The sequence below is a fragment of the Agelaius phoeniceus genome, chromosome 7 (genome assembly GCF_051311805.1).
Source record: "Agelaius phoeniceus isolate bAgePho1 chromosome 7, bAgePho1.hap1, whole genome shotgun sequence".
Lineage (NCBI taxonomy): Eukaryota > Metazoa > Chordata > Aves > Passeriformes > Icteridae > Agelaius > Agelaius phoeniceus.
The window spans coordinates 14,871,454-15,109,209 of record NC_135271.1 but is presented as its reverse complement, the minus strand read 5'-3'; the positions used below and the strand labels follow the sequence as shown (position 1 = coordinate 15,109,209).

At 46.8% G+C, this 237,756-nt stretch overlaps 5 protein-coding genes across 35 annotated transcripts; 2 read left to right on the top strand and 3 right to left on the bottom strand.

The window, feature by feature from the left end:
- Positions 1-3,218: 3,218 nt before the first annotated feature.
- Positions 3,219-109,389, bottom strand: LRRFIP1 (LRR binding FLII interacting protein 1). 30 transcript variants are annotated; one of them, XM_077181027.1, is made up of 25 exons: positions 69,983-70,071; positions 63,091-63,177; positions 56,465-56,482; positions 53,147-53,194; positions 51,850-51,894; positions 51,277-51,327; positions 47,925-47,957; positions 46,406-46,453; positions 43,071-43,127; positions 40,115-40,195; positions 38,937-38,981; positions 37,989-38,054; positions 34,941-35,018; positions 26,741-26,773; positions 25,843-25,968; positions 23,138-23,308; positions 22,149-22,241; positions 21,610-21,702; positions 20,415-20,507; positions 19,817-19,958; positions 9,142-9,188; positions 8,226-8,343; positions 7,739-7,818; positions 7,009-7,113; positions 3,219-6,019 (listed from the first exon to the last, which is right to left on the bottom strand). In XM_077181027.1, exons 1-25 carry the CDS (start codon positions 70,025-70,027, stop codon positions 5,909-5,911), a joined length of 1,914 nt encoding a protein of 637 aa, XP_077037142.1. In that variant the 5' UTR covers positions 70,028-70,071; the 3' UTR covers positions 3,219-5,908. The 30 variants fall into 30 exon arrangements, with proteins under 30 accessions (XP_077037142.1, XP_077037144.1, XP_077037145.1 ...); XM_077181029.1 differs by lacking the exons at positions 20,415-20,507; positions 21,610-21,702 and having other exon boundaries at positions 69,983-70,075; XM_077181030.1 differs by lacking the exons at positions 38,937-38,981; positions 46,406-46,453; positions 47,925-47,957 and having other exon boundaries at positions 69,983-70,070.
- Positions 109,390-126,685: 17,296 nt separating this feature from the next.
- RAB17 (RAB17, member RAS oncogene family) lies at positions 126,686-129,576 on the top strand. The gene is made up of 5 exons (XM_054636638.2): positions 126,686-126,830; positions 128,088-128,239; positions 128,476-128,601; positions 128,793-128,886; positions 129,243-129,576. Exons 1-5 carry the CDS (start codon positions 126,686-126,688, stop codon positions 129,353-129,355), a joined length of 630 nt encoding a protein of 209 aa, XP_054492613.1. The 3' UTR covers positions 129,356-129,576.
- Positions 129,577-130,398: 822 nt separating this feature from the next.
- PRLH (prolactin releasing hormone) lies at positions 130,399-131,812 on the bottom strand. The gene is made up of 3 exons (XM_054636019.2): positions 131,749-131,812; positions 130,786-130,981; positions 130,399-130,556 (listed from the first exon to the last, which is right to left on the bottom strand). The coding sequence occupies exons 2-3, from the start codon at positions 130,910-130,912 to the stop codon at positions 130,399-130,401; spliced, it is 285 nt and encodes a 94-aa protein (XP_054491994.2). The 5' UTR covers positions 130,913-130,981; positions 131,749-131,812.
- Positions 131,813-133,520: 1,708 nt separating this feature from the next.
- Positions 133,521-162,089, bottom strand: MLPH (melanophilin). 2 transcript variants are annotated; one of them, XM_054636294.2, is made up of 17 exons: positions 161,356-162,089; positions 157,242-157,463; positions 156,004-156,140; positions 154,493-154,531; positions 153,851-153,945; positions 153,038-153,166; positions 151,304-151,493; positions 149,462-149,613; positions 145,802-145,885; positions 143,859-144,050; positions 140,406-140,591; positions 138,053-138,208; positions 137,850-137,945; positions 137,606-137,671; positions 137,408-137,465; positions 135,803-135,900; positions 133,521-135,506 (listed from the first exon to the last, which is right to left on the bottom strand). In XM_054636294.2, exons 1-17 carry the CDS (start codon positions 161,946-161,948, stop codon positions 135,480-135,482), a joined length of 2,520 nt encoding a protein of 839 aa, XP_054492269.2. In that variant the 5' UTR covers positions 161,949-162,089; the 3' UTR covers positions 133,521-135,479. The 2 variants fall into 2 exon arrangements, with proteins under 2 accessions (XP_054492269.2, XP_054492270.2); XM_054636295.2 differs by lacking the exon at positions 140,406-140,591 and having other exon boundaries at positions 161,356-162,080.
- Positions 162,090-175,964: 13,875 nt separating this feature from the next.
- COL6A3 (collagen type VI alpha 3 chain) lies at positions 175,965-233,801 on the top strand. Its single transcript, XM_077180998.1, has 44 exons — positions 175,965-176,347; positions 184,763-184,910; positions 190,195-190,797; positions 194,712-195,314; positions 199,361-199,927; positions 202,596-203,216; positions 204,327-204,926; positions 205,496-206,098; positions 206,490-207,092; positions 208,755-209,101; positions 209,577-209,655; positions 209,993-210,138; positions 211,351-211,443; positions 211,844-211,897; positions 212,823-212,894; positions 213,785-213,811; positions 213,929-213,973; positions 214,079-214,132; positions 214,298-214,360; positions 214,767-214,832; positions 215,514-215,567; positions 216,325-216,360; positions 216,876-216,938; positions 217,219-217,281; positions 217,976-218,038; positions 218,491-218,553; positions 218,740-218,790; positions 218,913-218,948; positions 219,045-219,107; positions 219,243-219,305; positions 219,945-219,977; positions 220,065-220,101; positions 220,213-220,224; positions 220,365-220,858; positions 221,426-221,525; positions 222,018-222,716; positions 223,796-223,904; positions 224,633-224,913; positions 226,237-226,491; positions 228,035-228,109; positions 229,639-229,818; positions 229,934-229,987; positions 232,755-232,925; positions 233,036-233,801. Exons 2-44 carry the CDS (start codon positions 184,823-184,825, stop codon positions 233,074-233,076), a joined length of 8,430 nt encoding a protein of 2,809 aa, XP_077037113.1. The 5' UTR covers positions 175,965-176,347; positions 184,763-184,822; the 3' UTR covers positions 233,077-233,801.
- Positions 233,802-237,756: the final 3,955 nt, after the last annotated feature.

Below are 237,756 nucleotides of genomic sequence, written 5' to 3'. Positions count from 1 at the left end.
AAGGGTTCAAATAAAGGTTACTTATATTAAGGAAGAGGTAAAGTTTGAGCTCTGTGCCTCCCAAAAACTAAAAACCCCTTGGATGTTGGACAACGGGGAAATCAAAGCATATTCCTCTTCTTGCTTCCCCAGAATTAAGAAACTTACCAGGGACAAAACCCCAAGAAAACCTGAGAATCTTTACAATCAGAAAGTTGTAAAGGAGCACAGGAAGGTCATTTAGCAATAGAAGGAGGCTGGACAATTCACCAGATTAAAGCAATACACCTGCTCTGAACTTGCAGCAAACCTGGTTTGGTAACAAACACTAACAAAGAGCAGAGAGGAAGCACCTAGGGATGGAAGATGCTCTTTGTGAAGCTTGTTTCTTAGAAATACTGTTAATTGTTCTCTGCCTGCCCTCAGAAGCTTCTAACAAAGAAAGGAATACCTAAAAACATTAGCCATATTTCTCAATTATGTCTGCTTTCTAAACTACTTAAATGACACATTCCAATTGCAGTCACTGTCTCTGACAGCCCTTCCCCAGGGGGTGGGGAGGAATAAGGATTAATATTCAAATGTTCAAATATTCAAGCCTTCCACTATCCCACGTTGCTCTAAGGCCCCTCCAACCTGGTCTTGAACACTTCCATGGCTTCATTATACACTTCTATAGTTACTTTTGCCTCAGAAACGTTGTCCCTTTTTACTACACTAACTTTACTTTCACCCCCTAACTGAAGCTTGAGCAACTCCGTAGAATTGAAAAGCCAAATGCTGTCAAAGCACATGCCAGCTGCCTGTACAGAAATCTCAACATTATTGCCACATAGAAGTGACTTTTCCCCTGAGAACAAGGACCAAAACACCTCCATGCCCCAGATAAGGTACAATAGCCCCTCCCTTGTCGCTGCTAGTGACACAACCAAACGCTGAACCACAGCCGAGCCCGTCCCCGCCGCAGCGCCGGCTGAGGGCGGGGATCCCGCCCTGAGGGCAGCCCGGTGCTCCCGCTCGCCCAGGGGAAACCCTCAGGAGGAAGAACGGCGTCTCACCGCAGCTCCAGGGCAGGCTGAGGCGCGGTCCTGCCGCTCGCACGAAGCCCCGGGCCCGCTCCGGTCACCGCCCGCACGAAGCCCCGGGCCCTCTCCGGTCACACACCACACGAAGCCCCGGGCCCGCTCCGGTCACCGCCCGCACGAAGCCCCGGGTCCGCTCCGGTCACCTCCCGCACGAAACCCCGGGCCCGCTCCGGTCACCGCCCGCAGCCCTCACGGCCCCGCCACACGCGCACCCAACGCCCGCCGCCGTGCCCCAATCTCATTGGCTCCGGCGCGCAGCGCTCCGACGCCTGATTGGCCGGCGCGGAGCCCGCCCTAGCCGCGTGAGCCTCCTCCCCCCTTCCCTCAGAAAATGGGGCCGCTGTGTCCCCTCAGAAGCGGTACCGCCATATTAGTTCAGAATCGGTACCGCTGTATTCCCTCAAAGGCGAACCGCCGTGTCCCCCCAGAATCAGTACCCCCATATTCCCTCAAAGGCGAATCGCCGCGTCCCCCCAGAATCGGTACCCCAAAGGCGGTACCGTCATATCCCCTCAGAGACAGTACCGCTGTATCCCCTCAAAGGCGGTACCGTCATATTCCCCCAGAAGCGGTACCGTCGTGTCCTTCCAGAATCGGTGCTGCCGTGTTCCCTCAGAGCCGGTACCACTACCATACAGTATCAGTACTGCTGCATCCCCTCAAAAGCGGGGTCGCCGTGTCCCCTCATGGCTCTTCTCCCTTCACAGACCCTTTTGTCCCCTCACGGACCCTTCTCTCCTCCCACGGTCCCTTCCGTACCCCCACGGTCCCTACTCCCCTGTCACGGTCCCTTCTCTCACCTCACGGTTCCTTCTCGCTCCTTTCATGGTCCTTTCTGTCCCCTCACGGTCCCTGCTCTTCCCTCATGGTACCTTCTCTTTCCTTTCACGGTCTCTGCTCTCCCCTCACGGTCTCTGCTCTCCCCTCACGGACCTTTCTCTCCCCTCACGGTTCCTTCTCTCTCCTCACGGTCCCTTCTGTCCCCTCACGGACCTTCCTCTCCCCTCACGGTCCCTTCTCTCCCCTCACGGACCCTTCTCCCATGGTCCCTTCTTTCTCTCCCCTCACGGCTCCTTCTCTCCCCTCACGGCTCTCCCGCCGCCGAGCACTGACAGACCAAAGCGTGGCCGGCGGGGAGGGAGCACAGCAGCTTTTGTACAGCTACTACAGACTCGAAGAATTATCCTGTGCTGCAAGGGACCCACGAGGATCATGGAGTGCAACCCCCAGCCCTGCACAGGACACCCCACTAATCCCACCCTGTGCCTCAGAGCATTGACCAAACGCTGGCAGCTCTTTGAACTCTGCTTTGGGGCTGTAACCATTTGCTGTGGAGCCTGTTCAGTGTCCAAACAACTCTTTGGGGGAAGAACTTCTCCTAATATCCAGCTCTAACCTCCTCTGGCACACATTCAAACCTACCTGAAAGTTTCCAGGCTGAAGGAGCGCAGACAAACCTACCTGCCACACAGATCCATGTTACTTGTGCAAGGGGCTCTGCTTCTTCATTTAAACACGTGTAAAGGTTGTAATTAAGTGTGTAAAACATCATTCACCCAAAATTAACCTTCAGAGACATACAATGGTTTGGAGCATCTAAAGCAAAGACAAGCACTACACTCCTGCTTAGTGTCTTTCATGTAAGTGACAGCTCTAGCAAAACATCAGGGCAAGAGGACATTTAATACTAAAATAACATATTTTTGATGAACCAAGCTGCCTCCTGTTGTGAAGGAGTCTTCGTGAAGGATTCTTCAGGGAAAGCTACTGTGTGGGTTACCTCTGTGTTCACCATAAATAAAAGTGGAGAATGAATCCAATTAGCAATACCATTCAAATTTCTCCTGATGGGGGATGATCCCTGTCTTCCCCCCTCCTCAAGAGCACCTTGCTAATAAAATGTCAAAATCTGGAGGTGCATGTGCATCCTGCCACTAAAAATGTTGATATTTGGAGGTATGTCTCACACCAGTGGCCTCAGTCACACAAACCCCTAAATTTGTACATTTCCCAACCATTGTTGCCCATGTTTTGTGTGAACCTGCAGCAATGTTTTGAAAAGGAAAATGAGCTGTTACATCCGTATCACCCTGAATTTTCTGTATTTTCCAAGAGAACCTGTACTGGTAACATCAGCATGGACAGACCACTCCATAAAAACTACCCAAACAAGTGACATTTTATTGGCGAGTTCTGCTCATAATGAATTTCCTTTTCCACGCTCACATTTCCTAACAGAGCGATTGGGGGCGAAAAAAGACCCAACAAAAACAAAACCAAAACCATTTTGGGTAACATTCCATTTGCAAGCAATAAAAGTCATGTAACATTTAAAAAATAAAACAGAGGATAACAAATTGAAACAGAAGTTGTAGGAAAACCCATCCTGGTTCCCCCAGGAGCTGTTCCTCGCCCGGCTGCGGCCACCTCGGCCCCGCTCTCAGGTACCAAGGTGCTCTCGTTTGGTGCTCAAATTTTAGGACTGGGACATGTGCTATTATCACCATTCAAAGCCCTGTTGTTGTTGTACATTCTTCACAGAAAAACATAGAACAGTTTGCAGTAAACCAACCAGTTCTTTTTCTTCCCTTATTCTAACGCTAAGTCATACTGAAAGTTAGGGGAGGGAGAGGGGGGAAATGTGGCTTCAACATTCACCTACTTTATCACACACAAAGGTTTCTACTAAGAGCATATCCAGGTTGAAATACACATCTGATTTCCGTCATGAGGTTGATGCTTATGGGGTGCGAGATGAAATCTACTTCAAAATGATAAACACATCCCTTTTTGATGAACAAAGTGTTATTTTTTGCCTTTTGGACCAACACTTGGTTGCTGGGTTGTTTCTCCTGAGCCTTGCCAGGAGAGGCAGCTTCCACTGCTGCCACAAATGAAGTGATGACTGGTGGCAATCACACACCTTACCACTGGTAAGATGTCGTATTTAGCATCTTTGTTTGCATTCTGAAAATCCCTTTCCTTGTTTTTTAGGCCCCCGAGGCTTTGTACACCAGAAATTACACAAGTCATGCACAGAAAATTGTAAATTGGTATCCACAGCCATTTTGAGGTATTCCACAAGAAACCTGGCTCTGCACCTGAATGTTCCTCTCAAAAACAATTAAAAAAAAAACCCCCAAAACCCAAAGCCCTAACTGGAGTGGAAATTTAATTTAAAAAGATTCCTTCCAACCCCATGTTTCACCACATTTCATCAACAAGGACATACTTGATTCCCCAGGGGCACAAAAAAAGCCTTCTTCATCCTTTTCCTGGAATAATAATTTCAGTACTTCATTCCTAAATTTTCCTTGTGCACTTGGAAAAGATGAAGATGAGGGCGTTGTTTCCTAGCCAAACCAGAGAAACACATTCAGACAGCAGTTTTGGTTTACTGAATTCATGAAGGTGCTCGAGGAAGATACCAGAGATCCCCTTGTGTTGGAAACAGCAGTGGCTCCTGCTCTAACCTCCTGTCTGCGAGGAGGAGGCTGGGGAAAGGCCTGGATTGCAGGGTCTGAAGACCAAGTTAGGAAGAAATGTGATCTCCTGGGCATGGATTTGGCTTGGTAGAAGCTCTTGAGGCAGCCACAAGGGGACAGGAGACTCCGCTCCACCGCGTGAGCGGATTGCAGAGGGACCGGCTTTCCTGTTAGGGCTGAGGTGGGACGGGCAGCTTTGTTCCTGGGGTAGCTGCTGCTCTCCTTTGAGTAGTACATTCAGAATGAGTTCTGATGAACCAGAGCTGTAGTGCTGGCCGTGTGCCATTTTTACACACACAAGGATCGCCTGCAGCATCTCACCGGGTTACGCTGCTCTGCGTGAGAAGTGGGAAACCTCTGCGGTGATCCTAGAAGGAGATAACTCGCTACTTCTGTAGCTGTAGAAAACCCATAGGCAGTAATATTTTCTAAAGTGCTTCTTTACTTAGCAGTTATTCTTTTAAAAATCAGACTTGGATTTTGTAGCGGCATCGTTTCCTAGTAGGTCATGGACCGGTAGATAGTTTCTGATGTAAAAAACCCATTACATATTTTGTTTAAGCAAATGACACTTGCTTTGATAAATGCACCAAAGAGAGTGACCCAAGTGCAAACCCCACCATCTCTGAAAACACGGCCTTATGCTGGTTTATTAATGCAACCTTACATCCTTTAGGAGTCATTTACTTTGACTCCAAGAGCAGGGATTAAATAATACAAATAAAAATTCAAAATTCAATGAAGCTATTGCCTATTTACCCTGAAATGAAAGAGTCTCACGATTCTACTGGTGCAAAAATCCCTCCAAACACATTTGTTTTATTGGCAAAGTCATTTAAGGTCACTTTTGCTTCCAAGACCATCTTCTTCCATGGTTTCCACTGAAGGAGTTTTGCTTTGTAATGGCTTGTGGTTCCACAGTGATTTGTAAATGAAAAACCTACTATGAATAACTCTACCGTAGTCACTAAATTACAGATACTGTCATGAGAAAAATCCCAAAACTTACAGTGTTCGTTTTAAAATTTTCAGCAAGACACAAAAATTCCAGTCAAAAGTGTTTTCTTTGAGTGCCATTTTAAACGGCAAGAAATGGCTGCTGTGCCCTCAGGATGGAGAATTCCATGTGCTTCTTAACACGCTGTACTTGGAACGTTGGGAGGGCTCCCGCGGGCACAGCCACCTGGATCATCACTCCTCCTATGGATGTAGTGCAGCAGGCTGGGATCTGCGCGGGGAGGCACGGAGCGGGTGTTGGGGCGGCCTGGTCTCAGGAGGCGATGGCGCCGAGCGTCCCGGGCAGCGGGACGCGCCAGCGGCTGCGGCGGCGTTCCGCTTCCGAGCAGCGGCAGGGGCTGGCTATTGCTGGGACAGCAGAGCGCTCCGGTTGGCCTTCATCTTCTCCAGCCGCTTCACCAGGTGGCCATTGCTGACCTCCAGCTCCTCGGTTTTGTCCAGTGCTGAACGGAGCTGAAGGAAGGAAGGAAGCAGAAAAACACCGTGACTTTCACCGTGTTATCCCTTTGCAAAGGCAAAGCAAGGTCTGTGGTTGTCAAGGCTAACTGACCACACTAACTTGGAACATAAAGCAGCTGAAAATTCCTTTAACAGTGTTAAACTGCTTTGCAGGCCACACACACGGGTGTTTAAGCACACTGCCAAGAACCCAGGGTATTTACAGAATGCTGAACAAAAAAGGCCAAGGTAAGAAGAAATGTGGTCTCCCAAGTCTGGATTTGGCTTGATAGAACCATGTGTCTTGAGGCAGTCAGCATGGACAGAAGGTTACTCCTGTGGAGCAGGAGATTCCCAGAGAATCACAGAATTTCCCTCAATCCAGAGGCATGAGGCTCTGGGTGATGTACTCTGTCTCACTGCTCAGCTTTTGTGTTTCTGGTTCCTAGAACTCTATCCACAGCCTCAGTTTCCTGTAAAACCCACGATGGGATCAGGGTAGGGAGAGAGAGCTGGACTGCACAGAACAATATTTATGGGCAGCAAAGCAGAAGGAGTATTTAGAACAAGCAAGGAGCCATATGAAAGAAACAAATCAAAGAAGCACCTCTGGAGACAGTGAGAGAGAAGCTGATAAAGGTATTCAGGCTCTGAGGACACAGAGGCATGGTCAGAGCCTGTGGACACCCACAGTACCCCAGACAGGCCTGAACAGATTGGCAGGCAAGGCAAACAGGCTCACAAAGAACAACTCACATCCCTTTAGCAAGTCAGGTTAGGAAGGAATGGTGAAAAGGCAGTGGGAGCTCACAGCTGTGACTGTTACTCCGGTTTGAGTGCTGAAAACTTGGTTGCACATTTAGAAGGAGTAACTAAAGCACTAAAGCAATTAGATGCTCATCCCTTGCTGTGCCAAGAAAGGTGGTTCCTCCCCTAAAACACCCAGGGAAGCAGGTTTCCCCAAAGGAGCAGGCTGAGCTGTGACAGCTCGCAGGGGGAGTTACCTCTCTCTGCAGTTTGCGTTTCTCTGCCTTCAGTTCATCTTCTATTCGCTCAGCGTTCTCAGCAGCAGTTTTGTATCGGGCTACCTGGCCTTCCAGTCGTATTACCTGAGGTGAAGGCAAAGGCTGGCAGTTAGAAGCTGTGCCAAGAAGTTACTCTGAAGCTTTACTCTTTCACTAGTACTCAAGGAATAACCAGAGAGATGCTAACTCCTCTTTGATAAAATAAAGGCATATTTTCAGGGAAGAAAACAACACCAAGGAAGCCTGGCAACAGTAATTTACTGCTGACCTTTTGTACATATCCATATTTAATATGCTTCCAGCAACAAAAAATACAGTCCATTGACTAAATTTCTCTTAACAAGAGCATTGCTGATGTACCTTGGACAAGAACAAACAATCAAAATGGAACAGCTGTGTATAAACTCCATCTCTGCCACATCACATGCTGGGAGCCATTTAAAACCTGTTGACAGCTAGGCATAAGGAAGTGCTCAGCAGAGTTCATCAGGTACTTTTGGTTTTGACCATTCTTCCCTCAGTCCAGAGGAATAATATATTCCTTCTTCCCCATACATAAATGTCATAGTGGCCCTCATGCTCCAACACTCCCGTTTCTTATTTTAAGGGAAAATCACAGTAAACATAATTTCATTTATCATTTATCAAAACACACTTTCTCTTTGTATTCTCACCATGCCTGAACAAACAGAACAAGCCAAAAACTTACATTCTGCTCCAATGCTGTTATCTCTTGCTCAGACTTTGCTAGTTTAAATTTGAGATCACTGATCTGTCTGTTGGCATCTCCTAAAAGAATCGCAGATTTATCAGAGATGTCAGAACAAGTGTGAACAGTTTCTAACAAGTCTGTGGTAAAATTTCCATGCATCAGGGATCTACGTGGGGCAGCAGGAGAGTAGTTCTCTCAGTAAGTGCCCAGCAGAGAGGCACCATTCCCAGTCCTGCCTGAAGGTAGAATTAATTTGAACTCCCCCCAGCTCTGCTGAGGAGCAATAACAGCGATTTCCAACTGCAATCTTTAATAAAGGCTCCTAATTCCCTCACCTCTGCAGAGGTGCATGGCTGCTCCCAGGGCAAAGCTCCACTGGAACTGAAGGCTCATTCTTACTCAGAGCCATGTGCTTATTATATATATAGATTTTCTCACTCACATGCAGGGCACAAAATTCTCTTAAAATCAAAATACAGCTCACTTTGGAGGTCAAGCATGTGCATATCTGTCCCGTTTTCCAGAACTTCATCTTCAGACTGTGTATTTTCCATCTTGCCATTCCTTTGCTTTTCTTCCAGTTGTCCCTTTAATTTTTTAATCTGAAGGACAGAAAATAGTTATTAAAATCACTAAGGGAAATTGTGGCTCAAATTCACTCCAGTATTATAAAACAAATTATGGATTTTTTAAACATAAATTCAAAAAAATCTCCTGTTACAAAGTAACATCCTAGAAATTCTTTTGGCAAATGACTCACAGTATTTATTTATGTACAAGTTCAGGATCAAAACAATGAGTGAAAAATGACTGGTTTATTAGAAAAGCCATAAATCTTTTGCAGGCACATCCATGTAAAACATTCTTAAAAACTCCCAAAGCTGGGTTTGGTTGCGTGCGAGTCTCAAGGCCAAGGTCACTGAGCATAAATGAAAGCACAGAGTGTCCTGCAGGGCAACAGATCAGCTGAAGTTTTTTGAATAAGCTTTATAGCCGCTATGGAATACCAAAACAATAATTCCTTTAATTGCTCTTTACCCATCTGCAACTCCTCCAACAAACCTTTCCAAAAGGCCCATTTACCCACAGACCCAGCAAGGGTCTTACTCTTGCAGAGAAAATTTGCTTCTACAATTTCTGAACCATGCCTGTTTTCCCCTTGGGCTTGGCCAAGGACTCCAAGGATTATTTGAAGGACTATTATTGAGAAGGACTATTATTCAGAAATAAGAGGGTCATATCTTCCATGTATCCTGAGTTAACACATGGAAGGAATGTTTTAGAGGAAAAACAGAGTGGCCAGCAAGGCAGCAAGAGGAACCAGACCACAGTGCTGCTGATCTACACCTTGTGTTTGGCCTATTTTTGTTTTCTTAATCCTTCCCTTGCCCTGTGATTACCTGGTCTAGCAAGGACTCCCGTTCATCAATGAGTTTTTTCATCCTGTCTGGAAGAGAAAAGGGAGAGTTCAGTGCTGACCGAGGCAGGGCGCATCGGGGAGCGCATCTGAGACACGAGGCTGGCCCGCTCAGGTTAGTGACTACTGATGGGGAGTTAGGGCACGTACCACAGGACACGAGGCCCAGCGGGGCTGGCAGGGGGCTGCAGCCAGGGCACTTATGGCATTCTCACAGAACATGCTTGTCCCAGCAGTAGCAGCAGCCAGCTGCATGCAAAGAGGCTAATCTTCTACGTTAGGTTAGCATGCAAGAACTCTAGGGTCAAGCACAACTGCAACACAAAATCTCACAGGTCTTGACAGTTTAACACAATGACAATACTGTAAACACCTATAATCACATTCTCAGCACTTTAACTCTTCCCTTCTTTTTACATGGCAGTGACATTTTAGCTCCAATATTATGACCAGAAAAAAACATTTGCTCATCAAATGATTTGTGTTTCGAACGCAGCAGTCTGGTAAAACTCTGTTTTATCTTCAGAGTCAATTCTCCAGGTCAAACATCAAGAGGCAATGGACAACCTGCACCAACTGTTGTGCTACATTTGAACTTGGAAGTGCTACAGATCAGCACATGGGTATGTGCAGCCTTCATTTATAAAGTGCACTCTACAGAATGAGACAGCTGGAAAAAAGAACTACAAAGTAAGCAAACAAATCACTTTTTTTTTCCTTCCCCATTAAGGGCTGCAAAATGTGAAAGCACATTTTCTTACCACCCAAATGACCTAAATGATTAATTAACAAGCTCAGTTTGTTCAGGTACACCTCAGGCAGGAGTGCACTGCAACACCACATGGAAATGCACTCATTAGGAGAGGATCTGTTGACCTCAGCTGGGTCTCACTGCAGGTTTGTTCAACTGGCCTCCCTTGCCAGCAGTGCAGAGCTCAGGCTGTTCAGAGCTCAACTCCACAGCTGAGGTCTGGCCTGCTGATTAAATGGTTAAAATCCATAGGTCACTCAAGAAAAGATCTTTTTGCAAACTTTAGGAAAGCAAGATAAATTACACATAAGAGCCTGGTGGGCTTTTACCAGGTAAATTCTGTTGATAGACAGACTTAAATATTTTTTAACAGCTTTAAAATACCATTTCTTCTTTGTTGACAACTCCTAAACAGGCCAAAGTCTTGTGGTTCTCCCTTTTTTCTTGTTAGCACATGCACTTAAAGGGAATCAAGAGTCTGTATTGAATCAAATCATGGTGAAAACTGTTCTCCCACTGGAAGTCCCTCTGTACAGCAGATACATTGTCTATTAATGGAGTCTATTAATGTGGTATGTCATTCCCCTGCTGGGAATACACACCCACACACAGTCCCATTCCAGAGCATGGAATAAAATCTTTACCTTGGGTTTTGATGCAACACTCAAATACAGATCTTAGCATGACATCCCAGTTCAGCAGATCTATGGATTAATTTTGAACCTCCTGAAGTCCTATTCTTTTTTTTTTCCATTCATTTGTAACACACCCAACATTGCTACACCTGAGCACTGATATGAAAAAACAAAAAAAAACCCAAATTCTTTTGTAAATACCACCCACACCACAAACAAAATTTCCCAGTATAAACCCCTTTAAAATGATAAAACAATTTCACAGATCTATATGGGAAGGAAAGAAAACTTAAGACAGAAATTCTGCAAAAGATGAAAGATATGGCAGAAGAGTAAAGGTCAACGAAGAAAGCAAGAACAGCAAACAAGTTGGAGAAACTTGGCCTCAAGAGATTGTGTTGGGATTTACAGGCCAGCAAAGACTGAGAAATGGAGTTCCAAGGACTGGAAAGAGAATGAGGACTGGTGCAGCAGGAAACCTTTAGGCCACTACAAAATTAGCCTGAACTTACTGACTCCAAAAGGGCCAAGTAACACATTTTGATCCTGAAAACAATGTAATTGTGACTTTCATTAACACAACCCCTGCTGTGGGGTGAAACCTGCCTGCTTGAAGAAAGGACACCTCTGCCAGCTTCCACTGAGGAAGCACACTGGCTTCCCCAAAGCCCTTTTCCTGCAAAAAGGATGAATTTTGGGGTGAACCTTCAAGTTTGGCCTCACCTCCAGTTCTTGCTGCCCTCATTATGGACATCTGTGCACCCCACTGGGACATGCAGACAGCAGGGTTTACCAGGTCAGGGAAAAAATGAGTTTGCTAAAATTGCCATTTACACAGAAAAAAAGTTTTCTGCCTGTAGACATGAGGGTCTCTTGGGTTTCACTTATCTTAAACCCCCACATTAACACAGAAACTTGCTCTGCAGGGTCACCTTAATTTTGCATTTAGGAGATATTTTTCCAACAAATCTGAGGACCTTGAGAACAGATGAGCAGGAAAGAACAGCTTATTGAATCAGGACAGGAAGCAGCTAATTAAAATTCTCATCTGTAACAGTCATTATCCTTATTCCACATAGAAAGACACTACAGTGAATAATGAGAGTGTGACATTCACCTCAGTTAATTCTGGAAAGGTGATTCCCAGGGTACTCACTGCACCAGTTCATGGCCTTCCCACACCAGAGTTTAACAGAGGGCTGAGGAGATGGGGCCTGTGAGGGAGCAGGACACAGAGGGGTGAGCATGGTGCTGACCAGTGTCTTCTGCCACACTTTCTACATCCAGTGACTGCTCTCATTGCCTTGGCACTGCAGGTGACTCGAGGCATTGCTTGCTCAGCTGCTGCTCCAAACATTCCCAAATCAGCCACAGATCCTCCATGTCTGCTTCCACTTGGAGGGGAGTATGGGATGGGAAGCAGCTGGTTTTACCTGCAGGATCTACATGATGTGTGGCCCAGGAAGTAACAAACCCTGATGTAAATGAAAGGGGTAAACTGCTCCTGGCGGGGGGAAAGACATCCCATGGAATCCCAGCCCCAAGCAGCTATTCAGAACAGCCTGCAAGAATCCAGCTCTCAGAGCAGCTTGGGCAATACTCCCTTGTCACAGACATGTTTTATGAAAAATCCTTTTGCTAGGATTTTCCTCCTGAGAAGCTGAGGGGCCTCAGAAATGAAATGTAAACAATGATTATCTGCTGCTGTGGAACACAACAGCTGTATCTTTGATTGGCCTCATGTGGTTGTTTCTAATTAATGCCCAATCACAGTCCAGCTGTCTCAGACTCTGTGGTCAGTCACAAGATTTTATTATCATTCCATTCCTTTCCATTCCTTGCTAGCCTTCTGATGAAATCCTTTCTTCTATTCTTTCAGTATATAATTTTCTTTTAATATAATATATATCATAAAATAATAAATCAGCCTTCTGAAATATGGAGTCAAGATTTTCGTCTCTTCTCTCGTCCTGGGACCCCTCTGAACACCACCACACTCCTTCTCCAGATCTGTCAGTTTATTTTGGAAGATGAGAAAATGCTTCCCTGTCTTTCTCAGAAGAGGGGCAGTGCCAGGGACAGCACAGGATTTGGAAGACACTGGCTTGCAGTACTGATTTTGAGGGGGACAGGAGGACTGATGTTCTCTATAGTAAAGACGATATTGACCAAGACCTTTTCACTATTTATTCTCCTTTTTTTATCAAGTAAGTTTCTTGAGATATTGCTTTTGAAAGCATCTCAGGCTAGCTCTGATATGCACAAACCTGGGCTACAGCATTTATGTGCCACTAGGTGATGACCAGAAAACCCAGTGAGCATTTGGGGTTATTCTGTTACTAAGACAAAAGTTTCCTACTTGTGTCACACACTCATTTTCAACATTCCAGGATGGATTTCTGGCACGGCAGCTACTCTGCACTGCCTCTCCATGTTCTTGCTCCCAGTTACACTGGGAGTGGGATCAAAGCTGGTACTTGGACAGGTAAGACTGGAGGTGTTTCTGCTCCTGGACTTGGCTTTAAAAAGGAATTCTCTTAAAGATGCTGTGTTTTCTGAAGTGGAAAAACTAGTTAAAATCAGAAATGCACTCATGAGAAATACAGGATATAATGCCTAATTTAACTCTGATAGATCCATCCACAGTACAGGTGAAGCCAGGTAAGAACATTTAATGATCTGTTGAAATCTATTTAACAATTAAAACCCACTTCCAACATTAAACGATATATTACTGTTGAGAGTATGGCAGAGCCAAATCTTTAAATAAACACTGCTTTTCATTGAATTTATTTATTATTCAACGAACTATTTAGAATATTATATGAACTACTCAGAGCTAAATCTTTAAATAAACACTGCTACGTGCTAATAAGAAATGCTTATAAGATCTATGACTTTTTGGATTAGCATCTAGTGTAAACCCTTAGGAACAACTGCCAATACTTACAGAAACCACGGTGGATCTGCTGTAAGTTGGAGAGAAGCCACATGAAAGGAGTTACAGGGTTACAGACCTGTTAGAGCTCTACAGTTAAGGTGCCATCACATATTCAAGGTGCTCAAACCCCGAGGCTGCCCAGTCCTAGGGAGATGGCTCATCTGTAGCTACGTGGCACAAGGCAATAAATTGAACAAAAGCTGCAGAAAAATGGTGTTGAAATGACACAGGTTTAAATAACTCCTTGTGCAGGTTTAGAAACAGTGCTCTGGACAGGTACTTTAAAGTATAAAATATGTTTATTTAAATTATATACAGCAGTACATTTGGATATACATCTTCAAATTTTGCAGTCTGTCTGTGCTCTGACAACTTTGTAACATCAACACAAATACAGCCTTCCACAGCCCACACCCCCCTCGATCTGCATTCCCTTGGGACATTCATTGCTTTACACTTTAAATGAATATTTATATATGCAAAACATGCTCTTCCTCCCAAGCACTAGCAGACATGCAAGAGGAAATACAGCAAGGGAGTCCAAGAGCCTAATTTATGCCAGCAATTCAAAGCAATCCAGCTTTTCCAAAAGGCACAGGGGGGCTAGTACACAAAACAACAGTCATCTTTGGTCTGATATCCAGCAAGAGTTAAGACATGCAAAGTTATCTTCTTTCCAGAAGGAAAGAGATAAGATTTGTTTCAGAGATAAAAAACATTCTTTCAGAATCAGAGTTTGCAAAAAAAAATATAATGCAGTAAGCAAATGCAATTTTAAACAAAAATCTTCTTGGAAAAATAGACATTTTATATATTCATATCTAGACAGTACTTGATAGCAAACCTAAGCACACATTACAGTGTGTATTGACACTTTCTCTGGAAAAAAATAAAAACCCCATGTGAGACATGGTGTAAAAGGCCTATTGTGGTGCAAAGTGCCTAAATGAAGTAAACATGTAGATATTTATTCCTTTCAGCAAACTAAGACCTGCATCTTGCACTTTCTCTAAACTGTGTATTGCTCTTCCAAAGTGCTCAGACTAAGCAGATTCACAGTGATCTAACTATATTTTGGAATGTGACCATATAAGAAATACACACAAAGTGGAATGAGAAGATCTTTTTTCTTCATATTAAAAAAAAATAAGAGATTGGTTCATAGACTTTAAGCATTCTGAAAGAAGTTTCACCATCAGTGATGGCTGATCTGCTGAGTTCCTTCATGAAGAGTGCATGTACTTGCTGTAGATCTAAGTACAAGTAAGCATAATGTGCATAAGTTCACAAAGGCCCAATGTACATTCAAGATATTGATCAACTAGGCTAGAATAAAAAAAAAAAATAAATTCCTATAGAAATTCCCCAGGAGCAGCTATCCACACTAGAGGTACTTTAATTGCATAATAGTTTCAATAGTCAAGTTGTGAAGCTTTCTCATCAGGTGATAAGCTTTCAACCTGAGACACAGCAAAACCAAACCCACTCACAATTTCTTGTGGTGGGTACAACAGTGAATAACTTAAAACTTGCATTATTACCACATCCGTGCTTTATGCTGAGTTACCTACAAAGACAAAGCTCTAAGAGTATTCCAAGGTCTGATGTCTTGTGCAAAGTGCATGTTTGTGTCCTGGGACTGCTCACAGGGCATGGAACTCGTGCAGGTTTGAGATTCTGAACTCAGGAGATTGTACAGTCTTCTCTGGATCTGCCCTTGCTCCTTTTACCAACCTGCAAATCCTCCCTGCTTTCAGCCCTCTTAATGAAAGCTCTTTCCAAATCCTGTTCCAAAACATCTCGATCCTGGAATTTTCCCACTCTACTAGAATCTGATACTTTGATTTCATCTGCCTCCTCATCAGCTTTCCCCAGTGCTTGCCCTTGCAAGCACCCTGTTTCTTCAGGCTCATCTTTCTTATGCTGCAGGACTTCACCTTTGGTCAAGGCATTTTTGGTTTCCATTTTGTCTCTTCCCTCTCCAGCTCTGTCTGTGTGGGCAGTTTTTCCAACAGCACCATTTGCTCCATGACCCTCTTCTGCATGTGCATCAGCTTTCTCTTCATCACATTTTTCATCAGATTCTAGTATTTGATTTGACTCTTCATCAAAATCAAATGCATCACCATCATCTTCCAGGCTTTCCTCTGCTTGGTCCTCCAATTTCACTTGTTCACTAATGTCATCCTGCACAGCTTTCTGTGGCAGGGAATTATTTGCACCTTCCTCCAATTTAACCTGTTCATTAATCTCTTCATCCTGCACAGCTTTCTGTGGCAGGGAATTATTTGCACCTTCCTCCAATTTAACCTGTTCATTAATCTCTTCATCCTGCACAGCTTTCTGTGGCAGGGAATTATTTGCACCTTCCTCCAGTTTAACTTGTTCACTAATCTTTTCATCCTGAACAGCTTTCTCTGGCAGGGAATTATTTGCATCTTCCTCCAATTTAACTTGTTCACCAATGTTTTCATCCTGCACAGGTTTCTCTTCCAGGGAATTATTTGCCCCTTCCTCCAATTTAACCTGTTCATTAATGTTTTCATCCTGCACAAGTTTCTGTGCCAGGGAATTATTTGCATCTTCCTCCAATTTAACTTGTTCACTAATCTTTTCATCCTGCACAGCTTTCTGTGGCAGGGAATTATTTGCATCTTCCTCCAATTTAACTTGTTCACCAATGTTTTCATCCTGCACAGGTTTCTCTTCCAGGGAATTATTTGCCCCTTCCTCCGATTTAACCTGTTCATTAATGTTTTCATCCTGCACAAGTTTCTGTGCCAGGGAATTATTTGCACCTTCCTCCAATTTAACTTGTTCACCAATGTCTTCATCCTGCACAGGTTTCTGTGGCAGGGAATTATTTACACCTTCTTCCAATTTAACTTCTTCACTAATGTTTTCATCCTGCACAAGTTTCTGTGCCAGGGAATTATTTGCACCTTCCTCCAATTTAACCTGTTCACCAATGTTTTCATCCTGCACAAGTTTCTGTGCTAGGGAATTACTTGCACCTTCCTCCAATTTAACTTGTTCACCAATGTCTTCATCCTGCACAGGTTTCTGTGGCAGGGAATTATTTACACCCTCTTCCAATTTAACTTGTTCACTAATGTTTTTATCCTGCACAAGTTTCTGTTCCAGGGCATTATTTGCACCTTCCTCAGAAGCAGATTCCCCACCAGGGTGGTCTGCAAGCTCTACCTCTTGCTCATTTTCTTTCAGTGTTTCTTCACTGGCTTTGTTTTCAGTAGTTACAATAACACCTACACCTGACTCCTCTTCAGATTCACCTTCTACTTGCTGAACCACCTCCTGCATTTCACCCTCTAAAGGAACATTTTTCTCTCCCTCTGTACCTTCTGCTGTTTCTTCACTACCCTGACTTGTTTGAACCTCTGCCTTTGGATTCAGATCTTCGACCCATTCTGTCCTACTTCCCTGTCCTTCCCCAGCTTCATCCCCTGTTTCCAATTCTGACTCCTTAATTTCATCATCTAAAAGACTTGGGTCTGAATGGGTTTCCTGAGTGATCACCTCTCTCCCAACCTCTGTTCCTGGCTGTGCCTGCTGCAGCTCACCTCCCTTTCCCTCAGGAATGGAGCCTCCTGCCTCCACAGACACCACGCCTTGCTCGCCTTTTCCAGCAGAACCTGAACACTTCTCCAGCTCTTCCATCAGCTCTTCCTTCTGTCCATCCTTCTCAGCTGTAGCAGCTTCATCTTCAGTTTTACCTTGTGTACCTGGTTCCTCTGGGGATGCTGAAGCACTGTCCTCTGAAGAATCTGGTTGGATCAATGCCTGATGTTCTCCACCTTCCTTTCCAAGTGGCTCTGCTGGGACATCCCTTTCACATGGCTCTGTCCCCTCCAAACCCACTGACTCAGTTTCCCTCAGCTGACCCTGAACTGTGTTCCCAGCCTCATCTTCTTCAGCTCTGTCACCTGCTGTTCTAGCACTTCTTCCATCAGTGCAGTCAACAAACTTTTCCTCCAAGACATTTGCAACCTTGTTTTCAGCACTTTCTTCTAAGTGCTGGGGTTCCTCTGGAGTGGAACTCTCCACATTTCCCTCTTCCCTAAGCAAGCCTGCCACTGCTCCCTCAGGTAGCCCTGCCTGGTTAGAGACCAACTCACTGCCCTCACTTGTACTGTCAGACCCTTCATCCATTTCATCATCACTCAGGGCATGGCTGGTTTCAAGATCCTCTTGTTCTTCCTGGTTGGGTGCAGCTTCTCCCAGCTCCTGCTCTGTACCTGAGTCACAGAACATTTCCTGAGGAGTCTCAAAAATCAGGTGGCCTTGCAGAGAGCCCAGCTCCAGGTTCTCATTTGTCCTTGCACTCAAGTCATGGTGTTCAGCCTCTGCACTCTCAGGCTGCTGGGCTGCTGTGCCCCTGGACTCTGTGACCTTTCTCAAGCCATCTGTGTCACTGTCACTGTTTGAAGAAGTGCTCCCTGACACAGTTTCTGGGAGGCTTTGGGCTTGCTCTGCAAACCTACTCTCTGGTAACATCACTGCTGGCAGGGTGTCCCGTTCTTCAACCATTTGTTCTGCCTTTGCATTTTCAGCAGCATGCAATGTCTGTACTTCCTCCTCAGACTCCTCTTTGTGTTCCTCATGCTCAGTATTCTGCAAGATTTCTCTTTTCCCCACATCCTCCAAAATCTCATTTTTCATCTCCACTTCATTGGCTTTGCCTAAAAGACCATTGAGAAAGTTGAGGGGGCCACACCACAGCACTTACCTCCCCACTCAAAACCCAAAAGACAGAATGAGAAGAGCAGGTTAATAAAAGATCAGCTTTTGCCAATTTTGTGAGGCAAAGCAGCAATTGAATTAGTAAGGATCCAGGGGGTTTGATCAGTGAAACTCACCACCACCCTCTCAAAGCAAGAAGTCTCAGGTGCTGGCTCATGTTTTTGTAAGGGAGGAGATTTTTGCCCCTGGCTGTGGGAATGACAGCTCTGGTAGAGGAGATCAGCTGGCTGAAGCAGTGTGATTTAACAGCAATACCTGCAGATGTACCTCTAAGGACTGCTCTTCCTCAGCAATTTTCTCTGCCAACTTTAACCCTGACACCCCTCTATCCGTGCAGGAGTCTGATGCCATTACAATGGGATCATGAAGGACTATTCAGTAATATTTTGCTTTCCAAATCTCAAGACAGGCATCATCAGTGCCTGATGACAGACACTGAATGTAAAATCTGATTGGCAAGGGAATAATTTGGCTGTTCAGACCTCCCAACACAGATCAAAGCTCAGGTAATCTGTGCCCCTTATTTCACCCACCCAAAGGGGTGGGGACTTCTGTGGGTTTTTGAAGGTTATTTTTGTTGTAACATTTTTCCTTCAGTTTATATTTAAAAGCAACAGATATTAAAACAATAGTGTTGTTAGTTTTTGAGTCTATGCTGTACCTATTCTGAAAAAAGAAACCCCAGGATTAGGAGATGTAGAAAACATATTACATTTAAATATACACCCTTACCTTGATTTTTGGTGTTCCACATTGTTTCCACACAGAAACTGAGTGAGGAAAAAGCAGCCAAAAGCTCAAAGAAAGAGAACCTGCACTTGCAACAACTGGCTGCCTGCAGCTATTTATTACGATGTTCATTTAGAACAAAAAAAAAAAATTCAACAAAGCAAAAATATTACTTTATTTCCTTACACTAGTACAATAGTTCTCTAATAAGTTCAACACATAAAAGCATAAAGAGGTTTTGCCAACCAGATTTCTCCTTCCTAACACTGTCCACTTCAATCACATCCTTTGAATTTTAGTGTCAATGTAACAACTAAAAACACAGAAGTGTTAATTTTAAGTGGTCAATAGCACAGGAACAAAGAATTTATCCTTTGGTGTGCTTTGGCAGAGCCCAGCACTGTTGTTCAAGCAGACACAGTTCTCAGGGATATCAATGAACCAACATACAAGCTCTTGATAGAAAACTAAAATGCCTTTTTTCCCTGAATATTTAAGGTATGTGCTGAAAAACACTGAGCAGCAGTAGGATTATCCTGGGACAATTTTCCAATTCAGAGTTTAAATGGCAATGTGAACGACTGCTACTTATCTGTAATGTCCTATTTGCATTCCCATCCTGTGTCACCTTGCAGGGGAGGTGAAGTCTGCTGCTGGAGGAGGCTGCAGGACACACTGGGAGTGATAATCAACAGGAAGCAGGGAAATGCACAGGGAGTGACTGGACAAGGAGCATGCTGCGTGCTGTTAATTGTCCCACTAACAACTGCCCCGTCCAAGCAGAGGTGGATGAATGAAGGACAGACAGGCAGGAGGGGCTGAGAGGACACACAGCACTTACCTAGCATCCCCTCCCCTCCTGTCTTTAATGCCTGAGTGGTGCCTGGGGCAGTTCGGGGAGAATCCAAGTGTCCTTCGTTATCCAGAATGTCTGATGTGTCCCCGTTGGTGGCTACATCAGAGTCTGGGATTATTCCATGTTTCTGTGGGAAGCAAAAGCAATGCTTTAGAGCCTGCTGCTCAGAAAGGGAAGGACTGTCAAGTGCTCTTGTCCAAGATACTCTGAATAAACAATTGCTTCAATCGTGGCTGGGAGTCAGGAAGGAGAACAGATATTGCAGTTCTCAGTTCAGCCATTCTGACAGAAAGCATGTGATCCCAGCTCTTTTATTTTTTTTAAACATAAATCTGCTGCATAAGATGTTCCTCAGAAAAGTGTCTCCTACAAAAACAACTTCTTTATAATCCAGTCTACACCTAGAACTCACAATCAATAGCAGGGGAAAGGAATTCATACAAAAAAATCCCTGAAATGGCAATTTATAGGCAACATGAAAATTGAGTTACTGCTACTGAGCCAGACCTAATATTTCTGCCCAAATGTACAGGGGAAAAGGGTCAGCAGATGAACATAAATTTATTTTATTCCTCTTGCATACCTTCAGTTGCTCCTTCAGCACAAGCACTTCGTCTCTAAGGTCATCCCGCTCACTCCTTATGGAATCAAAGAAATCTTTCTGCCTCTCTAGTGCCTGAGTTCCCAACACAGACAGAGGAGATGTGAAGAAAGGAAGGGACACAAGTAAAGGCCATGAAAAGCAAATGTAGACAAGAATGAGCAGATTTAAGATGTTCAGGGGATGGAAGGAGCACAGATGAAAAAGGTTGAGTTTACAGATTATAGGACTGAGTTTGCATACAGAGGGAGAAACCTCAAATCCAAGAAAGCTTCCTGAGTAACCAAGAATTCCTGCCAAAGACATTCAGAGCCCAATTCTTCACTGGGGATCCTTCAAATGAGGGTCCACTTTTTATTCTTATCTGCTAGACAAGCTGTTCCAAACCCACATTGCTTTAGCATGCACACTGAAGACTCCATGTCATTCCCATGTGTTAATGGAAGGGCATGGAAGTAGGCCCACTGGATTTCAGGAGTCTTTTTATTTTACATTTTAATTAATTTGAAAGCTGTCATTAAGTCATCCTTAGTCTGGGATGCACCATGTACAAATGCATATTTTGCTACTGAACTCCCCCCTCCCAGTATTTCTATATAGAACAATTAAAAATAAATTAGACAATTTTCAGTTTCAAGCTGCTACAAATTATTGGACATCACAAACATGGGCAAGCTGCCAGATTTCTTTCTCCTACTTTCTTCAGGAAGCCTTTCAGTGTTCAGCTGGAAAAGAAAACCAGAGTGGCTTTCCATGTGGCTTTGATAAGAGGTGGTGGAAAGGGATGAGAAGCAAGGGAGACTTTCATCCCAACATCCTATAAATAGCTCCATTACCTCTTTATCCCACTCCAGTTTCTGCTCAGTCTGCAGATTGAATCTGAATAAGAGAAAACTCAGTGCTGATGGAATTGCATTATAAATAGCACTTCCTTTCCCCATATGGCAAATGCAAATGGTGCAGCACAGCAAATCAATTGCCCTTGGTTTGAAAGCAGAGCAGCTGCTAGGTTTTCCTTGGATTTTAAGGTACTACTAGCCAAAGACAACACTTGCTATTTGCTACTTCACTGGCAACATCATAGGACAGCCACAGCAAGCAAAGGCACTACAGAGGGGTTTTACAAAAGCAGGATCAGTGTCACTTTGAGCACATGGCAGGAGTTAACAAGTCCTACCCCTATTTTTTTGTCTTTCCACTCTATTGTCTCCTGAAGATCAGAAATTTCCCTGACATAGCTCTGCTGTTTCTGTTGCAGCTGTTGGATTTCCTGAGGGGCAGGAGCAAAACAAGAAGACAGAAAGCAGGTAACAGGTTAACAAGGAAGGCCAAGATTGCAGTGATGCCAAAGAATGAAAAAAGTCAGGTGCTAAAGTAAATGAGTAACTCCAATGCACAGTTCCTGACATCCCAACTGAACCTGTGCTCCTGAAGACAATTGTGTTATCCACAACATGACTTAAAACAAGTTACAAAGTTCTGTTTTCCATAAACAGCTGTCCAAAATGCAATATTTAGGAAGAATAAGGTAATACTTAGGAAAGTACTATTTGCATTAGTCAGCTCTGAACCTATTTGGTCTGAAACACTAATATTTCTTCTGGTGAGAAACTTGAATAAGGAATAAAATTCTCCATGCCTCACATTCTCCACTCTACTGCTGCTTGGGAATGTACCAATCAAAGAAGCCATTAAAAGCAAAACCCAGTTACTTACTGCAAGCATTTCTTCTCTCTGCTTCAAAGCCTCTTTGATTTCCATGAACTGAAACTGCAATATGCTATGAGCATGCTTCTCCCTCTCAAATTCCTGTGAATAATGAAATATTCACAAGATTAATATTAATCAAAAATAGCATCCCATCAAAAAGAGGAAAATAAGCCCAAACACAAAGAAAATGCTTACTGCAATGTAATTCATGAATATCCCTCTAATCACAATCCCACAAGAGTGCAATTTTTAACAAGTTTGTCCTTTTTCCAAGATGCTATTATTGCACCAAATATAGAAGTGGCAGACATCATTTAGCCCATTTCATAAGCTGAGCAGCAGGCTGAAGAGCTTTTACACTCCAGTCCTTCAGACTGCACAGATGAATGGATGGGAATTTAACCCACTCTTCCCACATGGCCATGTACTGAAAGTTAGCTGGACTTTTAAATAAAAAGAAAAAAAAAACAAACCACAGTATCTTTCAGGAACTGTGTTTTGAAGTGGGGTGTAGTCAAATGCCCCAAGCTACAAGAAGCAGTTCTGAAAACATAAGCCCCAGTTTTATTATTTAACACCAAATCACTGTCAGCTGCTGAATTAATGTAAAACTTAATTCAACATTTAACCATGGAACTGCCTGAACTGCACAACTCTCCCACAGGCTGCCTGGAGACACCTTTGCATGTCAAAGTGCTCCAGAAATCCCTATGGACAAACCCTAGGAATTTACTTTAGAGATGAAATATAAAAGGAGATGTGATAATATCAATGTATCCTTTACCAGCCAGAACACTTCTCCCCTTCTTCAGAAATGGCTTAGGGAAAATTCTCATTTGTATGATCACAAGTACACAACAAATTGGTATTTCAGTTAATACTAATTAAATCAGTAATTCAAAATATTGAATAGTAATTTAGCTGCCTCCTCCCAAAGATCTCTACCCCCCTCCAAAGCTCTCCATTTTTTCCCCATGCCAGAGCTCTTTACATACTTTACTTTTCTCTTCATATTGCCTCCTGGATTCTGCCAGCTGCTCCTCTAACTCTAAGAGTGCATCCTTCAGGGTGTCCACTTGGTACATGAAATTGGTTTTCTCATTGTCCAGCTGAGCATTTGACACCATAGCCTTCTTGTATTTCTCCTCAACTTCAGCCAGAGAGTCCTGCAGAGAATAAGCAACTCGGTCAGAGTCAGAAATACAGGAGGACACTTGGCCAACCAAGATCTTCAGTGAGGAAATAAATCACCCAAGTTTGCCTAGGAAAGCAGCACAAATCCTGTGCTGGAGGCTCCCCAAGGTGAGGAAAACCTGCCCTGTCCCCAGCAGGCTTGTGCTGCCAAGCAGGCAGCCTTACCTCAGCACGGATCCAACGCTTCCTGAGCTCTGCTGCTGCAGCTCCTGCCTTCCTGCTTTCCCTCCTTCTCCCTCCTCCCCCTGCCCCTGCACACTGGCAGCTCAAAGCTGCTGCTCAAGATGGCAAGTTGGGATTTTTTTATTTTTAAAGGTGAACTGGCCTTGATTAAAATCACTTTGGATGATCTGAGCCTGAAATTCAGGCAGCTTTACAGCCACAGTAATTTCAGAGATCCTTGCAGTGTGGAACCCTTAAATACTGACTCAGGATTCACTGTGGCAGAGAAAGCTGCAGCTTTTGTGACCTGATGTGTGACTTCCCATATCACATCCCTTCTTTACAAATTTACTCTCTAAGATACAATTCCCAGTATCCTGAAAACCCCTTCTGTCAGCTTGACCTGAATATAAGATACTGAGACATTTATAACAACAAATGATGGTAAAAGAAAGATTAGCATAATTTTTCATTTATGAAAACTTTGCACTACTTGATTTTCATAAAGAAATAAAAGAGTTATATAAACAAAGAGTTATATAAACAAAGGAGTGTAAATGTGCAAACAAGGAGGACACACGTGTCAATATTTTAGTTTACAGATCAAACAATTTCCCTTGGAACTTGTGTAATTTTAATTATTTCAACTCAAGTATGGATGAGTTTCATATACTTCCTTTTCCAGCTGATAATAGAACTAAGGATGACAGTGGCAAAGTCTAAATCAGTTTAATTGACATTTCTTGAGAAAATTTGTCTTTTAGGACACAAATTTGTCTAGTTCCAAATGCTTAACTGTGTTTTGGGGCACTTTTCAGCTTCAGTTGAGAAATGCCAAGCACAGGAGAGGCACCAGGATTTGGAAAGCTCAGAAAGGAGCTGGAAAGGAAGTATATGCAAGGAAGAAGTTAAGGAAGTTCTGCTCCACTCCTCCAGCATGCCATGTTTAGGTGTCTTAGCTCAAACAGTGCAGCTTAGGTCCAAATCACCCCAAAGGCAGTCTAAGGGACATGGATTGAAATATTTTTATGCACTGTGGTTATTTTGCTCTCTCTGCTACTCAATGACCACAAAGAAAACAAAAATTTAACCAAAAAAGGGCCTAACTACTCTGTTTCCACTGAAAACTCAATTAAAATGGCAACACCTTCATCTGTCAGCACTGAGTTGATGACACAATCAGCAATTAATGCTGGCAAATGTTCAATTTATCCATTTGCCTTTTCCAAAAAGCCACAGCTCATGTCACTGCTCACTTAGGAGGTGGGTGGTACATGGATGTACAAGCTGGTTGTTGTATTTATGTTGTATTCATAAACAAAACACATTTAGTTTATACAAAATGTATTTATGGCTTCATGGAAGCAGTAACAGCTTCAGCATTCCTTCTCCATGTGACAGGCTTTGATAAATGGAGTTTTGTTGCAAGAATTGTTTAAGGGGAAACCAAAATGACACCTCACATTGCCTTATAAAAATAAAAACAGACAAGGTTCTAAACTCCTATTTGTTGTTAGTACTGTAGGAGATGCGTTCTAGTTCATCTCCCAACACTGGAAGGTTTCCTGGACTAGGAAACTGTATAAAAAAAAACCCAAATAATTTTAATTTGCTAGGAAAAAAATGCAAACCAGCAAAGACAACGTGCAGTGGCAACCAGCAGCCTTTCAGGGAGCACTTGGAAGCATTTCCCAGCAAACCCCCCCAGTCAGAAAAGTTTGCTAGTTAATGAGACACTGCACCCAGTTCCTAGGAGAACAGCATGCAGGGGCAGCTCTGGGCTCACACTGGGTTAATGCTCACACACCAGTACCTTCAATTCTTTCAGCCCCTGCATGTATTTGCCTTCTACATCCTGAATCTGGTCCTTTAACTCATAGATGTCCTGAGGGAGGTGAGAAAGATCAGTGACAGCACTAAGGGCAGAGTGCAGCTGGGAGGGACCAGCAGGGCTCAAGGTGCTGCTCCCAACACCTCTCCCACCCTCCTCAAGGGCTCTGACCCTAAGCTGAGGCCTTGCCACACTACCAGATTTTGTGGTCAGGGGTTTGGGCTAATTCTGATTTTTTTTTCTGGAAAAAACGAAATCATCAGCGTTAAGGACAAGGAGCAGACCCAGGTTCAAAGGCTCCAGCAATCCCAGCCCTCCTCTGTCCCTTTCAGCGATGATCACCCTCTGTGCCAGGCTCTCCCCTCTGTGATATCTCCACCCTCCTCCCATTCCCTGCTCCAGGCTGGGAGGTCCCATCTGAGACACATCTCCAGCAAGGCTTCTCCTTCCAGCACCCCATTCACTGCCCCTGAAGGATATTCCCTGATTTCTTCTGGATAAAGCATTCCTCACCTTGATTTCCCTGATGGAAGCCTCTGTGTCAGCTGAGATGGACGTGTCCCCACTGCCTCTCCGTGAAGAAGTCCCTCCCAGAGAGGCCAAGGTAGCTGCTGATAAACTTGAGACAGTTCGTGCTCCCTACAATCACACACAGATAAACTGCTCAGAGCTTTCTTTTCCACATAAATTATGGGTTTGTAGCTTTCCCCTTTTCTTTTTTTTTTTTAAATACACACATTACACCAATCCTTGCACTTCTAAATGATGCGCTTGTGATTAAAATCAAACTTTCCAAGAAGTAAAAAATCAAAATCAAGATTTACCAAGGGAAACTAATGAGAAAAGGCAGATCAGAAGTATTTAAATAATACTGCAATAGGAGTTTGCATAATTTAGCTTCTAACTGTTAATTCTTAATTGGAGAAAGTCTTTAGGGGCAAGCATCAGCCTGCCACACATGTTCAAAAATTGTAAAAATACATTCTGTGGAAGCTTTGGAAGCTCCTCTCCTTCATGGATATTTATTTACTCCACAGCAGTGGCCACATGAAGTGTTTGACTGTACTCAGGGTTAATGTAGCAGCCTCCTCTTTTATTATGATGATTTATTTATTTTTACATAAATAACTTAGGTCTCATAATTAAGATCTAATAAACACACACAGTGTTTGTGTGGCTTAGCCTCAAGCAGTTTCAGCCAACTGCTGTTGAAGGTCAGCTACTTAACATTGAGTAAGCAGGGGCTGAAAAGTTCATCTTCAGAAATGCTGCAGCAGAAGGCTCCAGAAATTCCAATTTTTGCCTCACAATGGGTTTTATAGGAGATTTCTGTGCACTCATGGCAAGCTGTACCCATGGAAAAGAATGAACAAAGCACTATTGTCAGAATAATTGATAAGATCCTTCTTACCTTCTCAAAGTCTTTTTCTGGCCTTTCCTCAATCTGTAAAAGAGAGGTTGAGAAGGAATCATTAACAGAATCAATAAAGGGTAAGAGAAAGCAGTAATGCACCAGAAATGCCACCACATCCTCCCGATCCCAAAAAGCACAAGGTACCAAGTTAGACTTGCAGTCTAAAGCTTCAAACCTGTGGTTAATAATCCCCTTTCCAGACAAGCGGGGACTGCAACTTCAAGCAAAGATCCTAGACTACAAAACTGACCCTCAAATCAAAAATCAGGGATCAATCCAAAGTCTAAATAAATGGCTTTTTAAGGGTTTCAGTATTTCACTGCAATTTGCTAATTTAAAGAGAGATTCCTGTACCAAAACTAGTCTAGAAGAACCCAAACAGTGAGAAAGCAGCATTTAGGGGGACAGAAAATCACCACAGATGCAGACAGTTGAAGGGGTTAAAAGTTACAGAACATCTCCATCTAAGATGGAACTAAGTGTAAAAAGGACTGAATGAAACTAAAATCTCAGCAGAACTCAACAAAACCTGAATTCTTCTTGGGACATTCAGCACAGTCAAGCTGGTTTCCCAAAAGACTCCCAGAAAAATTAATGTCTTCCCCAGAGCAAGAAGAGCCTAATTGCCAAAGGGAATTGTGCTTTTGAAACTGCTGGAAAAACAATCAGGACAGAGCTGATTCAGGGGAAGGCAGGGCATAACTGAGGTTAAGTTGATAATTTCCATTGAAAACACACTCAAAACCTACATCTCTTCCTAATCAGTCCACATTTGGCACAGTTGTTTGGAGCTTTTTTTCCTTTTATTACATAGAACAATATGGGGATAATCTCAGTCATTTTTCTTCATATTACCTATGTTACCCTATTAAAAAAAAATCTCAGAAATGTGAGGTACCTGTTACAAATCAGCCTTTTACATTGACATCTCACAGCTAAAATTCTCTATGAATTAGAATTAAGAAAACTTAAGGCTGAGGCTTCAAACTAAAATAAGCCAGACTTAAAGCACTAGATCTAAACTTGCAAAGACCCGGAATATATAAAATCTTTAGGGAAAACCCCCTCAAATCTCTGAATTTGGAGGCAATAAGAGAGGGTCATTAATGAAGGCAGACAATTTAGCTCAGACCAAGAACAAGATGGACTGAATTGTGCAAACAGCTTTTTATTTTCATGCCTGACAGCTCCAAGTGCTGGATTTGGCAGCCTTCTAGCCTGGCCAAACACTGTGGTGTTGTTGTTTATCAAGACAGCTGTGGCAGTGTCAATAAAGGCATGTGACAAAAGATTTGTGTGTCCACACACATGTACCTCTGGAAATCTGTGTACAGCCTTTGCAAAATCTGTCCTACAGGGCACAGCTCAAAATATTTATGTTCCTTCAGCCATTTGCACAATGGTCTCTACTTTCTGGAACAAAGTAAAATCTCAGGTTTTAGCAAAATAAAGATGGGAGCAAATATTGATATTGTTTTAATGATGCATCACATGAATTAAAATAAAATAAAATAAAATAAAATAAAATAAAATAAAATAAAATAAAATAAAATAAAATAAAATAAATTTGACTCATCACATGAGTCAAACAGAAGCTTGCATTTACAAAGGGGAATGTTGAAGACAATGTTGAAGAATGTTGAAGTGGTGAGAGACATGACTGCAGTGAGTGTTTCTACCCAGAGCACTCCTAACCACACCTGTGAAGCCTGCTACGCCTTTATTGCAAAACTATCTTAAATAGTGACTCTGATGGGGCATAATCTCTATTCATGAAAGCTATTAAGTAACATCTAAAATTGAGCTGGTTAAGGAGACAAACCAGATTTCATCTTCATTTTTCATCCACTCAGTGCCATGAATGCCATACTCAAAGCAGTTTCTCCTCATAACCAGCAACCATCCCTAAAAATTCATTTAAATATTAACACTTTAAAACCCAATCAATTTCGAGAAAAGCCAGTTCTTCACACCAAAATAACATCCTTACATTACACAGATGCCTCCTGCTACATGACACTTTTCTAAGCAAAAAGCCAGGCTGAAACAAGGAGCATTTAATTTTATGGTTACAGGGCAGTGATACACCAAAATCTGTCTTGTAGAAAGAGAGAAACCTACTTTAGATGAATATTTTATACAGCTTTCATCGTGCTCATGTTTAGATTAATGTATTCACAGTACCCTTTAAAAAGATAAATGTTTCCTAAAGGAATCAGCCACCAGAGGGACCTCCAGCTTTCCAGCTTTACCCCAGTCCCTCCCAAACCCTCTGGCAGTTGATTCAGCAATAAATAAAACAGAGAAAGGTCAGGAGAGAAATGTTTATGTTTATTTGAAGTTGTACAGAATTCTTGCCCCAAACACTTGGCTTCTGCATTAGCATTCAATCAAGAACACTGCAATTGTTAAATAGGCTGAGAAGAACTTCTCCACCTTCACATGCACTCAGCACAGCCCTTCATAAAAATATCCTGGCTTTGGGACTTTTCCACACACAAACATAAAGGATTGACAGAATACTTGCCAGAAAAGGAGATTTAAAGAGGGATTCACTTAATTTACCTTTAATTGACACAACACTACAATTTCTCATTTGCACATGGCTCTGTCTCTAATCACAGGTTATCTTCCCCTCCACCAACAACTGGGGCAATTTGTACTTCAGTGCATAAAAAAGCAGGAAAAGGAAGTAATTTTCTGAGGAACTCCAGCATGCATATCTTTGTTTTGGCTGCTCTCTGCAAAGTAAGTGCAGTGGGATCAGAGTTCAGCCTCTCCTGACAGCAATTTCAGAATAAATCCAGAGCCACATTACAAAAATGTCAGCAATATCAGAGCTCACCACAGCTGGAAACATAACACGAGCAAGATCACCCCACAAGCCTTTATATGGCCAAAGTGCCTGTTTTCCATGGATTAAAAGGGTTAAACCCTTTTAGGATGAAGCTCTTTGCCACCAGTGGAGTGTCCAAAATGAGTTCCTGCAGCACCAGCACAGAGCATCCAACCAAACACCTACTGCAAGTACAGGGATCTTGAAATCAGTGAAAGGCCAGGACTGAGGCAGTTTCCAGCTTCCAGGCTCCTGAACAATCAGGGAAGGGAAGGCTGGAATTCTTCTGCCTGTGCCATGTCCCATGCTCAGGTATCAGAACAGCTTCAGTGTTCAGTATGTGGCTGTCCCTGCTCAGCTCCAGCTCACATCTTGCACTTAACTCAACTTCCCCATGAAAGCAAAGGGGATTTTTGGTGACAAATCAAATTAAGATCATTTCCTGCCCTTAAAGTAGCACAGCACAGCTTGAAATGGAAATATAGCCCACAGCAGAGAAAAGTTGTTAGGCTAGTGCTTAACACAGGATGGTATCTACAAAACCTGGAATTAAGAAGAAGGAAAGAGGTACTGCAGTCAGTACAATGCCTCCAAGAACCCCCATCTTACCAGTCTGATCAGCTGGGCTGGGCCAGGCAGTAACTGAGTTCCTGCTGCTTCTCTGAGAGCCACCTGAACTCCAGCAATTAGCAAGAATTCAGCAAAACCACTGCTGAAATCTGTCAGGTCTGAGGAGGGTTTGTGAGAAGAATCCTCTCTCAGGAATGAGTGCTATGCCAAACATCACTGCCTAAACAAACTTATCAGTGCCAGAAATGCAAGTTAGCACTGCAGCAAATCCTCACTCCAGAGGGGCCCAAAGCACATGCAGACTGTCAGAGGGAGGGCTAGGATACAACCTACCCTATCCAAAGGATCCCAAAGCACATGCACACTGTCAGAGGCAGGGCTAGGATACAACCTACCCTATCCAAAGGGTCCCAAAGCACATCCAGACTGTCAGAGGGAGGGCTAGGATACAACCTACACTATCCCAAAGGGTCCCAAGGCAATCCAGACTGTCAGAGGCAGGGCTAGGATACAACTTACCCTATCCCAAAGGGTCCCAAGGCAATCCAGACTGTCAGAGGGAGGGCTAGGATACAACCTACCCTATCCCAAAGGGTCCCAAGGCACATGCAGACTGTCAGAGGCAGGGCTAGGACACAACCTACCCTATCCCAAAGGGTCCCAAGGCACATGCAGACTGTCAGAGGCAGGGCTAGGATACAACCTACCCTATCCAAAGGGTCCCAAAGCACATCCAGACTGTCAGAGGCAGGGCTAGGATACAACCTACCCTATCCAAAGGGTCCCAAAGCACATCCAGACTGTCAGAGGCAGGGCTAGGATACAACCTACCCTATCCAGAGAGAAGGCAAAGCTTCCTAAGTGTCTCCACCACAATTAAAGCTGTCAGTGCCTTCATTTCTTTCTCCAAGTCTCTGCCAGAGAGCAAAGGTGTTCACAGCTGGGCACTGAGGTGTCCCCTGGAGGCAGGGACACCCTGGGGAGTGAGAGAGCAGCAGGGATCTGGAAGTGCTGGTCGATGGCCAGTTGGATCTGAGCCAGCAGTGCCTGGAGCCAGCAGGGACATCCCTGTCCTGGGGGATCACCCCAGCAGTGCCAGCCAGGCCAGGTCCTGTCTGCTCTGGGCCTCACCTCCAGTGCTGGGGGCAGCTTTAGATAAGATCTAAAGCTGTTAGAGAGCCTCCAAAGGAGGGAGAGAAGATAGGGAAGGGGCTGCAGGGGCTGTACAAGGAGCAGCTGAGGGCACTTGGATTGTTCAGCTGGAGCAGAGGAGACTGAGGGCAGAGCTCAGCATGGCTGGCACCTTCCATCCCTGGGGCAGCTCCAGTCTCTGCTCCCTGTAATGCCTCTGGATCCAGGGAATGGCTGGAGCTGTGTCAGGGGATGTTTAGGCTGGATTTTAGGAAAAGGTTCTCCCCCAGAGGGTGCTGGGCACTGCCCAGGCTCCCCAGGGAATGGGCACAGCCCCAGGCTGCCAGTGGACAGCACTCCCAGGGGTGCACAGGGTGGGATTGTTGGGGGGGCTGTGCAGGGCCAGGGTTTGGATTGATGATCCCCGTGGGTCCCTTCCAGCTCAGGATATTCTACAGCTCTGTGTGTGCTCAGGCTGAACTCTCACTGCTTGTGCTGCTGCCTGAGCCTCCACAAGCCAGGACAAACCATCATCATCATCTCAGCACAGCCCTCTCCTCTTGTTTCACCTGCTTTGCCTTAGAGAGCCTACTGAGCCTGTTCCAGATTTAGAAATAATTGCTTTTCACTAGTATCTTCTTGATTTAGAAAAGAAAAATAACAAAACTCCTGCAATTTATATCAAAAGTCCAGCTCTGCCAAAACATGCTGAGAGCTCAGGCCCATCTGTACAGAAATATCTGATGTTTGCTCTCAGTAGTGTTAAGATCTGTACTTTCTGTGAGGATGGTTTAATATTAAACAACATATTTGCATATCTGCAGTAACTGCAAGGACAGCAGATAATTACCAGTGGGATAACATGAAAAATGTTAAAAGAAAAATAAACAAACAGCAAACTTCTTTCAGATATAGTGAATTCTTAAAATAACTACAAAGCCAAATATTCACACATTGTGTTGAAGTATCTTCCTGCCTTTGACTGTATCACCAACATGGTAACAGAAATGAGAAAACCAGCTAGCAAAGCTGTGCACAGCAGGAAAACCACTGCAGGAAAACTACTACTGCTTTTTGCTCACTGCTCAGTGAACAGTTACAGGAGGGGGAAACAAAACTCTGAGTAAAAAATTTCAGAGCTGCAGTGACAAGCTGTTGCATGCTTTAATTTATAAAGTTCCATGGAATCATTCTCCACTCTCAAGTACCTGACTGAAAACTCTACAAGAACACTTTGAAGCTTGTCAGCAAAAGTGATCCCTCCCCTGAGCTACAGGAAAAGCAGTATCTGTTTAATGCAGGAAAAAAATATTATAATCACAAAGTGCTGCTGGATTGACCCTGTGTAGCAATGAGAACTTTTAGGATCAGCCGGACTCACTATGACATTAACTCTGCTCTTCTTCAAGGTGACAGAGATAAGGGGAGCTCTTCAGAGCAGGCAATAAACCACTAATTAAACCAAAAAAAGGTAATTTAAGGAGTGCCTGCTGTCTCCCTGCAGAGCCGATTCAGCTTGGTGCTGACTCAGCACAGCACCTCCAGCCACTTGCATACCACAGGGCCAAAGTGTAAGCAGGGAATTTAAAACCCAAAACCTCCCTTGCACCTCCCAGCATCCTGTGATTCCTCTGAGGAACTTGCAGGAGTGACTCAGCTGGCACACAGAAAACATCAACTGCACTGTGTGTGGGTACCCAGTTCTTATTGCCCTTACAGAGCTGTAATGGAATCCCTGTTTATTCTGCTTAGATCTTGCTTTGGGGGTAATTGAAATTCAGTTTGCAAAGCCATTTAAGATGTATTACTAATATAAGTTATATTCTGCAAGTACTCATAGCTCAGGGACTCAGGTTCAGGGGCTAATTAAAACACTGATTTATTTATAGCTCACCTGCTGCCATACATTATCTGATGAAAACCCCTCTGTTTTTTAACAATTTTAAAAAGTGAATGTACCCTTAGAACACCAAAACTTCAGAGCACACAGCTCTGTTGTATCAGTTTTCAAATGGCAGACTCCAAAATTCACTCTCTGAGGCAAATTAATGTTGTTATATTTTAGTTTATTGTAAGCTGCATATTTCCTCTACCAGACATCCAACTGCACTCAGCAGCTGTCCCCATGCTTGGAAATAAATCAGAAAGATACACAGAGCTGGAAACAGCCACAGAGACCAACAGCCACAGAGAGAAAGCACAATGTGGCATGAAAAAATTAAAAAATTAAAGACAGAAACTCCCTAAAAGCAGGGGATGGCCAAGCCTTTAGTGATGCCTTGTGAAGGCTGACCTGGAACAGAGGCTGGGCAGAGTTAAAGAATAAAGTAGGGATTTATTAAAAGGCCTCAATGGATGCACCTTGGGCAGCACAAGAGCCCAGCCAGGGCTGCACCCAAGATGGACCAAAATGGTCACAAAATGGACAATTGGTCACAGGGTCTCTCACTTTTGTAAGTTCTGGACCATTTGCATATTGGAGTTAATTGTCCAATTACAGCTTTAGCCCATGCAGTCCCATCCTTCTTGTTTTTCTCTCTCCAGCCCACCTTGTTTGTGCTCAGGGGCCTGAGATTTGGATCATTTGTCCTTGGTGCCCAGCTAGAGAAGGAATTGTTTTGTCTCCCTGCTCTGTGCAGAGAGCTCACCATCCCCTAATATGAAGCCCAGACCCACACACTAAAGCAGCACAGGATCTAAAAAATATAAAAGCTAAACCTGAGGCATCATTAGCACTTGAGCACTGCTCAGCCACAGCTTGTGCTGGGTGCTCCTCATCCCTCTAGCACTTCACCCTGCTAAAGACTGCAGTGCCTGGCACTCTGCAATCCCACAAAGATGATCAAAACCAACCTCTGGAGAGCTCTGCAGCTCTGCACCAAATACTGCTCACTGGACAGAAACTGAACTGCTTGAATGCTGCAGGAGATTTAGGGTTTCCTGCTCCCCCAAAATCACTTCCATCAACATCCCAGTCTTTTCCCCAATAACCTTGCTGTGCTTTTTTCTCCATTTAAAGCAAACACAGCATTGTCATGAGAGTCCAAAGTGCATGAGAGTCCAAACATTCATCTGCATAGAAATCACTTCAGTTTTGCAATTCCTCCTCTTGTTTCTTTGTCTTAACATACATCTGCATAGAAATCACTTCAGTTTTGCAATTCCTCCTCTGGTTTCTTTGTTTCAAGCACTGCCCAGAAGGTCCAATTAACACCCTAAGAAACTCACAGAAACTCCTTTAACTAATTTTCTTCATCACTGCATTTATAAATCCAGGGATACAAGCACTGACATTTAGAGGATTCATGCTCAGATGACTGACTAGTGGTTACTATTTAACAGTGCCATTAAGGGAAATGTCTGAGGTAGATGTACCTGAATTACTAAAAAAATCTTCCTACTGTTTTATGGACTACCAGGTTGCAAATAGAATTTTATAGCTGAAATTTCTGTGCTGCTGCCATTGCTACTACAAGAGAATTTTTCACTCTGAGGTTCCAAATATTTAGGCAGATTACAGGAGAAGTGTGACAGCGCTTTTAAGCAAATAATACATCCCTTAAGAATTACTCAGAGACAGTGACCTCTCTGCACAAAAAAAGGCCTTGAAGGAGAGAGGAATGAAACAGTTGAGGGGCAAAGAGAAATAGAGGAGCTCACCACTGGACTGGCCCGAGCAGAGCTGGCTCTGGAGGATGCCCGAGATCCCGACCCAAGGTAGCAGCTGTACTCAGAAGGCTGCAGCAGGAAATCCAGGAACAGCAGGCAGAGAAAAGAGAAAGCCATTAGAACTGGCAAGGGAAGCAGGAGAGGATGTAGAGCATCACATCTGAAATTACTTCAAGAGATGGTTACATGCAGCTGGACAAAGGAACAGCAGTGAAAAACAGAGAATTGTTAATTTGAAAATTAAGGCAAGCAGTAATTCCACTGGCAGTTCAAGCAGAGATTTGACTCAATTCTTAGAATACTAATCATTTATTTATATCTCTTCAGGTACCAGTGACAAGTAAACAATTCAGTTTCTCTACAAAAGCCTCCATCCTACTACTTTCCAAGAGCTCTGACGCTCTCTGGTGAATCATTTTCCCATGTTCCCAACACTGTGCACATATAAAATGAATTTGTGCTCCACAGGCCAAAGGAAGAAACATCCACCATATATATGGGGATTAAAGTAAAAGCTGAGCCCAGTTCAGAGACTGAGTCTCTCTCCTGGTTTTCCAGCACCTGCAGTCCTCATCTCCTGCCAAAGAAAATCTTGCAGCATTTTTTGAAAGGAAAGATCTGAGCAGAGAGGCAGGACAGGGCTGGCTGGCTGCTGACAAGGACAAAGAATGTGTCCATGCTCTTTTATTTCCAGAGGTTTTAATGCAGTGGACATGGAACAGGGAAATAAAAGTTTAAAGCATCAGGGAAACAGAACTAGAACTTACCCTGGAAACAACGAGCTTATTTCAGAGGTGATTAGGATTTCTCAGATACAAACACACAGAAATCTGAAGAATTAGTATACTTTGGAGATGTTGTGGGTTTTTTCAGGGCTTTTTTTATTAAGTCACCTGGCCACTACAGGGCTGCTCCATCACCATTAGTCACAGCATCACCTGCAAATTAAGCTTGCAGCACTAATGAATGGTGAGAGGGTAAGCTGGAAATAACCCCAGCTAGAGCACAAGCACAGGGTCAGCCCACAAAACATCCTGTGCAGGGTGCACAGCCCATGGGCTGGACAGTGCCCTCGGGGCACCCCGAGGGAGGGCTGGGCACAGTGTCCAGAGCAGCTGGGGCTGCCCCTGGATCCCTGCAATGGTCAGTGCTGGACAGGGCTTGGAGCACCCTGGACAGTGGAAGGTGACCCTGCCCAGGTGGCCTTTAATGTCCCTTCCAACCCCAGAGCTGGGGTTGTCCTGTGGTTGACTCTGTGTCCTACACTGGCTTTGTGCACCTGATCTTCATTTCAGAGGTGAGAATATGCACAGTACAAAACTCTGCTGTACCCTGTTTCCAACTATTGCCAGTCACACAATAATTCCTAAATTAAAGGCAAAAAGCACTGAAGTAAAGCCACAGATTTTGTTTGGTCACTGAAGTGTTTTATGCCTAACAAAAGAAGGGTTTAGAATAAATTTGAAACTTGTGACAGGGAAAAAGTTGTACCTACTGCTGAGTCCCATATTAATGTTTCCAGGCCCTATTTATCCCACAGCTGCTCCCTGTGCATTGCAGGGCTGACTGTGGAAGTGGCTGTGACCATGCAAGGCCACTGTCAGCCTCACCCCCTGCATCCACCTGCCCTTCCAAAAACATTTTTTGGGAACAGCCAGCAGAGGTGACACTCCCACTCCAGGTTAAAAGTGCTGCAAGGTTCAGAGGCATTAAAACAAAACACCTTGTCACAGGTGTTGTGACAAGGTCGCTGCCTCTGGGGCAAACCCCTCCTGCCCCAACTCTCTCATTACTCCAGGAACTGGAAAGGTTGGGTTACACACAAATAAATACCTGTGGCTCAGAGTGGGATGGGGATGGAGGGAGGGGAAAGCACCAGGGTTTCAGTCCTCATGCCACTGACAGCCGCTGAAAGACCCACAAACAGGTTTTTGGCTGAAAGGTTTGGGCTGTAAATGATGTGAATCAGTGGGCTGGCAAGAGGATGGCACAGCCCTTGAATGACTAACAGGTGCTTAGAAAGCATTCTTCAAAGTGTTTCCTCCTCCAAGCTAATAAAAATGTGATGTTTAAAGTTAACATCACTGCTCTGCCTCCAGGTTTTTCACTCTTATGGCCTTAGATGGTGGTTATTTGTTTGCTGGGGTTCTCTTGGTTGGTTGGGTTCTGCTGCCCCAAACACCCACAGAGGAGATATGAAGGCATTTTGTGCCTTTTAATCTGTAAACCAGCTCCTGGAGTTTCTTTTTTGAAAATACACAATTGATATGGTCATTCCTTACATTGTTGCTCCCCATCCCCATGACAGAGCCCTCCACTCTCAGGAACACACATTTTGGAAGCACTGTCACATATATGAATGTAAAATATATTTGACTATAAATCCAAGAAACAAAACCAAGCAACCCATATATTCCCAAAAGTCATTCACTTCACACTGCTTATAAGGAACTGATTTTTTAAATTTTTGGCTGATTATTTTTTAAACTTGTATTTTTCTCAGTTTTGACAAGCAGAATTAAGTCTCAGGGAGGGAAAGGATTTCATGTATGGCCTTCCTAAGGTGTTTTATCTGTGTGAGGCAGAAGTGGACTCCCTGTCCCACAGAGAGATGAGTTCCCATTGATCACTGCTTCATGGAAGCTGGTGGGAAATCCAAGAAACAAAACCAAGTAACCCATATATTCCCAAAAATCATTCACTTCACTGCTTACAGGGTACTGATTTTTAAATTTTTGGCTGATTATTTTTCAAACTTGTATTTTTCTGTTTTGACAAGCAGAATTAAGTCTTAGGGAGGGAAAGGATTTCATGTATGGCCTTCCCAAGGTGTTTTATCTGTGTGAGGCAGAAGTGGACTCCCTGTCCCACAGAGGGATGAGCTCCCATTGATCACTGCTCCATGGAAGCTGGTGGGAACGGTGCTCCCTCTCCTGCTGCCTAGAGCAGCAGGTGCTGGATGTCACAGAGCCCAGGCAGAAGGTTGCCCAGGCTGGCAGAGGACAGGGACAGAGCAGGGAAAAGCAGAAAAGCTCTTACAGCACGGGAACTGGGGGCACTATAGCGCCGGCTCCCGCTGTAAACGCTCTCGTCGTACACGGACGCCTACAATGAAACACAGAGTCAGCACAGCACGGCAGCTCAGCCTCTCTGCACACTCACAAACTCACCCAGAACAAGAACAGGCAGCCAGCAGCACGGGCAGGGACAGGGACACCTCCTGGGGGCAAGGACAGGGCCATCTCCTGGGTGCAACACAAGCAGCATGCAGGGGAAGAGCCGAGGCGAGCGTACGTGCAGGATCTGACACACCCCGAGATGGGACACCAACCCTGCTCCCAGGGCTTCAATTTAATTTTAACTCAATTCACTGCCTACCCATAAAATGGCTACATCAATTCTTACACTGATCCCATCTGTTTCACCTTCATTGCTGGTGCTGGCAGTGATGAGCTTCACTTACCTCCTAATAAGCTTCACTTACCAGCCAGTTTAGTAAATTAATAAAATAGGAGGAAAATGCATATTTTAAGACAGACTCTGGTTTAGCATAGAGATATATGGTTCAGGAAACTCAAGGGGAGTGGGAAACTCTACCTTTAAGCTTTGAGAAAAAATTCTGAGAAGCTCATTTTAAAGAAGAAGGCAGGAATTTGTCTAAAAAAATTCTATTTGTTAGTTTTTAAGCAGCCAGCAAGAATTGATGTTGCCTCTCTGTCCTGCTCCTGGAAAGACACCGAGGAAGACAATTCCCTGGCAGCATCACAACCCCATGAGCACAATCCCAACAGGAATTAAAGGAAGGCTCAGCAAACCCAGGTGTGCACAAACAGCATCACACACGTGGCATTCAGATGGATGGGACAGCAGGGGTGAGACAAATAAATGCACCCAAGGGGGAATGACAGACAGAGGCAGGGGACAGGATGTGCATGGCTGGGGGTGGGTGGCTCTGGTGTTGGTGCTCAGAGCATCAGCACAACAAACCCTGTAACTCCTGGCTGGCAGGGCATCGCTGTACAGCAGGGAGGGCTGGGGGAGACAAGCACAACACTTTTTGGTTTGGCACAGAAAATTCAACAGGAAAAAAAACCAGGTGCCTAGAGCAGAATGAACCCTCTTAGTGAGAGATTAGGACCACTACATGACAACAGAAGGAAGCCCAGTACAGAGAATATTAGTCATGTGCTCCATGAAAGCATTAGATCTCTGCTCCCCAAAGACTAAGAATACCAAGCAGGCACGTGCATTTCCTACAGGAAGGGAGGACACAGACAGTATGCAAAAGCAAAACAGCAGAATTTAATTTTAGGTTGTTAAGCTGTTATTGTCTCCCACACGTTTGTGTACAGGAGCCAGAAATGGGGTTTGTCCTCATGAAAAAGAGCTACACAGAAGTGCTTCAAAGCACACACTGTTAGTTGTAAGATCATCTCCTGTGTGTTTCATTATTTACAAATGCAGAGAAAACACAACCAATTCAGGAAAAAACTACAAGTGCTTCAGTCAGAGCAGGCTGAAACAGGTGTTAGTAACCATCCCCCCCAAAATGCAGAACTTACACAAAGCCAGAGCACTCTGTGTGTGTGGCAGAACTGGGTGCAAGAGGCTCCAGCAGTGACCCCCAGCCCAGGTCCTGCTGCCACAGTGCCCCATCCACACCCCTGTGCTGAGCTGCCCCCTGGGGCACTGCTGGAGCTCTGCTGGCACCCAGCTCTGCCACACACAGGGGACAATGCAACCTCCCAGGGGTTTTACACTTCACTGATGCTCTCCCAGCACTCTGGGAGCTGCTTCCCTGTAATTTTGTGTGGTGCAGACTGGATTGTCTCAAGCTCACCAGACTGACACGCTAGGCAGAGGAGCTGCCTCAAACAGAGAACTTCAGGTAATTAAGATTTCCCTTATCTTTCTAGACCAACTGAGGCCAGTGGCAGACAAGGAAAGGGAGGAGCAGCAAAGGAAAACTGACTGTGCTCATTTGAAAACAGTTTTCCATGACTCATTCCAATCTTAAAAGGTCTGATTTGTTTGGGGCTTTTTTTAAAAGTTTCACTAAAAAGAGCTACAGAGACTCTTGACAATTGGTCCAATTGATTCCTAAGTACAAGAGGTTGTATTATCCAAACAAAGTCCAGGCCAGGTGAAGCCAGAGGGCAACAGACCCAATTTCCATTTTGGGAAGAAAGTTGAGAGGTGGAAGCATAGCTGCTGTTGGGGAGACCCAGGTCAGAGTAGTAGGAAGCCTGCATTAACAAACAAAGCAAAAAAAAAAAAAAAAAAGAGAACTCCTTGAGAACTCAGCTTCACTCTTTATTCCTTTAAATGGGAAGCAAAAAGTAAATTAAGTGAATACAAACTGCAAAGCAGTCAAAGTGGTCACAGATGCAAGAAGAAGAGAGAAGTGCATTAAAGCTGTGAGGATGTGTGAAAACTGTGGGACCTTTGAAGCACTGGAAAAATGCACTGGTCAGAGAGCTGGCCAGGTTCCTCCTGAGATCCTGGGGAGTTTATGCCCTCTAACCTACATCCCCAGGAGTTCATGTCCTGTAAGCTACATCCCCAGGAGTTTATGTCCTGTAAGCTACACTCCCAGGAGAAGCTGAGATGCTGGGAGATGGAGAGCAAAGCCAGGGACCAAAGCTGCTGCCTGTGCCCAGCAGGAAGTGTGAGCAGTCACTGTCAGACATGGCAAGACTGAGTGGAGAGAAAACTGTTCTCAAAGAAGTGAGACTTTAAGCACCTTCATTAAATTAAACACCTTCTCTCCCTGCTTTCTGCCTTGCATCCAGTCATCCCTGCACTTCTGGTCTACTCAGGGGATCTTAATGAGGAATGGTTGTTCTGAAAGGTCTCACACTTTCACCTCCTTTGCTGCTCTCCAGAGCTCTCCTTTCACACCTACTCCCTGACACCTTTCCTCTCCAAACATTTCTCATGGGGTCTAGACAGACAAGGCTCTCTGCTTTCAGCAGTCAGCTCCTCACAAACCCTAACTCATCCTTGCCTCGCCACTGTGATCCTTGGAGGTGTTAATTTCCTCACAAAGGAGGCAGATCTGGGGCAAAATAAAGGAATTTGTTTGCTTTCTTCTGTCACTGTAAGCAAACAGAAATTTAGATATGTCACAATAACCACAGGTACAGGCTGAGGGCAAATCATTGTCCAACCTCAAAAAAAACCTAACCCAAGAAACAACCAAAACCAAAACCCACCCAAACAATGCCTGTACAATAAGACTTTGACTGAAAGGAAACCTGAACTAAACTTTAAGAAATGATTTTCATTCCTGCTTAGAGTTTTCAATCTGCACGTGGGCTGTTTGGCACATAGCATTAATCATATTTAAGGGATCAACCTGTGACACTGCAAGTGCAGTGTGCACATGGAGATCAGTCCCTTCTGTGACTTAAAACTGGACACCCATTTTGGAAACAGCCATTGCCAGCAGGTTCATTCATCATTTCCCTGCTGTCCTGAAGAATTTTCCTATTTTTCATTTTTCCTTGTCACGTTGTGAATCAGCTTGGGCTTTTTGGAGAGAATATTCCTAAAAAGTGAATGCCAGCCAGGCTGGCATCAATTTGGTTTGAAGTTTCAGCTATTCTGAGTTACCCCCAAACCTTCCTCCCCCTCCTAATTAATGATTAATCCAAACAGCAACAGAACTACAAGGAACTAATGATGTTGCTGTAATTAAGCCCTACTCAGACTAAACCCCCACGCTGCAAACGCTAATTCCAGCATGATTTTAAATTATTTAAATGGAAACCAAACAACCTCTTCTCCCTGGATGACTTTCTTGCAGATATTTTGCTCTCCCTGCAGTCCTTGGAACACTGGAGTATGTCAGTAAAGAGTAAGAACATCATTTATCACCAGTGCTACAGAATAAAGCTCCTTGAACTCCTCAAATGGCTCAGCAACAGGACAGGCTGTTTTTTCAGCAGTCCAAGCAACAGTATTTCATTGTCTCTTATCCACATAATGCCAGGTAAATTATATGGCAGCAACAATTTTAGATGGACGTGAAATATCAGATTTCACTGTTTATCCAGGCTCCTGCTTAACTTCGTGCCTACAAAGTCACCCCCTGAACTCTCTCTCATGTTCAGCATGTTATTGCTCAAACACTTGGATAAATGGGGGCTTAAAAGAGTTTATTTTTGGCCTAAACACTGAGCTTTAGGCTGCATAGCACTAAATTTCTTTAGAAGCCTTGATAGCACAAAGATCAACAGGCTCTGAGCTTTTGTCTGGCTTTGTTAAAATAAAGGGAAAAAAAAAAACCCAACAGTTCCCCCTTTGCCCCCAGGCTGTGCCTGGACAACCCCTTTAAATCATTTGCTCAATTCCCAATATTTAACAAAGCAGGGCCAGGAGTTGCTGTAATTGACACACAACACTTGTGCTGGAACAGGAGGGAACATTGTGACCTGCATCCTCACAATTGAGTTAATTATTAAGCTTTTCTGGACTGGAAATAAAAGTCCATCAATGTTAAGTAGTTAAGTGGGAACACTTGCACTGGCTCTTCAGCTCTGTAGGCGTTTCCAGAAACCCTAGGATATGGTTTATAAAGGGAAAAAAGAAAAAAAAAGCCAAAAAACCAAAGGCATTTAGTTAAGCAAACTTCAAATAAACAATGTGCATTTGGGGAAAATTCAAAATCCATTTTAACTATGCAAATTCAAATTCAAAGTCCATTTTAACTATGGAAATCTCAAGGCATGGACTAAATTAGGAGATTCAGTACTAGAGCACAGCATGAACACCTTGCAGAGGTTGTAAAGCACTCACTCTGTTTCCAGCATGTGGAAATCCTCCCTGCCAGTGCTGCCACAATGTAATTTCTAACCAGTTTTATTTACAAGTTAAAGCAGCTCTGGCTCCCAAGATCTTTCTGTACCAATTTCTGAGACTCCCCACTCATGGCCTGATTTTTGATTTTTTTATTTCCCAGACAACTTCTTGCTGCACCTCCAGTGCCTGACAAACTCCAAACCCACAACGTGCAAGACAGGTAAAACCTGCTTCACTGCCAAAAAGAATTTGCTAATTAGCTTTAATCCCATCAAATGGAGTGATAGAATTTTATAGCAATAGAAATCATCTACTAACCCTGCTAGATTTTCTACTCTGAGATGATCCATACACGTCTTCCTCATAACCATTGGTCTGTTATGGAAGGAAAGGAAAAAAACAAAAAAGGAAAGACAAAAAAGGAGAGAAGAAAAATTGACAGAGACCCTGAAGGGAATTTTTAAGCAAATGTCATCACTTATGAAAAGCAAAGGCAGAGACAGAACTTTTCAAAGATACACCAGAACAGGAGCAGTGCAGGATTAGGTCATGATTTCAAACATGAGGACACGAACATTTGTGTCACTGCCTCTAGAACAGCCAAAAATGTCAAGGATACTCCTGCTTGCCCTTTTTGATCCCCCTTTTGTTAAAATTTTTTTTTGCCTCCCCTATTATTACTGGTCTATATTCAAACACTGTGAAGGGAATAGGACACAAAATGGGGACAAAAAGGAGATCACAGACTACAATAAAGGGCATAAACCACTATAGCTGTTTATACCTCAGGCAGCTCAACACCTAAAAAGCTGCAAATTGTAGTAGAGGAATTAATTCTATTTGAGAAATCCAGCTTAGCAAACACGCAGTGCTGGATAAATTCTCTTCTTTTTGATTTTGAGCATCAGAATGAAACCCAGACAGTGGCCATCTGCCTCACCCCAGGATTCTGAGGGCTGGTAGGAGATTTGGGTGGGCTCAGCTGTCCTCCCTGGGGTCAGGAGGGAAAACAAACAAGCCCAGAAGGACTGCTCCATAAACAAGGTGAGGTGCTTCAAATCCCTATGGCAGCAGTGCTGGGAATAAAAGAAAACAATCAGTGACTCAGTCCTGAGTCTGGGAATGTGGTGGTGAAGAAGAGAGGACAGACCCAAAAGTCTCCTCAATAGACAGCATTAAAAGCTCAGGTTTCCCCAGCAATTCACTGTTCAGGTATCACCTCACAGCCAGCCCTGGTTTAACACTGAAAACAAGGAAGCACTCTGTGTATTTGGGGTGGGGGTTTGGTGGAAATTTAATTAGAATTTTCTATTAAAATTAAGTTTTGAAGTCCATGTTTTAATGAGTTCCCAAAATGAAAATCCACTAGAACCAATCTGAATCAATCTCCAAGAGAAATATTTATCATCTGCTATACAGCAGCTTGCATGAAAAATTAAACAAATTAACTTAGAAACCAATTCAGAGCCAAGCTGGGAAAGCTACTTCTGGGAATAGCTTAGAATCTCTATTGAAATGCAATCCTATCACCCCAAATGGAAGGCAAACGTCCAAGTTTCTTTTATTCAAGAACTGATTTAAAATACTGCTGTAGTCTTCTCACACAGCTTGGCTTCTTTCCAGCTTTTACCAGGTTGTTTGTTTTTCTTTTTCCAAGCTCCTTGAATATCTCCAACGCTTAAGAATGGTTAAAATGGATCTCCAGCAGCTGAAGGCAGCGCTCTGTGCAGACCAATTACCTCCACCACCCCTTTTATTGCTACACTGAGGACTTGTTTGCCTTTTTCAGCTGTGCAATATTGACTAAATGTAACCTCAGATCACTATCTGAACCATCCTATTACTTTGTAATGGCACCTTCATTTTTCCCAGATGTGGTATTCCCCATTTGTTTTTACTGTTATTCCATCTTGACAAGTTGTCTCCTGTTTATCATCAGTATTTTCTCTCTAACTCTTGTATGAAACTGCCTTCACTCCCTGCACTCAGCCAGCCAGGCAATACAGACTCCTGGGGAACTGCTTTTCCCTCCTTAAAAAACCCAGATGATGCTGTCTTAGCTGGGAACAGACCAGCTGAGATCCTTCCCAGCTGTCCTGTTCTCTAACCAAGCTCTTTTCCAACTGTACATTCCTTTTACAAGAACGAGATCTGGGCCCAAGGTTTCACTTCATGTCACGCAGAGACAGCCAGGAGCCTCACAGTTCAATTTACAGTAACATCCTTTATGCCCTGAAATAATTACCCTGTTTAGGACCTCCAGCTGCATTGGCATGATGGATTTTCCACAAGCCCAGGGTAACTGGTTATCACTTGACAGTTCAGGCCCTTCTAAAGGAATTTGCCTCATTTGCCCTGTGTCTCCCAGAGTTGAGCCTGAAGCCCCAGCGCTGAGGCCATTTCCCTGCCCCTCTGACCCATCCTCTTCAGAAACCTCTCCAGTGCATATTTTTGAAGGCAAATGCTCCAGGCAGCTCTTGGAGAGCAGGGTCAGTTTTATCAGACCTTGCTGGCCTTTGTTCTAGGCTACATTTACATGCAAAGCATCTGACCCTCATGAAAACTGGAACAAATAACACTGCATGCTAGAGAGGCTAAAATGACTCCATTTTACTTTTCTCCCTTTTGTGACCCTATTTTTCTCTCTGTATTTTCTTCTTGCTTTTGACAAAGGAAACCATTTCACTGTCACTGTGTCCATTTCTGCTTGTAATGTTTTTTTTTTTACCTCAGGCTGCAGCTGGTGCTGCTCCCTCAGGCTTTCTCAATCCCACACCCAACTTCCAGCCCTCAGAAAAATTCTCTGCTCGTTTCCAGAGTGGCAAAGAACCCCAACCCAGCATCCATCTCATGAGCTAAAGGATAAAGCAGGGATTTATTTGTGATAAATAAAAGGATCTCCTCAATGGATCCACCTTGGGCAGCACAAGAGTCCAGCCAGAGCTGCACCCAAGATGAGCCAAAATGGTCACAAAATGAATGACTGGTCACAGGGTCTCTCACTTTTATAACTTCTGGTCCATTTGCATATTGGAGTTAATTGTCCATTTATAGCTTTAGGTTATGAAGTCCCATCCTGCTTGTTCTTCTCTTTTCAGCCCACATTGATTGTGCTCTTGGGCCTGAGATTTGGATGATTTGTCCTTGGTCCCCAGCTGGAGAAGGAATTGTTTTGTCTCCCTGCTCTGTGCAGAGAGCTCACCATCCCCTAACATGAGGCTCAAACCCACACACTAAAGCAGCACAGAATCTGAAAAATAGAAAACCTGAGGCATCAGTGTCCTCTTTGCCTGCCTGGGATAAGATTCACCCATGACAGGGGGTGGAATGAGATGGGGTTTCAGGGCCTTCCTAACCCAAACCATTTGGGATTCTATGACATTCTCTCAACATTGCCTATTTCTGTGTCCAAGTTAGGTAGCTCCAGTAAGGTTTTGAGTTCCCCCATGCTCTTTATGCACAGCACTGAAATAAGAGTTTGCATTATCCCACATTTTGGAGATGAACTGGTGCTCATTATTCCCTAGCAATTGCTGATAGCTGTGGTGTATCCTTGACACTGGGCTGGCAGCTCTCCCACCTGCACACACTCCTTGTCCTGCCACAGTGGCTTTGGAGGCAGAACCCTCTCTGAGACACACAGAAATACATACTGCTTTGGAGTAGTTCTTCTTTTTGGTCCTCTCACTCTCTAATCCAGCCTGCAGTGGGATGAAGAACGTGGGGTGAGATCAGTGAGTGTGTGCACCCCCATGTGGGGCCAGGCATGCACATCCCCATGCAGGCAGAGGAGCAGAGCAGGGCTCGGGGAGCAGCCAGTGCACCCCTGGAGTCAAACGCTCGGTTATTGGGAATATTGCTCGGTTATTGGGAATATTGCTCGGTTATTGGGAATATTCTCAAGTGCTGATGGCACTGGTAAATTTAGCAGCTGTGCTTCCAATCAGCCACGCTGGCTGGGCTCAGTCAATGCACAGCTGTCCATCCTGACTGTATCAATAGAGCCATGCAAACACCCAAACGTGCTGGAACTATTCTGGGATGTAGGTCAGGCACAAAGGGATGCGCTGCGCTCCTGGTTGGAAACAGCGCCGGGAATGAAGGAGAGGGGAAAAGCAGGGGAATCTACAGGACTGCACTGCCCAGTTTGCTTCCTGCAGACACCAGCACACCCAGCTGTGGAAATGTTTTAAACTGAGCTTTAGTCCTCGTTGCCCCTTTCTGTTCTTTCAGGAGCTGCTTTATCTCAGTGTTCCCAGAGCAAATACTTGCTGTCAAAGCATTATTATTAATGTGATTTTGTCCTCTCAAGTGAAGGTAACACAAGCTGCAGCTTTGGTAGGCAGTGTGTTTGTCCTGTCTGTCACTGTCATATTTTCTGGAAAAATCCCTTTGCCAAGGATTTCTTCTCCTGGGAAGCTGAGAAGCCTCAGAGAAAAAATGAAAACAATATTATCTGATTGCTTCTCCTGTGTTTTGCTGCTTTGGAATGGGGTTGGACATTGTTTATCCAACAGGTGGTTGTTTGATTGGTTTCATGTGAATTGTTTTGACTTAATGACCAATCACAGCCAGCTGTGTCAGGACTCTGGAAAGTCACAAGTTTTTCATTAGTATCTTGTTAAGCCTTCTGTCTGTATCCCTTCTCTATTCTTTAGTATAGTTTTAGTATAGCATTCCTTAATATAATATCATAAAACAATAAATTAGCCTTCTGAGAACATGGAGTCAGATTCTCAATTCCTCCTTCATCCTGGGGACCCTGAAAATACCACATCTTGTCACCTTTCCTAGATCTATTTACAGTGAGTTTATGAGATTTTTATTCCTTTCCAGATCTGTGCTGAAATAAATCCAGATGCAGTTGGTCCAACAATGGACAGGCTTTAACAGAGACAGTGTTTCAGGGGAAATCCATTCTGCTCTGCCTGTGGTAACTCCTGAGCTAAACGCAGCTCAGATCTCTCTAATCATTTGTCACTTCTCATCTGAACTGTGTCAGAGCAGGAGGAGAGGAAGTGGCACCCTGACATCACAGACCACAAACTGCCTCAGGATGCTTCCAGATCACCCTGATCTCAGAGCAGTTATCACAACCTGTGTTAGCTTCTTCTTCATGATTAGTTTTTGAACACACACACACACGCTCTGCAACTTGCAGACTATTCTCACCACTGGGTAGGTGCTGGCATAATCCAAATGAGACTGTAAAGGCATGAGAGGAGAGGGAAATCAGAAAACAAAGGAAAACACAAGTTATGTCAACCAAAGGAACTCCCCCAAAACAAAACAAACAACAAACAAACACAAAAATAGGCAGGGAGATGGAAATCCCAACTGAAGAACTTTGATAATGCAGGATTTCTTGCACAAAGGCACAAGTTTGGAAGCTGGGAGGATACAAAACAAGGATGCACAAATTAATCAGGAGTGATTGATAAAATAAGGATGCACAAATTAATCAGGAGTGATTGATAACACAACAATATTTCATGCTGATGGTGTTGGATTAGAGACAGCCAGCTGGGAAGTGGGAGAACCAGGACAAATGAAACAGAAAGGAGACTGAAGAAAGGCTCGAGAGCCTCAACAAACACAGGCTGATGTTACTGAGCTCCCCTAGGAAAATCTGCATGATACAGAACTGAGCTTGCAGAACTCCTGGAACAGGAGTGGCAGGAGCTGTTGATGGGTTCAGGATCATCAGGGAAGCTGCTGAAGAAGCCTCTCCATGGAGGAGGCACAGACACAGCCCTGGACCCCTGGTCCCTGTTTGCAGCACAGTCACAGCTCTGGAGCCTCAGCCCATCTGCTGGCCTGGTCTAATGAATATCTCTGGAGGTTTTGCAGTGTGTAGGGCTGCCTGCTCTGCCAGAAGCATCCAGAAGGCTCCCTAAAAGCTAGCTCAGCACATCTCTGGTGCCTGCAGTCCAGGCATTCACTTCAAAAATATTCCAGGAGAAAAGTGCAGAGTGAAACCCATACAGATCTGTGGGGTGGTGAAGCCCTAGGGAGAAGTGAATGTGTGATATTGGCTCACTTCAGTGAAAACTTCCTGCACAGAAGAGAAGCACAGCTGCAAAAAGGAGCCCCTGGTACCACCAGCCCCTCACAGTGCAAGGAGCCTGAGTGCCAAAGATGGAACAGGAATTTTCCAAAAATGGCATCCTGCAACAATGGAAGGAGAGCCCCCAAAAAGACAGCATCATTCAGAATTCTCCAAGGCATTTTATAAACCCTTCATGGACACAAGGCAACTGATTCTGATGCTGACTTCAGGCTAAAATAGCTCCAAAGACAAACTCGACCCAAGAACTCAGGTGATTTTTTAAGGTTGGTCAAAATTTATGGGGCTTTTGGCTTTGTTATTTTAAAGACAGATGCAGCAAGAGCCAAACCTTCACAGACTGGCCACAGATGTGGTCAAATGACCAAAAGCATCTGCTGTAAATCCACACTGGGATAGTAATCAGAGAGGCTGTGTACAAGGGCCTGGAGTGACAGGGAAGGAAAGAAGGGCTTCAAACTGACAAAAATTAGGTTAAAATTGGGTAATAGGAAGAAATTCTTCCCTGTGAGGGTGGTGATGCCCTGGCACAGGGTGCCCAGAGAAGCTGTGGCTGCCCCTGGATCCCTGGAAGTGTTCCAGACCAAGCTGGATGGGGCTTGGAACAACCTGGGCTAGTGATAGGGGGTGGAACAAGACAAGTTTTAAGGTCTTTTCCAACTCAACCCATTCTGTGATTCTGTCAATTAATTGTGAATAGAACAACTGGAAGATGTAGAAGGCTAAATTTCAGTTCAGACTGGCAAATATTTATGTGCTTCTACAATCCCAGTGACACAAAAATGAGGCAAGGAAATTCTGTCAAAACTTCTCCTGTGCCTGCCAAAATGTCAGCACATCCACCACCAAACGCTGCTTTTTGGGGACAGGGGCTGTGCAACATCACTGAGAAACACCAGGGTGGAAAGTTTCAGGCAGATCCTTCTGTCAGAGAAGGACATTCCTTGCAGAAGTAGGAGGAATTTGGGGCCATCCCACGACGGAGCAGCTGGAGGCTGCTGGTTATCACAGCCTGAGACTGCTCGGGGGAAAAGGGCCAGAAAAGCTCCTCCAAGGCTTGGTGAGGAGGCAGAATGCAGGGCTTCTGCTCTTTAAATGTATACAAACCCCGGGACTGTGCTGCAAAAGCACCTCAGAAAGAATCAGTGGTGGATTTCCATGAAGAGAAGATATTGTAGATGAAATCTCTCTCTGTAAAGACAGAGCCAGTGTGTTTGCATCGTGCCACATTACAGCCAGGGATAAACAACCCATTTGTGTTGTCATCACCTTCCAAACAGACAGAATTGATATTTCAACTGAACTAGAGATCTTTTTTCCCCTCCAAAAAACGCTTCCATATGTCAACATTTAACCCTAAGTAAAATAAACACTGCTTTTCACGTTCTGCTGTGCAGAGAGGCTTTTCTTCACTGAATCTTTGGAGCTTTGAGGCATCTCCTAGCTCTGAAAAGCACTCAAGTTTGTTATCTTGAGCAAAAAAGGTTTTAACAGCATTTCATGAGTAGCAATAAGGATTCCAGTAAAAAGGGAACAAGGCAGCACTTTATATTTTTAAGCACATTTTGTGCAACTTTACAGTGGGATCCCTGAGAAGGCTCTGCAGCAGAATTTTTTTTTTAATGAGTCTTTTAGACAGTATTTAGAAACAGAGTTAAGGTTTATAGAAATGTGTGTTATCTGGGAAAATACTGTCTGGACATTTTGAGGAAAAGACTGTTTGAACTTTTCCTAGAGATGAGTACTCACTGCTTTACTAATCCCACCTCCACAAAACTCAGATGATTTTCAAGTATTTCTAAAGCATTTTTAAAGCCAGTAACCAGTGACAGGACCTGAGGGAATGGCTGGAGCTGTGTCAGAGGGATTTTGGGGTTAGATATCAGGGAAAGGTTCTTCCCCCAGAGGGTGCTGGGCACTGCCCTGGGAATGGGCACAGTCCCAAGGCTGCCAGAGCTCCTGGAGAGTTTGGACAAGGCTCTCAGGGATGTCAGGGTGGGATTGTTGGGGTGTCTGTGCAGGGACAGGAGCTGGATCAATGATCCCCTTGTGGGTCCCTTCCAGCTCAGGATATTCTGTTATTTTATGAGTATTCACCTGCAATTCCAAAGCGCCCAACACTTATTTCCACTGATCAATCACTCCTGGTTTCCTGGGCTAATAAACACTGACCCCACCAGCACTTTCCCCTTCCCAAATTTCCAGTTGCAGGAGTGAAACAGGGGAGCCCACAAGGTGCATGCAGACACCAATGTCTTGGCTGAGTCCCTCCTGCAGGAGTGAAGAGCAGTGACCACAAAGGGTCCTGCACGGGGCACACACTGGAGACAATCAATGATCCACTTGAAAAAACCCGACATGGAACACGTCCAGGACAGTCCCCTCGGAGTGTGGGGGCACAGGGGACAGTGACAGCCACACACAGACATGCACACAGAGGTTGCACAGTTTACCAACCCTCAGGCTTCCACGGCTACCCACTGACATGCGCTCATCTTCATCCGAAGCCTAGCGAGAGAAAGCGTAGAGACAAAAAAAAAAAACAAAACAGTGAAAAGAACACAGGTAACAGGCACTGATGGCTTTGATGGGACAGGAGGAAGGGAAAGATGCACAAACTCAATGTTTTTACAAAAGAATTGCATTGGAAGTATAAGCAGAAAGCAAATGAAATCACACCCTGCCCAAGAAACAGTCAAGCATTTTACTGTAGGGTGAAGCAGGAGCTTGCTCAGGTGTTCCCTGCTCTATGCTCTTGGCCCTTTAATGAACATTAAACACTCCAAACAGGTTATTTCCCCCTTTCCACCCCCTTTATTCTTGCACATTTGAAAAAACTCCCTGGAGTGACTGGGGAGAGAGGGCAGAGAAGTCAGGAAGTGGCTTTGGGGTTTCCACTTGCCAGGGGTGGTGGGAGCTTGTTTTGGTTCCTTTTCTTTTGAGAAGGAAGTGCCTTGTACACTTATACAGTGTCTGTTTTCTTAATCTGAAATGTCTGGCTGAACAGAAAAAGCAAAAGCAGGTACTGACCGAGGCATTTCTTCGGGCTCTACGGGAATAACGCTCACTGTCTTCCTACCAAGGCAGCAGAGAGAAAACAGAGGGAGGTGTTGAGAGGACAGACACAGCAACAGAGCCTTCCAGAAACACACACTGAACTCCAGCCACTCTTAGGAGCCAGTAAAGTTAAACCAAACAACAGGAGGTGACACCCTGTCAAAGCAGAAAAACCCTTCCTCCCTCCTCTGAGACCCCAAAATTCCTCTCTGCTACACAGCCTCTGTGACACTGGAAACGCCATCAGATGTTTTACATTTCAACAAGATGGTTTTAACAAATGGATTTGCCACTGAATTTAAAAACAGCAGTAGAAAACAGCAAAAAAAAAAAAGTTTTAATATTGTAGTCAACAGATTGTCACAGGTGAGCTGATTTCCAAGCAAGGGAACTGCCAGTAAGGTGGAGATATGCTCATCCAGCAAGGATTTGAAGAGACCCCAGTGTGAGTCTGGGGTGGGTGGGTGGTCCATGCAGACCAGTATTTACTGGTTAATTATCAAAGACCAAGGAATTGGGAATTTGGGAAGTTACCTTCCACACTGGAAGCTGGCTGTTCAGTTTTGCCTTTGCCAGTGTTCACTACTCAGTTTTGCAGGGCAAGGCCACAGCTTTCAGCTGGCATGGCTGCTAACTGGCTTCATAAACTTAGGGTTGAAACACATTTGAAGCCAGTGACTTCCAGCCCATTAGCAACTTCATCTCCTATCATGGGTGTTAAAACAGTCAGATGTTGCTAGTGGCCAAGTCTGCAGCTGGTATTCACTGGTTTTAGCAAATTCTAAAATCCAGAGCAGGGTATTATTGGAAAAAAGTGAGGATTGCCACATGGCAGTAATAATTCCTTTGAGGGATTTCCCTGGGCCAGTAAGTGCTAAGGGAAATGAAACAGCATGAGTAAAACTTGCCCACAATTTACCTGAAGGCAGATTTAAGAAGACTCAAGTGGTGATGAAACCCACAAAAAGTAAAATGAGCACAATTACTCCCTGCATCCCAAGGGGCTTTAACAGGTTTTTACCCTAACCTGATCTTCCAACGATAGCGTGGACACAGGTGTGTAAAAAGAGATGGCTCTAACCCAGTCCTTGCCAGTTTTAAGCTGATCAAAACTCACATTTCAGTTGGAAAAGCAAGACTGTGGGATTGCTTGGAGTGGAACTCACACTCCCAGTGGATGAAAATACCTACTTGGAGGGATCTCAAGCTCTATGAACTACACAGAACTGCCACATGTAAAAGTTGTTGAGCTACGTTGATCAAGTCCTACCATCCATTGCTCGATGTCTCCCCACTTAGTATCCAGCCCATAATATTTCTACAGACAGAAAAGGGAAAAAAACCAGAATTTAGATGAGAAAAGCAGACACAGAACATTTAGGCATGCACTGCCAGGCCTTGGCCAAGCCACACAGCTCCACATGACTGTGCCAGTGAGAGCTGTGCTGCGTGGCACCGGAATGAATGCCTGGGAAAAGCTGCCTGGAAAGGTGAAAGGGGACTTTGGGCATCACCAAGGTGCTCAGCAGCTTCCTCTCCCTCAGCACTGCAAAACCCCCTGTGCTGGGGGAGAGGAGCAAGGAGAGTAATGAGTCTTGAATTCCTGACCCAGTTAAGTCAAGACTCATTACAAGGGAGGCGAGCACAGGTCACTTCCAGGATGAAAATTGCTGTCAAATCATGTTTCCCGTAAAGGTCTGTCAAACTGGGCAGACAAGTTGGGCACAACTCATCTCTGGGCACCCTGATTTGCTGCATTAGAGCTCCACAGAGCTCCTTTCAGAGCACCAGGCTTTTTGCCTACGTTTGACCCACCTGAGAGCAGTGGCAGCACCAACAAGGGTACAAGAGGACAAGATCCACCAGTGCAGGCAAGACAACACTGGGAACTTCCCAATGAACTTGAATTTCCCCCAGACAGCAAGTTGTTCAAAGATCCACAGGTTTAATGGGACTTTTCTTCCTCCCCAAAGAAGCCTGCAAATCTGGTCTCAGGAATTTTGTGTTTTTAATGGTGTCCATTAAAATGATTCCTGTGTGAATTAAAATCACTGGCTTAAAGCGCAACAATAGGCAAATGGCAATCCTACTTAATTAAGGAAGAATATGTATTTTAGAGCTTTCTTACAGGCTTGAGGAAGCAGGAGTATCAACAGCCAAAACCTTAGGAAATTATTTTCAAAAAAAATCAGGAACCTGTTCTGTATTGCACTCTGGTTTTAGCATTCGCTCAATGGTATTAATGTAATTTTATTTTCACCCTTAAAACCTCATTCACCATTTACTGATAAACCAAACCAAACAGCAGCACGTTCTTCAGTGCTGTATTACTTTATTCCCACTTCAGATTCATAACCCATGCACCAGCTTGTTATAAAAGTAATTGTCATGCACATCTCAGCTTGAGAATGATCCCTGAGAATTCCATGAACTCCCAGAGCTGTGTACACGATGAGAACCTACAGATTATATGCTTTGTAGTAAAGCAGGTCAGGTAAAGCCTTATTAGAGGCTTTTTAGCCATTAACAGACTGAGAACATTTTCTAACACTAAACATCAATTTAAAAAACTGAAACACAATATTAAAATGGAGAATCCTTTTTCACGCATAGGAAGGATCCATAAACACATTGTAATTTTTTTAGGGTTTGCTGCTTTCTTTTCATGCCCTCTCACTGTCTGACACTGGTTTATGAATTCAGCCTTGCAAAAGGCAGATAAGGAAACAGCCCTTACAAGACTTGCTATGTCACAGTTTAGGTTCCACTTACAGGCTTTTCCTTCTCCATTTCAAATTACTCAGCTACATGCTTAACATCCCCTGAAGAAAAATCTTAATGAATGAGACTGCCAGAGACTATTTTAATTTATAATCTTTTAAAGAACACGTGTCATACTGGACTGAACTGGCAGCTTTTGAGCTCTCAAGTATTTTGACCCCTCACAGCCACTTTTCTCAGTTCTCCCTCTACACCAACTCTTCTGTTCTGCCCCAGGGGCCTGATTCCAATGGGTTGAAGGAGGAAATGCTGCTTTTCTATTCATTCAGGTTTCAGTTAGAGGCCCTTGCTGGACTCAGGTTCCCTTCCACCTCGAAAAGTGATATTACAATTCAATAATTAATGATGTTAATACCACTGAGAGAGAATTCCAGATGCGATTCGCTCACTGAGTGCCAGCGAAACTGCCGGACTCACAAACTCACCATGGGATGTTGGGAGCATAACCCACTTATCTCCTCATCCATGTCAGGACACCAACAGTAAACAACCTCCTTGGCTCCCAGGGGGCTGCTTCTGCACCAGGAGGTTAAATTAATTCCCATAAAGAAGATTAATAAGGAGCCTGTCCATCCATGGGCAGACACTGAGTCACTCAGCGCGCAGTCAACTCCAGAAATAAAACCAGGAGTGAGAGGGACTTGTTGCCAAATTCATGGGGCCAGGATTAAATACCAGAGCACATGATTTGAGCAGCTCTTTTCATATACATACACACTCAAAGAGGAGAACAGCACTCCCAAGAAGCACATGCAGGGCTGGGTCAGGCTTTGAAACATGCAGTTAGGGCAGCTGGAGTGTCAGAACAAAACCAAGCACACTGTGGTTTAGGGAGACATTCAGCACTCAGCAAGCAATAAAAACACTCAGGGAAAAAAAAAAAAAGAGAAATATTCAATAAGGTAGAAAATGGCAGGCTTGAAGAAAAATGTGCTTTCTCCCTCCCTGGAAAAAATCCTTGGGAGTTATTTCTGTTTCTAGGTGCCACTCAGCTCACATGCTGAAAGTGTAGAACAGCCAGGCTGTTATATTCAGTTCTTTTCAGATGTCTGGCTGTTATTTCAGCCAGACATCACGACACAAACCCCAAAATCTCTGTTTCTACATGGCAAGTGACCTCAGTTAGAGCTACTGTTATCATCCTCTTTGCCATCATTGTGGAAAGGAAACTGGGAAGAGGGAAGAGATCATGACTTTAAACTGAGATGACAGAGGATTAAACAATATAAAATCACGTTTAATGTGTGGGTTGAAGGCCATACAATTTATTTACCCAAGGATTATGAATTCAAACACAGCATCCCTGATTTCCTTCAGTGACTTTGTGCAAATAAAGTCATCTGCAAGTCATTCTTCCTGCTGGCACCTGTTAAATGCTTGCCCAGCCTGAAACACTCCAGTGATTTTCTTGGCCTTCAGCACATGAACAGAGGTGACACAGGGAGCCACTGTGCCCTCCTGTGACCCTGCTTTGCCAAGTCACTTCTCTGCTATTGCTTATCCTTTGCCAAACAGGCTGTAGAAAAAAATCACATTAAGTGCCTGACCAGACACCTTACATGGGTCATCTTCCCCCACTGCCCTTGACTGTCCACCCCACAAGGTTATGGGAGGGGAGGGCAGAATTACACAGAAATTTGCAGCCTGCTGGGCATCTCCCACTCTTCAGAGGATTTCCAAGGTTGGACTCGAGGATCTTGGAGGTCTTTTGCCACCTAAATGGCTGTGTGGTTGTGAAACTGTAGCAAGACTCACAGGGTGGGAAGAAGAAGGCATGCAAACAAGAAGGAAAGCGAGCAAGCCCTACCTTCTGCACCTGATAGATCTGGGGGGAAAGGGAGAGGAAAAAACAAGGAACAAAGCTAGCATGAATGATGGATACATAGCAATGCTCCACAGCTCCTTCTGGAGGGAAAAAACAGCATTTATAGAGAAAATACAGCAGAACATCAATACACAGAAGAGCACAGTGAAGCCCTGTGGATTTAGGCAGGACAAAAGCAGTGTTTGCATCGTGGGCCTCCTCCACGTGACTGGCTAGAGCACAGCATTCCTGTTCCCATTCCCACCAGGCTCTGGGGTGCACATGGGACATTTTATCCCCAGGCTTTGCACCAGGCCAGAGCCCAGCCCAGCTGTGAGCCAGGACCTCTCATTTTTCCAGCCTTGCCTCCAAAACAGGAATGGATGCCCAAATACTCACCCGGGACAAGCTGTGTATCTACCAGCACAATAAAAGCAAACAGCATTAACTACAGATCAACTGTTCCTCTTTGGAGGATAGAATTTGTCCTTGAGGGATAAATCACAGTTACAAAAGCACCAACCCAACACCTCTCACCTGTGCACAGCACAGTGCCAGTGTGTGAAAATTCCTGGGAAATTCCTTGCACGGCCTTAAAGGATCCCTGCAGGTTGTTCTGTCAATTTTTAATATTTCTGTGGAGCCTCACACTATTTTCAGGCTTTAATAAATGCCCTGCTGACACTGTTGTTCCATAGTCTTGGAGCATTTTGATAAGACACAAAACCTTTACAGCCACTCTACTGCACCTGAATTTTGTGCTCTTGGAGAACTGCCCTTGACTGATGAGCTTTGTGAATCCACATGAAAACAAAAAACAGTTTTTTTCTCACATCTTTCCTGAAACCAGAAACATTGCTGGTTACCCCAAAGAACTCTTCTTGTTCAAAACCACCTGGCTGGCTGCACAATCCTCTGGGGGCAAGGCAGTCAAGTCCCCCAGATTTTGGGGTATTTGGAGGATCCCTGGCATTCACTGCTCTCAGGGATACCTCATGGGAACCTGGATCCCAGTGCTGGGAAGCAAAGCTTATGTCTCTCAATCCCTGCCCTCCTGATCAGGTTCCCCTTCACAAAGGACGACTGCACAACCCAGATTAATGCCTCAGCAGCTTTAATTCTCATTCCAGCAAGCACAGGAGGGAAAATTAGGACCCATTTAAAAATCAGCATTCCCACCACACAAGTAACCACCCCACCTTCCCTTTCCCTAAGAAAGCCATGGAGAGGAAAATGGAACTGGGCCCTCCCCCAAGGCTGCACCACAATTCCAATTTCTGGCTTCTCCATGGCACACTCAGAGTGCCTTTCATCCACACACACAGGAGCCAAACACCACAGGTTCAAATGTGGCAATTACCACACAGCTGATTAACCTCAAAGCTTTAACTTTTCCATGCTGTTTTTTTTTTTTTTTTTCACCCACTCCTGGAGGCAGCTCCATGGAATCCTTATTTTTCAAAGCCCAGTGCTCCAGGCCTGGCACAGCAGGTATTCATTCCCTGCTGAGTCCAAAGCAAGGCACACAAGGAGCCTCGTGCCCAGGACCCAAATTGCCAATGGACAAGATAACAACGGGGCCCTTGTTCAGGCCAGGCACTGTGGGGGGAGGTGGGGAGGCCTCAGGGATAAAGCCAAATTCATCATTCAACTATTCCAGCTTCTTATAAAACCTGGAGTTTTGGAGGAACCCATTAGCCAACAGGCATTACAGCTCTGCTCCAAAGTGACTGATCCCTCAGCAGTGCACGAGGGAAAGGTGTCCCTGTCCATGGCAGGGAGGCTGGAATCAGGGGGTTTTTGAGGGTTTTTCAAACCCAAGCCATTTTAGGATTCTCTAATTACATTATCCTCTTTAGAAAAAACACACACTTGTAAACAATCACCTCTGTTGCAGATGTGTGCCCCCAAAAAAGAGTCAATACACATCTAAGCAAGCAGTCAAATGCTTTAAAGAGCACTTTCCTGTATTAGGGTACACAGTTTTCTGTATTAGGGTATGACCAAAAAACCCAAATGTGTTTCATCCACAGTATTAACAGCAGACAGCTTTCCTGATTTCCTCATCAAAGGAGGTTGCCCACAAAAATAAAATTTTTCATAGAAGTAGGTTTAAAACTGGACAGAAAAAGCCAGTGTTAGATGGTGGCAGAAGAGTCTGCTAAAAACATCATCTACATCATCCCTCTTCAAATTTTCCTGAGCATCTTCACAGTGAGTGTGTAAGACACAGATGAACCACCACAAACCTCCTTCATTTCTTCCCTGCTTATGTAAGCACCAAGTTTCATAGCCAGTCTCACCCCTCCCCATTCGAGCCACAAGAATCTGCTTTTCCCTTTTTTTTTTTACTAGAAAGCATTGGTGGCACATTTTATTCCAAAGAAATATGAATCCAAAGGGGGAAAAATATGTGCAAGTGAGGTAAGGAAGGAATTTACAAAACAGCCAAGGCAAGTTTCATGCTGTGCCCTTAAAGCAAGTGCTGCAAATGAAGGCAGGAGACCAGCACAGTGCACTTGCCTTGAACCAGAAGTACAGGCTCATCTGCTGTGTGAACTGGCAGGGAAGAATCTTATCCCACCGATTAAGGAGTGGGAGGAGATCAGCCTCTTTTCACTTCAGGCACTAATATCAGCTTGCACTGTGGTCTCCAAGTGTCAGCCCTTGAAGAGACATTTAAAGCCTTGCCAGCAGAACACACAGAAAGCACTCCTACAGAAAGCATTCTCTGCAATTAGCCCTACTGCTGCAGCTTTCACGTGTCTCAAAACTGTTACTGTTAAATATTGCTTGGGAAAAAAAAGGGTTTAATACATTTCAGGTCAAACTTCTGAGAGAAAAAAATAAATGCACAGAAAAAAAAAATTCTTCCTCCAATTTTACCTGGTAGCCCCTGAGAATTAACAAATTGTTACTCAGAAAAACTGGGCTGCCCACTCCTGGCTTGCTGTTCTGCCTGAATTAACAATAAATACTTGAATGCACACAGGAATTTGTCTCAGGACCAGGCACATCTCAACAGTACAAGCCAAAGGACTGGCCTCAGACTCTGCAGCTGGAAACCAAGTGTTTCAAAAGCATGGCAGCATGGTATGGTAAACCAGGACCCATCACTGCTCTGACTCCCACCAGTGCTGGGAAACCAGGGAAGGGAGGAAAAACCACATATTTTAATTATCCTTCCAGCTCAGAAAGGCCCTGGCAATAAGAGCTGTCCTGCACTCACTGATGTGTGGAAGCAAACCAGAGAATTTAACCAGACCTCCAGATTAATTATTTACATCTTTGGTTGGTAACAACAACAAAGCAGCTCTGAATGAGAAGCCAGAAGCATTCAAGCTTGTCAGACCTGTGCCTTTCCTAAAGCCTCATCATCAAGAATACATCCTCTAATAAATACAGAAATTGATTCACATCTCTGTGATTCAGGAGTGATCAACACCCTTATCTTCAGAGGGACTCCCCATGTCCTGGGCTAATCCCACAGTGTGGGCAGCAGGAAAGGGGGGAATTCTGCCCCTCTGCCTGGCTCAGGTGAGACCCCACCTGCAGAGCTGCTGGAGGAAGCACCAGGATGATCAGAGGGATGGGACAGCTCTGCTGTGGGGAAAGGCTGGGGGAATTGGGAATGTTCCTCCAACAGGAGCCCCATCCAACAGGAAAGATGGTGGAACACAAAGGGACTGGAGTGACAGGACAAGGGGGAATGGCTTTCCACTGCTGACATTGGATATTGGGAAGGAATTCTTCCCTGTGAGGGTGGGCAGGCCCTGGCACAGGGTGCCCAGAGAAGCTGCGGCTACTCCTGGATCCCTGGCAGTGTCCAAGACCTGGATGGACAGAGCAACCTGGGCTAGTGGAGGTGTCCCTGCCCATGGCAGAGGGTGGAACAAGTTAAATTTTAAGGCCCTTTCAACTTAATACATGCTGGAATTCTGTGATCAGGTCACAATTGTTGTGCTCACTGTTTTCTTCGACTTCAGAAAACACTTTTCATGTACCCAGCTTATACTTCCCTATGAAACTCGTGCTCACCTTCTCCTCTTTAGCTTCCCTTCCCTGGAGAAAAAAAACAAAACAAAAACCAACAAAAAAAGCAAACGAAAACAGCCAAACCACTGGCACAGTTACCCTTCTTTGTGCTGCCTGGCACGAGGAGGTGCCAGGTGAGGAGATGATGCTGCCTCTGGAGCACACCTGCAATCCTGCCCCACCGCAGAGCAGTCTCCCACAAGAACTTTCCCACATCTCCCCCTGCAACTGAGAGCTCTCTGCCAGAAGCCCAGCTATTCCTACTGCACAATTTCTCAATCCTATGTGTAGACTCTTCATGCAAAAGTCACCCAATTACTTTAAAATGAGGGAAATGAAGTGCAAGATTGAGAAATGTCATAAATATGAGGTGGTGGGCAGGAGAGGAGCCAGTTTCCAAACCCAAATCATTAAAACACTTTCTTTCACTGCCATAGTTATAGCCTGTAATGGTAGCACCTGGAAACTTTTAACTCAGACCAGCAGTGTAAATATATTTCCAAGTAATCCATGCTCCACAAGAAGCCTGCCAGGGCATGCACACGGCTTAAAGCATGAAAGACTACACGCACACGCAATAAATTCATTTATTGCTTTTTAACTCCCAGAAGGGAGTTAGGGCTCTAAAAAGCCTTCTGAAGTAGTAAAGCAAGTGCTTTAACTTCTGGTTATTTAACATGGCAGCAGTGGAAAAGCGCTCCTTATGTTTCTGAAAAGTTTGCAAAGGGAAATGAAGATGGCAGAGAACCAGGTGTACAGATCCCAGTGTCACAGCAGGTTCCCCTCCAAGGAAGGGGTAGGTGCCAAATATCTTGTGTTGATCACTGCTTGGGATTTTCTGTATTTATGTTTTATTATACCTGCAAGACACTTGTGGCAATGAAAAACTTCCTGGAGGTATCCTTAACATCTCTACCTGGCATCTGGGGGCTAAGATTAAACTATTTCCAAAAGTTACAGAATACCCAAGCGTGCAAATATTAAATAAATGTGTCATTTATGCCAGTGAGTTACTAAGCAGATTGTGATGGGTATCTGGCTGAGCTTTCAATGACTCTGGTATTTCAGAGGGACATCCTGCCCTACCCAATTTCTATCTATAAAAAGCTTTCACAGGTTTTCAGATGACAAGCCCTTAATTGCAGGAGCTTTAGTTTTCACACCTAAATTTCAGTTTACCAAGACACCCTTTGCAGCATCAGCTTTTAATCTGCAAAGGGGTCATCAGATTCATTAAGTCACCTGTAAATTAGATGGTGTCAGCTGCCAGGACACCCCTATTTACTTTGCTACCCAAACAAAACACGTGGTGCCTGTTTAGCACAACCCTCCCACGGCTGCTCCCAAGTCCCCCCACCCCAGCTGCCAGCTCAGCAGTGACAGCACTTCCCAGGCTGGGCTAGGCTGCAAGAAACATCCTTCAGAAAGCAGCAACTGCAGCAGGAGAAGGCTCCCACCTTCCCCAAGCTCTGTGTTTGCAGCAAGGGAGCTGAGACACATCCAGACCTGCCTCACCAGAAGCTGAGCGTGGGCAGCCTGCCCAGGAGCTTCTCTGTGGGCTGGCTGCTGCAGCCTGCACTGGCACTGCTCTGCTGTCACATCCTGAGCCACATCCTGCTGCCACCTCCTGATTCACTGCTCCAAAGCTCAGCCAGATCCTGCTCTGCACCCTAAAGCAAATGTAGGACCACTGAGTTACAGAATGGCCTGGGTTGGAAGGGACCTTAAAACCATCCAATTCCACCCCCTGCTATGGGCAGGGACACCTTCCACAATCCCAGGGTGCTCCAAGCCCCATCCAGCCTGGCCTTGGGCACTTCCAGGGATCCAGGAGCAGCCACAGCTTCCATGGGCACCCCATGCCAGAACCTCACCAGCCTCACAGGGAAGATGTTTTTCTTAATATCCAATCCAACTCTGCCCTCTGTCAGAGTGAAGCCATTTCCCTTTCTTCCCATCCCACATTAATTCCTAGTATGTATTCCCAGACCTTGCCCCCAGACTCCCTACTTTTTCTTTCTCCTTCAAAAATCTACAAAAAACTAAATTGTGATTACTGCTGTCCCTCTTGCAGCCACTCTGCCGTTTCACTGAATGCACACCACCAAGCACAACTTTTGAGAGCTTCTGGTTCAGTTCACCAGGTAGGTAATGCTTTGCCTACAAGTGCAGCTTCTACCCTTGCCCCTGCCAAGAGCAGCCCATCCTTTTTACAAACTTGGGGAGGGCACCAGCTTCATAGCAGGAAGCAGAACAACTTCCCACTGGAGTTACACAAAGGGCCAGGAATCTTCCATATTCATTGGATTTCTAACGAAGTGATAAGAATCCACCACCTCCACAAGGAAGCTGCATACTTCAAAGTTTAACATTAAACAAGAATTACTAACCACCAGGATTTTCTGTGAATAATTATGCCAGCTTCACCGAGATAAAATCCTTGCCACGATCCGCGTTTTTTCCAGCTTTTCTATGATCAACATTAGCTCCACGCAGATTATTTCAACAAAACACAGACGAGCCCTCTGTTCCAGGATCTCTGAACATCCTCCTCCCTGGATACAACCCAGGCACCCCCAAAGCCCCGGCCTTACCTCCTTCTGCTGCCTCTCCAGCTCTTTCATCCGGATCTCCCGCGCCTCCGCCCGCGCCGCTCGCTTCGCCGCGAGTCTGGCTTCAGCCTGGGAAGGGGAACACAGGGATGGGATGAGATCAAAGCTGGGCAACCCAACGGGGAACAAGCTCTGGAAGCAGGGCAGGAAATGGGGAGGTCTGACTGGGCAAGGCTGTAAACACATCTGTAGGAGTTAATTCCCTATTGCAGGTAATGGCCCTGCCTTCCCTAACTTGTTATCGTAACACCCCCGTGCAGGCACTACCCTCCCTGAGCACCCTTGTGTTTAAAAGAGATCTTTAATTATTATTTGTGTGGCTGGAGAGGAAGCAGGTTGATTTATTTAAGAAAGGCAGGTTTTGCTCTTTTTGTTTTGGGTTGTTTTGATGGTTTTCCCCCCCCCCCCGCAGCGTGGATTATTTTTTATTGATGAATTAATTTGACCAACAACAAACACATTATGTGCCATTTTTCCTAACCACTGACACTGTGCACACATACCTGGGCACAGGATTTGGGTAAACACTGGAGTTCAGTATGCACAGCTAAGGCTGAAATTATGGAGAGAAAATGCACTAGCTCCATTATAAATCTCCAAAATTCCATATTCCAGTCCAAACCTCGCTGGAATGGAATTCTGCCAAGAACAAGAACAGACCTCTCAAGAGATCTACAGTGCTTCCTCACTTCAGCCCAGTTGAAAGTGATGGAACATCATATAAAGTAACGTTTTTAATATTCTGCTTTAAATCCCAGGCAAAGCTAGTAGATCTTAGAGAGGAAAAAGTAAAACTAGCTCAGGCTTGGTACAGCACAACGGTGAGCAGCTCAGAACAGCTCAGCAGGGAGCCAAAGGCACAGCTCACAGCCAGTCACCCTGGTGTTACACCCAACTCCTCTGCTTCTGAAACCTTTCACTGTAAGTACAGCATCCAAATTGACAGGAAAATCCACCATAACAGCAAGGTCAAGCACACAGAGAAATCAAAACACTGGTGTTTTCAGTAGTGCTTCTAAACAGAAGGAAAACCACCAAAAAAGAGAAAGGTGTAATTTCTTTTCCCTTCTTTAAGTGCAGTCACCACTCAAACCCAGGGGAAAGGGTCACAGCCTTCAAAAGCACAAACCAAATATGGGGGAAAAAAGCCAAAAAAAAGGGAGAATGATGGTTGAAACTTGCAGTTAACAGAAAAGGGCTGATGAAAATCTGAAAATCAAGCACAAGCTGATGCACGGGAGGACCAGGAGCCTTGTGTTGATGTAGATCTTAAAACCTCAGACTGGAGGAGACCAAGAGGGGATCTCATCAATCCATACAAATCCATACAAATATCCCAAAGACCATCAAGAGGGTGGTGACAGACTCTTCTTAGTGGCAGGATGAGGAGCAATGGCCATAAACTGAACCACAAGAAGTTCCACCTCAGCACAAGAGAGAACTTCTGTTCACTGAGGGTGGCAGAGCATGGAACAGCTGCCCAGGGAGGCTGTGGAGTCTCCCTCTCTGGAGGCATCCCAAACCCATCTGGAAATGTTTCAGTGTCACCTGCTCTAGGTGACCCAGGGGATTGGACTGGGACTCCAGAGGTCCCAGTGAAAAATGACTTCTAGAAAGGAAACAAGGCTTCTCAGAGAATTTTTAAAAAGCCCATGGCAGAAAGAGCACAGGGCTGGTTTTGCACAGAGCTGCTCTCTCTTGAGTTCTTTGCCTGAATTTCGGGGTAAGTGGCTCTGCCATGGACAGAAACTCATAGCAGGAGCAGACCCTCCACACCTGCACCCAAAACCATCCCCTGCCATAACCTGTTACTTACAGAGCCAGGTGACAGCAGGCTCTGGGTGCAGGCATGAATCCCCAAATGTGTTTTCAACAACACCTCCCAACCTGAAGCAGTCTGTGCAGGAAAAGAAAGCCCCAGCCCTGCTGCTGGGCAAAGCCTGGGTGAATCCCTGGCAGGCAGTGCCCTGACCCACCTGCAGTGTTTGGAATTGCTGATGACACCCAGTATCCAAACATGCCCTGAAAAGTGTGCTGAAGGCACGAAATCACAGCTCTGGAAATAAGCCTGGTATTGACTTGATGTGATCCCTCCTGTTTATTCAAAAATAAACACTTCTGTTTATTTAAATAAACTGTGGCAAACCCCACCTGACAGAGGTGAGGAATAACACCAGCACAAACTGGTTTTACCTTGTGGAAAACAAAGGGCCCTAAAGTCTCCATAAGCAAAACACACCAAAAATACAGGCTGTGTATCCCCAACTTTCCTCCTGATAGAAAAAGATTATTTGGATGTTAACATGATTGTAGCTGTCATCCTCATGAATTTCAATAACCAGCTGAGCTTTCATATCAGAACTAGGTGCATATATGGAAAATTCAGATATAATTCAAATGATACATATTTCCCCTTGTTTTCCTTGTATGATAAGGGCCAAAGGACTTACACATTTGCTAGCTATGTTGCAGAATTATATATTCTCCCAGAAGCAAGCACAATACAATATGAAATGAAGAAACTTGAAAAATAGGAAAATAATTTTAAAATTTAGCCAGTTTTTTTCAGGCCTTCCTGAGAATGAGGCTTGCCAGTTTCTAAATTACAGATACCAACTGCAGGAAGTTAAATGAATTTTACCTCGTGCAAAACCACATATTTTGTGTGCCATTTCTTAGGATATAATTCTGCTTTTAGTGCCAATCCATGGTGCATCTCTACTTTATTCTATTTCATCTTTGCAGCCCTCCAGCTGCCCATTTAAAGCCAACCTGCAAATCTTGTAAGAATAAAAACACATTTTCACTCAGCAGCTTTGACTAACAATGGCTTACATCTTAGAACAAGCATATTGTTTATTTATGAACTTTTTCTTTCCATGACCACATCAGCCTTAAGTATCTTTGAATAAAAAAAACAGAAACAGTATCCTGGGTTCTTGAACTTTAAGCTAAAAACCTGTGGTCATCAGAGACTGGTACCTTTGTAAGAAGTCATCGAGTGTTATTCCATCCTGAACACTCATATTTTAAAGCACCTAATTTTCATCACATTGAAATAAATAATTACAGAATTGTTTGGGCTGGAAGGGACCTCAGGAGGTCTCCAGTCCACCCTCCTGCCCAAAGGAGGGTCAGCATCACATTCAGATCACACTGCTTAGGGCTTGGTCCAGATGGCTCCTGAAAACCTCTGAGTTTGGTGGCTCTGCAGCCTCTCCAGGCTCCTGTTCCCCTGCCTGACCATCCTCGTGGAGTAAAGGAATAAGTCCCCACCAAATCATGCTCTTGGCTCCTTAGTAACCCCAACTTCTCTGTCAGAAGGCTGCTGTCCCTTTAGGGCTGCATCAAGCACTAAGGAATATTTTCAAGCACGTTCTCAGGGATGTCTGGGTGCCATTTAGATGATTACACAGTTATTTTCACCGTGGTTCCTGACCAAACACCAGCTCATTTGTGCTGGACAAAGGAGGGTTTGTAAGAAACAGGCCATCCTTCCCTAAAGGGTTTTTGAGCCCACAGCAAAATGAGAGAAGGGGGGGACAGGAAATATGCAAAAAGGAGAAAAAAAAGCCTTCAGTATGTGAGGCTACCCACAAGTCTTGGAGGGTTCTCTCCAGCTCAACAGAAATACATCATGCTATAGCCAGGCCAACCATCAAATGGTCAACCTGTGGCCTTCATAATCTCATTCTAGCATGCTTTGGTGGATGGAATTACTTAACTCAGAATGAATTGTTTTTCAATACTCTGTAGGTGGCATTGGCGATGAAGCTGGTGTCACCTGTGAGCTCAGAGGAGGTAAATCCATCAGGAGAGGGAGGAGTCCACATCTCACTGGGCAAGAGGTTATCAAAGTCAAACCAAAGGCTGGTAACAAGCCTATCAAATCCTGCAGTGAGGGTGGGAGCCGGTTGCACACAGGTTTTCCTGTGCCAAAGCCCAGCTCAGGTACAGTGGGTGCCCCCCAGCACGGCACAGGGCATGGACACCCAGAACAGCCCCAGCTGCTCAAGCTGTGAACCTTTAGGAGATGCAAGAATAAAAACACAGGCCAGACGTTCAGACACACACAGAGGAGTGTCAGATTTATTGTGGGCCTCTTCCTCAGCAGCACGGGCGTGATGGAACGCATCGGGGTTTGTCAGACCACACTCTCTGAGCCTCTTGGACTCTGCTCTGTGCTATAAATACCTTGATTTCTTGCACAGCCTGCAAGCAACAACGCTAACTTTACATTTCTCTCTCTGTGCTGACTAAACCAAAACAGGCTTTGCCTGGCTGACTTTGGTCTTTGTCCAGCCCAAGCACTTGACAGAGCCGAGTCACCTCGAAGGGCAGTAGCAGAGACACACTGCAGCCTGCAAGAGACACCGCTTAACATTAGAAAACCACCCAAAAATTCACATGCTTCTGAAATTCAGCTTACTAAAAGCTGTTCTTTAGGCTGCCTAAGGCATAAATAACTATTCAAGGAATGAAAGATTAAAAAAAAAAAAGAAATTAGAAATCACTAAGACTGAAGAAGTCCCCTTGACTTCTTAAAATCATCTAAAATTCATCAGTGACTCAGCAAGCAATACAGGCCTCAATCAAAAGTGACAGATCACTGTCAAAAACAGAAGAATAAAAATACAAAGCCTAATTGCACTCATTACAAAGCTTTTGCAACTTCCCTTTTATGAAATATTGCTCATCTGACAAGAAGAACTGGCAGCTTCAGCCCTACTGAGCATGTCATACCAAAAAAAACCCAAACTTCATCAGAGGTTTCTGTAAGGCCCCATGGGCAAAACGAGAGGAGATGGCAACCAGACTGCTGAGAGGAACACAGAACTGGGCACCAGCTGAAAAATCATCACCCTAATTTATGGGACTCGTTCAAATGCTACAAATATACACACTGAATTCTTGGGTTTTTATTGCAGTTGCTCAGAATGATTTACAGTCACCAAGCCCTGAAAGAAATGCACTGTTGAACTGCAGAATGCTCCTTGCTTTTGCTGGGCTACTTGCTCAGCACTTGACACTCCAGATTAAGGGTCACTCAGCCTGAAAATAAAACCCCAGCCCTGTGAAGCAGCAAATCTTTACCCTGGCTTAAGGAGTTCAGTATGTTTAGATCTGAAGAGGGAAGAACTGAGCAGGTTGTAACAGGAGCACAACCACATGTGAAAAAAACACCAAACCAGGTATTGGGTGTCAGCTGGAAAGGGTGAGAAGCATCTTCTGCTGCCTGCAGAAGTGGGAGCATGGCATGTGCAGCTGCTGTGGAGAGACCCCTACCCCACAGAGCCCCTTTTCAAACCCCACTGGTGGGGACCAGGCCTGGCTGTGCCCGTGGCCGGGGGATGGAGCACAATGGTGACGGAAGCCGCGGCTTCCTGGCCCCGCGCGCGCGCCGGGGAAGCTGCGCTGTCATCATCGCACGATGAGAGAATTATTGAGGTGAGCTGCTAAGGTAGAGGCCGGTGACACACACACACATCCTGAAGGTGTGCATTCTCAGAGCCTTTCCCTCCTGGAACAGCCAGGGCTTCATTGTTCGCCTGGCAGCCCCAAGACACAGCCAACAAAGGCAGGAAGTTACGCTGCTTTTCTGAGTGGTGACAAATGACTATGTTGACTTGCCACATAGTTACATGTGTAAGAGTTTTCCAGCTATACAAAGCACCCCTCAATTCCAGTGCACTCCAAATTACCTGCTTCTAAGACTAGTAATCAAAGCCAGTGTCATATTTGTCGTGGAGGATTGAAGTGTTAGCTTGCCAGCACCAAACCATACCCAGAAAAGCTCTCTGATCCCACTGCCAGAGAAACCTTAAAACACAAGTCTGCCTGACTAAATTACACCTGCTCCCTGTAAGCAGCCACTGCTGGGCATTGCTGCAATAACTATTCTCAGGCTGATTTAAACCTCTTGCCAACATGCTTAACACACAGCCAGCCAGTCATTTTTGGGGCCAACATAATTTTTCCTGATGGATGCTGTCCCATTCCAGTATTCTGTATCCTCTTCCTCAAATATTATAGGACTGTTCATTCTGTTTAGCCAAGTCACACTCCATCAGTCAAAAACTTGATAAGGTTTCTTGCCCTCCTACATAATTTAAAGTCTGTTTGGACAAGCAACACCTGATTTGCAATATTCCTGTAACAGCTGACCAACTTAGCTACCGGGTAGAGCCAGTGCTAACCCATGGCAATGTTTTTCCCATCTCCATTTCAGCAGCATGTGACCTAATCCAGGAGTTCCAGGAGCTCACCAGGTGAGTGGTGACTATTTAGCATGGAAACAAGAGGGACTATATTTAAGAGGTCAAAGCAGCATATTCATCTGACATTTTTTTTGCATATGAGTTATAAATACATACAACACTTTGCACCACTTACTCATATGGTAATGAACCCGTGAATCACATAGGGCTCGGTCAGTCCACATCCTGCTTTTACCCCTCACCTTTCTCTTAAATGCAAATTACTATTCAGAGGCAGCAGGCTGATGAACCTTAGCCTACACATAACCATAGGGATGCCCTTCTAATACCCCGACAGCCCATTCCGGGCAGGTCTGACAGCTCCTGTCCCCCTCGCAGTGACAGCGGTGAGCCCGAGTGACAGCTCGTGTCCAGGGATGCCCGACCCACCCGCGGCCACCTGATGGTCCCACGGGGCTGCTGCCACACTTTACCCAGCAATCATTTCCCAGGTTCCGCTGGCACGACGGCTCCCGGAGCAGCTCAGAGCTCACAGCTCACGTTCTGCTCAGCGATTGTGCGAAGCGATCCCGGGCTGCGCGCCGGCCGCTCCCGGGCACCACACGGAGCTGTCCCGGCAGCGCTGCCCGAGCTCCCCCGCAGCCCCCCGGCCTTACCTGCTGCTGGGCAGCCGGGCTGAGGCACTCGGCAGCCGCGTCCATGGCTCCCGCTGCCGCCGTCTGTCCCCGGCGGGGCCCGCCCGGACGCGCCCGGCCCGGGGGCGGAGCGGGGAGCGGGCGGGGAGCGGCGCTCGGCGGCCCGGCCGGGACAGCAGCGAGGGAGAGCAAACACACGCACAGACACACACACACACACCTGCCGGGCATCGCTCCGGAACCCCCACGGAAAGCGCCTCCTCGCCTCCTTTGTGTCCCCGAGGAGGATAAACAGAGCAACCCAAGAGCTCGGCGCACGCCCGCCCTCCCTCCGGGCTGCACATCCATGCTTATAAATGTATATTCCTGTTCACGCCGGGCGGCCTTTGCATGGCACAAACAAACCGCCCCACCGCTGCTAATTGCTGCAATTATATCGGGGCTGAGGATTGCCTTGTGTAGAGCCGAGCTTAAAACGAGCCATCCACGCTGGTGTTGGTTTTAATCTTTCAGAAATGGAATAATGGGAAAAAAATTTCAAAACGTGTGATTGAAGTCTGACGGCACTACAGAAGAGCAATCAGGAATAGCGGCTGGCCAAAAAAAGGGCACCCTGCATTTCAAAAGGTGATGAGGTGGATGAGCCGAAGGCATAGAAGGATTAGAGGGCACAAGTGGCTTTAAGTGGCACTAAACGGAACGATACCCCAAGAACAACTGGAGACACGGTCAGAGCAGATATCCTGGCTCCACGGAGGTTAATGCCACCTGTTGATTCCGCCGGATTTAACCCAAAGCATCTCTCGATTCCCCTTGACTTCACCTGAAGCTCGCACACCCATCCCTCCCCTCCCAAAGGCCAGGGAGAAACGCCCGGGGGCCGGGAGAGCTGCGAAGCCTCAAGAGCTCGTTTTACCCACTGCCATTCCTCAGCAGCGACAGCAGAGCACTCGGGGAGTCATCTCTTCCTGGCACGGGATTCTCCAGGGCCAGCCAAACAGGTTGCTCCTTAGCAACTCAGCCTGCGCCCTCCTTCCCGGTCAGGAGCCCAGCGAAGCCTCCACCCAGCGGCTGAGCTCAGTTTTTCCATGAGCTGCCTGCCCAGCACAAGGAATCTGGCTGCTCAGGCTGGCACAGCACACCCTGCCATGCTGCTGACTGTATTTTAGCTCATTTGGAAGCGCTGGCACTGTTTTACATTTGGGGGTGATAACTTGGCAGTGCCTGGACCCAAGCCATGTCCCTGGGAAGGCCAGTCATGCTTCCTTTAAATAAGAGGGATTAGGGATGGTCTAAGTTGCACCCTGCCCCTGGGAGAAACCCTGCTTAGGTCAGGTGAAGCTTTACAATTGTAAAATAGGCTGGTTTTATGTGAATCGTAGAACTGCAGAATGGTTTGGGTTGGAAGGGACCTTAAAGCCCATCCAGTCCCACCCTTTGCCATGGGCAGGGACACCTCTCACTGTCCCAGGTTGCTCCAAGCCCCATTCAGCCTGGCCTTGGACATTTCCAGGGATCCAGGGGCAGCCACAGCTTCTGTGGGCCTCAGAATTCCTTCCCAATATCCCATCTAACCCTGCCCTCTGTCATTGTGAAGCCATTCCTCTGTGTCCTGTCACTCCCATACACTTTGTCAAAAGTCTCTGTCATTTCTGTAACAATTTCTTTAAGTACTGGAAGGCTGCAGTAAGATCTCCAAAGTCACATCTTTCACTAAACTCCAAAGCCACCAGCTGAGCCTACAAGTTATTTTTAACCCCTTTACCAGGTAAATGCCCCAACTTTGCTTTAACAAAATAAATCTAATCTGTCTCAAGTCCACTCCAAATCTAAACTGTCTCAAATCCACTCCAGCACATGCATAAAGAAACTAATAAATACTCTATGTTCCTGTGAAGCATCTATAACTTAAATCTTCATTTGACAGACTCTCACTTCATCCTCCAGCAGGTCTGTCTTTTGTGAACAGCCCTAAATCCAAGAGGAGTCATGCCCTAATTCCCAGAGGCTGCTCACTATCCAGTTTTGGTGCAGGTAAAAGCATGATTTGGGGCTTCCAGAAATGTTTTCTGCTCAGCTCTGAAGAAGGCACTTCTGCACAATGGCAGCTCACCCCAAGGCAGCAAGGACCAGGCACTGGAGTCAATTCTTCAGGAAAAATCCATATTGCCTTAAATGAGACATTTTAACAGAGAAGGGGAGTGATGTTAACTGTGTAAATCTGAGCCATCAGAACAGCTCAGCGTGACAAATATCTTCATCTTAGCTTGAAACAGACAATTTGTTCTGGTTCTAGGTTAACAAGAATTAACCTCCCCTTACATTCACTGGCAAATCTCTACAGGTTTTGCAGTGTCACTTGGAAAATACACTGAAAATATAAATTACCCCCCCACACCTTTTCCTATTTACTTTCCAAGCCAAGATGTTTGGTTTTACTGGGTTTACTTGAGGAAGCACTTCATACATACCCTGGGATAAATTCAAACAAATAGCTGTACTACAGACCTGCTGGGTAGGAACTGAAGGATCAAGAGGTCTTTTTAATGCCAGCAAACTCCCATTTTTCAGCAATACAGAGCTGGCAGTGCTCTGAACACACACTTCAGCATTTTATAATTGGTTTTATGTAAAAGGAGGCTCGAAATTCCAATCAGGTCCTGACAAATCCCCTCAAAAGTAGTGTCTATTTCATTATAGCTCTCTCCTATTCAGAAAAACAGCAGCATCTTCTAAAATTGATATTTATTTATTTATTCAGCACACTGTTCTTGTGTCCATGCATTTCCCATGTGAAATAGGATGCTGTGGAAAAGTGACATTAATTCCAGGACATATCCAAGCAGGAAGGATGTCCCCATTTATGCACTGCACGTACTACAATGCTAAACTGAGTTGAAGAAAAACAGGTAATGGGAGACTTAGAAGGGGGAAAAAAGAGTCAGCTGACACTTCCAGAAATCTGGTGGGATAACTGTGAGCTGGGTATATCTAAGCAGAGAGTAAAAAGGAAGTTTACTGCAGTTAGGACAGCAGCTCTGATTCCAGTGACACAGACTCCTTATCTCCCCGTGGGGAACACGCCTCTCCTTTGCAAACACACACACGCACACAACATGCATGCCTGCACTCAGAACAAGGCAATCCTCATCAAATGCTGGCCCAAATCCTAAAAATCAGCTTGCCAGAACTGCACTTTACTCTTAACAACCAACAACCGAGGAGCTGTGTCAAAAGCAAGAGGGAAAGATCACCCAGTCAGCCTCCAGGTATGTGAATATCACTGATAACTCAAATTCCAAGGAATTTGGCCCCCAGCACAGCTCACACTCAACTGATTTTTATTATGTCTTTAAGGCATGTTATGGGCAGGTTAAGAGGCATGCAAGTAGGAATAAAGTGGTCAAAACCTTTAAAGAGACATTTTAAAAACTGAAAGAAACCTGCACCTTAGAGCACTCTGGCTCCAGCTTGGCCCACCTCAGTATTAATTCTTCAGCAATACAGCCAACATTAATTAATTCTTCAGTCACTTCCCAACACTATCCATCACCACCATATAGATCTCAGATGATATCATTTATAGCTATAAAAATGAAATTCTGTTGTGCATTTCCTGCATTCTCTTCAAGTGGTATCACTGTTGGTGGATTTGCCAGTGTTGGATTATTGGTTGGATTTGATCTTTCCCAACCCAAATGATTCTATGATTCTTGGAATTTTGGTAATGTCTGTCAGTGTCTTATTCAGTCTTGGCTTTCCAAACAGTGGGAACAGAGAAAGAAAGTCTTGTTTTGTGGGGAAAAAAAAGCAAAAAAATACTTTATATTAGAAGAAATATTTGGTTGCTCACAATGTTGTTCCTCGAATGCTGAAGAAAGCCAATAGAAACCTCTGGAGTGACACCCACCCGAGGTCAGAGGGACAGGAAAAGTGACATCTGTGCCTCATCACTCCATCATCCCTGCCTGCTGGGCCATCCTGGCACGCCTGGAGCCCAGCTGGCCCCGGGAACAAAACCTCCTTGTAGCCACCACCGAGGCGCTGGGCTCCAGCACACGCAGCCAAGTGCTCCTTAGGAAAACAATGCCCGGTTTTCAGCACCACGATCCCCTGCCAGGATCAACAGATTATCTTCTGGCCAGGCTGCACGGCGGCCTGGAGGGAGGAGGAGGAGGAGGAAGGAAACTGCTGGATCAGGCACAGGTCAGACTGAGTCATGCTCCAGCAGGGAAGCTGGGAGGCTCATGGGGAGTCTGTGGCACATTTGTCATTCAGCCTCAAAACAGTGATGCCATCAACAGTTGGATATTGAATTGTTAGAATGCCAGAGGCTGAGAATTTGAAACTTAAAACCCAAACATACAAAAAAAAATACTATATTTAACCTAAGGCCATAAAAAAACTTCCAAAATTAATTAATAAGACTAAAATTACAAGTATATGGTTTATATTATTATTACAATTATATAGTTTATATTATTATTACAAGTATATAGCTTAAATAAAACTATATACTATAGAGTTCAAATAAAACTACATACTATAGTATATGTATAATATATGTCTATATGTACAATAGATATAAATGCCTATATGCATAATATATATAATGTCTATATAGACATATGTGTCTCTATGTATAATATCCCATATGTCTATATGTATAATATAATATAAAGTTCTAGAATATAATAAAATACATTTAACAAAACAGAAGTCTTAAAAAAACCTAATCCTTCTTCTTACTTTTTCTTCATGATTTAAGTAGTATTTTGTAATTAGACAAAGAAAATCTGCATTGCGGGCTTCGAGTAATTAGTTATTGAATTAAAAGTAAAAATAATTTAAGTGTCATTTCTTAATTAGATAGTTTAACCTTAAAAAACCTTACAACAAAAGATAATTAATAATTTTGTGCCTTGTTAGTAAAATACTACAAAACTCACTACCTATAAAACTTCAACATAAATAAAATAAACATTTAAACTTAAACACGAAATACCATCTCAAAAGCTTCAATCCAAACCTTAACAAAAGTAGTAGTAGTAAAAGTAGTAAAAAAAAATCCAAAAACCAACATTGAATATATTAAAGCCAGACTACTTCAGCTTCAGAAATTGGAAATATGGGTGGATGAAAGCTTCAGAAATTGGAAATAAGGGTGGATGAAAAATTATGTGATCTTCCTGTTGTAGAAGTGACAGATTCAAGAGTTGTTCCCATAATAAAAATTCCTGGCCTAGTCTTAAGCTTTTCCATTCCTTTGCTTAATAATGAAAAAAAAAAAAAAAAGATCAGACCAAAGGGGAAAAAAAGAGTTTTGGTTCAGATCATCTCACAGAACCTGAGTGTAAAAAACCTGTGTAATAAAAATACAAAAATGATCCAGCAAGAGCCTTTTACTTGTAGAAAAGTGCTTTTCTGGTGGTGTATCCATAGCACGAAGCTTTACCACCTCCCAAGCTCTACCTCCAAACCAATGAGATTAAAGAGTTGGAATTAACCATTCCCACCACAACTGTAAATGTTGAGGAATTGGAAACCCAAGAGTAATTCCAAAAAGGGCAGAGGTTCTGCACTCCATCCTACCCCATCAGGGACATTAGGTGGGAAAGCACCACCAGCATTTGTAGTCTCTGGGAGTGCCACGGTTAAGTCACCAAGCTCTCCCACTCAGAACACACAAAAAAAAAAAAAAAAAAAAAGAAATCAAATTCAAAGTAAAAATCAAGTCCAAAAAGTCAGACTTACAGCTAGACTTCATCAGGGCTTCAACTGGAATATCTGACTGCACTCACTAGAGAGAATGAACCAGGATGGCACCTTCTATGAACAGGGATCACATCCTCTGCAAACACCACAGAATCTCATTATCCAACATTTTAGCAAAAAAATTGACAGTACTCTTTGAGCAGTGTCCAGATTTCCCATAGAAAGAGGATGATAAAGTATACCTACATTGGAAACCTGGCCAGGGGAACTATTGTGGTGTTCCCATGAGCACCCTGAGTGCAGCCTGAACCTCTTTCCCTGGCTCAGGCTCATCCACACCCTAAATCCTACAAGCCTGAAGTATGGTAGGAGAATAAATGATGGAAAGTTTTTCTTGCAAGGGCATTCCAAGAGTGATTTCCAATTTTGTTTTTAGGGTTTCTCTGAATGCCAGAGTTCTGGTTTTCTGTTTGGAACAGGCATTCCCTCTGCTCTGACACGCCGAGGGTGCTGCTGTGAGTTATCTGAGTTTAAGGGCTCAGCATTCCTGGTCCTCTTGCTCAACATTCTGAGCCCAAGACTGGGAAGGGGAGGAGGGAATGAGAGCCACGACTAATGAAGGAATTTATACATAAGCACTGTGCACTTTGGAGAAACATTTGCTGATGTGTTTGCCAGGAAACCCATCTTGGAGATAGAGCTTAGGCATGCGAGCAGAGGCTGCAAAGCCTTGTTGACACAGACCTTTTCCCCCCCACGAAGGAGGAGAATGTTTATTCTGCACTGAACAGCCTGTACAATGCAAGACACAATTAGGGACTTGCATCCTACCTCGGAAATTATATTGTCCCAGAGTCCCAAGGAGCTGCTGCTAAAAATACAAAAATAAACAATATTTAGTCTAAACAATAGCTGAGCTCCACCAGGATTACCAAAGCAAATCCTGCCACAAGAAATTGATCTTAAAACACCTCTTAAAACCGAGGTATCTTGTTATCATTTCCATCTTGGCAGTGGTTTAGAGGCATTTATTATCTCAGTAAATGTTTTTGTTGGTGGGGTTTTGTTTTGGTTTGGTTTTTCTTTTTCATAAGCATTGTAGCTCCGTTCTGCAGCCCCACTCTATATATAGAGTGCACCACTTCCACTGCTATTTAGCAATCAATCACTCGTGCTGTTTCCACTCCAAAAAAGCAAAACAGGGATGAAAGAGCAACTCCAGGATAGGATGTTGGCTGGCAGCTCCTCAGTTAGTATCAACTGACCACATTTACGTCACTTCTTCAATTGGCATTTTCTCCCTAAATAGCTCTCTGGTCAGTAAGTGGTTGGTCCCACCAGGGAGGAATTTGGATACTCCTCTACAGCTGTTACTTCTGAGAACAAATCCATGTGTTTTCTACACCCTGGATAATGCTGCAGCCATGGATTTACATCAAGGCTGGCAACTCATGGAAATAATTTTGGGGGAGTCCAGTTGACTTGGGAAACAGCTGGATCACTCATATAAATAAATTAATCAACCAGAAATGATAACTAGAAGGAGAAAAAAACCCCAAAACCCACTGGCAGCATTAGCAAATATGGGCTGGAATTTCACAAAGAAAGCCTAAAAATCTTCCCAGTGTTGTCTCCAGCAATAGTTATTTGCATGAAGCTGCAGCCAGTGGTTTCTTCTGTTTTACCCAACTTCTTTACAAAAAGAGAGAAGTTTCTCTTCTGCACTGACCACTTACAGTTCTCTCTATGGCACCAGCTGTGTTCTGCAGCAACTGCTGTCCTCATTTAAAATTTAAATAAAATTTAAATAAAACTGAACCTCAGAACACCCAAGCAGAATGGCTGTATTGCAGAGTGCCACTTAAATACCATATTACTGTCTGATTGCAGAACTGCAATTAAAGTCACTCAGAGCTCACAAATAAAAGAGTTGAGCTATATTTCAGACTTCTGGTGTTTGACTTCTCTTTGGAAGCAAAGCTCCAACCAGTGTTTCCCACTGGGGACTCATCCTCAGGCACCAGCACACAGCAGAAAGGATCTTAGCAAGGAGCACACATGCAAAATTAATTCAGCCACTGCTACACGTTACTGAAGAGCAAACACATTTGTCATGACCATAAAGTAAAGCACAATAAGCCTATTTGAAACCTGTAATGAAGTGCAATTTCTCATCTGGTTCCTTTACAGCATAAACACAGGTTGGGGAGGACTCTGGGGCTGAGTGGGTGCCAACATCTTTTTGATACATGGACACAAACAGAGGTTTTGTTATTTGAAGTATAAATAAGAAGTGAAATTGAAGGACTGCTACAAGCAATGTAATCTCTGGGCATCACCCTCTGGTCCCCACTGAACTGCAAATTTCATCTGAATAAAAGGTGGCAAATCCTGAACACAGCTCTGCACTTAGAGCACATTAAAATGTAGATACAAACCCCAGCAACTGCTTAAAATAATGCTCACACTACCAGCCAAAGAAAAGAAAAGCACAAGTTTTGAAGTAAAGGTTACTGATGCTGTTCTAGGGATTACCCAGTCTGTGACACAAAATGATATAAAGTTTTGAGAAAAGGCATAAATAGAACACTAAATTCTGCTTTTTTTTCTTTTTTTTTTTTCTTCCTCAAATCAAGTGTACCTGCTTCCTTGTTTAATCTCAGCCAAAATCCCACTTTTGCTTGCATCACAGAAAGAATAAATACATTTACAAGGAATTCATTATGTGTCAAACAGCACTGGGTCTCCACAGAAGCACAGACTTTGCATGCAGGCACATTTAAGATTGATTTATTCTTTTAAAGCCAAGTAAAATGAAGATCAAAAGTTTCAGGTAATCCACTGAATACTCTCCAAAGCTGAGATTTAATACCCATATTGCAGTTCCTGGACAGAAACAGTTCAACATGAGTGAAGTGATGGAAACTGCAGTGCTGAGACAAATCCTATCATTATTGTGAAATGGTGTAATATTAGAAATTACATCATGTGAACTGCTCTTGTTTCAGTGTCACACTCATGTGGCCCCTTCCCATTTTGCAAGAGGTCAGGACAATTTGTCTTTTAAGCTTCAGAGGGAAATTCCTGGAAGAGTTTCACGCCAAAAACTCGTCAGTGAAGCTGCACAGGTCTTTGCCATCAATTAGAAGCAATGAAGAAATCCACAGTACTTCAATTTCTTGTCCAGAGGACAGAGATTATATGTCCAGAGCTCATCTGTCTCTCTGGAGGAAAACAAACATAAGCAGTATTTCTACATCTTCAGGCACAACACATTAGATGTGGAGATTTTCGGCCAGCAGAAAAATTGAGAAATTGCAAGAAAGAAAAAATCTTTCCCACAGCTACAGCATTAGCATTTATTATTTGGGATACAGGAGAGCACATGGGAGGTATTTTGAGGGGGGTTCATTTTCAGGAGCAACTCCCTGAAGAAGGGCAGCAGCCCGAGGAGGGCGAGGCAGAAGCACTAAAGGAGAGGAGGTGTCAGAGGTGTCACTGCTGCCAGCACAGCAAGAGCTGCCAAGCCTGCCACAGCTGTGCCACTGCCTCATCTCTGCTCTGACAGAAAGGTAAACCCTGCCACAGATTAACAGCAAAATGAATGGATGAATTCTTGAAAAAAAAAAAAAAAAGGGAATTAAATGTAAGAAGTGAATTAAATGCTTTTACAGATTTAGTCCCCTTGATAGAAAAGAATGTTCTGATTTGTAGGGGTACACAGAGGAGCAAGCCTTAAGGTCATTACCCCACCCAGTGTATCAGAGGAGAACCACTGATTAATTCCTCCATCTAAACAGACCAAGAATGAACTCCAAGCTTGTTTGAACTGGCCTGAACCCCACAAGAGGGAGCAGCAATCAAGCAAATCAAGTAAATCAAGCAAAGCACACTTTTTTGTGTCCCTAAGGAGACACTACTTCCACCACACAAAGCTGGACCCCTGAATTTTCAATGTAAATGTTTAATTACATGGTTATTCTCTCATTGAGGATGTGGATGAAAGTTACCATTAGAGGATAAGGGACACTCTGTATTCCTACTGAGGACTTGGTAATTCAGCATTAAATTATTACCATCACCAGATAAATTTCAAGCACTTATGTGAAAAAGCCAACCAACAAAGCTGGCAGGGGAGTGGGGATGTTTAGAATTTTAGATGTTTAGACCCCCCAGATTCTCAAAATAACCCACAAATCCTAGCTAGCTTTATTTTGTAAGTAATTCCTGTTCTGCATCCTCACTCTCCACTCTATCTCCAATACTTTTGAAGGACTCAAACAAAACCTACAGGGTTTTTTATTCAAAAAAACCTACAGGGTTTTTTATTTAAATACCAACCAGCCTGTCCAAAGGTAACAGCTTCCACATTCAGCATCACTTCAACAGCAGGAAAAAAAACAACCATCAAGAGGTTTGGAAAGGTTCAGAATATTATTCCTGCAGGCTCCCACAACCTTGTGGCTAAGTGGAAGAACAGGCAGCAATGTGCTGTGCTGACAGATGGTTTTTAAGTAGAAGCACCTCAGAGCCCAAAGCAGAAGCTGAGGATTCAACTAAATGCTGTTTTTAGGGGCAGAACCTCCTGCCTTGGTTTGTCTCCTACCTCCCAGGCTCAGTATTTTGGGACTCATTAATCATTTATTGCCTTTTCTTAGTTAGGAGTGGGAATTGTAAAGAGAGTAGTTAAATTGTAAATTTAACTATAAATTACAATAGAGATGGGAAACTGGTGGAAACTCTTTGACAGAGGAATAGATTGAATTTCTTCTTTTTGTACCTCAGGGCAATATGAGGAGGGCCAAGAGAGCACAGCTGAGCTTGGTCCCTGACACAGGAACCACAGCTGAAACCCATCATTAGTTCTTCTGGCTGCTCCTGGAGGGTGTGTTTGGTCCTCTTCTCATCCCTCTGGTATTTTTTGTTGCTGCTCTCCTTTCCCAGGGTTCTGCCTCTAGGATTACCCACAGTGACCACAACAGGTATTTCATTATATGCACATCCTACTGACTGACAAAGGGAGGAAAGAAGGAATCTGAATTGGAGCCATGCCTTTAATCATTAAAAATATGAGGATTTTACATTCATCTGTAGAATCCAACCCAGTGCCAATATCAGACACAAAAACCCCCAAACCACACAAGGTATTTTTACATGTTCTGAGTTCCTTTGGCAATAGAATTTGCACACATCAATCATCCCAATACAGACTTTAATAAGAGCTCTGATTGCTCCTCTGATTTTTTAAAGCTGTCTGATATGGATGTAGAAATACTTGGAGCTACAGACATACAAAACAACAGGTTTTAGAGGCATGTCTGCCAGAGAACAGAAGATTTATTATAAATTATTCCAGAATATTAATGTCAAACATTAATCATAACAACACAGTCTACTACTAAAGCTAAAGTAGGGTTTTTAAGTTGTATTAAAAAAGCAACCCACCATACATATGGAAGTTATACAAAGAATAACTTCCATTATCATCTCAGCCCTGAAAACTATTTCATGCAGAGTAGCATTTCTGAAAAGACTCACAGCAACTTCTCCCAGGCTGTAGTGATGCTCACAGCCATGTCAGACAGCACAAGAGTTTAAACCAACTAAAATCTGGGGAGAAGACCTCAAAGCCTTCCACGTCAGTGGAAAAATCTCCAAAATCTCCAAATCTCCATGGCTCAACAGCACCAATTAAGCAGGGAAGCAACAGAGCTCCTTGAAACCTGAGATACTGCCTGAAAGGAAAAGAAAAATCTCCTTGAGGTCACTGAGAATTCCTGGTGACCTTTTGCAAACGCAGATAAACCCCTGGGTTTGTCCTCAGTGAACTCCTCCAGGAGGATCTGGTGCCAGGGCACTTCATACAGTTGAGAAATTCTCCTGTGGTACGAGCAAGTGAGCTGAGATAAATGTACCCTTGCCAAGGCAATTCCAAAAAAATCAATCAGTGCAGGCTCAAGGGCGTGAATGACAAGCTTATTCAGCTGCTCTCAGCAAACACCAGTGAGGGGAGCAGCACAACCTGGCCACCTTAAATGACTCTTCCAGAGATGTAAGAATTGTTGCTGATCAAAATATTACCTAAAAATTGCATGAATAAATTAAGATGGAGCTGCTGACAGCATGCAGCTCCAAACTGATGTTAAAGCACTTCTCTGTCTTTTAAGTCCAGCATAAATCTTTTGTTAGGAGTGCATTTTAAATACACTGCAACAAATCAGCACATATTACTTAGGGAGTAAAAGCTGCTAGGGAACCTAAGTGTGTAAATATAGCATGCAGCTTGGATTTGCTGCATCCACAAGGAACTGAGAAAGCCTACTTTCACCTCCCAAAAGCATTTAACACTACTTTTCATCTAGCTAATGCCGAGGAAGAGACTTGTGAGCTATTTATACACAGAGATAAAGGTGCCAAAAAAAAGTTTTAAAAAAACCCCTTGAGGTCATCAAGCCTCACTCTATCCAGGAGATGCAATTTTCTGCTATCCAGCCACTTCTTCATACAGTTTCTAGCAGAGAATGAAGTAAAAAAGGGAACTCTTTCTCTGAAAAAGACATTGAAGTGAAGACAGAAGCTCAGAGTGCTGAGGATTGGGCCAGCAGATGAATGCACCCAGCTTACACCGTGCATTAGCCACCAGCAGGTTTAAGGTTTCCTCTGAATAAAACATGTGGAGCTGCAGATTTCACACCACCACTCAATTAATGGAGCTGTCACCTCAGTGGGCAGCAAAATCAGTCCCTGCTCCATTCATACAGCAGGGAAAAGGCTGTGGAGTTCTACTCTTATTAACCTGACAGGGCTTTTGAAGCGCTGGCAATGCCAAGGTTATCTGGAAACCACCTTCAGCATTCAGAGGACACTCCCCAGCTCAGTTAATGGCTCGCCAAGGGCTGCAGTCAGCAAAGTCTGCTTCCCTGAAAGCCTCTAGCACAGAGCCTGGAAAAGCCATTGGAGTGTGTAACTGCAGCTTATGCAAATCCATGGTGCAGGCCTGGGAAAAGCAAGGCTAAATCCCTTCAAACGGGAGAGGCTCTGCCACAAATCCAGCTGTATAGTAGGAATAAGCATGATAAACACCCCAGGTTTTTATAAAAAATGCCTTTGTAACTGTTCTGCTGCAAAAACTGCTTGGAAATGCTCACATGCTTAAAAGAGTACCTTGTCACATCACACTACATCTGCCAAGGTGCTACAGGCTCATATCCCAGCACAGGGAAAAGTTACACACAGGAATAGGTCACAGTGAAATCAATACCAAAGGCCTCACTTAGCATTTACAAATTGGGATGTGTGAGAATATTGCTATGTGTTATTATTTGTTAAAAATTTCCACTATGTTATTTTTCAGCTGAACAGCAGGATAAAAAGTGATCCATGGAATATTTAAGAAACAAGTAAGTGTAGAGTATCATCCCAAGGATGATATATACAAAGATACATGTGAAACAGCTCTTTAGCTATGCAAGAAAGACTTAATTGGCTTCTTTCTGAAGAATTTAGGCAATGTACAATTCAGGAGGAACAAGTCACTTCACATTAGGCACGTATCAGCATTGGCTTTATGGCAGGGTCAAAGCTGAGCACTGACACTGAAAACTGGGTAAGCAGCAGGCAGGACAGGGCCCCAGCCCAGTCTGCACTTCTCACTGGCCAGTTCTGCCACCCCAATCTAGGAATAATTCTCCTCCAAACACTGCCTTGAGGGCTGGCAGGGAAGGATGCCCCTGCTCTCTGACATTCCCAGCAGGAGCAGAGACCTGCAGGGGTTTCACTGGGGAACACCCACGGAGCTCCATCACTAAGGAATGCCTTGGGGATGGGTACAAGCCTTCCTGCTGGCCATGCAGCTCCTCTCCAGGGCCCTGGCAGCCAGCCCAGCAGCTGGCTCAGCCCTGTCCCACTTCCCAGCACCAGGCACAGAATGCCAGCCCCCTCAGCCCTGTCCCACTTCCCAATGCCAGCCCCCTCAGCCCTGTCCCACTTCCCAATGCCAGGCACAGAATGCCAGCCCACCCAGCCCTGTCCCACTTCCCAATGCCAGCCCCCTCAGCCCCTTCCCACTTCCCAGCACCAGGCACAGAATGCCAGCCCACTCAGCCCTGTCCCAATTCCCAATGCCAGGCACAGAATGCCAGCCCCCTCAGCCCTGTCCCACTTCCCAATGCCAGCCCCCTCAGCCCTGTCCCACTTCCCAGCACCAGGCACAGAATGCCAGCCCACCCAGCCCTGTCCCACTTCCCAGCACCAGGCACAGAACACCAGCCCCCTCAGCCCTGTCCCAATTCCCAATGCCAGCCCACCCAGCCCTGTCCCACCTCCCAGCACCAGGCACAGAACACCAGCCCCCCCAGCCCTGTCCCAATTCCCAATGCCAGCCCCCTCAGCCCTGTCCCACTTCCCAGCACCAGGCACAGAATGCCAGCCCATCCAGCCCTGTCCCACTTCCCAGTGCCAGCCCCCTCAGCTCCTGGGATTTCACTGGCAGGATTTCAGACAGGGACCCTGCTGAGCTTATCTCAGGCAGCAAAACAAACATGGGCTCAGCAGAGGCAGGCCCACGGATGACTTGGGAGGTGCCAAAAGGAGAGCCCAGCTGCCCCACTGCCAGCACACACTCGTTGATGCTTTAAGTTTGCCTCTCTGGTGGCCACTTCTGAACTCCTTTTGATGATCTGATCTCCTCTGATTGATTCTCCCACTAAAAACACAACCAGGATGATTCACTTCAAGAGACTGATACAAAATTAATATTGATACTCTTCAACTATCTAATTGACACTCTTCATTTGTTTTCACTAGGTATCACCTTTGGAGGTAAATTATCCACTCAAATGTAACAGAACATCACATTGTTGCAGCTAGGTTGCAGTATTTACTCTTCACAAATACGGATTTTTCATCTCTTTCTAATAAAATACCCTTTTAAATGTTGGTGCTCTGGCGAGATTCAGCTGAGATCACAGCTTGCCTAAATATTTGTCTATATAAGGGTTCTAGCTGTGATGGACAATGCAAGTACAGCACTGATACCAGGGTCAGCAGTACCTGATTTATCTGGCCAATACCATCACCCACATATAACAAACCACTCAGCTGATCAGGGTTAAACATGGAGTTTTGCTCTATATTAGATGTTTCACATGGTTTAGCTTTTGTTCTCAAAATGGCACATAATTAGCAAAGTAGGTGACAGGTTTAGTGTGCTACTCCTAGAATACATTCCTGACTTTCATGCAGATTCCCATGGATTAAATATACTCTGGAAAAGGAAAGCATTACCACAGTCACAGTAAAGTCATACACTCCCACCTCCTTACAGCAAAACATTGTACAGCTTTCATCCCAGCCATCTCTTTTATGAGGAAATTTAAGTGTTTATCCTATTTCCCTCTTTGTGCATTGTGGTTTTTATTAGTCCTGTAAATCCCACAGAACTGCACTGCTGGGAGTATTGATCATTCTCCCTGGATCTGTTGGAGCTTTTAAATCTTGCTGTGACATTGCAATAGCAACCAATTCTCACCACCACGAAGCCAAGACGAAGGGTTTGTTCTCCTTTGATGATGGCCAGGATTGAGCCTCTGCCACGTCCTTCCACCAACAGCAGCAGGTGGAACCAAACTCTCCTGGGGGTCACCAAACCCTCTTGGGGGCCACCAAACCCTCCTGGGGGCCACCAAACCTTGCCAGGGCCACGAAACCATCCTAGGGGCTACCAAACCCTGCCAGGGCCACCAAACCTTCACCAAACCCTCCTGGGGGCCACCAAACCTTGCCAGGGCCACGAAACCATCCTAGGGGCTACCAAACCTTGCCAGGGCCACCAAACCTTCACCAAACCCTCCTGGGGGCCACCAAACCTTGCCAGGGCCACGAAACCATCCTAGGGGCTACCAAACCTTGCCAGGGCCACCAAACCTTCCTGGGGGCTACCAAACCCTGCCAGTGCCACAAACACTTCCAGGTCCACCAAACCCTCCTGGGGGCCACCAAACCATCCTGGAGGCTACCAAACCCTGCCAGGGCCACCAAACCTTCACCAAACCCTCCTGGGGATCACCAAACCCTGCCAGGGCCAAGAAACCATTCTGGGGGCTACCAAACCCTGACAGGGCCACAAACATTTCCAGGTCCACCAAACCCTCCTGGGGGCCACCAAACCATCCTGGAGGCTACCAAACCCTGCCAGGGCCACCAAACCCTGCCAGGGCCACCAAACCCTCCTGGGGGCCACCAAACCATCCTGGGGGCTACCAAACCCTGCCAGGGCCACCAAACCCCTGCAGCAGGAAGAACCCTAAACAGGCCGATTAAAAACCCCTCAAAACCCTCTGTGCAGAGGGTGCCCTCAGGGGCAGCCGCACAACCTGAATATTCCCTTTGGCATTTCCAGACGGAATTCACACGTTTCCTTCGCTATCCCCATTCCACAGGCACGGCTTGATCCGATCTCCTTAGGGAATTAATGCCCGGAGCAGGCACGGCAGCTGCCACCCAGCCCCAGCCCGTTTGTCCCCCGGCCTCGCCACACGGATCCAAGGGACAGGGGACAGATGGCACTGGCACTCCAGCCACGCTGCTCCAAGGAATCAGCCCGGCTCGGATGCCAAGGTGTGAATGAAAAATGTGTGTTTTATGATTGGTTTTTTGCAAATATTCAAATGAATATTATATGTGTTGTGTTAGAAAGTTATGCTGTATTAATTTTCTTAAGTAGTGTGTTAAATATTTTAGGTTATAACATAAGGTTAAAATAGAAACTATGCTATGTAGGATAGTTTTTTTAAAGAAAGGACTCGCAGCGAGATAGCAGCCACAGGACACCCGAATCTTTCAGAGAAAAACAATTTATTGCCCCGTTATCAGAAGAAATGAACTTCTTCCCACCTCGCTCAGCCGTGAAGAGGATTCAGAGGCAGAATTTGACACTGCCCAGACAGAATCCTCTGTTTGAATGGAATTTATGCATCATCTATGAAGTGTATGAATATGCAACAGGTTATTGCTTTTAAGGGTTAATCCTCTGTTAATGTGGGTCCTTTTTTGGGTTTATGCTGCCCCGAAAAAGGTACCTGGACAATCATAACTCTTTGCTTCTATTGTCTCATATTGCACTAATCCAAATTGTCCAAATTATTATTTCTCTATTTATATTGCTATTTTTACAACCATTTTATTATCATTAAACTTTTAAAATTTTTAAAAAACGAAGTGATAGGTGTTTTCCACACAGGGGACACTCTGAGAGTTCAGCTGGGCTGAACCAACCACTCCACTGCTCCCTGTCCAGGAAAAATCATAGGAAAATAGAAAAATCATAGGAAATCAGTGAGTTCTCTGCTCATCCCTCTGGTGGTGTGTCAGTGCAGAAAGAGAAATAAAAAAAGGAAAGAAAACTGGCCATTTTTCACCACGTTCACACTGTGATGTCTCCCGGTGACAACGCTGCTGATTTGCGCAACCGCTATTTCTGTCACTAACAAAAGAAATAAAGGAGAGGGAACAAAGGGAAAATTGAGTAAGAAAGGGGGAGAAAAGCACCACCTCAGCGCTGGAAATATGATTCAAGTGTTAAAAAATGGAATCTGACTTAGAAAGGGTACAAAACTGGCGACAACTGGGTTCTTTCATTTGTGTGAAAGACAGCTCTGGCACAGGGAGAAGGAATGAGACCTGGAAGTCCTGTTTGTTATAAAATTTAGGGCCTGATCTAGCTGTGAGACTAACAAGGAGAAAACAAATTTAAGTGCTGACCTGTAGTTCTAAAATTAGTTTCATTAAATGCATTTACTACGAGCAAATGCCTTTCTGATGACAGGAAAGCCAGGAAAGGACTCTGGAAAAGCTGCATGTTCCTCACAGCACACATCACCCTCCAAAACTAGATTCCTGCCTGTCTGCTGGCAACAATGCTCTTTATAAATAGAATTATTTAGTGGGTTTTTATGGGCTTTTCTATGTTGTCTTAACATGAAGAGTACTTAAAACCTCACCTTTGCAGCCCCTCAGTGTCAAAAAGCACCAGCACTGCTCTGAATCCCACAGAGCTGCCATAGCCTTTACAAAAAGAACAAATGTTCAAGCGTTCACACAGAGCCATAGTTCTGCTAAATATAAGTGGGATATTATATTCCTGATCTTAAAGAAGCATTAGAATTGACAGTTATGTGACCACGTTTTTTTCTAGCACACAAGCTGTACAAAAATAGTCTTTTCTCCCCAAACCAAGACTTTCATGCCTCACAGTGACATTTAAACCCTTTGTGCTGCAGGGGCGTTTCATCGTGGATTCAGAACAGTTCTTGTGCTGGTTTTATCTTTAAAATGTGTTCACTAAAGCACTCAAAGACCACTCCATTGGACTCACACTGCACTTCCCCCAGGCACTCTCAGTCCCAGCTTCCCAAGCAATGGTCCTCATCAGGCTTTCCAGGAAACCATTTCCAAGAGAAACTGGAATACAAAAACTTACTGAGAAATTCCTTTTTTCCATTACTTTAAAATGTACTTTAAAATTACTTTTTCCCTTCTTGTCACCACCATTACCAACCACTGCTCAGACTGGAAATGATGAAAATCAACCTTTTAAATATGAACCTTTCTCCTCAGATACTCATAAACAGGTTTTCAGGATGTAAACCTATAGGAGTCATTTCCTCCAAGCTTTCAGGGAACACAAGATCAGGATCTGTGCAATGTTCACATCAGCCCTGATGTGACAAAGCCACAGTGGTGGGAGACCACTCCAAGGTCTCTGAGTTGACCCTTAACTGCATGACCATGATGTTAAAAAATGCACAAAACTATAAAGATGGGGTTTTTAAGTCACTGAGAGATAGATAGTGAAAAAAATATTTTCACAGATCTGAGCCTTAGGCTTTTGATTTCAAATTCACTGGTAGCTGATAGGTTTCAAAGTGTCCATGCTGCTCCAGAGGACTTGGGGATGAAGTGGTCTTAAGTAAAAAGCTTACTAAGCTTTGTTAACACACAGGTATTTACAGAAAACTGCATTTAAAAAAGGGCAGTGTCTTGACTTTTCCAAATCTAAACTTAAACCAACATCAACAACAGTCTATCTAAAAATCTGAAATATCCATTAGTACAGCAGGGTCTATCATTGTTTTAGTTTTGCAATTTTTAAAATTCAACATTTCAGCAAATTCAGCCAGACGGGAGCCTTGGCACATGATACAGTGAATTTCTAACCCAGTACTCCAGCAAAATCCTGGTTAATCCAGCCCAAATCCCTTTATTCTCACCCCGTGTTTAGCATTAGTTTTTATTTTTGCCAGCTGACACTTTGTTCATACACCTGAGCAGAGTGTTTTTTACAAACAGAAAAAAGGACAAATTCATGAAAACAACCAACTAAAGTCACCCCCACTGTCTAAGCATCCACAGCCCTGGGAGCAATGGAAGTTCAGTCCTACAGAGCACAATCTAGACAGGCTAAATTCTTCATCAACACTTGATTTCACCTGAAAGAATGTTTTTATTCCCAACTTCAGGGCTGGAAGTGATGAAAGCTACACATGCTGGAAAAAGATGCCTGGAGACACAGCAAGGAATTCTTGCTTCACCAGGAGAACAAGAGCATCCATGTAAACTTTGCTTCCTTTGAACAGAAATGAAACTCAGCCACACCAGACACAAACAGCTCAGTTTGTGGCTAAAGTCTAGGAATGAACATCCTGTCTTCTGATAATTAAGATATTAAAGATATCTTTAACCTTTAATGGAAAAAATGCCTCAGAAACAGCACCAAGAAGCTGCAGTATCCTGAATTTTAGCACCTTCTTAGCTATGCTGATCAGAGGAAGTTGTAAAATACTCTCCCTTTCTTGCTTCCACAGGATTTGTGGGGAGTGGGTGGCATTAACTTTTCATTAATAGGAAAAGCACTGAGAGTGCTCCCAAATCTGCCTGGGAGACTGAGATTACTGAGTGCAGAGATTAATGTTTGCACTTTTGGGCACCACAATATAAGGAGGATAGAAAGTCATTAGAAAGTGTCCAAAGGAGGCACCAAGGAGCCTCCAGCAGCAGAGCATGCCCAGATTAACAGCTGAGCTTCTTTTCTGCATCTCTTCCATCCTAATTGTTATCACAGGCATCCAATTGCAACAGCAATTCCTTATCAATACAGACCTGACAGCTGCAGATGAGAGTTTACAGATCCCACCAGCGACAGCCTAAGGCATTAACTCCCCTCCACAGTGTCATTTTAAGATTATTAGAAGTGCTCAGGTGACTAATTCATGCTCTCAGGCAGTCACAGATTAAGTCAGGAATTCTCTGTGTGGATGCTGCAATCTAAGGAGAAGCAAGTGGAGCACAAAGAGCGAAAAAGCACCGTAAATTACCTAATTTGGCACACTTTTGGTTGCAAAATGTCAGCTGCTGGAAATTGTTCAAGCCCTCAGACAAACACTTCCTCTGAAATACTACTTAGGAACTGTCATCTCAATGCCAGCACTGCCTTGCTCATTTCCAGAAATCTGCCCAAAACCTGGATGTTTGTGTTCAGGGAATTGTTGCTAATTTAAGAGGTCCCCGCCTACTGCCTCAAACGGTCTAATTCTTTTAATTTCTGATGTGCTAGCAACAGGAGAGGTATTTTTCCATGTGCTCAGATATTTTTACAGCCTTATTTTTGGTGTGGTGAGCTGTTTGAGGATTTATGTGCAACCTATGGCAGAGGAAAAGGAAAATATGCTGCACCATATATTCCCAGTAAGCTTTGGATGCCATCCTTCATATATTTAGATTCAGGCAGAAGCAACTTTACCTGAGCAAGCTGAGGCTAAAAATTAAATCTTATTAACAAATCTAAGTTATTTTTCTTCTATTTCTATTTGGTTCTGCTTCCTTATTTCTGTTTTAAAAGAAGTTCTTTGATTTCAGATGGAATTTGCCATAAAATAATCCCACTCTCTATTTCCTTTGTCATATTTGTCTTGGCAAGAGGTTGAAGGACAGGACATCGAGTTTCTACATCAATATCTGACTAAAATCAGAGATTCCAGAAAAAAAGATTACTTTTCCACTGCAGGAAAATCTCAAATGGTAAGCCACTATCATCATGACTTTCGGAGGGGAGGAAAAATAAGAAAAAATTAAAACCAAATGACAACAAACCCCCTAGGGAGTTCACTACAAAATAAATTTTGCAGACGATGAGCTCGTTTTCATATCCAGCTTTCATGTGCAACCTGATAGACTGGACAGCTCATGGCATGCACAGTGCATCCACAGGGATCATGAGCTGCTCTCTGTGATGGACTGAGCTCAGTGCAGATGGAGTTCATTAAAATAAGCACTGTGACAAAAAGGAAACCATTCACACGAGAGCAGAGGGCTGCAGCTGTCGAGCAAGTCCAAATAACTCCCATAACTCCCTCATGTAACACAGCCCTTCCTTATTTGTGCCTCCCTGCCTTAGGAATAACTCTGGGGAAGATTCTCTCACCCTTCCCATCCAATGGGAAAAAGGGTAATGGGAGTACATTCAAGCTCAACTTACCTTTCAAGCCTTCAAAAATCCAAGCACAGATTGGTGATATTGGTGTTGACCAGTCTTAAATTATCCAAGATAATTATTAATTTTGATACACAAGGTGTATAAACAATACTATCTGCTCAAACTAGAAGTATCAACAAAATCCCTGCCAGACAGCTGCCACTTTCTCTGTGAGGTCTTGTTTGTAAATCACAGCTCTGCTAGGGCCTATTAGTCCTCTACCAACACAGCCACTTAATCTTTATTTCCCTAACATGTAATTTCCCTTAATTATATTTGGAGAATATTTATGAGGTTATTAAAGTTAATTGTAAGACTCAGAGAGGTCTTTAGCCTTAATTACCAGTACAAATCAAAGCTTTGAGCAATTTTTTGAGGGTTCTTTTTTTTTTTTTTGAAAGAATCAATTTGATCATGTGTCATCCTGAACTGCTCAGGATGATGGAGCTGCTTCACTCAGTACAATGAGCAGCTGAAACTGATAAACATGAATATCTCTGTGGACAAGATTCAGCATCCAACTATGAGTCTGCAACAGCCCTTTCAAAACTCACTTGGAGATACAAAATGGGCTTCAGAGGAAGTGTTGAAAAGAATTGATGCTCTCCTCTTAAGCTTTCATATAAATCTTTTTACTTCCACGCCTGTTTGGAGTGCCATGCTTCATAAATTAAAAATCAGGGATATATTTAGGTTCAGACCTCGACTGGTATTTTGCAGCAATTAGGAAATCTGGTTTTTAGGTAAGGAGTGACTGTCCCAAGGGGAAAAGCAGACACTGCCATCTTAGAGAAGCAGAAATAGGGGAGGACTTGGAGCTGCCAAGCTGGGAGAGCAGAGGGAGATGTCCAACAGAGGCTGGTTCAACTGGAGCTGTCACACAGAGATTTCCTGCCCCTCAAACTCCACTCTCACACACCATATGGGAAGGTTAATATTGCATCTGCAGCATCTTCAGAGAACCCTGCACAGAATCTGAGCAGCAACAAGTGTGACAAGTCCCTCCCCTTTTAGGTGTGCCAGTTCTTCAGCTCTCAGCTGTCATCTCCAATGTCTTTTTTGACAAAGCTTGGCTTCAGATGCCAAGTGATTGCAACATAATCTTGTAAAAGAAACGAGCTAAGCTTTCAGCCCTCCTGCATGGGAGAAATCCTCAGCCACAGCCAGAATGCAAAGGCCTCTATGTGAGGTTTTTTCACTTTTTTACCAGAAGTAGGTGAACATGAGCACTCCCAGCCCATTCACAGGTGTCATTTGTTGCCCCCTTTGCCTGCACACACATCACTTGGTCACTCTGAGGGTGGGAGGAACAGATGAAGGGACAGCTCTGCTCCTGAGCTTTACCAGGATACTTTTCCAGCTCTTCTCCTCCAAAAGTTCTTTGAGGTTACTGCTAAGCAGTCGTGGTCTAACACTGCTGCAGCTACATTAAGAGAAGAGCCAGGATGCCAAAAATCTTGGATGTGAGGAAGTGACTCCAGTCCAAAAGCAGTGATGAAAGGTGCACTACATACAAAAGCAGCCAGAACTATTAAGAATCTCTTGGCTTGTCCTGTCTATTCTTCCACCTCATTCATAAGTCCTACTGAGTCTCTTCTCCAGAATTAAATACTTAAAGTTATATGGTTTGAACTTGCCAAACTTTGGGGACACACAGACAAAATTTCTCAAATTTGCACTGGAAAAAAGATGAAATAGAGGAGGAGAAGAACTGCCAAGCACAAAAGCTAGCTCATTTTCTCTAGATTCTGCTAGTAAATCAGTACTGCTTTTAAATACATCCTTGTCTTCTAGAAGTATCCTGAGACAACATCCATTGCACCAGGGAACTTTTACTCACAGAAAGAAGGTCCAGTGCAATTTCTGCTGAACTCAGGCTGTGGTTTCTGAAGTGCAATTCCACCCAATGTAATCACTTTATAATCGATTTCAGATGCTAGAGACCAGCACTAGATTATTAAAACCATCCTGACATGGAGATAGTGAAGGACTATCAACAGCAAGGTTAACCTTCCAGTCAGTTCATCTCAATAATCCTTCAATTCTGGCTTCCTACCTTGCCAAATCCAGGCAGGAAAAGACAAGTCTTCTTCATGTAACAAAGAAAAAAAAAAGCATTTCCTGCAATGTTTTCACTAATACCCAAGATGCTGTATCCAAAAAAAGCTGCCAACGACCTCTAATCTGTTTCAGAATGGAGTTGAAAGTTAGCCAGCAAGCAGAAAAGCTCTGTGACACCTGAACCAGAGAGACTGAGACACTCCACACTCTGACCTACTTCAGCCTGCAGAGCTGCTCAGTACATTTCCAGCCCTGAGGCAAAATCCAAACTCCAAAGGAAAATAAAAAAGGAAAGGACAGCAGTTTTCCTGCACTGGGCACTCCCAGAAGAGTTGTTATTTTTGCTCCTCTAAGGGGTTAACTCTGCCATTTGGGTGCAAATGTGAGTCAGCAGCAGGGAGGGGACGACAGAACCTTAGGGTGACACCATTCCAGAGCCAGCACTGCTTCACCTCTCCAACAACAGGAAAAGTGAGGGAAGCAAGTGCTTGGGAATTAAGGAAGGAGGATAAAGATGCACCATAACTGGGTTCTGCTCTCATTCTTTACTGGTGCCCTGGATGGACTCACAGGATCATGTCCCCTCCCTTAATTATGGCACAACTTCCAAGCAGCTGGTAAAATCAACACCAACATTTGCTTTCAAATATATTTTAAGGTATAAGAACACCTTTCTCATTTTTCTCCTCACTTTCTTCCCCCACAATCAATTAATTTTCCCTTTTTTCCTCTTCTGAATAAGTGTTACAGTGCTCAATGTGGCATTTGACAGATTTTCCCTGAGTTCTCCGCCAGGATCACTCTGCTCCTGGTTTGAATCCATGTCCAAGTGAGGGAAATTCATTCTCCATTTCCATTCCAGCCATAGCCCCTTCCCCTGAAATTTCCAGCTATGGTAGAAAAAGCCACCAGACAACAGAACAAACCAGGCTCTTGTTTTCTGCCCTGCATTTAAGAGTAACCAAAAAGAAGACTGAAACTTCTGGATTTGATGAGCTTGGAACATTCCATGATGGAGACAGCTGATGCCAGCATGGGATGCATGAAAGTGAGCAAGCAGAACATTATCTTCTAAAAGCAGCAACATGAAATGGCATTCAAGCAAAACAAATGCAGAGTGCTTTGACATCTGACTACTGAAGCATTCAGTGGCATTACCATAATTTTCTCTCATGCCCCTGAACTAGTCCATTTCTAAAATAAGCACTGACTGACAAAACTTCTAGGAAGCTGTAAGTGTGTGGGGTTTGGGGTTTCTTTTTTTTTTTTTTGTTCTGTCTTGGGATTTCATTTTTATGCAGCATAATCTCACAGCATAAGCAACCAAGCAGGATGAGGAGATAAACCAACAGAGTGAAAATTCCTTGCTGTGCTCAGATCCACCTTTTTTTGTCCCATAAAAAAGACATGAAATCAAACTTCCAGCGTAAAGGTCTCTCTTAAATAAAAAATATCCAAAAAGTATCATACAGAGCATTGCCAGCCATACAATCTTTCAAGAGACTCCATCTTCAATAAAACTTAGGAAAACACAAGGACACTTTGAAGCCAACATCTCTATTGATTGAGCTGCACGGTGTCACACAGGGCAGTGGCACAGCCAGGCCTCTGAATGAACTCCTTTCAAGAACTGTGGAATCACAGCATCTCATTAATGAAACAACACTCAGGAGCAGGAATCATGCATGAATAATTACTCCTGCTTCTCAGAGATAAAAAAAAAAAGTTTGAATTCAGCAGAATTAAGACCAGCAGCTGATAAGTAAGAGCACAGAAATTGGCCAAGAGCCCCACTTTAGGGAATAAAAATATTTATTGCTGACTCCCACCCTGCCTAAGTATTTTCATGTACTATAAAAATAGGACTGGTTTTAAAACTATTGTGCAAGAAAAGCTGTATCAAATAAATAACTAAGCATAGAAGATTATCAACTAGGCCCATTATGTTAAATAAAAAAAATCTCATTTCTGTACTTCCCAAGGTGTTTCCTGCACAATCAGGTCACACTTCACAAAGAACCCCCTGAAACACTACAGAACTGGAAATTAAATCCATTTATATAATTGTCCTGGTTTGGTAGCATTCGGATGAATATTTCATCTCAGTGCATCCCATGCCTGCTTTCCTGTTGCACAACTGAGGCAAAAGCAAAGGGAAGAGTGTGACAATAAATAAATCAATAAATCACATAACTGCCCTATTGACCCTTTTGAAAGCATATATAATATTCTGAAGGAAACAATTCAATGTATGATGTTAATTATCTGCATTTCCCTTATGTACCAGGGCACACCTTCCCTTTTTCCCCCAGTCTCCATCAGCTAGCAAATCCAGCCAGAGCAACCACTTACTGCATCTCACTCAGATGGAATTCTGTCAAGCTTAGCACATTAAAGACAGTACTAGAAGTGTGTTGCTTCTATATATAAACTGCCTGTCTGGTGCACAGTATGTCTGAATTATACAGCCTGCCTGACGCCAAATCCAAGCTCTCCTGGATGAGGGGGAAAAAAAAAAAAATCCCCCTTTGGAGTTATTTTCAAAGCACCCCGTAATTCTCAAGGAGCTGGAGTGCAGAGAGCCTTTGAAAAAAACCCATCACACCTACCACTTACACTTCATTACTGAGTTTCTTTAAGTTTGCAAAGCCTTTTGTAAAGAACATCATTCAAGGCAGTAGAAACAAAGATTTGAGGCCAGGAGCAGACAAAACCCTGCAGGAGTGACAAAGCTGCAGCACTGCTGCCAGAACTTATCAGCTGCTCCCTAGCAGCATCTCACCTTTCTCCCAGGCCTCTGTTTTCTTCCCCTCTGCCTCCCCAGCCTTTTTTTTAATATTAAAAATACATCCAAGAAACCAGCACGCATTTACTCACAGAAGAGTGTTTTATCCCACATAGGAATAAAGCCACTTAAGGTTTTCAGCAGTAACAGAACACAGGTATAACACAGTTACCCTTGGTCAAACTTATAAAACTCTGCACACAGAAATAAAAACACCTGAGGTTTTCAGCAGTAAAATAACACAGGTATAACAAATTTATCAAGTTTATAGAACTCTGCAAGCCTTCCCAAGGTGACACTGAGACTTTTGGCTGCCAGGAAGGATTTCCTGCCATGCCCTTGGTGTCAGCTCGTGGAACTTCCTGGAGTCTAATGTAAAAAACACAAGTGAAATTAATTTTTCTGATGATTGCTGAAGGATTTTTAACCTGTCCAGTTCCCAGAACTCCTGTTCTCTGCTTCAGCACGTGTCTCCCCAATATTTGGGCAGCACTGACTGCTCAGCACTCCTCACCTCAGGTGGCACACAGCATTTCTTTTAAAGTCTGTGACCAGACTGCACAATCAAACCAGGTTACACAGACCCCACATTATCATTTGCTATCAGCATTATTTAAACTGTCAGGGAGTCAAAATCATTGTTATTTCATCTCTGCTAAGCCCTCATTGCAACAGTTATGATCCTCAATCCCACAGCTCATTGACAGCAGGACAAAAATCACTGTGTTGGAACACTCTCCTGGTAAGGCAGATGTTCCAGAGCCTTCTTCTAAAATTTATTACAAAAATGTCCAAACAAGGGATAATGCTGCAGAAGCCACTCAGAAATGTGGACACTCCATACTGTTTGAGCATCCTTTAAAAAAATAAGTCCAAGACAACTTTTCAGTAGTGAAAAAGGTTTCATATCTGCACTCAGTGGCATTTTCCTTTCCCAGCCATGTATCTGAAAATGGATATTCTCCTTTTTCCTCATTTAAGAACCTTTTGCCCTGGAAAGGATTGACCTAAAATTCAAGATATTTAAAAAACAAATTACTATTTAGAGTTAAGTACTTTAATAAGTGGGAGTTCAAAACAGTATCATAACAAAGGGTTCCATCTCCTTTTGCACATCACTTTCATTTCAAAAAGTGTTAAATACCTGCAACTGCATACATCTAATAGACAAAGTTTTTCCTCATGCCTTATAGGTATATTCCTAATTTCTCCCACAAAAAGGCAGGGAGACAAAACCTCTTCAAACAATTAACATTAATAAACCCTTAAAGGCACATCCCTGCCTGACCTCAAGCAAATGAAAGACAAAACAAACTTTCACGTGCAAACATTAAGATTCAAAACAGGAGATGACCTTTAGTGCACCCTTCCATGAGGGGAATGTTCTCATCCACAAGCAGATTTAATTAAATTTAGCTCTTTAGACTGATTAGAGTTAATAAAGCAATTTGTTAATAGACCATTTTATTATGTTTACAATGTGCTGTTTTGTTGGATATTGTGCAATGGTTACAAGCTGCAAGGCACTGGTTTTCCACCCTCTCCAACTGCACTGATTTTATATGAAATCTAAAAGAAGGGCCCAGAGTCATCATAAGCACTGGAGAAGATCAGAAGTGCAGTCTATAAAATATATTGCATGAGGGACTCTACAAGAGATGTCACCAGGGGTCACTGTTTTTATTTTATATATGAAACAAGCCATGTTTCAAATATGCCATCTGAGAGAAACTCCTGTAAAACAAAAATAAATCACCATATACAAGGGAATGATTGTAAAAATTGTGATTTTTTCATGCCCCTCACTGCAACACATTTTTGTTAAGCTCTGGACAAGTTCTTTGTGTAAGAAGTGTTTGGAGAGATCCAGGTGGGAAAGAATTTCATGGAATTCTTCAAACTGTACCACCTTCCTGCAGAGGGGCTGTGCTTCTGGTTAATTTAGATATTCTGCTACAGGAAATAGCCCATAGCTCTCCCTCAGGCTAATTCATATCCTCAAGGGAAAGGCAGAACACTTCAAACACAGGCTGAAATTCTCCATTTGTAACATCCACCAAGGGAATGCCACAACCTGCTTGAGCAAATCTGATATAAGGGAAAGTGTCTAAATCCAGAGAAACCACCTTAAAAAAGCTGGGCTTTTCTTGTTAGTACAGCTGGATGGTGCAGAGGATGGATAACAGCTTCCACTACACCATGCTGGACTGGATTTTGTGTCCTTCAAGCACAAATATCAAACTTCAAACATTTAGCAACGGCACTGAAACCATGGCTCTCCAGGAGAGGAGCCAAGTCCCACACTCAGTTTGCAGAAAAAGCACACAGAGAATATTTCACAGGGAACAAGGGGTTTAAAAAAAAAAAATCACACTTTTGCAGCAATTTTAAGAGACCTATCAAAAAAAAAAAAAAATTAAAACTAGACTGTTCTCTGTACCTCACTACTGCAATCAGCTCAGAAATGGGTGAGATGGTCTTACCTGGCTGGTGGACAGGAGTTACCCTCTCATGCTGCTATGATTCCACAATCCTCTCCCTCCTGGGAAGAGGAATTCCCCGAGAGAGAGCCAGGACATGGCAAGAGAACTTGCCCAGGGTTCAGTGATGGCGCTGAACCACCCTTCAACTGGGATTAGGGCTAAAAAAACAGCATTGTTTGAGAAACGATTGGACAGCTTTTGTGTGGGGGTGGGAGGGGATTACTGCCTCCAAACTGGGGCTGAGCACTAATGGATTACCTGGAGAATCTGTGCCCTAACCCTCTCACCAACAAATTAATTCAGTTTCAAATGTGCTACTGGGCTACACACACCTTGCCTAGGGGTACAGCAAGAGTGACCTCCACAGCTATTTTTACTGGAATTTTACTGGAATTCTGGAAATCACAGAATGCCACCTGGAATGCACCAGCAGCCTCCCTTGCCTGCTCCATTTTTCCCTAGCAGCCTTTACCACCCAGCAGATAGAATTATAAATTGTATCCTCAGTCACACAAACTATTTAACACTCAAATTGTGCAGACCTGTGCAGCTGTGTTTGAAAAATGGCAAAGAAACAACAAGTGGTGAGAGAATGGGATAGGCCAGCAGCAAAAGCTGGGCCCTTGGAGAATCACATTCTATCAGAGGAAATTACAATGAAATCCCAATTCCCTTAAGGTTTTCTACCAGTTTCTGAGGTGCAGCAAGGAAATCTTAGAAAGGTTACTCCTAAGGGGTTTATACCTGATTGCTGTAACTCACAGAGCAAAAAGACTTTTTTTGGCTGCACTGCATTGATTTTATAGTGGGAAGCCTGAGAGACGAGCCTTGTGCAGCCAGCAACACAGGCAGCAGACCCCAGAGAAGCATCTCTGGATAATTCAGATCTCTAAAAAGCTTGTTTCTATTCTAGCAGGTTCAGTCTCCCCTAGAAAATGAGGCTAGGTTTTTGTAACAGCCCTGCAAACCCACTGATCTTTATTTTCTAATGCTAAATTTGTAGGTTGGTTAGACAGAAAGCTCTGGGTTACCTCTTGACTGAAAATTATTGCTCAGTTTGACAGGATGTGCTTATCCCATCAGTGATACAGAATCACTTCACCAGCACATACAGAGAACCTTTCTTCACTTGCTACAGTTCACCAAATAATGATTTTTTTTCCCCCAGGGTAATTAAACAAGAATGCACAAATATTCCTAAAAACACAGTGTAACTCTATAAATAAAACAGTGACATTCTCTACATACAGCAACATTATCTCTTGTATCCACAGTATTTCCCAGAGCCCCTGGATTCCTCCACAGTTCATGTAAAGGTTAGGTCACATCACTGTTCCAACACACTCATTTCACATCGGGGCAGATTTCAATTTCATATGCAAGAGACAATGGAGCAGAGTGACCTTTGGGTATCACAAAACATGTCCCAAAAGCCCACTTTCATTTTCAACAGATGTTGGTTCAACATATTTGTCAGTGTAAATCCTCTTAGAGCCTGGCAGCACATGCAGCAAAGGAAGCAAACCAAGACCAACACACATATTTTTTTTCATATGGGAGAACAGACATTTTAAGGAAAACAGCTTATGGGAAATGCACAGTTGCACAGCAAAGAAATAGGGGTTGTAGACCATCAAAAAATTGACTTGTTTCCTAAGAGTTGTATCTACTATTATCCTGGCAAGTCTGTTGAAAGAACTTCAAGTTTGTGATCAGAGAGAAATAAAACATAAATACAGATTAAAAAAAAAACAAAACCAAAGAAAGCAGTAGGCTGTTTCCTCTGTTTGTAGTCAGCAGAAGCAAATACAATTCCATGGGTTTGTGTGAAGACTGCAGCACTTTGGCACTGATAAAAACAGACATATCTCAACTATCTGACTCTGGAGCAACGTGTGTTTTAAAAGGGAAAAAATGTGAAGCTACAAGAGTCCGATAGGAGACCAGAGCCCAGGGATTTTTCTGCATGTGAGGCACACCAAGAGCCTTTCCTTGCTCTCCTGTCATCCCAGCATGTTAGCTGATAAATGCTCCATAATTAGAAGACCCAAGTGGGGATGCCTGAAATCCATCTGACCTGAGGGAATGAGTTTAAAAACCTGACCCAGCTTTTAGCGTGCCAGATCCTCCTGTATTCCATTTCTGCCTACTGGAAAGGGCTGGCAAAGGCAGGCACGAGAGACAGACTCAACTAAACATGGTATTCAGTGGGATTAGAGAAAGGTTATTTTGGGACGTAGGAAGTACTCAAAAGAGGAGGGCAAAGGGAAAAAAGGGAATATTAAATTTAAATCAGATGCTGGCGAAGGGAAAGGTCACAAGATACGCACAAGCAGAAAGCAGGAGGGAAGAAATATTACTCCTTTACATTCCCTGTCTGAGCAGAGCATCTGTTGGACTGGGGAATGGTTTGCAGAGAATCATCAGTGGGACAGAGGCATCACCACTGCACTGCAGGCAATATCAATACACAAATCACTGCCCAAACAGCAAACACACAAACAAACTCCTTTTGTGGAACTCTCTTCCAGTAAACTCGGCTGTTCTGGGAGAGATAAATCAATCTGACACTAATTACATCCAAAAACTGCAAGTAATGACATCATGTAGGAAAAGCCCAGCTCTCTTTCTGAGGAAGCCAGTTGGAGATACCATCTTGCTATTTCTTTGACAAAAGTTTGGATACAAATTGAATATTCCAGTCTCGTTCACATAAACCTTCCAAGAGCTAAAAGGAAAGCAAACTGCAGCCCTGAGACCCAACTACTGCCTTTGCATTTCTTTACATGCCAAAGACAACTAGCACTCTCATACCTGATTACCAGCTATTAAAAATAGGAGCGTGGCCATGGTGGTGCACCTGGCAATTAGGGTGTGCCAAAGCCTCAGATTTCTAGCACAGCACCACATAACACAAAAATAAAATCTAAATATTGTCTCCAAGAGCTCACAAAGTGTTGGAGAAGCAGAAGGCACACGGTGTTTTTGCAAGCCTAATATGAGGGTTAAGCTGTGTGACAGAAGAAACTCCACTCTTGCAGAGAAAAGCAGTGTGCAGGAAGGAGGAAAGAGAGGTGAAAAACCAGCCAGGAGTAGAAGCAATAAGAAATCAAGAGGCTTCCTCACTCCTCACCACATCTGAGATGGGAACACAGCTCGGATTTGGCACTTTGAGATCGCTTTCCTTGTCTCCAGCTCAACTGTGAGAAGCTGCAGGAGTGTTTAGGTGGACAAACCCACAGCCCATGCCAAGGTGGACAAACCCACAGCTCCATGCCAAGGTGGATAAACCCAGAGCCCATGCCAAGGTGGACAAACCCACAGCCCATGCCAAGGTGGACAAACCCACAGCCCATGCCAAGGTGGACAAACCCACAGCCCATGCCAAGGTGGACAAACCCACAGCCCCATGCCAAGGTGGATAAACCCACAGCCCCATGCCAAGGTGGATAAACCCACAGCCCCATGCCAAGGTGGACAAAGCCACAGCCCATGCCAAGGTGGACAAACCCACAGCCCCATGCCAAGGTGGACAAACCCACAGCCCCATGCCAAGGTGGACAAACCCACAGCCCATGCCAAGCTGGCTCACAGGCACACAGAAGGGCAAGGCAGATGCCACTGAGCAAATCTACCTCTCCTCCTATCACACCCAGGCTATTTCCTACTGAAAGCACTCCCTGAAGTAATCAACTTCTCACTTCTAGGTCAGACATTTTTAATGAGCAATTAGCTCAGACACTCATTTTTCTTGGCATCAAACAGGATCTTAAGTCCTTAAATTAACAAAAGTTATTTCAATGTATTCAGTGAAACTTTCAAGTCAGAACTAGTCACTTGAAGTTTCAGACCAGAGCTGTGCCCTTTGTGTTCAAGTATATCCAAACCCCAAAACATCCATCCTTCCTCAACCCAGAAATAGATTATTTTAATTTCAGACATAAAAATGTGCAAGTTCTAGCAAAACTAACATCTTCCCAAACAATTTGAAGACCAGCGTGTCTCCTTTCAGAATTCCACACCCTGAAGCAGCACACAGTGAATCAGAACTTCACTTACAGGAAAATATGAAGCATTGAGGGGATGGAAGAACAGAGCACAGAACTGCAGGATGGATGCTCAAGTGCAAGTCAAATCCATCTCAGGAGGACACTGCTTCATTTAGCCAGGGACCCACCCATTTCTGCCCAGTTTTTGGTTTAGGCACACATCCACATCCCAAAACAAGCAACGCTCAGTTTTGGAAACAGCAGCATTAGTCAGAGTTTGAGTCTTCTCCTCTCTCAACACTCAAAATTCTCAACTGGTTGGGCCAGAAAAGTGCTCCTAGCTCTGCTCACTGGGAAATGCTTCTGAGCCTTGTCCTTCACACCTCATGCCACTTAGCTAAGTTTGTTTAAAGGCAGGAGGAGAAACCATCCAAATATGAATCGGAAATGCCTTTGGTGCTGAGGCCTAGGTGAGGACATTTGCAAACTCTCCCAGTGGGCAGAGTTCTGGCCCATTCCTGCCAGCCTCAAAGTGCTACTTCTGTGTTTTCCCAGACTTCTGTACCCTCTCCAGACCCTCAGAACTGTGAGTTTTTAACAGCATGAGCAGAACTTCCACATCTTCGTAAAAGAAAATTAATTCAGGTACCTGAAGTCGTTTGCACACTGCAAGCACTGCAGGGCTCTTCCTGCCTATCTAAAACCATCACATGCCTTCCACTGGAGCACTGCCTTATTTAGTATTTATTGTGCCACACCAAGCTTTAATTTCAACAGATAAATCTTCTGCAGCCAAGCTTTTGAGAGCTGCCTTACATTTCTTGCAACCTACTGCTTCTACACCAAGCCTGCCCATAAGGATGCTTTGGAAATATATTTTTGGCCTGATGTGATGTTCTCATTTCAGTGCCAGTTTATTTTCCCAGCATTAGCCAGGAAAGTTCTTCAGCCTACTTCTTGTTCCATAACTAAAATAAGGTGAAGGAAAGGAGAGTTAAAGGGTACAAATGTCCTCTGACAAGAAGCCCTTAAGCACTTCCCTCATCTTTACTGTGTGATGAAGCACAAAAATCAGCTTATTTTTCTACTCCATGCAAAGCCAGCTATGTCACTGGTGGATTCAGAGGTGCAAGAGCACCAGTTATGAGGGAGCTTTCTCTGCTTCTGGTATTGAAGTGACCATGCACTTCCCCATCTCTGGGCTTTAATATAAACCCTCAAAGTCACCTTTCTCAAGGAAAATTTGGTTTACTGCAGCTCCCTCACCCCCTCCCCACCATACCCCACATTCCAGTGGGCAGCTTCTCCCCAAAAAGTATTTCAGCACCAGCGAGACAACAGCTGATATTTCAGAGCTGCTATTTTAAGGATTGCCTACGAGTGCTCCAGTCTAGCTAGACAGATTCACTGCTCTTGGCAACCTGCTGACTTGACAGGAGGGACAAATACCTCGCTCCACAAACCCAAAATGCTACCTGGATTAGGCTCCTTGCAAGCAAAGAATGAAAAAAAAAATATCCTAGTGTTGAAAGCCTTGCAAGCACATTTGAGCTCCAACTTTATCCAGCAACAGGCCTGGAAAAACATACCTCTAGATGAGGTAATGATTAGTGTTACATCCTGCAGCCAAGCTCAGCATCTGGGCTCACAAGGACAGAGGCTGGGCTTCCCATGCTGTTAATCCTACCAGTAGTCCCTTGCTTGACTGGAACAGGAATCACAGTTCCTAAACAGCTGCTTCCTCAGACAGCAAGGGAACAGCTGAAGGGGACTCAGGCCAGGCACGGACACAAAAAAAGGCAACTGATTATTTCAAGTTGAGAGGCAGATTGTAAGACAGCCTCCAGTCACCCATTTAACCATCATGAGATGGGTCTTGAGATTTTTTATCTCACTTCTTTAAACTGCTCCTTCCCACATTTACTTTGGGGGAGAGAGACTGTAAGTGATGCCAACACCATTTGTTGGATATATGGATGCAAAGCATTAGGGGAAAAGGAGAGTTTGATGAAGAGCATATTTGCCACATAAAATCATCTCAAATCTGGAACAATTCCCCACGCCCTACTGGCAAGCCTCGCCCACAGAGTCCTCCTTCCTTCCTATATTTAGGTCAGCCAGGCTGAGTCAAGGCCTCCAAGAGCATCCCTTGCTTTCGTAACTCTCTGTTCTAGAACAGAAAAGCCAGACATGCTTTTCTCAGATCATTTGTTTGGATCATCCATGAACACTCCTAAAGGCACAAAGTAATGCAATAAAAAAATAAGTCAAGTACTGGTGCTACATAAACCAGGCTGTTTCTAAGGGCTTCTCTTGGAACATCCACCCAGCTTACAAAAGCCTTCACACATCTGTAATGCCAAACACTGCTCCAAAAAGTTCCACCCCCACCCTAACGAGGCACCCAGATCTTATAGGGAATATATCCTGAGGGAGTATATCCTTAGGGAACACACTGCTTTAAATGCTCTGCTTTGCATAACAGTTCAATAAAGTTTGTGTGGCTTGTGTTCCATGGACAAATGGCCGCTCTGCTTGCTTTAGCTTCAACTTGTATCAAATTGTTTCCATTTCTATTAATGGAAGTCACCCAAAGTGCTGTATAAAACAGAGTTTTCTCCCCCACATTAACCCCTCCATTTAACAGATTCCACATTCAACCATCATGGCATCTCTTCACTAGTCTCTAAACTCCAATTGAGCCTGTTGAAGTTACTTAGTGCCTTCTTACTGTAACTATTAAACCTGGCTGGCTGGTTTCATTTGCATTTTGAGCTTTTTTGAATTAGCAACACTTTCTGCTCCTTCCTAGCAGTGTAACATCCCAATTTTTGAATCTCTAAGAATACAGGTCAATGCTCAAACTGATTACTCCAGTGAAATAATCAAATGCATGGTCCATAAATGGATCGTGCTAGTTTTTAACAAAGTAATAATTATGTATCTACAAAGATGTAGGTGACTTCTTGAAAGTGACATGAAGTGTACAAAGAGTGATGGCAAAGCCCTCGCAACATTGCTTTCTTTAACAATAAAAAATAAATTATGCTGCTTGAATTACTAATTGCAAATTAATTATTACCTAAACAGCTCTGCTCTGTAAAATGGTGGATGAAGAAGATTGCTAGCAGAGAGAGGACACCCGGCAGGATCATTTTTGTGAGCAGTGCAACACACATCTGCCTGCAAAACAAGGTGTCAATTACATTCCTAATACAAACAAGAAATGGACCTTGTTCTTCCTCATTCAAGAAAACGAAAAACAGTAACTATTATTATCTGCCTACAAGAGAAATATCTCATTTACACAGCTCCTCGCTGGATTTGCAGCACGGAACAATTATTACTGCGGCCAGGAGAGTGGAAGTTAGCAAAAAAAAAATATTCCTTGAAGAACCAATGTCTCGAGTAATCACATCAAAGCCACGTAATCCAAGCAGGAAGGCGGCTCCTGGAAGGTTCAGCCGGGCAGGACTGCGCCTTCCCCAGCCACAGATGAGCGCGCAGCACGCGGCTCCCGCTGGCTCTGCTGGCAAAGACCTTGAGCAGTATCAAAGTGCTGGACTCTGCAAACTCTGCTGGCATGGGCTCACCAAGGGCAATGAAAGAGCCCAAAAGTTTCCATTGGCCTAAACACGGAATAATCTGCTGGTGTGGAGAGCAGCCTGACAGCGGAGAAGCCGATCATCGATCGGCCGCGCTGCTGCCCAGGAAAAAACAAGCTCAGCAGCACAGGGCAGGTGTGTGAACAGCAAATCCTGTGAGTGGCAGCCTGTGAGTCTGTTAGGAACTCAGAACACCGTGTTTCGTGTTAATTATATTTACATATTTGCCATCCACTTCATTATCGTGCCTGTCAAACCCTGCAGGATCTGGCGGTACAGCACTACCCTTTCCTGATGGAAGAGATCTGCACCTTCCACCTCTGCTCTGAATAGCTCCAGACAAGGTGATCAACTACTTCAGAAACTGCCTCCATCATTAAAACCACTACGGCTTAACATGACCAATACTGCTACTAAACCCCTGTCACTACAAGATGCTTCACTCTCACAATTTCCTTCCTCTTGCTCAGTTACTTCCCCTCACGCTCGCTCTCGCTGCCCTCTTCACCACGCCAGGCTCTCTCCTGGGCTGTGCAAGACACAGAGCAAGACATCCCAGCTGCAAATCCAAACAAATTCAATATTCAAATGGCAGGAGTTCCACAAAGTCCTTGCAAGTCTTGCTGTCTTCTTATAGGAGCACATAGTAGAGTGGGAATGGTGGGTTTGCCAAAATAACCACAAAATAAAAGGCAGCTCTGTGAATCAGTCTGGTTTGGATGCTCTCTTGGGCTATCCCATATGGAATATATATATATAATTTCCCATAGGGAAAATGAGACTCTAGGATCTGCAAAAAACTTGCCATCACCTCTGGCTTCTGGATAACAGAGGACCAAGGCCAAGAGAGGAGTGAAAATTTATGTGCAAAAGCCACGTGTTTGTGTCCCAGCTTTGTCTAAACACCTGTGAGGAAGGCTGGAAGAGCCAAAATATCAGCAACCTTCCCACCTTCTTAACACAGAGGCTCCCAGCATCCTTGCTAATGAGAGACAAAAGGTTTAGTTGACATATTCTGGATCATCCAGAAGGATTCATCTGGGATCCTTTGTGTGGAGAATAGGCAGTTAAACAACAGAACAATTAAAGTGCTCCGAGACAGGGTAATGCAAATAGATAAAATAATATGGGAAAATGCTGAACCTTGAACTTGGCAGCTCACAGTTTTAGCACTCAAGGGAAAAGATAAAAGACATGCTTGTGTTGGGCTTTTTGAGGAAATGGAGTTGTCCTTTAAATAATCCCCAGGAGAAGGAAGGGGAAAAAAATAACAAAACACAAACCACCACAGTGTTTGAGTCCTCAAACCATTACACAATGCAGTGAAAAGCAGATCTAAGATAAAGAAAAGAGAAAGTGGGAGAAAAACGTGCAACAGAAAAGAGCAGCTGGGTTCCTTGTTAGAGACTGATGCCTTCCTTGATCAAATGACAGCACAGCCAGGACACATCTGTGGAATTCAAACCCTCATCCCAAAACAATTCTTAGGATATTATCATGACTCTAACAGACAGCACAATCACTCTTACTTGCTATCTCATGTCCAGGACATGAGACATTCTTGTCCTCCTACCTCAAACTCCATCCTTGGGAACCTACTCAGCATCCTGCCACAAAAATCTGCCTTCAGAGAACACACTATCTGAATCACTCACACAAAACTCAGCTGGATGCACTCCAAAGATTCTACAAACCACCAGAAAATGGTGCACAACAACTGGAAAGGCATTGATGGTAACGAGGAGTGCAAAGTCACAGCTAACTCAACCTACCAGTGCCACCAGAAATAAGCAATACATTAGCATTCACCTGATCCTGCTGCAGCTCTGAATCAGCAAAGGAAACCAAGAGAGACCTAGAAGTCTTCCAGAAGAGCAATTAATCTTGTAATCCATCTTGGGGTCATAGCAACACCAGGAGGGCTGACACACATAACCCACACTAGGGGAAGAGGATGCCCACATTCAGCAGCAGCACTGGAGGAGGGACCTCAGATCAACCCCATGCCATGGGCAGGGACACCTTCCACCAGACCAGGCTCCTCAGAGCTCCATCCAACGTGAGCTTGGACCCTTCCAGGGATGGGGCAGCCACAGCTTCTTGGGGCAACCTGTGCCAGAGCCTCCCAACCCTAATTCTTCCTTAGGGAAAAATTTCTCCCTAATATTCCGTCTAACCCTGGTCTTTTTCAGTCTGAGTCCATTTCCCTTGGTCCTGTCCCTACATGCTCGTGTAAACTGTCCCTTTCCATCTTTCTCACAGATTTCCTACTGGAGAAGAACCCCAGGGCTGCTTATCCCCCTTTCCCGTATTGAAGGACTGCCACACCAAGGATGGAGAACAGACTTTGTCAGATTTAGGAAACATAAAAAACAAATTCACATTATCTTGGTCACCACTGCACCAATTTAAGGAGAAAAAGGAGGCAGGAAGCATCAGCAATCAGCTGGTTTAGAAGGTTAAAGTCACATTGAGCACAATGCAGCATCTGGTGGGCAGCAATACAAAAACCAGTTTCCAAGTGAGAGGGGTCACTTATGCCCACACCCAGCACCACCTTGCAGTATTCTGGTTTTCATTTTTCACCCCCATCCCTGGAAGTGCTCCAGGCCAGCTTGGATGGGGCTCAGAGCAACCTGGTCCAGTGGAAGGTGTTTCACGGCAGCGTGCTTGGAAGGAGATGATCTTCGGGATCCCTTCCAACCCAAACCACGCTGCCATTCTATGATTTATACCTATCCATTACACACCCGAGCGGCCTATTTTCAGTGCTTAACACCAACCCCAGCGGTTCTCGGCAGCAGCGGCCGATGGACATCCCCTGCGGCGGGGCTGGAGCGGGGCGGCTCCGGCACCGCACGCCCTTCCCTCACGGAGCCCGGGCACGGTGAAGCACAGGCGGGGGTGAAGCAGGGCTTCCACCTCGCCCTTGAGCCGCCGCGGTGCCGGTGGCCGGGGGCGCCTGCGCGGCGCTCGGGGGAGCCCGTGGGGGAAGGCGAGGGGAGGAGGATGGAGACGGGAGAAGGGGGGATGCCGCCTCCCGCCGCTCACCTCGCGGGCGATCTGGTTGAGCGCATCGTCCTCCGCCGTCAGGCGCTCCCGGTTCGGCAGCCGCTTGCGTCCGGCGCCCGGCGTCCCCATGGCGGGGCGGTCCCGACCGGCCCGGCCCGGCCCGGAGCGCAGCCGAACCCGGAGCCGCTGCCCGCCGGCCCCGAGCGACCCTCCCGCTCCCTCCGCCGCCTCCGCCGGCGCGGCCGTCACCGCCCCCCGCCCCGCGCATGCGCCGCCGCCCCCCGCCCTGGGGGGACGGGCCGCCTCACGCCCGCCCGAAACCGGGCTGGGGGTGCCCGCTCGCTGCCCTCACGCCGAGCCCGGGGTGGGTTTGGGGCTCGCTGCCCTCACACCGTACCCGGGATGGGTTTGGGGCTCGCTGCCCTCCCATCGAAACCGGGCTGGGGGTGCCCGCTCGCTGCCCTCACACCGAATCCGGGCTGTGTTTGGGGCTCCCTGTTCTCTGCCCCCGAACCCGGGCTGTGTTTGGGGCTCCCTGCCCGCTGCCCTCACACTCAACCCGGGCTGTGTTTGGGGCTCCCTGCCCGCTGCCCTCACACTCAACCCGGGCTGTGTTTGGGGTTTGCTGCCCTCGCACCGAACCCGGGCTGCGTTTGGGGCTCCCTGTCCTCTGCCCTCACCGCCCGAGATCGCGTGTGGGTCCGTGCTCGCTGCCATCACCACCCAAAATCGGGGGATGTGTGGGATTCCTCCTTGCTCCCATCACCGCCCAAAATCAGGGTGTATTTGGGGATCTCTGCTCTCACCGCCTGAAATTTGGGGGGGTGGTGGTGATGGTTGTTTGAGGGACCCTGCTCGCTGTCCTCACCATCCAAAATCGATGAGAGTGTGTGTTTGTGGGATGGTCCCTGCTCACTCTCCCCACAAGGATGTGTGGGGTCCCCTTCCTGCTCCCCCAGCCTCACTGTGGACCAACCCCCTTCCCTGGGCTGGAATTTCCCTTGCCTGGGCTCCCTGCCAAGCTGTAGGAAATTACAGAATCCCAGAATGGGTCAAGTTGGATGGGACCACAAAGGATCATCTGGTCCAACCTCCCTGCTCCAGCAGGGTCATCCCAGAGCACAGGGTGCAGGATTGTGTCTGGATGGCTCTGGAATATCCCCAGTGAGGGAGGCTCCACAGCCTCCCTGGACACTCTATTCACTGCTCGGTCACTGCCCAGGGAAAAATTCCTGCCTCCTGCTCAGGTGGAACTCCTGGACATCAGCATCTGCCTGTTCCTTGTATCCCACTGCTGGGCCTCGTGGAGCAGAGCCTGGTCCATGCTCTGGAATATCCAGATATATAAATATCCACCCTTTGGATATTTATACACTTTACAGAGGTCCCCTCTTAGCTGTGGGTCCTGTGGAGGAGCCCCAGCTCCCTCAGCCTTTCCTCCTCAGAGATGCTCCAATCCCTTCATCACCTCTGCTGGACCCTGTCCAGGAGCTCTGCCTCTCTTGTCCTGAGGAGCTCAGAACTGGGCCCAGTAAATTTACCAGAAATCATGGAAATGGGCATCAAAACCTTGCCAGTTGTAAAGCTGGGGGGTTCCTCTGCCCCAAATAGAGGGGGAGCAGGACAGAAACAAGACACTCCTTGTGTCCGGACACCTTACACACCTTACATCTTCATAGCCCTGTGGGGTCTCTTCAACAATGAATTTTCCTATGAAGTGTAAGTGGACAGGATTAATTTTAGTTTCAAGTACATCCGTGCTTAATTAACTCAAATTGACAAGGAACATGTATTTTCTGGGATTCCTGTCACAGCCCTTACACCTCAATTTTCATGCTAATTCCCTAAATATGAATCAAAGTGGCTGAAGCTCACATTATTACATAGACAGAGAAAAGGATGACAAAAAGGACTACAAACCCCACCCACTTCCTTCTGACCAGAAAGCTCCTTTTAATCTTTATGATTTAATTTTACCATCGATTTAAACTTGATTGAAGTAAAAGGCAACACCTGGCCGCTCAATATTTATTGGCAGTTTTCGTGTACAACACCTGAGATCTGAGTCATCCTGACTGGGATCAGACTCATCAGACTGACTGGGTAGTGATACTGCATCGATGCTGCTCCTTGCACCTGGGACTGTTTATCTTTGCAAGAATCAAATGATTATTTTGTCAGCAGAAGCAGATGGATGAGTCCCCCACCTTGCTTGGGCAGCAGAACATGTGTCACACCCTCAGATTTGGTGTCAGGTTTACTCTGACCCCACACAAGTGGATTAAAAGGGAGCAAGGCAGCACAGGGGCTTTAAACTGATCTCTCACCCTGAAGGCAAAGCTTTGCTGGGTCTGGCTTTCCTAGATATCCCTCAGGCTTCCCTTTTCCACTTCCCCAAGCCCTGGCTTAGCACTACCACCCTTCCAGGCTCTGCATAACTCATTCCCTGAGCCCTTATCCTCACATTTGCCCCTGCCCTTTGAGGAATTCTGGCTGGAGAGGCGGGGCAGTGCCTTATTTTTAGGTCCCTGTTACCCAGGGATTTCAGCCACCTGTGCAGCTGCATCACGGTATCCATGCAAGGAATTTCCCTGCTCAGGGGTGCAGGAGGATTTGCATCAGTGCTGTTTGCCTGCCTGGCTGAAAGCCTTGCAGAGCCTTGGGCTAGGCAGGTTTTTCTGTCCAAAAACCAAATATTGAGGTGGCAAAGGAAAGGCAGAAGGGAAGGGGAGGAAGAAATAGAGGGGAAATAGAAATCTGAGGGGGCAAAGGGGGAAGAGAGAGGGGAAGAGAAATACAAGGAAAGGAGGAAAGAAATGGGTGAGGGAGAATGGAGAGGGAGGAAGAAATGAGGAGGGAGGAAAAATGAGGAAGAAATGGAGAGGGAAGAAACAGAGAGAAGAAAGAAATCTAGGGGAAAGATGGGAAAGGGGGAGAAGAAAGAAACAGAGCGGGGGAGAAAGGAAGAAATAGAGAAAGGAAATACAGGGGAAGGGGGAAAGAAAGTTGGAGGAGGGAAGGAAGAATTCAAAGAATAAAGCAGAGAAATTGGAAGAGAACACGCTGGTTGGTGACTGCAGTCAGATTTCAAATCACTCACTGAATGTGCTCTGCAGTGTAAGAAATCCTTCCCTTTCCCTGCATTCCAGACACGCACAGTAATTTTATTTTCTTTGAATATAGACAAAATAAGCCATCTCGTTATAAAAATACTATACATGGATAATTTGTCCAGATAAATTTGAAATAATGGTTCAAACCACGTTGGTTTTGGCTGCACTGTGGAGTGCAGTGAGTGAAAATGAAACACTGAGCACACATTCCTTATTTTAACAAGCAACACAAGGGCGAGGCTGGTTTTGTCTGAAAGTCATGACTATGATGAATGACAGTCGGACAACACTGAGTATCCCATGCCAGTTTTAAAGGGTTTTGTTATAAGTGCATTATAAACCCCTCATTCTCCAGTATCCTGTGAGCAAGGAAGCTGCTTTGTGCTGAGCACACCCTAAAAGATACAATTTTCCCTCTGTGCTGCTCTTAAACCAAACCCTCTTGTAAAACCCCACTGTTGAGAATCAGAACAAGCAGTCAGCTGTTCAGACTGGTGGTGGTGTACTTGATGAACCTCTTTTACATAATAAAATTGGTGGGTTTTTTTATCCTGTGAAGGAAAATGTGATTACATTTATATTAGAGGCAAGCCTTGGGATAGGGGAATCCAGTGGCTGAGTGAGGGTGTTAAAAGCAAACACAAGGGCACCTCTCCACTCCACTGTAAGGTCACGGCATCTGCCAAACCAGAAATGAAGCCTGGCAGCTTTAACAAGATGTCCATTAGTCCAAGGAGAGTGGAACATTTTAAGACCTTGGAAAATCCACACTGAGGAGGCCAATATTTGAGAGTGTCAGGATACATGAGATGAGCAGGGCTCCTTTAGCATTGTAATATTTTGCAAACATAACAGCAGTGGCATCCAGCAGGGTCCGCAGATTTATTAATGGAAAAAAAATTACATCACAGACAAGTATGTGCTGGCACTGAAGTTCTGCAGAAAAATGAACAAAACACTGGTGCAACCAAGGTGATCCTCTCCAGCAAATCAGACCTCCTGGGAAAAGCTTGCAGGTGTGTTGCCACATCTGAGCAGTGTCAAGACAGGGCTCAGGAGAATGGTGGAGTCCATGTGTATTTTGCCTGGGTGAAATTCCTTACTGTTATTCCGTCTCTTCAAGTCAGCAGGGTCATTATTTACATCAGCAGAGCCCTGGCCCTTGGGGAGCCTTGCTGAGCTTTGTCATGTCTAGCCTGGAGTTTGTAGTCACACAGCAAAGCCAGAACTGATTAGTGTCTTCCCAGCTGGTCCAAAACAGAGATCCATGGGCTTGGGTTGGCCAAGGACAATACTGTGGGGCTTCCAAGCCAAGCTTTAGGAGGACTGGAGAAAAAAAATCCCACAAGAGCAGCAGCCCTTGATCACTTTTACCAACAACGTGATGTGGTTTTTTTTCTGAAGAAAGCTTATTGCTTGGCTTCATCTTGCCAAAACCCCTTAATGAGTTATTGGCCTCCTTTAATCACCTTGGCATGCCATGAGAGATAGTTTTCCATTTGTGAATTTTTCACAGGTCACTCAGGATGCCTCTTTGGGGAGCTCGAGGTCTCAACATTGGATCACTTTTAGCGTTGAGGAAGAATCTTCCCTTGGAGGGAGTTTTTCAAAGGTTAACCTCGGGGTTGATTTCATTTAGTATTTCCATCTGCACCCCAGCACAAGTAGGACAGTGCTAATGAAATAAGCTGATGACACAGTGTTACAGTGTCACCAAAAAAGGAGGGTAAAGTCATACAAGAGGTTAAGGACTTGAGAAACAAGTGGAGTGAAATCAAGCAGACAGCCAATACCGTGCCAAGGGCTAAATTCATGATCTCTCCAACTGTTAATAAGGAAAAAGGAGGAAGTTCTCGGGTCACAAAATGGCCAAGGGTTGGTTGCGTGCCACCATCACAACAGAAACACCAAAACATTGCATTTAACGTTGAGAGCACTTCAAGAAAGGGCCATTGCACAACCATCTGCAAGACCTTACCTAAAATGGTGCCACAAGCCTGCCTTTCCATATTAAAAATAAATCAAACTTGAATACTTGTGGAGAGAACAGCTCCTAGGATAAGCAGCAGGAAGACTTTACTGAGATGAGAAGGAGTTGGCTTTTCTGTTCAAAGTGCATCTCTCTTCTATAAAGTCCTTTGGAGATAAGTGGGATGGGGATGATGCTATGTAAAGCTTAAAGCCAAGGCAGCACAAAAGCATACAGCTAAACAGACCATATATCATTCTAGTCTGGATACCAGAGGTTTCTTGCCAAATTTCTGAACATACACCCCAAAAGAGGTTTTGAGTGGGTTTGTCAAGTCTGTGGTAAGCACTACCCTGAGGGTCTGTCTGCCTCAGCAAGCACTGGTCCAAACACTGCAGGCTTTTCACCCTGCCAGGAAATCTGGGACATGGGTGTCCACCCCAGCTGACACTCAGTGACCCTAGAGAGGTTGTTCTTGTCCTTCCATGCTCCTGCTTGGAGGGCACCTCCAGCCTTCACCCAGACCAACATGTGCAGGCTCTGTGTGGCTGTGCCAGGCAGGGAGCTCACCTGCAGCTGAGCCATCCACAACTGAGCTCACTGAGAGCAGCCCAGGGACAAAAAATGGGGGGGCAAAATTCTCAGGCAAAAATGGGAACCCACTCAAGGGAGCCTCTGTGCACCTAATCTAATTAGCAGCAGACACGCCATGGCTCAGTGTTCCAGCAGAGCAAAGTGAAGCCAGCTCCACAGCAGCTGGGGCTGTGGGGAGCCAAACCCATCCCAGGCTGTCTCCCAAAGCCGGATGGTCATGGGCTGTTGTTTGCTTTCTCTGCTCCTATCTGCTATTCCCAGCCTGCCGCAGCACCACTGAGCTCCAAATTTGGCTGCTTCTTCTGTGGCTTCTCCTCTTGATGTGTAAAAAAAGCTACATTTTAAGAGAGCCCTGTGCTATTTTCAGAAGAAAAGACATCCTAGTCTCTTCCACCTAATCTAAAAACCTTGTTCCCTACCTCAAGTGCTGTGGGCCTAAAACCTATTCCAGGCTATGGGATGCCTTGCATCCCCTCTGCCTGCACTCCAGGTGGAATGCAGGCGAGAGATCAATGTACATATTTAATTTGGGAATACAGCCTCTACATCTGTCCAAAAACATAGTCTGAAGTAGTAAATCCTTCAGCCAGACAAAATTGGGCTGGCTTCGGTGCAAACAATGCATTACATCAGCTGGAGCAGCTGAGGAGCTAACCCTGCACCACTTTGGGATTAATATTTCAAAGCATTCCTGCTGCCGTGGTGCCGGTGTCCTCACCCCACTGACAGCCTGGAGACACGGGAGTGAGGAATCACATGGCCTTGATACAAGTTTCCCTGTGTTTTTCCTGCTCCATGCTGTGTGGCCTCATCCACTCCCATCCCAAATGTTGCAGCGTTAAGCTGAGCCACATTTTCCAATCAGGCCCTCCAGATTTTCTGAAACGCCAGTTGTTTTGGGCTGGGGTAAAACACAGCCACAACACATGGCCTAAAAACAACCAATTGTTTGCAAAAGACCAAGTGCTTGCACTAATTAGTCATAGTGTTCTGTAAAATGCCATATGAACATGCTTTTGGAAGAGCTTTTGGGAAACCACATCACAGCTAAAACTCCCTAAGCTGGAGCGGAAGAGGGGAAGGAGGTGCTGTTTATTGTCCCCATGGAAATCTATCCAGATTGCTCCAAGGCACAAACCAGAGGCAAACCATCCCTCTCCTCAAGCACAGAAAGCTGTGCTCTGTTTCAAACCATCTTTCATTCTTGTCAGGGAAGAGGGATTTTCCACTCACCTATTCTACAGCAAACTGAAAAATGGCCAGGCCTGTTCTCGGGGAATGGTTCCAACCACTTGACATCAGACAGAAGAGCACCTGTGTGATGTCCTGTGGTTCTGCTTTATGATCTGAAGCTGTGCATCCCTACCCCACCTCCTGCCACCTCTCCTGTCACACAGAACAGCAGCGAACCAGCACTGGCAACTAACAATTCCTGGCTTTCCTAGAGCCATGCTGGATTTCACATTCCAGCTGGGATAATCACCAGCAGGGCAGGAAGGCAGGTCATTATAGTTTCCTGAAATAAAGGCCTTTGCCTAAACTGGGAAGTGAAAGATGATACTGGTAACAAAACATTAGAGGAAACGGAGACAAAACATCTGAGATGATACAGTGTGTTAGAGCTGGTACATCTGATTTTAAATCACAACACATTTTTCTGGCATCCACAGCATTCTTGGTTTTCCATGCAGAGTGACTGATGAATGGCATATGGGGCTGACTCACCTGCCCAGTGCCTCGCTGGGAATCCCAACCCAGTTCATCCATCCCAGCCCTGCAGCAGGTACTGTGCTCTGCCATTTTGAGCTTTCCCAAGCTTTAATTATTGCAGCACTAAAACCCCTCTGATCCTTCCCAGTAGGAATGTGGAGGGATCAGCTCCTCTCCTCTCCATCAACAGAGCCAAAACAGTCAGACAAGTCTTGTCAAAGTCTTCAGTTTTTAGTTTTCCCTCCCATTGTAGCAACAATTAGGAGAATAATTTTCCCCCCCTCCAAACATGAGTTGCTGCAGAACCCTTTTGTTTCAGCTGCTGTAAAAACAGTAAATAAATCAATCAATAGGTAGATAAAGCATGGAATAACCCAAACTGGACAAAGAGCAAAACATTTTGCATCTAGAAACGACCAATTTCCACAGCCAGCTGAACAGCTTGTTAAGATCATACTGGAAAAAAGAGGCCAGAGACAGGAGTAGAATGGACTCTGCCACCAAGTTTCTGCTTTTCCTTCCTCTTGCCTTCAGCCTTTGCTATCTGTGCCTTTCCCTAAGGACAGCTACTCAATATATTGCAGGGTTTCCAGCCTTAAGCCATGGATGTCTGGGCACTGTTAGGAGGAGGCACCTCCCCAGGGGCTGACAGGCACCGCCTTTGTTGCTCAACTTCAATTTCTGCCGAGGTTTTCATCCTCCCTGACCTTGGAGCTGGTGGTGGCAGAGGGGAAAGGCAGGAAAGACACTTCTCTGCGTGGCCTCTTTTGGGGAAGCTGCTAGGTTCAGTTTCTGAAACATCCGGAGCACATTAGTGGTTCAGCTCAACTAATTAGAAACTCCCAAAATAATTTTTAATACCTTTTTCAATTATAAAAGGAGTTGCTGGAGGTAACAGCAGATAATGGTGTCGTCCCCCCCTGCCCCCAGGCATCTCTGTTCCTTCCAAGTTTATTGGCAACAGATGACTCATTTCACCTCTGCCCAAGATGACTGCTTTACAACTCTTCCAGCAGCATCTGGCCTTAAACGAGGTTACTCAGGCTCAAACTGATGAAATAATTTCTATTCTTGTGCCTATACAGACCATGCCTGTAACACACAGTGCCTGAGACTAAAACCCAGCTGAAAACCAGCCAAACATTTCGATGTGACCTGAAAAGGCAAAACCGTGCTGTGGCCTTGGGCCTGGCTGCCACGGAGAGGCAAAACCTGTCATAAAATGCCCTGTGAAGCTTTCTGGGCTAGGCATCCCCAAAGCTGGGTGGGGGACTTCAGGGAAGTGAAGCTCATATTCACACCCACATGAGCTTTTCAAGTCTGTGCTAGACAGCATTGCTTTAATCGTTCTCTTTCCATGCACAGGCAAAACATTTTCAGTTGCATTGGATACAGCTGCCTCGCAAACACAGAGAGATGAAGCGCTTCTGGGGGAGATTATTGAGCAACTTTTGGCTCTCAGGGAGCTCCTCTACAGCCCTTGGCTTGGAAAGGTACCACCTACAGCCATTTTTAGCCTGGTTTCCTAAGGGAACATGTGTGATCACTCTGCCAGTGCCACACTAAAAGCTGAAGCCAGCTGGCCAGTTGCCACCAAATTTTCCTGAGAGGTCAAGGTCCATCCCAAATGTGATATCCCCACTGGCTTGAAAGCAGCACATGGAGCTCAGGGCAGACACCAGACCCTGCACGTGGAAGAGAGTGCTTCAATGCTTTAATCATGAGAAATGCTGCCAAACCTGCACCTTGTCAGATAAAGATGTCTCTTGTTTCACTGAACCATTTCCTCCATTTCTGTGGCCCTTGGGAGCTGGCTTCTCCTTTGTTTCCTTTGAAGTCAGGTACCCAGCCTAGAGCCAAAGGTCTCTCATGGCAGCTCTCCTGGCAAGGTGGGCTGGACTCCTGGAGAGGGATCCTCCTGGCCAAGGTCTGCTGAGAAATGAGAATGTGAAGTTTGAGACAAACTTTTCAATGCAGGCATCTTTACTTGAGCGAGCCACATACATTTACTTGTCACCCAAGCTGCACCTTGCTTATTAGACATATGGCAAGAACCTCAGCACATGCCTCAAGGCTATTTATTGTGAGCTGTCAAGTGCAATTTCATGGGTGAAAACAATCTCACCTGTCTCTTCAAGTGCTAATGCTGTAGGAAAGCCTTTCTTGTGGTTCACACTTGTATTCTCTTTGTAATTTAATGCCACCAGACTTCAAATGTTTATTGTAGTCAGTAGTTATTTTCCCTCCTCGGTCTTTAACACATGCTAATGTTCACCATCACTTATCATCTGGGAGCTATTAATATTAAGTTTGTTTAATGTTTCTAAGCCAATCTCTGGAGTGTTTTAGCAACGTTAATAATTAATACAGGAAGACAAGCATTTTAGAGGCCTCGAGCAGTTCAGGGCAGGCTCACAGTTTTGAGCCACAGTGTAAATGATCTGTTCACCATTACAGCTCCACCAATCCTTGAAATATGTCTTAACTTCTTGGCATTGTAACAGTGAGGACCTCAATCTTTTTTTTCATCAACAAAGGCGCAGCCCTTGCTCTTCTCAAAACAAAAAGATCTTTAAATGCTGCGTGGCAGTGGTGACAGACCTTGCCTGTATGGAATACCCTGGGTTTTCATTACTTCATCACACACAGAAAAGGAGAAACAGCAAAGACCAGGACACTTCAAGCAATTCCATCCTGTGATTTAACCCCTTAGTCATGTTGTGTATGAAAACCACCACACAAACAGGGGATGGCACCTTTAACAGCACAGGTATGGCAAACAGTTTTGAGAACATCATTTGCTGTGACCTCTGGATGGATCAGTTATTTTGAATTTATTTTGCTGACCATGGTTTCAGGTGTTTGTTCTTGAAAAATTAAGAAATGAGAGTGTTTCAGATACAAACTGACCCATCAGGAACAATTTTTTCAGGGACCTCAGAGGACCAAAAATGCTGAAGATGAGCATAATTTCAGAGCAGTACAAAGTCCAAGCCTCATTTCCACAGTGTGGGGGCTTTGATAGTGATCAGACCTCCTGAGCTGGGCTGCCTGCACAGGGCCTGCCAGGGACCACATGGAATTCATATGGATGAGCACAAGGAGAGGGGGAGAAACAAGTCAGAGGAGAAAAAAGAACTCTTCCCACAGGCAGACAGCAAACCAGTGGCAAAGCTGAGGTTTCAGTCTCTGTGTTCAGCTCAGGGCTGTGCCTTTATTGCCAGACTCTGCTGCCTTTCCCACACAACCACTCTTCCTTCAGCAAGGGAGGATTTACAGTGCCCACATCGATGCTTCCTCCCAGCAGTCACAGTCAGGGAGAGCCAAGTGCTACACAACCACTGACATAGAACCCTCCAGGAGCTTCTAAACTGCCCCACAAAGATCTGTGTGCTTGTGCCTTGTCTTTTAACTCAGAAAAAGGAGGAAGGAGAGGCATCCTGCTCAAAGTTACGCAGCAGGCAGAGCCAGAAAGACAAGATTATTGGAATTATTCTTGCATGCTTAGCCTAGAAGTTTTATTTTTTAACCTCCTCTGGAATTCTTGTGCACCACTGATGTGCCAGCCTTTCCTTCACAGTTAAAAATCAAATGAAATGGCTGAGGTGGAGCAGTGGGGGAAGTTCTACAAGGTGCATTTGATCCACACCACTCCCGTGGCCAGACCCATCCTCCAAATCCTCATGACACAATTACATCAGGTGTCTGTAAAATGAAATGCAGTCCCTAAACCTCAGAAAAGCAACCCATGCCTAGGTTTTACCAGTAAAATTTACTTCAAGTGAGGAACCCTTCACTGCACAAGCACAGTGAGGTGCATCCCTAGGTTTGTGCAGCATGCTCCAGGTGCTCCACCAATGCAGCCACAGTCTCCATTGCAAACCACTCACCACTGAAGGGGTCTGATCCTCAGCATCCTGCATATTTTCCCTCACAAGGAGCAGGCAAGCAGACAGAGATACATTGGGAAAAAAACTGGCTCTCTGGCACTGCAACAGTGCTTATCAGAGGTGTTCACATTCCAGTTATCTGGAGAACAAAGAGCAAGAGAAGCTTGGCTGTCCATCCACACTTCTGGCAGGAGACCTCGGTCCGTCTCTCATGGGCTGGTGTCTGTCTGTCTGGCTGTCCGGGCCAGACATGAGGCTGGGCAGCAGCAGCAGCAGCATCCTCGCTGTCTCAAAAGGTAGAGGAGCTGTGCCCTCTAGTGGGGTCTGGCTCAGCACAGGAGCCTTCCAGGGGAGGCTGTCCCAGCGCACACCAGGGACACACTCCCCTGGGCTCTGCAGGCCTCCGGGGCATTTACACCAGCCAGGCCATGGCGCTTTGCTTGGGCACCTCCTCCCCACCACCTTCTTCTGTAAAAGCCCTTCACAAAGGCCTCTGAGATGTGACACCTGCTCAGGCAGAGCAGGTATGAAAATAACAGAGCAGCACAAACTGGGAATGACGCTTCTCTTAGCCCTGACAAAGCCATCCTTTCATAAGGCTTCAAAGCCTCCCAGCCTTTTTTTTTTTTTCCTACTAAAAATTAGAAGCTGAGTTTAGGTGCATGACGCTACCAGAGTCTGCAGGTCCAAATCACTGGGTAAAAATCATTGCTGTGGGCAAGGATTCCTGCTACAGCAACCCCATCTCAAGGTATCCACACTCAGCCTTTCCAAAATCCTCCAACACCTTCCTAGCCCCTTGCTGTACCAGTGCAACTGTGCACAGGGTCACAGGGAACTGACTAATCCAAAGCCCTAGGAGGAAAAGGAAAAAAAAGGAAAAATAAAGGCTTTAAGTCAGTTCCTTTGGGAAACAAGTTATAAGAAAGGGGTGGGAGCACATTAAACTGCTTTGGGAGCACATTAAAATGCTTCTGGACTGGAAAAACGACATATATTCATAGGAAATGTGTTCAAAGGATCCCCAAATCCAGCTCTAGCCTCTGCAGGGCTGATGGGAAGGACCTGGGAATGTAAACTGTCCATGGCTTTTCATCACTGAAATGGGAAGTAATTGAACTGCAGTGCTTAGGCCTTGGAAGTCACAAGACATGTTTTTAATTTCAAAACTAGGATGATACTCTTTTTAAGCTTTCTTGTAGGACTTCTGCTTTTCACCCTGTTCCTATAACCATTAGGACTAGATTTTGTTAAGCCTGTTTCACTTCCAGATCTCTTACTTGAAGGAAGGACACCGACTATGACAAGAGGAGTGACAGAAACACTGAATTATCATCAGCTGAAGCATTTTGCCAGACAAGTGTGCACGTCTTTCTCCCACAAAACACATCCCCTTTGCAATCCCAAGCCTGGGATATCTGAGCCTGCCCCTGGCACACGACCAAAGCCAGGTCTAATGTTCAGCAGCAGAAATTGCCATGTTATAAAAACCCAGAGAGGACAGATCCCGTGTGTGCCATGATTCCTGCCACACCCAGCCCTCCCTGATCCCCAAACCTTGGGGGGTTTTACCCCCATCTCCTTGCTAGCTGGGATGCTCTTGTGCGGTGTTTGTGAGGTCCCCAGGACGAGGTGAGAGGTGAGAATCTGACTCCATGTTCTCAGAAGGCTGAGTTATTATTTGATTATATTATATTAAAGGATGCTATACTAAAACTATACTAAAGAAAGAGAAAGGATGTGGACAGAAGGCTTAATAAGAATGATGATAAAAACTCATCCCCAGGATGAGGTGAGAGATAAGAATCTGAGTCCATGTTCTCAGAAGGCTGATTTATTATTATATTATATTATATTATATTATATTATATTATATTATATTATATTATATTATGCTATACTAAAACTATACTAAAAAAAGAGAAAGGATACAGACAGAAGGCTTAACAAGAATGATGATAAAAATTCATCCCCAGGACGAGGTGAGAGATGAGAATCCAACTCCATGTTCTCAGAAGGCTGATTTATTATTTGATTATATTGTATTAAAGAATGCTGTACTCAAACTACACTAAACTATAGAGAAAGAATACAGACAGAGGGCTAGAAAAGAATGAGGAATTGAGAATTTGACTCCATGTTCTCAGAAGACTGATTTATTATTTTATTATATTAAAGAATGCTATACTAAAACCATATTAAAGAAAGAGAAAGGATGCAGACAGAAGGCTTAACAAGAATGATGATAAAAACTGGTGACCGACTCCTCAGAGTCTGACACGGATTGGTCATTAAGTAAAAACAATTCACATGTTTGGATAAACAATCTCCGGACCACATTCCAGAGCAGCAAAACACAGGAGAAGCTGAAGCTTCTCAGCTTCCCAGGAGAAAATCCTGGGCGAAGAGGAATTTCCAGAAAATATCACGGTGACACTCTTGGATCCCAAGGCATGGGGAAAGCCCCACCCACCCATTCATCCGTCTGTCTGTCCGTCCATCCGTCCGCCAAACCCCAGCGTGGGGAGGGGGGCTGGAAGGAGGGATGGAGGGGTGCGGGGGGATGGCCCCGGTGACAGCAGCCTGTCGCCGTCTTGCCTGGCTGCCAGACCTTAGCCCTGGTGTCGGGTCTAAGGTTCGCTGCTCCGGGCTGCCTCTCCCACCTTTGGCACCGCTGCTTTCGCTTTTCGCCGCTCCCGGCACGGAGGGGCTGGAACACGCGGATGTTTGTCACCCTGTCACCCCTGACACACGGACTGGGGACAGCGAGCCTTCGGGAAGGTAAAGGCATCCTCTGCTCAGGAATTCCCCTCCGGGCAGGGAATCCCGCGGCCCCAGCCGCCCTCTCCAAGGCGCCTTTCCCAGTCGGGAATCCTCCCATGCTCCCGGGGCAGCCCCGCATCCGAGGCACGCAGGGTAGCCCGGTCCGCAGTGGCTCCTGCCCAGCAGGAGAGGTTTTAGGAAGCTCTCTGTCCTTCCCCCATCCTCCCAGGGCTCAGCAGAGTCTGAGCAGTCTCTGGGCAGTCCCGTTTATTGCAGCTTTACTTCCCCTCGTGGTTAATGATCCTCATTCCCTTCCCCTTCACCTTGAGGGGCGCTGCTTCTTCTGAGAGATCATCGCTGTGTAAATCTAATATTTACACATTGTGTCTTTGCAGTGGGGATTGCCGTATCCCCTGGTAGCCCTGGCTTAAGTGAACTTTCTGAGTGGCCACTCTCTTACTTAAGCCAGAGCTTAAGCAGGTGGGAAGAGGGTCCCAAAAGCAGAGGAGAGCTTTGAGCTGAATGCTAGAACTTAACTGGGGAGGTAGGTGCATAACAGCTATCTTCTGTGTGGGGAGGGCAGAAAAGTTAAGTATCTAAATCTGAAAGAACCTGAAATATTGTGTCCAAAACCTGCAGAGTTAAACACTGCAGACTTACACAGTTAACTGTTGAAGTCCTGTAATTTTTCTGAGGTGTTTAGTAATTTTGTTCTGGTTCACCCTTGCACCCCTTTGCAAAAACTCAGCAAATGACTTTAATAGTATTAGGACCTAGATTACCTAGACCTCATTACTATTTGTAATGAGTTAGACATCATTACACTTAAACAACACTAATTTCCCAGGAAGCTAAACAGGGTTTTAAATAAGACTTCTCAGTGACTCCATCCCCAAAGGCGTGCCTGACTTTTCTTTTATTACTGCTTTCCTTTGGAAATAAAAGGGCTTATCCCCTGACAACAAATACACCAGGATCCCTCCAGCCCAGGTTAAAGATGCTGAACACAATTTCCTGGGTGCAGCAATGTTTAATCCTCTGCTAGGAAGTGAGAAGTGATTGGTGTTGTGGCTGTTTGGGAACTCACCTTCAGGACAAGTGTAGGATCCAGCAATCCTGCCCCTAACATCTGTGCTAGACACAGCTGCCACAAAATATCAAGCTGTACCTGGAGACTAAATCCACCAGCAGGGTTTTACAGCTGATTGAAGAGAAATTGGTTTGTTTTCTCTGACTACACTGGATCTGAGCAGGTTCAGCTTTCCTGCCCCTCAGTGTGGCCTCTTGGCACAAGGAGAGGACCTGCACCACCTCAGCTGCTGCTCCCCAAATTGATGACTGTGGATATCTGGATGCTTTCCCCACAGTCCCTCATCCAGGAAGTGCAGGATTTACTCTGTACTCTCATTTTCCAACAAAAAAAAAGAGGACAAAGCCCCCACCATTTCCCCCTAAATCCTGTTTTCCATTGAATCAGAACAAAGCCGCTTGTTTTGCTTCCTTCAGGTGGGAAGGGAGCCTCACCCTCTGCCTCCTAACATGGGAAAAAAATTACTTCAAGTGAGCTTTGGCAAAACTCATGGCAGTAAATCTCTGGTGGGTTTTGTTCCAGCATCAACCCATCTTTCTAATGTTGAAGAGAGAGCAGCAGAGGGAAATGATGAGAAACTGTGTTTAATACAGACAGCCTTGGGTAGTTTTCAAGCATCTTCCTGTTTCCTTAGAGAGTTTTATGGCTTACCACTGACAATAACTGCCCAGGATGGATGGCAGTCTTGTTTCCAGCCTACAGAGAGGCAAATGTATGTAATCAATACCCTAAGGAGCACAATCATGCTGTGCCACAGGGCTTATCTTCTTCCTGCTTGAAAAATATGACTAACTAGCTGTTCTGCACAAACTAAAATCCTGCTCTTCATCACAGGGCTGCATGAGCTGGGGGAGATGATGTTACTTGTGTTTTTTAAGGGGATTAAAAGCCTGTCTCACCCAGCAGAAAAAACTGCTTGGATCCAAAGACACAGACCTGGGTTCAGCCAAGGAATGCTCTTAATGACAAGCCTTAATGAAGAATGAAAGGTCTGGAGCCTGCCAGATTGCACAGGGAGGACAGGCAAAATAAAGGAGCCACGTGGGATGAGCAGCTCACAGAAACAAGGGGCTTTTGTCAGGGAGGCAACTGCGGGGATCAGGGAGCTGCAGGGAGGGAACTGCAGGGAGGGAATTGCAGGGAGCAGGGAGCAGCAGGGAGCTGCAGGGAGGGAATTGTAGAGAGCAGGGAGCTGCAGGGAGCTGCAGGGAACTGCAGGGAACTGCAGGGAGGGAATTGCAGGGAGCAGGGAGCTGCAGGGAGCTGCAGGGAGGGAATTGCAGGGAGGGAATTGTAGGGAGCTGCAGGGAGCTGCAGGGAGGGAATTGCAGGGAGCAGGGAGCTGCAGGAAGGGAACTGCAGGAGCTGCACAGCTGCTGCTGCTGTAGGTGTCTTTGTAAAGGCACTTCTTGCTTCCACAGCCAAATCTCTGAGGCTCAGGTAGAAATTGCACCAATTCTTCATCATAGATCTTGCAGATCCCTGCTGTCTGCCCCCCCCAGGGCTTTATTCCACGTGGAGGGAATGCCCCCACTCCGGCAGAGCTCAGCCTGGCATCCTGCTCAGCCCAGCACCCCGGGAACTTCCCTCTCTCCTTTCTAAGTGTCCACATGAGCTGAGTGTTTCTGGAGGAGGAGCTCTGTGAGGAGGAACCAGGGCAAAGCAGGGCAAAGTGTGCTTTGCTGCCCTGCACTGGCACTTCCCACCCAGCAGTGGCACTTCCCTGGCCCAGGGCTGGGAGGAGGGGACACCCGTGTCCCCCAGGAGGGCTCCCACCGACCAAGGCTCTGCAGCAGCTCTCCTCCACTCAGGTTTGAGGCAATCCCCCTTTCCTGCCATCCCTGGGCACTGCAGGGCGGTCTGTCACACTCTGGGGTGACATGGGGGTGGCACTCCAGGGGTTTGGTTTGGCTGCGGGTCTTTAGCCGGGGTGCAGGGGCATTTGCCACCTGCTTTGTGCGCAGGGCTGCTCGCTCCTGAGGCTCTCCTGATGTAACTCCTAAGCAGGATCATAAATGTGGGACATCAGCCTAAGCTCTTCAGCAGGACTCCGGGGAAGGAGGTGTCCTGGAGAGCAAGGCACAGCCAGAAGGGATTTCCCTGTGCCGGGAAATCCCTCCAGCTCCTCCCTGTTAGAGGAGATGCACCAATCTCCTTGCCTACACCCTAGGAGGCTTCTGGCATCAGGTTTCTTCCCAAACATCTCCACCTTCTGGCCGTAGCTGACAGTGGCAGATGCTTTGATGCATTAAATGTGCAGTTTATTATATTAATGGCTTTGATTTTATTCCAGCGTGTTTCGGAGTTAATCCCACCTGCCCAGCTGCCAGCCAGGAGCTGCTGCAGGAGGCTCAGCCGATCCTGGGATCACTCACTGGCAGGTGACCCTCGAGCAGAGCTGGTGTCCTTGCAGGACATGGCACAGGCAGTGACACCAGAGGGGCCCCGTCCCTCCCACATGTACAAGGTGGTGATGCTGGGCAGCATGTCCGTGGGCAAGTCCAGCCTGGCCTACAGATACGTGAAGAACGACTTCAGGGAGCTGCTGCCCACCGTGGGATGTGAGTGAGTGGCTCCATGGCTCTGGACAAGAGACCAGGCCTGGTGCACTTCCCTGCAGAGGGGTGGGAGGCAGGAGAGCTGCTTGCTCCATCTTGCAGTAGCACAGACCCACTTTGGTGCAGATTTGCCCCAAAGCCAGATCCTCCCCTCTGGTGGTGTTCCCAGGAGTCCCAGGACAAGGGGAGAGATGAGAATCTTGACTCCATGTTTCAGAAGGCTGATTTATTATTTTATGATAGATATTATATTAAAAGAAAATTATATACTAAAACTATACTAAAAGAATAGAAGAAGGGATTTCATCAGAAGGCTAGCAAGGAATGAAGTGGAATGATAACAAAAGCTCCTGACTCTCAGACAGTCCAACCCAGCTGACTGTGATTGGCCATTAATTAAAAACAACCACATAAGACCAATCCCAGATGCACCTGTTGCATTCCACAGCAGCAGATAACCATTGTGTACATTTTATTCCTGAGGCCTCTCAGCTTCTCAGGAGAAAAAATCCTGGCAAAGGGATTTTTTGGAAAATATCATGGCTACCTACACTCCCCCTTCGCATCTCTGCATTTCCAGGCCACACAAGCAAAGCCACATCCACATCACACAGGTCTGGCTTTGTGCTGCTGCTTAGAGGCAGGTGAGCAGCAGAATGATGAGTAAACTGTGCAGCCCATGTGCTCTTTGCACGCTGTGCTGCCTTCCCAGCTATTCAGGCACCCCAGGAGGGTCTCTTAGAAAGGTTTGCATTGAAGATCACCTGGTTTCAATTCCTACAGCACCTAGACATTATATATATTCATTTTACCAGCTGCACCTGGGTTTTGCCTTCAGCAGGCACAGCAGGTACAGAGGCTGTGATCCCACCTGCAGCTGGTGGAGCAGAGCAAAGTGGAGCTTCTCCTCTTGTCCCTCTGCTCGTGGACCAGCCATCTGCTCCCTGAGGGAAAGGATGGAAGCTCTCCTCCAGTGGGAACCCTTTCTGTGGATATTCCCATTCACAGCTCTGACCCACCAGCAAGGTGGAGCTGTCTCTATCTGGGGGCATTCTGCAAAGCTCAGAATTACCCAACATCAAACCTGGGTCATCCACCCAAATCTGCTGCCAGGAAGGGCCACCTCAGCCCAGTGCCAGTGGTCACAAGGAGTCCCCCCTGGATTCTGTGCATTAGAACATCATTAACACCCTCAGGGCAGGGGATCTGAGCTCCCTGATCCTGCTCCAAGTGAACACACCCCCTGGATCTTGCCTGCAGGCTCCTTCTTCACACAGATCCTGGAGCTGGACGAGGCCACTGTCAAGTTTGAGATCTGGGACACGGCGGGGCAGGAGAAGTACCAGAGTGTCTGTCACCTCTACTACAGGGATGCCCACGCTGCCCTCCTCGTTTATGACATTGCCAACAAGGTAAGGCCCCTGGCAGGACCCTGCCACCACCCAGGGGTGGTTCCTGCTGCCATGAATCCCATCCAAAGGGTGATTTATGCCTCAATGTGTTTGAGGGCTGGTGACCTGTTTCCCTGAGAGGGGCAGTCAGAACCTCCCCACCCTCACTGGTTTGGTGCCACTTAGCTGGCTTGGTGTGAGACAAAGGGATTAAATCAAAACCTGATCACTGGGTGGCTCTGTCTCCATCTCTCCAGCAAACATTCAGCAGAGCAAAGCTGTGGCTGGAGGAGCTGGAGAAGAAATTCCTGCCTGATGAAATCGTGGTTGCTCTGGTGGGGAACAAGACAGACCTTGCTGCTGAGAGAGAGGTCACCACTGAGGTGAGTGCCTGGGCTTCCCTCATCACCCCTCACAGAAAGCACTGGGATACATCCAGGGAAAATTTCCAAAGAAGTCCAAGCATTTAAGAGGTTTTCAGACACCTCTGAAGTGCCTGTACATGAAATCCACCATAAAACTGAACAAGCAGCCCCAGAGGGGGCAGGGGAATAACTCTGCTCATTTCTCTCAGGAGGGGGAAGAATTTGCACGAACAAAAGGCCTCCTGTTCATGGAGACGTCTGCAAAATCCAACCACCAGGTGAATGATGTCTTCATGGCCGTAGGTGAGTTATGGGATGGCTCTAGGTAAGAGCAGAGGCAGGTGAACCATGAAAGACTCAGCCCCTTCATTGCTCCTACTTGTCACTGAGATGTTCCTCCCAGCCAGTCAGCCCTTAAGGCAGAAGGATGGACAGATCCATCCAGAGATATCCCAGTGTCAAGGGAGGGTTTTCAGGCTTTCTCCCAGAGCCACAATATTATTTTGCATTGGTATCCAATCTGTGAGTGCAATGCTGTCCCCAGCTCAGCTGTTCAGGAACTGCAGGATGGAGCCCTGGGGTGGGACACGGGGTGGCCATGGCACCCCAGCCTCTGGCAGGAGAAAAGAGCCCCCTTTTTGCCTTGTGTTTCCTCCTAGTCCAAGAGCTCCTGAGGAGGGAGAAAGAGAAGGCACCCAGGCCATCCCCACGTGGGAGCTCCACCGTGGACCTGAGGGGAAGTGGGACAAGGAAAAGGTGCTGCAGGAGCTGAGGATGTGACACTGTGCACCCAGCAGGGATGGAGCCCACCTCCATAGGGGCAGTGGCAGAGCTCAGAGCTCTGGGACAGCTCAGAGGAGGGCTCAGAGCTGCAGGGACAGCTCAGCCTGACCACCCTCCCTCTGAAATCCCACCCAGAGCCCATCCTGGCCTGGTACAAGGGGCCTCTTCAGACCCTTAGCTCCATCCTTATCCAGGAGATAAAGCACAGGGGTTTCCTCCACCCATCTCCCATTTCCAGATAAAAGCACAACCTGCCAGGAACACTGCCACCAAGCCTGACTGGTGACATCCCTCCACCCCCAGCTGTCACCTCCTCCATCTGCCTTTCCCTCTGAGAAGGGAGGGTTTAATTTCCCAAAGCAAAGATCCCGGTGGTTTTACACCCAGGCTGCAAGTAAAGAGAATATTGCCCTAAAGGTGTGTATTTTTCCCCTCCCTGCCCTGCATGTCAGCCTGTGGGGAACCACAGGAAGCCTGGGGGTGGCAGGGACCAGAGCCACTACTCTCCTCACCCCACCCACCCCATTACAGGGGTCACAGCCCATCCTTGGGGGCACTGAGCCACAATGGGGCCAAAGTCAATGTGTGGTGTCACAGTGCCCTGTGCCTTGCTGGGCCTCCCCTTTACACTGTGGGAGCTGCCCTTGGCTGGAAGAGGAGAAAAAGCCACCTGTGCTCTCTCCAGAGGCAGCAGCACTCACCCTGCCTGCAGGGCAGAGGAGTGGACACAGCATCACAATCCTCCCCAGGCGTTTCTGGGGGGCTGTTTCTGTCCCCAGCTCATGGAAATGAGGGTGTCGGGGGCACCCCTGGGAGCTGGCATGCCCAGGGGATACCCTGGGAAAGGGGAGCCTCTGTGATTATTTTTGGGGTGTTTCTTGCGGCGTGAGGGGATAAACATGAGAGGGAAAGGCTGTCACACCAGCAGGGCAGGCAGCAACCCACGGTGACCACGCAGATTCGGGGGGAGGTTTGGAACAGAGAGGCTGGCACGCAGGGCTGAGAGAGAAGGGATTTTATTGCCAGCCCGGTTCAGGGGCTCAGTTCCAGCCGGGGCGGGCGGGGAGCGGCGCAGCCCCGCTGAACGGCCCCGCCGGAGCGGCCACCCCCGCCCAGCGCCCGCCGCCGCCCGAAGCGCCCCACGGGCCGGATCCCGCGGCCCGTGTACCACGAGGGGTCGATGTCCGGGTCTGCGGGAAAAGCCGAGAGCCCGTCAGGGGGCTGGATGGAGGGGAAGGGGCATCGCGCCCACCGGTGAGGGGATGGGAGCACCGGGGGAGCAGGGAAGGGGGATGAGGAGCATAAAAGCTGTTGCAATTCTCTCTCAAAGCAGCTCCTGCACAGTGGCAGCAGCTCCTCACCCCCCAAATGGAGCTGAGCCGGGGGATGCAGAGGAGGGTGGCGGGATGAGTCCCTTACTCGTGTTCTCCTTACTCCTGATTTCCATGGAGCGCTCCAGGACGCGGCCGTGCGTGGCGGGCAGGCTCAGGCAGAGCAGCAGCAGCCACAGGAGGCAGGCGACCCCCAGCTTCATGCCCAGCTTCATCCCCAGCACTTTGGGCCGCTGTGACCGGGCTGTGAAGTCTCCTGAGCCCTGCTGAAGGCTCCGATGTCACTGCAGGAGAGAAGGGATTGGCTGTGGATCTGTGTCCCCGGGCCAGCAGCAAAGGGCTTGGGGACAGCATCGGAACAAACCCAGGGGTTTGCTGGAGCTGACACCTCTGGGGAAAATATCACCTCCAAACATGAGCTGCACAAACCTCATGGTCATTGAAATAGGCTTTGATAGTAACCTAGTGCCTTAAGTCAGGCCTGATCTTCTCAGGGACCCCCAATAAACCCAGAGCCCAAGGGATGGAGACCACCACCAAAATATAGGGCTGGCTGCAGAGCCATGGATGGATGGATGGATGGATGGATGGATGGATGGATGGATGGATGGATGGATGGATGGTGACCACCTCTGCCCCCTTGGCACCCACCCCTGCCCGCGGCTGCTGAAGTGACAGCCTGGGGACACCCTGTGCCACACTTGGGGGCTCTGAGCAGGGCGGGCTGGGTGAGGGGCTGGGTCTCTGCAGCTGCCCAAACCAGGGAGCAGGGCAGGGGAGCTAAGAGGAGGAGCCGGGCGAGGCAGGACACGGCGGGGCCGCTCCATTTCCAGCCGCTTTTGCAAGGAAAAGTTCTCAGCGCGCTGAGCAGGACGCACCCCGCTCTCCCGGCAGCTCAGGTGTGCTGCGACCACCAACTTTTGGACCTCCCCATCCCCACCAGCCGGCTGGACAGACGCGAGGACAGACACACGGAGAGGCAAAGCAGGCTCGGGCGTTACCGAGAGCATCACGGCAGGCAGAGGAAAGCGTCGCTGCCGCTCGCACTTACCGGGCGGGGCGAGCAGGGGCGTCCGCTCCGTCCCGCTGAGCCTGGGCCGGCGCTGTGAGCCGGGGTCCCCCCGCTCGCTGCTTTTATGGCCGGGCTCCTGCTGATGTCAGAGGCGAGCCCCGAGCCGGGGCATCTCCCCTCCCTCCCTCCCCGCTGTCCCCTCTCATCGAATCAGCACCGGGATGCGGGTGAGTCAGAAGGGAGCAGCGTTTTATCCGGCTGAGGGAGGTGGTTTGGGGATATGTTAATACCCGTCCTCCACGCGGGGTTATTTGGGATGAGGGGAAGTTTTCTCCTGCCGGGGTCGGTGTGTGCTGCTGCCCCGAACGCTGTGACTCCAGCGCAGGATTCACACCGGTACCACAACCCTTCCCCTCCACCCCCCCAAAAACCCTGCTTGAGGGAGAGCAGAACACTCGGTACAGAGTCCAGGGGAAGGCGATGTGCCGGGGCACACGGGCTGGCAGGAACGGGCTTGTTCCCCAAATCCCCACCTTCCCTGCCCCCCACTCCCATTTCAAATGGATTTTAAAGATTCCTGGTGTTTATTCTGCTGGATGTGACACTGGAGGAGCCAGCATGAGGGTGTGTCCAAGCAGACAGAATGGGACATCCCAAAACAGGGACATCTCTGCACTGGCAGGACTGTGCAGCAGGGTGTGGGCAGGGGGAGGGCTCTGTCATCCCACCCATGTGGGACAGAGCTCCAAATCAGGCACTGCCAGCTCCCCTGCCTGAGCACAGCCCCTGCTGGGGACAGCTGGGACACAAGGCACTTCCACAGATGTGCAGCAAAGCAGGGAAAAGGCTGGAGAGAGGAGAACCTGCCCCAGCCTGGGCTCCAGCCGGGACAATCCCCCCCCCTGGGCTCAGCAGGCCTCTCCACCCCAGGGCTGCTGCTGATATTCAGTACAGGTTTAAAGATTTAATACAGGTTTTAAAGCAATCCCTTGATGCTGTGGGCTTGTGTTTCTTGTGGCTTCAGCTGCCAGGCTGGGCTCAGGGTTTCCATGCAAGTTGGAGCAGTGCCTTTATTTCAGGCTCAGCCCCTCCTCAGCACCAGCCTGGGCATCCCCTTTACCCACCCAGTGGCTCCATCACTGGGCACCACTGACCCCCATCATCACACCTGTGGCCCTGTGGCAGTGTCTGGCCACTCATGTGGCCATCCTGATGTGCACCATCTGCCCCACTTAGCTTCAGTGCTGCTGGTCCAGCTCCTGCCTGCTCCACCTGGCCAGCTTTGAAGCAAGGAGTGCACAGGATGGGTAAAGAAAGGGATGGAGCTGCTGGAGCAGGTCCAGAAGAGGCCATGGAGATGCTCTGAGGGCTGGAGCTGGGCTGGGAGAGCTGGGAGTGCTCACCTGGAGCAGAGAAAGCTCTGGGGAGACCTTAGAGCCCTTCTAGTACCTAAAGGGGCTCCAGGAGAACTGGAGAGGGACTTGGGACAAGGGATGAAGGGATAGGACACAGGGAATGGCTCCCACTGCCAGAGGACAGGGATGGATGGGATATTGGGAATTAGGAATTGTTCCCTGGCAGGGTGGAAAGGCCCTCAGAAAATTGTGGCTGCCCCTGGATCCCTGGAAGTGTTCAAGGCCAGGCTGGACAGAGCTTGGAGCAACCTGGAAGGCATCCCTGGCTTTGGCAGGGGGTGTGAGGAGATGGATTTTGAGGTCCCTTCCAAGCCCACCCATTCTGGGATTCCATGGGAAGGGAAAGGAGCCTTTGCTGGAGTGCCCTGAAAAAACAGACACTGGGAGATGGGTGGGTGGTTCTGGACACAGAATTGGCTTTATTGCATGATTTAGTGAACATTTATCATCATCTCTACACAGGCAAACGGGTCAGGAAACCAGCAAAGAACAAGGTGGGTGGCTGCTGAATGATGCCTTGGTGGGCTCTGCTGAGGTTCCCTGTTGGGGATTCCTGCACAGGGTCAGGTGTGGAAGGACTGGAGCCATGGCTGGAACCAGACAAGCAGGAGATGGGCTGGGGTGAAGGCTGAGCCCTGATGCTACAAGGGTGGGTGCAAACCCTTTGGATGGTCTTGGTGGAGCTCCCTTTTTCCAGCCCAGGAGCTGCCATCCCAGCACAGCACAGGCTGGATCCAGTGAAGCTGCAGTGCCCGGGAGGTTCTGCCACAGCAGAGGTTTGCACTTACCCTGTTGAGCTTCAGGCCACAAGGATTTAATTTGAAATTAAGAAACTGGATTTGTTTCCAGCTGGGAAGCCCAGACTATGGACTTAGAATACTCTCTGGGGTGACCACAGGAGCAATTCCCAGGCAGTTAGCAGCCTCTACTGTTAGCAAAGCCAAACAAATGTGTTACTTGCATGAGAACTCACCCTACTGCTCCTAATTGAAGTGGTTTTAGCTCAGATGCTCAGGAATTGCCTAAAATGATCCAGCCTGGGTGGCCATGGAGGGGAAACTCAGCATTGGTCTGATGTCCCTGCTCCAGCTGTCAGTGATCCTCCCCACTTTGCCCACTGGGGAGGGAGGGAGGGAAGGAGGGAGGAGAGGAGGGGCTGTACAGGACAGGGACAGAACAAAAAATCCTCTTCCAAAGTGACCTGCAAGAGAAAGGAACCCTCTGCCCATCCTGCTGCTCTGCTCATGGGAATGGGGCTGGTACTGATCCACTGGGATCAGTGCAGAGTTGAATACTGGAGGAAAACAAACGTCCTGGGGGAGCTGGGGGAGGCTGACACCAGGGGCTGCTGCAGCCCCCAAAGGGCATCACAGCCCTGCCAAAGGATGGGGTGGCCCTAAGAGGCTCCACAATCCCATCACCAGGGACAGGGGACATGCTCATCCACCCAAGTGCACCTTGGCAGGGGCTGATCCCTCTGTGGAGCATGCTGGGGCTGATCCCTCTGCATGCTGGGGCTCTGTATCTTGCTGATACATGGAGCAGAGATGTCTTCAAGAGCTGGAAAAACAAACCAATATCCCCCAACAAACCCTCCAGCCTTTCCTCCCACTTTTCTTGCCACTGCTTCCCTCAGCCTCACCTCACTCCCATCCTCTGATGACCACAGCTGCTCAGGCATGGTGGCAGAAGCCTCAGTGGGTGTTTGCATGGTTTGGGGCAAAGAGCAAGTGCTCACTGGGAGGGGACCAGCACTGCTCTCATCCTGCTTTGCTGCTCAGGGCAGGGAAACAAAGCTCCACAGGACATGGTAGGGAATGGGACCAGCATCAGGATGTGAATCCCAGCACTGGGATCCCTGGATCCCTCTGCTACCTGGGGTACCCCAAGGGCATTCCACACTCACTGTCAGCTCCTGTCCCTGCTCACAGCAGCCTGGAGAGAGCAGGGACAGGCACTGACAGCTTCTGCCAAGGGAGGGCTGTGTCCCTGCCCTGTCCCTGTGCTGGATGTCCCTGCCCTGTCCCTGTGCTGGATGTCACACTGACACCCAGCTGCCCCCAAGGAGGTCACTCCTGCTCTGCCCCTCTCTGGTGCCCTTGGCTGGCCCAGTACCAAAGAGCTGCCCCAACCCAAGGTCCCATTCCAGCATCCTCCCATGAGAACCCCTGGCCACGTGTCTGCACCCCAGCGCTTTGCTCCTCCTCCCATGGCCTCTGGCTTCCTTTCTGTCCAGGGTTTCAGGGAGAGAGGGGCTCAGGAGAAGGAATAGTTGCAGGGAAGGCTGTGAGAGGCTTGGCTTTGCTGAGGTTTCGTATCCTCACTGGAATGCGGCAGCAGGGAGGTCTCCTCTCCTCAGGACAGATGGGTCATCACAGGCTTCTGCAGGGCACAAGAAGGAGAAACCTCAGTGTCCACACCACCCTGAGCCAACCCAGCATCCCCTTGTCCCTTTCTAGGAGTGAGTCCCTGTCCCACCCCACAGACCACACGGGAATTAGAGATGTTCATCCTCTCTGGGGCTGTGACATCCCCGACCTCGGGGGGGTGCCCGGGCGTTCCTGCCCTCACCAGGCAGCAGGGAGGGAGCTGAGGGCTCCATCAGCTCCAGGAGAACCTGGGGGAGGACAGTCCCAGGGGAGGCCAGGCCAGCAGCCCTGCCCTGGGCTGGTCCATACCGCGAAGAGCCGCTCCACCCTCCTGTTCTTGCCGTTGGGGTTCCTCTGCGTCAGCGAGCCGCGGTACGCGGAATTGCGGTCAAAGGAGTCGTCAAAACCTGCAGGGAGGCAGGAGAGGTGGCCAGCAGCTCCTCACCCTCCTCACCAGAGCTTTCAGCCACCACCAAGTCACTTGGGATGGACTGATGCCCCTCTGGCTGCGGGTTTGGATGTATCCCGGCGCTCCCCTCTCTGGGATGGGAGAGCTTTGGTAAGGAGGAGACAGAGCTGCTGCTGCTGCTCAGCTCTGCAGAGCTCTGTGTGAGCTGGGCCAGCCTGGGTCAGCCCTTCCACACTCTGCTCTGGTGATGCAACAAAAAGCCAGCCTGGGAGAAGCTCTCAGCTCTCCCTGCCCCAGCCTTGAGATTCTCTTGGCCCGTTAATTCATCTCCTCTCCTCTTCATCTCTTGAGAATCTCTTAGCCCATCAATTCATCTCCTCTTCCCTGCCACCAGCTGCACCTTTTCAGGCCCAGCTTTGCAAGTTCCTGCCCTGCCAGGCAAGCAGTCAGGAGACCAAATCCCCCCCTGGCCCAGCCCAGGCACAGGTTTAGGCTTGCCTGGTGACATCTTTGCCCATTGCACATCCCTCTATCTCCTGGCAGGGCTGCCTTTATCTGCCTGCCCTTTACAGGAAGGAGAGCAGATGACTCCTGAGGAGGATGAGGACAAGGGACCTTTCCACGTACCAGCACTGGGAACAGCACTGTTAATTGTCTGTGTGAATGGGGGAAATGCTGCTCCACCTCTGCAATAAATGATCCTTCCCCCCTTCCCTCCCTTCATCTTCCATTATCTGGAAGGAGAGGCACTCTTTCTGCCTTTAAGCTTGTGAGGAGAGATAAGAGAGAAATAGAAAAGTCATTTCCTAACGGATCTTGCTGATGTTGGTCAGAATGAAGCATTTCCAGTGACTATCCCCCCACCACACCAGCTGCTGGGCCAAGTTTCAGGTCACCATCTACTCTGAAGCTCTCCCAAGCTGCTCTTTGACCAGAGCTGGCCCCTGGAGGGCTTCTTGCCCCCAGCAGTGGCAGAGCCAGGTGGGCAGCAGGGCCAAGATTCACAGAGTCATGGAATGGTTTGGGTTGAAAGGAACTGAAATCCACTCTTGTTCCACCCCCTGCCATGGGCAGGGACACCTTCCACTGTCCCAGGTTGCTCCAAGCCCCATCCAGCCTGGCCTGGAGCACTTTCAGGGGTGGGCCATGCCATCCAGGGAAGGATACCTTCCCCAAGGTGGCCAAGCAAGGGAGAAATTGCTGTCAGAAGAGAGGATGGGCTGAGCTGAGGCTTTGAGACCTAACAGCCCAGGGGATGAAGGCACACAGGTGTGTCCCTGGACCGTGGGGTGGCTGCAGACAATTCCTGGTTCTTGGAGGACTCAGCCATCTCAGCCTGACCTCTGCTCTGCCATCACTGCCCATGAGCACAGGGAAGGGGACTCCACTGCAGACACACAGCAGAGGGAGGATGCAGAGGGGGAGAGAGAGGGGAGCAGCATCCCCAAAGCCCAGCCCAGCTCCCCACAGTGCCCATCTCCCAGGGGCAGGGCCCTGCTCCTTACTGGTGATTTCCAGGGGGCTGTTGAACTTCCTCCTGAACCTCTGCAGCCCGGGCATTGCCTGCAAGAGAAGGGCAGCAGCCTGCTGTGGGGAAGGGAGGGGAGGGCAGAGGTCTCCAGTGAGGCCACTGCTCTCTCTGATGGCAGCCCCCTGGTTGTGCTTAACGCTGTGCCACAGCCTGTGATTAGACACACACTCACTTTAATGTCATCCAGAGACTCCCCAGGGCTGCTGCTGGCAGGAGCAGGAGAATGGAGACAGGCAGCCTGTGGACAGAGGAAGGCAGAGGTGTCTCTGGGGGTGCAGGAGGACCCTCAGAGCACCAGGCAGCACAAGGAGAGCTGGGAATGGCTCAGTGAGCCAGGCAGCCCTTCCCAGCACCCAGGGGCAGCAGCTACAGCTCAGGGGAGCAGGTACATCACAGCCACCAGCCTCCAAGCTCACCTGCACACTTGACTTTGCCTTCTTTGCCTTTTCCACAGACTTCACTGTCAGCCCTGCAGCAGACAGGGCCGCGATTCGGGATTCAATATCTGATATCTTTAGGAGGAGGAGAAAAGGCACACAGATGGTGGTTGGAGGAGCCATCAGTGGCTTTGTTTGCCACCACTGGCTGGGCAAAGCATCTGCCAGGGTCAGGCCCTCACCTCACTCTCTGCCTGCTGCACCCGGGCAGCTGCTGAGGCCACTTTGTCCTCCAGCTCCGACAGCTCCGAGTCAGTGGTGCCGCTGTGCTGAGCCCCTTCCTCCAGCTCCTTCAGGGTCTTCTCAAGCTGGTAGGTCTTTCCAGCAGCCAGGTACACCTGGAATACAGCAAAAGGAAAAAATGCATTGAAGAATTAACCTTCTTGGAGTTCTCCTCTCCTGCTGTGGCTGCAGCCCCAGATGCAGCAGCTCCTGCTGCTCTTTTTTGAATGCCTTCTTGCCTTGCAGCACAGACAGTGCCAGTCAGCTCTGACACAGCTTTTCTTCTCATTTTCTCCCTTCCCTGGGCTTTTGGAGAGCAATTACCAACAGTGTGAAGTGGTGAGAGGCTCAGTGGGAACACAGGAAGGACCAAAACTCAGTGACCTGCTGGAGAAGCAGCAGCCAGCACTTTGTGCTGTGTGCTCAGAGGGAGAGCAGGTACCAGCTGCAAACCAGCTCAGGCTGCTGTGCCCTGTGAGGAGGAGAAAAACTGACTCTCCAAACCTGCTCAGTCTGTTTCAAGGGTGTCTCTGTTGCTGGGAGCAGGGCCAGAGCAGGGTAGCCTTTGCTGCCTAGAGAAGAAGGCTAAAAGGATCTATCCCAATAAAACCTCTGGTTTTACTGCCACTTGTCTCCTCCCAGGTTACTCCAAGGACACAGGTCCAAGCCAGGCAACTCAGGAAGCATTAACACATCAGTATACAATCCCATCAGATGTGGCCACTGTTCTGCTGACTGATCCCAGGATCTCAGCACTGCCATGGCAATTTCTGCTCCTCCAGCCCTCTGAGCTTTCCCTGGGCTGGGCATTGTGCAAAGCTTCCACTGCAAGCACTGAGCTACAGAGCCCATCCACCCAAATCGCAGCACCACACTCCCAGGGATCCCACCCATCCCAGTGCAAATCCTAAAGCCAAGCACCACCCAACCTGAGCCACAGGGATTTGTTGTTGGCCCATCAGGCTCTCCCAGTGCCCTCCCAGGTGGGTGGCATGCCTTGCAGGGGAGAACAGAGTGGCCAGCCAGCTGTGACTCAGCCAGGGTCCCCGAGGGAGTGGCAGCATGACACACATCTCCCAGGGCCACTGTCCACCCAGCCCTGTCCCCAGCTGACAGCAAGCCCCAAGTTCACATCCTTCTCAGCCCTATCCCCTCTTTTGGGAGAGGGGGAGCCCCAAAACCTTCATGCATCCAACCCTGCATTTCCCTGGGATGCTGTATTTGGCCAGAAAGCATCCAGGTGTTGCAGCTGCCTTACTTATAAGCTTTCCCCAGTGAGAGATGAGGCACAGAGTGGCTAAAAAATTTAGTGTCCTAAAACCCTGCTCCCCATTGCAGGGCATTCCCTACAGCAAAACCCGACCACCCAGATGGAGATCCAGCTCTTCTCTGAACTGTTTCTTTGGAGCTTGGTACAGGGCACTGTGGATGCACAACATTTCCACAGGGAATCAGTTCCTATGGGTTTATGGTGGCTGAAAAAGCTGTCAGTGCTCCGGGCTCACACAAACCTTGCAAGGGGATTGGGCTCTGGCTGTGAACTTGTCACCTGCCCCAGCCCCAGGCACAAGCAGCCTTAGGGAAGAGGGGGGTGATGCTCATGAACCCCTTGATGAAACACACACAGTGCTGGGGAGGAGCTGAAGGGAATGGGACACGAGTTTTGCTGGAGCAGGGACTGCTGAGATCCAGCAAAGCCGTGCTACAGCAGGGTGGGGACCACGAACCAAGGGAGGGAAAGACAGAGCACCTTCTTTTGCTGCTGTACCATAAGTCCAGACTTTTTAATCCCTCTGCTGATCATCCTTTCAGTGCTGGCCATCTTTTCAGTGCTGACCTACCCCCTAACAAGAAATTCTGGGGGGGGGGGGGGGGGGTTTCCTTTGCGTTCCCACCCTGTCACAAGTTTTATGGAAAATCCTTTCCTTAGGATTTTTTTCTCCTGAGAAGCTGAGAGGCCTCAGGAACAAAATGTAAACAGTGATTGTCTGCTGCTGTGGAATGCAACAGGTGGGTCTGTGATTGGTCACATGTGGTTGTTTCTAATTAATGGCCAATCACAGTCCAGCTGGGTTGGACTGTCTCAGTCAGTCACAAGCCTTTGTTATCATTCCTATTCTATTCTTAGCCAGCCTTCTGATGAAATCCTTTCTTCTATTCTTTTAGTATAGTTTTAATATAATATATATCATAAAATAATAAATCAGCCTTCTGAAACATGGAGTCAGATCCTCCTCTCTTCCCTGGTCTTGGGACCCCTGCAAACACCACCACACCACCCCTCCTCTGCCCAAAATCTCTGGGGAGCCTTACATTTTCCTCCAGCTCCTGGTACACTTCGGCCACCTCTCTCCCACCTGGCAGGCCTGGAAGGTGCCCTGCAGGGAGGGCCCAGCCCTGGCTGTGTCCATGCACCGACTCCCACACCGCCTCCTCCGTGGCGTTTATGGCTCTCAGCACTTTGGCTGTGATCTCACTCAAAGCCTGAGCCGACGACCTCTGCCAGAGCCAAAGCACAGGGAGGGAGGGAGGGAGGGAAAAAAATATGGATGTTGTGAAAAATGCGTATTTTAGGATTGGCTTTTCGCAAATATCCAAATGAATATTATGTGTGTTGTGTTAGAAAGTTATGCTGTATTAATTCTCTTAAGTAGTGTGTTAAATATAGTTTTAGGTTATAAAAAAATGTTAAAATAGAAACTATGCTATGTAGGATACTTTTTTTTTTTTGTAGAGAAAGGACTTGCACAGAGATAGCAGCCACAGGACACCTGAATCTTTCAGAGAAAGAGAATTTATTGCCCTCTTATCAGAAGAAACAAACTTCTTCCCACCTCAAAGGCGCTGTTAGGATTCAGAGGAAGAAGTTGACAGTGACCAGACAGAATCCTGTGTTTGAATGGAAATTATGCATCATGTATGAATATGCAACAGGTTATTGCTTTTAAGGGTTAATCCTCTGTTAACCTGGGTCCTTTTTTGGGCTTATGTTGCCCCGAAAAAGGTACCCGGACGTCTGTAACTCTTTGTTTCTATTGTCTCATATTGTCCTAATTCAAATTGTCCAAATTATTATTACTCTAATTGTATCACTATTTTTATAACCATTTTATTACTATTAAACTTTTAAAATTTAAAAAAAACAAGTGATTGGCATTCTTCACAATGTTATGTTAATGTGGTGTATAAACCAGCACAAGCCAGGGGGGGAGAGGGGCACCAGAACTCCAGGAGCTGTGGGAAGAGGGAGGAGTGGTGATTAAGGGGCTCCTGAAGGGCTTTCCAGCAGCAGAGCTTTGATCTCAGCCCCTGCTTTCTGCAGGATAGCTGTGACAAGAGAGGTCACCTCCAAAGGGCTGGAGAAGAGGTTATGGAGGGATGTTTCTCTCCCTGGAAGCACCTGAGGGCCACTGGGTTAGGCAGCAGTTAAAATCTAATTGCAGCATATTGCTTTACACCTCAGCGGGCCTGAGCGGGGATGCAAACAACTCCTTGAGTTTGTGGCAAAAGAACAAAAACAGCCTGACACCATAAAATAATTGTATTGCCACACCGGCAGAACTTGGGGCTAATTATGTCCTCTCTTCCCACCCCAAGGAGCACTGATGGCAATAACTGCCCCTAAGTGCTGCCCTTGGCTTGATGAGGTGCTAAACACGGGTAAAAATGGCCCCAAGAAACTCATCACGTCTCTCCCAGCTGATAATTCCCTAGAAACCAAGGAGATGGGGGTGACATATGTGCTGGTTGTGTTTACAGCTGCATGTATTTCCAGGCAAGCTGTCCTGCAGAGAACCAGCTAACTCAGTGCAGATGAGGTTTTTATCATTTTATGGTGCCTTCATGGTACAGCAGAGTTTTTTCACATTTTCCATTAGGTTCGTGTGCTTCCATCACAGTGCTCCCCCAGTCAGAAGATTTCCTCTTGACTGGAGGAGCCTCCTATCAAAAATCTCTCAGAATCACACAAAATCCACACCTGGGTGTGTTGCAAGTGTAAGGAAAGTTGCTGTTAAACATCTTCCATGCTGACAGCCTTTAACCAAGGCTGGTCCAGCTACTGCAGGCATTTCCATCTCAATACTCCTCCCTGCTTCATAGCAGAGCTTGGGGGCACAGAAAGTAGCAAATCTGGAGGATCCAGGCTTCATTTAATAAGAAACCAGAATCTTACACTGATACCACACCAACAGTTCAGGGTTTGAGCCTCTGCCTGCTGCAGATCAGCAGCTCACACAGAAACCTTGGCTTGGTGAGTTACCACTTATCTACAAGTTACCACTTATCTACACTTAATTAGAAATGGTTATTAAGACGATGCAGATTGTTCAGTCTGGGAGAAGTTAAGTCTGGCTGCAGCAACCATCTGAAAGCAGCTCTCAGGAAAAAGGAGGCAGTAAAGGATGCTGTAGGTGAGGATCAGGAAAAAGGAGGCAGTAAAGGATGCTGTGGGTGAGGAGCAGGAAAAAGGAGGCAGTAAAGGATGCTGTGGGTGAGGAGCAGGAAAAAGGAGGCAGTAAAGGATGCTGTGGGTGAGGAGCAGGAAAAAGGAGGCAGTAAAGGATGCTGTGGGTAAGGAAGCTCTGCTGCTCCAGTGGCAGGGAGAGCACAGCAAGGTTTTGTGTGGTGAGGAACAAATGCACATTAAAGGGAGGCTTCATGGCACCATGAAAGTCACCACAGCACCCAAGCTTTGCAGGAGAGGAGAGGGGCAGCGTGGTGCCTGCTTCCTTCCTTTGCCACCATTTTGGAGCAAATGCACACACCCCCTTTCCACAGCCAAGGTAGGAGGGAGGGGATGAGCAAAGCAGCCCTCAGAGACCCAACAGGGAGTGCTGACCTCTCCATCTGTGCTAATATTAATAAGTATATTAATATTGCTATTGCTGCACACCAAACAACTCACCTCCTTCAGTAAGGAAGCCAAAATCAAGTAACAATCAAGATTCATTTTTGAACTGCATTAGCTATAAAACCATGTCAGCACAAGCTCCACCTTTTCCTGCCAGGCAGGAACAGAAGCTTATCCACTCTAGGGGACCCTCCATCACTTAAAAATCCTCATTTAACAATTTCTTGGGGATTGAGAGGATTTGAAATATCTTCATGTAGATGTATTTATTTGCATTTAGATGCATAAATTACTATGTGTTTATCCCTAATGGATTATTTTGGAGCCTCTGCACAACTGGGGACACACTGCTGTGATCTGTCCTCCTGTCCCCATGGGTCACCCACCATAGAGTAGGGACAGGAGGAAGCACAGAGCTGGAAATACAAGAGATGCTGATCTAGCAGAGTGGGGTCAGGGATTTAGGGATTCAGGAGCACTGACAGGTGTGGAAAAGACATTTCAGGCTGCAGCAGGTGCCTGACAAAGGCTGCTGGTACTAAATCATCACCGAGCTCTTCTCCCACCCCAGAGCTCTTCTCCATAGTGACTTCCAGATCCTGGGGCAACTCCTGTAGGTAGATGTGGAGGGTGTGTACCCCTCCATGACAGGCAGGAGCCTGCAAGAACTCTCAGAGGCTTTACTTTTGACTCTTGGCTGAGACTGGGAGAGCCTAAAATGATAAATGTCCAGATCTAACACCCTGGGACTTCCCTCTCCCTTGACATTGTTAAAGCAGACATGGACACAGCCCTGGTGGAGGCGTGGGACAGAAGGAGAGTCACAATTTCATGGTGTAAAACCACAAACCACTGAGAGCAGGAGGAGCCATGGATGCAGCCTGGAATGATGTGGGTGGTAGGGCACAGATTACCTTTCTAACATCCCTGGTCATGGCCTCGCTGGAGGAACTCATCTCTGGTTTCTTTGCTCTCTTCTCCTCTTCACGCTCCTCCTCGTCAGAGGAGACTTCTTTATCGCTGATGTTGCTGGCTAACTCCTCCAGCTTCCTCTTCAACTCCTCCTCCTCAGCATCAGGGTCAGTGTGGGACTCTGGGGCCAGAGACTGGAGGAGCAGAAGAAGGAAAAGGTGTGAGAACCTCCTGTGGTGGACACAGGGCCTGCCTGGGTCCAGACAGGCTCACCAAGCAGAGGAGCTTGAGGAGTGGGACCACAGAGGGGCACAGCAGAGCCCAGAGAGCTGTGCTCCAGCTCCTCACTGAGGAACACAAACCCCTGACCTAAAGAACCTCCACTCCCATTTTCCCCACACACAGAACCTGCTCAGTTTTGTCCATGGAAAATTGCCTTAAAAAGGTGTGCAGAAGGGATTTGGGGCCAAAAATCACCACATTTTCATTAAGAGCTGTGGCATGGCTGGTGGCTCTGAGGGCAGAGATCACAGCAACCCAGAAACAAGGCCCAGCAGGGAGAGGGAAGCAGCCATGGGAATTGTCACTCCCTGAGGTAACTTCTGGAACCTCTGGGTGATCTCATTTGGGATGAGAACCCACACAGCAAATTTCCCTGGAGGATAGGTGGCAAATTGCCACCCACCCCCATTGTTAGGTGCAATTCATGGTAGCTGGAGAAGAATCCTGTTAAACTCCCAGGCACTGGAAGAGATCTCCAGAAGTTCCTGAACTTGCTGACCCCTGCATTAAGATGGGAATACAATTACCTGTGTCATACCTGGTGGGGTTTTGTCTGAGCTGTTTTTTAACAGCCTCCAACAGCAGCATCTGCAGCAGGCAATATTTTTTCCCAGGCAACCTATTCCAGAGCTCTGCTAATCTTTCTGCTGGAAAGTTTTGCTTTGTAATTAACCTCAGCCTGTCCCACAGCTGTTTGGACCCACTGCCTGTGCTCTGATTTGCCCTGGATGTGAGAATAAAGTGTGGGAACCTGACACTGTGAAAACCTCTTACTCCCTTGGTCAGGATTACTGATGGAAACCCTGAATGATTAAAATTGTGGCCGCCCCATTCTGTGAATTTTAGAAAAAAATGGAGAAATTGCATTGTTTCATCCATGCCTGGGGGCTTTGCCTGTAATTATCACCATCCATTCTACTGAGCCATCAGCTGCCACAGTGGTGATGGGTTCACATGAAGGAAAAGAGTGCATAGTCTAAAATTAGAAGCCCAAAAATCAATGTTAAGCGGTCTAAGTATTCACAGATTCTGCACTGTTGCTCAGCTTTAACTTAATTTAGCTGCTTTCTTCCAATTTTGATGGCATAGTAAGATCAGGGCAGCTCAGAAGAGATGCAGAAATGCTCCTTGACTCAGCTCTCACAGTCACAATAACCTGGTGCCTTCCTCACAGGCACACTTGAGTGTCCCATGATTTCAAATGAGCTGTCACAGCTCTGCAGATACAGACATCACCTAACAAAACTCCTGAAATTAACACTTCATGAAGTATCAGCCTGAAACCAAATTTCCCTTGTGCAGAGGGGGCAAGGAAGGCACTGGTTTGCACAGGGTCTAAATGGGCTCAATTTCCTGCTGTTTCTGCCCTGCCATGCAATGTTTTCTAAGGCACTCCATCACCTGGAAGTGGAGAACAGCCTCCAAGGCCAAAACAGGAGTGAACTCAGGCAGCCCAGGTCACTGTGGCACTTGGGGACAGGGTTCAGTGAAGGACTTGGCAGTGGTAGGGGAACGGTTGGGCTCCATGACATCAGAGCTCTCTTCCAACCTAAATATTTCCATGATTTTGTCTCTCCCAGCAGTGCTGGCTGCCTCTGCAGTGGGCAGGGGAAGGGAGCAGCAGAGCCCAGAGCCCATCCCTGCAGGAATCCTGCCTGGTTACCTCGTCAGGGCGCGTCAGGATTTTTTCCTCCAAGCGGTTCAGCACGCGCTCGATTGCGGACATGCGAGTGTTGAGCTCATGGATCTACAGGAAAGGGGAGAGAGACAGGGAGAGGGAAAAGGAGGAGAGAACAGACCAGCCACCACTGCCAGCACAGTGAGGAAACCAGCAGAGGAAAGCAAGCAGCAGGACACTGCCACGGTGGGCAGAGTTAAAGGACATTAAAAAATAACATCTTTTAAGTAATGTCTTTAAAAATGCCCGGGAGCTCCAGGAGGTACAGAGCAATCTCAAATCTGGAAAACTCCAAGCAATCCCAAGCCCCCAGCACAAGGCAATTCCCACCAAAGCATCTGGAGCTGTGATGCAGTGAATGTATAACCCCACCACCAATAAAAGCACCAGCCTGTAATAAAGCCACCCATCTCACCATCGTCCCCATGCTGCCCCAAATTGAAGCAAACATCCATTTTGACTTCCTAGTAACATGTTTTTCAAGCTGTAACCACCCCATCACATGCCTGCCAACACAATGGTGGAGAGGAATCCACCAAAAAAAAAAAAAAAATCAGAGTAGAAAAACCTGAAAGTTTTCCCCACCTCTTTGAAATTTTCTGACTTCTCTGTGCACTGGTTTACCCATATGCTCGCCCCTCTCTTCTCCCTCACTCTTCTGACTAAAAATGGGGCATGGGGAGAAGGGCAGAGAAATTAAAGACAGACAGAACCCTGGAAATCAAAGAGAAGTTACTTCCTGTGCTCAAGAACCAAGACAAACCTTTGTGGTGAGGGTGGATTCGGATTAGACATTAGGAGGGAATTCCTCCCTGTGAGGATGGTGAGGCCCTGGCACAGGGTGCCCAGAGCAGCTGTGGCTGCTTCTGAATCCCTGGAAGTGTCCAAGACCAGGCTGGACAGGGCTTGGAGCACCCTGGGACAGTGGAAGGTGTCTCTGCCCATGGCAGGGGGCTGGAATGAGATATTTTTCAGATCCATTTAAACCAAAACATCTCTATGATCACTGTAAACATTAAAGGAACACTTTTTTTTTTTAAATCCCCTTTAGAAATTGAAGTTTTTCTTTCTTTGAAAAAAAACTAAGTCTCTTTCCTTTGATCCAGACAAATAAAACATAAATGATGATAAATATTGCCTGTTTGGTGACACTACCAGTGCATCACTGCTGTTCTGAGTGGCTTCTGCCCATTCAAAGGGGAGCAAGCAGCAAAAGCAGTAAGCAGAGGTGGCAACAAAGAGATGTGAGGGGCGGGCTTTGTTTTTGTAACAATTTCCATCCTCTCACTCAGTTTTTGTGCTTGCCAGCCTTTGATTAATTAGACCCTCACAACAGCCAGGGATGATTGCATCTGCTTAAGGGAAGATGAATATAAAAACCTGGCCCTGTGGAGAGCAGAGCTGTCATTACCACCCCGAAGTGGAAGCACCTCCAGGCAGCATTAAACCCCCTGGCAGGAAGCACTTCAGCCCATTGCTGAGAGGTTTTTCAGTCCTGTTTGAGGCCTGAGTCTTGCATGGCTCCCAGTGACAATGAGAAGCCTCTGATGATGGTGACAAACCAGGAGTCACCACTGCCCCATCTCCATAAGGAAAGGGTTGGGAGAGATCAGAGCCTGAAGCACAAGCTGCTGTTGATATTGATGGATATCTACCAGCTGAAAAAAGCTTAATTCTCCTTCCCAGTCAAGGCTGGCTTTGATGCACCCCATTAGGGCACATCTCCAGCAGGACTGGGTCACCCTGCACTTCTCCCAGTGTGACAAAGGCTGGCAAAGTGTGCTCTGCACTAAAACATTCAAGGGGAAATAAGCTTAAAGCACAGCTCACAACATCAGGTAGGGGAAACTACCCCTTGCTGCTGAGGAGGGAGGACAGGTTACTCTAACAGAAATTTTTTGTAAAGAGGAGCCAGACAGCACCAAAGCTTTGGGAATGCAGAACCACTGAGCTCCCTTGAGGTGCAGCAGGATGGCTTCTGGGGAGAAACTTGGTAAATTGGAGCCATTCCTTGTGGCTTGGTCCTGTTGCTACCTGACTTTTAAAAACCTGAATGCAAAGACCCACACAGTTACCAAATCAGGGCTTCTTTTTGTGTCTCATAAGTGCTTTTTAAAATAGAGTTTTTCTTTTTTTTAAAGTTTTGCTCTTGAACCTTCAGCTCCTGGAGTCACAGGAACAGGGAAGAGCCCCTGGTCTAGTTAGAGCTGGGTGAGGAGCAGGCTGGCTGGGAGGATGGTTGCTGGCTGTAAACAGATCAGCAGCACAAAGGGCAGGGAGGATGGGGAGCTATTTCAGCTAATTAGCAACGCTGCCACAAGAGCAAATGGGGGTAAAGTGGGACTGAGAAGATGCCTCGTAACCATTAGGGTGACAAGGCTCCTCACCACCAGGTGTGAGGGAACAAACCACAGCCTGATGTAGGATGTGGGAGCTTTCCCAGCTCCTGGAGGAGGTCGTGGGAGGCGTTGGTAGGAATTGGGGCCCATTTGCCCACTGTAAAGCATGGTGCATGTTTCATGCCTAACACAGCGTGGCCTCATTAAGGACACCCAGTCCAGGGTTCTCCCATTTACTGCTGGCTGAGGAAGGAAAGGCCTTTGCTAATTAAAACATGTGCCCACAGAAGTAAATGGCAAATAGCAGCTTTGCCTACCCAGGCACATGAAGTGTAGTGCTGAGGTGTCACAGACATCTTTTATAAAAAATCCTTTCCTTAGGATTGTTCCTCCTGAGAAGCTGAGAGGCCTCAGGAACAAAATGTAAACATTGATTATCTGCTGCTGTGGAACGCAACAGGTGGATCCGTGATTGGTCTCATGTGGTGGTTTGTAATTAATGGCCAGTCACAGTCAGCTGGTTTGGACTCTCTGTCCAAGCCACAAACCTTTGTTATCATTCCTTCTTTTTCTATTCTTAGCTAGCCTTCTGATGAAATCCTTTCTTCTATTCTTTTAGTATAGTTTTAATGTAATATATATCATAAAATAATAAATCAGCCTTCTGAAACATGGAGTCAGATCCTCGTCTCTTCCCTCATCCTAAGACCCCTGTGAACACCATCACACTGAGGGATGGTTGTGGTCACAGATCTCACACTGATTGCCCAAAGAGGGTTCCAGGACATGCCAAATTACCAGCTGTGAGACTGGAAAGTGATTCTGCCCCTGCATCTGTAGCCAAACACCACCCTGCATTTTGCTGCTCATGAGATCTGAGGAACCAGATCAGCCTTACCATCCTCACCGCCCACCACTGGCAAAGGGAGCACCAGGAACAGCAAGTCCTTGCTTGGCAATTAAAACACAAGCTTAGATCCTGTCTGACACCTTTCTTTAGGCTGTTCCCCCCATTACCATCACTCAGGAGAGGTATGTGACAGGTCATCCTGACCCACTCCTACCAAGGCAGGAACACACTGCAGAGGAAGAGAAGGATCTTGGTGCTTATTAAACATCCATCTCCAGACCTCCATCTGCTTATTAAGCACGGGCACATTCCATTTAAGCAAGCCTTTCTGGAGGCACAAGAACCCACAAGTAACTCAGATTAATAAGGACAAGCTGCAAAATGAGCAGCAACAAGGGCAGGTTTGTTATTGTGATGGCAGCACCGGGCTGGGTGTCAGCAGAGGCTGTTTGGTACCTGGTTGGAGGAGTGGCTGATGTTCTCCTGGGAGGAGGCTCTGCTCCTGCGCTTGCTGGGCTGGGCTGGGAGCTGGGCTCCCCTCAGCTCCTCGTCAGATGTGTCCATGTCGGCCGAGTACCGCGCCCGGGGCGGCTCGTTCCAGGGAGTGCCTTGGGGAGAGAGAGGGACAAGGCATTCACAGGGGTGCCTCAGGTTTTGGCTTTTATGTTTTTCACATTCTGTGCTGCTCTAGTGTGTAGTTCTGAGCTTCATATTAGGGGATGGTGAGCTCTCTTCACAGAGTAGGGAGACAAAACAATTCCTTCTCTAGCTGGGGGCCAAGGACAAATGATCCAAATTTCAGGCCCAAGAGCACAAACAACACAGACCGAAGAGAGAAAAACAAGCAGGATGGGACTTCATGGGCTAAAGCTGTAATTGGACAATTAACTCCAATATGCAAATGGACCAGAACTTATAAAAGTGAGAGACCCCGTGACCAGCCATCCATTTTGTGACCATTTTGGTTCACCTTGGGTGCAGCCCTGGCTGGGCTCTTGTGCTGCCCAAGGTGGATCCATTGAAGCCTTTTAATAAATCCCTACTTTATTCTTTAACTCTGCCTAGCCTCTGCTCTAGGTCAGCCTTCACAAGGCATCAACACCCCTGAGTTCCTCCCTGGGCATTGGCCCCATCCTTAAGAGAAGTAAATAATGAGGCATTTCCCCAGATCTGACTTCCTACCCTTTGGCAGGAGGTGCTTCTGCAAGCCAGACCAAGTTTGAGGTCCAAGTTTAAGCCTTGGGCCAGGCTTCAGCTCCACACACTGTGCCCACACAGCACCAAGCACAGCAGGGTCCCACACAAGGCATGAGGAGCACCATCCATGCCCTGAACAGCCTCACCAAAAACCACTACTGCCTTCCCAGCTTTGTGGGAACCCAGGTTTGGATGCTGCCCTTTGTGCACTGCCCAGGTGCTGGAAGATGTTTAAGCTCAGGCTAGAATAGTACCAACCTAAGATGGAGAATTTAAAAAGAGTGGAAAGTCTCCTGTGTAAAGGAGAATTTAAAATGAGACAAAAACAATGAGAGAAAATGGAATTAACATGCCAGGGGACCTTGTTTCTGTGATGCTCCAGTAGGACTTGGAATGGGAATTTAAACAGCCATGTTAAGGTCTACTCAGCATTCCCAAATGTCCTGAAAATACTGCCAGGCCACTGGAAACACAGAAGGACATATTCTATATTTGCATATGCACAAGCCAATATCCAACTCTCCTGGCTCTGCCATCCCTGCAGGGAAACAGAGGTTGTAAAAGGCAAATCCTGCCTCTTAGAGGGTATTTATAGACTCACAAATCCACAGATCATTTAGCCTACCCATGCACCCTGCCCAGCCACAAGGATGCCACTTAGCAACCTGCAGTTCTTGTCCAACTCCCCTAAAAACTCAAAGCTTTCTGCAGCCACAAGGTCCTTTACTAAGGAGTTGAACTCCTCTGCCTGCAGCAGGAAACACATCCCATTGTTTACAGCAGTGTCCATAGGATTGTATCTAGCTTCTACCCTGGAAATCACCAGTAGGTAGGAAAGGGATGGACACCTTAGGAACAACCCCTTTGGGTTTGCTGGGAGCAAGATCAGCTCTTTTACAACTAAATAACAAATAATAAATAATCAGCAAAATTCTTTCTTAAGGAAAATCCCTTTTGCAGACGGATAACTCGTGTTTGACCCTCTTAGTGGCTTTGAGGTTGTTCAGGAAAAAAAACCCCAAAGATGTTTCCACTTTGTTCCAACACCTGCAGCCACTTGTCCCAAGAGGATTCAAGAGGAAGCTGGCCAAGGGCACCCACCAGGCTTTGGGTTTCTCTCCAGGCTCCTCCTCCTGCGCGCGTTGACGGTGAGCCGAACCTCGGTGCTGAAGTGCTGCTCCGGAGCGCTCGCCCCCGGCTCCTGCAGCACGTGGTGGAACACCAGGTCTGCATCCCTGATCCTGGACTCCTGGGAGACATCTTCAGCTGAGGTGGGGAAATCTGGGAAGGACTGAGAGTTGAGGATGCTGCTGAGCAGCTGCCCACGGTGATTCCACTTGTGTCACCCCCACCTGTGGTGCTGCCTCCTGCTCAGGGGCCCCCAGAGTAAGAACAATGTGGAAATGTGACTGCCCCTGGATCCCTGGAAGCATCCAGGGCCAGGTTGGGAGGGCTTGGAGCAACCTGGGATAGTGGAAGGAGGTGGAATGGGATGATCTTTACAGTCCCTCCAACCCAAATTCCTAAGATTCTATGACTCCTTGTCTCTCCTGACCTCTCCTAAGAGCTCCTTTCTTCATTCTTCCATATATGCATGGATTGACCTTTTATAATGCCAGTCATATTTAAATAAAATAGAAAAGTTCCTAATAATCCCATTTAAAGGCTTTGCCTGCTGCTGAACTGTGAGCAATACTTCCCATCACTGCCAGGGGGCACTGCTAATTTTTACAAGCACAGAGTTCCTTCAGCCAGGCTGCAACACCCTCGGATCTTTTAAAACACTTATTCAAACAGCCACCACCTCAAATAATCTGTAATCCATAAATCCAATCTGACATAGGCCAGCCCTCACACTGACTTCTGCTGCAAAAAGAGGGGGAAAAGACAAACAAAAAGAGGGATCTAATTATTCCCCCCAAATACTAATAATTTCGTGTGGAATTGTGCAGATTTATTTAAGTTGTCACAGATCTCAGCACATCCTATTTCTACCCAAGAATAGTTTAATCAGAGCATTTTTAAAAAGAAGGAGCTGTTTAATACTTTAAAAGTGCAGTTTCACCAGGAAAGGCAAACAAGAGCAGCCCAAAAAGCTGGACCTGAAGCCTCTCAGGCTGGAAGACCTTTTGCCCCCCCCAGGGTCATCCCATCCATGTTCCTCCCCAGAGCAGGAAGGTGGGGTTGGTCAGCCCCTGGCCCTAGGTGGGATCACAGGGCACAGTCTGCATCTCTCTCAGCCTTGCTCCTGGCCAGAAGCTCTGGATACTAAGGCACATCCAGTCTCCTATTTAGAAGTATCCAGCATTCCTGCAGTGTTCATCCCTCGTGGCTGGCCCTCACTCACACTGGCTCTGTGGGATTCATCTCAACCTCACAAAGGTTCTGTGCCTCGTGGAGCTCCTGGCCAGCTGCACCCCAGTGCCACCACACAGCAAACCCAGCCCCAAACTGGATGGGAACATGGGAGAAGAATCTGATTTCATTTAACCCCTTGAGCACCGAGTCTGCTGGAAACCAGGGTGTGTTCCATAGCCTTGGGGCAACACAGGAAAACCATTGTCTGCTGGGAGCAAGGAAATCTGCAGGGACAGGGCCAGAGAACCTCCTGCTGTCTCATCTTAGCACTCATCCTCACTTGGATCAGATGTCCTGCTCCTGACTTGGCCTGAGGCAAAGGACTTCAGCTGGAAGAAGAGATTGCAAGCAGCGATGGGGATCTGGCCCACTGCCTCCCAACACCAGCTGAAGGAGCTCTGAGGCTGAAGGAGCAGTGGTAGCAAGCAAGGAGAAGGAGGAAGAAAGGAAAGGAACCCCCCAGGAGTCTCCCAGTACCTGGAAAGCATCCGGGCTGCTGGCTGCTGGAGAGAGCTGCACAGACTGGCGGCGAGACTGAGCAGAGTAATCCGAGTCCAGTTCGAAATCAAAGGGGTGCACAGACAGCAGCCGCTTTGTCTTGCACATCTTTAGCACACAAAGTGCAAGAAAGGCAAATTCAGTGTCAGACACAGTTGACCTTAAGGAAAGGGGGAGGGAGGACCTTTCTCTCCTTAGTTTGCCTGAGTTTGCTCTGCTTTTTGCTGAGAGAATTTGGGCCTGACACTGTCGTGCTTGAAGGGAGCCAGGTACAGCGTGGGCTGGTGCTAAAGGCAAGGAAAAGTGGGTTCCTGATTTCCACTGCCTCTGTAAGCAGAGTGAGAATCTCTCTCCTGGTTTATGAAGGCACTCTGGGAAAGCTGAGCCAGGTTACAGCTCAGAGAGAGACCCAGGTGATGCTTTTGAACCCTGAAGCATCTCCCTATCCTCAGAGGAAGGATGTTGCAGGTAGATCTCTAAATATTTGAGAGGTCATTAGTAAAAAAACCCCAAGCAGGTGGGTTCTCATTATACAGGTGGGAGTTGGGACTTATATATTAGTTGGTGGCTTCCATAATGTTAGGAGTGGGTCTTTTTTCCAGGGCACTTGTATTTTTGATGTTACTGACATGGTTGTTTTTACACCAAGCGGGAGAGGAGCTTATCTTAGAGGAGAAAAACAGAGGGAAAGGCCCAGTTTTGAAAGTGGCACAGAAAGCCACCACCAGCATCACCCAGGGCAGGCCAGGGACACGGAGTGAGGCAGTGGCAGCTCCAGCACCAAACACTCACCCTGCTGTAGCGCTCTGCTTCAGCCCCACGAAGGACATTGTCTTCCTCGTCGCTGTCATCCCCGGGGTCACAGCTGCTGAGCAGCTGGCACTCTCCTGCAGGGGACACAGGCAGCAGGTGAGTCCCCACCCTGGGGGTCACACCAGTACCTGCAGGCGAGGCCATGCTTCTTACACGGGGTGAAAAAGCCCAGATTAGAAGTAACTCCCCAATTTATTTTTTTTTCTGCTGGCCTCTCATTGCTTCCCCTGCCAGATGTGCACCATCACAGATGTGGAAGCCAAGGTCCACCTGGGTGACTCCAGTGCTTGAAGGCTCAGGAGCTATTCCTGATTCCCATCAGCTCTTCTATTTATCCGTGACCCACTGCTTTGAGATGATGAGTGCTTGCAAAGTTCAAGTTTGGCCGGTAACTAAAACTCCTCTTGTATCCAAATCTACCCTTGGAGACCCCAGATGTACCACAATGCAGGGGTTGAGCACTACAGTCCATCTCCACTGCAGTGGAGAAATGTTTTCCCTGGTCTGACCACTCCAAATCTCTCCAGAAGTGCCCACAGCTGGCTGGGTGTGAAGACAAAAAGACTTTGGAAACCTTGCTTGAACTGCAAGCCCCCTGCTGCAATCCCCTTTTTTACTTACTGTTAATGTCTGGCAGGCTATAAACTCTGTCATGAAGACCTAAAGAAAGAGAAAAATGTTGGGAAAAATGAATAATCACATTTTCTTCCTGTTCCTGGAGCAGAGAGCAAGCCTCAGGGCCAACTGGAATAATGGAATACTCCAGAATTCCACTGGCTAACTGGAATTCTCATTCTCTAGCCCTCACAAGAAACAATGGTTAAAAAAGCTCTTTAAAGAGAACAAAACAGGCGCTTGGAGATGGGACTTGACTTTTAAAAGTCAAAGAGCTGCTTGCCACAGCTTCCCCAGGCTGATGCAACATGCCTGGGAGCTGCAGGGGAAGGCACAGCCAACTGCAGATGGCCAGAGATACATCCCAGGAGGAGATCCTTGCTTGCTCGAGGGTCAAGCCAATTCACTGGTGTTAATGAAGTAATAAACGACAAAATCATTTCCCTTTGAAAAAGGCATCAGAATCTCAATTTAAAGCAGCCCAAGGCACTGTTACCCTCATGCTTGGTTGGGTTTTTGTATGCTCTGATGCATTTTCAGTCCAAACAATGCATGGATTGTCTCTCAGTCCATTAATTTTTTTTTGCTGCTATTTCTGCCATGAGTGGCCTGGCTAAAGGAGTGATTGGAGCAGTTGAAACAGGTCATGTCAATGGTATGTGTGCAAATTTTCTGTGGCTCCTCAAGATGGGAATAAACTCCACACTGGCTTCCAAAGGAAATAGGCCAAGGAGTGGGAGCTCTATGAATAACAACTAGGAGCTGGTTAGTAATAATGATATATTAATATAATCATATATTTATGCACTCTTGGACAAAAATCAGAAATATGGAAGGTCCATGAAGCTCTGAAGAAAACAATTATGGTGACAGGTAGCTCACCAATTTTGGCACAGTTTTGTCAGTGCCAGGGGATAATCAGGTTGGTCGTAAAAATCATCAGGTCTTAGGGAAAAAAAAATTAAGGCTAGATTTATCTTCCAGGTTAAACTAGGGTTAATTCCACAAGCTCTGTGATGAAAAGACCAAAAATAAAGAAAAAAATAGAGCTTCAAATTTACATACTTACAAACTGCAGGACATGGGACTTTGAAAATTAAACATGAGGTATTAGGGAATTTTTTCGTTGAAATGGGTGGTCATGGAACAACAATCCTTGGAAGTGTTCAAAAACACTCTTTGGAAGTGTTCAAAAACACATGGATCTGGCACCTGGGGATGAGGTTTAATGGTGGTCATGGTAGTACTGGGTTGGACTGTATGATCCAGAGGTGTTTTCCAACTGTAATGGTCTTACATTCTCCAGCCTGTGGTGAAAACTTAAGACTTAAGAGTAGAAAAGCCATCAAGAACACCTGTTCTGAGTCTGAATGAACAACCCTGAACCTCCGCTTCCTCCCTGGGATATTTTGAGCAGTCTTGGTCCCCCACAACACTCAGAGCAGCACCACCACTGCTGCACCACCCCGAGGTGGTGCAGCACAGATTCCCCAGGAGCAGCAGAGGCCATTCCTCACCCAGAAAGGCAGAGTTGAGCCCCTGGCCTGGCTGCAGCCTGCCATACAGGGACTGCAGCACTTTGGCACTTCCAAACCTCTTGAAGCGGGAGCGCACGTGTTCGTAGTACCACTCCAGGGAGCCGATCTTCACAATCCTGCCCAAAGAGAGGAGGCACACCAAGTGAGCAGGCCCTCACCCAAAAAAGCTGTGTCTTAACAAAAACACAGCATGCTTTCATCTAAAAGGATGCTTGCTGAGTTTGGGCAAGCCTTGTTGAGCCTCATCACCTTGTCCCTCAGAGCGGAGCAGTGAGGAGTGGTGTTCCCATGGCTGATATGGGGACTGGAATTCTTGAACATATATGCTGGTGACATAGGCACTGAGATTGAGTGTTCCCTCAGTTCCTGACACTGTCACATGCTGGAGGGCAGGAATGACAGCCAGAGGGACCGTGACAGCCTTGAGAGGTGGGGCTGAGAGAAACTCATGTGGCTCAACAAGGCCAAGTGCAAGGTCCTGCCCTTGGGTTGGAGCAATCCCAAGTGAATATACAGGCCGGGTGGAGAATGGATTGGCAACAGCTCTGGGGAGGAGGACCTGGGGGTGCTGGAGGGTGAGAATGTTGACAAGAGCCAGAAATGTGCACTGGCAGCCAGTGCTGGGCTGATCCCCAGTGTGGGCAGCAGGGGAGGGGGGAATTCTGCCCCTCTGCCCCAGTCAGGTAAGACCCCACCTGCAGAGCTGCCTCCAGCTCTGGAGCCCCCCAAAAAAGGATGTGGAGCTGCTGGAACCAGACCACAAGAGGCCACAAAGGTGCTCTGAGGACTGGAGTCCCTCTACTCTGGAGCCAGGCTGGGAGAGCTGGGGGTGCTCACCTGAAGAAGAGAAAGCTCTGGGGAGACCTTAGAGTGTGCCTAAAGGGGCCCTAGGAGAGCTGGAGAGGGACTTGAGACAAGGGCTTGGAGTGACAGGACAAGGGGGAATGGCTTCCCACTGCAAGAGGGCAGAGTTAGATTGGATTTAGGGAAAGAATTCTTCCCTGTGAGGGTGGGGAAGCCTTGGCACAGGGTGCCCAGAGAAGCTGTGGCTGCCCCATCCTTGGAAGTGTTCCAGGCCAGCTTGGATGGGGCTCTAGTGGAAGGGTGGGGAGGCGGAAGGGATGGGCTTTAAGGAATGAGATGGGCTTTAAGGAATGAGATGGGCTTTAAGGTGCCTTCCAGCCCAAAGCACCCTGTGATTCCCCGAGGAGCAGCACCTGGAGAGGCGGCAGGGATCGCAGACCCAGCCCTGCTCCTTCTTGTGGTAGCGGCTGCAGTTCTTGCAGGTGTAGAAGTGGCAGTCCAGGCACTGCCGTTTGCTGTTCAGCAGGAACTTGAAGGGCTGCAGGCAGTGCACACAGTGAGTCTCGTTGAGGTGGGACTGACTGGTCAGGAACTCCCTCTTGCTGCTCTCCTGGTCGATCTTGCATTTCAGTTCCCTGTAGGAAACACACCCCCCCACAAAAAAGCAGGAACTTGAGTTTGTTACTGTGTCACTGCAAACCCTCACATGGCAAAGCCCATCACGCCTCAATCATTTCAGGAACGATTTTCCAGGGAACATTGCAAGTCTGCAGCTTGTGGAAACAGCTGTAGGGCAAATCTAATAAATGACATATCACGAGTTAAATAAGCTAACAACAAAGTGGGCTCCAGAATCAGGATGGGTAACTGTAGTTTAATATTAGATTTAATTTAATATTAGGATCACGGAATATTCTGAGTTGGACAGGATCATTAAAAAAAAAAAAAAGGGATTGTGCCAAAACCTGTCCTGTTTGTTTCACAGGGTGTTGATCATTAATGCCAGGAACCTCGGGGAGAGCAGCTCTTCTCAACCCCTGTGGCTGTATCCCAACATGACACAATCTTCAAGCCTGGAGTCCTGCAGGGTATTAAAATCTTTCTGGAATTCTTAGTTTAAAAAAAAAGGTGGGGGGGGGGGGGGAAGAAAGAAGAGATCTGGGATTAAAAAGGATTAAAATTCAGCAGAGAACTTTATGAAGTTATGTGCAACAAGGTTCTGGCTGTTCAGAGGATGCAGCAGGAGGAGAGCTTGTGACAATCCCGTGAAAGGGAAGCCCTTTCCAAGAGCACCTTCACCTGGCAGTGCATCCCCGCAAGCTTCCTTCACTCTCCAGACCTGGCTGCCGGAGCAGGTCCCCATGGGAAGCAGTGTCTGCATGAGGCTGAGGCCCCAGCAGCAGCTGGGGACAGCTGAGATGCCTGTCAGGCTGGTGGGGCACCCTGCACTGCCCAAAAGCTCTCTGTTTGCTGCCCGTGCCACGCACCACCTCAGGCATGTTTGCCTTTGGGGCCACGGCTGAAAGGAAAATGTTTGACTTGGAGGGAAGGTCCTAGAAAGTTGTTTTCTCTCTAGACAGGATTAGGAAGTTGTGTTTTCCAGAGCAGAAGTCAGCTTGGGTTAAAACCCCCAAGCAATCAGGTCTGGAGGCTGCTCCAGGATCACAGTGTGGACCACGAGGCACTGGTGATGCTCCCAGTGCCTGACTGACGCCAGGGTGACCACAACAGGAGCTGGGGTGACCACAGCAGGAACCTGGCTGGCCCTGGGAGCAGTGGTGTGACTGGCAGTGGGAAGGGCAGGCATATCAAGCAAGCTAATCTCTGCTTAACCTAATCAGTTTGCACATTAGGGCTCAGCTTTTGATTTTTTTTTTCCTGAGGAAGAATTTTCTGGCCAGCTGCCAGCCAGCATACCGTAAAACACATTTTTTGGTGTCACTCCTCTGCTTGTGGTAACACAAGAGTGACACCAACTTGCATTTGCATCTGGGAGATGTAAAAAAAACCAGCATAAAGACAGAAAACTGGGAACCTGGCTTGTATAATCTGCCCTTCACCATCCCAGCAGTGATTTGGACAAACTGGTGCAAGTGTCCCAGCAGTAAATTTAAGTGACTTCTGAAAAGAAACTCTCAAATAGAAAACCCTTGGGTTGGACTCTGTACTCCTTTTCCACTCCCGTGCTAAGGCTGTAGCCAGCAGGATCCAATCTTTTTTACTGGAACTGCTTTTTCTGGTTCCCAGAGACCGGTTGGATCCCTTCAGCTCTCCTCCCTCACCCACCAGACCTGCCAAAGGAAGGAAGAGTCTCAGCCAAACCAGTTTAAAACCCGCAGGAACCGCATGCCTCTCGTCTCCTCTTGCTGGCAGGAGCAGCAGCCAGCCCCTTCCCTGCTCTGCTCACGGCAGGATGAATAAATCTGTGCTCTTGGGATGCCAGCTGCAGCAGGGTTGGACCTCCAGGGCTCCAGGAGAGACAGAGGGAGCCATTCCCCAAAAATGGGGTTGTGAGCATGGATGTTTCAGGAAAGAATTAGGGAAACACCTCTCAAAATGGGCATAATTTAATTTTTTGGGCAAAGCATTGCCCTCCCATTCCTGTGCAGCTTGTGGCCAGCTGAAGCCTTTGTCCCTTGTTGGTGAATAAGTTCTGCCAAAACCAAAATACAGAGAAGCAGCAAAAAGGGAAGAAAAAGACCAAGCTGGGGAGGGGGTGGACAGGACATTTCTTCAAGGCTGGCAGGTTGAGACAAGCCCAATGAATAGAAAAGTAAATGAATAGAAAAGTAAATGGGGCTGGTCAGAGCACAGAGTGAATGGCTGCAGGGTCTCCCACAATGTCACATCATGTCCCAGCTTGTTGCAGGCAGAAAATTCTTGTGTAGCTCCATGTCCAGCACTCAGGAATGTGGCATACTTTCCCAGGCTGCTGGTCTGATCTGTTGCAGAAATTATTCAGAAAGTACAGAAATTTCTGTAGTTCAGAATGCTTAATGCCAGCCCTCTTCAGGGCACGATTAAAGAAGAAAATAAAACTAAGAAACCAGGGGAAATGATCCTTGGGAGGAAAGACAGCAGCTGGGAAGGAGCATCCCAAGACCTTCCCCCATCCTGCATCTCCCAGAGCATGGAACTCAATTTGGAAGCTTTCTGGGCAGCAGAGGGGACCCAGATAAGCCAGTCTGGCGCCAAGGTCGAGTAAAGAAGGAATTCACCTCGCCCAATTCTTTGCTGCAGGGCACAGCAATGTGGGTCTCCACCTCCTCCCTCCAGGCTGAGCTCAGATGCATCACAAGGGAGACATTCACCCTTTGCAGGGTGATAATTTTTTTAAATACCCCTGTCTGATCTCCCTCCTGCTCTTCAGAGCCACCAGCAGAGGAAGGCAGTAGATGATGATATTGAATTATCTCTGCCTCCCACGCAGACTGTTTTTTCTTAGGCAAAAAAAAAAAAAAGTAATCAGGGGGATGAAAAACACACGACTGAGAGTTTTGTGTAGCCATTGGTGTAAATCCCACGATTGGAAGGTTTTGGGGGATGTAGATATCCCAAGCCGAGGATGGCTATGACTCCTCACCCCTCCTTTTGGATCTGATAGAGGAACTAATCAGCTCCTGCTCTCCAGGCATTGGTACCAGCACCAGCCCTGGCAAACAAAACTCAGAGCTGGGAGGGTCTGAGGGCTCAGTGGGAGTGCAGCACAGCCCAAATCCAGTGTGAGAGCATGGACCATCCCTCTGGGGTAATGAGAACTTGGCCAGACCCCGAAAAGGGTCACTGCAGCTTCTTGAAGTATGTTAAGGCATTATTAAGTTCAGCATGTGATGTAGTTCATGAACAAAACCTGAACCCCTGTGATTTCTCATGCTCAAAACTTAATCTGATCTGACAGAATATTTTTTAAACAGCACTTTTGTCCAACACCTTGAAGTTCACAGAATTTGCTGCTCCAGTGACTTTTCAATCTTTTCCCAATCCGTGGGCCCCTAAAACTTTTCCAGGACAGCACAGCCCCCAGTATTGCATATTTAAGGCTACTAAAATAGGTTTACTAGTAGTAGTAGGTTTACTACTCCTCTCAGTTATTTTTCCAGGATTCTTCAGAGATCTGAGGACTCCCAGGACCCACTGAACAACTCCTGCCCTAAACACACGAGACCCATCACATGAAGCAAAACCAAGGGAGCCGAATCCCATCCTCTGCTCCCGGGTGAAGCCTCCCCTGGAGAGCCCCACCAGCCTCAAGCCTCACAGAGGCATTTCCTGGTATTTGTCCCCATAAAGCGCGGCGGTGTCACCGATACGCATCGCTGGCCGTGGCACGGCGCCAGTTCGCACCTTGGCTGCCCGAGTGCGTCACCTTGCCGCTGATAACGCAATCTATTAACCGTGCTCGACCTCCACAGCCCGCTCTCCCGCCGTCCCTCCTCGCCCACACCTCAGCAGGTTGTTTCATCCCTACAGCCCACCAGGTCCTGGCTGGTTTGCCCCCAACTCAGGGACCGGAGAGCAGATACTCACTCCAGCCGCTCCTCCTCTTTTTTCCGCAGATCAAAGTCCCGTTGAACGACTTCCCAAACATGCTTGGCTTCTTCATCGGTGAGCTTGGAGAGGTCCAGCTTCCTGCCCATCTCTCCGCGGTGCCCCTCGACGAAGCCGATCCCGTTACTCGCTCCCCCCGAGCGCTCGCTGTCCCGCACGGTGCCGGGATGCTGCTGCTGCTGCTGCTGACGGAGGGGCAAGGAGAGCTCGGCCCCACCTCCGCGGCTGCCCATATAAGCGGGCAGGGGCAGAGCTGCGGGCAGGCCAGCCGGCTCCTGCCAGCACCGCAGCCGCTCTGCCGGGCGAGCCTGGCCGCCGAGCAGGGCTGGCACGGCGCCTATCGCTGCGGGGACTCCGGCAGGGCCGCCCTGCCTTCCCCCGGGGTCCTGCCCGGAGCTGCACACCTCGCCCGCCTGGCTGGGGCTGCGGGAGATGTTTACTCTCTGCCTGCCCGATGCAGGGTGCGCGAATGAAAGGGAGCCTCCCCGGGGAAGGCAGGCCACGGGCTTTGGGAGGGAGCGCAGCATCCCCGGGAGGAGCCGTGCCTGCACGCCCGGGAGGACCGGCTCCATCGCCGGGTGCCTCCCGCCCCACCGGGATGCTCTGCTCCCATCTCCCGTGTCTCATCTCATTTTGCCCCCAGCAGCAGTTTGTGAAGGAAACTTCAGCGCATCTGGCTTCAGAGACTGGCGTCCTGAGCTGCTCTCGCAGCAATTCGGGCAGCTGAGCTTTGCTTGTGGCAAACAGCTTAATTAGGACGCAGCGCTTCCCTCGTTTGCCGTGAGCAAGAAAAGACGGTTCGACAGGATTTGGGGAAAAGTGCTAAATACATCACGCAACCAAAGAGATATAAATTGTAATATATATATATATATCCGACTGCTGAGACTGCTCTCTTGCTCAGTAAAACACTCCCTCTGTGTTTAGGGATATTAAAGTAAATCCATTTCTCACCTTCATCAGAGCAAACATTGATAGTACTCTATTTATTTTTTTTCCACCCTGACAGGAATGTAAACAGGGAGCAAGACAGCAAGACCAAAGAGGAAAACTTCTGCCTGGTGGGACTAAAATCCCTGCTGCCCACGCAGGGGTACAGGGAATTATCCACCCTGATAACTCACTTGAAACAGAGATTAGATTAAGCTCCATGAACAGAGCCAGAAAAGCATTTTGAACCCAAATTAGGATGGATTTTGTGCAGGAAAGGTGATGACTACAGATGCAGCGTTTGAGCTTGGATATCGGGAAGGCATGATCTCCTCTGGGAGCCAGAAATTGATTTCCAGCCCCTGGTCCAGCAGAGGTCCCGACAAAAGCAATCAGTTTATTGGCAGGAGCCAGACATCAGTCGGGCAGGTCCTTATGTAAGCTGGAGAGCCCTTGCGCCCCACTGCACCCGAACAGGGAGCGGTCAATAGCTACTAATTAACATCACAACGAGACCCTGTTCCAGGGCCTCCCGCCCGCTCCAGCAGCTCCGACCGCCCCAGATCCCAATACGTTCTCCTCCAAAAGGATAAAGAGGTGGCGTTAAATCAGGAAGATGTGGCCTGCTATGCAATGAAAATGGGGGGAAAAAATGCAAGAGCTCAGCAGTGCCAATACCCTCTAAAAAGGGCTGGCTTAGCCAGAAAACCACCTCAAGGGAAATGTCCCGGGTGCAGGAATAAATTCAAAGTATTTATTGCCTGGGAACAGAGTCTTGTTAGGAAAACTCTCCCTCAGCTCACTGGTGTGTATAACAGCAAGGATAGAATTGTTTTCTCTTTTTTTCCCCTCTTTCAAAGCAGTTTGTTGGATTTTATAGCAGTTCAAACCCAGCAACCACCACCTCCCAGCAATCCTCTCCCTTAAGGGGGACAATTAAACCTGCCCGCCCACAGCTCCCTCTCCCATCATACAACTGTGAATAAAGGCTTCCAAATCTCACAAAATCATGGAAAAGAAAAACAAAAACAACAACAACAAAAACACCCTACACACCCAGAACCACTCAGGCAGACACTGTCACATGGAAGTCTTCAAAAAATATGTGGATGTGGCACTTGGGGACGTGGTTTAATGGTGGAACTGGCAGTGTTAGGTTAACGGTTGGAGTCTTAAAAGTCTTTTCCCTTTGTGATTCCAAGATGTAGGGTCAGATGATGTTATATGTCTGCCTAAGTCCACCAGCCCCTGCAGTGACCACATGTGTGGGGTGGAGATCAGGAGCAGGGATGTAAAGGAAAAGTGATGTGTTTCCTGTTAGCTGGAGGCTCAAATGGACCTTGATTCCAGTTGAATTGGGGATCTGGTGGCAAAATAAGCTACGCCTTTCCTGGGAAACCAGGCACAGATGGATCCCAGGCACATTTCTGATTTTCATTATTGCCACATGAGGAAAAGAATGGATTTCTGGGGTGTCTTTAAGAGATCTTCTAGCTGCAGGGCCACTCTTTTAAAAATAACAGTCATATGAGGTGTTATCTTTGCAGTTCTTGGTAATTATTTGTAAGACAACTGTGAACTGATATATGGGACATGTGGCCTGGCTCTCCTCCAGCCATTCACTTCACTATTTTAACTGATAATGTTTTAACTGATAACTGGAAGCAAATCCATAATCAGAGTTCAACAAAACAGATGAGTGAAGATAACATCCAGTTGCTCCCAAAGACAGCAAACACCACCTCAGTGAAGCCACCCAACACTCCCACATCCTCATTTTCTTCCTGCTGAAGGGGTTTGGCCAAACCAAGGGGCAAAACCCCACTAATTTCTCCAGTACCCAGTTTTCTAAACAGCTGCCTTAAGTACTGCAGAGGGAAGGTGTGCCTACACAAGGTGCTGAAATGGTGATTTACAGTGGAGTCAGCTCCAGCTTTGCTCCTCACTCCGTCAACACTGCTGGGGGTTTTGGCTCCCCTCAACACAGGGCCATCCCAAACACCAAGCTAGAGGAGTTTCCAAAAGCCAGATGGAGTCGAACCAGGAGCATCCACCAGCAGCTCCAGCCCATTTCAAAGCCACAGGCAGAGAGGTCACAGGATCCTCACTCACAGGAGCATAACAAAAACAGGAGCTCCAACAAGCATGTTGCTGCTGACCCCAGGAGTTTCCTGGGTGCCTCTCCTCTCCCCCCATCCTCCTGCAATCAGCTCCAAGTCATGAGATCTCACTGGGATGGCCTTACTACTCCCTTCAGTTTCTTGGCAGCTTTACAAAGACACCTTATCACCACCATCATACTGGAGAAGAACAAGCAGGACAGGGAAGGAGTGTACAATGCCACTGCTATTTCTGTGTGTGACTCACGAGGGATTGCCATGGGTTTCATCTATTAATACAGCAACTAAATTATGCTATGGCATGACCACAGCTCATTTGGAATGACCCCAACAGCCTCACTTAGAGAAAATAACCATTCAGCTTTAATTATCACGGATAAGGATGCTCTGACATCTGTAGCAATTAGGAAACTATCAACTGAGAAAATGAAAACAAAGTTTGTGGAGTATCATTTATGGGGTTGAAGATATAAGGACATTTTTCCCAACCAATGTGACCTTTAAGGAGCCCTCTCAGCCCCCACAGCCCTCACAGATCCTCAAAAACCCCATAAGCCTCACAGCACTTACAGCCCCCCAAAGCCCCCATACCCTACACAGACCTCAGAGCCCACAGACCCCAAACAGACCTCAAAGCCCTGCCAGCCCTCACATCCCTAACACAGCCCATAACCCTTAAAAAACCCCATAGCTGACACATCCCTCATATAACAGATAACCCTTACAGATCCTATAGCCTACACAGACCCTTAGAGCTGCCACAGCCCTCACAACTCATTAGGACACACACCCAAATGACAGGAAAATGGGGTAATATCTCTCAATTTTAACCATAAAAACATGAGGGACAACAGGAATTCCCTCTCAACTTAAATCCTATGGTGATGAAAATGGGGAGTGGGGTGTTGCCCTCAATTCAACCCATCACATGACATAAAAAAGATCTTTCCCTTCCACTTAAACTGGAAAATAGGGATTCCTGGTCAATTAATTGATACCCCTAAAACCACAGAAAAGGCAGGTTTTCCTTCAACTGATAACCTTTGAATCACAGGTGAAGGGGTCTTCCCCCAGTTTAAACACAAATTATAATGGAAAAGGAGGTTTTCCCCTCAATTTAAACCCCTTTTCCCCTGAACTCACTACCTTTGTTCTGGGATCACCGGGATGCACTGGGGAGAAATGGGGGCACTGAGATGCACTGGTGAGGGATGGGGAAGATGAAATAAAAAGGAGAAAGGAAAAAAAAAATCTTCCTTGGGCACCCAAATGCTGTCACACTCATCACCCTCACCAGCCGCACCTGGGGCTGCCCCACCCCTCAGCACAAGAAGGGATGGTTTTAAACTGAACGATAGAGGTGAATATAAATATAAATACTAGGAAAAGATTTTTACAATAAGGGTGGGGAAGCCCTGGCACAGGTTCCTCGGAGAGGCTGTGGCTGCCCCATCCCTGGAAGTGTCCCAGGTCAGGTTGGACAGGGCTAGGAGCAACCTGGGACAGTGAAAGGTGTCCCTGCTTATAGCAAAGGAGTGGAAGGAAATGAGCTTTGAAATCCCTTCCAACGCAATATATTCTATAAAAACCCCATAGACTCCCATTGGAGAGGTGTCTGGGGGGAAGAACTGACTTTAAATCTGTTTAAGATCCCTCACCCGGGGCTGGGCGTGCTCTGGGGTGTGACACCGCCGATCCCTTCCCCTTCCAGCCGCGCTCCGGACCGGCGAGTGTCTCCAGCGTGACTTTTCCTTTCTTTGTTTTTGTTTTTGTTTTCCCCCTTGCGGATCTTAGTTGTCTCCTTTATTTATTTATTTTCCGCCGGGAAAACAAATAAATAAGTAAAATCCCTCTCCAAAGCGAAGCCCGAAGGCGCGGCGATGGCGCGGACCGCATGAGGGGAGCGGCGGTGGGTGGCAGCCGGGCGGGTGCCCCAGCTCCAGCCTTTCGTGTCCCAGCTCCTTCTGCGCCCTCCTGGGAACGCAGGTGAGCACAGGGAGCGCGGAGGGTCCGGCACGGCTCCTTCCATCCAGGCTCCTTTCCCTTCCGGCCGCCCCGGTTTGCTGCATTCCCAAGGCCTGGAGCGACACCAAGCTTCCCTGGGAGGTTCTGCACGGCAGCTCGGCTTTGGGAGCCTTCGTCCTCACCCTGCTGGGGCTGCCGGCTGTTTTTCTTTCCCTTTTCTCCTCATCTTTGTCGCCCTTTTTTCTCTCATTTTCCCACCCTTTTTTTCTTTTCCTCTCCCCTCACCGTTTCCGCCATTATTTCCCCCTTTTCCCGCCCTTTTTCACCTCCCGTTTCCAGCCCTTTCCCCCTCATTTTATCTACCTGCCCCTTCCCCATCATATTCCTCATCATTTTTTGTCTCCCTTTCCTACTTTTTTGCTCATCTTTCCTGCCCCTTTTCACCTCACATTTCCAGCCCTTACCCCCTCATTTTATCTATCTTTTCCTGCCCCTTCCCCATCATATTCCTCACCCTTTTTTTGGTCTCTTTTCTCCTGACCTTTCCCACTCTTTTTCACTCATCTTTCCCACCCTTTTTGACCTCAGGTGTCCAGCCCTTTCCCCCTCATTTTATCTCTTTTCCTGCCCCTTCCCCATCATATTCCTCACCTTTTTTTTTTGTCTCTTTTTCTCCTGACCTTTCCCACTCTTTTTCACTGCTCTTTCCCACCCTTTTCCACCTCAGGCGTCCAGCCCTTTCCCCCTCATTTTATTGCTTTTCCAGCCCCTTCCCCATCATATTCCTCGGCCTTTTTTCCCCTCCCTTTTCCCCTGACCTTTCCCACTCTTTTTTGCTCATCATTCCCACTCATCCTTTATTGTCTCCCTTTCCCCCTGACCTTTCCCACTCGTTTTTTGTCATCTTTCCCCTCAGTTTGAATCCTGCAGCTGCCCTGCCCCTTGTCACCCTCACTGCCTGTCATCACCCTGAGGGGCTCGCCCCCTTCTCAATCACTCTTAGTGCCACCTGTCAATCAATCTGATAGCCTGTCAATCACCTAATCCTACCTGTCAATCACTCCTCCTCCTACCTATAAATGACCTTGCGGTCCCCATGGCTGTCTTAGCCCTCAAAAGCCCCAACACACCTCAAAGTCACATTTTAACATTCCCAGCCACCATGGATCCCATAGCCCCCGGAGTCCTCGCAGCCCTGAGAGATCTCAAGGTCCTCAAAGACCCCAAACCTTTCAGGTCTCTCTAGTCCTCACAGCCCCCACAGACCTCAGAGCACTTATAGCCCCACACAGTCCCTCCTTGCAAGGCTTAAAATCAAAGTTTTCTCCTCCCTGTTCCTTCTGCTGATAGAGAAGGAAAATCACAGCTGCTATCCCATGACTGGTGGAGCCTGGCCAGGGCTGGCCTCTAACAGGGGAAAAAACCCAAATCTCCTCCTCTCTTTCTCTCTCTCTCTCTCTCTCTGGTATTTCTCATCCTAGCTGAATACCAAACTGGCTTTTCTATGAGGAGTTTCAGGTCGTTTGGGCAAAAATAGCTCCTGTTGATAAATCCTAAAGAAGATTTGGTCCCCTTTTGCCATGTATCTGCTCCTGGGCTCCACCAAAGCACAGCTGGGGGAAACCACTGCCTTCAAGGCATTCCCCAATACAGAACCTCATATCTCTATAGCCACACAAATCAGTTTAAAGCCACATAATGCATCCCAACCCCCTCAAAACATCACAAGAAATCAGCAGGCCTTGGGAGACGCTGGACACAGTGATGGTCCCTGAGCTTGTTGCCTTCCATGAGGGATTTATCCAGCTGCCAGGATGATGCCATAGGGAAAACCACTCCTATTATAGCCCAGTATCCTATTCCTATTCAGGTAATTTAAATGCCCTGCCAGAGCTCACCTTCTGGTGTGTGCACTCAAATTGGGAGGGAATGGCAATATGGAAAAGCTGAGGGATTGCCTAGAGCCTCAGTGCTGCAGCCTGGGCTGGACCTTTGCAGGATACATTAAGATGGATAAAGCTTCCCTAAGAATCAAAAAAGGATCACATTCACCCAATAAATTGCACAAATATTTTCTGGTTAGTGATAACCTCACCACTGGCCAGGCTGGATGCAGGTCCTGCTAAGTAAAGGACAACAAGTCTGATGGATTGATGAATCAGAGCTGCCATGTCAGATGGTAAAACCCCAAATTTCCAAAGAATTAGGTTGCTCTGAAGGCAGAGAGGGAGCCTAATGCAGATTAACTGTGAAAGAAATGCTGGTGTTTGTGGATGCTTCTTGCTGGCAACTTGCCATCCCTCTCCTTGCTGCTTGGAGGACCAGAGACCCCTGAGTGTTAGATAAAACAGGAAAAACCCCACACATGGATTAAAGCAAGACAAGCCAAGCTTTGGGACCCATCCCTACAGAGGAAGAGCAGCTGGTGAGTTTTCACCTTTCATGGTGGGGTAAAGCTGGGCTTTGAGCTGGAGCATCAGTTATTTTGGATGCAGAGCCTTGTCCTGGCACATGGCTGGGCAGCAGCAGTTTGCCAAAGGGACAGGATGGTGGAGGTTCCATATGTTTGGAAGGGGTTGGACTAGGCAGGCTGCAGCTGGCCTTGCTCTCAAGAGGATAAAACACTCCCTGTGGAAGTGGGGCAGGGTCCATACTCCAGAAAATCTGGTGCCTGAGCTTTGCAGAGCAGGTTCAGATGAAAGGGACACCCTTGGGGGTGACAGTGCAGAGTGATCACAGTTTGGGAGCAAGGGATTGGGACAGGCCATCATCACCCACTGTGAACTCATCCTCTCCATGCACCTCCTCCCTCAGCATGGGGATGTGCCAGCCCAGAGGGAAGGGGACAGCACTCCTGGCCATGTTATTTTTGTTCCTCAGGCAGCCAGAAATCTCCATCAGGCTCATTCTGCCTGAGCTTTATTCCCACAGATGCTCAGTCCCATAAAGATCATCCCAGGTCCAGCTTGCTTGTAGGTGACAGGTGACCTGCTGCCACACTGGGATTTTTTAGGGACAAGCACGGTGCTGCTGTTCCACCTTGTGGAAATGATGTGATTTTCACGTGTCCCTGCTGCAGAATGAATGAATGAGCCATTTGACAGAGGATACTTTGTAAGGCTGGCAAGGCCCCTGGCTCCAGGTTTTATATGGAGAGCTGAAGGCTATTTTTCCACTCCTTTTGCCACGAGTGGTTGGAAAGGGTGATAAACAGCAACTGTAACCATGCAAAGCCATCTCCACCTCTTCCTGTCCCAGCACAGGTTGATCTTTCACATCCAGGAACATCCCCAGCCCAGAGGCTGCAGCAGGATCCTGGCACTGGGAGAACTGCAGGTGCTGGTTGCCCAAAGAGACGCCTAAATATGGGGAAAAGTTCATTAGAGGTTTCCCATTAAATTGGAGATGCTTCCCAATAACAACTTCCCGAGTCTCTCAAAACTGAACAACCTCCTGAGTTTCTCAAAACTGAACTACAGGACAAAAATACTCAACTTCTCCTTTGGCTCTGTAAAACCAGGCTGGCTTCCTTAGCAAAAAAAAACCCCAAACAAACAACAAATCCACTTGCCAAGCAAATTAGCAGAACAACATTATTTTCCTCAGGAAAGTAATTTCCTAATGCTTTTTTTTAACCCCCTTTACCCCAGTTTTAAGCAGGACCTTACACCTGGTCGCTTGTGCCACTGTACCAGATTAATTTGGTTTGTTTCTCACAATTTGAAAATGACTTCAATACCCAATTAAGGTCTCCCACTTTCTCACTAGTTTGTATTTGACTGTGTGGGAATAACCTGGCAGTGCTGATGTTTGCTTTAAGAAAAATTCTCCAATGGAGCTGTCACGCAGCAAAATCCATCTCTCTGAAAATTGCCTAGACCAGCTTCAAGTGAGCTTCTAAAGGCAAAACCTTTGGCTTTTTAGCTTCCAAAGATTTCCCTCCTTGTTAGAAACTCGGCATCTCCAGATGTATCAAACATCTCAAGGCAAACATCTCAAGCACAAGTTGTTCCATATGCTCCATATAATTTGTGGACAAGCCCCTCAGGAATAAATACATACCGACCACATACGTGCTGTTTCCTGGGATTTTTTGGACATGAGCTCCAAACAAAACAGCCAGGACATGGAGATGATGTTTATGTAAGCTCCCCCATCAACTCACAGGAAGTTTACAGGGAAGAGAGGAAAATGATGCAGCCTGGATCCCTGTGCCCACCCAGGGGAACTCCCGTGGCTTCAGGGAGACCTCAGAGCACCTTCCAGTGTCTACAGAGGCTCCAGAAGAGCTGGAGAAGGACTTTTAGGAGAGGCATGGAATCACAGGGTGGGGGGAAATGGTTTCCCATTGCCAGAGGGAAGGGTTAGATGAGATATTGGGAAGAAATTCTTCCCTCTGAGGGTGGTGAGGCCCTGGCACAGGTTGCCCCTGGATCCCTGGAAGTGTTCCAGGCCAGGTTGGATGGGGCTTGGAGCACCCTGGGATAGTGGAAGGTGTCCCTGCCCGTGGCAGGGGTGGAATTGGATGAGCTTTAAGGCCCCTTTCAACCCAAACCCTTTAGTGATTTCATGGAAAGAGATGTAGAGTGGATTCAACCCTCCTCAAATGCCTGCACTCACCTTGAACAGAATGTAGGGATTTTCCCACCCCTTAATTCAAGTCTGGAGAGTGGCCCAATTTTCACAGCTTAATTAAACCTGTTCAACTTAGCCCCAAAATTTAAAAGCAGCAGCGTTTTGGACAGGGACCCTGTCAGGAAATCACAGCCAGGGCTGACCTGGTGCCCCAGGGGAGAAGCAGAAGCCCTGGTAAGGTTGGGGTGTGGGCCACAATCCCCACAGATCATTTCAGACTCCAGCATTGCTGATCCCCAACTTCCATCTCACCCTACTCACAGGCAAGAAAAGCCATGGAATATTCTATCATGTAAAAAAATAAGATAAAAGATAGAAGATAAAAAATGTATTTTCTTATTTCTTTAGTAGGGAACCCTAACAAGAAAATCCCCCTGGGGCCTGGGATGTGTGGCACACCAACAATGAGCTCTGCATTTCCTGGGCTCTCCTCTCCCTTTTGCCATTACACATGATTTTTTCTCTTCAGCACTGGGGCACAATGACCACAGGTTTCCAAGGAACTGCCTACAGCAAACCCCCAGTTCTATTTTTCCCCTCTGCACCTTCCCAAATAACACAACACTCATTCATGGGTATGAATAATTGCTTACAATTCCTCTTGGAGTACAAATAATTCCCTATAACTCCTCTTCAGCTCGTCTGCCGTTACATCATCCTGTCCGTGTGGGCAGTGAGTATTTCTGGCCTCTCCATTTTTCTGACTCCAGCTCTTTTCAAGCCACCTCACCTCTCTCCCTGTAATTAGTAACAGCCTTTTCCATCACAAAAGTTGGAAGTTTAGTTGAACTGTTGAAATCCAGCCCATTCCTAACAGTTTTTTTTGTGCAGCAAAAGTTGCCACAGGACATTGAGGCCAAGACTTGGAAAGATTTTTTTGTCCCCTTGTGCAAGGCATCACCTGGAAGGCTCTAAAACAAGAAAGCAGGAGTAACCCAAAGCAAAGGCTGGCAAGGTCTGTGTTGCCCAAAATGCATTTTGTGCTCCCTGAGTTATCTCTTATTCTGAAAAAGAGCTGAGCTATCTTTCCTAGAAGCCAAGCATCACAGTTCACATTAGAGTTTACTGACCTACAGGCTGTGCATTGTGTTAGAGGGGAAAATATCCACATTATTTACATACTTGAGTGTAGTTTGTTCCCTGTAATCACTGAAAATCCCTTCTAGCAGGAGGGCTTTATGCAGGATGTGGTTGGTTAGAGCTCCAAGCTTCACCTTTTGAATTATGATCTCTTTTGCAGGCTGTGGATTAAGTGTGTGTATATACACTCAGATAATGCACACAGCCTGGTGTGGGCTTGTTTTTGTTGCTGAGATTTTTTATGAGAGGGAGAAAAAAAAATTATAGAATCATAAAATCACAGAATGGTTTGGGTTGGGAAGGACTTGGAAGTTCATCTTGTTCCAACTACCTGCCATGGACAGGGACACTTTCCACTAGACCAGGTTGCTCCAAGGTCCATCTAACCCAGCCTTGAACACTCCCAGGGATGGAAGACGGGAAATTTTGCAGAGATGTTTTAAATTCTTGGCCAGTGCTGCAGGATGGAAAGGGCAGATCCAAGTGTCTCTTATCTTTGCTTAATTCCCACTTTGACCTGCCCATCTAGAGATGCTCTTGCCCCTTTCCCTGACTGTTCCAAAGTCATTTGATGAGACTAAAATGCATCAAGAAATATTTGCATGAAGGCAGACAAACCAACAGAAAACACAGGAGAAGAGCAGAACCAAGAGAACTTCAGGAAAATATTTCCTGGACCACTTCCTAACCAGGGTGCTGGGGAGGCATTTGGATAAAAGCAATAGCAAATCCTTTGGAGCTAATGAAAACCATCTATTGCAAGCAAAATTAAAATGCAATCTGCAGCCCTGCCCTCTGTCCCAGCAGAGCTGCTCTTTGCCTTGACTTCCAAGCAGGACAAAGAGTTTGTTCTTTAAAATAGGGCTGTGAGAGGTGGGATCCTGCACCCCTGATCTGCTGTGCAGATGCTCAGCTGATGTTGGGAAAGTAATGGAGCAACCCTGGGTTTTGGTGGTACTCCCTGATTTCAGAGCAAGAAGCTTCTCTCTCTGCAGGAGCAGCTTTTATTTGAGGGGGAAAAAGTGGCTTTGGGTTTGGCAGATGCCCGAGGAGTCCCTGGAGGAAAAGCCAGCAGATGGTGCTCAAGGATGGAGCCAAGGCAAGATGTTCCTGGGTGTCACCATGTGTCACCAGGGACCTGCAGCCAGCCACCCTGTGCTTTGCCTGAATCACACACAGGCAAAATCCACAGAGGTTTCCTAAGTCAGGGTGGAAATTGCCCAGCTGAGGCACATCAGAAAAGAACTGCAACATTTAACCACTCTCTCCCAGTTTCACTGGATTTTTTTTTAATCTGGGACCCTCATTCTGGCGGTGGGAGGACGTCAAAGTCACCTTTGCATTCTGGAGATGATGTAGCACACGGGGCTTTTAATTTTTTTCTCATGGGTAGAAAGAGAATTCCTCAAAACCCTCTTCCTGACTCATAGCATTAATCACGTCTAGTTATTGATGCACCAGGGAGGAAATATTACTGAACTTAGTCCCAGCTGCCTCTAGAAATTACCAGTGTGATGTGATCCAGTCTTTTACTAATTATCAGAGGGTTTGTTTGGTGTCTGGGGGTGGAAAGTAGTCTGTCCCTGCAGATGTCACCCCTTCCCCAGGGGGATCACCCACCCCCAGAATGCCACAGCAGCCACAGCCCAGGTTCCCATGGTGGATTTGGATCATTCTTCTGGGAGTCACCAACACAAATGGAGAGAGAGCTGCTAAAGGAAGGATTGTAAAGGGTTGTGAGTGAAAGGGGGAAAAAAATAATCCCACCTCAAAATGCCCTGAGCATGCTGTCTGGTTGCTCCCCCGCTATGTGTCAGTGATAAAGCCCCTTTTTGGAAAGGAAGATCTTCCAGCTTGGTTATTACAGCCACAGAGGCAGTCAGATTGGAATTGAAGAGCTCTTGCAGCCTCATTTAATTACTGGAGCACTTGGTAAAAGTCACTTCAATATTAAAACCATGTTAAGACAAAGGAAAAAAACAAACAAAACAGAAGAAATGCTAACAGCACGAAAAGAAATCAATCTCACTCCCCAGTTAATCATGTTCTCAACTGAGCTGTGATAGGCACGTTACACTGCTCACACACATTTCACCAGTGTTGTTACATTATTTATCTGGAATTCTCTGACTTGGCTGTTTTTCACCACTGTTCTGGGGGTGCGTAGAGCTTTCCTGTGGTTTGTTCTTTTGGGGTTTTTTTTCAGCCAATTAAAGTGTTTCCCTGAACTCCCTTACTGCCACACAGAAAACTCTGGTTTTCCAGGCAGATCTGAAGAAAAGGCCACACAGATCCCAGCTGCATACTGGTTACCCCTGGTGGTGGCAAACTGAAACCACTGGTGAGTATAATTCTTCATTACAATAGCAACTGTAGCCTCAAATTCTTGCTTTACTGAATCTCAGAATAGCCTGGGTCGGAAGAGACCTTGAAGACCACCATGTTCTATCCCCCTCCATGGGCAGGGACATCTCCCACTAGACCTGGTTGCTCCAAGCCCTGTCCAAGCTGGCCAGGAACACTTCCAGGGATGGGGCATCCCAGCTGAGCTCTGCCTGACAGCTGAAATCACCTGGAAAGGCCTTTTGTTTCGATGCTTCTGCCCACATAATGCTCCTCCATACTATGCATTTTATTTTTTAGCAGCTGTCCCTCACCCTGGTGAAAATTAAAATAATTTTAAAAAATTAAAATAAAATAAGCTCATTGTCACGGCTTTCCAGCAGTTCCTGTTTCCACCACCCCCTGTTCAGTGCCCACTGACACCCAGTGAGGAGATGCAGCTGCCTTTTGCCAGGCTCATTTATTATTTGGGAACTCCCTGCCTGTAAGCTGCAGCTTGACAGATTCTGGAGGGGTGGCATAACGCACTGCTTGCCTTTGGCCACGAGGCTGGGGAGTTTCTCCACTCTGTCTTCAGCCTCTGCCAGCACCAAGCCAAGCACAATTTCTAAAAGGAGTTATTGCCTCAGTCCAAGGGCTCAGCACTTCCCTGAAGCATTCCAGCTATTTCTTTATGTGGCTGCTCTTTCAAACAGCACCCATCCAAGGGCAAACATCATAAATCCCCCTTTGAAAAGAAAAGAACTTGACTATTTGATTCCAGGGACGCCATCTCCACTCCAGCCTTATATGGAACCAAGCAAGAGCAAGAGATAAGAGTTAAAGTTTCCATACCAGTGCTTATTGCAAAACACAATCCAGTCCAGCCTGAAATGTTTAACTTTTAGCCAGTGGTCCTGCTGGAATACAGGAATAGAAAACAGGATTAAATTAGCCCCAAATTTATTAGGCTCTGCTTAATGAAAGGTTAAAATATTCTTTCACTTCACATATGTTTAAAAAAATTGAAAAACTGCTAGTCAGGAACTTGCAGACTAGATTTGCTGCCTTTTAAACTTTTCCTTTTAAAGCTATATATATTTTAAAATACATGTCCTTATCCTAAGGTGTTATAAGTTATACATAACACAAATCCCCCACTTCTGCCTCCACATCTGGGGAGGTATAAAAACCTGCTGTCACATTTTGATGGGAAGGTGCACAGAGAAGAGACTCTCTCCCCTTGTGCTGGTGTTGTAACCACTCAGGCAGAGAGGCTGTGCTTTACCCAGCCTCGAGCATCTCCGAGCGGCGCTGCTCCTTTGGTACGGTCCCTGGCACATCCCCACTCCTGCAAACATCCAGGACCAAAAGACATGGTTCAATCAGCTTCCTCCAATCCCACAGGGCTTTTTTTTAAAAATCTTTCCTCTTTTTTTCCCTGTTGTTTGTTTTTTTAAAATTTTAATATCTATTTCTCACCAACAAGGGAGCAGCGCTTTGGACGCGGCAGGCCCAGCACGGAGAGGGGGGGAAGCCACAGAGCGCGGAGGCGTCCCCCGAAGAAGGGGGGGGATGACTTTGTGTGTGTGATGAGCAGCTCTGACCTCAGCCCAGGGAACGCCAGCACCAACCATCTGGATCCCATTTGCGACGCCGGCTCGCCCGGCCCCCCGGCATTCCCGAGCCAGCCGCCTCCTCCGGCCGCGCTCAGACCCACGGCAGCCGCCGCGCAGGGACCAGCGTCCCTCCGGTGCCCTCGTCCCGCCGCTCTTCCCTCATCCCAGCAGTGCCTGCACCCCACCCAGCACAGGGGACCGGGAAGGCTGAGCAGCACTGCACGCCATGAAGCAAGGGTGAGAGGCGCTCCGGAGAGGAAAATCCTGGAGTAAGGAACTCTTCTGGAGGTTCACTCAGGGGTAAGTTCTGCTTACCCCTCAGCCGAAGCTCGGCAGCTGCTAAGGCATCGTTCTTCTCCTTGGTGGGGTGGTAGTATTTGGGGTTTTTTCAGCCATCCCCAGGTTTGCATCACTCTTAGAAAAGCTGCCGGCTTGCTCATCCCGTGAGCTCCCCCCGGAGCTGATGCATCGCAGGTGTGTGGGAGCACTCCTGTCCCCACCACTGCAGGGGAACTAAACCCATTCAAAAGCACAGACCAGTGTATTTCCCCTGCTGCCTCAGCGTGGTTTTTGGATTTGATGCCTCGGAATTGGTGCAGCAGCAATGTGATGGGATGGGAGCAGGATGACACGGGAAGCAGTGCCCCAAGGAGGGCATGTGGTGGTTTTTGGGAAGATGTATCAGCTCAGGGAGGTGGGGGCATCAATGGGACCATGCAAGGAACGTGCTGAGGGGGTATCTCAGTGCCCCTTTCCTGCTCCCAGGGCTGGGGGGTGTTGGATAGCTGCCCTCACCTCTCCTGCCCCAAGGTGAGGTAGGTTGAACCCAGCAGAGGTGCTCAGCTGTGCCAGCTCAGGTCCTGCTGCCAGACATGTCCCCACTGCTCTGGGGTGGGCCGGCCTGTGGCTCCAAGGATAATCCTCATCCTCTTGTGGTCATCCACAGAGAGGGAAATTAGCCAAACAGCAGCTTTTCTCCTAAGGGAAAAGGCTCTCCAGCCATGCATGGAGCCACTGTCCCCCTCCACAGCTTCCTCTGCTCTCCCTCCTGCCTTCCCCAGCCCTTTCCCCCCACAGCCCCAGTTGCCCTGAGCCTCCTGGGACTTGCTGAGGGGGCGGCTATGACTAATCTGGAGACACCCTGCCACCAACCCGCTGGGCTCAGCAGAGCCCTCCCTTCCCAAGCAGAGCTGGGGCGAGAAATGCTTGTGGCCAAACTGGTTTCCTGACCAAGCAAAAGGGCCAAAACTGGCTGGAATGGGGGTAGCAAAAGCCCCTCTGGTTCCAGTGAGTGCAATGGGAAACTCTCAGCTCGTTTCTGGTTGCTGTGATGATTCATGAGCGTTCTTGGGGGAGAAATCTTTCCTGTGTTTTTCAAAATTCTGGCTTTGCCCCATTTCTTGCTGGTTTAGGAAAAAAAGAATCGGTATTTGTGGTTGGGTAATTATGGTGTTTATATAGTGATATATATTATATTTGTTCTGGGGCACAAATACCCAGTTTAGGAGGTTTGTAGAGAGATGCCTCCAGACTAAGGCTGTTGCAGGGTGCTGGAGAATTCCTCCAAGGTCATGTAAGAATGCAGTGGTGGCAGAGGAGAGACTCAACTCCACTTCTCCCTGGCACCATCCCTTCAGTCAGAGCTCAGGCAAACAGGCTTTTCATCCTCAAAATTTCTCTGTCTTTGCAGTGAGGCTGACCATGACCAGGGCTGTGACAGTGTTTAAGACAGGAGTGCAGGGCTGCGTGCTTGCTGCCACCACACCATGGTTCATTCATTCCCTCTCCAGTTTCCAGCACCCTCCCCAGTTCCCTTTCTGGTTTTTCAAACATCTCTGCGACTTTCCATTCAAACTCAGTAACTTTCCCTGATTTCAGGGTGAGCTAAACCAGCCTCTGCTTTATTCCCACATGTCAAGGAAGGGGGAAAAAAATTTTTAAAAAATAACGTTCCTCCTCTACTTTTGCTACGTGCCTGTCCAGGAACAGGAGGGAACATCTTATTCCTTCCACCAGTACAAGCTGTGGTGAGTGCACAGCCTTGCCAGCCTTGGATTGTGTTCCCCACTGGATTTCCAGCAGAGGGGTGAGCCTGCCCTGTGCTGGGCGTGCACGGCGCCGGGTGGCACCGCGTGCCTGCTCCCCGCTGCCGTGAATCACAGCCAGCCTTACCCCTCCACATGCCCATCACTTTTTCCACCTTTTTAAGTGATCTGTGTTCCACATTAAGGAGCTGATTTGTTTGGGTGGAGAGGCTCCGGGAGGTTCTGGTTACTATACATAAAGAGTCATTGATCTTTGAGGGAGTTTCCTCTTTTTTTTTTTAGCAAATACTCCCTTTCCTCTTATTAACAACTCTATTTTGGTCTCAGTCTTTGGATGGAGAAAACAACTAGATTTTAAGCCAACAGCATGCTTAGAAGGACAGCAATGAATATGTGATTCATATTAAATTCTAGCACCCAGGGAACTTGCCTGGGTAGGATATGGAAGCACCATAATTCTATTGCTTTGCTGAACACTGGTTTTCAAAAATCAGAGCTCCAGTGGCTTGCAAAAGCAGGGAGATTTTTTCCCACCCTTTCTGTCTTCTTCTTTTTTTTTTTTTTAAATATTCAGGTGGGCCTTTGTAGGAATAAATTTTTTCAGGGGCAGCCCTCAACCCCACAAGCCTCACCTTCCCAGTAGCACTTGGCAGCAACGTTTACACTTCAAAAGAGCTGAAACAAATCTTAATGTCTCCACCTGGAGCCATGAATTAATCCAGGATCTGTCCTGTTCACCTCATCCCAAGTCCCTAGAACCAGCTTGGCTTCTCCCAAGGGCTGTGGAACCAGACAAAATAGTGTTCTGTGATGAAGAGGTGGCCAGGCATGGGACACTTCTATCCCTTGAAAAGGTGACCAAGCTTTTTTTTTTTTTTGGCATGGAAAAAATCATGGCATTCAGCCTCAGAATCTGGGAGTGGCTTTTGGCTAACGTTTTCCCCAGCTCAGGGATATTTGAGGGGGAATTCATCCAGGCGAGAGAGGAGCATGCCTCGCCTCCAGAGGGCAATCTGCAGCTCCCTGGCTCCACATCAGGATTTTGGGAGTTGCTTCTCTCAGCTGCTCACTCCACAGCCATGACTGCAATCTTATCCCACTGCTGGGGATGCAAAAAAAATTTAGTTGTTCTGGGTGCCCGGTGTCCACTTCCAAGCCACTGGCAGGGCTTACAACTGCTGTGGATGCAGCAGAGAACAGCCAAGCCAAGGGAATTTGAGGCAGAGCAGTTTGGTTGGGAAAATCCCCACAAAGCAAATGCAGGTGAAGCCTCTTTGTTTTGGCTCTGACATCCCCATGAGAGACTTCTGGAGGCGTCTAGAGGATGCTCAGAGCATCCTGCACCAGCTGTGGGATGATGCTTTGCTCTCCCTGTCCCCCTTTCAGAAAAGCTGTTGGGACCCAGCTGCAAATGCATCTCTTTTTCTCATGAAAAAAGCATGATCCATCCCACATTCACAGGGTTGCAATTGCTCCTCAGGTTTTTAGTCAATATATTTTTCGTGTATGCTGCATGGCTGGGCAGGAAAACAGGACCAGATATTCTGTGATTTGGGATAGTGGGACATCCCAAAGGTCCCTGGGTGTGCCAGCTGGGAAAGCTGCACAAGGCCAAGCCCAAAATCCAGGCCATTTGTCCCCAGAAAATGTGCCAGTCGTGGCTCTGCCTACCATGCTTGCCATGCTCTGCTCCTTCCCAGAGGCTGCTCAGCTTTCCAGCAGGAATGTGTCACAGGAACAGGGAGATTATGGGAACAAATGTCATAAATGCAATCACAAAATGGTTTGGGTTGGAAGGGACATCAAAAACCATTTTGTTCCAGTCCCTTTCAACACTTCCAAGGATGGGGCAGCCACAGCTTCTCTGGGCACTCTGTGCCAGGGCCTCACCACCCTCACAGGGAAGAATTTCTTCCCATTATCCCATCTATTCTATTTTAACTACACACTAATGAAAAAAAACCATCCCAACACACACAAGCAAACAAGAGCTTAGAAAGTGAATTTAAAACATCCACTCAAAGGAAAAAAAATATGTAAAATGTCAGATTTTATGCACAGAGAAGTATGCAATATATGCAAAAAATAGCTGCTGGGGAAAATATTTAAGGAAATCACTTCATTGTGTCAGGGGTAGAAATGATTGCTTTTTGAGAGCAGTATTAGGAACAGATGTATTGCTTCTGATGAAATACTGTAATATTAAGAGGTCAGCACAGACTATATAAACTCTAGACAGACGTAAAACTTTCAGATTATTGAAGGCTACAGGAGTTAATCTCTTAGCACATGAATCATGAAGAAATTGGCTCCCCAGGCTTTGGTGCTAACTTAATTCAGGAAAACTCCTTCCTTTCCTAAAGGAAAGGAGTCAGGTTTTTCAGCATATTTTTCCAGCTTGAAATGGATATAGCAAAAGCTTCACCAGAGCTTTCACCCCACGGGCCTGCAAGGAACTTTTCATTTAAAAAATGAAATAAATCCGCAATTAAATTGCCTTGTTGAAAATACATTATTGAAAACCCATCAATGCCAGAGAATAAAGTTGCAAACCAAACACTTACCTTAACCAAGTATTAAAATGATTTCACATCTCTGGTTTTATCATCCATCCCCTGCAAGCTGGTGCCACCTCCAGCTTCTGTGACTGGTGGTAATTTGGGACACAAAGCAAGAACACATTGAGCAACGGAAATTACTTCTTGTGCCTCACTGAGGCAAGCCAAGCAACAAAAATCACATTATTCATTGTTTTAAGCCCACTTTTCTCACTGAGCCAGAGATTTTTTTTCCGTCAAAACAGAGCTGAGTGGAGTTTTGGGTGAACTCCCCCATCCAAGGAAACAAATTACCCCCACCCACCCAACCCCCACTACATTACCTTTACAAAAAAAAGTTGCTGTCCTTGCTGCATCTTCTTCTTCTTCTACAGGAAAATCATCTCCTTGCCCACCCCTTTCTGCAAGCACTGGACTCTTCCTCATTAGCTAATGAGTGCCATGGAGAGGGGGCTATAAGAGAAAACCCTGCTCAGGAGCAACTCGTCTTAAAAGCTCCTCTTTTCCTTAAGTTGTCAATCTCTAAGAGACATCCATCACCTCTTCCTAAAGACTTTGCTGCCTTTTTCCTTCTGATGACTAATCCTGGCTCCTATGACTTTGGGATGGTTTTGAGTGATGCTAAAACTCATCTGTTGTTGATGAACAAGTCCCCCTGCTTGCACAGGACTATAAATACCACCATGGAGGTCACAAAGAAAGCTGGAGATAGATTTGGAGGCCTCCTAAAAGATAAAATGGGGAATGAGGTGAAATGGGCTGCCCAGGGAGTGGTGGAGCCTCCATCCCTGGAGGTGTCCAAGGAGTGCCTGGATGTGGCACTCAGTGCTCTGGGCTGGGTGACAAGGTGGGAATTGGTCCCCAGCTTGGACTCGGTCTTGGAGGTCTTTTCCAGCCTAAGAAATTCTGAGGAAAATCTCAGCTTCCCAGTGCTATGGGAGTTCATGGGTGATCCTGTGGGCAGGGGGGATTCCACAGCCTCAGGGAGTTTCACTTTTCCCTTTGCTGCATCTCGTGGCTGTAAACAGGCTCCGAGCAGCTGCTCGACATTAAAACCAAAAAAGCCCCCAAATGTTTGCTTCAGTCCTGTCACTTTTTAGCCAACAAGACATCAATTTTCACTGGTTTATCTTGGTGCTCTGCTCATCCCCAGCTGTTGTGTCTGAAGAGGGATTGGCTGCCAGCAGCTAATAAACAGGATGATAACATAACTTCCTGCATTTTGGGAAAGAAATATGAGCAGCTTTACAGCACACATTACTTTAGTGGGCTGTTTTCCTTAGCATGCATTTTATTTCATGTTTTTCATTCAGTGCTAGCAGCCTTTTCACTCTGTGGCATCCCACCTTTAAGGGGAGGGGTGACTCCCAAGGTTTGTGGAGGCTCATGGTTGAAAGAAAAGACAGAAGTGAGAGGGCCTGCAAAAGCTTACAAAGTTTTATTAACAAATTACACACTTGGCATGGAATTTGGTGTGTTAATCACTGATCTCCCTGACCTCAGTATAAGCACGTGGCAGTGGCTTTTGGATAAAGGACAGAGTGAAAGGGAAGAGAGGGAGGGTGATGGATTAAAGAGGGAGAGACAGAAAGGGAGGCAGAAACAGAGATCACCATTCCTGACTCCAGCATTGATCCAGTTGATGGGGTATCCAGGGGCACAGATGCACCTGGGCTTTATGGCTTTATCTTTTATAGCTACCTTTTCCCCTCCCTGGAGAAAAAATTCTCACTTTCTATGCAAATTGGCTAACAAGTTTTTCCTAGACCTTTCTTGAAATGGGTCAAGGGGCTCTGGAGGTCTTCCTGCTTCTCAACACCATCCCTGTGCTGTGCTTATCTTCCCTAGCCAGAATGAGGAAGTTTGTCCCATAAAATGCTGCCCTACCTCCATGTGGCCTCTTCTCCAGCCACATCCTGTTCTTTCCCAGGGTGGGTTACTGCCAGCAATCCTTGGTTGTTATCACCAGCAATCCTTGGTTGGCTCCACAGCTATGAGGATTTGAGACGTGCACATCTTGAATCAGAGAACCATGGAATATCCTGAGCTGGAAGGAAGCCACAAGGATCATCAAAATCCAACTCCTGGCCCTGCACAGGGCACCTCAACAGCCCCACCCTATGCCTAAGAGCATTGTCCAGCACTTTGGTCTCTTCTAGGCTTCTATACAATCTCAAAGGATGCTGCAAGCGAATCCCACTCAAAAACTTGCAGCTCTTCCATAAATAACTTCCCAGAGGGAAGACTCTCCCATCGTGTTGGGTGGGTGGTTATCATGAGCTTGGTGCTTTTTGCAGAAAGAAAGGTCTAGGACCTACAGACCCTTCTGTATTTGTGTGCTCAGGGTACAAACCCTCTCCATGAGTCCTTTGGGTGAAGCTATTTTTTCTGGGAGCAAGATGCCCACCAGGGACACAGTCCATCTGAGCAGATTTGCTCCTGCTGGAGGCACTGGGAGGTCTGGCTTGCACTGGAATAGCCAGGTGGCTGGATGGCTGCCAGCTCACAAAGGTGATGGTTTAATTTCTTTAGGAATGATAATGATACCTCTGGGCTGCTGCAGCTGTCTCTATAAATTGAGGGCTTGCCAATAATAGGGAAGACTTTGTCATGTCTTGATTAACATTGTGTGCTGGCTCTGGGGGCTTGTTCAATGTCTCTCCAATTATTATTATTATTATTATTATTATTATTATTATTATTATTATTATTATTATTATTATTATTATTATTCTTTGGGGAAAAGGCAGAGGAGAGCTTTTCCCAGACTCATGCTATAGGACATTCATAAATTCCACCTGGAGCACAGGAAAGACCAAATGCAGCAAATCTCTTCTTCCAAGAAAGGCCAGACCCCAGCTCAGCTTTGACACACAGGGAGCCAGAGGAAGTGTCAGGATCACATTGGATTTCAGGAAACCACGTGGAAGTTGCCCCCTCCTTTCCATAGAACTGCCCTCTGATATCCCTGAGGAGTGTCTCTACAGCAGAAGTGGGATTAGCTCCTTATGTCCAGATTTTCCCATATTCCCAACTCTTGGTTCTGTTCCCAGCCATGCCAGCAATAACCATCAGTGTAATTACCACAGTTTTCCTCAAAAATAAGAGTTACTCTTCCCCTTAGCCCTCTTAGGCTCTTGTTTTGGTTGTAACTGTCTGGATTGATGGAATTGGCAAGGATGCTAACAAGAAAATTGAATCACTTTTTTTTTTTTTTCTTTTATGATGACCTGGTTAGCAGTTTGATGTATTGGAGTCACTTTTGGCTGATTTGAGTAATTGATCCCCTTTAGGGAATGAAAGGTATTAAATCACTGTGTTCCCTTTTGGGAGGATATTTTCCCAGTTAAGCAAGCCTTGCTGGTTTCTGCTCTGTAGGCTTGGAAATGAAGATTAAATAATAAATTGGTCATCTCTATGACAACAGAAACACAGCCTTCATGGTGGAGTCGTTGTTTCAGAAGGCTTGCCAGGTGGATCACAGATAAGAAACTTGCTTAATTTATATATTTTTGGCTCCAGCAGATAAAATATTATTCTTGGTGACTTTCCAAAATATGATCAGCCCAGTGCAGGCTATTCCACAACCAGGGCTCTGAGCCTGGGGGAGTCCAAGGGCTTTTTGCTGTGCAGCCAGATCATGTGGCTCACTTGGGTCTAGAGTGCTTAAATTTCCATTTGTATATTTGGGACAGCTGAAAAGGTGAGCTGAGGCAAGGGGGGATGTTCAGGGCAATTAGTGTGGTGTTTGGAAGAAATGAAGTGAGAAAAGGCAACAGCAAGAGGAAATATGTTGGCAAAGATGTATCAGCTGGCCATCCATGGTTAGGGAGGGCAGGTGGGAGGGGACTGTGTATTTTGGTAGAGAAACCTAAGCATTTTCCTAGATATTACATATTGTCCAGGACAGCACAGGTAAAAAAAATAATCTAATTCCACAGAGGTCAGTTTTGTGAATTGTCACTCTGTCCAGCAGCAAAGCAATTTTTTTCCTGCCAAAGTGCCACAAAAGCCTTGTAAACCCACATGGTTTGGCTTTTTTACCTTGTACCTCATCTGTGCCTGGCAAGCACTGCTGCCATTTCTCATTTGTCCTTTTTTCCTCCCCTTAGGTCTCACGTCAGGTGCTTTGAAAGAAAAGAGAATAAAAGGAAAACTCATAAAAGAGCAAAATGAGGAAACATCGACATTTGCCCCTCGTGGCAATGTTCTGCCTCCTGCTCTCAGGCTTTGGCTTGGTTGGTGCTCAGCAGCAAGCAGGTAAGAGCCCGGGCTGCTTCACCTGACTTTGGCCCTGTACAAGCACTCCTTGGCACTGTTTGGTGTTTGACATGCATGTCCGTGGGATGTTGTGGATGGATGTGTTCTGCTCCTCAGCTCCCACCTTGCTGAGGCTCCTTGGGACACGGGCCTTGGCCAACACTCACGGTGCCTCCCCAAGCATGACCACTGGCTGGTGCCATGGAGGATGTTCTGCAGGGCACCAGGGTGTGGGACCTGCACTCAGGGTGGTCCTGAGAGGGTCTTCTCCTGGGCAGAGCTGTTCTGCCCTCCCTGCATGTGTAGGAGGAGCTTTTAGCAGTGAGAAGAGCACTGCCACTGACCTGCAGAAAGGCTGTTTAAAAGGGTGGTCCTGGCGCCTTCGGGACCGGACCTGCTGTCACCAAGTGTGACAGCAGGGAAAATGCAGAAAACTCATGCCAGCACCCAGGCTGCTTAAACTAAGCTGTCCTTCCTTCCTTGAGCACTACCATGGAGCCAGCAAAAACCATGCAAGAGACACGGGCAGCTAGAAGCTGAATGAGCCTGAACTAACAAGGTGAAGCTGCCAGTGTCTCTGTCTGGCTCAGGGCTGGTGTCCAAACTCATGGGTGAGAGTGTAGGAGGGCAGGAGCACCTTGGCTCCCGCTCTCTGGGCAGGGCAGGGCAGGTGGCATGCTGTCCCCCAGCACCTGTGGGGCTCTGGTGGCTGTGTGGTTGTTCTCCAGCGCTTCTCATTTTGCTGTGGGCGATAAGGGGAAGCTGAGCTTCACTTTCACCATGCCAAGGAGGCTGTTGGTTGTTTTGGGTGAGGAGTAGGAGGAGGCATGCTTGTGCTGACCGATAGAAAATCCTAAATCCCCATCTGTTTTTTTAAAGCTGTCAAAACCATTGCCGTGGCTGATATAATATTTCTAGTGGATTCCTCCTGGAGCGTTGGGAAGGAACACTTCCAACTCGTTCGAGAGTTTCTGTATGATGTTGTAAAGGCTTTAGATGTGGGAGGAAATGATTTTCGCTTTGCCCTGGTCCAGTTCAGCGGAAACCCCCACACAGAGTTCCAGTTAAATACCTTCCCCTCCACCCAGGACGTCCTGTCCCATATTGCCAACATGACTTACGTGGGGGGAGGCGCCGAGCCTGGAAAAGGATTAGAGTACCTAATCGAGAAGCACCTCACTAAAGCTGCGGGAAGCAGAGCCAGTGAAGGCGTGCCCCAGGTTATTGTAGTGCTGACAGACGGACAGCCCCGGGATGATGTGGCTCTGCCCTCATCTCTCCTTAACTCGGCCCGTGTAAACCTGTTTGCGGTCGGCGTTCAGGAGCCGGTGGAAGGGGAGTTGCGGGAAGTAGCGAGCGGACCCCTCGATACGCACCGCTTCAACCTGGAGAATTTTACCGCTCTCCACGGCATAGTTGGGGACTTAGTGGCGAGTGTCCGCTCCTCCATGACTCCAGAAAAGGCTGGAGCCAAAGGACTGGTTAAAGACATCACAGGTAATGGCTGACTGGTGGTATCTGCTGGCGCTGCGCTGTTTGGCATTGCCACTCTGGAGGGGCAAGACTGAGATGGACGTTCAGAGGTTTAAAAATAAAGGTTTGAAGTGTGTGGCCCCGTGTTTGCAGCTGCTGAGGTGCTGTTTGCAGACTGAGCCAGGGGTGCCAGCAGTCAGGGCAGGAATCCTTGAATGGGCAGTGGCACTTTGTGGCCATCCTTTGGCACATATGGCATGGAAATTCAAGCGTAGGGAGCTCTGCAGAGTTAGCAAATTGCCCTGTCTTGTTCACTCACAAGGTGGGGAAATGGGGGGTGAACACACCAGACCTGGTGGTGACCCCGACTACAGAAAATCTTCTGGAGACTGAGAAGGTCACTGCTGGTTGTGGGGACAGCATGATGGATGTTCCTTTAGAACCAGGTGGGGGGGACAGGGAGATGTGCAGTGTGCCATTCCAGAAAGTCACATTCTTGGGCAGTGTGCCATTCCAGAAAGTCACATTATTGGGCAGTGTGCCATTCTAGAAAGTCACATTCTTGGTGAAGACAGCAAAAGAAGCTAGGTGGGGAATTTCTCTGCTGAAAGCCCACCCCTGAGCTGTCCCTTAACCTCTCTCCTCATGCACCTGGAGAAGGTGTGTGATTGAAAAGTCTTCTCTACAAGCCCATGGCTTCCACCTGCTGGAGCACTGGACACTTCCCATAACTGAAACCTCCCTGCAAACCATGTTGGCTTCAACAGACCTGCACTGACAGCAACACAGGGCCCAATTTCCCTGGAAAAAAACCCCAAACCAGTCTTCCTCTGTCCCTTCTCTGTTTATGAAATTCCAGCATGGCAAGAGCCTTCTGAGCAGCTTTGTTGTTTTTCAAAACAGAAGTCCTGGGGATCAAACCTTTCTTTTTATTCCTGAGACTCCATCTGAAGGTCAAGAGCTTGTGGGGCGACGTAAGGCCACAGCAGTGTGATGAGGCAGTGTGACATTAATCCCCCTGTGTTGTCTTGCCTGATTAACCCTCACGCCAGTCCCACTGGGTGCTCTCCATCACTGCATGGCACCGAGCAACACCAAGAGGCCGTGCTCATGTGTGTTTTTTGTCGTGCAAAGTGCTTGACAGGGCAAATGTCCAGGTCACAGGAAAGCCACAGGGGAGTAGCTGCCCCACAAACACAACAAAAGGCTCTCCAGTGCTAAGGAAATGACACCAATATTGGTGGAAAATGAATGTTACACCCAACCTGCTGGCAGCACTTCCGTGGCTGTTGGGTATCTTAGCTGTGAAGGACCCCGGTGAAATTCCCTGTTGAAATCAATTGGGAAATTGGTCTCTGGAAGCTGGCTGTCCTCCTCTGGGCCATGCCAGCAGGTAACGCCATTGAATGGAAACATCTGGAATCACAGACATTACCTTAAAAGCTTTAAAGCCAAATTCCTACTTTGTGTATATCATGCAATTACAAGTTTGTTTCTGCTTAAAGGTATTTTTTGCAAGTATTTCCTTCCCATCCTATAACACAAATTTAAGTTAATCCTACTGTTGTAGTGTTGTCCCTGTGACTTGCATGGGTGATATACAGAGTATTGTTAAACATGGGAAAAGATGTTACAGGTCCGAAACCTTGGACGAAAACAGTGTGCAAAACATGGTACAAACATCTGCATAAGAGTTTAAGAAGTGATTTATTCAGCTGATTACTACATGTGGCATTAAAATGTCTAAAATTGCCATTGATGCTATGTTAAAAATGAACCCTAATGATGAATGAAAGTGTAAAAAAGCCCCAGTCCTGTAGTGGTTCTAGTAAAGAGAACCAAAACTGTTGGTCTGTGGCAGTCCCTGGAGCTGACTCACGTAAGTACAACAGTCAGCCCCGAGTTTGCCCTGAAGTATTTGTTAAATCTGACCTGTCTGTCTCATCTGACCCTCCTTGCTTAGTTGTGTAACCAGCATGCTTTTTATTTGTTCTCCACACCAGCTTGTTCCATAAATGTGCACTGAAGTACAAGGTTTTTTTTGCAGTGATGACAAATTATCCAACGCATCTGTTTCATATCTATTTTCTCTTCCGTGGGAGCAACCCATTAGTGCCTGGAATCTCGTTCCTCCAAAAAAGATATCCAGGATTATCTAAAGCATCCCTGGGTAAAACCACTGTGAGGTTTCCCTTTCATTTTTACGATGAAGTGGAACATGTACATCCCAACTGAAAATGGCTCAGTAAAACCAAGCCTAAGCACCCCTAAATTCTGCCTCCATGGAAAAATAAATCCTGTAGCTCCTTGAAATTCTGAACCCTGGTGATTTCCTCTGGCCATTGAGTTAGTCCAATGTGTGATGGGAGTGATGGTGACTTGGAGACCTTCTCCTTTGTCACTGGAATTGCAGCATTATCTGAATCTCTACATGGTTTATGAAAACATGTACTAGAAAAACAACTAAATTGGCAATAAATAAATAATTTACTGTCAGTGCTGGTTAATAGCAAAGATCTCAGGTTTATTCCTGGCCTTGCTAAACCACACGCCACCTTTGCTGCTGATTTCACCTTTGGCTTTCCAAAGTTGAGAGCTGACAGAGAGATTTCCAAATGTTGCTTGTCAGCCATTTGTAAATAGTCTGAAATTTGAGTTCTTAATGTGAGTGGAGAGTAACAGCATGGAAACATCCAAGCATGCTTTGGGGTTTTTCCCCTCCTCTTTTTTGCATGCATACAGCTCTTGGTGATGTCAATGGTAAAATTAGTCAAAAGGAGTAAGAGCAGAGACCTTTTTGGGTCTGCTTTGGTAAGTCTCAAAAATACTGCCCCTCAACACCAGGTTCATGCCACGTGCAAGCTTTGTTTGGTGTGTGTATATTGTCAGCAAATGCTTGTGATCATCTGGGTACGGTCACAACTAGAGTTGGATAATTGTGTCATGACTGATTTCATCACCCTTTTTAACCTGATTCTGCATTCCTTGATTGAATACCCAGAATCCATATGAATAATACAAACCAGAACACTCTGGCAATAATCAACCCATTTTTGTGCAAAATGCTTAAAGTGACACAATTTTTGCGTGGCCTGGATTAAGAACTGTGTGGGTCAGCCTGCTAGAGACATAACTTCAGGTGGATGTTGGCAACTGGTGCAAGAGTTACAGTCAAGAAAAAGTAATGAAAACCATTTCAATTGTTTCTAACAAGTGTGTTTTAAATAATATTTATTCATGGTGGGAGAAGCCCATAGATTCAGCTTCTGTGTTTAACCAGCAAAAGAGCAGAATCATGACAGAGAAGCTGAAGCTTTCCCTGCATCCAGTAAATGTTGGCTTTTTTCCTCCCAAAAAATAGAAGGCAGAAATTATGAAAACCTCCTCACCCTCTAACTTCACCGTGAATTGCCACCAAAGTCCACCTTTTTCTTTTGGCTCTGTCTAAACATTTGGACAGTACAGGCCACTGACGGAACGTACCTAGATTTCCAAAAACTGTATCTTGCCAAGGTTCTCCTTGTATGCCAGTAATGCTGACCCCATGTTACTACAGGCACTGGCTTGTGTTGTGTCCACTCAAGCCCTCCCTTGATGGGCTGTGGATGCTGCTGGGAAGGGCCTGAGAGCTCATATTCAATCAGAATGCAGAACTAAGAGGCAAAAGTCACCTCCTCAGTGATCACGTTGTTTTGTTTTCTCATTTTCGTGTTTCTCACTGGTTTTCCAAGAAACATGTCAGAACACTGTTACAACTGCATGTAATCACCCATTTTAATGCTTTCACCTTTTGCATTTCTTTTTTTTAAAGCTCAAGAGTCCGCTGACCTAATTTTCCTTATTGACGGATCAAACAACATCGGAGGTGTCAATTTTCCAGCCATACGCGATTTCCTTGTAAATTTGATTGAAACCCTCAGAGTTGGAGCTCAGCAGATACACATTGGGGTGGTGCAGTATAGTGATCAACCCAGAACCGAGTTCTCTTTGAACAGCTACTCCACAAAAGCGGAGGTCCTGGATGCCGTGAAGGCACTCGGATTCCGCGGGGGCGAGGAGGCGAACACCGGTGCGGCACTGGAGTTCGTGGTGGAGAACCTCTTCACCCAGGCGGGAGGCAGCAGGATAGAGGAAGCGGTGCCTCAGATTTTAGTGCTGATAAGTGGTGGAGAGTCTAGTGATGATATCCGAGAGGGCTTGTTAGCGGTGAAGCAAGCTGGTATATTTTCGTTTAGCATTGGGGTCCTGAATGCTGACAGTGCAGAGCTGCAGCAGATTGCTACTGATGGAAGCTTCGCCTATACTGCCCTGGATATCCGTAACCTTGATGCTCTTCAAGAATTATTACTGCCCAACATTGTTGGAGTGGCCCAAAGACTCATTTTGTTAGCGGCCCCAACCATTGTGACTGAAGGTATGTATGCCTTTCTGGACCCTTGCATTTCAGTGAATCGATGAATGATTGAGCTTTTGCACGCTTTACGAGCATATTTAAAGCTTTAAATATTCTTAATTTTTTTTCCAATTAATTTCTCTGGTCTGGTTATGGAGAAGCAGTGCTTCTATGGAGAAACTCATTGGCCCAGTGAGTTATCTCTCAAAAACCATGAGGTCTTGTTGCAATAACTGGCATGACATGTGGGGTGTTTTAAAAGACAGGAGCAGAGTGTAAGAAAAAAAGGGTATAATAAAAAAACCTTGTATAATCCTTATCGAGATATCTAAGCACCCTGGGAGTAAACACTGCAGCACTGCCAGTTGTAAAAATATTTATGCCCTGTAAGTTTACATTATATGTCAGTTGGAAGTGTCATGACCATAAAATGTGGCTGATGAAGGTACCAGGAATGCTAAATGGATCCCTATGCACCAGAGTTGAAATTATCTGCTTGCTAAAACAGTAAAATTTCTCAATCACTGAAGCTCTGGGCTGCCCTTGGTAAAAGGATGGCATTCCTGTGTTGTTGAACTTAAAAACCGAACAGCCCTTAGTTCTTCTGAGTGAAATCCCTACTTTTGATCCATCAGCTGGTTTCCATGAGGCCATGGGAATTAAAAATGCAGGTATTAATATTCCACTTAGGTTATTTTGTCACCCATAAGTCCTATTGACATTACTTCTGGACTAACATCAGCTCAGGTGCAGTAGAATAATGAATACCTGGATTTATGGGGCAAATAGATGATTTATGAAGGACACAATATGACATATCGCAGAGGCCCCTGGAAGGGTCAGCAGCTGCTGCACTTAATTAACAGGATGCTTAATGCAAACAGCACTTCTGGGATCCCCTTGTCAGTCTGGAGTTCTGTACACTCTGTTCCTCCTGGTGTATGTTGACATATAAAACTGCATTCCAGATGTCTTTGCCGATCCATGCCTAAACATGATTGATATCCTGTGGCTCAAATCAAAGGGAGGAATTTGCCTTAAAGATCATTTTATGACCTTGCCTTGATTATTCCAGGAAAGAACATGAAGAACTTCTTCTTGTAGCACCCTACAAGAGCCATATTTAGCCAAATCATATGAAGTCAACATGTGTAGCTAAAATGTATATGCTGGGATCTGTGCAACTGAGTGGAAAATCTCTTTCCTCTTGTCTGATTTTTAACAGTTTGAATGGCAAGATTAAAAAAATTTTAGTACTTTTTTTTTCATCTCCACTTGCATATTTCTCACTTAAAGTGCCAGCTCATTTGTGGAAGGTGCTACGTCAGCTTGTACAGTTACATACAGATGAATGTGCTAAATGGGGAAGTAGATTATTTTCAAAGGATCTTTAGGGAATTTCCTTCCCCTGACACCCATGGAAATAAATTTTGACTGGTTTGCTTGATTGACATCAACAACTTGGAAGGCTGCAGTGTAAAGCAGTTTGGGAGACGCTGCAGCCCAAAAGGGATGCCAAACCCTCTGAGGTGCCAAGTGCTCCTATGAAATGCTGAAGTCATCTTGCTTCACTTTAGCTTGCCAGCTGTTCATCCTGGGCTGAAGGGGTGTTCCAAAGTGGCTTTTTGCTCCTTCACCCACTGGGGGAGCCTGGATGATGGAGTTAGATGAGGAGCTTTACCAGACAGCTGACATGGCAATGAGGATGGAACTATGCCGGGCTGGGTTCAGCGCTGACACCCTCCAACATTCCCAGCTTTGAGAGTCAAAGATACAATTCTTTGATCCCAAATCCTTTGAAATTCTTGGCAGGCTTGCTATCAGATTTACAGGGCTTTGGATTAAACCCTATGAGATGTGCACAGCCCTGCTCAAAGGCTTTTGCATTAATTGTGTCCATGCAAACCATAACCGTGGGTTGTTTCTTCCTGTATGTTTTGGGTTTGATTCTTGCATTCCTCTGAGGGAAAAGTACTGCAGGATTTGAGAGCTGCAACAGGAATGAGAAGCCGAGGGAACTCTTCTTTTCCAGCCTCCCTCATCTTTCCAAAGCCCCTTTGATGTTTTCCCCAAAAGTCAAAAGTTTCCAGGCTCTCCACTTTTGGGTTTCTAGCTGCTGAGAAGCTAAGGATGTGCTTTGGACATTTCTCCTGGGTCACACAAAGCAGAGATGTCAGCCCTTGCTATCCATTTGGAAAGTTTCCTGTTTTCAGCCCTCTTCTCCTTGGAGTAACTGAGGAGGAGGGATGAATGGTGGAAATCATGGCTCTGGAAAAGGGACAATTTACACAAACCCTTGTTGCTTTGTGTGTAGCTCTGTTCTGACAGCCTGGGCAGCCAGTTGCAGACCACTATCAGCTCACTTGAGGTTGTGGCTTGAGGAGGCCACCACCACATTTGCTTTGTGCATGTCCTCATCATTTTATGCCTGACAGCACCATGGCAGGCAATTTTAAACTTCCATTTTTTACAATTGGTCCTTAATTATACTGTTTCTAGCATGACTCCATGAGAGGCATTTGCAGAGGTTCTGCAAGGCAGGCAGGTCTTTCAGCATCTGGGGGCAGAGGGGCAGCTGAGTCACAAATGTCACCCCCAGCTCCAAGTCACCCCTTGGGGCAGCCCAGTCTCATGACACTCACCCCTAGTGAGAAACCTGACAGCACCCAGCCTTTGGGAGCACGGCTATCCATGGCCAGCTGGTGGCTGGCCAAGGAGGACTGCAGCCAAAGTTTTGTTCTTTGTTGAAATCCAAAGTAAACAGACTTCATGCAGAGGAGCCCTGATGGGCTGGGGGCTGCTTTTCTCCATCCAGGCAGGGCAAGGCAGTGTTTGCTACTGCTTGCCCTGGGGGTGTGAGATCCCCGTGGGAGCAGGCAGTAAGCTTGGGAGGTGATGGACCTGTCTCCTTGAATTCTGAACCCATCTCAGGAGCCCTTAGGTGGGTGAGTGATCTAAGGATACCCCAAGTCCAACATAACACAATGATTCATAGCACTCCAGCATAACTTGGAAGCAGCTCAAAATTTCCTTTCTCACGTCAATGGCATGAAATCAGGGAGGTGATGATGTGAGAGGATTTGTCTAAAAGATGGTATTAAGGTTAGGCATCATGATAATCATGTATAATGCTGTTATCACAATCATATTGGTCTTGTTAATATCTACCTTTTAAAAAAATATATTTACTGTATTAAATATCATGATGCTTTGGTTCCAATGCCACACAACAGGGGCTTTTCCTCCCTGACCATCTTTCTTCAAACTTAGCCAGGGCACTGGAAAGCTAATTGTGCCCTTTCTGTGTCCCGTGCCATCATCAATAATAAAGTTTCGGAAGTTGCAAGCCAGGGAACCTGTTTGTTAAAGACATGGCCACCAGAACATAATCCAGCTCATCCATGACTGGGCCAGCTGTGCCAAGAAAAACCGTAACTTGTTTTTGTTAGATAAGGAATAAGACTTAGGATGCAAAGACTGAAAATCCAGGTATGTTGAGTAGGCGGAGACTACTTGTGTCATTGTTCTCAGGAACCTAATACTTCTCACACCAAACCACCACCATTCAGGTGGTTACTCTGCAGATGGAAGGAGCATCACCTGCTTATTTTATCTCATGTGCCCTCTGAGTGCCAAGGTTTCTCCTTCCTACCTTTCATTCTTGCTTTGACATGTACATGTATTTTAATATTCAAGTGTGTAAAAATCACAGTTGTTGCAACTCTCCAACTCTTTGGTGTTTTAGAAAGGGGAAACAGTCAGATTTACTATAAGTCCTCTGCTGGAGTCTAAAAAAACAATTTAGACCTTTTTAAAGGCGTTGAGAGTAACAGTATTCCAAGTAAACAAGAGGTCCTGAACATTGCTGAGCTGTTGGCACAGAACTGATGCAGAGTGTTTTGAAGGCTAACATGATGTTCATGTGTTACTTGCAGTTATTGAAGTGAACAAGAAGGATATAGTCTTCCTGATAGATGGCTCAACTGCTTTGGGGGCCGCCCCCTTTAACGCAATTCGTGATTTCGTTGCCAAAATTGTCCAAAGGCTGGAGGTTGGACCCGACCTGATCCAAGTGGCCGTGGCACAGTATGCAGACACTGTGAAGCCAGAGTTTTATTTCAACACCCACCAGACCAGGAAGGATGTGATGGCCAATGTGAGGAAGATGAAGCTCATGGGTGGCACAACACTCAATACTGGCTCGGCACTGGACTTTGTGAGAACCAACTTCTTCACCAGTGCCGCCGGCTGCAGGGTGGAGGAAGGGGTGCTCCCCATGCTGGTGCTCATCACTGGGGGTAAGTCCAGGGATGCTGTTGACCAAGCTGCTGCAGAGCTGAAGAGGAACAGGATAGTGACCCTTGCCGTTGGGTCGAGAAACGCTGACCTGGCAGAGCTTCAAGAAATTGCTCATGAACAAGATTTTGTGTTCAACCCGAACGACTTCCGCCTCCAGTTCATGCAAGCCATTCTTCCTGAAGTGCTGTCACCTATCCGGACACTCTCTGGAGGACTGATCGTCCCAGAGCCACCCTCAGGTAATTAAAGGCCTTTTTCTAATTAAGGAGGTGTGGTTTATAAGTTTGCCAATTCTTATTCTGTGCCATGTACAGATAATGGGGAAAACCATACCAAATGCATGTTCCAGCATGGTTAAATGTGAGTGCATGAACAGGTCAGTGAATTTGGTAGTGTGGTTGTTGTTACAGATTTATGGTTCTTTCCTGGAGATTTTTGTCCTGTTCTTATTTTGTCACCAACATTTAAAGGTCTGCATGATGTGAAAGATGTGCTTTACTAGTTAGGTACCCAAATTGTTCAGTGGAGGGTTTTGCTCTTAGGGTTTGTGTAGCCTATGAATGGGACACCTGTGAGCGTTAAAGTCTCTTCCTCAGTTTGGGAATTATCCATAGTGGGAGTTTGCTCAGGAAAGTGGGGGTTTCTTTGGAGTGTAAAGAACATAAGCAAGTTTGCTTGTGGAGATGTTCTGAGCTGACATTGTTGGACTTTAGGAACATATTTAGTTTTCTTATTATTTACTCAGCTTGAGCCCTAAGACGCATGCAAGGGTATTTCAGTGTTGATTTTCATTTAATCTGTTTGAAAGATGATCCAAAGCTCCACAAAGCCAGTGGACTCTTTTTAGTTGTCCTTGCCATTGATATCAGTAGACTTTGGAAGAAACCAACTGATAGGGTCGTGGCTTTTGAGGAAGTTCCCCCTGCATTTTAAGAGATATTCTAGGTGCACAGAGATTTTATACCAAATTTCTCAGGATTTCTTCACAATAGGGGTGCTTGAGGTGAAAACTATGTTGCACTAGATCATATTTGAACCTTGTATTGCTGTCTCATGGCATATGAGCATTAGAAAACCAGGATTTCTTCCAGCTTCCAGTAAGATCAATAGTGAGGTTCCCACTGGCTTAAGTAGCTGTTGAATTGTATCCATCTTTTTTCTAGTTTCTCACGTAATTTAAAATTATAAACCACAGTGGAAAAGAAACAGAATGTTTGGAAAGAATCCTGAAAGAATTAAAGCATGTGTCTGATTTACATGAAAAGAAGACATTTTGAAATCAGTTTGCCAATACTTGTCCTTAATGAAGATGAATATCACAGGACCTATAATTTAATAAGCTTTGTTTCAGAGTGTGTTTCCAGCTAATACAGTTTTGCATGGCTATACACCGAAGCTGATGTGCTTATTTTTCAATGTAAATTAAAAATGTTCCTGTGTTTTCTTGTTCTTCAAAGGTCATTCATGCAGCTTCTCTATTTTTTCAGTCCTTTTTTTGTGCTCACAGCTATTTACACACACAATAAGCAAGGGATCATATCCCGCCCCTACAAATTATTATTGGTAGCAACAAAACTGATTTTGACATTGGGCAGTTGCATTTTAACTGGCTATTGTCTCATGCTGGGCCTTGAATGGTGCTTTTCTGGGAAAAGTTTAAAATATGGAAAGCCAAGACAATTTGTAAAATCTGAGAGCGATCCCCGTATTCCGAAGAGCCCTTTATTTCCTTTTTGTTCTGAATAGCTCAGTATTTATATATTTTATATACAGGACAGCAAGCTTACAGGGACAAGGCAAGCTAGAGAATGGATGAATCTAGCCAGAAATGCTTTAAACACAAATATAATGGGCAGAATTAGCAATGGGCATAAATAAATCCTTGAATAATTCATTTGGAGGAAGGCATCTGGGGGAATGTCTTGGATACATCAGTTCTCCAAGATTTTGTTTAAAAGCTTGGCATTTTGGTCTGTGATCTGGACATGTTTAGAGCAAAAAAAGAGCACAGGGTGATGACCCTGTGGTGTCTTTGGGGTGTAGACCTATGTCCTGGAGCTCAGATGCCTGGAGATAGCCCAGGAAGGATTTAACCTTAAAAAAAGGAACTAAGAGCTGCCAAAAGTGGGATATTTCTCCCCCTTCAACATCCCACAAAACGGATGTCTGTAACAACAGACAGTAAAGTGCAGTGCTCAAGAAGGCAGGTATCCTCAGGTAGCTGTTGAGGCTGACATTTAAAAGAGTTGCTGATCCTTCCCTGCCCAATTGTCCTTGTTACTTCTGTGCTGATCACACCCTTGCTCCTCTCTCTCTCTCTCTCCACCCTAACACGGTTCACATGCGTGTACGGCGTGCGCTGCATGCACACATGATAAAAATTTTTTTCCGTTTTTCGTTTTGTGCCATGTCTCATGTTGTTTTCTGTGCTCTACTGCAGTTGAAGTAACCAAAAGGGATATCATCTTTCTTTTGGATGGATCACTCAACGTCGGAAATGCCAACTTCCCCTTTGTGCGGGACTTTGTGGCCACCCTAGTTAACTACCTTGATGTCGGCAGCGACAAAACAAGAGTGGGCTTAGTGCAATTTAGCGACACCCCCCAAACCGAGTTCTCCCTGTACTCCTACCACACCAAACCTGACATAATCCAGCGCCTGGGGCAGCTGAGGCCCAGGGGGGGCTCGGTGCTCAACACCGGCTCCGCGCTGAACTTTGTGCTCTCGAGTCACTTCACGGAGGCCGGTGGGAGCAGGATAAATGAGCAAGTGCCCCAGGTGCTGGTCCTGGTGACGGCAGGGAGCTCTGCCGATCCCTTCCTCCAAGTTTCCAATGAATTAGCTCGGGCCGGAGTGCTGACCTTTGCTGTCGGCGTTAGGAATGCGGATAAGGCAGAACTTGAGCAGATTGCCTTTAATCCAAGAATGGTGTATTTTGTGGATGATTTCAGTGCTCTGGCAGCTTTACCCCAGGAGTTAAATAAGCCCATAACAACATATGTTAGTGGAGGTGTGGAAGAGGTTCCACTCGCCCCAACAGGTAATGGCTACCTTCCTGCATGCTGACTGCATGAAGTTGATCTTGTTTAAGTGAATTTCTTGTTTCCACAGTACACGTATCCAAGCCCTGAGTCATCAAAGTGGTTATGGCTGTGCTTAACTTGATGATCTTTAAGGTCCCTTCCAAACCAAACCATTCTATGATTCTATGAATACATGGCTTGACGCTGGCAACTCTTAATTTTGTTCAAGTCGTTGCTACGACACCTCAAAAGCACAGTTTTAAGTCTTTTGGTAGGTCAGGACCAAAGGAGGACCTGAGTGAGTGTGTGCCCACCAGTCACTGGCTCTGGTGTTCCCTTGCTGTTCTCATAAGAGAGCCACAACCTGTAAATGCATCGTGTGCAGTAAATCAGGCAATGGGAGTGTGAGATTTTGACCACAAGAAGTGGCATGGAAAGGTTAAAATCATGCCAAAGAGCACATAGGAACAGAGGTCTAGCCGGGAACAGGTGGACAAATCCATCCCCAGAACCACTTGATCAAAGTGATGTCATCAGGCTGTCACAGAGGCTGGATTTGACTCCAGAAATTCAAAGCTATCCTCCAATATTAAACCCAAAGTCTTTTGGCAAGTTTAACCCTTTTAAAACAGGTATTTTTTCATGAATTCCATTATTGAGGCTATGTTCCCAGGAAGACATAGAAACAACTGGGATGGATTAGTATGGAAAGGAGACCATTAAGATTAATACGAAGGTACAAGAGGCTTGGGTTTGCCTTGGGTATTCAATGAGATCAAAAGGGCATCAAATTGAAACAGGTGAAAGGCTTTTATGGATTTAGATGCTCCTTGTGATGCAAGTGGGAGAAGATCCAGAAAATGCTTTGTGTCTATGTGCATGAACTGTCTATTTGTTGTCTACCGAGCCTTTAAATAGGAAAAAAAACCCCAACCAACCCTCCACTGCTGCTTTACTTCATGTCTGTATTGTCAACATATTGCTAGACTTAAAACATCACTGAATCAGCCAATTCATGATGTGATCTGATGTGATACCGTCTGGTGCCCGAATTTATTGAGTCTTAGGATAGACATGTCCTTGCTTTGCCTTCTTCCTCAGATGCTGTATAGTTCTGCAGACTTTGAATACTTTGGTAAATGAGAATACTGAAAGATTGAAACCGAGCTAACTTGCAGACAGTTTTCTAGGATGGCATACGAGAAGAAAAACGCTTTCATTTCTTTTTTCCCCCCCTCTTTTCATTTGTGAATTTATTCTAGAAAGCAAGAAGGATGTTTTATTCCTGATTGATGGCTCAGCCAACCTCTTGGGCATCTTTCCTGCCGTCCGGGATTTTGTACACAAAGTCATTTCTGACCTGAACGTGGGTCCCGACGCCACGCGAGTCGCCGTAGCTCAGTTCAGCGACACCATCCAAATTGAATTTGACTTTGACGAGTACTCATCCAAGCAAGATATGCTTGGCAAAGTGAAAAGGCTGAAGATTAAAACTGGGAAGCAGCTGAACATTGGAGCTGCACTTGATGAGGCTATAAGGAGGCTGTTTGTGAAGGAAGCTGGAAGCAGGATCGAAGAAGGAGTTCCTCAGTTTTTGGTCCTCCTTGTTGCTGGGAGATCGACTGATGATGTGGAGGAGCCATCAGATGTTCTGAAGCATGCTGGAGTGGTAACCTTTGGTATCAGAGCCAAAAATGCTGACCCTGTAGAGCTGGAAAGGATTGTTTACGCCCCACAATTCCTTCTGAACGTCGAATCCCTCCAGCGGATTTCAGAGCTTCAGCCAAACATAGTCAACCTGCTGAGAACAGTCCAGCTTCAGCCAACAGGTACAGGGAGCCTCGGGGTTTCCAAGAGGCTGAAAGACATGACTTACATGTCCTGCTCAATTGGTAACTGGAGCATCTGGGTCTGGTGGTGTTTAAAATGATTGTGTAGAAACTGCTGTTGTACTTGGAGTTTCCTCTGCTCACACTCTGATCCAGCAAAGAGTTAAGTGCCAAAGCAAATTTTAATGATAAGTGGAAAAAATGCATTTGTTCAGCTGCAAGAGCTGCAGCTGGTGCTGTTTCCAGTGTGTAAAACATGGGACAAACCTGAAATAACAGGATATTGTTGCCCCAGAGATGTTGCATTAATTGATGTGCAATGCTGGGCAAGGGCTAAAAGAAGCTTGTCTCAATTTCTCTTTCCATCTTCCCTTTTCTGGAGGAGTGGATTCCAGCACACTGGATTCACTCTTGCTCTGCTATCTCTTCCAGGATATGATGGCATTTTCTACGTTTTCTACATACACACCAATAAATCAGATGCTCTTGACTCAGTTACCATTCAAGGTCTTCAAAAGAATTACATGACCACAACAACAAATTCACACCGCAGTACTGGAAATCAGCCCTAATTGGAGCATTAGCTCTTTTTCCAACAGGAGATGGGAACAAGGAAAAGTATGATAACATCCATCTCTTCTCTCTCTAAAGGAGCAGATGGACTTAGAATCATAGAAACATGAAAAAGAAACAGGGCTGGAAGGAATCTCAGGGTGCCATCTGCTACATTCCCTTGTCCCCAGCAGGATCTTTTTGCCCAGAACTAGATGACATTGATCTAATCTGTTCTGGAAACCCTTTGGGGGAGACTTCCCAGATTCCATAGCCAATCTGCTCAGTTGCTTTTATCAGACAACACTTTGCCTTCACGTCGCACTTTTGTCTCCCTGGTCACAGTTCAAGTCTTCTACATTTCCTTCAACCTGAGGAGGACATAGATGTCAGCTTGCTCCCAAATTTTCATCTTTTCATCTACTTTAGATAGATGAAAATATTTTAGATTTTTCTGCAGCCTTTTATCTAATTTAGGCTTGACATGTAGGTCTTAGTCCTCATGTCACCAGCTGCGTACCCAGCTCGTTCAATCATTCCTTGTAGGTCTTGTAGGTTTTCTTCTACATTTTCATCCTTGCCTTCCCAGCACCAGCCTGCTCCAAATGTCCAGAGCGTGACAACAGCATCCCCTGGTCATCTCTTACCCCATCCTTTCCATGAGGATTCATGACCCTTCCCATATTTGTGCAGCTTCTGTCTCAACCAAGACTTGTGCAATCAGTGCTCTTGAATTCCATCCTCCCTTTTAAAACCATTTCTGTCTTGTCCAGACCATTTGGAATTCCTTTGGCCACCAAGGACTATTAATAATTGTGCTATTTGCCCAGGGACAGCAGCATCCACCCAGTTTTCCTAGTATTCTTGGCTAAAAGACATCCATTCCATAGGAGCAACCATATTTTTTTCCTTCTTTATATTTTTTTATCTTCTGCTTTTATCTTATCTTTATCTTCTTTTTCTTCTTTATTTTTTATTCTTCTTTGTCTGCTACACAGGGGATTTTTAATAGGACTTTCCCATTGTTCCTGAACTTTAGAGGAAGTATATGAAACTGGGAAACACCAGGCAATGTCTGCTCCCTCTTCCCACCTATATTAATATTCCTCTCCTATGCAGGTTTCCAACAATCTTCTCAAGAAATAAATTTGATCTGAAGTCTGCATTAAGAATTCAACTGCCCTTGTTAACTCTTCACATGGCTAAGCATTCATAAGAAGATAATTAATATTTTCTTCAGAGGGGCAGATCATGTTCCTGCTTGTCCCACTCGACCTTGCTCTAAACAAGCCAACAGTACAACTCTTTGGGATGTCATCCAGCAGTTGCTGTGTTTGAGAGGCAGTGATGTTTACTGCTTGGCCCAGCCAAAGCTTTGCAATTCTGTTGGTCAATAGCATAACAGGTCAAAGTTCTCTGATCTTAGACACTTCATGGTCTTGATTTTGAGATTTTTTGTTTGTTTCTTTGTGGTTTTTGTTTGATTTTTTTTTTTGGAGAAGAAAAGTTTGGTCACAAACTTAGCATGTTTTTTCCTGCCTGAAGATAGTAAAGAAAAAAAAACAGAGATCAGTATCTAGCAATTTAGAAGAGCATTTCAGCATTTTCAGCTGGATGTCCTCTTCAGCAATTTCTTAATTTCTTTTCAGAAGTATTTATTTCTAAGTTCAGAGAAGCTTTTCTCTACCTCTCTTCACCATCTCCCTGTGAGCACTCCCCGTGTGCCATTTCATCCAGAAACCCATTCTTTCTTGGGAACAAAAGATCCCAGGCTCCTGTTGCATGCTGCAAAGCCAAATGCCGGCTTCCCATGCTCAGGTAGGAGATGGCACCCAGAAATCCCCTGGCACCCTATTTCCCATGGGTCTATGATTCTATGACTCGGTGGGTAAGGCATGGAATGCACTGCACTCCAGTTTCCACCAGCTTCCACCCATCTGCCCCCTCACCAGGGATTGCATCCAGTAGCAAAGGAACCAAACCACCTTTCCTGACACCATGCTTTTCCCTCCCTGAGCTTTGTTTTCCTTCGGTTCAATGTCCAAGGAGAATATTAATCGCTACAAAAGAGAATCTCACTTCTCCCCCCCCCCCTTCCCTTACTTGTCTCAAACAGTAGTTGAGAGAGGTGAGAAGAAGGATGTGGTGTTTCTGATCGATGGCTCGGATGGTGTCAGAAGAGGTTTCCCTCTCCTGAAGACGTTTGTCCAAAGAGTTGTGGAGAGCCTGGACATTGGCCGCGACAAGGTGCGCGTGGCTGTGGCGCAGTACAGCAACACCATCCAGCCCGAGTTCCTGCTGGACACCCACGAGGACAAAGCAGATCTCATCAGTGCCATCCAGCAGCTGAAGCTCATGGGAGGGTCTCCTCTGAACACGGGGGCAGCCCTTGACTACCTCATCAAGAATGTGTTCACGGTGTCAAGCGGCAGCAGGATAGCGGAGGGCGTCCCGCAGTTCCTGATCCTGCTGACTGCTGACCGGTCCCAGGACGATGTCAGGAGGCCCTCAGTGGTCCTGAAGACGAGTGGCACAGTGCCCTTTGGCATTGGGGTTGGAAATGCCGACCTCACAGAGCTGCAGACCATTTCCTTCCTCCCAGATTTTGCTATCTCTGTGCCTGACTTCAGCCAGCTGGACTCGGTGCAGCAGGTGGTCTCCAACAGAGTCATCCGGCTGACCAAGCAAGAGATAGAATCTCTGGCCCCTGACCTGGTTTTCACATCACCCAGCCCAGGTGAGAAGATGTTTGTGTCTGCACCGAGAGCCAGTGGCAAAATATGATGTTTAGTAACATCATGGCTGCAACACAAACTGAGAAAAGCAAAGATGGTCACGGCTAAGACTCCAAGTCTGTTGGTCTCCCTGTTGGTGCACTCAGGGTTGGTAGGAGCTGTGCAGTTAAACTGAGCCACCTTTAAGCCCAGCCCCTCGAGGTGGTCCATGCTGCATTCACATGGAAGACCCACAAAGTGAATGCTATCACCTTAATATTATTTTAAGTGGATGGATTTTAAGTCCATGCTGTTCCTTCTGGAATGGAAATTGTGTCATTTAGATGCTACAGGGGCATCTTCACACCAATAAAAATCAATGTCAGCTTTCTGCTGAATGTAAGACATGCTTTTGCCTCCTTCATTCACTGGGGAAAGGGAAATTGGAGGCAGGCATCAGAAGGATCAGATCTTACATTTCTGGTCTCCCTTGGAATGAAATCCAGCCAGCATATGCCTGGGAAGAAGAGTATCCAACCCAGATCAGTCCCTTAGAAATTCACTGTCCTACTCTGTTCATTGCCTTCTAAGCCAGACCACTTTCCATCATCCCCATTTATCAGTGTGATATTCTGCGATAATTCAGGCTCTGAATTACCTGAATTACCACTGCAGAAAACACTTTATTAGGAATCAAAAAATCATCCTGGAAAGGCAGAAGCTGAGAGTATAATAGGATAGAATCTTTCCTAGAGAGCAAAGCCAAAGAAAGAGAGGTGGTTCTGAATGTAAACCAACCTGCTCTAAGTAAGGACTACCACCAGGCTACATTTTCTTGGGTGGAGATCTCACAAGGAATTACTGTTCCAGGTGTCCTGTTGCTCCCTCTCACTTCCTTTGCTCTGGAATTTGCTGTTCCTACACCCCCTGGGATGTGCCTAGCAGCCTGGTCGTGTCTCTGGGTTGAACCCAGAGCTTCCTGCTGAGGCTCCCAGGAGTTATCCCAGGCAGGGAGAAAAAGAGTACCATCCCTATGGCCAGAGGCATGGGTCAGTGGTGTAGATGATGAGCTTATCTGCTCTCCATAAGCAATTCCTGGTGCTTCTTCCTGACCAAAGCCTTTTCTCCTTCAGCGGGTGTGAAGAGGGATGTCGTGTTCCTGGTTGACGGCTCCCGCTACGCCGCCCAGGAGTTCTACCTCGTCCGCGACCTCATCGGGAGGATTGTCAACAACCTGGATGTGGGCATCGACACCACCAGGATCTCGGTGGTGCAGTTCAGCGAGCACCCCCACGTGGAGTTCCTGCTCAACACCCACTCCACCAAGGACGAGGTGCAGAACGCCGTGAGGCAGCTGCGGTCCAAAGGTGGCCAGCTGGTGAACGTGGGGGAGGCCCTGGAGTTTGTGGCCAAGACCATCTTCACCCGGCCCTCCGGGAGCCGCATCGAGGAGGGCGTCCCGCAGTTCCTGGTCATCCTCTCCTCCCGCAAGTCCGACGATGACTTTGAGTACCCATCCCTCCAAGTCAAGCAAGTGGGGGTGGCACCTATGATGATAGCCAAGAATGTGGATACTGAAGAGATGATACAGATTTCCCTCAGTCCTGAATATGTATTCCAAGTCTCCAGCTTCCAGGAGCTGCCCAGCCTTGAGCAGAAGCTGCTGACTCCGATTGAAACCCTGACTGTGGACCAAATCAAGCGGCTGCTGGGAGATGTGCAGCCCCCCATAGGTAAGGCATTGGCTCTCTCTGGGCTGCCATTCAAACAAATGTTGCCCAAAAGACCTTCTCTTTAAATCAAGATTTTCTTACATGTCATAGGACATGTACAATTTTAGAAGGAAAGCTTTAGACAGTTGGCAATTCTACCCAAGTACTTAAATACATTATAACCTATGATTTTCAAGTCAAGTGCTTTAAACATGACATCTATTTGGGTAAATTTCAATTCAAATACGCAATGTATACAATTGCCTATTCCCATTTAGCAGCTCTCTAGGAAACAGGCATAAATTGGGGCAAAATAAAGCTGGAAACATTGACAGATCCAGAGAAGAGTACTAATAAATGAACCACATAAGGCTGTGAGTAATGCATGCTTCAAATTCTAGGCAGACACACATTCCCACTTGCACACAGGCCCTTTTGGAGAGGCCCCCCGAACCACTGTGCCTAAAGTTGGCCAAAATATGCCACATGGTTCTACCTCACATGACAGCAGATCGCACAGAAATCCTCCAGCAAAGCTTAAGCAAAGGCTTGGCACGCCAATAATTTCCTCTTTTCTCACCTCCCCGCAGATGTTTCTGGAGATGAAAAGGACATAGTCTTCCTCATTGACAGCTCTGACAGCGTCCGGCCGGATGGGCTCGCTCACATTCGGGATTTCATCAGCAGAATTGTCCAGCAGCTGGAAGTGGGGCCGAACAAAGTGCGGATCGGGGTGGTGCAGTTCAGCAATGGCGTCTTCCCCGAGTTCTACTTGAAGACCCACAAGTCCAAAAATGCTGTCCTGGAAGCCATCCGCCGCTTGAGGCTTAGAGGTGGGTCCCCCCTGAACGCTGGCAAAGCCCTGGACTTCGTGGTGAAGAACTACTTCATCAAGTCTGCGGGAAGCAGGATAGAAGATGGAGTGCCCCAGCACCTGGTGGTCATCCTTGGAGACCGGTCCCAGGATGACGTGGACAGACCTGCCAGAGTGATCACTTCCACAAGCATCAAACCTCTGGGTGTTGGAGCCAGGAACGTGGACAGGGACCAGCTGCAGGTCATTACCAACGATCCCGGCCGTGTGCTTGTGGTGCAGGACTTCACGGGGCTCTCAACCTTAGAAAAGAGGGTGCAGAACATTCTAGATGAGCTCCCGATACCTACAACAGACTCACCTGGACCAATCCTACCTGGTAAGGCTGCTATTCATCCTGGAGACTTTTCTGAACAGAGTACAGATGGTATTTGTATAAAGTAAAACTGATGCTGTAATAACACCTTTTGATTCTCAAACCTCTAGTTGCATCGATTAAAAGAACTCTTTGAAGTTGTTGAGTTAGGAAAGAATATAATTAAATCTGAAAGGAGATGAGGGTGACTATCAGAAGTAATGCTGTATGAAATCTTACACAAAAATTTCCTTGTATGGATGTAAAATCCTGCCAAGGGTCAATGAAATTAAAATGGTAGAATGGAGAGAGAAATTTCATTTGCAAAGTGCTACTTCACGAAGCCTTGAGCAGCTTAAATGTTATAGATGCTGCAAACAATAACTAACAACTGTTGTCTTTGTAATTTTTTCAGGAGGCAAAAAGCAGGCCGACATTGTGTTTTTGCTGGATGGCTCCATCAATCTGGGGAGAGATAACTTCCAAGAAGTCCTCCAGTTTGTCTACTCTGTGGTGGATGCCATTTACAGGGATGGGGACTCTATCCAGGTAGGGCTGGCCCAGTACAACTCGGATGTCACTGATGAGTTTTTCCTCAAGGACCACTCCACCAAAGCTCAGATTTTAGACGCTATCAACAAAGTCATCTACAAAGGCGGGCGAGTGGCGAACACCGGTGCGGCCATCAAGCACATCCAGGAGAGGCACTTTGTGAAGGAGGCTGGCAGCAGGATTGACCAGAGGGTGCCCCAGATCGCCTTCATCGTCATGGGTGGGAAGTCCACGGATGATGCACCAAGGGCCTCCTTGGAAATCACGCAGAAAGGCGTCAAGGTGTTCGCGGTCGGAGTGAAGAACATCGACCTGAAGGAAGTCAGCCTGGTGGCCAGTGAGAGCGCCACGAGTTTCAGAGCAGCCACAGCCCAGGAGCTGTCAGAGCTGAATGAGCAGGTCCTGGTCACGCTGGAAGCTGCCATGGAGGAGAGATTGTGCCCAGGAACAACAGATGTGACCAGAGGTAAGGACAATCCCTTCATGACATTCTCAGGGGTGGCTTTTAATGCCCAGTGTGTTTTGATGGACTTGTCTGTCCTGCTGTAGTGCTTTGCCTATGGCCTGAGGTGCAGGATGGGCTCATTTCTCCTCCAGGAATCTGATGGAGGCTGCAAACTTTTGGTAGAAGAGCTGCCTGTCCATGGCATTCAGCCTGTGAATGACTGGAGTAACACCACCACAGAGGTGCCACCGTGGTGGAACTCATTTCAGATGTGACAGCCAGGCACTAAATCACTGGCCTCCTACCACCACATTTAGCCTTTGGACTAAATCCCACTTTGTACTTTCTCACAGGGACATGGTACCAGTATCGTCTTGACAGACCAACTTGCTTCTTGCCAAAATGAAAAGTGATGGCCCTTGTTTCCCCTCCTTGTGTCTATTACAATATAATTGAAATTTTTGGCCATCCAGGCATACATGGTACGCTGGAAATCACAGAATCATAGAATTCTAGTATAGTTTGAGTAGGAGGGCACCCCAAATACCATCTTGTTCCAGCTTCCCTGCCATGAAACACCTTCCACTATCCCAGATTATTCCAAGCCCTGTCCAACCTGGCTTTGAGCACTTCCAGGGATGGGGCTGCCACAGCTTCTCTGGGCAACCACTGCCAGGGCCTGCCCACCCTGATATGGAATAATTTCTTCCCAATATCCCATCTAACCCTGCCCTCTGGCAGTGGGAAGCCATTTCCCCTGCTGTCACTCCAGGATCTTGTCCAAAGCCTATGTCCAGCTCTCTTGTAACCCTTTTAGAAAATGGAGGGGAAAAACAGGGAATTTCCCTTGCCAGATCATCCAGGATGCCCACCTGATCTCATGACAGGTATATGAGGAAAAACCAGGGCATGAGTGGTTGTAGTTCAAAGTAAAATTGCCTTAAGAAGGAATCCCATGATTTGGCTACTTCAGAAGCCAAGCAGGGGAATTGTGGTGAGTAAGTGAGATGGTATTGCTGTCGGATCAGGCTCCCAGCAGCTGGTTTTACTTACTACATTACAGCTAGTCCTACTACCAGCACTCCCAGTTGAACATGGCTCAGCCATCTGACTTTAAGCAGAGGCGTCTCCTAAACCTCTGGAGAAGTGGAAAGATAGGCACAACAGCCCTGAGCTGAGCAGCAGCTGCAGCTGAGAAGAAAAACTGAGTGCTGGGAAAAGCAAACCACTGCTGGTGGTATTAACTTATCCCAAGTGTGGTTAAGACATTAACCAGGCAGTGTGGCTAATAACAAAGAGAATCCAAACAACTCCCTGTTATTTTCTGAGTGTCACTTCCAGCACAGGCAGAAGGTGCACACTGTACAAGTACTGACAGGTTTCCATGTGCTGGAGAGAGAGAGAAGCAGTCTTAGCTGCCTGATGAAAACGCAAATTTCTCTTGGACTTGGTTTAGGCAGCTTGTCCTAGTGCTAAAATTAAAAAAAAAAAAAATTAATAAAACGCAAGTTTTCCCAGGTTATCACTGCTACGGTGAAAGGATACAGGAGGCACTTGTGCAGCAAGTGGTGTCAGTTCTTGTTGCAGTGTCTTCATTAACTACTAAAAGAGTAATTAGAAATTGAAAACAAATCATTGCATTGCTCCATGATGCTCTTTTCTCTATCTTCATTCCCCTCTCAGACTGTGACTTAGAAGTGATAATTGGCTTTGATGTCAGTGATGTTGGGCCCGGCCAGAACATCTTCACTTCCCAGCGAGCCCTGGAGTCCAGAGTGGAGTCTGTGCTGAACAGGATAACACAGATGCAGAAGATCAGCTGCACTGGCAACCAGGCACCCAATGTCAGGGTGGCCATCATGGCCCAGGCACAGGGGGGACCTGTGGAGGGGCTGGATTTCTCCGAGTATCGGCCTGAGCTCTTGGAGAGGTTCCTGGACATGCGGACCCGCGGGCCCTACTACCTCAGGGCAGACACACTGAGGTCCTACCTGAGCAAATTCCGGTCCTCACCCTCTGGCAGCACCAAGGTGAGTCAGGGCCATGGCCTCTGGGGTGGTACTGGACAGCAAAGCTGGCTTCTGGTGTCCTTTAGTTGGTAAAGAAACTCTAAATTAATAATAATTAAAAAAAATTAATTAATTTATTCACCATCAATTTAGTCACTTAAACCCTGCTTGTTTGCTGCACTCTCCTTGCATTGTCAAGGTCCTGACAACTGATGGGCATCACTGCAGCCAGTTCCCATAGTCACTGCTTAGCTGCAAATTATTGCTCTCCAGATATTTCCTGTGTTGTTCTCTAGCAACACCTGCATGATGTACAGGAACAGGAAGGTACAGGAACCTAGTGCAGGAATGCAGAGCTTCATGGCCTAGAAAAGGTGTAGAAGTCCCTTCACCTTCTCTCATATGAGGCATTGGAAAAGGCCCTTCAGGTTGCACACCGATTGTTTTTCACACCTGAATTATTCTGAGTCCTGACAGAAATTTGTTTCTTTCTCAGGTCATAATCCATTTTACTGATGGCGTAGATGAGCCAATAAGTCAGCTGGAGGCTGCTTCGTCTACTTTACGCTTAGAAGGTAATTTTTTTGCTCTTCCTGGCAGCAATTATAGTCCATGTTAACATGTAAGCAATTTTACCACCACTTCTCCTAAATCCATCTGCTTTTGATAGTAAGAGCTAAGGATTTTGTGAGTTCTACATGCACTTGCTGTTCGTCACTGCCTTCCTGTGATGTTTTAGCTGCCTGCTGCCACCTAAACATGTGGGCAACTTACACTGGATGTGTCTGAAGATGCTTGTTCTCTATTGAAAAGGAGAAATCAAAGATGTAGATGTGTTATCACAGGGGAGGGTGATAACACATGGTTAGCATCTCTCCCCATCACAAAGCCCCCTCTGCTTTTCCCTGCTAGGAGTCAACGCTCTCATCTTCGTCGGGCTGGACCGAGTGACCAACTTTGACAGAGTGATGCAGCTGGAGTTTGGCCGTGGCTTCACCTACAACAGGCCACTCAGAGTTAATCTGCTGGACCTGGATTTTGAGCTGGCAGAGCAGCTTGTAAGTAACTTGCACAGGCAGTGCTGCCTTGTAATGCTGGAGGAAAGCCCACGGCTGGATGTCCTGTGGGGCTGAGCCGTGGCTGGATTACACCCTCTTGGCTCTGCTCCTCTCCCCTCCCTGCCTCACGTCAGCTCTTTTCACAGATGCCACAGCAAACAAAGTTCAGAGCAGATCACAGTCTCTTCCCACTCCTGAAGAAACCCTCCTCCAGCCAAGGCTTTAGGTCAAATGGGATGGGATCAGATGCCATCAAAAGCTGCAGTGCCAAAAACCCGCCCTCTGCCTGTGTTTACACTGTTGATTTTTTAGCCTTACAGTAATGCCCTGTCGTGCCTGGTCAGTGCTAAACCTCTTGTAGAAGCATTGCTTTCGAGGTTTCTTTCCCTGATCTCATGCACTGCCTGTATTTTAGACATGCTTTTAACAAATGTAGGAGTGACCTTTTAAAGTCCCTTCCAACCTAACCCATTCCATGATTCTTTCTTCTTCATAGGTTTACTTCTTTCCCAATGCATAGTCCCTCTCAAGTGTTGGGTTAATTTGCTGTCAGCCTCAGTATGTCCAGTTCCTCCCAACTCCTCAGCTGCTACCAGCATGATTGAGCTCATTTTCCAGTAGATTTAATAAGATTGGGCTCAACCATTGGTCCCTGTGGTAACCTTGCTGGGCCCTACCCCATAAATCAAAGTGCAGCCACTTGTGAGTGAGCCTTAGTTTTTGGGATAAGAGTTGGTCCTCAGCCCCTCCCCAGGTAATTCAGCCTAGAAAAATCCTTCCAAAATGTAAATGTGCAAAGCTGGCAGGAAACGTTTGCAGCCAGCAATGTACTTGGCAAAGAAAGTGATTTTTTTCCCTCCTTTTTTCAGTTGGATGATGTAAAACCAAGCTGTGGTTTCTCTGAGTCCATATCATTCTTTTTAACCTTTTTTTTTCTCCTTTACTGTGTGCTTGCAAATCGTTCTCAGCCTCTGGGTTGCTGGTGAGCTGCTCACTGCAGCAACTTTATTGTGGCCTGCTCCACAGCCTGGATTTTTTCCTTTGGAGATGGGATTTCTCTCTTCAGGGACAGGCATGGCTCTGGGGCTGATGTCCTACTACACACACTCTGCCCCATGCAGTTTCTGTTTAAACCCTTCCCTCTGGTGTCCAAAATCAGGTGTTGGGGCTCTGGCAGGTTTCTAACGCTTTCACTTCCCATTTTTCCTGCAGGACAACATTGCCGAGAGGACATGCTGCAAGGTCCCCTGCAAGTGCTCAGGACAGAGAGGGGACAGAGGTGTGCCAGGCCCTATAGGACCAAAGGTAGGTCACTCCATCTGGGGATGAGGGGTCCCTGTGCACAGGAACCTGGAGGTGACGTGCAGGTTGTGTAGTTGCAGTGGGTGATGTTAATGGGGAGATCAGCTCCATTTACTCTCTCTCCCTTTGAAAACTGACCCTGGGAAATCCAGAGCAATTGTGGGCTGCTCTTCTTCCCTTTCCCCCCAGCCTCAGTGCTGCAAAACATCCAAGAGGACAGGGATAAATGTCTGGAAAGACAGGGTGAAATGTCCTGTGGAACAATTCAGGGACATCAAAAGGAGATTATATCTCTCATTGACACATATGACCAAGCATCTGCTTTGTCCTTATCTAAGAAAACCTTGAATATCAATCACAGAACTATGAAGGAAATTCATTATTTTGTTTTGTTTTCTTCTAGGGTGTCACAGGGGATCTTGGCTACGGAGGCTACCCTGGTGATGAAGGAGGACCGGTGAGTGATTGCCCCTGTTCCAATGGGGACCTCACCATAGTCAAGTGTTTGGAGGTGTTTCCACTAAATTAAAAGCCTCCAAACTTTTTTACTGCTGGTAATGTGGATGTGGGTTAGAAGAGACAGCAGAACTCTGAGTTTCCCACACCTGACATGCTGAGTTGCTGGTCCCAGCTTCTCCTGAGAGAAAGTCAGTAGGGAGCTTCTGGAGAGCTGGAGAAGGATGATGGGGGAATAACTCCCATGATTTGATGTGACCCATCTCTGTGCTATTCCCCAAAGCAAATAAAATCCTCAAGTTCATCAAATCTGCAGCCTATGCCAAAGTTATCCACACCACCTGCAGCTGAAAGATTTGAGCTAGTCCAAAAGTGGAACCAAGAGTGATGTTCCTACCCCTCACACGGCAGACAACGTGAATCCCATGAATTCTTACTAGCATTCTTCATCCAAACTCTGCATGAATCCCACGTCATCCCTGGAATAAACATCCCTGCATACATCACTCCCAAGGGCTGAAGCTGAGGCCAAGGGGCTGAAAGAGCTTGTGGCTTTTACAACAGCACAGGCAGGGGCCAAAGGCTGCTGTGAGACCTCCCATGCCAGGCAATGCTTTCCTGGGGCTTGAAGGTCAGGATGGGATTAGACATCTGTGCACAGCTCTGAGGGCTTCATCTTGTCATTTTAGTTTTGAAAGAGAAGTTTCACAAAGCTCTTTCACAGCTGAGGGACTGGGAAGGATGTTTCTCTCTCCATGATGAAGATTTGCAGTTGGTCTCTACATGAGGAATGTTGTAGAGATGGTGGGGTGGCTAGGCAAAACCTGCTGCTCCTGTGCCTCCAAGCCACCTCCTGTGACAGGTAGCCACAGAAACAGGCTTAGCAGGCAACTCCTGACTCTTGTTTTTTCCCCTCTGTGCACCAGGGTGAGCGTGGACCTCCAGGTGTGAATGGGACACAAGGTTTCCAGGGGTGCCCCGGGCACAGAGGAACAAAGGTACGTGTGGAACAAACCTGCAAAGAGCAGACCCAGAGTCCAGGGGGTGGGAGTCCCCCAGGGGTAACTCCTGCTGCTTCAGGAGGTCACACTTGAGTGGTTGTGTTCACCTGGCCAGGCACCAGGGCTTTCAGAGGCTGTTGTGGCTTTGGTGTTGCTGTGAAGAGCAAAAAGGCAGCCCAGAGACCCAGGCTCAGTCCACAGACAAGGATGATCTCTCTTCTGCAGTCTGGCTCTGGGGGAAAGGTTTGGGAAGGGATGGATGTGCGTGTCTTGGCACAGGGCTGGGACAGTGAGTGGGTGGAACTCTGCTGCTGGGGAAGAGGGAGACAAGTGAGCCATGGCTGAGGCTTTAAAGAGGAACCTTGAGCTAATGCTCCAGGACAGCAGCTGCACGCCAAGCCAGAAAAGGTGGTGAAACATATAATGTTTATGGGAAGTAGTGAAATTAAGGGGATGTTTCCTACCATTTGCTCTGACCACATGATCCTCTGGCAGGGAGAAGAGGAATGCATGAACCAAGCCTATTAGCTGAGATACTGAGTTTCATTAAAAATCTGTTCAGCCTTGGACAAAGGCACTAAGGCTGGCTCTGGATTAACATAAAAATGGGTGCAGGAAGAAACAAAAGTCAGTGAAGGAAGAGTTGTGGCTGAGGAGTGAGATATTTTATTGGATCAGCTGGATTAACCCCCATGCCTCACATATTTTCTCTTGGCACAAGTGTTGGGGAGGCAGCTGAAGACAAACACCGATATAAAAGAAATTAGGGAAAGTCCTGTCCTGGTCATGGCTCTGGGTCTGCCACCAAGCCCAGCCCTCCTTCTCCACTGCTCCCTATGGCAGTGAGCTGGACAAAAGTGGAGTAACTCTCTTTTCTATCTCCTTAGGGTTCTCGGGGATTCCCAGGAGAGAAGGTAGGAAGCTATTTCCTCATGCCACAGCAGTGAGCATGAGTGTGTGGCACATCAGTATCCCCCTCCCCATCCCCCCTTCTTCTCAGTGAGCATTTGCCCCTTGCCTCCCTTCCACAGGGTGAACTGGGAGAAATGGGTCTGGATGGCATTGATGGAGAAGAGGTCAGTAATTTTAATTGTTTTTCTCTTAATGACTTGATGCTTCAGTGAAGTGTCTAAAAAGCCCTGGAAGTGGCAAATATTCTGAAATATTTTTCTTTTTTTTAGGGAGACAAGGGTTTGCCTGGCTCCTCTGGAGAGAAGGGATATTCTGGCAGGAGGGTAGGCTTTAATCTCTTTTACAGTGGGGCTAAATGATGGTGTAGAGGTGGATTTGGGCCAGGGGAGAGTGGAGAGCCATCATGCTCCCCTCAGGGCTGAGGGCTGGGCAGAGATGCTTTCAACAAGCAAGAGCTGCTCTTCCTAACTCTCCATCTCTCCCCACAGGGAGATAAGGGAGTCAAGGGTGAACGAGGGGAGCGAGGCGACCGTGGGCTCCGTGGAGATCCGGTAAATACTGCTATGGCATCTTCTTGATTTTCCACCCACTTTCCACTGATCCTGGAGTCATCAGAGAGGGTGGCTCTGGCTTATTAAATGCTGTTTGATAGTGGCAGGCCCCATGACAGAGCAAGAACTCAGAGTTGACACGTGGGTACCACATGATACCAACCCATCAATCACTGCTTCACCATATTAAAATTCCCCTTCCTTGTCTTCTTCAGTATTACTGCCCACTTGATAAGCTGTTTCTGTCTGAAAACACCAGCAATACTTCATCTATTTCAATCAAAAAAAGGGAAAAAAAAAAGAGAAAAGTTAGTTCTCAGCTCTAGCTGAGAGCTCTCTCAGTTTATGAGATTTGATTTTCATGTCCCACTTACACAGATGTTTCTCATTGCTCTGTTGCTTTCAGGGAGATTCAGGAGCTGATAATACTCAACGGGGCCCCAGAGGACAAAAGGGTGAAATTGGACCAATGGTAAAATTTCTTTATTGTCTTATGTTGTTTTTTGGTTTTTACAACAGAATGGGCCAGAGAATGGGAGAAAAAAGGATGCTGCCAAAAAGATGCAAGTTCCTTAAACTCACCATGCCTTGTCAGATGGAATATTTTTTTCCACTAGAAAAATGTTGTTGGTTTGCAACCAAAACTTTCTCTGGGAAGATGTCAGTTTAGAAGATGTTTTGTGTAAAAAGCACCTTTTAATTCTTTTTTTATTATTTTACAATGCCTTTTTTGGATATTGCCTCTGAAAAGAACTTGGAAATTACCTTTGTATGTTCTCATAGGTCATATACAAAAGCAGAGAACTGATTAGATTACACCAAATCTAGACCTCCTGATTCACCTGAAACCTTTGCAAGAATAAAACCCCCACATGCTCCTTGGAAGATTTCAAAACCCATCTGTTTTCACATCAGCTCACAATAAAAAATGCACTTAATTTGTCAGAAGGCATTTCCCAAAGAATAGGAATGTTGACTTCTGTTGGCTCAGAAACTTGATGGAAAGTCTCTGAGTTGTTAGAAGGATTCCCACCAAAGGCAGGACTTTTAACTTGTGTGAAAGCATGAAAGGAGCCATTTTCTGAGAAGTGAATCTGTTTTTCCAGTGCCTGCTTATCTCAGGGCTCTCACTTGAGTTTTGTTTTTCCCTTAGGGAGATCCTGGACCGGCAGGGCTGGAGGGCCAGGACGGTGAAGTGGGAAGGAGGGTGAGTTGAGTTCCCAGACCATCAGTCAGCAAGGCCCAAGCTTAGATTGACCATAACTTTTCCTCTCCTTCCTTTCCATCTATTTTGTTTCACAAGCATCAGGAATTCAACTTCAAAACCCAACAAACCACCCCAAAAATAAGAAAAAAAATCTCAAAAGGAAAATGCCTCCTGGCTTCCTGGCTTGTTGTAGAGACTATAAAAGTTGAATTTATTCCCACGCAAATAACTCAGTGCTCGGATCAGTGGAGTTACACACGATTTATATATAAGGCCAGGTTGGATGGTGCTTGGAACAACCTGGTCTGATGGAAGGTGTCCTTGCCCATGGCAGGAGGTTGGAATTAGATGGTCCTGAAGGTCCCATCCAATCTAAACCAGTCTGTGATTCCATGATATGCATCTGCATTTGGCTGCTGGTTTTGGAAAGGCAAAAATCAAGCTGGAGCAGGGATGTCTGGGATGTGTTCCCTGCTGTGTGTCCCTCCTGTCTCATGTAGAGTGACACACTTCTGACATGCTTGAGGGAGCAGCTCACCTATGTGGGAGATGTGAGGAGGGAGAAAACATTCCTAAGTCTGATTTAAGAGATCTGACCACGTGAATTTCCCTCCCTTTCCCTCCAGTAGTTTAAAACAGCCAAATGTAATTTTTGGACTATAAAAGAAGCATTGATAAGAAGCATTGATCTAAAAGCAATAGGGTAAGGTGTGTTTACATATTAGATCAACAAGCCTCATTGTTCCTTCCTTTGCAGGGCATGGCAGGACGAAGGGGACCCATAGGAGTAAAGGTAGGTGGTGATGGGACAGCACATGGGGCTCCTGCCACACCACGGGCCAGGCAGCCTCAGCACCCAGAGGGATGTGCCAAGAGAAGGCACATGCAGGCTTTGCTTGTTCCTCTCTGCCTCCTCTCTCCTCCAAATTTCCCAACTCCTCCTCAGGCTCATCTCCCCGTGTGCTCCTTCCTGGACTCATGCAGAACCAAGTGTCCTGCCTGTCTCCCACAGCATTCCCTGGTCCCCATCCATGTTTTGTCCCTGTGTGCTGCTGGAGCAGTGTAACAGGGCCAAGGCATGATGGTTGATGGCCATTGACTGCAGGAGGCAAATTGCCCCCACCATCACTGTGCTTATTATCTGCAATCACCATATCTTGGGGAAAAAAAAAACCAAACAAGGAAAAAGCCCAACTGAAAATCTGTTCTTCCCTGCTCTTTGTGCAGCTGTGGATATCCTGATCTCCCCTTTCCTTTCCCATGGTGCTGACCACATCTAACATGCACTGTGCTGTTTTATACTTGCAGGGCACCAAGGGCTCTCCTGGTCAGCCAGGGCCAGCTGGAGAACAAGGCATGCGAGGGCCACAGGTCAGTGAGTGCACAGCAGAGGGAAGGCCTTGCCTCATGATGCTGGCTGTTACTTCATCACAGTCACTTCCCCAGAGAGTCTCATCCACAAAGACTGTTGGGATTTGGGTGTTTTTGGGTGTGCTGTGGCCTGGCTGTCCTGCCTGCCACTGTGTCCACACCAGCCAAGGTGTGATATGTTTGCAGAGCATCCCCCAGACACTGCAGAATTTGCTCCCCCTTGGATCTTGGTGTGTTTCTGCCCATGGGTGCTGACAGCCTCTCTTTTCTTCCCACACAGGGTCCCCCTGGCCAGGTTGGCACACCAGGCATCAGAGGAGAGCAGGGTGTCCCTGGACCCAGGGTAATCCTTCTGCGGCTTCCCAGACATTGGCCCAACTATGCTGTTGTTGAACTAACAAGAGTCCAATGTGTCATCACATTCCCCTCTCCTAGGGCTCCAGCTCTGCTCCAGTCTCTTTTAACACTGTCTTCCAGCATGATTCTCCTCTCAACTTATGCTTAGGACTTCTTGATGAAGAGTTACAGAAGAGAAAGAGCTAAAAGCAACCACAGAGGGGTCAGGACTTCAGAGTTTGGTCCATTATTGCAATTTTAGTTAAAGAGGATCTTTGAGTGACTGGTGGGGCACCTCTGTGATGTTTCATCCTCTGAAGCCAGAGCATGACCATCTCACAGGCCTGCAAGGGCCACCCCATGTATTTATTTCTCCCTCCTGCTGTATTCCTCAGCCACATCCTTTAACACAAAGCCACATTGCATTTCCCCATCCCCAGCATGCTTTTCCCCCTCCTGCTTTCTCGTGGGTGTTCTCTTAGGGACAATATAAATTGCTGCTGGCATTTGCATTGAACTGAGCTGGACCTCCAGCTCCTCCCAAACATGAGGCAGACTTCTGAATTTCCTGAAGTGTTTTGAGAGACACCAGCCCTAGTAGTCAGTACATGATTTCTATTGTCATCCAGTTCCCCAGTTCCAGGCACCTGAGTTTCCTTGAACATTGCCAACATGCCTCTCTCTCCCCATTTCCATTCCAGGCTGGGAGTGGACCTCCAGGACCCCCAGGAGAACGTGGCAGGATTGGTCCCCTGGGAAGGAAGGTATGCCTTCAGGAGCACTGGCACCAGCAACTAAAGCTGGATTGAAAAGCTGCTGGATTTTGCATGGGCTTAAAGAAACATATGAGATGAACCTCTTGGGCATGCACTGTGTGGGCAGAAGCAACCTTGTGCTCATTGTTTCATTAGGCTCCCATTTCAGTGAACAGAAAGGCAAAAGTAACTGAGGAAGTGAGATTCCCAATCAACTTTCCTGGGCAGATTCTCAGAAAATGCCCATGTAGGAAGGTTTTACCTTTCCTGAAATCACCAAAGGTCCCAGTAAAGAGCATGCACGTGGCAGCATTTTGGGCTGTGTAGGTCCAGTCATGCCTTTCTGCCACAAGGAGGGCTGCAGACTGCTCTGTGAGAGCAAACCAGTGTTGATGGGGTGGGGGAGGCTCAGAGCAGCCTGGAGTTTCAGCACATCCTTTAACAGATGCTCCTCCTTTTAGGGTGAGCCTGGAAACCCTGGACCCAAAGGGCCGAACGGACAGCCAGGCCCGCGAGGAGAGATGGTGAGTGTTGCCATGCCCTCCCACCTCTAAGGACACTTTAGGAACTTCAAGGAACGTTTAAGAGTTTCACAAAGCCCTGTGGCTTCAGTGGGTTCTTTCTATTGGTGCTGCTGGACCTGTGGGGTTTAAGTTGTTTACATATCACATGTCATTTACATATTAATGACTCTGGCTTTCCAATTTTAGGGTGATGATGGACGAGATGGAATTGGTGGCCCGGGTCCTAAAGGCAGGAAGGTAGGTGTATGCTCAGCATTCTCCCCTCCTCAACAAGCACAAGGGAGCAGCCAATATCTCCAGCACAGATGGATGAGGGAATTTTCTAGAACATATCCAAATTAACCTTTCTGTTGTTTCAGGGAGAACGTGGCTTCATAGGTTACGCAGGGCCAAAGGTGGGTGCAGCCCATGAGCTGTGCATTTATTTTTCAAGCAATTTTCCATGGGCCTCTGCAGGTTTAGAGCTGCTGTTTGTTGTTTTCCCCTCCTAGGGTGGACCTGGTGACCGTGGTGTTGCTGGAGGCCCTGGCCCCAAAGGAAACAGAGGCCGCAGAGTAAGTTGGACCATGGTACAAATTTTCCCTTCTGCATGAAAGCCCTGAAAGATGGACACATCTTTTCCTCCAAGTGCTCCTGGGAGTCCTCCTGCTGATGTTCATGGAGGGGATTTCTCTGCTTTCTCTTTCTAGGGAGATGCAGGAGTACCTGGGACACCTGGTCAGAAAGGAGAGATTGGATACCCTGGGCCATCTGTAAGTGTCATTGCGTTGCTGATTGGCTTCATATAATGGTCCCTGTGGGTTCCAGGGGTTCAAAAATAAGTCCATCACTGTCTCCTGCTGATTTCAAGTTGGGGAAATCCCTCTTTATTTGTCTTGGATGTGTCTCTATAACTTTTTAAGCAGATGTTTATCGCTGACAAATATTTACCCTTCCTCAAACCAAAGGAAAAACTCAAGGGACATGCTCTTACCAGGCATTAGGAATTCCCCATGTCAATACACCCCTTAAAATTCCTTCTAGGAGATTCTTATCTCTTTATCATTCACCACCCCAGTCAGGATAGGGGGGCATGACCAAATCTGGCTGGCACAAGGCTCCCTAGAAAGGCCAAGGTGGCTGTGCTTGCTTTGCATGTGAACCTGGAGCATCATAACTCATAGAATGGTCTGGGTTGGGAGAGACCTTAAAGACCATCCAGTTCCAACCTCCCTTTTGGGTTTGGCCTCAGCTAGGTTCACTCCTCACACAGAAGAGCCCTGCACTCTGCTGCTGGAAACACAGCTGAAAACAGACAGATTTTCCCATGGCTCAGTAGTTATTCTGACAGGTTTCATAAGGCACCCTGGAGATACACTTTGCACTCAACTTCTCTTCGTTCTTTGAAACAGGGCCTTAAAGGCGAGAAAGGAGAATCCAGAGATGTAAGTGTGGAACAATTTCTCTCTTGTTTTGGAACACCCCTGGGTTGGCTGTGTGACATATTTCTCTCCCCCCTTTATTTCCTAAAGCAATGCGCGCTGGTGCGGAACATCAAAGACAAATGCCGTGAGTACCTCCTCAGTGCCTTGCTAAGCCCCTCTCTCTACCCTTATTTGCCCATCATGTTGCAAGAATGGCACTGACCAAGCTGTTTTTTCCTCTCCATCTTTTCCACAGCTTGCTGCTACGGTAAGTCTCATTCAGTCCTTTAAACCCCAGGGTGGCTGCATGCTGCTCTCCCCACATATGAATGATTTACTGAGGACACAGTCCTTAAATCCTGACAGCTGCTTGAGGCATGACTTGTTCCTGATGCCTATTCCCAACAGGTCCCAAGGAGTGCCCTGTCTTCCCAACCGAGCTGGCCTTTGCTATTGACACCTCCTCTGGCGTCGTGAGGGAGGTTTTCAACAGGATGAAGCAAACCGTGCTCAGAGTGGTCAACAACTTGACCATTGCTGAGAGCAACTGTCCCCGGGGGGCACGGGTGGCCCTGGTCACCTACAACAACGAGGTCACCACCGAGATCCGCTTTGCTGACGCCAGGAAGAAATCCAGCCTCCTGCAGCAGATCCAAAACTTCCAGGCAACGCTGACCACGAAGCCACGCAGCCTGGAGACCGCCATGTCCTTCGTGGCCAGGAACACCTTCAAGCGAGCCCGCAGTGGCTTCCTGATGAGGAAGGTGGCTGTCTTCTTCAGCAACGGGGACACCAGGGCATCCCCACAGCTCAACGATGCCGTGCTGAAGCTCTACGACGCCGGGGTTGTGCCGGTGTTCCTCACCAGCAGGCAGGATGCGGTGCTTGCCAGAGCTCTGGAGGTTGGGGTCCTTCAGCCTTTCTTTATTTTCTGCTCATGCCCTCGGTCTGATTTCATGGTGTTGGATGCCACAGGCTTTCAAAGGCCTCTCAAATGTGGAAGGCTGGCCAAAGTCATCCATCTATTAGGAGAGAAACACTAATTTTGTAATCCTCACAGCACATGCTGGGAAATGCTAGTGAGACTCTCAGGAGTCATTCTTTTCTCAGGCTGTGGCTCCAGGGTGCCAAGTGTGGGATAAACAGGAGGGAGAGTTTAACAGAAAGGCAAAGAGTGGGAAGGTGGGAGTACATTAGCTTTGTTGGCAGAGGGAGAGTGGACAGACAGAGATTGAAAGCCAGGAAAAAGCCCCAGATAAACTCACTGAGCACTGGTTCAAGTGGTCCCTTTTCTTGGAGTTTATGGCTCTAAACTGACATCAGGGACATGAGCCTCCTCCAAAAGGGATCACCAAGAGCATTGTGCTGAGCAGAGAATTCCTCAGAGTTGTGGGTTGCCCTGCCCTCCCCTGAGCGGAGAGCAGCAGAAGGCAGCATTACTGACTCTGTTTCTGTTTCCATCTCACCAGATCAACAACACAGCTGTCGGTCATGCCATTGTTCTTCCAACCAGCGGCGGCCAGCTGAATCAAACCATTCAGAGGCTTTTGACTTGTCACATTTGTTTGGGTAAAGCATCCAATTTCTCCTCTAGACACTTCCAAATCCTTCTGGCCACGCAGCAGTGGGTTGTAAGAAGGGAAGCCCAATTTGGGAGTCAGCCCTTCTGTTAATGGATACAAGGGTTCTTGGGTGGAGCAGAAAACATTGGGCTTTGTGAATGAGTTTCACTGGGCGTTCTCCACTTTGTGAAGGGAAGCTCCTTTTTTGTCTGGTTGCCACTTTTACAGCCCAAATCCTGATAGCCAAGTGCTCTAAAAGATGGCCTTCTGCCACTTAGAGTGCCTCAGAGATCCCCTTGGACAAAGGAGCCCATTCAAAAAATACTGAACACATAACTGAATGTGTTGCGGGATAAAATTACTTTGGTAGCAAGCAATGGACCAGTGAATGTCCAGGGCTTGATGGTATTTCATGTGACACAAGAGATGTTTACCGTGATGAGGGAGGGTTGTGTCCAGGTCCTGCAGGTGAAACCAGCTCCCTGTATTTCTTCCCCAGATGTGTGTGACCCCCATCCCAGCTGTGTTGGATCTGGCCAGAGACCAGCCTTCCGAGACAGAAGGGCAGCCCCCACCGACGTGGACACGGACATAGCCTTCATCCTGGACAGCTCCGAGTCCACCACCCCCCTGCAGTTCAGCGAGATGAGGAAGTACATTTCCCACATTGTAACCAACCTGGAAATCAGCTCAGAGCCAAAAGTATCCCAGCACCACGCCAGAGTGGCCGTTCTCCAGCAAGCCCCTTACGAACACGAAATCAACTCAAGCTTCCCACCAGTGAAAACTGAGTTCTCACTAACTGATTATGCGTCCAAAGAGAAGATCATTAATTACATCCACAACCAAATGACCCAGCTGCACGGCACGAGGGCTCTGGGAAGTGCAATCGAACACACAATCGCTCATGTCTTCGAAAGCGCGCCGAGCCCTCGGGATCTAAAAGTCATCGTTCTGATGATGACTGGAAAAGTGAACAAAAAAGAACTTGAACACCTGCAGAGGGCTGTCATCAGTGCAAAATGCAAAGGGTACTTCTTTGTCGTCTTGGGCATCGGCAGGAAGGTGAATGCCAAGAACATCTACAGCCTTGCCAGCGAGCCCAACGACGTGTTCTTCAAGCTGGTTGATAAACCAGGAGAGCTCCATGAAGAGCCCTTGCTGCGTTTTGGGACCCTGCTGCCATCCTTCATCAGAAGTAAGTGCAACATCCTGCACCCAAGTGTCATGGAAGGGGCAACACATGGCCTCTGAAAGGTTTTGAGCAGCAGGACCCACTGAAGTTAGTCTCTTTTTTTTTTTGTTTGGTGCAATTTGGGCTGCTCATACTTTACCTAGCTGAGTATCTCTGGGTTTTCTTCACTTTGGTCTCCCCATACCCTTCCATGTTGATCCACCAAGTAGAGTTTGCACTTCAGTGTGCTCTGCCTTGATCTCCATGGGCTCACCTGTGGCTTCTGATCTCATCATATCTGGCTTGCCTCTCACATAGGTCCCGCTGAGATCCTTTGCAGCACTTCCTTGGAGCTCCTTCAACACCCAGCAAATCTTTCTTTCCAACTTCAGCATAAACATCATGTCCTGCTAGCAGGCCCTTGTCTGGCTCAGGCTGAGATCTGGAGTTGCTCTACGCAGATTTATGGACCAAATGTACAGGAATCTTTGCTCAGGGATAAATAAAGCTGCTGTATTTGGGATGTGCTGACTGTGCCTCAAAAATCTACATCTCAGCTTAGCTAGAGATCCCAGGCTGGACCTCCAGATCCTTAACACACCCCTCCAGCAAGGATAAGAAGTAGACCTCTTTTAGGAAATCTAGTCTTTTAGCAAAAATTCCTGAAAACCGGGTTACTGGGATGATATACCACAGATTCAGGAATGTCTTTCACTAAATAGGAAGCAAGCATCTGGAAATAAATGTTTAGGTTATCTCAGTTTGCTTTTTCCATTTACTGCTTACAGCAGTCCTGGAAACTTCTAACTCTTGATTACCTGTGTGGTTGGAAGTGCCCTGTTACAAGAAATGTGTTTATAAGTGACAGACTCAGGCAAACAGCCCTCTTGTTGTTAAGGCCTTTGTGTTTGTAGACTGGAATAACAAATCTCCCATCCCAGGATGTTGTAGTAACCAAACATCGAGCAAGAAAAGGAAACTTAGTTCCTTTTTTTGGTTTTTGTTTTTTGTTTCTTTTTAATTAATAAGAAATAAATGTAATCTGTTGGTGGTGGGTATCCACCATCCTCAACTCCAGTATTAATGTCTCTCTCTGTCTCCAGGTGAATTTGCTTTCTACCTGTCTCCAGAGATAAGGAAACAATGTGAGTGGCTCCAGAATGGTCAGCAAGTCCAGGGCCAGCACCCCGTGCTCGTTGGGCAGAAAGCAGTGTGAGTAATGTTTTGGGGAAAAGGAAAGAAAAAGCAACTTCACTTTCAAAAATCAGGATTGTCTTTTAATTAATATAATTCTAATAATATTTCAATAATTTTACTGGTTCCCCCGGGGCTGTGTCAGAAGAGCAGCAGAGATATCTTATAGAGAAGGGTGATGTATCATTTTAAATTTGGGGTAAATTCCATATTTATATATTTATAAAAATATGAAGGAGGTACATGCTGACTTTGATCGTGTAGGTCAGGAATTCCAGAAATTACTATGAATTTGGGGCTTTCTACTCCAAACATTCTTTTCAGAGGCTTGGCTGCTCTGCGTTATCTGATACACAGAATCCAGCACGGCACCCATGCTAATATTTTCTGAAGAGAAGTGAAAGCTTGTGTCACCCAGACTCACTGGTGGCACAGAGCTGTCCTGGCTTCAGAAGGACAAGCCCCTTGAAGTCAGGCACTCTGCAGATCTGTCTGAGTTCACTTTTTTCAGAAAACTACAGAACAGTTTGGGTTGGAAGGAACCTTAAAGAACATCTTCTTCCAACCCCTCGCCAAGGGCAGGGACACCTTCCACTAGGGGCACGTTTCACTGCTTGGATCTAAGCACTTTTCGCTCTTCACTGTGAAGAGTGAAAATTTAAGGCTGGCAAAGACTCTTGACCTCAGATGGGTTCTTGCCAGTGGTTTCTAGGTCAACTCACCTCCATTTCCGAAATTCTGCCCAGGTTCGTGGCTCCCAACGCGACTGCCAGCCGCACCTTCCCTGCCAGCACCACGGTCAGCGCCACCATCAAGCCAGCGGCGAGTGCCCACGCCAGAACCACTCCTGCCAGCACCACGGCCCAGGCCAGAGCCCCTGAGACCACCCCAGCCAGCTCTGTGGCCCAGGGGAACGCCACTGCCCAGGGAGCAGCCAGTGCCACCACCACCCACAGCAAAGCCGGTGGCCGGGCTGCCACCAACAATGGCACAGGCACCACGACCGGCGGCAGGAGGAGACACAGCGGTACGTGAGCAGCTCTCCCCGTGTGGGCAGGGCCTCCCTCGAGGCTGAAACACAGCAGGCTGTGGCTCTTCTCACCCCCTGAGAGGATTATTCCTGTGGGAAATGTCCCCCAGAGGGCAAATTTTGGTTTTAGGTGTAAATCGGGAAGTCTGTGCTGGGGCATTGCCAACTTGTGTTAAGAATTTTGTGCAAAATGGGTGGGGGACAGACTGCCCTTAGACAAAACACAAGCAGGATCAATCCATTTCTCTACAGAGAGCTTCTCTTTCTAGTGTGGCTCATTTGTTTCCAAGATTTCCTTGGAGCATTGCCCCTTGGCCAATGGCACTGTTTGAGCTCTCAGCTAATAGGAATAGTTATTTCATCAATGGATCAGTGTGGATGGAGACCTGTTTGGGAATGCCAAGCCTCCTTCATACAGTTCATACAAAGGGGTATTTTTGCAAGGAGGTACAGACAGATCTGCACTAGCTGAGCAAGGATCAAAGAATGTGTCCAAGCACAGGGAAGCTCATCCAGTCACTGATGGCAAGTCCCTGCACAAATAATAAATAAAAAGCAATAAATAAAAGCAATCAGCTTTTGCAAGTCTAATGCTTTTATCAGCTTGAGGGGAATAAACTTTTCTGGGTGTTTCTTGCTCCACCAGTTCTTCAAGCAGTGTTTATAAAGGTCTCATCCAGTGATCTACCAGAGCAGGAAAACCTTTCCATAACAACTTCTTTGACCTGTTAAGGTTATCATCCCTGGAAATGTTCAAGACCAGGTTGGACAGGTCTTGTAGCAACCTGGTCTGGGGGAAGGTGTCCTGCATGGCATGGAGGTTGGAAAGAGATGGTCTTGAAGGTCCCTTCCAGCCCAAACCAGTCTGTGATTTTATGTTCACTCTTAGGCAGGCTTGGCTTGAAGGTCTTCAGCAGCTCAGTGAATCCATTGCACCCTAGAGAAGGAAGGATCTGACTGGGCACATTTACAGTTGTTGGGAAAGTGCTGGGAATTTCAAGCTGTGAGAATTTTGTAAAAAAAAGGGCTTTGATTTGCTAGATTGCAACAGATTATTAAAGATAAATAATCCACTTGGTGACTCATCTGAGCTATGGAAAACAAAGCCTCCCCTGCAGGGGCATTTGAGACAGCCAAGTGCCAGCCTGGCTTGCACTTGCCATGAAAAGAAGATTCTGCAGCACTGAAGCATTTCTTCCTTGAGATCTTTCCTTCTTCACTCACTGCCTGGTGTCCCTTCTGATTCTGATTCTGATTCTGATTCTGATTGATCCTGATTCTGATTCTGAATCTGATTCTGATTCTGATTCTGCCCTGCAGCAAAGACCCATGACATCCAGATCACAGACGTCACCGAGAGCAGTGCCAGGCTGCGCTGGGCCAGCCCTGAGCCCCACAGCACCTTTGATGTCACTGTCACCTTGGCACAGGACCACTCTCTTGTGCAGAGGCAAAACCTGACCGGCACCGAGCACGTGATCCGGGGGCTCCGGAGCGGGCAGAAATATGCTGTTGTCATCACTGGCTCCCAAAAATCCCAGCCCAAAGTAACCTACACAGGGTCATTCAGCACGAGTAAGTGACTATCAAAAACATGTGGGCAATTTTTTTTTTCATTAAGTGGGCACAAAAAGTGGGAGGGGAAAAAAAATAGGGATTGGGAATCAGTTGGTACCAACAATCCCAGCCCTGGCTGTGCTAAGTTGTGTCACTTCATGTCTGCTGTCACCAGCAGGGTATGAGATGTGGCAAATGTGTTTCTGAAAAATGGGAGTTTGCACTACAGTGGGGTTAAATCAGCACAGAATGTGGGATAATTAAAGGCAGTCCCAGAGTGGGTTTGTTACGTGCTGGAGAGTTTGTACATCGGTGCAAAAGGTCTTGGTGGGGGCCCAGCCTGCACTACTGCAATTAATAATGAGTCAAACTGGTAAACTCAGTCCAGCACAATTTCAAAATAAGCAAGAAAAGCTGCCTCCCTAATAGCCATAGCTACTGATCTGCTTCCCACACTACCCAGAAAAACCCACAAAGAGGAGATGAAAGGGAAGGTTTAGTCCCTTGGGGATCCAAACTCCATGTGTGCACATCCATCACCAAACTCTCTGGCATGGCCAAAAGTTGCAAAAGACACAGCCAATTTCTTTTTTTAATACAGTTGGCACAGAGGTGACTTGGCTTGGTGGTGTGAAGTTTGTGCTGGTCCTGCCAGTGCTGTGTCTGGCTTCGTCTGGCACTCCCAAGGCAATTCCAGTGCCCATGGAGAGCCTTTCCTCTGGCTTCAGTGGGTTTGGACCAGTCCCTTACCTTCACAAGCAATAAACATGCCCACAAAAATGTTGAGAAAAGACATCAGTGGGTAGAAGTAACATTTGCATGTGCTGAATTGGAGCTCCCAATGCCCAGGGAAGCTGCTTTTCCCATGGAATAAACCTTGAATAAACTGAGTAGGCAGTGGTGGCAAGCCGTGACCTGGACACTGAGTAGGATTGTTCCCCTTAGCCACGCCCAAACCATTCACTAAAGAAAAGCAAATCCACCCCTTCCCGTGGCTGCAGACCCCTCCATGGAATATTTTTCACCTGTGCCAATCCTCACCCTAGCTCCTAGAGGGATGTGAGGCCTGATGGGAGGAGTGTGCTCCCAGAGAGCCCTTGAGGGAACAGGAGAGTACAGGTCCATCACGGATTGGCTCCCCAGGGGCATGCAATTTTTGTTCTGCCCCCTCCAAGGGCAGGAGACCAAAGCTAATGTGGCTCCAGAGAGGCCACATCCAGCCCCTGAACCCCTGCCCTGTCGATGCTCTGGGCTGAGTGGGGCCATCCAAAGCAGCCCCATGGGGCCCTGGGGATGCTCCTCTGTGGTGACCCCTGAAGATGAGCCCAAGCAGAGCCACTGGGGAGGGAAGGTGATCCCATCCTGGCCCAGCCAGGCAGTTGGGGATTGCTGATCCCATCAGCTGCCTCCAATAAACATTTCTCATATGTCTGTGCTGGGCTAAACAGATCCAGACCTGGCCCCTGTGCTGGAGCTGGGTCTGGGGGTTTGTTTGTGACTGCCCTGAGGGTGATGCTGCTGCTGCCCTTCCCCCTGAGTGACCCTCTGCCTCTCCCCACAGAGACCCAGGCACAGTCCCAGGTGTCCCTGGCCAACATGATGCTCAACACTGAGCCACTGGAAGGGCCTGAGAGTGGTGAGTGTGGGGGGATTGCTGGGCTGGGGGCTCTCACAGTGCCACTGACACCAAGGGATCTGCAAGTCCTGAGCATGGCCTTGGTGACACCTTTGGCAGCACGGGTCAGAGCCCTGCTTTGGGGTCTCTGCCTCTTTTCGTGGCATTGGGTGACATCAAGCTCATCATACTGGTGCTGTCACACACCATCAGTGTCACAACCCCTCCTCCAAGGGCCTGGAAGGGCTCTCAGCCTTCACCCAGCAGCACAGCCACTGCAGCCACACCAACAATGGCTCTGCCATCCAAAACTCATCCCTGAGTCATCGCTCCCGTGTTTTCCTTCAAACATTCTGCTTGTGCTGGGGCTCATTTTCTTCACAAAGTGGTCTGAGAGCACAGGGAAATGCAGCCAGGAGTTGTGGAGCTGCTGTGGAGCTCTGGCTGCTGGTGTTGAGTGGTTTGAGCATGGATCTCAGTCATGCCTGGCTGGTGGCACCACTGGAGCTTTGTGCAGCAGAGGAGCCAAGGGCTTGTGCTGGACCAACTCATTTCTCCTTCCTGCATGATCCCTCATCCTTCCCTTCCCATGTGCTCCTTCCTGCTCATTTGGCCCCTCTCCCTGCCACTGCCATCCCCCTCATCCCCCCTTGTTCCCACCAGGTGACAAGCACCCCCTGCCTTTGTTTAACCCCTTGTTTAACCCCCTGGCACCAGCCCTTGGCAAACCAGGTGTGTGGGCTTCTCCTGCCCCAGGGAAAAGGGATGTGCTGAGTGCTTTGCTCTGCACTCCCACACAGACCTCTCCATCTCAGCTCCATTTGCTGACCCACTTGCAGCAGACACCTCTGCCTGAGGATTTATGGCAGCCAGCAATGCTCTGGGGGAAGCATTCCCCAAGGATGCTAATCCAAAGGTTTTCAACAGGATAAAGACTCTAAAGAGGGCAGGGAATTGGGGATGGGTTAAGCTGAGCCTCCTCTAGTTCATGGGAGACACCCATGTGTAAATCTTCAGAGAGATTTTGGAGGAAAGCCCACACTCTCCCCTCCTTGTATGGGTAAAATAGCATGGATGGCCCAGCATAGCTAATAAAAACTCTGGGATTTGGACCTAAATTATCATTTTTGGGGCAGGAAAGGAACATATGTTTAAGAATTCACTGAGCCTTCACATATACCAGGTGCAACTTGCTTTTAGAGATAAAGACAGTTAAGGACTAGAAGTCACTGCCAAGACAAAGAGCTTTGAAAAGAGGGTGGGAGGATTTGTGTGAGGGCTCAGTCCTGAGTGCACACTGGGGAGTAAAGGGTTCCCACCATGCTGCTCCCAGGATCTGGGGGTTGGATCTGTGGCAAGAGCAAGAAGAGGTGAACAGGAGGCTGAGGAAGGTTTGCATCCAACAAAGCAAGACAAAACACACGAGAGGGAAATGCCACCAGTCCTGAACCAGACTTTATTTTCCCTTTTTTCCCTCTTTTCAATCTCTTTGCTTTTTCAGCTTTTAACCCTCTCAGAATCACTTAACCTTTGCACCTTTTGCCATGCAGATTGGCCAGACCCTTGCTTGCTGGACTTTGACATGGGCATGCAGTGCAAGGACTATCAGATTGTGTGGTTCTTTGACTCCAAACACAAGTTCTGCAGCCAGGGTTGGTATGGTGGCTGTGGAGGTAATGCCAATAGATTTGAGACCGAAGCTGAGTGCTATAACAAATGCTTAAAGCCATGTAAGTACCCCATGAGGATTCACCCTTTTGCATTTTGTCCTGTTGTCAAATGATGTTTGGATCAGAGAGAAAACACCATTTAAAATCCAAACCCGTGCACTTTTTCCTCCTCCAGCAGCAGATGAGAAAGCCATGCAGCAGCCACCCCTTGAGAAAAGATTCTCATCAGGTAACACACCCCCCCAAAAAAAATGAATCATCACAAACAAAGCAAACCCATTCTTTCACCCTGACCATTTCACAGCATGCATCCAAGCCTGTCCAACCCCAGATCAAAAGTAGCACAGATTTAGTTTTCACTTGCTCCTTCACACCACCATGCCCTTCCATCTGCTTTGCATGAGCCAGTCACTTTGCATGTGTGTTGTCCCACCAGGATGTGCTGTGCTGGCACAGCCTGGGTGGCAAAGCTCCTTGGATTTCATCAGGGACCTGGGGTGGCTGAACTGGAGCGTGGCACAGTCCCAAACTGGTTTGTGTTATCTCTGTGTGACCAAGAAGTGCCACCCCTCTGCTGGAATGCAGAGAATTCCCAATATTTCACTGCCTGTGACCAAAACACTGATGGAAGGTGACTCCATGGGGCTTGGGCATTGCATGGAGACGTTTTCCTCCATCACCAAAAGAGAGAAGTCAAGCCTGAGGGAGGAGCCTGCAGGAAAATGGCGATGCCCTCCTCTCCTCAAGGAGTTTCTGAGGTTAAGGGATTATGTTTGCAAACCCCTTCAAGATCTGGGAAGGGAGAAGAGGCTTGAAATCGCCTGTGTTGGTTCAAAAAGGGGGTTGGGATGGGAACAGAGCCCAGAAAATCCTTATCAGAGCGGTCTCCCCCTCCCAGACGTGTTTTAGGGCCCTTTGTGGAGCTTTTTTGGAGGGAAACCAAGGAGTGAAGACAGCTCTGGTACCTAGAGGCAGGGCTTTAGTCCTTGCAGTGGCATGACAGGGTTTGAAAAGGCAAATTACAGACCCTTCCACTTCATTTGACTTTCTTAGGTTCATTTTAGGGAATTTTTGTCACTGGCAAAGATGGAGGCAAGGAGGAGGTGACCACCACCAGCCACAGAGATGTCTGGGGTGGCCAAAGGGGACTTCAAGGTGCTTTGGGGGAGCAAATGGGCACCATGGATCCTCTGGCTGTAGTTTGAGCACTTTGCTGCCAGAGGAAGCAGCACACAGCTTCACTCCAGAGCAGGATTCCACCCTGGGAGAGCAGGGAAGCCTCCCTGATGGGGATTTCTCTGGAGAGCACGAGTTTCTGCTAGCCCTGTCCCACAGGCCAGCCCCTTCTGATCTCTGTCACATGCTTTGATGATGTTTCCAGCAACTGTTTCTGAGGCTAAAGTGATATTTCATCAACTTGGCACCGCTCTACCCTGGGCACAGAGTCAAGAAAAGCAGCCTTGGGGCCCTGGAGGGATGTTCAGGTCTCTGCCCGCTGTGCTCTGCTCACTTTATTCCCTTTCCATTTTCTGCAAGGCCAGAGCTTGAATCCACATGGAAAATGGACACGGGAGTTCAGTGCAGTTCAGCTTTTAAGGTGCTCAGGCTCTGGGTTCAGCCCTCAGCAGGTGCAACAATGAGAAATGAGTTGTGCCCCCAGACTTTAAGGCACTTTGGGTGCAAAAACGTGCACCAGACCCACTTCCCTTTGGAAGCCTTTCAAATGCTGTGATCCCCTTTAATTATGGACTTTTTATATATAATTTTTCATGTGTAGATGTGGAACATGAGGCATGGTTTAGTGGTGGGCTTGGCAGTGTTGGGCTAAAGGGTCTTAGAGGACTTTTCCAACCTTAATGATTCTATGGTTTTTTTTTTTTTTTTTTTTATTGTTAGTAACTTTTTTACCATGACAAAAGTAACTCTTAAGTGTAACTGAGGAGCCAGGCACACATTTTCCCCGTGGCATGACTCAAAACCCTGTCTCTCCCCATCTTTTCAACCTGCTACAGCTTAAAACACATTTTAACTCCCTAATTCTTGCTCTCCATCAATTCTTGGAAATTTTTGGTTAAGCTTTTGTTTCATTTGAGACTGAAATAGGGGCAAATTAGGTTATATACACAAAAGAAATCCTTCTGTTTTGATTAGTGTTTGGATTTCATTCTTGTGCAGTGTTTGGGGTAGAGTCATTCCTGTGTTCACATCTGCTGGATTTCAGTGTTTTGGAAGGTAGGGAAGAAGGGAGATGGGTTTTGGAAAAAGAAAATCTGAATATAAAAAAGGCAAAGAGCCTGCCTAAGGCATGGGGAAGCTTTAGGCTGTGGGAGCCCAAAAGCAAAGCTGAACTGGGAGGTCAGTACTGATTTCTGACTCCCCCTTTCCTGTGGTGTTTATGCTGTGCTGAGCAGAGGTGGCACAAGCTCCTTCTCCTTTCCTGTGTGAAGGGAGGTGTGTGACCTGATGGCAAATCAGTGGCTGATATCAGATATTTTTTTAAATTTTATTTTTTAAAAATTATTTGGCAATTTCAGTTTGCCACAATCCAAGCACTCTGTTGTTTTGTACCCCGCTCACCCAGCCAGGGATGCAAGATGCAGTGTGGTGGACCCAGGAGCATCTTCACATGGAAAATTTCTCTTTGAAATGAAGTCAGTCCTTTTAGTGGTGCCAGTGCTTCTTGCCTTGCAGCCCAGCCAGTCCTCTCCAACTCATTTCCTACAGATCCAAGGGATTTGCAGACAACCACTGCCATGCATCACTCTTCCTTCATCGCTCCTGGATGCATGGCAGAAACACAGGAGACAAACAAACTGGTGACCTCCAGGGAAAGAGGTTCTCTTTGCAAAGATGGAGATGAGATTTAGTCATCTAAATCAGGAGATTGCACAGTCTGAGCTGTGGATGCCCTTTCTCAGCCTGCAGACACACTCACAAAAGGCAGTGCTTCCCCCAGGAGTGCCACTGACTGCTGTTGCTCCTGGTTTTTCCCACAGTGATGGATGTCTGCCGGCTGCAGAAGGACGAGGGCACCTGCAGGAACTTTGTGCTGAAGTGGTACTACGACCCCGAGACCAAGAGCTGCGCCCGCTTCTGGTACGGCGGCTGCGGCGGCAACGACAACAGGTTCAACACGCAGAAAGAATGTGAAAAACTCTGCACCCCTGGTAAGAGGGACCAGCCACATCCCTGGCACCCCCCCTCTGCTGCTCCTGGCAGTTTTTCTTCCCTCAAAATCCTGCATTAAAACCTTATTTGTTCCTTCTTTCCTCATCAGGTGCCATCAACCCCGGCGCGGTGACGGCGATGGGGACATAGAGCCAGGGGCCGGCCAACACTTACCTCTGAGACAGCATCACCTTTGCCACCTTGCCCCTATAGAAGCTAAGGGTATAGACAACCTTGCACTGTAATATTTCATGCTTTTAACTCCCAAGCAAACCCTGAGGAGAGGGTTTTGCTGCATGACCTATCAATATGGTGCTAAACTGTTTGTGGACTGAGTGCTACACGTGCCCGGGTTATATTGTATAGCTTCAACATTGCCAAATATTTACCCAAGTGCAGATTGTTATTGTCTCTCAACATGTCTTCTAAATTAGCCTTTTTTCCCCCCAATTCTGGCTGTCTGCCTATATAAGGCATCACAAAAATGAGTCAAAAAAACCCATAATAATTTCACTGCAACTTGTTACCTGCTTGCTTTTATCCTTCTCATAACTGAGCGTAACTTTACAGGGGAAGCCTTTTTGTAAGAGAGTGGCTGATTCTGATAAAAAATTCGTTCCATTTCCACTCTTCCTCTTTTGTTTTTTGGTTTTTTTTCTCCTTTTGCTGGATTCAGTCTCAGACTAGATCTCTTGTATGCATTTGTACCACATGTGGCCAACCGAACTAGCAAGGAAAAGGAAGCAAAGTTTCCAAATGCAAATGCACTGCTGGGACCAAGGCCTCAGTTAACAAATCTTTAAATTGTGGTGTAGGATGCCTCTGGCATTCTTCTGATGTTGTATGTTTTATAAAATACAAAGCAAAGCAGTCTGGGGAGGGGGAGCAGTGGGAGGGAGGGGGGGTTTTATTTTTATTGTGGATTCTGTGTCAGGAAGTCTATACAAAGAACTTTTAAATAAAGTCTAATGGAGGTTTTGAGAAACTTGTGGGTTTGTCTTTGTTAAAGCCAGTGTGGGTATCAATGGAATAATTTTCCAGGGTCTGGAAAGCAATTATTTGGAAGGGGGGAGGAAATCCCACTGTTCCTCAGAGGGAGGATAAATGTAGTAAGGGTATTCAGGAGGACAGCACTCAGAGGCTGCCGTCAACCTGGAGATTTCCAGCTTGGAAAAAAAGGTGGAAACAGAGATGTCTTGATTGTGAAATCTCCATCCTGAAGGAATTTAAACTGAGCTGGACATGGCATTTAGCAACTTGGCCTCAGCCAGTCCTGGGTGTCCCTGTGTGACTCAATGACCCCATAAGCATTTTCATCTGTCTCCTTCACTTTCCACAGCCATGATTTTTACCCTTCCTCTCCTTCTCTGAGCTCACCCAAGGAAGATAAAATTCCCAGAAACAATGCACATTTCCCTGCCCCTTCAAAAATCCCCCCTGAAAGCACAAAACAGATGAAAGTGGCCACCCCAGGGCACAGGGCAGCTCTGGGTTTGGGGCTCAGTTTCCCTGAGCCTCCATTGCTGTCCCCAGGCAGGGCTTGATAATGCTTCCCATGGCCTGCTGGAGGTGCCTGGAAGGAAAAATGGAGCCTTGCCATGGAGAGGGCAGCTGGGTCACCAAACCCAGGGCATTGCTGAGGGAGAACTGGGAGAGGGCACTGACTTCTGGAGAACTGGGTTGGATCGGTTAAATCTTGGAAAGGAGACCTTTGCCATTCAAGGCTTATCCAGGTGTTCTTCCAGGGGTCGGGGTGGGGCTGGCATGAGGACAAGGCCACCTGGTGCTGTCCTGCTGCACTTCAGGCAGGTCCCCATGGGCAGGAGATGTTCCACGTGTGTTGCACACACAACAAGGATGCCTTTGGAAGCATCTCCAGGAGGATTTACCCTTCACCACATCATTTACAAGCCTAAATTATTGCACCCCCTTGGATCCAGGGGGTTCCAAGGGCGCAAGAAGAGCTCGCAGGGCTGCTCTGGGCTTTTTCCTAGTGGGGATTTACAGTTCAGACATCCCATTCCTGGCAGGAGGAGCAGCCCAGAGCCCAAAACTTCCCGTCAGCACCGAGCTGCTTGCGTGGGGACAGGGGACAGCTCAGCTGGGGACGAGCCAAGCCATGGCAGCTGAGCTGGGGAAGCTGAGCTGTTTATTTGGCACCTTCCCCTTAGAGCACACCACAAGGGCTTCATTAGAAAAAGAAGGGAATGGGTCAATTTAATTTATTAATTTATTTAATTATTTATTATTGTAAATGGCTCTTGCAGTGGCTCCGAGGGACTCAGGAGCCTGCCCTGCATCTCTCTGTGTATCGGTCATGGCCAAGCCCCTCACTTTCTCCTCTCAAAAGCTGCACTGAGGTTAAAGCGATCCTTCCCTCCGTCCTCCCAGCCCTCTGCAGCACGGGAGAGCTTTTCCCGATGCCTGCGCCGCCTCCGTTTCCCGGGGCAGCTGCTTTCCATGCAGCCCTCCAGGATGCCGGGGCGCATCCCGGGATGTCACAGCGCGCCGGGGGGAGAAGCAGCAGCTCCGGCAGGGGCCCCTCATCCCCTCCCATCCCCTCCCATCCCCTCCCATCCCCGAGGCGTTGCAGACGCTTCCCGAGCCTTTTAAGGAAGCGAGCTACGCCCCGGGCCCCCGGCCAGGGCCACGAGGGGCTGCACATGGAAGTCATCTGCAGCTGGGAGCGCATCTGCCAGCGTGGCTGCAGCACCGGACCCGGGGTAAAAATAGCCCGAGCCACGCGTGCCGCTCCCGCTGCCGCTGGGGAGCCCCCAGAGCCACGGCCTGCCGCTTTTGGGGAGGCCTCAGACCCCCCTCTAAGCAGGGTTTCTTCTGCAGACATCACCTCCAGCATCAGAAATGCCCCTGGAGTTGGTTCAGAAGGTCTGTCTGCCCAGGAGGGGGACAGCCACGCCATAAAAGTCAGACCCGGGCTAGAATTTCCCTTCAAGCTGAGGGCACGTTGTGAGATGGAAGTGTCACTGGAATTGCTCTGAATCTCTGGAGTTTTCCAGGATTGGGGCAGGGAAACCTTCACAGGGATGGTTGAGGTGACCCTGCTGGTGTAGGTTGAGTTGACCCTGCCTTGGGGAGCTGCATAAAGTCCAGGGGAGACTCGGATGTGATGCTGTGTCTTCAAATCTGAGTGCTGATTCTGTCCCAAGGAAAGAACCACAGAATGGTTTGGGTTGGGAGGGACCTCAGGGCTCATCTTGTTCCACTCCCTGCCATGGGCAGGGACACCTTCCACTAGCTCAGGGTGCTCCAAGCCCCATCCAACCTGGCCTTGGGCACTTCCAGGGATCCAGGGGCAGCCACAGCTTCCATGGGCACCCTGTGCCAGGGCCTGCCCACCCTCACAGGGAAAAATACCTTCCCAATATCCACTCTAAACCCTCAGTTTGAATTCATTCCCCCTTGTCCTGTCAGTACATCTTTCTAGCACTTCCCTTCAGGTCCTGAAAGGAGATGGGTGAGGCACAATCAGCAGAGCCACCAGCCCTTTTTTTACCAGGGAATTTCCTCATGGAGCATTTCCCAGTCAGGCTGCCCAGAGGAAGCCACAGAATCCTACAGTCCCTCCTACACCCACACTTTGTCCTTAAAGAGTGATAGTGGACAGCCCCTGGGACAAACTACTACAAAAAGTCACTGTCAAATCTCACTTTTTCCAGTTGAAATCCTGAGGGTTCTGGATGCCTCTGCTGCCCTTGGAGACCAGAAAGCTACGAGCCTGCTGGTGAGAACTCCAAGGTTCAACCCTAGAGCACAGACATAACCACTTATGATACCAGAGGTGTCATGAAAACCAGGAGCAGGATGTGGCCTAGAGTTTAACACTGAAGCCAGACCCTTAAATTTAGGACAGCATCAGCATTTAATGCTTGGTTGGGTTCCCTCAATGCTGCCGCTTTGCATTTAATCACAGCCTTCCAGGGAGACCTTTACAAGGAGAGGCAAAGTGGCTCTGACACATTTTATTAGCCACTATTAAATTTATTACATCACTAAAAGAAGCCAGTCTAGAAGTCTATGGATGGTCAGATGTACCTGCCCAGATCCTTCCTGGGTTTTCCAGCAATGCCAGTGTTGACATTCCAAGGTCAGGAGTTCAAGGAAAACGACATCTTCCATGCTGGGCATTCCTGGAAATTAGGAATTTATCCAAGTGCCTGAGCAGAGATGCAGATAAACCTGGAGCAGCTGAGCCTGCAGCAAAGGATCTTTGGGAAACGGGGACAGAAGTGTGGGCATTTCCTTGGCCAGGGGTCTGCTGCTTGTGGGATGGAAATACTGCAACCCCCAACCCCAAAATCACTGCAGTAAGGTGGAGATGATCAGGTAAAAGCAGGGGATTTGGAAGATCCTAGATTTTCTAGGTGCTCCATTGGTTTCTGCCTATGTTTTTCAGCCCCACAAGTGTTTTGGGGCAGAATAGTTGGAATGTCCTGGGGAGCAGCACCTGGCAGGGAGCTCACTGCAAGCAAGCGCCATTCCCCTGAGCCGAGCTGGGCATCCCGGGTGGTTTGAAATGCCAAAACTTTGATCCACGATAACTTTAACCTTCCCAGACCTTGCCCAGAGGCCGGGCATCACTCAAAACGGCAGCAGGCAGCCCTGGGGAAGCGCAGCCTTCCCAAAAGCCAACCCCAGGGCTCAGCGGGACGTGGCGGGATAAACAGCCCCAGCGAGAGCCGGGAGTGCGCTCCAGCTGCGGCCTGATTTATGGGACAGCAGCAGCACGGCTTTTTTGGGGTTTTTTTGGTTTTTTTTTTTTTGGTTAAACAGAGCAGATCCGAACCAGATGTGTAACCTTTATCTCCATCG

Bases quoted from the DNA above. Each gene is read 5' to 3' on its own strand.
- LRRFIP1 (XM_077181009.1), bottom strand. From the start codon at position 109,269: ATGGGGACGCCGGGCGCCGGACGCAAGCGGCTGCCGAACCGGGAGCGC. The intron at 47,958-51,276 runs GTTGGTAAACTG...ATGCCTTTACAG, and splicing joins GTAGCCGTGGAAGCCTGAGG to TCTCATTTGGATTATGCCAG. The intron at 21,703-22,148 runs GTAAGTAACTGG...CCTGCCCCTCAG, and splicing joins AGAGAGAAGAAATGCTTGCA to GAAATCCAACAGCTGCAACA.
- RAB17 (XM_054636638.2), top strand. From the start codon at position 126,686: ATGGCACAGGCAGTGACACCAGAGGGGCCCCGTCCCTCCCACATGTAC. The intron at 126,831-128,087 runs GTGAGTGAGTGG...TCTTGCCTGCAG, and splicing joins GCTGCTGCCCACCGTGGGAT to GCTCCTTCTTCACACAGATC. The intron at 128,887-129,242 runs GTGAGTTATGGG...GTTTCCTCCTAG, and splicing joins TGATGTCTTCATGGCCGTAG to TCCAAGAGCTCCTGAGGAGG.
- PRLH (XM_054636019.2), bottom strand. From the start codon at position 130,912: ATGAAGCTGGGCATGAAGCTGGGGGTCGCCTGCCTCCTGTGGCTGCTG. The intron at 130,557-130,785 runs GTAAGGGACTCA...CTTTTCCCGCAG, and splicing joins CAGGAGTAAGGAGAACACGA to ACCCGGACATCGACCCCTCG.
- MLPH (XM_054636294.2), bottom strand. From the start codon at position 161,948: ATGGAGCCGGTCCTCCCGGGCGTGCAGGCACGGCTCCTCCCGGGGATG. The intron at 154,532-156,003 runs GTGAGGAATGGC...CTCTTTCTTTAG, and splicing joins GCTCAACTCTGCCTTTCTGG to GTCTTCATGACAGAGTTTAT. The intron at 138,209-140,405 runs GTAAGGCTCCCC...GCTGTATTCCAG, and splicing joins ACCAGGAGCTGGAGGAAAAT to GTGTACCTGGCTGCTGGAAA.
- COL6A3 (XM_077180998.1), top strand. From the start codon at position 184,823: ATGAGGAAACATCGACATTTGCCCCTCGTGGCAATGTTCTGCCTCCTG. The intron at 211,444-211,843 runs GTAGGTCACTCC...GTTTTCTTCTAG, and splicing joins CAGGCCCTATAGGACCAAAG to GGTGTCACAGGGGATCTTGG. The intron at 214,133-214,297 runs GTAGGCTTTAAT...CTCTCCCCACAG, and splicing joins AGGGATATTCTGGCAGGAGG to GGAGATAAGGGAGTCAAGGG.